Source organism: Numida meleagris, chromosome 1, assembly GCF_002078875.1.
Source record: "Numida meleagris isolate 19003 breed g44 Domestic line chromosome 1, NumMel1.0, whole genome shotgun sequence".
In the NCBI taxonomy this organism is placed as follows: domain Eukaryota; kingdom Metazoa; phylum Chordata; class Aves; order Galliformes; family Numididae; genus Numida; species Numida meleagris.
The window spans coordinates 14,573,618-14,819,165 of NC_034409.1; the positions used below are offsets into that span (position 1 = coordinate 14,573,618).

Sequence of the window (245,548 nt, forward strand, 5' to 3'; positions counted from 1 at the left end):
AAGAAAAAATGTTCTTGTAGCCTGTCTGACTTCCTTGAGTAACAAAGTATAAAATATTAAACTGTCTAACATGTGATAGTATAAAATATAGAAAGTACAAACCAGAAGCTGCTCATTTTTTTCTGTCTTACACAATCCTGAAACCTTTGTCATTTTTGGTCATCCTGTTTTGTAAGAAGAGACTAAATGTGACAGGTTATTTGTTAGCAGTGCAGGAAAACAATCGCTTTTTCACAGAAATATTTCAGTAGAGCTTGAAAGGATTTATCTTGCAATTTGGGAATGTAGTTGCATTGACTTATTCAGAAAGCAAACATTTACTGTAGACTAGGTGCCATGAAATCTTTATAACTGAGACTTGAGCTGTTAATGGAAGAATGATTCCAGGTCAGTGAATCAGCTGAGTTGTACTAAAAATAACTTCACCATTTTATTACTCTTGTGTCTTTACATCATAATTATATGTTAAAAAAATGGGCTTACATGTGTGTAGCAAATAAAAACAAAATACTATTGAATTGCTGTTTAAAAAGTAGAGAAGAAAGGCAGCTTTTTCCTGTGTTTTGCATCAGAATTTCTGGAAAGTTATGTCAACAAGTTGAGTGAGTTGACAGATGATGTAGGTACTCAGGGGCTTGGGCTGTTAAACTGATTTCTTTGATATAATACTCATCCCTATTGTTCTAATGGATGCTATAAAATAGGTGCTATAAAAATGGTGTAATGTTAAATTTAACTATAATGTAACTCACTGCTTTAATTTGCAATTTGAAGGTGTAATGGTGGCTAGAGGACTCTTAGCAAATCCAGCTATGTTTGCAGGATATGAAGAAACACCTTTGAAGTGCATCCAGGATTGGGTTGACATTGCTCTTGAGCTTGGAACTCCTTTTACGTGTTTTCACCACCACTTAATGTACATGATGGAACGGATAACTTCAAAACAAGAGAAAAAAGTTTTTAACGTTTTATCAAGTACCTCAGCAGTTCTAGATTACCTGGATCATCATTATGGTGTGTGTAGGTGAAAGTATTTTAGTTGTATGTAAACTCGTATTTTGTAATTGCTGACACATTGCTACAGTTTTACTTGGACTTCTACACTGTGATTCATAACACAGTGTAAATATTTTCAGTACAGCTTAATATTGAGATCAGGCTGATCGTATATTTTTAGTGTTTTTACATTGGCATATTTAACTAAAGAAATATTCCACATTCCACAAATGTGTAATTCTGTTTACAGTGCATTACTGTACAGAGGATTGGCCGTTCTGTGACGGCAGTGATTGAATTTATTTTTCACCAGACAACTGCTTACAGCAGGAGGATGTTAGCAAAACTAAGCCCTTTTTAAAGTGGAACTTCCTAAAATCAGGACTACTCACAAATAATACAAAAAATGTATGACCAAAAGAATAAAAGGGAGCAATTATAGAAATATTTGCTTTAACTGATGTAAGACATAAGATGTGCTTTTAAATTTTAGTAGAATTTTCCATCTTAAAGACTGTGAGACTTTGAAGCCTAGTGCTGTACCCTCTCAAATTAGATGTTCCTTTTTGCCATCTAAAATCTTCTAAATGTATAACTCAGAAAAATTCCACAATTAGTATAATGGAAGAAACCTGTAATACCTATAGGATGACGGAAGGAAAGAGAGAGTAAAATAAAGAGAGTTTAAATCAAGTACAGACCCAGATAGATCTGGAATACAAGACTTGAAAGTTCAGTGTAACCAAATACAGTATTGGTTATCTGCTACAGAATAATCATACAAAAGATTAAATCGCAGTCATCTACCAAATCAGAATTTTATAGGCCAAAGAAAAGCTGACAGATTCTCTCAGTAGGACACTTGCATCCTTTCTGCAGGCGTGTTGCTTATCAAAGCATGACAGCCATTTGGCTTTGGATCTTTGTATCGGAGGAAAATAGTGAAAATCAGAACAAGATAATAACATTGCACACCAGCTGCATTTGTTCTGCAAAGGAAATTTCACAAATCTGTGCAGTACAATTACTTGAAATCAAATAATTTGTTTCCTTTCTGTGTTTACACAGAAATTCATAGAAGAAATAGCTTAGTTTCCTAACTGGTACTTCCATGCATATACAAGTGAATGGTTCTAAGTTTTCTAAATAAATTACTTGCTTTTGTATACAGTTGTAATTTGTTTATTACAATGTACACTATGACAACCTGGGGGAGGGGTGTTGCTTTTGATGCCATTCCCCATACTTGTTTAGATATCTACATTCTCACAGTGTTTAATGCAGTGGCAAAAAAGACTTGCTCATTTTTCATAGAGAATACGTTCTGATTTAGGTATACAAACTAGAGTTAGAAAAGTGCGACCCAAGTCATCAAGTCTAGCTTGCTGTTTAGGACAGTGAAGTTTGTAGATCTCCTCTGCTATGGGTTGAATTTCCAGTTCATCCAACTATAGTGCAGTACTCAGTTCTCCTCAGTTCTGAAAGTGCCTTGAGTCTTCTGCATCAAAACTAAAAACTACAAAATTGACTTGCATAAGAAAGGGATTCTTTAAAGTATTATCTAGGCCCTGTGTTAGCATTTACTTAAGATTTTATGATGTAGCAAATCACTAGCCACACAGAGCGAGAAAAAAAGATTCATTATAATCAAAAACACCTGATCAAGACTTTTTTTTTTTTAAATAGTGGGGAAATAGTATTTTAGAGAACTTGAAATACCTTGACCTATTTAGGAACTGAATACTTGATGATTTTGAAGGCAGCAGTTGTTGTGCCTGTGTGATATCAATCATAGAGATTTCTGCCTGAAGTACAAGACCTAGGTTGCAGTTAATATTGCTAGTAATTAAGGATTGCTTGATCTGGCCAATTAAGTACCATAAAAGTCACTTGAAGTTTATCATCCTGTTATGTAAGTGAAACGAGTGGCTGTCAATTAATTTGTATGCCTCCTTCCTCTCATCAACTGTCTGCATCTGAACACATTTCATTGCTTTGATACAGGATAAATTGCAAAATTTGAGTTTTAAAGCCATACTTTGAACAGCCTATACTGCTTACATATACACATTAAAGATATCCCTATGGCAGTTAATTATTTAACTTCCAGTTTTGCTTTAGAGTGCCGTTATATTATTGATATGCTTTCTGAACATGGGAAAACTCTACCAGTTTAAAGCCAACAGACATATTCCTTCCTTAGTTATTTGTAACATCACCAGGTCTTCCATTTTCTAACTAATTTTCAATTTTCAAAAAGTTACTCCATTATTCTTCTCCTCAGCTACCTCAGACCTCATTCCAGGTTGGTGAGAATGCTCAGCAGTAGCAGTCAATGTGCACAGCAGTCACTGCAGAGGGAGCCTTTCTGAGATCTTACAGAGCCCCTGGAGTGCTAGTGCAGACTCACACTCTGTGGCAGTGGGGATGTATGTGCAAGTATAGTCCTGTCAGCGTGCAGCTAGGCTATTGGAGGGCAGCCTGCAGTGCTAGTGTGCAGCTCAAAGAAGGAAACTGCTTTGGAATTAAGGGACAGAAAATCTTTAATAACATTTTAACAACTTCAGTAAAGTATAATGGTGGTAGGCCAATAGGTAAAATGTAATAACCAGAATATATTAAGAGGTTATGTTTTATCTATGTGTTTGATTACATGTTTATGAAAACATGCTAGAAATGCTTCTTAAAACACGAGCTGCTTCCACAGTGTAGATTAGACTGAAATGGCTGATGTATTACTCTCCAATATTTGCTATGGATAAACAGTTATTTGGGATGTAACTTTTCATCCAGACATTGCTTGGCAGCAACTGGGAAAATGTTAACATGCTGGCATAATCCCAAAGCCCCAGACCTGGGAAATTTAAGTGCAAACAATTTCAGATTGAGAGCAGCTGCAGTAGCTCTGCTGAAAACTGCTTATGGAGTAACTCCCTAACCATTTTACTTTCCATGGATTAGAGTAACAAATTGCTACTATTCACGCTATTTAAACTATGTCCTTTTGATGTAAATATTTTGGGACAGAATTCCCAAAAGCAGCTCAGATAGTTGTGCCAGGAAGGCTGGTCGTGCCTGGCTAGACCAGATAATCCTTTCCCAAGCAGAGAGGTACCTGTTGGAGCTGCAAGCAAATCAGCTGAGCTGATTGCCCAGGGTGGAATTGCTGGATGTGACGTGCAACAGTGTGAGAAGCTAAAAAAAGCTGCAGATAGCCCTGGGAGGGGTGGCTGGATTTCACCAGTGGTTAAGTGGGAGTTACATGAAAAACAGCTGAACGATAGAAATAACCAGAGAGTTTTGGGAGCCCCTTCTGGGCTGGAAACCTGCAGGGTTAACAGTGCCCAATAACCATGTCACTACCTCAGTAATACCATGTAAGGCCAAGATTAGCTAAATAATGGTATCGGAAATACTGAATGTGGGTATAGATGTAACCAGGCTGGGAACAACAGGGAAAAGAGATGAGGGGAGGGTAATTCGGGACAAAGAAGGGGAGTTGCAAGTGGCTAAGATGGCTGAGAAATGGGAACATGGAGAGCAATGCATGGGCATACCATTCTTGGAACCTTGAAATGCTGGTAAAAAACACTGCACCCACCACAGGGCAGAAAAGAACTTTCTGAAGGAATGTGGTTTTACTCATGAGGTCTGAACAGGCCTGCTGGATATTGTCTGAAACTTGTTTGATAGATGTTGTCATGCCTTTATCAATAATGGCAGTACTTTCTGTGTAAAAACAGCTTTACAGGATTTTCATATGTTAAGGAGTCATAGCATCATAGAATACCCCAAGTTGGAAGGGATCCATAAAGATCACAAAGTCCGATTCCTGGCTCTGCACAGCACCACCCAAAAAGTCAGTCTTGAGTATTGTCCAGACTCCTCTTTAACTCTGGCAGCTTGGGCTGTGCCCACTGCCGTAGGCAGCCTGTTCCAGAGCCCAACCACACTCTTAGTGAAGAACCCTTTCCCGGAGTCCAACCTGACCCTCCCCTGCAGCATGGTGCTTCCGCGGGGCAGCGCTTCACTTGAATGTCAGAAACCAGTGAGTGTGTCAGACAGCCAAGTTAAGACCCTGATCTAACGAGCTCGACACTCGGAGCATTGGGTTCCTACAGCAGACTGCTTCTAACCATCGCCTGAATGCAAAAACAAGATGTTGATTTTAACCTTTCTCAGCGTGTAGACAGATGCCCGCGTGCTCCAGCAGAGCAGGGACCGTAGGCGCGCTGCCTGCCCCCACACCTAGCGTGCAGCTGGCCCCACGCAGCTATCGCTGGGAGCCACCGGCCCTATGGAGGTGGGGCTGAGGGATTATCCCGTCCTATCAGCACTGCCCGCATCCACGACGAGTACAGACCCGCTGGAGCCTTCCCGCAAGGCGCTCACCGTGACACCGCCTCCCTTCCCTGCCGTGTCATTCAGCCGCGTCCCGGCCCACATCCTGCCAGCAGCCCGTCGCCCCGCCCCGCCGCCTGTTCCACTGCTTCTCAGCGTCGGTGGGAAGGCCCGCTCCGCTGCCTGCCCCAGCCCGCTCCCCGCTCCTTCCAGAGCGGCCCGCCGCCACCAGGTCCCGAAGCCGAGGAGGTTGCGAGGCCTGGGCTGCTGTGGGGGGGGGAGGACAAGGACGGGCCTGGGGCGGCCGAGGCCTCCCGGCTGCGCGGGAGGGAGCGAGATCGACGGCGAGGGGGCTGCCGCTCCTCTGCGGGCTGCGGGCCTGCGTCGTCTCAGAGGGCCGTGGAGACTGGGCCGGGGCGGGGCGAGCGGGGTGGGCGCGGAGGGACCCCCTTCGGAACTCGGGCGGGAGCCGCCGAGCTGCAGCCGCCGCGTGGGTTCTAGCCTCGGCTGAGCCTTGCTCTGCCCTGCAGGTCCCGCTCTGCCCGCAGGCCGCCGGGACGATGACCGTCCAGTGGACGGCGGTTGCCGCCTTCCTGTACGGCGAGGTGGGCGTGCTGCTCGTGCTGTGCCTGCCGTTCATCTCCCCGCTGAGGTAGGAGCTCGGGCCGTGCCGGACTGCCCCAGTCGGGCTTTCTCGAACCGTGTTTGTTCTTTTACGTTTTGTCGTTATGAATGTGGAGCTTTGCTGCATCCCGGGATAGATGTGAACTGAGGGAGTGCTGCTTGAGACCTGAACGTCAGGAGTTTCAGGCACCAGAGCCTAGTTTAAGGAGCTTTATGGAGTTTTCTTACACACTTTCAATTTACCTGCCCAGCAGCTGGCCTTCCCTCTGCGAGCCCCTATCACCTTGCTTCACTGAGAGGGAAATGCGCACTCTGCTCTCTGGGAGCAGTCAGGGTGAAGGAGGGCAGCTGCCGTGCCATCAGCTCGCTGCGCGCTCCGTTCAGGAGCCGTTACCACTCCTGCTGTTACAGGGTGCATGCTGGCACTGTGGGCGCAGAGCACATAAGGCACATTGGGTGCTTGGAGCTCATCACGTCCAGCCTTTGTACGGGCTGTTAGAAGCCTGTGATCGTTTGTTAAAAAACAAACGCAGGCTTAGTTTGATGCAGAAGATTAAATCAGGGCTGCTGTAAGAAAGGCCTCTGTATGTGTATACAGGAACAAAATAATAGTACTGCTGGAACACAGTACAAACATTAAGTATAATCCTAAGGTATATGCCTGTAGCAACAGAAGGAAATACAACAGAAACGAAACATACTAATTGCTCCTGTTATTTGCAGAGGCCTAACTTAGAGTTCTCTTTGGTTCCTTTTTTCTAAGTAGCTCTCCAAATTTGGTAATGCTATTTTCATTCCTCTCAGGAAATAGAGCTAGCTTCTCTGCAGAAGGCACTGTTAGAATTTCTTTCCAGAATATCAGTTTAAAAAAAACTGCTTAGAGGATTTGCTGCTGCCGTGGTGCTGTGTAAAGCTGTTAAGTGCTGTCTTTCTTCATCTTCAGATATTTTTAGAATGAAGAATGAAAGGTTTTACCGTAGTGTGCTAAGGAACAAAACCTAAACCAAAACACTGCAGTGTGCAGAGTCAGAATGTAATCTCTTAAACCTGTGGGAGAGTCCTGGCAACAGCTGAATCCCCTGCAGCCAGCGTCACAGCTTATGAGGAGTTCAGTGTTTTGGTACAAATTGCAGAGTTCCCACATTTTCTGTTTTCGAGTCTAAGGTCCAACTGTAAGAGGAGAAAAGCATGATGGGAGCTGTAATCAGATTATTAACAATGGCTTCTGTGAGGAAACAAGCTGCAAGACTTTAGGCTGATGACACATGCAGGGTACGTTGAGAGTACTGAAACAGGTTTCTCTTACGACATAGATAAAGCCTGGATCCAGTCTTTGAAGCTGAAAGCAAATGCATAGTTTGTAGTGTTACCGGAATTTGTTCTAACATTAAACACAGTGATTTTAATGATGTACAGCAGATAGATTTTTGTGTTTGGTTTGTAGTGTTCAGTTATTCTTTCAAACAAGGGTTTCTGAAAGAATGAAATAGCATATCTTTGTGACATGGTCAATTACCTCGTTAACAAAACTGTCACAGGAATCCTGTAGAATTAAGGACTGGATTTAGCCATTGTGACAGTACCAGAGGGCAGCAGATCTGCCTTACACATCTTGCTGGCCTGTGAACTGGTTCTGTCCTAAGGGTAACACATATGTAGTCAGAGATGTGAAACTGCAGCTCTTTGAAGTTCTGATTTCCTGGGTTATCTGGCTTCAAGCTAAATTCCCAGAAATTAGTAAATTGTCAGTATAAAAGTGCAGATATCCAGAAAGACAGAGCTGTACTGTCACTTGATTGTAACATTCTACTGGTGGCTAGGATTGTAATTTGGAAATACTATATCCATGTGATTTCTGCTGCCAAAAGGCAGTATTGTATTAATAAAGGTTAATGTTCATTATTGAGGAAAAATAAGCATGAAAATACAGGAAGACTTTGCAGTAAAGAGATCTAATTTTTATCATTGATATAACTTGGCAGTATAGTTGGTCCTAGATACATGCATCAGAATCATAGGGTATGAGACATGGAGATTCACATGTAAAGAGTTTGCAAGTAGATTTCATTAAGAGTTGTTGGCTTAAGGTAAGCTTTTTGGTTGATGCAGACAACAGCTGACTGCTGTAAAGAATTTGGATTATACTGAATGATGTAAACAGGGTTTTTGCACACAGAATGATAAAATATTTCTTTTTAGTGCAGACCATTGTTGGGGGTTATTACATTCTTAGTAGATAAAGAACTGCTTTGTTAAAGGATGAATTCTAACAGTTGTTGGAAAATGTAAGTAAACTTAACAAAAGTTGGAAAATATACCTAATTGATCTGATGGTGACTAGCATAGTTGTGCTACCACCCTTAATGACATAAGTAGGTATTACTTTAGCACTGCTCAGTACAGTAGCACTGGTACTAATGTGCAGAATCAGATTCTAATCTGCCGCAAAGAAAGCTAGCTGGTCTGTTGTTTTCTCTGCGGAGTTTAAATTTATTTGTGCTGTAAATGTAAATTCTCACAGCTCACTCCACAAAGTAATACTGAAGGAACAGTTGTTTAAAGAAAAGTGGTCTTCACCATTCTTAAACTCTTCCTGTCTGAGGTTGATTGTTAGCTAACAAATTTAAGCTCTTAAAAGCGGTTCTTGACAAAGTATAAACGTGTGGCTTGTCAATTTTTTTTGTCATTTGCAAGTTATAATGTAATAACAATCCTACTTTATAATTACTCAGACTCTTCAGTGTAAAAGATGAGCCTTCTGAAAGATGGTAGAGGCGGTCTTAATTCATGGAGGGTTGTTGGTTTTGTTTTTTTGTTGTTATATTGTGATTACAACAGCTGTTTAGAGACCTTTCTTAAATCTCGTATCAATAATGAGGCTCTCTTCTGTGAAGCTATTATCCTCCTCTTCTAGTGTTTAATTATTTTGAATAACACAGTGTTGTTTTACAGATGGCAGAAGATTTTTATGATTCCTCTATGGAGCAAAATGGCTGTTTTTTGGAACAAAATGTTCCTTACAATAATAGTTCTACTGATCATCTTGTTTCTTGGTAAGTGTTAAGTAATTTTCTAATGAACTGGAAAAAAAATAGCTAGTATATGGAGTTCATGGCAGTTAATTGAAGGGATTCTAGCCTACTGAAACCCAGCTAATCTCTTTAGAAAATTATTCACTAGAATGGGGGAGGAGAGGTCTTGTAGTGCATTCATGTTGGGAATTCAAATGCAGTAGCAATGTAGTAAATGAAGAGCAAAAATAGTTTGGTCCAGGCTGCTGCTCGGTTTCGTTTTCTTAGACAGGATGTCGGTTACGCAAGATGTCTGTTTGGCTGAACTGCTCAGTCTGCAGTAGATGGCACTCTTTCTCTCAGCTGCTGTTGAAATAATGCACCAGAAGATATCAAAGCACTGAGCTATTTGAGTACTTACACTCAGCACAGTTACAAAACGGCTGTTGACTACGTTTATTCTTACATAGGCTCCAACAAAGCTTTAGTGAAACTGGAGCTTGAATGATGGCTGTCTGCCTGTCTGTGCTGACTGGTTTGTGTATGAAGTATTTCACTTATTTCTGTGATAGAAATAGTTCTGCTGTTTAATTCCAGGCTACTGCTGAAGGAAACATGCATATGCACTCAATGTGTTTAAAAAAAAAAAAAACCTGCAATAACATATTCCTAATAATAACCAAAGTATTGAAATGCAAGTGATATACATATCATATATATCTACTTCAAGAGACTTATAAGTCTCTCTTTTATATATATATATATATATATGTATCTCAAAGTAGATATTTCAGTAAATGGCTTAAGATCAAATACTGATAAATTTAGTTCACTCTCTTTGAACTCCAACTGGAAACTTTGATTAAAGCTTGTTTTTGAGTTGGTAGTGGCCATTGATTTTTGAGGAAAGCTACATTTGGGATAAAGCAGTGAGAAGATGCTTGTCACATAGCATTGGATGATGGATTACTGCAGGACTGAATTCTTTGTAAATTACAGTATTTTGTTTGGTCTTAGTCTTCACTACATTGTTTGAAATTTCACCTCTAATCTTTTCGCCCCCGTTTTTTCTCTAAAAAAAAAAAAAATTCTTAAAAAAGAAACGGCCATAATTGATGTTACGTGTATTTGTCTATGGAGCTAAGTTTCTGTGCTTTGGGAAATGCAGCAACAATCTAACACCCGTGGCCAATGTATGCTGCCAGAACTGATGATGCGTCATAAGAAGTATATTTTTCTATATGTCAAGGGAGATTCTAGGTGCTGAACTATTATATATTGTAATACAAACTCTTAATTGGGTTAGGTTTTGCTTTTATGAGGATGTAAATCCTAATTGATTTGTCCTTCAAGAAGTGCTGGTAGCATATTGGCTGCTCTTGAGTACTGTAAGGAGTATATAAGGGATGAAATTAAGCTGAAAGTTGGCGAAAAGGTAATGAAAGGAAGCTGAGGTTTAGTTTAGCCTTCTCTGTTTTGTATTTGGTACTGTGTTACTATAGCTTCTCTATTTTGGTGGATGTTGCAGAAATACTTTCTTGTATGCTGGTTCAAGCATAGAAAACAAATACTAATACAGATGTTAATGAAATGTATGCTTATCTCGCAAATTCTGTGTGAGGCAAATGCTTCAGTAGGTGTCTCATCTTTTTCCCTTATTTTTCCACTTTTTTTACTGCTTGTCCTCTGCCTGGGTTTTAGTTCATGTTGTCAGTAGTGACACATCTCTGGTAATATTTGTGCAATGTGTTGCTTTGACCAGATTCACGGTGTCTGGATGCACATGTGGGAAATAACTGTTAAGTGTGTTTTGGCCAGTGATTTGGCCAATGTGGAAATGTGTTATTGCTTCAGTGATTTATCAAGACCTATCTTAAAGCTTTGCGGATAACATAACTGATCTTACTCCTTGCTGAGCAAAATGCCCAAATCCATATGTCTAGTACTATGTTTGATTTATCATGAATGCATACCCAGAGATGTGACTAAGATCAATCTGTTTTTGTTTACAGATGCTGTTAGAGAAGTTAGAAAGTACTCAGCCATTCAGGTGCATGAGAAGGTTGTAAATGTAAATGCCAATGCCATTGATCACATTCAGATGAAACTCTTCCGGTCACAAAGAAACCTTTATATCTCAGGTTTTTCCTTATTTCTGTGGCTGTAAGTATAACTCTTTGAATTTCTATGTAGCACATATCTTACAGGAGTTGTTGCTGTATGCAACCAAAATACTATCAAAGGGCTGATTTTAAGAAATTAAAAGAATTAAATGTGAGCAAATTGGCTATGTGGCAGTTAAGATCAGGGGACGTAATAATTTACAAGTGTTTGAATACTGGAAGGATGTGCAAGCAACGCGTGAAAAGCCACATTTGGAATGTTTAAGAAAACATGTATTTTGCAGAAGTTTCTTCAGGGAAAACTCATTTCCTTTGTTATACTTTTGCTTTGTGTTTTGCATTTTTGAGCAAAGAAAACTGGGATTAAAAAATTCAAAAACTAAAGCACTGTTTAAAACGGTCTTGATATGTTGCAAGCTGGTGTTATTTCATCCTGCTGTGTTAAGAAGCAAAACTTGAATCTGACTTCAACCATTTCATCTAAAGCTCAAAGTTAGGAACCATAGGATAATTCTCTAGCTTTCAGGGAAAGTTTCAGATATTATTTCAGATCGAACAAACACTTTATGGCAGCTGGCCTAATAGGATATTATGACTTTAAGTGTGGTATCCTTCTGAGGTTTCTTAAGTGCAGCTAGTAGCACAGGGTAACAGAAAGGACAACTTTGAACTGCCAATAGCAGCCAAGAGTACCTGCAAATCTTCACAGCAGCCATGACAACCTGCAGATCTTCTCAACTGAACAAAGAGGACATGAACTAATTGAACAGATAATGTGAATGGGAAGATGGTCAGAAGTTTCCTTAGTTGTACATTTTATGGTGATGTTGAACAAAGAATGCTGGCCCTCTTCTTCAGCCAACAGTGAGTTGCCTGTCATTTCCCAAATATAAAAGAGGAACACAGAATAAGCAACTGCCAGGAACTTCAGGGGCTCGTGATCGACTTGTTCCACTTGCATGGCTATCTTGATTGTTACCTGGACAAGTTTGAGGAACACTGCGCATAAAGAGACTCCAGGGAAAATATCATACAAAACTGGAGTACAAAAAATGGAAAAAAACCAAAGTCGTCTGTAGCCTTGCACAATAGCAATAGGAATGCATCATGTTCTTCATCTTCCTGCAGAAAGGTTAAGTAAATGTGCACAAACATGTTTGTGATCTCTGCTCCAAGAGAGGAACGGTTAGATTGTGTACTATACTAGAATTAGAACCTGGTCCCCCCAGGATCATATTCTTTTCTTTCAAGGAAGAAAACCTGTCTGGTGACCTTAATAGGTGTAATTGTGGATAAGAATTCTATGCTTGAAGTATACTGATGGGCTTTTGGGGACTACTGGCCTTTCACAAAAATTTAGAAGACTCCAATAGTAGCTAGAACAAATGACTTTTCTTAGTGGAGTTGTTTTGCTTATCTGTTAATGGACAAGGCTCTCATGCTCCCCCTGCAAAAGCAGCACAAAAATGTGTACAACATGGGAAAGAAAAAAAGTATTCAGAAATTCATGCACAGTTGCAGAGCGTCCTGAGTTTGGCTGGGATAGAGTTAATTCACTTCTCAGTAGCTGGTCTGGTGCTGTATTTTGAATTTAGGATAAAATAGAGTTGATAACACAATGATGTTATAGTTCTTGCCGAGCAGTGGTTACATGGAGTCAAAGATTTTTCTGCTTCTCATGCTGCCTTGCTAGGATGGATGTGCACATTTCCTATGCCTGCACTGGGATTACATAGACATTGTGGGATAGCTTATATGGCTGGAGTGCTGAAATGGATGGATACAGGCAGGAAACAAGCGGAATAGGAGAGAGGAGGTGTTCAATTTTGCAACAGAGTTGGTAGGAATACATGAAGCCTTGCCTTGGATGATGAGCCATTCGGTAATTCATAGTAAGGAATAGAGGACAGAGCGAGACAGGTAATGTTATTAGGTGTCTGCTGTCGATGGCTTCATCTGCTTGTTTTTTTCCAGCAAGCATTCCTTAAGCAGCTGGAAAAAGGCTTGTGATTGCAAGTCCTGGTAGCTAAGAAGAGAGTTTGAGTCACTCCCATTCCTCCTGGAAGGGCAGTAGGCCCAGGAGTGGGCAATTCAGGATATTTCTTGTTTCCGTGATGTGTTGAAGACAATTTCTTAGTACAGATGGTTGATGACAAATGAAAGAGGTGTTCACAATCAAGGAAAGACTGGTTGAAGATGTCAGGGGCAGCTATAGATGCGGTGACTGTGAGGTTGTAGAGTTTGCATTCACAAAACAAAGAAAAACAGTGGAATTGCAACCCTGGACTTCAGGAGAGCAGGTTTTGGCATATTTAAGGCTCTTCTCAGCATTATCCAATGGTAGACTGACGTAGAAGATAGAGGCTTGGGAGGACTTTTCCTTGGACAAAAAGAACAGACAATTCCAGTGCACACAAAGTCAGGTAAACAAAGGAGAAGGCTAGGATGGATTAGCTATGGCATCCAGATTCAGCTGGGATATGAGAAGAGAAGTACACAAAATGTGAAAATGAGGTGGGCTACCTAAGAGAAGTACAGAAACATTACTTAATTATGCAGGGATAGCAATAGGAAAACTAAAGTTCAGCTGGAGTTGAAGCTAGAGAGGAACAAGGAAGGCTGAAGATGCAAAGAAAGCTAAAGAACACACGAGCCCACTGCTCAGCTGGACAAGGAACTGAATTACAAAGGATAATAGAAAGAATGAGGCATTAGGTATCTCATTACCAGCCTTACTTTGCTTTGTTTCTTACTGGTAAGGTCTGCTGTCTGGCCTCCTGGTTTTTTGAGCCTTGTGGAAGGTACAGCTAGAGGGAACTTGAGCAAAATGGACATATGCAGGTTCCTAGAACAGTTGCATGCAGAGGGAGTTGGCCAGTGTCACTGCAAAGACATGTTCGGTCATCTTTGTAAGATCATGGTGATGAGGGAGATTTCTGATGACTGCAGGAAGGTGCATATTGCATCTGTCTTCAAGAAGGAAAAAAAACAGAATTTAAGGTACTGCAGACTAATCAGCCTCATCTCAGCTATTCTGACCTTACGCCCATTTCCAGGGCCATGAAGGATTCAGTGGCTGGAAAGAACCAGCACAGGTTTAACGAGAGATCATGCCTGATCATTCCTGTTGCCTTCTGTGATGAGATCACTGGCTATGTGGATAAATGGCAGAGCACTTAATGTCAAAGGCATTGCTAAAGTTACACACGTAGTCTCTTTCGGTATCCCAATAGACTAATTGCAGAGAGAAGGCCTGGAGAAGTGGAGAAAAAGGTGTGTGGGAAATTCACGGGGTCTTGGACTCAAAGGAATTTAATTGGTAATGCACATTCCAGGTGGCATCTCTCTGGAATTGCTACTGGACCCAATAGCATTTAGTGACCTTGCTAACAACTTGGATGATGAGTTGAAGTGTGCTTCCAGCAAGGCTGCAGACTGTAGAACGTCCAAACTGGAGTGGTAGACATCTTGGAAAGCAGGGCTGCTATTCATTGAGAGCTGCACAGTCTGGAGGGATAAGCTGACAGAAACCTCATAATGTCAGACGGAGGCGGATGGAAAGTACTACATCTGGTAGAATGACCACTTACAACATACAGGCTGGGGGCTGACTGGCAGGGTAAATAGCGGCTTTGCAGAAAAGGACCTAGGAGTCCTTGTGGACTGTCAATCATGTATTGAGCTGTAATAGCAAGGGTGTAGCCAGTAGTTCAAGAGAAATGATTATTTTTCCCTGTCTGGTGCTTGTGGGACTACTGTTGCAGGACTGTGTCTGGTTTTGGCTCTCCTTTGTGAAACATTGATACTGGTACCAAGAATGTTGGGCACTGAAGCGTGACGTATAAGGAGAGGCCAAGGGTGCGTGGCTTCAACCTTAACCAGTTGAGGTGGAGACTGTTTTGGTTTGTACAGCTATCTTGTGGGAGGTCGCTGAGAAGATGAAGTTAACTTTTCTCTGTGGACCCACATTGGAATGTCAGGAGGCAACAGGCACAAACTGAAATCTCAGAGCTTCTGATAAAAAGTATTTTCTTCTGTCAAGAGTGGGCAAATGCAATGAGGACCCTGAAATTCTGCCCAATGTCCATCTTTGGAGATGGTGGGAACTTGACGAGACCCTGAGCAGTGTGCTCTATGTGCTTTGGGGAGATCCTCAGGCAGGATGACCTCTTGAAGTCCCTTCCAACCTACGTGATACAGTGATTCTGTTTTAGTCATGATGTTTTACTGACTTTTGGCTGCTGCATCTTGGAAAACGGTGACATGGGAGCCTTAACTTTTTATTAAAACCAAAAAAGCAAGAAAATGAGCTTTCAATGGAAAGACGTGGAAAGCCTTGTGAGTTGACAGGTCTATATATGGCTGAGTTTATTATTATAAGGCCTTTTACAAAGGATTTGTGTTGTTTTGTTGTTTTTTTTATTTAAATCATTGCCATACATACTGCTTGGATCTTGTATTCAGAGATTAATGTGTTTAAAACACAAAGTCATGTAAGTATATTTCAGCCTTTAAGCAAGCAAGTCTCTGACCCCCTCATAGCTGTGGTTTTGGGGAGGAGAGGAAGATTCCTTTTAGCAGGTTAAAACAGATCTTTGATGAATGAAAACCTTTTCAATTTTTTGCTTCACAGTTACTATCTTTGAGGCTGGATTTTTCCCTTCAGGTGCTTTGAGTAGTCCTGTGTGGTTTTGTTTTCACATCGGAGGCTGAAAGAGACAAAAGAGGTTGTTCTTTTTGTGTGTTGGGTTTGTTTTGTTGATGGGTTGTTTTAAATTCATACTGTGAATTACTGTGCTGTTCACTGTGTTTCTTCACCAGTGTTTTGAGACGTACTGTTACCCTTCTCACTCAGTTGGCAAAAGGCATGGCATCTCATGCAGCTCTGGAAACGCAAGTAAACGACGCAACTGAAGCAGCCAAAAAATACATGGCTGAGAATGAAAGGCTACAGGAGGTATCTTTTAAACATTTTTAGTTATTTTCTTACAAAGTAGTACAAAATAATCTGGAGATGATTTGCTATTGAATTTTTTTTTTCTGGTGGACAAAGGAAGAATGATTTTCTTACCATATGTAGTTCAGAATACTGAATAGAAATTTCAATAGCATTACAGTAGGAAACTACAGTAATTCAAGTAAATGAAGGAAGCTCTGTCTTTCCAGTACACATTTTATCAAAGTAGTAATACTCTTAAAGTACCTCTGAGTTTAATTTTAGTAAAGTAGAGGACTTCAGGTCAGGCTGTTTAGATCAGGGCTGTAACAGTCCAGCGCAGGGGACCTTCAGTACAGCTGTTCTGATGCTGTCTGTTTCTTCTGAACAGGACTTGCTCTAGCTCTAAATTCTTTTCTAACTTGTAGAAGTGGTCTTTTGTATTTATTTTATTTTGTACTCTTGTATCTCTTTTTATGGTAGAAAAGCCTACTCCCTAGTACCTTCCTTTCTCAGTAGAGTACTGCCATATTACTAATGAGGACAGTACCAAACATCTCTTACCTAAAAACAAACAAACAAAAAACAATGGAAAAATATGTTACTCTTTCATAGGAGTGGAGAAAATGAAGCTATTGTTTGTCTGTTGTGGTTCAATATATAATTGTATGCAGGAAGGGAAATCAACAGATGTCTGTCTAGATGTATGAAATCGTTTCTTGTCATTGGCTACTTTGACTTCTGTTGGAAGAGAATGACCCATAAGCTAAATTACAGGTATCCAAGGTAGGAAAGATTTATACAGTGCTCTTCAGTATGATGTATTGTCAAAATAAAAGTCACTGCAGGTGTGTATAGGTTTCCTTCCACTCTTGTCTAGAGCAGTGTCTACGGTTACCAGCACTGTTTTTTTTGCCTTTTTTTATAATAAATCTCTAGACAAAGAGAACAGTCTCTAGGCGAAAGGTACTAGAAGGATATAAAACATAAAGGTGTTTGAGATGTGTCATGAAATAAGAATCACTAGAGTGTGTTACATATTTCCCAAGTATGAAATGATTCCAAAAACTTTGAGTCTGATATTCTGTCGAAATGATCCAGACTCTCACCCATAGCCTTGGAACTTGTCTGTTTGCTGCATCCTGGTACACTTTTTCCTCAAATCCCTGCTGGGATTTGGCCAAAAGTCCTCTTTTTGTTCTGCTTTCACTCTTAAGTGTGTTTCCCAAGCAACACATTCTCTTAGCTGCTTGTAAGTGATAGCCAGAAACTGAAAACTGCATTCCTGTCCGTTTCTATTTGTGTTTTTGGTTTCATGATTTGCAAAAGCAGTGGTATCCACAGTTACAACCACCATGCTGTAGCTGGGTCTCCATTGTGCTGGAAATGAATGTTGAGCATTTCATGGGTTTTTTTGTTTGTTTGTTTTTAGTGTCATGGCTTAAGTTCCTCTGTGGCTTGTCCCTTTGCATTTATGTTCATTTACAAATGTGCTTCGTTCTGCCATCAGAGGGTGGTACGAGCAGTTATACATAAGGTACTCTGGCTTTGAGTATAAGTACTGCACAACCTAATTCATTAGGTTCGTGCTAAATCCTTTTTAGAAGTTCCATGAAGCACAGGACTTGAGACAAAAGTTTATAGAAATAACTGTATTAATAGAGGTGAGAACAAAGTACAGAAGGCAATATGAGACCTTGTGATAAATTGTCTATGGTTTTGTTACCGGCAGTCAAATGGAATTCCTTTAAGGATTTACAACAGTTTCTTGGCATTTTTTTGTAACGAAGATGATGCTTGGTTAGCTACTAAAAGCAATATGAACAAAGGGTCTAATTAGGGAGTCTAATCCTTAATGTATAGTACTTTAAGGAAATTGCTGTTGGTGATTTAATGGTAAGAGCATACAGATGTATAGTAGTGCTGACGTTCTGAGAGTACGGGGAGTATGCTGCTCTTGCGTCTCATACTCAGATCTTTTCTTGAATCCTCTCTTAGTTGTTGCTTGAATTTCACTGGAAATCTGTTCTGGGTATCAAGGTATTCTGAAGATTAAAGAGGTAGCTATGAACCTAAAAATGAAGGATTTGTGACACAAATCAGGATAACTTAATTATTATAACAAATTGCACATAAGTATGACAGCATCCTGTCATGTGCATTCCCAGTATGTCTTTTCATAAAGCCTTATATAACCTAAACAGAAGTTGCAGAGATACCAGGTACTTCTACCTGGGAGATGATGACATACCTACGCATACATACAGAGCAAGGCTTGATATCAGCTTTAAACACTGAACAATTTTTCTTCAATTTTTTCCTTATTTGTTTACTTAATTCCCTGGAATGACTGAATATCTGCCTGTGTTATATTGGCATTTGATAAAAATTTGTCGCTTTGCAAGATCAAGGCTGACTTTTTCTGGTAGTTTGACATTAATATTCAAGTAATTTAACCAGAATTAATGGCAGCATCTATGGTTTTTAACAGGCTTTGAATGAAAAAGGAAGCAGTGAAAATAAAGAAGCGGCAGAAGCAGCTAATGGAAAATTGAGGAAGGAAATTGGACAATTGAAAGCAGAGTTACAGAAGACATCAAACGGTAAATATTAGTTAGGACTTCTTTGGTAATTAAGAAAAAGATCTTTTCAACACTAGTGATGAAAAATTTATTCTTGGTATTGTATTAACTAACTGCAGAGTATAGGAACATTTGGTTTGGGATTTCTTTACATTTGATTAGGGAATGGAAAAATATACCATCACCACCGCAGTCTTTTAGCAGATGTTTTCATTATGAAAATGTCAGTGGTATAATTTAAGCACCTTAGTTAAATTGTAATTATAAACAAGTCAAACTGATATATTTTAATGGTGTTAACTTACCCTCTAGATCTCATTGATGAAGATACAGAATAAATTGCAAGTTTCTGCAGGCATCAGACTGATCTTTCATGTCATATAACAACTAATCTCTGTATATAAAGTGGGAAAGTATATGGTTGAGGGTTTTTTGTATGAAGCAGGTTTTAAACCAGGTTGCAGAGAAGTCTTTAACTGGTGTTTTGAATATACGTATCTCCTGCCGCAGAGGTGTTAGCTTTTTTTTAATCCTTTTCAAGTCTATGAGGAAACATTTCTTGCAATTTATATCATGACACTTGTTAGCAGCTTCCGTGTGTAAGGTTTGGTTTGTCAAAACTGCTTTTGTGGCAATCCAAGCTGAAACAGAGCAGATTTAACTTGTTTAGTTCTGTCTTGTTTGGATTTGTCTAGACTTATGACCGTCTAGTCATCTGAAATTAGTGTTTTTGAGATAACACTACCTGCGATCTTGTAAGCATGAATCAGATGTACGGGCTATTACAAAACACAGATCTTCATGGTACCAGATAGCACATTGTCATCAAAACATAGTACTGCTTTCATATTGCATGATACTGCTACAAAACTGCAAAAATAGCAACGCCAAATATTTTATGAAATCATTTCTGTTGTCCACTGGGAAGGCAAACAAGAACAGAACAGCTGTTTTCAGCCCGGCTTGAAGCAACAAGAATCTCTAAATAGAAGGTCTCATTAATTCACATTCGCAGGCAAGTTTGATTGTGGGTTTTCCCTCTCCTGCTGTTTTCTTATACAAATGTGGGAAAGCTGCCTTTGAAGTGACAGGATCAATGAAAAATATAAATGTGTATGTTTTCTTCAACTGATGGTATGTAACACTAATATAATGTAAGCTTTTCAGTCAGTAGCACTTGATAAAGCGAAGGAATAAATAAATTTACCACATGCTGCTTCAGCTGCATTCTCCCTGCAGGCTGTTGTCTACCTAGAAGGTGTATAAATTAAGGCATGCTTGAGTCTTTGTGCTGGGGGGGGAGAAAAGTAGGGGAGGATCTTAAGGAATGAATCAGGAAATATTTACAGCCCTCCTGTTGCCATCCCCTTTTGTAGCCAAAACCTCAAACAGAAAATCCCATGGTTACGTTAATTACCATCGTCAACTAGATGGTGTGGGGATATATGTATCTTAGGTTTTTGTGAGTTTTCATATACCTTGTTTTGAGCAAAGTAATGATGTCCAACAAACTGGAAGTACTTGATAATAAACACTAAACACATCTGTAGACACAGCTTTCTATGGAGTGTTAGTCTGCATGTGGATTGAACTTTTCCTTTGAAACTTCTCCAACTGAGCAGGCAAATGTTGAGTTTCATGCTCACTAAATGTGAGAAATGCCCTACATGAAATCAAGGTTGGGATTGTTAAAAAGAAATGAAACAAGCTTTTCAATTTTTTGCATGCTGTTGAGCATGACTGAAACATAACCTTTCCCTTGTGTCCACAAAGTCCAGTCCCTGAAGTTCTGGGGACACTTGAGGAGGAGGAAGAGGAGATTAAGAATGTAGGTGGCACCTAGTTTTGAAACAGAGTAAAACGATTAAAGTAATAATAAAAAAAGAAAACTTCCCTTTTCTTTTTTTTTTTTTTTTTTTACTGCTGTAACATCAGTAAGATTCAGAAATTTGGGTTTTTCATTCAGTAGTTTCAAATATCTGCTTGTCTGGTTCGGTACATTTGTAAACCTACTCATGGTGATAGGGTGATACGCTACTTCATAGAAATATTGGAAGGTAGGGTACCTCAGTAGAGTGGCCCTTAGGAGTCATCCTACGTGTAAATCTGCTTTGCGTTTCTTAACTTAGTTTAGCATCAGATTAGTGCTGTGACTCGAGGGGAGAGGTAAATTTTCTGTAAGGTTTTGAAAAATGCTCTTTACAGCTTCTGGCAGAGAAAATACTGAATGTCTCCTTTTCCTCAAATTCTGACTGAAATTGCAGTGTAGACAGTGCATGTTACAAACTTCAACTATATTCATCTCTTGTTCTTCAGCTTTTTACCTTTTACTGGAAATGCAATCTACCTTGTATTTTTGTTCAGTTAACCACGAAAGAAATCCTAAATTAAGAAGATAGTTTGCAATTTAATGTGCTCTGGATGGATAGGAATGAAGAGTAAAAGTATGAGGCAAAGAGACTGAGCAGTGAAGTTACTGAAATCTGAAGAAAGATTGGAATCAGATGTCAAAGGTTTTGGCCACTTTTGTTTTATTTTCAAGCTTAACTTTCTTATCCCCCTTGAGGCCTTCTTTCACTTCAAAGTGAAGGAAAAGGGGGTAGTTTTTCGCTCCTTTATTGCAGACCCACATACTGGGGGCTTTATAGGCACCCAGCAGTGGGGCCAAGACTTACAGAGCCTAAATCCGTTTTTAGCATACCTAGACATGTAATGACTTGACTTCTCAAAAACTTTGAGATGGTGTTTTACTGATACGTGTCTGTTAGGAAGACCATCTCACTGATATCTAATGAGTAATCCTAGGCCTATTCAATGCAGAGGTGAGAATGTGTTTCCTGTGACACGTTCGCTAAATTTCTAACAAAACGTTGACTGAGATAGTTAAAAGCTGTCTGTAGCTGCTGGTGTCAACGCTGTGGGATTTTTCTGGGAAAAGGAAAGATGATGTGATATTGGACAGTGTTAGGCAACTATATTGTGCATTTTTTTACTGGTAAATTGTGACTTTACTGCAATGTTCATTTATCCAAAATGCAAACTGTGAGAAATACAGTACGTGTAAGTATTGGTATGTTGCTTTGCTTCGTTTTGATAGTTCTGAAATTGATCCAGAAAGTTATAACAAAATAAACCATCACCAACTGAAGATGAGGACGGAATCAAGAGAAGCTTCACGAAGCAGCTGTCCTGACAGCTGTCCTTTGACTGGGATCATGAATGGGACTTTGAGTGCATTAACTTTCTTTTCTCACTCACAGTTCCTGCGCTGGGGGAATGCTTGTGTTTGAAACGCCTGCTTGTAACTATCAGGACCCTTTGGGCAGGAGGGAGGCTTCTGCAACGGCGTATTATTTCACTTTCTGCTATCTCGGGTCATCTTTTTGGTGACACTGTCCTAGTGTATGGTAAAGACTCCTGCTTTATTTACACAACAGAAATTCATACAGAACAGCTGGTATTGATTCGGTTATGCGGCGGAACAGACCTGATGGCAGAATCCTGACCAGTTTGTTGCAATTAGGATTTCATTCATTTAGGTACTATAGAACTTCAACTGTTTCCTGAAAGTACTCTTTCTTTATATGCATTGTTGTTGCAGACGTACCATGAGGGCAGGAGAAAATTCTGATAAAACTTCTGTGCATCCTTTAATGAGGTTTGTTTTGTGCACAGAATGTGTCACACACAGGTATTTTTATTTCATGGTTTGATAGCCCTGTAGGAGACAGAAGAGAAAAACAATATATGTGGACATCTGGTTTTGAAACAGTTTTTAAACTATTCTAGACTATTCTAGAAAATATGCATGTAAAGACATACAAATTGAAGGTTGTTGGAAAGGTGCAAGTCATTAATTCACACATTGTGAATACATCTCATAGAACTGTTGCCACAGGTGTGGGTTCAGCTTGGCCATCATACTGCCAGCCAGGCTAGTGACATACGAAAACTGCATGCGTTGAGTTTCACTGAAGCACCACTCAAGTTCTTACAAACAAAAAAAAAAATCCCCCTTTGTCAGTTTTCTTTTGTAGGGTGGGAAGAGGAGATATGATACAGTTAACTGAATTGACTGTGGTCTCCTGTTATTGAGGTGATGGCAGAGGAAGGCTTAGGAACAATTCCATGTTACTTAATTTTACTTCTTAAACCATGAAATTATAACTGAGAGCTTCTGCATACTGTCACGTCAAGAAATATTTATATCTGATGACTCAAAGGGATGGTGCTGCATACAGCAAGCATGGTTTTCTTTATACAAAGACTTAGTGACTATTTCTCTCTCTAGTCACATTAACATAGGAGCAGCATCTCTCTTTGTACCTCCTCTTGCGTTTGCTTGGTAGGAGCAGTCAGCTGTTGGGTTTTGCTTGCTGCCAGTCCAGCTGCTCTGGCTCCTGTGAGGCAAATCAACGGGTCAGATGGAAGCTGGAAGTAATAACTGACTGTATTATGCAAACAAAGTATTTTCTGTTTTATGGTGGTAGGGTGTTCCTCTGATGCGATCCATATGCCAAACAGTGTACCTGTTTGATTGGTGTAGCTGTAGTGCAGCATTCATGTCTTGGCAAAATAGTGGAGCAGCTAAGTATGGAGAGCCTCAGTTGCTTGACAAAGAGACCTCCAGAGAAGGTGGCATGATGGAGAATTCATGTTGTCAAAGATATGACAGTCCTTTTTATTGTCTCCACAAAGTCCAGTCCCTGAAGTTCTGGGGACACTTGAGGAGGAGGAGATTAAGAATGTAGGTGGGCTACATTAAGAACATCACCCAGCAGGCTGGCTTTCTTATCCGTAGCCAGCACAGGTGGAAAGGACAATCTGCTCTTTGCTCTTTCTTCTTCTGGGGTTAGGTGAGTTGTTCCTGTCACACATCTGTTTTGGTCAAAACATTAAAACAGTGCACTGGCTTGTTTGCTTTCTTGATTTGCAGATATTTTTTGACATTTTGTTCACGCTTTAATGATACAGTTGTTTTTGGTTGCAACTGAAGTACTATTCTGCTACTTATAAACAGTTAAGTAGCGTTAGGTCAATAATTACGTCCTCTTCAGAAATTGAATATTTTTACAATAACTGGACAAAAATAATTCAAAGGTAAATGTAGCAGAAGTGAAATTCTATATGGATGTGCTTTTTGCCTACAGCTTAAAAATCAGAATCTTAAGTCGTCCCACATTCGCTCCAGAGTGATTTCCAAATTTTACTGTCAGTACTTTAAACAGTAGCAAGAAAAGAGAGGAGATCAAAAAGAGTAAATACAATACAATTTTTACTTACTGGATTTGTGGAAATCATGGTTAATTCCCAATACTAAAATCTTTAGAAAAAGGTTTTTGCGTTGATGATATCAAGATTGCATTAAGGGGATGATATGTATGCAAAGTGAGGTGAAAGGAGTTACGTAAGGATACAGAATTAGTTTTTGACCACAATAAAATCAATAATCTTAAATATCATTAACTTCAGTAGACTAGAATTTCAGGTAAGTAAAGTAATATTACTGGATAAAACTCTTGCTGATTGATTTTATTTTTTTTAATTTAAACATCCACTTAAATTATAAAAGAAAAAGAAACAGACTGATGGAGGGAGTCTTCTTTTTGGCATGTAGGGAGGCAGTCTGTTTTCAAGCAGCTCATAGGCAAAGGGTGATGCGCATTGTTGGAAAAAGGAAAATGCCGTATTTAAAAATACAGATCTCAGTGGTACGAATAAAAGGAGGATAGAGCTGCTATGTGAGCCAGCTTTATCAGTCATTAACAATGTTTCTCTGCTGTAGCATAAGTAAATCCAGTTTTAGGGTATGCCTGGGCTGCTACAGTGGAGGGAAAAAAAAAAACATAAGTGAGATGCCTATAGCAAAAGTGCGTGGTGTCTGAGTGACCTGACTGAATGTTCACATGACAGTTTAGGAGTAATGGCTTCGTGAAACTTCATGCTGATTTACCCCCCATTGTAAATTAGCCCCTGTGGGTTCCTGGGCTGTTCTGTTGTACTGTAGCAGACTTGCAGCATAGACTTGCTCTTAGCTTATTTCATTTGAAATGAGGAATAGAGAAATAATTATTTTTTTCTGATGGTAAAAGCCTTTTCATGGTTGTTTGTCCCACCACCACCATTTCTGCTTTCTCATCCATCAAGTGACGGTTCTACTGAACGAACTCCTGCATGGTAAAATGTGGGAGTCTGTGCTCCTGTAATAATATAATATCTCACCTCCCTTCCCCATTTTTGATTGCTATCCTTGGTTACTTTGCTAAAATCGTGCACAGGGTTTGAATATTGTCTTCCTTTTAAGATGGCTTTTGGAGTTGTGGTGTTTTGTTTTTTTGGAATTGTTTTCTGCAATGTGGCGTAAGATTACAGTCTCACCGTTTTCTCATTCCTCTCAAAAGTTTACTGGTCTTGCCCTTACCTTTCATACAGCTCCCCTGTGCTTCTTTTGTTGCCATTTGTGAATATAAGTCATTTTCCTTCCCTGCCTCATCTGTTCCTGTGTCCATCTGTGATGCTCCATTTTGAATTTCAGCTTTCATAAGGAAGAGCTGTCAAGTACTGTGGAGCACTGATACATAAGCAGAGCTCTGGAATACCGCAGGAATACAGTTAATAATTAAAACACAAATCCTGATATTTTACAGCTCTCCACAAGGCAAATAATGAAGTGGCAGCAGTTAGAAAGCAGTCTGAAGGCCTTAAAAGAGAATACGACCGTATGATGAGAGAGTATGAACGACTTCAGGTGGGTGGTTCTGGCTCACTGTGTGAGCACAGTGTTCTGAATTGCATTGCAAAATTCTGTTTGTTAACTATTCACAATGCAAAGAATTTACCGAGAACTTTAGTACTGCATAAAGTTAAAATGGGAAGCGCTCCTTGAACTTCATAAAAAAAATAAATAAGAAGTAGTAAAATTTTGTCTTGAAAGAACTGGATGGCAAAGCTATTAACATTTCCTTCTTTGCACTTCAGGTCATCAACAGACTCTATTTTAATGTCTCTTGGGAGCTAAGATTCAGATTTTTCTTTTTTCTATGTGAGGACCAAACTGAAGCTTCTGAGAAAATGATAGCAGTAGTGTGTTTGGTATATACAAAGTTTATAGGTGTCGTTTTGTTTTGTTTGCTCTTTAAACATGGTTTTGCAACAGTGGATTATAAGCGTTGCAGTATTGTCCTTCTGCAAGAAGGAAAAAACCCAAACTACCTATGCTAAAAACAGGCAAATACAAAAATTCAAACTGAAGTACAAAATAGAAGAGGAAGTTTAACAAGCCAAAACTGAATTAGCTGTTTGGTCAGGTTTGCATATGTGCATGGCAATAGTACCTGTAATGTATACAGTAATTATTTCTGATAGAACTGGAAGCCCTGCTTGTTTTTGTCTGAGAGGTGTTAGTATGTTCCATGCTAAACATCTGCCTGTTAGTTTGGGTTAAATTGATCAATAATTGTGAATGTTAGTCTGTTTACAAGTAGTGGCCTTGAGAGAAGATACATTGTTGTTAAAATTCTCATGACCACTTTGCAAGGAGAGTGATTTGTTGGTCATGTATTGAATCAGTCAAATTGCAAATTTGAGCTGATTATAATCCTATATTGCGTGAAGTTGCTTACTAATGTCCCAGCCTCATCCTATCCTTCTTTGGAGACTACTCAATCAGTTTGTGTTCCGGAGCTGAGACCACCATCTATGTGCTGTCTTTGTGCTTCCCTGTGTAATGAGCTGTAGGAGTTCTGCTGCGTTTCTAACATTTTCATGGTCTAGGGCACACATCCTTACAGTCTGAGTTTACCTCCAACTGGAAAGTACAGAAGGTATTGAGCATGCAGTAGATGCAACTGATTTATCCCTAGGAGTTGTTAGTAAAAAGCATTTACTGCTTAGTTTGCTGCACAGTTGAACTGTAATGTGAACAGAATGGAAGCAGGCTACGTGGCTGTTAATGCGTGCTTCTGATCCTGATGTATTTTGTGGGATGGTATTGGTGGGACTACAGCTTGGAAGGCTGCATAGCGAACAAAACAGATACGGCTGCAAGAGGGCAAAATGGAGCATCTGCCATCGTATCTTCCCAAACATAAAATGTGATTTTTATTCTATTTTCAGAATGCTTCAAGTGAACCAGAAGACAAGAAAGACCTGTAAGTGCGCCAAAGGCAGATGGCATTGGTAGAATTGTTTCAGTGTGAAAAGCCTCGTGCTGCTTGGGCTCCTGATGCACACCTGTAACAAAGCTTGATTTTTCTGAGAAGCACATGCACTGCTGGTCACAATTCAGATTCCACTGATATATCTTGGTTGCCAATATAGTATTTGTTTGAAATAAAATGTTAAGTGGCTTACCAGATCTACCATGGAGTTTGTCACTGCTCTTAAGAGAAAAAACATGAAAATCTTTCAGTTCTACCTGGAGCAACTGATCTCCAAGCTCTCACCTTCCAAAATGGTGAAAAATAGTGCACCATTTGCTTGTAACATTTGAGTGAGATTGTATATCACGCTGAATGACAAAAAACCAATTACCTAAACAAATGTCTTTTGCAACGCCTAGTTGGAATCTTCAAAAGTACGTTTATCAGTGGACTGAAGAAGCTCTTCATCAATCGTTCTCTTTCCATGGAAAATGGAATGACAATCCATCTAAAGACAGTAACTAAATAAAGGAAAGTATTTCTAAATCCATCCTGCTAGCTTCTGACTTTCACTTAGATGAGCATATTTTAACAAATGATATTTTGCATTACTCTAGCTTAGTTTTCCCCAATTTATGGGGTTACATCAGTTTTCATAACCAAAGTTTTGAATTGGTTATTAATATTCTGTATTTTTACACTGTTTACATCTGTTTACTCAGTACATGCCACCTAACTGCTTTTGCCTTGCTAAAAAATCTTTTAAAAGGTTGGGGGGTAGTTGTGTTGGTTTTTATTTTTATTTTTTTTTTTTTCATGGATACAATACCTCAGAATAAATGTGCACTGTTCTGCATAAGCCCTTTTTGGCATTTGGAAAGTTATTTTTAAGTTTCTTTTTTTGTTAGTTGGTTCCAATTTGTATTTCAAAGTTGGATATGTTTGTTATATTAAAGAGACTGCTTAAGTTCATGAGTATGAGTTTATTCCTGTAAATCTCGCCCAGTGTGCTGTCTTACCAGAGGTATGTGTGCATATGCACATATACAGAATAAAATGCACTTCGAACTTGGTGATACTGAACTACTCCTGGAAATTCAGCAACCTTCTTCATAAGGATAATTTGGATTGTTCTGGAAATAGAATTTTAAAATAGCATGCTGAGTACTACAAAGCATATCATCATAGCATATTGAGTAAGGGTGTTTAAAAAAAAAAGTTCATTCTTGCAGATGTAGTATAGAAAGTACTCTGAGATATTCTAAGAGATTGCAGATTTGTTTGTTTCAGAACTTCCCAGATTTTAAGTAGTGCGTCATCTTTCCCCAGTGTTTGGTGTTGTCATTAAATGATTGGGTTTTTTAATACATCTATTTTTTTCCAATCACTGTAATATTTAAAATGATAACAGCATGTTACCCTAATTTCTTAGTCTGATCTAAAGGCTGTGGTTGGAAGCCTGGGAAGTGAAGCTTCTTCATCCCAGAAGACTGGTTCTGAATATCAAAGACTAATGTTTGTGGATCTATCAGTTCTTCCTAGGATATACAGTAGAAAGTCTTGTATATTTAAAATACTATATATACACTATTGTACTATATATTAGTATTATATATATACAAGCAAGTTGTTTTTAAGAACTAACACTACCCCCAAAAAATGACCTGTTTTTTTAGATCCAAAACAATAGCAAGCAGTACTTGTTTTATTTGTTACCTACTCATTGAAATTCAAGCATTTCTTCCTATATTGTAGGTAAATAATTAAGTAGATAATTAGTAATTAAAATGAAAGACATCATACAGTGTACTCTCCATCTATAATTATATATCTCAGAGTAGCATGGAACAAAACAGTTGTGCTTGCGCTGATGTTATCAATACTTCACCTTGAGTAGGAAGATTACATACTTCACCGTTCTTGCTGTAGGGCATTACTGAAGTTTGAAGGCATGCAGAGTGGTATGTATGACTTTCGCAGAAGCTGAAAATCATGCATAGTGTTTCTAAATGTGCTGTATGCGTTCAGCATGCGATACTCATACTGCCCTCCGTAATTGCATCATTCACATCAGCCTGGCACTTCGTACTACCTGATTGGAAGACAATGATTGACTCAATGAGAGAGTGAAAAAGAAACTGTTAGGGGAAGGAAACAAAACAAAACCCTTGCACATCATGCCATAGGAGATACTCCTCTAAGTAAAGATGAGGCGTTGCTTAAAGCCTCAGACTTTCTACTTTGCCTCTAGTCATTTCTTCTGCCATGTCCATTATTTGTATAGTTTGATCAGATTTCCCTGTCACATAGTAGAATGGTGGTCATCTTTATTGTGCATGGTCATACACATTTGACTAAGTTGGATAACATGCTCAGCTCTTCTAGAGTTATAGCACATCCCAGCTTCGGTATATAAAAATCTGTTATTCCAGTGGAGATTATTTTGTATTATTGGCTTTGCAGAACTGTATTCTTCCAAGAAATACTTCAAACATACTTTTCTTTTATAAAACTAGAAGCTGAGATATCTGGAAATTCTTGTAGAAGGCAAGTGCTTCAGAAGTTTGCCTGTGCATTGTTCCAAAATATTTCATAGATGTTCAGAGCCTGTGGGAATCTGCATTGATCAATTTAGGTAAAATTTTCTCGTCAGTAGTATTTTCAGTTATGGGCCACATACAGGGAAAGAGTAAACCTAACTTGCGCTTTAACTCTCAATCTTTGAGTAAGTTTGGACAAGGTATCTATGTTTTCCTCTTTTGTAGGAAAGAGTTAACAAAGTTCTCCACTAATACTAATGGAATCAAGCTACTACTGTGTTTTTGAGTTTTTTTCATAAACCCTTTTTTTTCTGCTGAGTCAAGAAAACAGTGAGGTCATGGTGGGTGCCTGAGAACTGACCTGAATATTAATAGACTTAACTCTGCTTTTCCCTAAAGGAATGTGCCTGGAGTTAGCCAGAGTGTTTTTCCTTTTTTCCGTCTTTTTCAACAAATGTCTGCTCATGTACCTTATTTACAAACATTAAATGTGCGGAGTCTTTCCTGAAAAAGCATCTTTGAGTTAGCTGTACTTGCTGCAACAAGTACTAGCTACATGTCCTTACTGAAGAGACACTGCTTTCATAGCTTGTTCTGAAGGGTGAAAACTCTGGTTTTGCTCAGCGTTGAAAATAACATTTGTATTTCCAAATGTGAAGTTATTATAGAAGTATTACACAACTGCCTCAGTTCTCAAATGTTCCTTGAAATACCAAATATACTTTGTAAATGACGATGGAAAAATCAGTTCTCTGTTATATCCTTCCAGTCCTCCAGTACTCTGTGCTGAATATTGCTGCATATGTTACTTGAGTAAGGCTTAAAAACATAGTTCTGGAACTGAGCATCTCCAGTTCAGACAGAATGTGGAATGTTTTGTTTTCTGTGATAAAGCATGATACTCTGATTTCTCTCCTGAGAAATTTTGCGAATAGAACCAAGCGTTGCAAGGTACATTGTGAGGAAAATGAGTCCCTCTGATTTTGTGTCCCTCACTCTGAAATAATGTTGCGGTCCATAGAAAAACCCTACTGTTAACTGCAAATGCAAGTCTGCCCTAGAAGGATATTGCTCTTCCACCTCTTGGAAGGGGAATATGCTGCAGTCCTCAAGGACGATTCTTTCTATGCCAGAGGATTCCCTTCAGACCACTGAGGTGGTCTTACTCTACACGAACACAACGAGGTTTGGGGTATCCATATTCCCAAGTATGCTTGGGTACACTGAGGTTTGGGAAGTGGGAGCCTAAGCCATATGGGATATGGGGAGAGTTAGATACTAGGGCTAGCATGTCAATTGGAGGCGAGGAGATATCAAGCATCTCTCAAAACTCTGGCCAGGAAGTTGGACGCTGATTGTAGCTGTAATAAAAACGTCTGGAGGACTTGAGTTCATAGTTTAAACCTTTTCCTCTGTTCAGCTGTTGGAGATCAGGCTGGCTGTGTATTCTAACTGGGTTTACTCTTTTCTTTGAAAACACAGTCAAAAGAAGCAGAACTTTTGGTGATAATCCTGTTTTGTGAGAGAGTTTAATAGCTGCTCAGCTGAAAAGTGAAACCATGTTCAGCGTCTCTCTTAGCCTGAAGTTTAAACTCTTGTTCCTGTGACTATGGAAGAGAGTCAGAGCTGGCCAACAAGGTGCTAACCTACTCCTTCCCCTCTGAGTTTAAGTCATGGTACAGAAAAGGCATGATGCAGCAAGTAAAAGGGAATCTTACTCTTGGTCAGTAAGGGCAAAGTCTTAGGCTTTGATTCTTCTCTAGATATGACTTAGGCATTTTGAGTGATAGACTCGATGGAATAGACCACATAGCAATGTCATAAGCAGAGCTTTGGCTATGCATCCATCCTTGCCTTGCCATATCAAATACAGGATCATAGAATCGTGGAACAGTTTGGGTCGGAAGAGACCATCAAAATCATCGAGTTCCAACTTCCCTGCTATAGGCAGGGACACCTCCTCCTAGACCAAGATGAACAAGATTTACTTCGGAAAGAGTAGCAAATAACAAGGTGAACAAAAGGGTTCCGAAAATTTAGATTTGAAGCTAAGAAAAAAAAAAAGAAAAAAAAAAAGGAAAAAAAACACTATGAAGTTGTAAAAGGAAGTGAACATCCTGCAGTGTTTCATTCCTTATCATCTTCTTCAATTTGTTTTGCTTTCAAACATGGGCAAAGTACATTGTGTTACACAGATGGCATTTTTTTCTTGAAGTCTCCTCAGGGTGCTTACGTCTGTCCTGCCAGTATGCATCCATACACCAACTGCCACTGATCCTACAACATCTCATACCTGTGAGATGCTGAATCTCAGTGTTCAGTTCAGCCAGACAAGTGCTGCAGAAAATAGATTTGAAAGGAGCATGAGTTAATGAGTTATAATTGGTTCAGAGTCTTCATACTGTAGGGTTCCAGTGTTAATTGCCATGGTCAGTATGACTCTGGTTTGGTTGGGTTTGATTTGGTTTATTATCTCGTTCTCTTTGAAAGTCCTAGTTACATGGATAATAAAATAACTGTTCTAGGAGAAAAGAATACGCGATACTCATCCAATCCTCAAAATTGAGTTAATGTGTGTTGTTAAGTGTAGGGCATCCATACTGGTTTCCTGCAAATGTTTCTGCTGCTGTTTAATGACTAAACTAGAAGCCATTATACCTTCTGGAGTCATTTCATTGTCTTTGTACTCAGTTTAGAACCTAAGAATATGTTACCACAACAGCTTTTCAAAGTTAGATTTCAAAACTACTTTTCACGCTACTCAGTTTTATTAGGATTGGATTATAACTCAGTAGAGTACCCAGTATTGAAGCCAGATGAATTTTCCATATGTGGTTTAGTATACATCAAACTGAATTGAGCATCCATCCTGTTTTCCAGTATTAATTAATTCCATCCCCACAGTACTATCTGCTAGCAAAACCAGTCTGAAAGCTTTCTTGTTCTGGAGTGCATAACATTTACATAAGACGACTTTCCTTAAAATCAAGGTCCCACTGCTAAATGTTTTGCTGACTCTAGTGCCATGTTTAACAGTTTCTACGAAACACTGTGGCTCAGCTTTGCAAGCTGGCTGTTTGGCTGCCTGCTACAATACTGCTTAGATCAAAGCATATCAGCAGTTCACCTAGACGTTTCTCACAGTACGGCCGTAGGGAAAATCTGTCACAGTCTGAACCCACAGGTTGTGTGTTACACTACAAAATGTTCTTTCAGCAAATAACCTCTTTACAGCTTCAACGTGCCTGAAGCTAGGACTGTGCTTTAAAACCAAGGCCATCAAGAATATCCACTGCTGAGTAGCTCATTGAACAAATATTTTGCTTGATCCAGTGCCCTCAGTGTCTGCCCTCAATGCCTCTTTGATGTGAGTTGAAACATTGCCACTGATTCTAGATTTGAATTGTCTCCTGGGGTGATGGTGAGGCCCTGGCACAGCTGCCCAGAGAAGCTGTGGGTGCCCCATCCCTGGAGGTGCTCAAGGCCGGGTTGGATGGGGCCCTGGGCAGCCTGAGCTGGTAGGTGGCAACCAGCCCACAGCAGGGTGTTGGGACCGGTGGGCTTTGAGTTCCCTTCCAACCCAAATCATTTAGAGATTCCGTGATGATTCTATGAGGACACATGCTTCACTTTACAACCGCAAGATGTTTATTAGGTTGTTCTCCATACGTAACACAGAGCAGCTGCTGGCGTAGCTCGCAGTGCTTAGCAGGTCTGACTTTTTCAGCCCATCTTATCTCTAAGCCAAAGTTACAGTGGGGACCACCCAGGAGCTCATTCCCTCCGATCCCCCTCGGGCAAACCAGAAGCCGCAGCCACCATCTGTGGTTGCAGGTGTGACTTAAAGAGCCTATGGGCTCTGAACCACGTCTGCTCGCAGCTGGTGACGTTCAGAGAGCAGCTCCCGGGGTTGCATGCCCGCCGGGCGAGCGCTTTGAAATGCAGCCCCCTCCCCGACAGGACAGAGGGGCCGCGGGGCTGGGAGGGCCGCTCCGGGGAGCGCCGGCCCGGGGCAGGGCAAAGCCGGAGGGCGGACGGAGGCGTCACCCGTGCCGGCCCGGAGCCGAGTGTCCGTGTTTTCCCATAAATAAACGCTCCCGGGCGTATAAATGCTGCAGGTGGAGGAGGCGGCGGGGCCTCGCCGCTTCAGGACGCGGACAGCGCCGCGCCGCGGGGCCGGGCCGGGCCGTGTGCCGAGCCGTGCCACCAGGGGGTGCCGGAGCGGGAGCGGGCTCCGCTCGCTGTCCGCCACCTCAGGCGGGGCCATGGCAGCGGGCGCGCGGGCGGAGGAGCCGCTGGCGGAGCTCAGCCACTACGTGGTGGCGCGGCCCATCTACAGCGAGGCGGGCTTCCAGGAGGAGAACGAGCGGCTGCCGCCGCCGCCTCCCACGCTCCTCGAGCGGGCGCGGACGGTCTGCAGGTGGGTGGGGGCGGGCGGCGGCCGCGCTCCTCCGCGGGGCCGGGAGCCCGTGGGAGCCTCGGGGGGCGCGGTGGCACCGCCAAGGAGCAGTGCGGCGCCGGCGGTGTCCGCCTGCACGGCTTGGCTTCTCTTCGCAGCAAAGTGCGTGGGCGCAGCCACACAGGCAGCGCTTCCCGAAGGAGACGGCATCTGGGACACCAACAGGTGCCTCGTCCTGGAAGAATCCTCATCTCGTTCTTAAAGCATGTATAACCCCTCTTCTTTCTGCCAGTTTCTCTCAGGGCTTTCTTTCAGAAAAACTTTCTTGGTTGTTTTCTGTCACAGCTTCTGTAGCTACTTTCTGTCTGGACTTTCTTGGTTGGTTTATGTCGAAGATTAATTGGTTGCTTTCTGTCAGAACTCGAGGGCCACAAAAATGATCCAAGGGATGGAGCACCTCCGCTATGAGGACGGGCTGAGGGAGCTGGGGCCGTTCAGCCTGGAGAAGAGAAGGCTGTGAGGTGACCTGAGAGCGGCCCGTCAGTATGTAAAGGGGGGGATATAGGAAGGATGGGGACAGACTTTTTAGCAGGGTCTGTTGTGATAGGACAGGGTGAAATGATTTCAAATTAAAAGAGGAGAGTTTTAGACTGGATATAAGAAATAAGTTTTTTACAGTAAGGGTGGTGAGGCACTGGAACAGGCTGCACAGAGAGGTGGTAGAAGCCCCATCCTTGGAGACATTCAAGGTCAGGCTGGACAGAGCTCTGAGCACCTGATGGAGCTGCAGGTAACCCTGTTCATTGCAGGGGAGTTGGACCAGATGAACTTTAAGGATCCCTTCCAACTCAAACGATCCTATGATTCTATGAACTCTCTTGGATGCTTTCTGTCAGGGTGTCTTTGGTTCCTTTCTGTCATTCTTCCTTGGTTCCTTTCAGACTGCAGCTCCATGTGATCCATGCATGACTTATTTTCTCACAGCTGTTCGAGAAAAAAGGCTTTCCAGATCACCAAGTCCTTCCTGCCCATCCTGGAGTGGCTTCCCAACTATCGGGTGAAGGAGTGGCTGGTCAGCGACATCATCTCGGGGGTCAGCACTGGCCTCGTTGCCACCTTGCAAGGTACACCTGCACACGCAGCTCTCTGATGTTATGCAGATGGAATTACAAATCTGAGACTTGTTATTTAATACTAGATATTAGGTATTATCAGTAAATAATTAATGCTTTTAATTTATCCCATTTTTCTCTGCCTGGCTAAGAAGATTTGAATTTCCTTTGATGTGCTATCAAGATGTAGTTAACTTTTTTTTACCCCACCTTTTTACTCAAAGAACTTTTTTATATATATATATAAATAAATTTAACTATGTTGTGATGAGTCAGTTAGGTCGTGAGCCTATAGTTCTTTTGCAGCTGCCTATAAAAATCTAATTATTCCCGCAAAATAGTGCAATCTTGATGTGTACTTTCCTTTAAAATGTTACTCACAGAATTGTTCGGGTGTCTGCAAGAAAACAGTCCTCAATGAGGTGTGCGGTGCTGTATTCACATTTAAAAAAATGATAAACTTGATGGATGTTTACAGTACATGGTTTACGAGAGAAGCATTCAGAAGATGGACAAGTAGAAAAGTGGCAGAAATAAGCAGTAATTAGTGAAACTGCGCTAGTAAAGTAGGGCTTAAGGTGGTGCCCTTCTCATAGGCAGGGCTAGCTGTAACCCTGCTGTCAGCCAGCATTTTCATTTCTTTCACCTCAGTGTTGTTCTTCCATTACCCTCACAATTCTGTTCTTCAGGACTGGGGCAAGTGAAGTCAGCTGTGTCGACCTCACGTTTTCCCTCAGTGGAAATGGGGTGCTTACTCAAGGAGGCAAAGATTAGAGAGACTACAGTGGGAATGAAGAAAAAGTACTTTGCTTCATTGCCAGTTAGCTGCAAATATTCCCTACTGCCTCGGACCATGCTAGAAAGGCAGACAAGGAGTGGTACAAACTACGTGATTTAAAAATATAAATGTAATAATTCTGAAATACCAAGTCATCAGATACTGGGAAAACTGACCAAAATGGTTGCCAAAAAAGAGACTTCTGGGATCCTAAAATGCCAAAAATCCCTGACTTCCAGCAGTTCTAAATGTCACTTGTAGACCTCCCATCAGCCTAGTGGTGCAGCCAGGTCTTAGCCTTTTTGAGCTCTGCCATCTTTTTGTGTTATCAGTTCAGAATATCACAGTCTGCAATAGGAGCTAACAAGGACCTGATACTGATAATAACTTCTTCCTTCCCTTCCCTTCTTTCCTTCCCTTCCTTGGATTTGACAAGTTGCTTGAGTATACAAAGTGAGAAGATCAGAAGGATCAGAACTCTTAAATTTGGGTGATTTACTTTTGGTTATTACATTCATAAACTGATACCTGACCAAAAAATGGCCTGATTTTCAGATGGGTGAATGTCCTGAAGCATTATTGGTATAGTGCAATAATTCAGAGCTTGAAAATTCTGTCTATAAATTGAACAGTTTCCCACTTTTCTCTCAAAGTCAGATGGCTTGAACTTCACATTTGAGCCAATGTTTTATGCCACCTATGCAGATATAGGAACATCTTTCAGTAGGTAACTCATCCAACTACTGGCGTGGGATATAAACTCATTTACGGTCACTGGTACTTACATGCCTACCTGCAACTGATTTACAGATAAAAAAAATGTTCTAATTTGTCTCTGGACAAATGGGGTAGGTCTCCCTGAGAGTCTGTTCTAGACAAGATAGTAGTTTGCTGAGTGATTTCAAATGTGAAATTTTGTTCATGTATCATTTCAGGTTTGGCATATGCTTTACTGGTGGCAGTTCCCGTTGGATATGGCCTCTATTCTGCCTTTTTCCCCATCCTGACGTACTTTTTCCTGGGAACATCAAGACACATATCAGTTGGTAACTGCATATGTTCAAGTTACAGTAAATTAACTATTACAAGATGTTAACTCTTACTGTGAACAGTAGTATTTCGTATGACAGCTACTTTCTAAACCATATTGATTGTGCTGAATATTGGTGGGTTTGTGGGGCTGAAGACTTATTTCTTCTCTGTACAGACAGCTAACTTCAGTTGTGCCAACGCATGCCTTTTGCTTGCATTTATGCTGAAGTTTAAATCTTGTCTTTGGCTACACTCTATGCAAGAAATTACAGGAAAAACTCTGCCTCACTGGGCAGTAAGAAGAGACATTTAGTCTATCAGCTAACGCTCAAGATGGCTAAAACAGATCTCTTAGTCTTCTCCGCAAGCCTTCCTTGCTACATCCTTTTTGATCATTGTGGACAGTATCACCTTCTTGCCTGTCACGGAGACCCAGAACCTGTGTTTCTACTCCAGCCTCGCTCTAGGTCCTCACATCAAGGCTATGGGTAAACCTCATTGATTCCTTCTGAATACTTTCTCTAAAATATTTTTTCTCTGTCGGTTCTCATATTTAAAATTCACGTTACAGCTTGATCACTGAATTGTCTTTTTCTCCCTCTAACAAATAGAGCCTTACCTCATTCACAGCCACCAATACTAGATTGTTTTTGTCTCACAAAGCTTTGGCATGATATTATGCTTTTTCATCAACTTTCTTCTCTGTGGAATCAAATACATCTGTATGTTGTCTCCACTTTCTGTCTTCCGCCCACCAGATCACATCCGCTCTCCAGCTCTGAGCTCTTACCTCTACTGATGTTGACATTCCTACTTTCTACACTTTCCACTCCTTTTTGTACTTTCTCCAATATGCTTATTTGTCAAGTGTACTTTTATTTATCTGTAAAATTAACTTAACCTTCTTTAAGACATGTTATGATGTTTTCCTTTTCTGAATAATTTTAGTAAAAGCTGCAACAAATCTGATTGCTTTTAGACTGTGTTTTGCTGACATGATGATCACTATCTCTGTATCTTGCCCAAAGTATAGTTTCAGTCATCTTTAGCTGATGTAATACCAAACTACTGCCAAAAAGAGCAATCCTTTCCCCCAGCATGTGCTCCTGCCACCACTGTTGTGCTGGATTCCTGACCATGCAGCTATGTAGCAATCTGCACCAGTGCGTTCATTCAGCTGAAACTAACCGTGTCTGAAAAAAAGAGTAAGTCAAAATGTTGTTTTCAGCTGGACCACTGTTCTCTTTTGAGTGGTGCTGGGCCACAGAACTGCTGGTGCGGATACAAGGGAGATGGCCAGAATATGCCACCCTGTTTGGCCTTGCTACACCCTGAAATTGGCTTAAGCAAAGCATGAAATTGCACCTCTGTGTATAACAGTTTTTTTCAGGATGGAGTTGTATCTCTGTGTCTTGTTTGCGGTGCTGTGGCTTCTGGCCCTTTCCTCCTCCTCGTACTAAGCAGTGTACCCTGGTTAAAATATTAAATTATATTTCTGATTTAGAATTTTCTAGTCTAGTCTGATAAATGCTTCCTTTTGATGCATGTTAAACTTCAGTATGTTCTATTTTTCATTACAGGTCCGTTCCCTGTAGTCAGTTTGATGGTGGGATCAGTTGTAATGAGCATGGCCCCTGATGACAATTTTCTCATGGTTGGCAGTAATGATACAGGGACTAATGGTACTGGGATGCTGATAGACACTGACTCCAGAGATGCCCAGAGGGTGCTGATTGCTAGCACCCTCACATTTCTGGTTGGGATTTTACAGGTAAAATAGTTGTCTTGAAGACACAAGATTGATATTGCTTTAATTTTAATGGGAAAACATACACCACTGAAATAGATGCTAGGGCAGTGAGTCTTTTTCCTGTAGTAAAACACAAAAATGAAGAAAAGTCATCTCAAACTCTGAAGAGCTTTTGGGGGATTATTCTTCTTAGCCTGGGCAGAGTTTGTGGCAGCATGATTGGGAGTGCAGACAACAGAAGAATAGCACTGTGACTGCAGACCAACAGACCTGCATGAAACTGAATGCTGATGGTACATATCCTGGAGCATCCTTTCACACAGCTCTTCAGGTCTCCTTTATTTCCCTGGATGGCATGATGTTAAACTACATTAATCTGCAAAAGCGGGGGAAGATGCCTTTAAGACTATGTCTACAAAAAGAAAAGAGCAAAACTTAAGAAACTGCCAAATAATAGTGTACATTTTATTGCTTAGCAAGCTGTTACTCTTCATGATTTTTCCAGGTGGTATTTGGAGTCCTTCAGATTGGTTTCATTGTGAGGTACCTCGCAGATCCACTAGTTGGGGGATTCACAACTGCAGCTGCTTTTCAAGTGCTCGTGTCACAATTGAAAATAGTCCTAAATGTTTCAACTAAAAACTATAATGGTGTCCTTTCCATAATATATGTAAGTATACCCTTCTAATTTGTTCTGGCTTTGTGCCAGAATTTTTGCATAATTATTTATCTTCTGCTTCTATTTCATTCAGGAGTGATTCACATCATCTTGAAACTATGGGGCATCCATTTAGTTCACACTCACTCTCAGGAAGATCTGCAGGTGTTCATTTATAGCTGTGTGGCTTGCAGTAGCTGTTTTCTTGGTTTCCCGGGCCATAAAAGGCTAATTGTCACGTCTTAGTCTATTTCAGGCAGAGAATTCTTTTTCACATTTAAAATTTAAAAATAATTATGCAGCAAAACAGTTTTTCTTCTCTGGGTTATCACTTCTGGAAACTGTTTCCTTCCCATTCCTTGCTTCCTGTCTTATTGGGAAGCTCCCAAAGCTGACTAGTTCCAGGCCTCTTAAACCATCCTGGTCAAAGGCATCTTTCTCCATTTCATGTTGTAGCCATATCCGTGAATATCTACAGAAGGATGTGGATTCGCACCCTGTGGCCAGGTACCTGCTGGTTAGCTAAGGTGAGGCTAAATGTTGCTGTCACAACTCCATTTGTTAATCTTAGAGGAAATGATCAAATGGAGAAATGTTTTGGCCAGATTACAGGAATACTGAACTCCTAGAGGTTCTCATATTACACAGTCATCTCCTTCCCCAGCAAAATTACTGAGAGTTCTTTCACTGACTTTACCATGTTTAGGTGCACAGTATTTTACATCTTCCGTAGCTCTTTGTATCAGAATAACAGATTTCTAAAAGAGACTGCTCTAGAACAAAGAAGTTACTTACAGATTTTACATTCCAGTTCAGACAACCAGGCAAGAAAAGCTATGTTAGACATCTCCATTAGTAAACATAGTCTGAATGAATTACAAAGAGCAAGGAAAACATTTAGAGAAAAAAAATCTGGTGGAGTATTTGGGGAAAAAAGTATTATTTTATGGACCTTTTAACCATTGAAAACTTTCCCTCAAGCAGTGGAGGATTAGGTAAGACACAGTACTACATGCATGATGATGGACAATTGATTGAGCAGCTTTTTCTCCCTCTGTTTTTTTGTGGTTCTTTTTTTTTTTTTTTATGGTTACTGAAGGGTGGTACAGCTAGTAGAAAATATTTTTGAAAAAGAATTACATGGTTCTTCCAGTTCCTGCAAGCCTGAGTGGAATGCTGACTTTTTACGCAAAAGCTCAGGGCTTCTGCATTCTAGTAGGTGAGCCAGGAGGTGGTGCAGAGATGTGTGCAGAGCAAATAAATTGTGATTTCTGGTCGGCTTAACCAGAGACTTGTTATGTCAGCTTCAGCAAGTCTCGGACGTGCCTCAGAAGTGGTGTGTAACAAATTGCAACACTGAGCATCTGACATTGGCAGAATTCACAACCTCCAGCTAGGAGCCCCTTGTTTTCCTGTAAAATATGGCAGAGGCAGACATGGTGAGTAAGAATGGGATTTGTGGTAAGCAGTACAACAGGCAAAGAGTGGTTTCAGCCACTTAAAAAAAGACCTCTGATTCAGTGCTTCAGGAAGGGTTCTCCTTTAGCAGTGTGATAGAAGTGATACTGCTGCTGCAGTCCTCCCTTTGCCAGGAGGCAAGAAGTCTGTTTTGAGCCTCTGTTCCACCAGATTGTTCTTCACTGTGCTTAGAATAGTCAAATTTTTTGGAAGCAAGCAAGTGGCGAGTGAGAATTACCTCCTAGGAGCAGAGAGGAGATCAATAGGAGAACCTCTGATTGGTGGCTTCTCTCTGATCAGTCCTTTCTGTTTTCTCTGTATACTTAGAAGTAATACTTTTTTTCATGTTTGTATAAACACTCTACAGCCATAAATGTCAGCTACACAGACTGTAGTTTGCTATAAACAATAGGACCAAGCAAGGACATAGGAAGGGTAGATGAGGGAGCTGCCTGTTGTTCTGCAGCTGTGAGTGCTCCAGCCTGGGGCTGACTTCTGGTGGGAGCAGGGCTAATGCCCCGCAAGGTGAGGCTTAGCAACCACTTTTCTCAAATGCAGGACTTGCCACAGCCTGGCAGGATCCCCGCTGTCGTACTCATTGCCTGGATGTCAGCAGTGAACAATGGAAATTTGTAATGCACAGACTCTATATACTGGGCATTTGGCGAATCAGTTTTGCTCTCATTTGAATAGAAAGATGAGGATCTGCTTTTTGAAAAGGGAGGAAGTTACAGATCTTCTTATCTTTTCTCTAAGGTAGCAGTAAAACACAGGTAGAGTTTAGCTTTTGCTATTAAGTCTTAGTTTTCTAAAAATCAGGAAGCAGAAGCCCACTGTGGACAATTATTTCAGTTACATCTTTTCTGTTAAATACACCACGACATCCAGTCACCAATTCTGTAGCAGTTTGATAGTTCATCAGACAAAGTCATCCTTAAGTTACTCCAGGCTTGAGCAAAGGAGCAGGCAACTCTTGGCCTTCTCCAAAACCCCATCCACCTGGATTGCCTTGTGAGTGTTTGCGTTTTCACATATTTCAAGTGAACGTGTTGTAATTTTTATTTTTCAGACTCTCATTGAAACGTTTGAAAACATTGGTTCCACCAACATTGCAGATCTTATTGCTGGGCTCCTCACCATTTTTGTCTGCATGGTAGTCAAAGAAATAAATGACCGATATAAACACAAGATTCCTATACCGATACCAATAGAAGTTATTGTGGTAAGCAAAGGAGCATAAAAAAAAGCTGATAATAGCTGAAATAGGTGGGACTGGCTACAGGAGAACAAGAGCTTTTTTAAGGATTAAAACTTGTTTCATTTGATTACAGACAATAGTAGCCACTGGCATTTCATATGCTGCCGACTTGGAAAAAAAATATAATGCAGGCATTGTTAAGAGCATTCCAAGAGGGTGAGTGCCTTTGTTTTCTGGGACATAGGTATTATTTTAATTGGCTAAAAATGACAGTGATAAGATAAAAGATGCAAAAGAGATCCTGAAAGCTGCAATCTGAATTTGGAACTCAGATTCCTGGAGCAGCTTCTGGAGATGTCCTGAGTTTTACTTCTGGCTCTGTCATTTTTGTCACCTAATTATGCTGCCTACTTTTTCTTCCTCTGTAAAATGGGCTTAGAAACGTTTACCTGATTCATGAAGTTCATCTGAGAATTAGTTGTTTTGTGTTCCTGAAGCAAATATAGGTCTACAGAAAATATAAAGAATAATTTAAAGGACTTTAAATAATGAAATTCTATTTCTCTGTAGGTTTAATTGCTTTAAACTCAAGTTATTCCACTATCGTTCATGTTCATGCTGTTATCCCAATCAGTATTGTCACTTACATAGTCATAGGAGCACGGATACTGAGGATTACACTGGTAGAGACTTTCACTTGAAAGATTCAGAGCATTTCACAGTAGTAACCTTCACATTCCATTTGGTATTCGGGCCTTGATTAATTAAAATTTGTGGAAACGCAGTAGGGGATAAAATGTTTTTGAGGTCTTCCGTTGAAGTATGTTAACAACAATGTGAAGTGTCATTAACATATTTATGTAATTCATCATATTGTTCAATATATCCTTTCTTCCATTCTTCAAAAATGTACTTTTTCACTTTGCTATCAAGTTCTCATGCTGAGAACAATGGGAGCTTTGTTGCTGTGAAACAGAATCAGGATTTTGGCTATGATGAACTAGATAAGCGTGTTCTGTATGTCAGTGGGCTGTTTCCACCTTTTTATTAACTTGAAACATTACACTTCATATTATAAGCAACCTGCATGCCTCTACCTCAGACTCTTCTAAGAACATAATTTGATCAAAGTTGATAATACTAATGTATTTTCTAAATGCTAGATTTTTGCCTCCCGAGCCTCCAGATGTCAGCATGTTTTCCCAGATGATAGCAGCCTCCTTTTCTATTGCTATTGTTGCTTATGCTATTGCGGTTTCTGTGGGGAAAGTATATGCAACCAAGTATGACTATGCTATTAACGGAAACCAGGTATGTATAACCAAAATGGCTTGTGAACGTAGGCAATGCAAGTTCTGTTTCGCAGTAACTTACGTGTCAAAGAACTAAGTATTTTTCCAAGGAAAGTTACAGTCTGATGGGAGAAATTCTTCTAGCTGAAGAAAAAAAAAAAGCTATAAATTTTTCACATACTAAAGGCTAAATGTAGCAATGCATGATGGACAAAAAGTTTACCTGACTTGGAAAAGTTAAAATAGCATCATAAAAACAGGTAGTAAAATCATATCAAAGGACAGTCCAATACTAGTATGTGCTAGTGTTTATTTTGTCTTAATGGATTTAAAGATTATTAAGATTACAAACAGTGGAAACTGTATTTCCAGCATTTTCATAGAGAACACACCTGTTACACAGGAGTAGGTATGCATCATCTCAGTCTGTTCTATTGAAGAACATGACTTTATAATCATGCTCTTGTAGTTGGAGCTTAGCAAGAAGCTTACAGAAAGCTTTGTTTTGGAGAAAAATAAAAGAGGGTGAGAGTCAAAATCAAGTCTTAAATTATATTTTTAAACATTTGGAGTGAGTGGAAAGCTCCTGTGATTCTGTCAGTTTAGTGAAAACAGTGTTTCTGTCAATTATATGGGATTGCAGGCAGCTCCCAAGTGCCTCATTTCCCAGCAGAGGAATGGCCCGGATCCCAGGACATAAAGCTCCCAGGGTCCTTGTCACTTGAGCAGAACAACCAGCATCGGTAGGTGCCAGCATCTGTGACCCTGGGGCAAACTTATGAGAACGCTGCCTGGGACTCAGCGTGAGTTCTTTGGGATGTCCAGAGGGAAAAACTTCTGGCTCAACTAGAAGTTTTCAGTTAAACTGTGTTGTGTTTTTTTTCAAAGCTCCTGATTAGTTCCACTAATAATACAATGCTTTGTGTTAATTAAAGGCTCATCTAAACTTGGACTGTTGCACTGATTAAAATTAGTTGTTTAGAAGATGATACTTCAGAGTTAAATTTATATTAGTCCTGTTTGTTGATGCAATTATGCTAAAGTAATTGTTAGCAATGTTAATTTTAATAGCACTGTTGGAAATAAGCTGTAAAAGGCTTTGTTCTAAGACAGGTATGCCTGCATGAAGGAGAGTATACCAACATCATTGTGTTGGTTTCTAAACACGTATGGTTACTCTGGCATAAGAGAAATTTTTGTCAATATTTAACAGCAGACGCTAATCTAGACTCTTCTCAATATTTCAGTGCTCCCCACTTTATAAACTATTGCAGAAAGTATTGTCATTCTCCATAGCAAAATCATGTTCAGGAATCTTTATTTACAGTATCATCTAATTACATTTCAGGAGTTTATTGCCTTTGGGATCAGCAACATTTTTTCTGGTGCCTTTTCTTGTTTTGTTGCAACTACTGCTCTTTCACGGACTGCAGTTCAAGAAAGTACTGGTGGAAAGACTCAGGTAATGACTTCTTCTTCCTAGTACTGTGCTCAGGTGAGTTTAATATTGTATGAGGATGAAAATAATCCTAAAATGGTTGCATCGCTGGCACATAAAATGCCACAGGTATCTGAGCTAGCAGATCGTGCTCTGGTCCTGCATCATTTTTGTAGCTCTGCCAGAAGAGGGCAATCACGTTTTACATAGGAAGATTTATGTTAGGGGTCCAAAATCCTTCAAGCCTAATTCCCCAGAATTTCATTACCAATTAAGGGACTGAGTTTGTCCCATTTGGAATTCAGCATGAGGGAGGAAGTCCTCTTCCAGATGCCTCTGACATACTTAAGACCCCATATGTTTGCCTGAGCAGCCCTGCTGATCTGCCCGTCTTTCTTATTTTGTGTGCTCCTCCTCTGTTTGACAGTACCTTCACACTTATTTAGCAATGGAGAAGTGCAGGATATCCAGCAGCCCTGCTTCCAGCTGACACACAGACTCAGCTCCTTTAATCTCTCTGTGCAACTCAACCCCCTCACGAGCTACTACCTTGTGTGCAGCTGTTTGCGCTACCTGCTTAATTGAATTCCCTCTGTGTTAGCTGAAGTGTGTAATGATTGCCCAGGTATGCCTAAACACAGTAGCATTTTGGCAGGTCTCCTTGTTCCTAAAGAAATGTAATGTGCAGCTACTTGTGTACCCTAGAACAAGTACTTTGTAATCCTAGAAACATAAAATATGATCTTAATGTGCTCATCTCCTATAAACACTCTGTCCTCTGCAGATTGCTGGTATAATCTCAGCTGGAATTGTTCTGATTGCCATTGTTGCCCTGGGGAAATTGCTGGAGCCCTTACAAAAGGTACTGTATTTGTTCTCTGCAGCATAGCCACCAGCGTTGATCAGATCCAAATGCTCAGCTTCGATGGACAGGATTAACAGCCCTGTTTGAAATTGTGGTGACTGAAACCAGAGGAGGCTCAGGTTTACAGTGTGTAATGATGAACGCTTTGTAAACAGAAAACTGGCAGAAGATTAACATATCTTAATAAGCATCTTTGCTTCTGAATAACACTTTTTCGCCATTTTTCTTTCACAGTCTGTGTTGGCAGCTGTAGTCATAGCTAACTTGAAAGGGATGTTCATGCAAGTGTTTGATGTTCCCCGTCTGTGGAGACAGAATAAAGTAGATGCTGTAAGTCAGCTAATTTTTTCTTTTCTCCCTAATGTTCTTAAGTGTTTTTCTTTTGCCTTTTAGTGCCATCCAAGTTTCTCCTACTACTACATCAACAGAATTTTGTAGGGTTAGCATCAGAAAACTTTGGATTTGCTAATGCAAACCAGTTTTGTGTGCTTCCTCAAAACATACGTCCCATGAGATAGGGTGAAAATTCCCCATTTTAGAGTTTTACATATTTTTATCGTTATCTTCTTTATTTCCTGTGCCCCACAGTAAGAAAGCCTGTGCAGTGATGGGTCCTTCATAGCAACTACCATAGTTCACAGCAATCTTGTGTTGAGATGGCGTGAAAATCAGAATAAGAATGGTTTGTGGCCACTTTACCATTCTGCTTTGATCTTCTGCACAGTTTAAATGGGCCAAAAAAGATGACATTTTCTTCACTCATGCATATATGTTTACTTTGTTACCAGATTAGTATTCCACTTGCCTGGATAATCTCAGATAGTCCTTACAAAATATATTTTCTTGCTGTAGCAAGAAAATCCAACCTAGAATCCAAGCTAGGAAGTGGATTCATTTGGTGTACTAAGGGATATATGAACAGAGTCTTCTTACGAACCTAACTTCAGGGTACATGCTTACATCTTCCTCTAGGATTTCTGTGGAACAGCCCCTCAGTGTGGCTCCTAGGGCAGGAGAAGTTTGCATGAAAAGCATTTTGTGCATTCAGTCCGTACTATGAACAGATTTTACAGTAGGTGTCTTTGGGCAGTACCTGCTTTAGGTAAATCTGAATTTATTTGGTCAATTGTTTAATAGTCCTCTTGGTAAGTAAAAGATCCCACTGACTTGAGTGAGAAGTGTGGGCACTCAGCTTTGGGTGGGATTAGGTCCACTGCATGTTCTGCCTGGGCAGTGATGCAGGGAGGAGCTGAGGAGCACACTTCAACTGTTCTGCCTGAATAGTCACTGGAGATTTTAAAGAGTGCCATCAACCTGCTAGCACGAAATACCTCTCTTTTGAACAGTTCTGATTCCTGGACTTCACTGAGGAGCCCCCTTACCTCTCTATATGTCTAATTTCTGATTTTTGAAGTGAGGTTAATAAAAACAGCTGCCATCAGAAAGAAGAAAATGCAGTGTTTAACGGCCCTTTAATTTCCCTGACTTAACTAGACACTTGAAAAATGTCTTTATGTTAAAAGTCATTTCCTAAAAGCTAACTGTGCCTAATAAAATAGTGATGAAAATAAGTATCTTGGAGGAAAATGAAGACTTTTGTAAGCAAGTTAGCTAATTGCCAGCATGCTATGATGATTTCCAAAGTTGAAGTCTTCTGCTGCTCTTATTGTCTGGTGTAGTGAATCATGAAATAGTGACCAGGAATACTATGTTATAATTAAGAGACTTTATTATTTCCTCTCCAGATGATCTGGGTTTTTACATGTATAGCATCCATCATTCTGGGACTTGATTTGGGATTACTTGCTGGCCTTTTGTTTGGATTGCTGACAGTTGTGCTGAGAGTTCAGTTGTAAGTAACATAGGATCAGAAATAATTGCTAGTGTTATAACATGAAAAAGAAAGACTGTGCTGAAAAGGAAGGTGATTTGTAGCAGAAAATCTTGTTGGGTTTACAAAGATTTTTAAGTGGAAATCTATTCTTCAGAACAGAACAATATTTATATGCTATCACTTAAAAAATAGACTGTGTTTGTGGCTGATTTGCTGCTGCTCTAACAACATGTGGTAGTGGAATGATGAAAAATGTTGGCTTTACAGAATCTCATTTGGCCATCTTGTTACATTTTCTTGATCTTTGTTTTTTTTTCTGAAAATACCACATGCCTGCTTTCCTTCAGCCTGGAGTTCAGAGAGTGTAATTGACAGCAATACCAAAGCATAGTTGCACTGTCAGCAAATGCATAAAAATAGAGCCTTCCAAAAGTGGCTACAGAGTAGTAGGTTATAAAATCTACTAACTCAGAATTTGCTACAATTTTTAAAAAATGTAGGTGGAGGGTGCAAAATGTTTTGGTTTTGACCCAAATCCAAAGAAAAAGCATTGGACAAGAAGCTTTAAGTAATCTGAAGATAATGTAACTATATTATTTCCATTGATTCAAAGTGTAAAAAGTAATCTGTTTTTTCAGGCTTCTTTTTTTTTTTTCATTCAAACCAAAATAAGGTGCTTTTAATACATTTTCCTAGCTTGGGAAGCAATTGAAACAAATTATTCATTCAGTTCTACTTAAAAATGTCTGAGACCAAAGTACCTTGTCTTTAGAAATAACATTTCCTTATAAGTCAGAAAAGTGCAGTGATACAAAACAAAGATACAAGACTTCCAAAGGAAGCTATTATTTTGGTAGAAGAAAGCAGAATACAAGTGACTGTGACAGTTTGTGAAACAATCACTTCAGTTCGTTGAACGCCTAAGTATGATGTTTACTTTCACCATCTTTTTGTTTCTGTTAGTCCTTCATGGGGTGGCTTTGGAAACATTCCTGGCACAGACATCTACAAGAAGGTCAAGGACTACAAAAATGTAAGTGATTGCTGAGTTGCTTCCTTTCAGTCTACAAGCGTAGTACAAAGTTGTGCCTTGCCAGTTATTGACAAGTTGTATTTGGAAGTGGAGTGCTTGAAGATAATAATTTTCACCATTACATTCTTCAGCTTGACCAAGATGGTTGATCCATATTGCATGCAGGGCTATAAGCATCTAAAAATGGAATCAGCAAAGATAACCCTTTTTTGTATGTGTGTGAATTAGCTATGTAGCTAATTGTTGAAACAGTCAAACTGCTTATTAGTAGCCAAAATGTAGTTTTTTCTGCTTGACCTTGCATTCTTTGGCAATAGGTTGTAGAACCAGAAGGTGTGAAGATCCTCAAGTTTTCAAGTCCAATTTTTTATGCTAACATCGATGGACTGAAAAGAAGCCTCAAATCCACAGTAAGTGATATGTGACCATTTTGGATGCTACCTAACTGGCTTTGGGATTTCCTTAGAATTATATCTAGGTGAAATTAAATTATTTTGATGTTTTGATCCTTCTTCTGTAGGTGGGATTTGATGCAGTAAAGGTATACAATAAGAGACTCAAAGCACTGAGGAAGATACAAAAGCTGATCAAGAAAGGGAAATTAAAAGCTACTAAGGTAAATTTTTTTTTCCTCCGACACTTTCGCAGGGGATTACTATTAGAGCTTATTACTTTAACCTTAGTTATGAGCTCCTCTGTACTCATCTTTAAAACAGAGATGAAATTAAGACTGATCACTATAATAGGAAGTCTGGGACCTGCAGGGCATCTAGCAGAGCATCACACAAAGACCACAAGATGCAGGCAGCTGTGATAGTCATAGTGTTAACAGCAGTGGAAGTGACAGATTCTCTGATCTTACCTCCACCCCTCACTACCTCAGATTGTCTCTGTGCAGTAAAAGTGCTGGCTCTTTCATATGTACATGGTGTTATTATCTAGCTTCCTGTGCACAGATAAGCTGTACCAATTGACTTGTAGACATTGTCTTCCAACTCCTCCTCTGAGTACAGAATATACATTGCAGTAGGTAAATGCTTGCAGGAGTGGACAGGTACAGGTAACCTTTTAAATCTCCAAAGGTGGAAGTTCAGAATGAGTATTCTGCTGCCAGTGCTCTCAGTTCACAATGCAGTATTTCTGTATGTATTCCACTTCATGATGGAAGTTAAATGCTCAGTTATGTGACATTCCAACTTTTGTCCTAGTCATTTTGCCGTGTTAGCATGTGTGGTAATTCTAATTCAAAGTTGGATTCAAATTCAGTATGCCAGTCTTCAAATATTTCATAAAAATAGAACTTTTGAGGGAGGGAGTAGCTGACATTTTTAAATTATTATCTTATTAATATTATTATTATTTTTGATAGTGGCCTTTTTGTAGGAAGATGCTCTGTTAACACAATAAAAACGAGGAAAGGAAATACACTGCATAGAGGAAAAGGTAGTTCATTCACTGTATCTTGTTTTTAAATTCTTGGATACAATACTGGTCTCATTCGTTCCTGAAACAGAAGTTATCATGGGAAGTATTTCCTGCAAGCTCAAACCTTTTTCTATGATTAAATTACATATTTCACATATTATCTGCACATTAGAATGGCATCATCAGTGAGCCTGGCATTAGTAATGAAGCTTTTGAGACTGATGAGGAACCTGAAGACAACGAAGATCTTCAAGTTCCCATCAAAGAAGTGGAGATCCAAGTAGACTGGAATTCAGAACTGCCAGTCAAAGTAAACATCCCCAAGGTGCCCATCCACAGTCTCATTCTTGATTTTGGAGCAGTAACCTTCTTGGATATTGTAGCTGTGAGATCAATAAAAACGGTAAGGGCATTATTTCTTATGTTCTATGGAAATTAATGTAACCAGCGGTGTGTAAATCAAGAGTTGTTAGGTTACATTAATTTCTGAGTTTTTAGCAGGCTGTTGTTGAAAAATACCTTTAAAACTAGGAACAGGTAGAATATTGGTATGGGCATGCTTTAGGTGAAAATTAAACCAAAAATCCGGAGGTTGCATAGTCAAGTACTCTAAAACTAGTACTGTAAAATGTGGTCCCCTTGTATGCATGCATTATGACATTTTAGTTATATATTTTCTTTCCACATGCCTCCTGTTTTAATCTGGGCACAGAATGATACTCACTCAACATAAAGGTAGTAAATATTTTATCTTACCATCATTTTCAGTCTTTAGCCACAAGATTTATTTATCCCATAGTACTTAAACTATAAAGGAAGGAATAATGATTAATTTTTTTTTTAGGATTTTCTGCAGCTAATATAGGAGTGCTTCATCAACACTAGTTCATCTTCACACATTAGGCTGAGGTTTTGTTTCAGATCCAGATTCAGAGACAAATGAGATTGTGGGTTCCACAGATGCAGCTCTTTCCATATGCAGCCATTTCATCCAAGAACAGGTCCATCTGGTGCATTATGTGAGGGGAAAATCTCTGCACAAAAAAATGGCATATGCCAATGAGAGACTGTATCATATCATTCAAGAGAAATGAAGGTTTCTCAGGCCTACAGGGTCTCACTTGAAAATACATGATTTTTCATATTATGAAAACAGAATCAGAACTTTAATAATAGACAGCATTGTATGTATTTGTAAAATGGGTGGTTCTACTGACATAGCCAAAGGTTAGCCACTTCAGCAACCATGTACTTAACTAATAAGTCTTAAAGTATCACGAAGTTTAACAATTCCTTTTTACTATTAATAAACAAAACATGACATTTTGAATAGAAGACACTCAGAAACAAATGAAAAGCATGTGTGCATACATGTGTATCTATATATTACACATATCAACATATATACACGTCTACGTATTTTGTCCTTACAGACTTAATTTAGTCATGTCTTTGTTGCAAACTTTTTTTAGATAATTAGAGAGTTTGAGAGAATTGATGTGAGAGTATACTTCGCTTCATATCAAGGTAAACTTTCAAATATTTCTACTATCACTCATGCAAAGATTAAAATAAGCATGAGAAGGGATCTCTAGCTGGGACTGTGGAAGCAGTTTTTTATAGTAAAAATGTGAATTATCACACTGATAGACATGGTGGGCTGTACTGGGATGCACAGAATGGTGGGGTTTAAAGGAAACAGAAATTAAAATCTGAATAATAAAAAAGTAAAAAAACATGGCTGGTTATTTATTTGGCTGAATATTTGATTTCTGATAACTGCAGCCATGTATTTTGACATTAACTTATTTAATTACTTCAAATTGTATTAACCTGCTATGTTTTTGTTTTTGTTTTGTTTTGTTTTAATTCAGACAACCTTATATCTCAGTTGGAACAGAGTGCTTTCTTTGATGACATTGTCAGAAAAGACATATTCTTTCTGACTGTTCATGATGCTGTGCTCTACATACGGAATCAAATGGCATATAGTGACAACCAGGATCCTATATTTGAGAAGGTAAGGATATCTGGTAGTACACATTTCACTTCCTTCCATCATCTAGCACTCATCCTTGCAATTTCTCTTACAGCATGCCACATATGAAGACTAGACATAGAGCTGTAGTACAAAAAAAAAGTAAGAATCTAATAAATTGGACAGCTTCTGTAGTACATGAATACTTTGCTGTTCAAAGTGTGGGTCTCTCAGCCCCAGGATCTTGTTAGTGACATGAACATGAGAAACAGGATATATGGAGAACACTTCATCCTAAAACTTGTTTTCTAGATTCTGACATCTGGCAGCATAAAAACTTCCTCAGCTGGAGGTTGCATTTGGACCATTACTTTTAATAATCACAGATGGAGTTTTCTTTGATGTGTAGATTATTCTCCTTTTGGAACCATTTACACACTTTAGCATGATACTATCCTGTGGAGATGAGTAATTTCAAATGCGTTGTGTGACATACATTTCCTTATATTTGTTTTAAGCCTATTGGATTTCTGTATTGTTAACTGCAATGAATAATCATTCCCCATTCTCTTTCCCAGCACTATTAATAATTTCATATACCTCTTTCATAAAAGTTGGACTCCCATTCTACTTGGAGTGAGTCTATGCAGAAGTTCTTCCACAACAGTGATCATTCCTATATGCCCTTCTCTGTGCATGTTCTAGTTGTATTCTGGTTTTTGAGATAACCAGAACATTCTCAGGTGTTTAAAGATGTGGGCTTACATTAGGAAAACAGCTTGATAATGTTTTTGTTTCTTTGCACCACAATTCCTTTCTTGACAATCCCTATCATAGTGTTATGAATAAATGGTATCTAACATTAACATTATAGATAAATTACTAGGACAAGATCCTTATTTCTTTTTGTTGTTAATTTTTGCTTACTATCCAGGATCTAGACTTTTTTACTGTAGTATAGTAGAGATCAACTTTTTGACAAAGCTGTACAGCAGTTAGAGATAGATTCTGCTTTTATTATTTTTACAAAGCTGTAACTAGTCATAGAAGAGAGACATTACCAAAAGCTTTCCAACATACACATTTCTCTCAGCTTTGTCAAGTAACAGTAAATAACAGACTTGTAAGACTATTGTTGTAGAAGTTATATATAGATAATCTAGAATAATAAATCAACGTCAATAATACAGAGAACATGTAACTCATCATGCTTCCTTCTTTCTACCAAGATTTCACTCATGCAAGAGTCTAAAGAACCTATAGAATTCACAGAAACAATCCGGCCTGCTGATGAACTTGATGTTCAGGAAGAGGTATGGACTTTAGATCTGAATGTATCCATTATCTATACACTACTGCTGGCTTTATTCGTTTATAGCACTGAGCCATGCTGTTAGGCATGAGAACTGAGCCCTCAACAGTTTCCTTCTCCACAAATAAATACCCACCCTGGCCACCTGGATCTCAGTGCTTAGTGGAGGAATTCAGGTTGCTGTTTTTTTCTTTGTTTGAGATGTAGTAAATTATAGTGTGCAACACCTCCTGATCTCTGTCCTTCTAGGACTACTTCTAGAACTACATAGGATTTATAAAGGCTTCAGACATAGAATCATAGAATCATAAAATCACCAAGGTTGGAAAAGACCTCCAGCATCATCCAGTCTGACCGTCCACCTATCACCAATAGTTCTCACTAAAAAAAAAAAAAATATCCAAGCTCAAAATAACAGCCTCCCCCATTCATTTCTCCTTGAACGCAATGGGCATCTTCTTGCATAAACTAAGCATTTTACAGAAAGCTGTAGCTGCATAGGACCAGATGTCTTCAGGCCCACATCTTCCTGAATTGTCTGATGCAGACACAAGTCAAAGGGCAGTTTCTTCAGAACATGCCTTTTGCAGTTACCCTCAATGAGGTTACATTAAACGTAGTCCCTGCGGAGTTAACACACACACAAACTTTTTATTTTTTGAAGTGATGCACACTCAGAACTAACTGTTTCTCTCCACCCTCTCAATGTTTCACTAGGCTATGCGCAGACTTGCATCATGAAGACGGACTGCTGGTACTGTCTTACACACTGCAATATTTATGCACCAGTACTATATAAGCATTTTCTGCAATGAATCCAATCTTGGCACTTGAAGAAAACAGTGATTCTTTGTCTGAATGATACAGATCTCTAGAATTCTCCAAATTTTAGCTAATACTATCTCTGAAGTATTCTGGACCTTGATTCAGCAAGCACTTTCCAGTATGATACATTGGAAAAAAAAATCAGAAGACTGTTATGAAATGTATTCAGTTCTGGGGCTAGTCAGGCAGAAGGTGCATTACATTGTTATATGAGTGCATACAGGAAGAAAAGCTGCTTTGTGCTTCGCCCTCGGAAGTTGAAGAGACAAAAATCTTTGGATCACAGCCCTTTTGTTATGTATTTGCATAATGTCTTGTGAGAGGGCGAGAGTTCTAGCTGGCCGAGGTTTGGCAATTCTAGAACATTTGTGTGACCATCTTGAAAAATGTGTCTGGATTGTTCTTTCCGGGCAGTTCCTTAAATTGCTACAGGTTGATGGATAGCTGAAACGGGTGACAGGTGGAACAACCACATGAACAGGAAACTGCACTGAACCACTAAAAAATCTTTATATACAGTAACTTTCCTTAGGAAATATATTTGGATATGGCTTCATTAGCTCTGTATTAATCCCACTGTAGCAAATCATGCACTACTATCAGTGATCTTCCCTAAAATGAAGTATATACAGAAGATTATTTTGGCTATATATCTTTCATCAGGAGGTAGATTGTGACCCGGACTGGATCAACTAAAACCTTAGTTCCCAAGTACTTAATGGGCTCTCTACAACAGGCTGCTACTGAATGCAAGTAAGGAAGTCAAAATGTCACCCAGTATAGAGGTTTTTAACTATGAAATATAGGAGTTTAATTAGTTTAATTAATGGTTCTATTTTTATATAGCATATTTTTCTTTTAATATTCTACATCAAACTGCTGCTGTTCTTTTGCAGGACAAGTATAGACATTTGGCAGTCCATAATGCACAAGTGCAATAATTTACAGAAGATAAGGGAGTTTAACTTTAATCCTTATTTTTGGACTATATAAAATAGATTTGCAGTAAATCAGTGGTCTTAATTTCATGAAGAAGAAATGTTTGTTTGATGGAAAACAGATTGCTACCTTAAATATTTTAGCACTATATTATTTTTAATGGAAAATCAAAAAGAAAAAAAAAACCAACAAATCTTTGCACGATGAGGGAATACATAATAGCAAAAGTATAAGAAATATCCAGGTATAATGTCCCCTCAGTATTTAAGCTTCACAGTTGTTGGCATTTATGTTGACAAGTGTTAAGTCTCCTTATTTCGTTACATCAGAGAATTTTTCCTGTATCATACTGCACTGAGAAAATTTTTGCAAGTAAGGTTGGTGGAAAATCTCAGGTGAAAAGCTAAGCACTAAGTACATTATTCTGCCCTACAGACCTGAGTGAAGTCCATTAAAATCATTTTAAAAAATCCTATAAATTTCAATCAGTTGGACAGGATCCTCACACAGTGGGTAACAGCATCAAACCGACATCTTTATTCCCTAGTTAATGCAAAAAAACCTTCAGTTTTAATGACAGCTACTGTCATTTTTCATTTCAAATGCAACAGGGGTTTGAATCTCAAAGGTACTGATGTTACAGTCCAAGCCAGTGAAAACATGACTTATTATTTACTGTTAGGAATACGCCCTTTGTGTGCCAGGCTGGCATCTCCATGAGCTGAAATTAGGTGCATGTTTAGGAGCCAAGCCAGACTGACCTGCAGCTCCTGAGATGGAAGTCTTGCTTTATATTTACATTAAAGCTGAGGCTCAGGCTGGCACTTGACAGTGTATGCTCTTAGCACTACCTGTCTTCATTCTGACTCCTTCCCTGGCAGCGTAGCTCAGGAGCTTGGCTCTTCTGCAACATCATCGACAAAGCTTTCATTTCAGGCCACAGCCCCAGTCTATATTAACCTGAATATAAAGCACTATTGCCAGTGTGTGCAGCACACAGCAATGCAGGACAAGGCCAGTAGCATTTCTTAGAGGCTGTATTGCTTTTCTAAAGTGGGCTGCACATTTTATGGGAAAAGCAAAATGAAAATACCTGTAAAAGAGCTTTCAGCTAATTTTTGTAGTGTGAATTTTGAGCATAGATTCTTACTTGGCAAAAATGCAGGCTTATTTTTTGAACCTTCTCCAGTTTTTGTCCACATACATAGGAAAAAAAGCAATTACAAATTTGACACTCGAGTTTTCTTTCCAGATGTGCCATTTCAGCTGGAATTCTAATAAGTATGATGCAATGCACTTACTTTCATTCTTGGACTGTGCGTTTCTTCAAGGTATAGTAGTGTTCTTAATTTAATTGGTACAAAGTCTTCAACCTTTCCTGAACATTAGTGTTCCACTCAAAGCCTACATTTACGCAGAGCAATAAGAGGTGACATGCAGAAGTTGTTCGGTCACCTTTGTCAGAGAGACAGGGACTGTGTGCTTCCTAGTATTGTGTATCCATCAAAATGAAGGATACCAAAGCAACTGAAACTAAAATTCTATACAATTTTGTACTAATTGAAACAACCGTAAGTGATGCAACTAGACATGTTTTTTTTTCCCAGTAGGATGACGAGGTGATGTATTTGTATGCATTTTGAGTATTACTATTTTCTTTGCATATCAGGTACTAAATTTGGAGATACATTTTATTACTGTTTTAAAAAGCTGTGTACTGAAGGCAATTGTATCCATTAACTAGAAAATAAAATTGTGCATACCAGAAAAATACTCCATGTGTCTGCTTTTTTTTTACTCTTTGTGAATTTGTTATCACATAGAAATAAAGTGTACTGTGCAGGGATGAGGGTCCCTCTTCCCTTGGGTCTGCCTATCAACAAACAGAAGGAAAAGCACACACCCCTTTCCCTCCAACTTTTGGAGGTAAGACAAGAAACAGGCTCAAGCGGAGCTCTGTCACGGTAAGCCTGTAAAGCTGTCTGCAGGGACGCAGGGCCCCAGCGCTGAACGCCGCCCAGAGCAGGGTGCACAGGGCCACGACCAGGCGGCTTATGGAGATCTCCAGGGAGGAGATCCGCAGCCTCAAGGCAGCTGTGCCAGCGCTCAGCCACCCGCACAGCACTGGAGTGCAGCCCACCGAGGAGTAGGGCACTGCGACCACCAAGCTGAACTCCACCCGCCCCCAGCGCGACCGCCGCCATATTGGCCGATCCCGCCCCCACCGCTCCCAGCAAAGCGCATGCGCGGGGTGCGGGACGCGCGCGGCACTACGCCCCCCAGGGAGCCGCGGGCCGCCCGCCGCCATCCCGGCAGCCACCGCGGTACAGCCCTGCCCTTCCCTTCCCGGCCCGCAGAGGCTGCCGGGAGGGGGTGTCCCCGTGTCGCCGTGCGGCGGAGCGGCGGCACCGTCGAGCTGCTCGGAGGCTCCGCCATGCCCGCACCGCCCTGCCGGCGCGGGGCCGCGGTGCCATCGGCGGTTCCCCGCTGCGCCCTTCTTGGCGCTCTCCCCGCCCGTCCCCCGGCACCTTCCGCTTCCGGCCGCGCCCTTCCTCTCCCACAGCGCCCCGCGCCGCGCCATGGACCACAATGGTGAGGAGGGGGGAGGCCGGGGGCCGCCGGGCCGCAGCGCCGCCCGGGGAGCAGCTGTTCCCGGGGGGGCGGCGCGGGGTTAGGGGCGGACCGGCTTGGTCCTCGGGAACGCGGCGGGACCCGACGGGGCCCCGGGCTCGGGCGCGGGGCCTGGCTCTGCCCTCAGCGCCGAGCTCGCGGTCCCCTCTCCCAGGGCCGCCGCCGGCTGCTCCGCGCTGCGTTCGGCTGCGGCGCGGCGCTGCGCTGCTGCGGGCTGGTGGCGGATGAGCGAGGCCCCGCGCCGCGTTCTGTTTCTGGTGTTTTTGTTTTCCCTTAGGAAAGCTTGTGTTATGAATTCATCAGGGATCGTTTTTGAGTTCTGCTTATGAATTTTAAGAAATCCTAAAGTGCAGAAATTAAAAGAGAATCTCTGAAAGATGACCACCTGGGAAGGCGCATCGCTTCTGGTTATATTTTCTCCAGGCCAAAAGATTTGGGTACATCTGTTGTACTTTTGTAGGGGCGTAACCCAGCTGGGTGTGCATCCACAGACCAAAGCGCGTCATCCTTCCAGAAACAGGCAGGACCAAAACCTGCCCGGTGGCTTTAGCATCGGGGCTGCGAGCGTTCGCTGGGCAGGGTCAGAACTGAACTGCTCCCTCTGGGCAGCGCGATGGAGGAGCAGCGTACCGACTTCTGGCCTCATGTTTGGTGTAGTTGTCTGTGTTTGCAAATGGATTGAGTCTGCAGGACTTGCTTGGTCTGTAGTGTGGTGTCTTTGGGGTATTCTAGTAAAAAAAACCCAGAAGTTTTTCATAGGTGTAGAAGACAAAGTTGGCGTTGGTTCCTCTGATGTTCTGCTGTCTCAGTAGAGCCGGTGCCTGTGCTGTTTGCTGTGCAGCCCAGGGAGCGATCGGAGGAGAGCAGGTGTTGTGTGACTCATGGATCAGGAAATCTGGGCGCTCATGGTACTGAAGGAAAGTGACTGTGGAGGCACAGTCCTGATTTGAAACTTGGTTGTAGTTTCTAGCAAGCCTGCCGTTTCCTTTGTTTTCTTGTTTTCCCTTCAAGTGGTGTTGCAGGGGGAAGCTATGAGCTTTGAGGCAGAGTTTACACCAGGTGTTGTGCACAGTGCCCTAATGGGGCCAAGTCTCAGTGCCCGGATGCTGCGGGGCTGTCACCAAGTTCTCTGTCGGTTTTGTTTCAGAATTTACCTTCTGGGTTCCTTATGGTCTTTTATGCCTGTCCATCTCCTTTCTGTAGGGATATAGACTTAAAGGCTTCTGAATGTGGGTCTAATAATGGGTTTTATAGAAGTCTGACCCTTTGCTGCGAAGGGCTGGCTGAAAGTGCCATTTTGTCAATACGTGTTTCCTATTAAAATGGAAGCGAGCTAGGTTGGTTTGTGAAGGATGTGATTTTATTTTTGTATAAACAAGATGCTGTGTGGTAGGTTGAGGCAGACTTCCTGAAAGCTGGAGAAGTCAGGGGGGTGTGCACCTCTCCTTGGTGCACTCCTTGGTGACGCTCTCTCCTCCAGATTGTCTCTCAGTGCCTGTGTTGAGCACTTCCTCGCTTCCTTTGGTGCTAGTCTTAAGTCTGGCCAAAGTGCCCCGTCGAGGGAAATGGTAATCTTTAGTTTAGCGAGGATACTGTGTGCTCTGAGCACCAACATTTTTGTAATGTTTTATGCGAAACTTCTAAGTGATATGTCAGGGAGCTAAGAGTAAAGATGGAAACTTAATTTCCTCTCAAGTTGTTTAAAAATGAATTTACATAAATTGTAAAAATGTTTTCTTGGCAGGAGTTCTGTGTTGTCACAGTCATACAAAGAGCCGATTCCTCGGTACTGTTCGTGCTGTGGTAGGAGCTATGCAGTTAGGTTTTTCTTCCTGCTATGACAGGAATATGACAAAAATGACAGGCTAGCTTTATTTATCTGTCTTTAAGATAACTATTTTTAGATAGATTTTCCTAAAATCGTAGTTGTTTTGAAAACAGTTTTGTGACCTGACTTGCAGAAGAAAGAAGCCTTTGAAAATCATTTTTCTTCGAACTGTTCTGTTAAATATTTAGCATATTCAGGAACTATTTCATACCTAAGAAATTACAGAAACTTTTTCTTCTTCCATAGACAATGATTTGCAAGGAACAAATAGTTCAGCATCATTGGGTGGTCTTGATGTTCGCAGAAGAATCCCAATAAAGCTGATCTCGAAGCAGACCAATAAAACCAAACCTGCACCACGGGCTCCCAGAGCTATGAACAGGATGCCTGCAAAGACACAAACAGGGGATGAAGGTAAATTGCTATAAGCAACTTACCCTGTAGTGAGGCAGTGTATTCTGTAGCATTGTTGAAGGCTTTGGTCAGTATTGGAATCCAAGCTTCTTTACAGCTGCACAGCGTGTTCCAGGTTTCCAGATTCTGCTGCTCTATGAGGAATAGATGATGCCAGTTCCCAAAACAAATTCACACTATTTTGGTTGTACCTTTCTGCAGAATGGCCCGGCAGTGTTGCAGCTTGTCTTCATGATTTCAATATACGATGGTGCATGCGCTAAATAGCAACTGGCGTCAGTTAGGGAAGTGGCATTGGCTTGTGTCTTTCTTCTCTTTCCTCTTTCCACAGAAGAATTTGATTTTAATGAAGAGGAGCGATACGAATGCAAAGGAGGTGAAATGTTTGGAAATCAAAGGAGATTCCCTGGACCCATATTTTGGGACTATAAGGTAAAGTCATGGATGGGAAACCATGGAACTTTGTGAATCATAGCAAACTGAAGGTTGTTTAAGAAGTATCTACAAGGATGAAAGCGCTTCCGTTACTTTTGATGTACAAAAATACATTTTCGTGTTTCTGGTGGTCTTGCTTCAATCTAGTAATTGAGAAAGGGTGGGTTGGTGTTGACTGCAAGAGAGATGAGAAGCGTTAGTAATGTTTCTCTTTCTCCCACCCCTTTCTCTGCTCTACCAGATAAACTTGCTGGGGGAGAAGGATGATACGCCCGTCCATTTCTGTGATAAGTGCGGATTGCCCATCAAAATGTATGGGCGCATGGTGAGTGAAACTCTTGGGAAGGGGCAGCCACGGTGTCCCTCTAGCTAACAGGTGTTACTGTGTCTCTGTGGGATTTCCAGAGGGTGATGATTTCAGCATACCTCTGAATAAACAGCGGGACAACGTCGGGATGGAACCAGGGCCTTAACTGCTGGAGTATGTTGTTCTGCCTGACTCGCTGAGTTTACTTTGCCCCTTGATTTAATAAAGTAAGCTTGAAAGTGCAAAAATCAAGAGCTTTAAAGCAAACGCCACCCCTTCCCCACCTCCCAAAGTACCAGCAAAAATCTTGCAGGTTTTTAGTGGGTTTTCAGCCTCACACCACTTAGCTTTAAAAATACTCTTTATGTCAGTGGACAATTTGTAATGAAGTTAGTAAGTGCTGTTCTTAGGTCTCTTCAAAAACTTGTGTAACAAAATCCCTGAGGTTAACTTAGATTTCTGAGTGTGATGTAACAGACTTGGGAATCTGACTTGATGACTGTTAATGCTTTTAAAACATACCCTGTTTGCAGACAAGCATAATTAGATTGCACTTGCAGCTTCTGTAAAGGTTTGGTGTTAGTATTACAGCGAAACTAAAATTTTTGCCAACGTTAGAAAACAAATTCCACAAACCAACGAAGCAGCCATACATGTGCAAAACCAGTTCACCAAGGAAACCCAAACCCTTGCCTTCCCAAGAATCAAACTCAACTCAGACTGGTTTTGAAAGTTTCTATTTCAAAGATGCTGTAAACTGCTAGCAACATTTTTATATAACTGCTTACTTTCTACATAATTAAAGTAGTTCTGTTGTTAGGAATTGGGTACTTGGTGGAGGCATTGTATGGTGCAAAATGACACGTGTTGTCTAACAAAACCATTTTTTTTTTCCTTTAGATACCTTGCAAGCATGTTTTCTGCTATGACTGTGCTATACTACATGAGAAGAAGGGAGACAAAATGTGTCCTGGGTAAGTTCTCTTGAGATTTCTATTAAAGGAAATGGAGGAGGGACACTTTAAAACCTTTTTTTAGATACTGTATATAGAAGCATACATGCTTCTGTGTGCATTTGCTAAAGGTAACGGAATGCTCCTTCATGTACCACTCGATTATAGCTTGATAACCCACAGCTAACAAGTGGTAAGAGATTAGTGTTTACCTTGTTGTTCAAGTGTTCGTGGAGATAACTGTAATTGCTATGGTTTGAAAGGAACAAGAAGCTGTTTAATTACTGAATGTGACTTTTGATAAGTACCAAAACAGAACAGGAATTTTTGACAGAGGGTGGTGCTTTGTCTGAATTTCCACCCTATGAAATTCTGATGTTATTCCATGGTTGTATTTTGGAGACTTAAAAAAAAAAAAAAACTACAAAATCAACCAAATGTGTTTTATTGCTGTAATGGGGAAAAAAAATGCCAGTTCTAATTTCAATAATTATCAAAAAATGGTTACAAACAACAATGAAAAAAAAGTCCTGCAGATCACGCTCTATATGATGGCAATAAACCGATGCTCTCTTCTAATTTAGCTGTAATGAACCTGTGCAGCGCATCGAGCAGTGTGTGCGAGGGTCTCTCTTCATGTGTAGTATAGTCCAAGGGTGCAAGAGAACCTACCTGTCACAGAGAGACTTGCAAGCTCACATCAACCACCGCCATATGAGAGCTGGAAAGCCTGTGACTCGTCCTCCTCTTGAACCTGTCCACCCTCCTATTGCCCCTCCGCCTGCTGAAATTCCGGAGCGTTTCATAATGCCACCTGAGAAACATCACATGAGCCACATTCCGCCAAAGCAGCACATCATGATGCCGCCGCCTCCCTTACAGCACGTGCCGCACGAGCATTACAACCAGCCGCACGAAGACATCCGCCCCCCTCCTGCCGAGATGTCCATGGCTCCGCCACCGCCTCGCCCGGTCAGTCAGGACACCTTCCGTATCTCTACGAGAAAACACAGCAACTTAATCACCGTCCCTATTCAGGATGATTCGAATTCAGGGGCTCGAGAACCACCTCCACCTGCCCCAGCACCTGCTCATCATCATCCTGAGTATCAGGGTCAACCGGTGGTAACGCACCCGCACCATATTATGCCTCCGCAGCAACATTATGCGCCACCCCCCCCTCCGCCTCCTCCAATAAGCCATCCACTGCAGCATCCTCCCCAGGCGGCAGCTACTCCTCACATGGTGTATAGCCAAGCTCCTCCGCCGCCAATGACCTCAGCTCCTCCTCCAATAACCCCGCCGCCTGGACATATCATTGCCCAGATGCCGCCATATATGAATCATCCTCCTCCGGGACCTCCCCCTCCTCAGCACGGAGGCCCACCCGTAAATGTAAACGCGCCCCCTCCCCATCACTATAACCCTAACTCTTTGCCGCAGTTCAGTGAAGACCAAGGAACTCTTAGTCCCCCTTTCACACAGCCAGGGGGCATGAGTCCAGGGATCTGGCCAGCTCCCAGAGGGCCGCCTCCACCTCCAAGGATGCAGGGGCCTCCTGCTCAGGCCCCTCTTGCTGGACCGCACCACCCCGATCAAGCCAGATACAGACCCTATTACCAGTGATCTGAGCAATTATATGAATAGAGAGTGCTATGAAGAGGATAAAACTATATACAGCAGCCTTTTAATTAATTGTATGGGGGTTGTTTTTTTTTTAAATACTGTCATTTTGACTGTAAGATGTTTTGGGGTTTGAATCTTTAATGATTTTTAAGCCTTGGCTGTAGGACTCTGACTTCAAATATTCTGTAGTGCTAAAATAAGTGGCTTAGTAGACCACAGTTGCATTTTAACAGAACTTCTGTCTATAGTGTGGCTAATTGTCCTAAGATGAACACTTGTAATATCACTTTCTGGAGAAAATGAACATGTGTTGTACCATTCTGAATATTGTTTTTGTTTAAATCTGATGTTTAGTTTTCACTTGTGATACATTTTTGTTAACCTGTGTACAATAATTAAATTGAACTATGGTTGTAAAAGTGGTGGGTTGTTATGTGAAGTTAACACAGACACGGTTCCAGGACACCGTTCTGGCTCTAATATTTCCTACGTGGGAAGCATAATGAAGTAGTAAGGAAATTTTTACATTTTTTACTAACATATGCTGCTACTTACAATGAATTCAGGCTATGGTCAGTTTGTGGCACTAGGAAGCAGGCACGTGAACGCTGCATTTCAGGTGGCAGGGATTTTTTTCGTAGTTGTTTTTTAAATTTGTTCCATATCAAAACCAAGATAAATTTATCAGAAATGCAGCCGTATTATAATGTTGTGGATATTGGATTGTTCTGTTTGTTTGTTTTTTTTCCAGGCTAGATTTGTTTCAGAAGATTTTGTTCACATATACACTCCTCACTAGTGTTGAATTCGAACCATTTTGTTTCCCTGTGGTTCTGTTGGTGTGAAAGCAGCCAGGACAGGCTGGCTGTGTCCATGAGAGAAGCCAGTTAGTTCTGGTGAAGTGACATTAACCTCAGTCACTTCACACAGTATGTGTAGTAGGAACACTTCCCATTTGGTTACAGGAAATAAAGGGCCTGAAATCCCTTGTGGAGATACAAAAAACAAAGAATAAAAGCTACGCATCCTTTATCTGTTTCCATTTTGTGATTCAGGTTGAACTGAACAGTCAATAAATGCTTTGTTTAAAGATGGCAATGTGTGCAGGCTCTGAGGGCTGTTTTGGCCCCAGATTTGGTTTATATAAGCACAGTTGGATATACTAACTGAGATGTGAACGTTCTCTATCATTGCGGTTGGAATCTGAACCCAGCCGATAAAAGAGTATGGCCTGTTTGAAATGCTTGTCTCTGCATTTCCCATCAGTGTTGTGCTGAACCATTGGGTTGCTTTTTTTTTTTTTTTTTTTTTTTTTTTGAGCTGGTTTTGTTTTTTTCCAAAATGCCCCATTTGTAGCAGTGGTTCTTCTTGATGAAGAAATCTGGTGTTCTGGTTTTCTTTAAGATCTGTCATCTCCTACATTTCTCAAATAACATGAGCCATCTTCAAAGCCTGAATCTTACGATTTATTTGGTAAAGTTGTCTTCTTTATCAAAGCACTCTGGCAATACAGCATCCCAAATTTTGTGATTTTGTGTATAAAAACGTGTATTTTTAATTTCTTGAGCAAGCGTTCTTTAGATTTGCTCTGTTCTTGGCTGCCACAGATTTCCTTGTGACCATAGGCAAATCCTTTGGACTACCCTTCAAAGAAATACAGCAGCGTGACACAGCTTTAGGGACGTGCTAGTGAATTCTGGCATGTGCAGATGGCGGTTGTCATTCAACACAAAATTAAAAGTCTGCTTAGCTGCAATAATGCGTATTTCTAAGACAGAGTCCTTTGTTTCGGTTTCTCTGTTTCTTGCATCTTGAAGTCTTAAGGCTCCCTATAGAGCTACGGGTACTGTTGATACTTTCACATTTACAAAGTCAAAAGATTTCAGCATGAGTTGAAATGTTACATTAGCAATCTTTGTTGATGGTTTTGGGGGGGAATTTTTTTCAAAATACCCGGTAGTTTCCGCTTGAGGTTCAGAAATCCCATACACAGTGTTTCATTGTCTGGTTAATGGTTTTAGAAGTGGCTGGAAGCATCTTTGAATCCTCCGGGTTCCCCCTGGTGCCTTCCTTAAAGACAAACATTTGAATTGTGTTGGTTTCATACTGAGTATTTCTGTCAGCGGCTGCAGTCTCGCTCCTGGGGCATTACCAAGTAGATCTTTGGTTCTAAGGAAACTCTGAGGATGCTTAGAACGTTATCTATTGTAGGACCCTCTGATAATGCCATTATAGGGAAGGAAAAGAGTTCCTTGGTTTGTGTTCGCCGTGGGATGAAGTAAAGAACACTAGAGAAGGCCTGAAACCATCTGTAGCTCAGATGCTTGCTTCCTTAGAATTTATCTTCAGTTGTCTCTAATTTTGCTTGAAGGATTGTCTACACCCATGCATGATTTACAAACACTCTTAATTAAGTGGCCATGTGCTTTGGTTTTTGGTTTGGTTTGGTTTTTTGAAAATGCTGTTAACATAAAGGTTGATGCCTATGTGTGTTATGTGATATTTTTCTTGTCCTGTTGAGAAACAAAAATGAAATGGGAATTCTGTTCTAGATCCAATCCAAGAGAGTTAGGCATCCATGTTGTACGGAGTTTCCCCCTTCTTTTCACTTACTGCTCTCAAAGGAGCATCAAACTCAGTTTGTTAAAAAATTAAGTGGAAGTAACTGGTGTTTATTTCATGTTGGAGTTTGCCCACGCAGCAATGGAGAGCACCTGCCTGTCTTCTGTGTTGGGGAGGGCCAGGTGCTCACAGGAGCCAGCCTGCAGAAGTGCCTTCTCTGAGGATCACCTGAACACACCTCTCCTTACAATGCTTCCTGCTCTGCTGAACTTGTGTCGAGTGTTGTGCTGCTTCTCTCTGGATGTACTGAGATGTTGCTGACAAAATAAGTGCGTATTCATGTTGGAAAGCCCAGCTGAACCTTAGAAACTGGGGGACTGCAGTGGAATGCAATTGCAACTTAATACTGAATGTATAGAAAGTGAGTCTGAACTTCTTCCATCTTTGACTCTCTAAGTTCCAACACGGTATGCACAGGATTGTGCAGAGCTCTGTGTGTTTTCACCTTGACTACATTTGTAAAGGAAATGTTGGTGTTACACAAGTTGTGCTTCACTGTGTTCTGCTCTGCGGTGCTAAAAACAATTCTTACCCTCTGCTAAATCATCTTTATATGCTAACAGTGCTTCCCTAAGTGTGCTACTCAGGTGTGTTACCATCCCGCTGGTTGTGAACTGCATTAGCTGCCTTTCTTAGGGCAACACGAGTGTGAGGAACCAAGTTTGAAGCTCCTTTCAGTCTCAACATAGCCACAAGGGTTTGTGGCCTCAGGGGCTTTTCCCAGTCTGAGTTGTATCTCCTTGTTCTCTGAATATGGGGCATTCATTTTTTTCATTGTTTTGTCTCAGTGTATGAGCTTGAGAGACTGAAAGATTAAAAAAATCTAGTGTGTGTCCCCAAAGATGCAGGCGCAGTGGCAGTGGGAGCTGTTGGGTCAGCTCAGTCCTCCTGGTGGTTCTGTCCGACGTGTTGGTGACAACGCGAGAGACTCCTGAGTGCGAATAGGACTGAGTGCAATGCGCCTCTGTTAATGGAAAGAGTGAGAATGTGTGACAGTGGACGGGGAGGTTTCCTGTTTCATGTAGCAGTGTTTCGCAGTAGAACCTCAACTGCTTTAAACAGGAGACAAGCAAAATGAGTAATTGTAAATGGATGTGAATATGTTGCAGCCTACACAGTTTTATTAGGTTTTGTTTGTGAGCCTGGCGCTGGGGGGACTGGAGGAGCTCCCACCCACACCCGTATGGGGGGTATTGAGGTTCTCATAAGTACAGTAAGCGCTTTAGGGGGGTTTGCTCCTCTTTTTCTGACTGGAAAGGTTGTTCTTGAATCTCGCCATTCTGAAAATTAGGAACTCCCATTTCTAATATCTAGCTGAAGTTTGTCTTTGGGCAGTTTATATATTTCTTTTTAACCTCCATATGACAGTCATACTTGTTCTCTTGCATAGGTTTTCCTCTTTGTTTCAATCCCTTGTTATACTCTGTAGCTCTTTCTGTCAGCCCTTGAATACAGACTACCCGTTCCACAGGGATCCCCACAGCTCTGCTCCTATTCACCAGCACTCTGACTTCATCCTTGAATAGGAGAGCTCTGTGCTGATGTTCAGAGCGAAATCTCACCCACGCATTGAGCAGTAGCACTGATAAGATACCTTTCTCATTCTGCCAGAAAACAAGCCCTGTTCTGACACCATCTATGTCTCTTTGAGGGCTGCGCTGGAAAGGCAATTGAGTGATGTTCTGACCTCAGTCTTCACAGTCACCTCTTTTGTTCTGTATTCAGCACCTCCTCAGTTTTGTATTATCTTCCAGCTGTATTTGGAGCTGCCTCACTTTAATGTTACCTCCCAGCTTGGTTTTGTTGCAGATTTCTTCAGATAAGCCCGAATTTTGTATTTTCAAACCACTGTAAACTTTGTTTTACAGCAAGAGATCAGACCGATGATGAGCTGCCTTCCTGGTGTACTGACAAATGCAACCAGCATTGGTAACATGGAGAGTTACCAGTGTAAGTTCATAGCATCCCAAAGAAAATAGATGAGTTGTGTTTGGGTCTGAATGTGCTGTGCCTCTTTACTGAGCTATCTTCATGTTTTCACAGTAGACACAACAGTCAGTACATACACTATGTGTATGGTTCTGTGCTGAAAATAAGTTTAATGATCAATCAGGTATTGTGTAAACCATCAAGAAAACTATATACAAGTTATATACAAGCTGCAGATAAGTCACTCCCAAATACAAGACTATAAATTAAAGGATTTCAGATATTTATATGTTCCTTTGTAACTGTACAGGTTGTCTACAAACTCAGAATAATGAGGATATATGTACAAGTATATGCAAATAGGAACAACACTACTTGTGTCTTTAACTGTGTGGGTAGGTTGTCAGCAAGGTATGAAATAGAAAATCCAGGTGATTCTAGCCTTTGTGTATGTACATAAATACATCTCTATATATACAGAGACACTAACAAAACCATTCCAAAATTTGGAACATAATCATTTGTAGTAAGTCCTTCTTAAGGTAGATGAAAACATCCATTGGCCTCCATGCTCATCACTGTGTGTGCCTTCATCATATTCTGTAAGCAATGTTGTGTTGCTGGAGGATATTATATTTAGAAAATTAAATCTAAAATTTTGTTTCTGCTGGAATCTGTAGGAAGAAAAAAAGGAAGTAAATGTCACCCTAAGTAAGGAATATTCAGGGTAGGGAGTCACTGGTGAGTGGCATGCAAGCTCACTACTCTAAAGCGTTTGTGCAGGAAGGCTGTTGTCTAACGTCTTTCACACCTTCTCCCCACACTCCTCCAGTCTCCCCTTCTGCCTGTGACGTTTGTAGGAATGGGACTAACGACGGATCTCTGCCGTGTGGACACTGCACCAGAGGCTCCATGGAGAGCCATGAAGGAAGCCTTCTCTCTGCAGGCTGCTCCTGCCAGCAGAGCCCTGCACTTGTTACTCATGTAATGCTTTGCTTCAAGTCAAATCCTACTGATAAATCTGAGTGCTTTCTGCCCTGGGTTGACACAGGGGCTCAACAATGAGGATGTGTTTGGGATCTGACCTCACAGTTCCTGCAAGCAGCTTTTGGTGACCACATTACCTATGCACCCAGGGCTGGAGTGGCAGTGGGGGAGGCAGGAGGCTTACCGTGCTGTCCCGACTGCGCAGTCCATTGCTGGTAGTGATGACACAGTCGTTGCTGTTCCCCTTCTGCAATGAACACATGAGTTTAGGGTTAAGAAATGGATGCCCTTGGAGGGAGCTCTGAGGGAAACCCAGAGACAGCCCATCTCCACTGGGAGTTATTCACTCCTTTTCTTGGACTCTCACAATTTATCAGAGGCAGCTGAATTTTAATCTTTTAACTTTCTGAATATACACGCAGCATAGCGTGTATGGCCGGCTATACGGAGCGCTGCTGGGTGCCTATGGGTAACGTAAAGGTACTAAAGCAGCAAAAGATGAAAACTGAAGCATTACCTCAGCGAGCTTTAATTTTGGGGAGCTTGCTGTGTCCTTCTTCAGCAAAATGTGTAAAACTGCATCATGAATGGTGAGGAAAAACATGGATGGCTTGATCTCCTCATCAAAAAAAGCGCATCTCTCCAGCTTCTCCAGGAAGCCCTCTGCAGGGGAACAAAATCCAAGGATAAAGTTACCTGCAGAGGTCCTGACAGTGCCAAAAGACTAACATATCCTTTGTGTGTCCGTGGAGTAAACAGTGATAGTTGGTAAGGCGCCCAGTTTTATTGACTAGAGCAGATGGGTTCCTCTGTGCCAACATGGAGAGTGGGATTCCAGCCCCATTGGCACTGCCTTGCTTGGGGCCAGGCAGAAGGGAACTGGAGAGCGATGGGAGATGAAGCTGTCATTACCCAGGATGGGAAGGTAGAGCTGGGGGATCCCCCAGCCCCGCTCAGGGGATAGGGAAGGCAGCGGGGCGAGGCAGGAGGAATTACTGGGAATGGAGCAGCTGTGGAGAGGCTGACGGAAACGCAAGTACTCACCGTGTGCTCCTGCAATGTAAATGTCGATATTGATCCGGACAAACTCTTTCAAAGTCTGTTAAACCGGAAACAGGCACTGTTTATACACTGATAATTCTGCTGATAGCAGCCATTAAGATTAGCCAGAGCAATTTAAGATATTGATTGTATTTTTAATAATGGCAAACAGCTCTAACATCAAGCTCTGCTGCACCAGGAGGAAGAACAGCCTCTTCAATGGCTGTGGACAGGGAGAAGTGCTCCCTTTGAAATGGGGCAGTATTAAATGCATTGCACCCACAGTGAAAAAGATAATCTTTCGTAAACTGTATGGCTTTTCATGAAACTGAGACTCCAAAAGCTTCTGGGGAAATTTTCTAACTAAGAATTCAAGCAAAACTACTGTTCCCATTGTACTTGGTGAGTATTTAGTTACTATGGAGATAGATTTGCCCGTGTAATGTGGATCCAGATAGCTAACTTCAGCTATTGCTGTTGGAAAATATTGTCCTTATTGCCTTGCTCAAGGCTGCCCTGGAAAGCGAGAGCGGGAGCAGAAATGAAGCTACAGTATTCCAGCTCCTGACCCCATGTTTCAAGCCATATTTTGTACATGCATTTCTGCAAAGCTTCCCAATGCTCTAATTCCAAGGAAATGATTAATTATTTGATCAGTTTCTATGGAAAGCGTAGATCTGAATTCACGTAAACTCAAAGGTTGCCACTGACTTTCCCATCCATATGGAAATACCTCTATGCAGCACAGCACGTTTGTATGCTTTTCTTTTGTGTGATCACTGTCTGTCTCATCAGTTGGAACTACCTTTTGGAGGACTCTCATGGCAGAAAAATCAAGGAAGGACACTGCTGAGAAGTCCAGCACGATGCTGTGGATGTCGACCCGGGGCACAGCGATGCCAGGGGGCAGCTCAGCATCCCAGTTAATCTGAATGGGCAAGTCTGCCATGTTGGTGGGCTGGTCCAGTTCCTCCATCCTGTTGTTGTCTAATTCATCATCCGACTCCTCCATCTGGTGAGCCACGCATATCAAGCCTTTCTGTGATGGCAGAAGCAAGTGCCACAGTTAATGCTTTTGTCTGGGTTGGAAGTGCATCGTAAGGAAGAGCGAGGGTGGTGGCAACACAAGGCTGACATAGAATCATACAATCATTAAGGTTGGAAAAGACCATAAAGATTATCTAGTCCAACTGTCAACCCATCACCACCATACCGCTAACCCATGTCCCTCAGTACTTGTGAGATGGAGCACCTGGTCTTTACACTGGAAAGGTTCTGCCTCTCCTTCATTTTCAGGAGCTTTGAAATGTTGGCTTTCCTCTAACCAATCATTTAATCATCATCAGAATCCATTAATGATTGTCTTTTCCAGAAGAATTTAATCTTCCCTGAAGTCAGTGGTCAAATACGCTTTGATTCAGTAGTTTTGGAACAAGTCAGCAAAAAGCATGCTGGATTTTTGACTGTGGGAGCCATTTTTTAAATCATAGAATGGTTTGGGTGGGAGGGGACTTTAAAGCCCACCAGCCCCAACCCCCTACCATGGGCTGGCTGCCCCCCACCAGCTCAGGCTGCCCAGGGCTCCATCCAACTCAGCCCTGAGCGCCTCCAGGGATGAGGCACTCACAGCTTCTCTGGGCAGCTGTGCCAGGGCCTCACCACCCTCTGAGTAAAGAATTTGTTCCTTATATCCAATCTAAATCTCCCCTCTTTTAGTTTAAACCATGTATTTATTTGATTATGCCATGAAGTAGTGACTGGGAATGGCATGTCTGATCAGAAGGAAGCTGTGAGCCCCTCTCTGCACCCCCAGCCAGGGAGCTGGCTGCTTAATTTCCCAGTTCTGTGCCCTCCCTGCCCACTTCCAGTGGGGTTGCTCTACATACAGGCGTCACTTGCATCTCTCCTTTCTTCAGCATCTTTCTGATCTTTCTCAGTGCTTTGTTGCGTTTCCTTAGGACTCTGAGTGGGTTGAATCCAACCTGCAGAAACAGAACATTGAATAGTTCTTCAGGTTGAGCCAAAAATTCCAGCACCTTATCACATAATTGTGATGGTGAGGCTAGAAAGCACCCATAATCTCTTGGATAATGACAATGCAAGCAAAAAGTAAATGAACAAATACCCCTATCTGAATGAATTGTGATGCCTTAAAGTCTCAGGCATAGAGTTTGTTTAGGAAAGGTATTGTTTTCTATTCCTGAACTACCTTGAAACTTCACTACCCGTAAACATTTCGGCAATGCCTTTTTGAGCTGTTTTTCTCCAAAACCCTGCTCACCAGGGTCTCCCCAGCCTTTCTCTGCTGTTACAGATTGTGCCCAGGCTGATGTTCAGAACCAGTCAGGCCTCTCTCCTTCTCAGGGTTGGCTATGTACGCGTGGGACTACAGTCATGAAAATGACATTTGAGAAATTCATGAAAAATTTATCTTTGAAGTAGGGCCAAACTGCATACATACTAATTATGCAGGAATTGTATTCAGCCTTAATGTATCACACAATTCGTCTGTTCATAATGACTGCCGCAGTCACTTACAGCAGAGATGAGTTTCTCTTTGAAGAATTCAATATTAGCAAAGAAGATAGGAGATGAGCATTTGAAGATCTTCACTCCCTCTGGCTCATAGATCTGTCATACGAAGCAAAAGTATTGGTCATGGCATCTGTTACAGAAACACAAATGCAGCAGACGACCAAAGAGATGGGAGGTTTCTTACATCGGTGTAATCCTTCCTGTTTCTGTAAATGTTGCTTCTCCCAACGTTTGCCAAAGTGGTGCAGCTCGGGCTGCAAACAAACACACACAGTTGTTGATACCCCATGCTGAAACCCGGTGGGACAGTCGAGGTTGCCCTTGGTTTGCTGCATGGTTCTGGTAGGGTGGAGACCTCTGCAAAGATCAGGCCCTGCCTGCAGTGACCATGCCCTGGAGTGGCCCTGGCTGTGTGTTGTGTCGTGCCAGTTGAGCAGGGAAACAGCTGGAAGCTTTCGCTCTGATGGGAGGATGCTGACAGCACCAAGCGTGGCCCTTTGGTGGTGGACCTGTGCTCTGAGGACAAGCACATGAAGCAGAACCTTGCAGCCAGGGATCCCTGCACATAACTGATCTGCCCGTGCACAGCTGCTGGACAGACCATGACATGGGGATGTTGGTCTGTCTGTACAGAATGAGTTAATTTATGACAGGAGGTCCTGCAATGTTGTGTCGTTGCGTCCAAGCAGTACTCACATCTGGGAGCGGATCACCACGGTCAGCAGTTCGAATGCCACAGCCGTTGCCAGCCCGATGTCCAGGCCCAGGAAAACAGCCGCCAAGAAGGTCACCACCCAGATCACCTGCAAAGGGCAGGCACATATCAGTGGTTAGGCAAGGGAGCAGGACGCCAATCTCGAGCCCAGTGTGGGAGCAGCTGCCTCTGAGCTGCCTTCTCAGGTCTGGTCTGGGCTGTCCATGTGCCTTTAAGAAAAGTGATTTCATCTTTCATGGATATTTATCTTGTAAAATAGGGCCAGAGTCATCAACTAGCACCCAGAAGTGCTTCTAGAGATGACAATTTCTGTACAGTACACAAGGATTAGCGTCATAGAAGTGTGTATCTTCCATAGGTGGTTCATAAAATGCTCAATTAGAATCCAACAGAAAGGCAAGTTTACCAGGAAATTAGTATTCTGGTAAAGCTGAGAGTAGTAAACATGCTTTGGACATCAAAACAGGCGAAACAAGCTGCTGAGAATGAACTGGATTGATGAGCACATGTGACTAAATAATAAAGAGATTTAACTGCAGATCTTTCCCTATGAAGAAAGGCTGAGGGAGCTGGGCTTGTTCAGCCTGGAGAAGAGAAGGCTGCGCGGTGACCTCATTGCAGACTTCCAGTACCTGAAGGGAGCCTCCAAACTGGAGGGAGTCAATTCTTTGAAAGGGTAGATAATGGCAGGACAAGGGGAAATGTTTTTAAGTTGAAGGAGGGAAGACTGAGGTTGGGTATCAGGAGGAAGTTCTTTACCAACAGAGTGGTGAGGTGCTGGAACAGGCTGCCCAGAGAGGTTGTGGATGCCCCATCCCTGGAGGTGTTCAAGCCCAGGTTGGATGGGGCCCTGGGCAGCCTGGTCTAGCATCAGATGTGGAGGTTGGTGCCCCTGCCTGCAGCAGGGGGCTTGGAGCTTTATGATCCTTGGGGTCCCTTCCAACCCAAGACATTCTATGATTCCATGATATCAAAGCATACTTTCACTTAGTGAAAGACTGTTTTGTAGCTGGGAAAACTGAGGCCAGAATCCATTTAGGAACTGGAAGAATCAGCAGATGAGAAGGCAAGAGACTGCATCTTCTGAGTGCAAGAGTTAGGAAGCCCTGACCTCCAGCCATGCACTCTTCTGTTGCGAGCAAGCCCTTCAAGCCATGGGCTGCTCTTGGGATTTCCTGAGTAACTTCCACCTGTCCTACCACAGAAGTGTATGAAAGGGGGAAAATGTCCCTGAATCCAGTGCAGTAGGTATTTAGACATTTTCTGTAATTTCTTTCTATATTTGATTTTATACAATGAACTGTATTTTAATATGTTTTGATAAAGTGCATGTAGCCCTCAAGAGAGGTGAACAGAGCAAATGGACTCAGAATAGATGGGATAAAATGGAAAACATGAGCAAGGGGTGCAAGATTAAAAAGGCGCATATAGTTGTACTTCCTATGTAGAGAAGTAGGGCATGTATAAAAATAAAGATAACCTTTAAGAGTGTTCGTGTAATGGGTGACCTTTCCACAGAGCTTCATTCCTGAATGCTTGAGAGACTCAACTTACACAGTCATATTTATCCTTCCTCCAAAGGACGCCTATCTCCTTGAACTGCATGAGCATTCCCTTCAAGTTGCCAAGAGCCAAGGATGCAAGGACTGACTGTTGAGAAGACCAAAACATGTACTTAATTTTGAAGCAAACAAAGCATACATTGAACGTTCAGGCTTAAGACGTCATGCAATTGGGGCCAAAGTGCAGCTGGAAGACCAGTTAGCTGCCAGTGATGTGCTGCTGTGGGTCAGGGTACCCTGTCCGTTGTTCTGCAACCTTCCCAGCTGTGGTGCAGCAGGTGTCTGACCTGCAGTTGCAAACCCCACTCAATTCTGGCACCTAAAAGCTGGTGCTATGATGTTTAGTGTGTGGCACCCATCTTCCCTTTGACCCCATGTATTGGCGTCATAATATGGGAGAAATAACCTAGTTTTGCAAAAATTCTATTTGTCTCCTACTGAAGTCCATGAATGTTCCCAGTGACTCCTCCAGCAGAAGGAAGTGTGGGGTCAAGCCAGTGAATACCTTTTGTAATGGTGCCAGGAGAAACCCAATGGCCAAGATGACAATCAAGACGATGATAGCAGAGATAATACCAGCAATCTGCATGAAAGAACAATTCCACCATGAATAATTGCCTGAAGGCATTAGAATCAGCAAGGAAGAAAGAGACCTTCCTTGTATTAAGTGCCACCTGGATCTGTTGTCTTCTGTACCTGTGTTTTGCCTCCCGTGCTCTCCTGCACACCTGATCTTGACAAAGCTGTACTGGAGGCAAATCCTTTGAATGATCCACCTAATATATTACCAAGTCCAAAGGCAATTAGTTCCTGGAATAAAACCAAAAAAGGCTGTTCTTAAAAGCATTCCTGAAGACAAAAATGCATTCAAGACAATGCATTCCTAAAATGACTTATTTCCCGTCAGCAAACGCATAGTGCTGTGTCTTTTCCCTACCTGGTTGCCATCTATTGGGTAGTCGTGTTTGATGGAATACACTTTAGCTACAGAGAAGGCTACTGCGAATCCAACAATTGCAATGGAGATGCCATCTCCGACACACTTTTGGATAATGCCTGCATCAGGTGCAACAGGAGCTTTGAATCTGAAAGACAAAAATCTCTGCTCTTTAAGGAAATGTGTAAGGAGATGATCTGCCAAGCAGGTGAGCAAGGCAGCGGTCCTGCTCACGCGGCCTTAGCTGAGTGCTTTGGAGAGGTGCAATGTGTAATTGCAAACCTGAACCCATAACACTTTGGGAATCCTTGATCAGGACAGGGACTCTCCAGCTGCACTCATCTCAGCTGCTATCTCAGCAGCTCCCATTTAGTTGGCCAGGATCAGCCACAGCTTATCTTGTCTGAAGTGCACGCACGGTTCTGCCTTCCAATTATGTGTGGATTTAAAAAATCCCTGTGTAATTCACTGGAGCACCTTAGGCAGCTCAACAAACGTGTACTAAGCCACATTAGTCTCAGGTTATCTTCTATGTACTTTAGCTTTGCTATGTCCTGCTCCTTGGCTCAGGGGCTTTTGCAGATCCTGGGGAGAAATTCTCAGGTTTGCTTCTTTGTTTTGTTTTGTTTTGTTTTCCAGTGAACTGAAATCTGGAGCACAGACAGTTTCAAGCAGAAATCACTGCTTCTCTGCAAACCTCATCCACTAATGCACAGGAGCTACAGGTGCTGAGTGCCCTGGTGAGTAAATGGCTGCCCTCCTGCCTCTCTACTTCAATGTATGCGTATTAAGTCTTCATGCCAAAATTCTGGTATACCTGGATATTTTCTGTATAATGCGTATACTCTACATATAGATATATACTCCATATGTAGAATCATGGAACCACTAAGGTTGGAAAAGACTATTAAGACCACCTAGTCCAACGGCCATAGAGGATTGGACATGGGGGCCTCATGAGGACAAGAAGATGAAGTAGATGATTTTGGTCAAAAAAACTGAGCTGAACCGATTTAGCACTGACAAACTGGAGAGAACATTTTGCTCCACAGGCAAACTGTAAGCAAACCACTTACCCTTCTTCTAGTTTTCCCACGACAGCTACTTTAAATTTTTCTTCAAATTTAGCAAAATGAGAAATCAGTGCCGCTAAGACAGTCTGAAAGATTAAAAAAACCCACCTCCATTAGGAACATTCAAATGAGTGATGGGGAAATCATGAAGAAACATTTCCTCCCCTCTCTCACATACACCTCAGCCTCAACACCAGTGGCAGGACAGTGCCCCAGCTCTGCGCACCCAGGACGTGTTCAGATATAATTCCTGAACCACTTCATGGAATGGTTTCATGCTCATAAATCCCACAGAGAGTATCTCAGAACATCCCTCTGGCAGCAGAGAATAGCAGTGGGCTGCAGGGCTGCCCCACTGAGGTCCCCACCTGCTGCAGCTCTGGGCAGCCTGGAGCACAGTGCCAACCCCAAAAAGCACTGCTCCCTATGGAGTGATGGAGCACTCATAGAATCAGAGGAGAGGTCATTACCACAATGAGCTCGATGGGGATAGGGGTGGGTAGCTTTGCTTTGTAGCGATCATTTATCTCTTTCACCACGAACACAATGAGCAAGACGAGAAGGGAGGTGACGAGGTCGGCGATGTTGGTGTCGGTGATCTGGCTGAACACGCTCTCCAGAGTCTGCAACATCAGTAAGAAACATGGTGCTTTTCAGCTAACAGCACCCTGATCTAGCTGTGCTGTCCCTGTTCATTGCTGGGGAGTTGGACTAGATGGCCTTTAAAGGTCCCTTCCAACTCTAAGGACTCTATGATTCTAAAATGCTATCTAACTAACCCAGCAGGGTGTAACTTGGTATCTGGTGAGAAATGTAAGGATCTTCCATATATTAACAGCAGCCATCTCATATATTTCTATTGGGTTTCTCCTCCTTAGCTGCTGGTAACGCCCAGCGCTGTTATCACGGCCTTGTGGCACACAGTAAGGCGCACACCACAGCTTTTCAGAACATTAGAAATGCTGAAGAGTTTGCACTTACATAGATGATGCCGAATGGTTTATTAAATCCAGGGACAGGCAGTTGAAACATGAACTTCAGCTGAGACACCAGGACATGGATGGCTGCAGCAGTTGTGAAGCCACTGATTAATGAGTGCGATAAATAAATGACTATGAATCCAAACTGGAGAAGTCCCAGAAGCAACTGAAATGCAAATGACCACACGTTAGTGGGATTCACTCGTGCTTTTAAGCAATCTCTGCAATAAAGGGACCCATATTTAACAGTAACATCTTCACTTAATCCCATACATCAGGGATTAAGGAAAATGCTGTCATCAGACTCAACGTTGAGGCTTAGGAACATAAGACTGGTAAAGGTAAAGGCTACAGCACTTAGAACCTATTCTTTTTATTTCATAACTAAATGTATCTTCTTTAGTCTTAGGTTTTCTAGAGCCATATTTTTACATGGTACCAATGCTTCATGAACTATAAAGATATGAATATATTAGGGAGGGATTTTAGGAATTCTGTATTAGGAAGGAAGAAGGAACTGTTTTGATTTTTTTTTTTCTGAAAAAACAAATCCAAATACTTCATTCTTATGACATTATTTCACCATCCAGCTGTTCATATCAGTGCATGTACACATGTGGGTACACGCACTGGGCAGTATATGTATTGGATGGTCCTGTGTGGAGCCAGGAGTTGGACTTGATGATCCTTATGGGTATCTCTTCCAACCTGGGATATTCTATGATTCTATTTATTTACCAACCTGAAAAATCCCGGACAGAAAGGTGACAGAAGCGGCTACCATCACCCTCTGTTCATCTATAGCTGATGTGTTGGTGGCAGTGCCATTTCCAGCAGTGCCATCAGGGACCAGCCTGGTGACGACGCCTCCCACCATCAGGCTCAGGACGGGGAAGGGACCTGCACACAGGGCATCATCAGACCCACAGGGGAAGACTGCACTTGGTCATTGGTGATGAGGGTGGGCAGTGTGCCTGTACTTACCCACTGAGATATGTCTGGATGTACCAAAGATAAAATAGACCAGGACTGGGAAAAATGCTGCGTAGAGTCCATAACCAGGAGGGACATTCACCAGCAAAGCAAATGCGAGACCTATAGGAGCAGAGACAGTGGGACGGCAAGGTGTGTGAGGGGACAGACCAGCAGCCTCCCTCCTGGGCCATGGGCGGTGTCAAAGCAGAGCTACCCAAGCTACCTTGCAGCACAGACACCAGCCCCGTGTTGATGCCAGAGACAATGTCGCTCAGGATCCACTCCCTGAAGCGGTATGCAGGCAGCCAGGAGATGACAGGAAACAGACGCAGGGCAACTTTTTTGACCCTTTGTGGGGAGCAACTGTAAAGACACAAGAGGATACAGCTCTGCCACTGAAACACCTCGGTTGGGTCTCAGAACGTTGGGACACACTCTCTGCATTCATAGAATCCTGGCTCAGGTTGGAAGGGACCTTAAAGATCATCGAGTTCCAACCCTCTGTCATGGGCAGAGTATTCAGAGGGGAAATGAGGGAGTGGGATTGAGGTCAGCTTGCCAGAGACCAGACACAGCCCTGAGCAACCTGCGATGCCAGCTGGGCCCCCAGCAGGATGTGATGACCTCCAGGGTTCCTCCGGCCCCACTGGGGTGAGGCTGTGCTCCAGGTGCCCGTGAGAAGACAAGCTGCCTGGGATACAACTGCAGGAAGACTTACAGGCAACAGCAGCTAAAATTCTTTCGGGAAAAAAAAAAAAACAACCTGAAATTCTCTAGAAAAATGAGTTTTCATTGGCCTTGTGGCATCTGAGATGAACACTGTCAGAACAGAATGCATGCTATCTGACATCTTCATTCCAGGTTGTTTCTTAGATCCGTGTTAAAGAGAAAGATCTTCTTACCGAAAATAGAGTTTCAAATGATCCCAGAAGTTTTTATGGTATCTGTGCAATTTCTCGTGCTCTTCGTGAAATGAATTCTCTGAGTACACACGTCTGGCTACAACATAGTGGTTGCCTACAGGTTCAACCATTTCTCTTCAGAGGATGAGGACTGTGACTGCTGTGCTGCTCTTTGGTTTTGGTCAATTAAAAACCTGAAAAAAAGCACAAGATTAGCTCCACATGTACTAGGAGGTGAGTAGCCATGGCACAGATGACTGAACTCCCAACTGAGTGTTCCCACCTTTGAAGATCAAAGAACAGATGGCTGAGAGACACCCGCTTCGTTTTGCCAAGGTGACCTCTTGTCCCTGTCCTCCCACTGCAGAGCAGGGTTCCACTGGAGCATGAAGTATTTCTTTCTGAAGATGCAGCCAACAAGTGGACTGAATGGATTCTGACTTCATCTGTGAGTCAGATGTCTGCCACTGACGACTGTCTCACTCAAGGGGACTGATTTCTTAAGGAACAAACAAGCAGATGCCCAATGGTTTCACTTTGAGGCATGGGGAGAAGCATTGAACCCAGCCAGGAAGGCTGTGAGCTGGAAGTCTCCACAAAGCCAGGGGGAAAAGGCAGAGCCTGGGCATGGCTCAGCCATCTTCTCCTGCACTCAGAGGCAGGGCTGAATCTTTTGGCTTGGACCATGGGGGACTCGGTCGTAAAAAGCATGGTATTGTTGCACTTTCAGTTCTCTGTATGTTCTGTTTCCACAGGTTGTCTGGACTGCTTCTCTGTTGGCCCTGGGCACCCTGCTTCAGGTGTCCCTGCTGGGGCAGGGGCTGGGCAAGAGGGCCAGAGAGCCCTGCCAGCCTCAGCCACCCTGTGCTTCTGCTTCATGCTCACAAGCAGCTGTTGCAGTGTCAGACCTAACTATTACCTCCTGCCTTATTCCAACCCACTTCAGTGTGTTTGTGCTCCAGGAATGACCGCTGATGCCTGTGTTGCACATGCAGAGATGGGAGGTCTGCTGCAAAAATACTGCTGGGTATTTTTCAGCAATTAGTTGGCTCTGTCATTGTGCTGTCCACTGTTTTCGGTTATGTTTATCCCAATGCCTTTCATTCTTCCCATGTTAAAGTCACCTAAAAACATTTATCTCTACCATAGTCACCATTAAATATTTAATGCAGTACCAGCCCTAGGCAGGAACAACAAGAGTTGCTCTTGGCCGTCTCATGACACTGACAACAGAGCATTTCTCTGTGTTTTCTCTCCCCTAGCTCAAGTGCTCCTTCTTGCCTTGCTGCTTGCTGGTAGCCTTAAATGGGACAGCCTTTCGTCACCCAGGTGTGGTGGCTGAATTGCGCTGACACAGCCCATGTGCACCTCTGACTTCTACTTCTGTGGACACAATGTTTGGAGGTGTCACAGGTCGTACATCCAAATGGCACAAGGTGGTTTGCGCTGCTATGAACAGATGGAAAGCTGTTCATCTGCGACAATTTTTGCATTAAAATGTGAATCCCACCCTGAAGCTCACTGCTTTGCTTGAGTTCAGGGCCTATTAATGTCCTACTTCAGGAAAATTCAATTTTATTTCCTCTTAGTTTATTCTAGGGAAATTCATGGATATTAATAAGCCCAAATAATGTCAAATGAACCTCTCGTATATATTGTTTTTTGTGGATATGCTATTTTTCCAAAAAAGATTCTGTATTTAGGCAATGAGTTTAACATGTTTACCATCTGGTCCTGCCTGTTAAAACTGGCCAGAGATATCACATTCTGATTCTATCATCCTTCCCTCTGCTTGGTTCCAAGACCAGAGGTGGATGACGTTGAAAAGAAAAACTTGCTTCATTTTGTTCTTTCTCTGGTAAGCCTCAATGTACATAGGTTTTAAGGAAGAAGTTTCATCTGTCAAAGATTGTAGAATTGCTGTTTCCCAGACCGTGTATCAGTCCTTCAGACCTCACACCACAGAGAGGAACTTTCTGAACAGTGTTGTTCATTACATTGCAGGGCATAAGATGTACTATTTGTACCCTCTGAAATGTTTCTAAGCCATAAAAATGAAAGAAATATGTGGGTTACTCTTTCATTTCAAATTTTCTCCAGTTCAGCAGCTGCTTTAGCTTTCGTGAATGCTTCAGATGTCACCCTGCCCTTTGCCCAGCCTTGATTCCTTCCTCAAACCAAACCTTCTGCCCCAAATATCCTTTGTTTTATCTGTGCTTGTCTTGTTGAAGGTGTAAGTATTTTGTATGTCTTTTTTTCTTTCGTGATAGAAACCCTAGTTTAGTGACTCTCTTCCTGGCTAGCTTTGTGTGATTGTCTGAGCCTTGCAAAAGGATTCCTGGGTCATTGCCTGGAGGGTCTCATCAGAAGGATTTGAACATGGGTCTGCTTTGGAGATGTTGGTGCCACGTGGCGTTCTCCATTTTCCATGGGCTGCCAAAGCTATCAGCTACCATAACTTCAGTCTGTGTTGCTTTCCTCTTGCTCGCTGTTATTTTCTTCACAGCTACACTCAGAACGGTAGAGTCCCCTTTGCAAGGGTGGCTTTATGGCTGTCTGCACCATTATTTTAGATGTTTTTGGGAAAACATGGATGCTGTGGCAAGTACCAGTGTAGTGAAGGATCCCATACTCTGCAAATCCCCTAAAGGAGAGGTCTGTGCTCAGTGTCGCCCACTGCATTTCTAGAGTACTCTCATCGATAAGCCCTTGGACTTGTGTGGGAGATGCCAATCAGTGCAGTTCTTCTGATGACTTGTGTAGCGTGCCCATCCACCCATGGGGAGAAGGGGCACAGAGCAAGCTCACGCTGCACAACTATCGGACTAACAGCTTTCACTCCCCACTGACCAAGACTAGATCTGAATGCAAACCCATAACCAAGGTTCTAGTTCAGCCCTATTCCTTACAGCCTCCGATCCTGTGCTCGCAGCCGGCCTTACAGTTTTTCACACTAAGAAGTCCAGTTTCCCTGCTAAACTCCCACATTTGTGAACTATTGGAAATGCATGTTTTAATGTCACATTGCTGAGCAGATTAACAAAGACATGCTTTCTCCCTTTCATTAATTTATCCTAAATATTGACTAAGTAGCACACAAAAATCTGGTAACTTCATCAGAATAATTAAATATTAACATTTTTTTCCCATTTTTCAGTCTGTGTATACACACATAACCTCTATTTCTCTACAATACAAACATTTGAAAAATACAAACAAATTCCACAAGGGAACCTCTCACATTTTACAAGAAATACACAATATGACTAGAAGCATTTTGTTTATAAGCATTATTTCGCATATCCCATATCCTGACTGGCAAGTCAAAATCTTACCTGATATGTCTTCTACGAAGCTCTACACAAGAAACCACACAATGATTGTATAGAAAAAGATATCCTTGAATTGTTCAGAGGCACCACAGGTATCTTGTGCCGCTCTTCATTTCAGAGCCTCCCTAAATACCAGCAGCACTTTAATAACTAACTTCGGTTAACTTTTACAAGAAAAGTAAGATTTCACTGTGGCCTTGACCATTGAGTCTACTCTCAGGAGGGATGATAAGAGTCATTTCTTAAAGATCTCTGGGATATTGCTTAACTTTGTTTGGAGAACTGCTTCTGATTGGACTGCAGAGATTAATGTAGGAAAATAGAGATGAGTAAGAAGGACTCTGTTGCAATCCTCTGCTGTGCATCTGCCAGGGTTCTGTTGCGCATAATGGGAGGTGGTGGCCCAGATATCAGAGCTCCTCGATTTCTGGAAGAGCATGACCCATGGTAAGGGAACGGGGCTGCTGTTGTGTCAGCTCTGGGCGAGGTGTACACCTGTGAGCTCTCCTCCCAGGTATCTTGAAGGGATTCAGCATTGTCTTTCCAGGAACAATTCTGGAATGCTTGGATCATTTTCAAAAGTAGCCTTGGCAGGGATTTCCAGAGTTGAGGACAGGGATTTCCAGAGACCAGCTCTGAGTGCCGGATCCGGCGGCTGCAGCATCCTGCGATGTGTGCACGGTGTAGGTGGGCTGGGCTGCTCTGCAGAGTCCTTCTCCCATTTCACTGCCCACTGAGGAACTGAGGGCGCTGGAGGCCAAGGAGAACCTTTGCAAGCATTCCCCTGAGATACCCAAAACCTCTTAAGGAGACAGATAGCTGAAATAACATCCTTATGCCTCAGCATGCAACTCCAACAACGGGTTCCCGAGTTCAGGACATCAGCAAACACTCAGTGCTGAGGTGCTGAGGACACCTTAGCTTCAGAGTTTCCCGGTGAAAGCTGTCTTCAGGTCATGCCACCACAAGCACTTCAGCCATTGATATGTAGAGTACTGAGACAGCCACAGGGTGCTAATCTCCTTAGGGCACTCTGGTCTGGAAACCAGAGCCTGTCTTAGCCCTGAAGGCATAGATTTCCTCTCCTGGTGAAGGGGCATGGTATGAGGAGGGCACCCTGTGTGCTCCCAAGGGATGGCCATGCACACAGGGTGCAGCAGGAGGAGCCTCAGATGCCGCTCTCAGGGGGTTTGTACACATTTCAGTCAATGATTAAACCAAGAAATGATGGAGCAAGCAGAACCTCAGCACATGTCCCTGCAAGGTGCAGGCTCTATCTGCCGGTGCGATCAGGGCTTCTTTCCTGCACTCCAGCCCTTGGCTCTGGGTTTCTGAAGGCTCTTCGAGGCCCCCAGGTTCTTTTGAAAGTTTGTGCTGCACTTCCAGCCAAGCCCATAAGCTTTTCCAGTCAGTAATGATCCCAGGTCATTTCCTGGAGAGTGGAGTGCTCTCTCTGTGACAGCACACCCCTGCTCTTGATAACTGCCATCATGGCTTAAGGTATTTGCTGCACTTCGTAAAGCTGACACAGAGATGACATTTACCATTAAAACAACAAACATTTGAAAAGGTGTAGAACAGCTCAAGCCATAAAATAATTAAACAGCTTTTGGCCTCTCTCCTTGCCAAAGTGCAGGTATGGTGTGGTCATAGAAGTGCTTTAAACCCAGTTTGAAGGATTCAAGGCATTCTTAGTTCTCTGTATTCAAAGTACATCAAGAGATTCGTCAAATCATAGAAACAAAGAATCATTAAGGTTGTAAAGACCACCAAGATCATCCAGTCCAAACACCAACCCATGCCTGTGACAGCTCTAGTCCTCAGTGCCACATCTCCACATTTCTTGAACACCTGCATGGACAGTGACTCCACCACCTTCCTGGGCAGCCTGTGCCAGTGCCTCATCACTCTTCCTGAGAAGAAATTTTTCCTCATATCCAACCTGAACCTCCTCTGGTGCATCTTAAAGGCATTACCTCTTATCCTATCACTGTTACCTGCAAAAAGAGGCTGATCTCCACCTCACTACAACCTCCTTTATGGTAGTTTAAGCTGCAGTGTGAAACAGTAGGACAGCTTTTTGAGGACTTAGTTCAAGTTCAGGAGAGACTCCTGGCTCTGGTGAAGTCAGCAGTCATATCCTTGGCTTCACCAGGACCACTATAAATGCTTTACTCCTGGAAAACTCCCACCAAGTCACCAAAGAAATGAGATGCTATGTGAAGTGGTGAAGGGAATAAACACTCTGTGTTGGCAGCAGTACTGTTAAGAGCACAGTTTTCTCTTGTTTGTGCAGGAGAGATTTTGTACACAATAGTTGTGCAGAAGGTGGTGGGTTTGCCTGTCCCACATTGCACAAATTCACTTGTGCTAAACCCTGGTGGCTTTATACTGAGTGCTGAAACACCAGCTAAATGCCACAGCCAAGTGGAAAAGTGTGGCCTTTTCTGCCAAGGAAAAGCAGAAGAGGAAGAAATGGAATTTTCTCATTGCTCTATCTCTCAGGCAGCCCCAGAAATGTGGATAGCTGAATGCTGTACATAAATCACGGGCTGAGCCTTTGCCAAGTGTCAAGTACCCTCAGCTTCCTCTTGTTTCGTAGGAGCTGAAAACCACCCACAGCTCTGAAAATCTGCTAGGTGAGCTCCGAAGGACTTCACGTCTGCTGCCTCCTGCTCCAGTTGAGATGGGAGGGAGGAACAGTGGCTGGAAGTAGATAATGCAGTATCAAATTGTCTGAGCAGCTCATAACTGGGGAGAGAGAAGCTGTTTTCCATAGGGAAAGAAGAAAACAGTTCTGCTGGAGTCATAAAAGGAGATGCATTTTCCTTGTCTCGTGAAGGGCTCCACGTCTTTCTCTAAGTGTTAAATAAACACCAGTGTCAATACTGGGAGATTAGCTGGCTGAGAATGTGCATGACAGCATCAACCTGTGCAGATTTTGAGTGTGTTTCCCAATGTTTTTCTTTGCCATGTGCTTTATAGAGCTTCTGTTCTCACGGACAGCTTTCTGGCCATGCCATCCATCCCCTGCTGCCCAGCTGCTCATCTTGCTGTTGAGCTGTAGTGAAACCTTCATGCAAACGTCCCTCTTAATGCCATCTGCTGTGATCCTTCTAATGCAAAACTTTCCAAACTCAAGTTCTTCCAACCCTTTCAGATACATAACTGCTCTACTTGGGCAGCTCAGTGGGCAAGTGGAATGTATGTTGCTCAGCAATAAGCATGGCAGTTAGCTGGGGTGTGCACCACTGGTGAGTACCAGTTCCTCTGACCCATTCCAGAGCAAGGACAGGGACCTCAGCCTGTGGATGGCACCTTTAGGAAGATGTGAAACCCCCAGGAAGGACCTCCAAGAAAGAAATGCAAAAATAGGTGACCCTGAGAGGTCCTTGTGGAAAGAGCCAGCACCCTGCTAGGATAGGGCTCATGGAGGCTTTCACTCCTTTGTGAAGAGCACATGATAAGCAGGAGCACACTGCGCTGTTCCGGCAGCGTTTCTTGCAGTACAGCTGGAAATTTCCAGTAAAAGGATTAGTACCAGGTTCACATACCTCTCATTTTTAATTCATATTTATTTTACAACACTTCTGTATTTTAATTCTCTTTTATTATGCACTGAGTAGTTATTGTGTCCTGAAAATCAGAAACTTTGGCCTAGATGACGGCTGTTCATGTGATGATATGATATACCATAAAGAGCACAAACACAAACTCCTGCGCATTGCTTTTCACAGCAAGGAAAGTTTTGTCATTCTCCTACGTCAGTATTAAAAATTAGGCCTTGTTCTTCAAGGCAAAAATCATATTTTAATCCAATATTAATGTTATTTTCTCTCTGAAGAACTTTCCATATTTTGCTCAACACGTAAGTATTTCCGTTGTTGTTATTTGAAGCACTCTCTTGATTGCATGAAGCAGCTGAGTCACTTAGACTTCTTGCATCAGAGGCCATCAGCGAAACTAGACATTAATTCAGCATTTAGCTGTATTTTAGCACTGTGCCTGAATATAGCAGCACATTAGTTGAGATTTGACAGGGCTAAAATCACAGCACAGGGAGGATGCGCAATTACAGAGCCCTGCAGTTCTTCTCCCGTTGGCAATGGATGAGTCAGGGGACCTGCAGCCAGCTGTGATCTGTCCTTTGGTATGGAAGTTATCACTTCTCTGCTGCGTGCACATGGAGTACGTGTAACGCAGAGCGTTGTGTGTTCAGATATCTGAAAACAAAGCGCAGGTGGAGATAATCTTGCTTGTGCTGTGCTGGAGCAGGAGGCTCAGCCCTGCTCCTCCACCCTGTGCCTGCTGGCTCCAGGAGGACCTTCTAACAGGTGCCTGTGGGACACCCGTGTGTCCTTGCCATGTGAGAGCCTACATATATCCCCGGGCTAAGGGAGAGACGTTGCATGGTGTCCTGTCCACCTCAGACTTGTGTACAGCAGCTATGCACATCCCGTCTCTATGTATGTCAGTCTCTATGTATGTCCCATCGCTGTGTGTATCCCATCTCTGTGTATATCCCATCTCGAGGAACCCAGGTGCTCCTGCCGGTGGCCCTACCACAGTCCTATCCTGCTGACATCGGGCAGGTCCATTGTGTGAATACGTGCTAAAAAAATGGGAAGTCCCAGCCCCCTCTGGGTGTCATGGCAGGTTTCTCCATCTTAGCACACAGGAACAGGTGCCAGAAGAAGGAATAGTTTCTTCCTTTCCTGCCTGGACTTGGTTGGCTGCAGCCCAGGATCTGTGGCGTGTGCAGGGCTGGAAGGGACCTGACGCTTGTGTCACCGGGCAAGAAAAGACCCATTTGCCCAGCTGCTGCTACTGTTGAACTGTTTGTCCATGACTGTCCGCAAGCCGTGTCCATGACCTCACCCTATTGTTGCCTTCCCATAGGACAGCCAGGATGCTTCTAATAGACAGATTGAGGGAGCTGGGCTCGTTCGGCCTGGAGAAGAGAGGGCTCTGGGGAGGCTTCATTGCAACCTTTCAGTATTTAAAGGGAGATTATAAACAGGAGGGAAATTGACTTTTTTACATAGGTAGATAGTGATAGGATAAGGGGAATGGTGCTAAACTAAAAGAAAGGAGACTTAGATTTGAAGTTGGGGGGAAATTTTCACTCAGAGGAAGGTGAGGCCCTGGCACAGCTGCCCAGAGAAGCTGTAGGTGCCCCATGCCTGGAGGCACTCAGGGCCAGGTTGGATGGGGCCCTGGGCAGCCTGAGCTGGTAGGGGGCAGCCAGCCCATTGCAGGGGTTGGGACTGGGTGGGCTTTGAGGTCCCTTCCAACCCAAACCATTCTGTGATTCTGTGATTCTGATCCTTAAAAAGCACAACGACGACCATATGAGTTCCAGTCATTGACCCCAAATAGTATCTGTAAAATAAGAGCAAAGTCAGACTGGCATGAAAGGAAACCCAGCACCAAGCAGCAATCACAAGTGGACAACACACTGCCTGGTGTTAGCCTTCTCCAAACAGGTGCCAGTGCTGTGTTTCCCAAGCAAGCCCCAGACACTGTTCCCAATTTCCTCTTTAAAGCCCAGCAGAGCACACTTTTGTTTGCTTATCCATTTTGAAACACCGTTAGAGGTAGTTTTAAAAATAAGCTGAACAAATAAATATGCAGAAGACATTTCTACATAGCTGGTGGAACATTTGAATATACTCAAGAAGTAAGCCAGAACCAGCTCCTCGTAATTATGTTTGTGCTCTGGATCTCTCTATGTGGTAAACCTTTGCAGATAGCAGCGCAATAAAAAACTCTATTATCTCCAGATACTTTAGACTGTGCAATTCCTTAAGCGGTCTGAATTGAGCCTGAGGTTTTCCTCGGGTAACAGCGACATGGAAGAATGTATTTCCCAATATTTCTCCATGTGTCTTATCAGTTCTTGGATTCCTATCAGTTTCGGCTTGTTTTGCAAGAATGTGCAAAATGAAATGATCTGGGGTTTTGCTCACCGAACAACAAAGCTGTGCTTGTCTAGCAGAGGGGCACTGAGCAGAGCTCCAGGAAGGGGCGAGCTTCCCCGCACCCTGCCATGGTGCTTCACCTTTAACACTGCTGTGAGTCACAGAGCCTGACGGTACTGCCATTTCCAGCTGCAAGCCTACAGCCTTCAAAAGGTACATTTTGTGAAAGAAGGAATCATGTTGCATAAGGTATTTATGGGCCTGTGTACAAACAGTGCTGTTCCATCAAAGGGCCATACCCACCTCCGGTGCCCTGCTGTGGTACACATGCAGCTCTTTGCCCCTGCAGGTTCCTGGGCTTCCAGCTCTGGGATCTAGGCTTCTCCCACACCACCAGCCTAGCTATTTGCTCGGTATTTGTCCCAGAGCTGCTCAGTGTGTACATCCTCACTCTTTTTAACCACTTAAAATCACATCTCGATTTGGAAATTTTAACCCGAGCTCACCTTTTTACCAGCTTGCTCTTCCCCTGGGATTGCACAAACCAGGTGGTCACGGGACGCGGTGTGTTTGTTTTGATCCTGTGTCAGGATAGCTCCAGATTATTCAAGGAATCTTGCTTTCTTGGCTATTTTGGTAATTATTAGGAGACAAGCTTCCAGATTCTGTATTGCAATTGAGTGTCACTGAAATTCTTTGAGATATATATATATATTCATTTTCTGTTAATATAAGCAGTCAACTGGGTAACATTTGCAGGGACTGCTTTTAACTTTTTCCCCGTGGAGGCTCACAAACACTTCAGTACAAGTCTCCCAGCTGTGCATCACCATCTCGTACGCAGAAGCCTGCTTTTCTGAGTGGTGTTGCAGAGACCCTTAGAAGCAAAGCAGTAACTAGCAAGTTCAAAGACCACATGTTGAAGCAATTTAGATTCAATTGTTATGTTTGTACTAACAAACTTTCATTTCTTCAAAGGTGAGGTCTATATCATATTGAGGCCACGTATTTTAAAAATAATAGCGTATATTAAATATATTAGATAAAACATCAAATGTAATTAAAAATAAGTACAATTTTAAATATGAGAAGAGCAAATTAGCAACAAACTTCAAGAGCTGACTTCAGCTGCAAGCAGAAATTAAACGTTTTGTTCATCCTTTTCATTCTCCATCTACGAATGAGATGTTTCTTATGATGTTAAAAAACAAACAAAGCAGGCAACCTCTGCTTCATTCTCACCCCTGAATACTTCTCCTATCTACTTGCTTGCAGGACGATACATGGAAATGACCAAGCAACTCTGTGCAGGTCAGCAGGTGGCCTGACCTGGCGTGCTGTCTTCCAGGGAGAAGGCAAAGGCAGGAAAGATTAAATTCAGGTTGGTGAGATAACTACAGCCATAGCACTCCTTACTAGCACTATTTGTTTGAGGTGGTATGCAAGATTGGCATTTTCTCATGGTAAAATAAATTAAAAATAGCCCATACAGTGAAGCGGTATCAGGTACAGCACTGTTCAAGGGAAGTATTATGGTTTTGTGGGTTGCCACGGCATTCTCTGAAAGCATCTCAAGTCCCAGCACAAAGGACAGAAGAAGACACAAGTTCTGCTTTCACTGCTCTGGACGAGGACTCACAGCACACGCCAGCCCCGTTCCTGGAAGAACCCTTTTTAGAGCTCATCCTCCCATGGCTCTAGTCAGGCCAATGGCCGACTCTGGATCCCACGCTGGCCCCTACTGCCATTTGTATCTGCAGCCTGGTTGACTCAAAGCCATGCATGCCAGCCCTTTTGTAACTACCAGGCATCAGCAGCAACACTCCCAGGGTTCTGGGAAAGTCCTTTGGTCTGGACTTTCTTTTGTGCAGCTTCTGAGGACCAGACCCTGGCCGCTCACCTGCAGCTCAGGCTGGCGCTCCCCTTCATTCTTGGCCAGACTGCTTCAGCTTGAAGCCATGCCAGAGGGAACAAGCTAAAAATAATGGCTCTAACCAGTTTAGGATCAAGGCCATCTCTGAAAAGATAATTGCTCCAGGAAATTATCTTCTTTCTCAACAGCTGGCATCATTCCCACTGAGTCACCAGTGGGGCTCAGGAGTGCTGGACTGCAGAGACATGTCTTTGGGGCGAAAGTAAAATGGGAATCTGCCATATGCTGAGCTTCTTGCAAAAGGACCTGGAAGTAAGGCATTAAGAAGTGGATCTGTCTACCTGAAGGGCATCATAGGGCCTGGGAAAAACAAATGTAATCCTGGATACAAGTTCCTTAAGAAGGAGCATTTGGGAGTCAGTAAACAGCACGAGAATAAACAGCTAGTACGGTCTGCAAAGAAGGGAATTTACAGCAGACAGAAAGAGCATGAAATAGAACAGGGTTTCCAGTGGGGCTCTCCCCTCAAGGTTGAGAAAGCAAATGCTCCACCGAATGGGACCAACAGCACCTGGGAGCCTCCATAAGAACAACTGGGTGGTCATAGGCAAGGGAGAGTGGGGAACACTGAATCAGCTGGCTGGAAACCTACAGCTGAAGGCGTGGAAGGTGATCCTCCAAAGAGAGACTTCAGACTCTCCTTCATACGAACACATGAAAAAATGGTTACACAGACTATGCTCTTGGAGTGAGTATGCTTTGGTCATCAAATCTGAGTGTCAGTGGACACTGAATGCCTGCTCTTTGTAATGCCATAAAACCACAGGTTTCTGAGGCCTAAAGCTCAATCCTGAAACAGTATAATAAAGTGCCAGAGTTTGAGGAGATGCCTCATTCATGTCGCATCCCTTACGCCAGCCGGTCATATATTTTATAAAGGCTTTAATTGTAACTAACTTTCTAGGATTCATTACTATAAATGTAATAGTAACTTTTTATATGATAGTAACTTTCTTAAAAAAAAAAACATGCAAATATTTGCATTATTTTTACTAGCTGCTTTTATGATCAAAAGTTAATTACCTTTCAATTACTGTCTGTACTTGGATGATGTAACACTTTCCAAGGTCTTCTGGAAATAAATTTTCATTTATGACTCAGGATGGGCCTCCATAAAAAACATGTGTATAAGCACACCTGATAAATGTGAGTAGGTTGTTGTCTAATGTCACTATCAGTACAAGCCCTGATTAAATACCCTCTCTCCAGTGACGTGTCTGTGGAAAAACATCCACACATACATGTATATTCCTTCATTTATTTAGTCATTCTGTTTTCTATTCTAGTCAATCCAGACCTTTATTTTCTGAACTACAGCCTCAGGGCCCATCCTAAAAGGCACTGAGGAGTGAGAGAGCAATTGGTTTTGGATGGCAGTTTCACCATCAGGAGAAGGTGCAATTGTATTGTCACCTGAGCTGCAAGGTGCAAGATACAGTATGTTGCTGTTGTTCCCACTGGTGTCAGCTCTTAATTAGCAATCACAATAAATAATATACTCAAAGTTTTGTATGTGTATTGTGATATTCTAAAGAGTCCTGGTGAACCCACATACAGGAAGAGACATTGACAGAGGTGGCAAGCCCCAGAACCTTCCTATCTTTTCTTGTGGATGCTTCCAGATATTCTGGATATTCCTCTCTACAAGAAGCCTTCTGCCTTCCTTGAGCATTACAAGACGTTCCTGAAGCTTCTAGGGCTCTTCAGGTCCACCCGAAGTCAAGTCTCAGTTACTCTTAAGCAATTGGTTTTGATATGCCCCTTCAATTACTGATTAAAACATAACTCTTTACAGTGAGACATGCCAAAAATCGAGACATTGTTTCTGTGACCCCATGCCCAGAGCCTTGCCATGACATCAGCACATTTGGGGTCCTGTGGTAGCCAGCCCTGCAGCTGGGCCCCTCACCTCTGGCAGGCTCAGAAGTCAGTCCCAGGCTGTGGAGGAGCAGAGAGGTTCCCACCACCCTGCTCCCAGTCCTTCTCCTCCTCCTATGAACCCACTCCTTTCCATTTTCCCCCCTCCTCAGATGGGGTTTGAAGCTATAGGTGCTCCCATGGAATGAGGCAGGGAAGCAGAAAGTGGTGATCATTCATTCTGGGCTGAAAAGAGAGAATTCTGGGATTAATTTAATGAAATGAGGTAAAGATGCATTTCTTAAGGACGACAAACCATGTCTTCTCTTGCCGAATGCCTAGCATTGGAAAATGAAAGTTGATTGTGTATACATAAGCAGGTAATTGAAATCTAAGATTTTTCGAAAAGGGTGCAACCCAATTGCAGAACATCCTGCTCAGCCTTGACTGCATTGTGCCCCATAGAGCATTTTGTTAATATTTAAACTCAATCTTTTGACTCTTATCCCAGAAGCTGTGGCAAGCAATTGTGATTTGAGTGGGGTTATGTAAGCAGGGCAGCCCTTGCAGGGGGTAGGGAGTGGTACTTCTGTGGAAGTTATCGCACATGAGCTTTGGCAACCCACTGTCCTCTGTTCACACACGCCTCCATCTCTGTGGCAGCCAGATGTGTGTGCACACATAACAGAGATGCTTCTGATGTCTGAAATTGAAGTTTGTCTTACCTTCAAGCAGCCAGGTGGAAAGATGACTTAAGAATTCTGTTCTTCATGGTGCTGCAAGAACCAGGATGTGTTTTTTTCTCCTCAAAGCTGTCTTGGGGCTGCTTACCTTTTTTTTATATGCAGCAGAGTAGTTTCAGGCAGATCTCCCACCTTCCACCTTAGGTTTTTATTACTTGGGGCAAACAGGTCAACTAGCACAGTCCTGAAAGGAGAACCATACCCATAGCTTCTGTAGGGATATGTTTCGGTGCCCCACCTTCCTGAGTGACCTGCAGTGTCCCAGCAGAGTCAGGAGGACTGTGCCCGGTTGTGAGAACAGCAGTGGCCCAGCACAGGCCATACTGTATCCTGTTTGCCTTCATGACATTGATTAGGAATCAATGAGGGTAGTACAGGAGATCAGAAACTTGCACAGAGAGCAGCTTTGATGGAAGTTGTGCAAGTCTATCTATGTCTTCCTTGAGCTTCACGTGTCTTATGTCACAGAAAAGCTTGGATAGGCTCAGTGTTTTGAAGACAGAGTGGAGAGAATGAAAGTTGATCATGTTTATGGCCAAGGAACAAGGTAAGAGCAAAATCCACAGAAGGAATAAATGATGTGCTGGCTGGTGGGTGTCTCCTTAAGGCAAGGAAAAATTAGTAGCTAAATGTCTACCAGAAGAGATGCCTGACACAAATGGATACTAACAATAATTCCAACACAAACATGGATGAATATGAACAGTCAGTGATGCAAATGCAAACATTAGAATGGTGCAGTCATATTTGAGTTGGGGCTCTTCTGATCACTATACAATATCTTAAACATATAGATATATTGATATTTTATGATAATGATGTCAAAATATACATAATATTTTGGTATGGAATATAATATAATAATATTATTATATAATATATATTGTATGATGTATGATAATGTATATAATATAATATACATATAATTTTGTATAAAAATAAAGCATATGAAATGCCATTGAAATCTTGTATTCCTGGTTAGCATTTGAAAACTGATTCAAGGTATAATTGTTACTCAAGCAGAATTTATTAATCTATGTTGATAATCTTTACACACTGAAGATAAAGTGTTTGTAAATATGCCTTTCATGGAATCAATTCCGTTTTAAGAAATTGAATTCTATTTCCTCCATAGAGGAAATTGTTCCTCTATTAGAGGAACGATGTTTTGATTAGAAGAACAATTAATGCTTGTCTAAGTGTCGTTTTTACTACTGTTGATTTATTCTACAGTTAAACATTACCTGAGCTATCTCATTATTAAGATATTAATGATATAATATCACTTGTCATTTATAGGACCTTGCATTCAAGAAACTTGAATTGCTTTATGACTATTAATGTGACTTTATAATAGCCTTCCATAGTAGATAAATATATGATATTTGCTTTACTTAAAATAAACTGAGGCATGGAAAAATTACTCAGTGTCATATCAAAGGCTGTTTTGCTGCTAGATATTTTGGAAGCTTCCCTTGCAAGGACATCTTCTCTCGTGATGGCCAAAGCAGCCCAGTGCAGCTCCTGTTAGAGGCAGGTATTAGCTCATAGCAATCAATACTCTTCATTGTTCTGGAATAATAATAGCCTCCACAGGGCAAGCACTGTGAGAGCCATGTAACAAAGCCTGAAGGTTTGTTTGTTTTCCTGCTGCAGCGACAAGCAGCTGGAGGTCATGGGCATTGGCTGGCAGTTGCCTGATCAGGCCATGGGTTTCTTTAAGCAGAAAAACTTGTTCATGCAGGGTAGGCAGCCATGTCCTTGTGTAGGTGGTTGTGCCTCACTGTGTCCCGGGTGTTCAGGTCCTATTGTCTGTGTGCGACCACCCACAAGGATGTCTCAGAAAATATCTTCTTTAATTGTTTCCCAGTGATGTATCTTAATTCCATTCTAGTTTTCTATTAGGTTGTCAGCAGGAATTCCAGAATACAATAACTATGCTTGAGGTTGTTTGGAAGGGACATTACAGGTATTTGATATTAATCTGTTAGACATTAATGCGGCTGTACTCCAGCAAATATACCAAGAATGCAGCTACACAAATGACACACGTACCTCTGCGCAAAGACTGAGTATATGTTCTTAATCTCCAAACAAGACAAAAAAAAGTTAAATTAAATTAGAGAGAAAAAAATTAAAAACTGATAAAGCAAATCCTCTCTCAGTGTCCATCTCAAGGTGAAACTCATACAGTGTTGTTGAGGCCATTGGATTGTATATAGATACTAACTGCAAGATCTCATGGCTGTGTTCTACAGGATCCTTGCCTCTTCCAGATGGCAATCCAATGGAGATGGGTTGGGTAGCTCAAGGAAGAAGGCTGGTGTGGATGCCTATAGCTGAGCTTAGCTCTCTTTATGGAGAGATGGTCACTTCCAGGGTGTGATTAGTACATTTTCCTGTGGTGGCTGGCAGCAGGAGGTCGTTTGAATTGTGTCTTGTGAGTATCTGTCACTCCCACTGACTGTAGATACTCTAGAGGAGCCTCCCGGATGTGGGAGATCATCACCTAATTTATACTGATGTTTGGGACTGCTTCAGTCTAGGTGCAGAACCTTGTGTTTGCCCCCATTGAACGCCATGATGTTTGCATGGGCCCACTCCTGAAGCCTGTCAAGGTCTCTCTGAATGGCACCCCTTCCCTCTAGCATGTCAGCTGCATTGCTCAGCCTGGTGTCAGGCGAGCTGGGCTCATCTGAGGGGTTGAGGATGCTAATCATAGAATCATAGAATTAGCTATGTTGGAAAAGACCTACAAGATCATCCAGTCCAACCATCCACCTACCACCAATAACCCCACGAGGAGGTCCTGCTCCCCTCTCCTGCACCCTGACACCTGCACTGCACAGTGCTGATATGTACTTTGTCCTGTTGCAGAAGTGCTAATGTATAGCTCAACTAAGGAGCAGATACAAAAGGAGTGGGGAAAGATCAATGGAAACTTGAAAACTACCAGTGAAGAGCGACACTGTGAGTCTGCTCTGCAATTTTAGTTACAATAAGACTAGTTTAGTTACCATGCAATTCCTCAAGCATAGTCAGATCAGAGTTTTACAGCATAAATCAGGTCAGAGGAGCAATGGCAAAGCAAAAGCTTTGAAATTAATCTCTGCAACTTGGTTTTCCCTAAGAGCACTCTGAGTGGGCTTTATGGTGGTAACACAATACACAGCACACGGACCCAATCCCTCCCAAACCCCAGTGTCTTCATGACTTTTCAAGTTCCCTCAGCTCCCTCTGGAGTTGAGAAGAATAGATTGTTTAGAGTTGGGAAGAATAAATGTGCTTGAACCGTGGTCTTGGGGTGTTGGAGCTGAGCTAGAGCATAGTTACTGTGAATTTAGTTCTAACTGCATCGAGAGGTAAATTGATTCTGATGCCCGCATCTACTAGAGAAATCAAGGTAAGAATATCTCTGGCAAATCATGAAACTATCTCTTTACAACAAATTGATAAAGAAAATAAATGTGTTTTAACTCATGCTTTTGAATGTTGTTGGATCAGTGTCTAAATATGCCCAAGTTGTACGAATAAGGGCATTAAGAGAGTACCATAAAACCATAAGTATATGTCGAAGCAACAACACGTTTTGTTGTCCTACATGTCCTCTGTTTAACAAAGTTCCCCATGCTGCCCACTCGCTCCAACCCTGATTCAGCCACATCTATGGCTCCCTGCATGACACTGACCCTGAGCCACAGAGATGTGGGCACAGCAAATCCCCATGGCACCTGAGCAGACTGAGCTGCCAGTCTGGGCTTTGCAGCCAGAAGCAGTGGATCGCTTAGAGTGCGTGAAAATCTCTGAAATGGATGTTCCTTATTCCTGGAAAAGTAGCACTGTACACTAGGCTCCTATTTTGTGATTTTGGGATGTTGTAGCATCTGATGACCTAGCAAGCCATTACTTTTCTTTGTGCTTGAAAGCAGCCATGGAGATCCACAGATACGGTTTTCCCAAAGAAGTCAATCTTGATCCAGGCACTCCCATCACCTTGAGGCAATGTTTAGAGGTATGGCTCCACTTCACTCCCACTCACGTAGTCATACTTGAACTGGCTAAAAGTCGTTAATTTAGATGCTGATAACAGCAAACTAAACTGCCAGAAGTGAGCACAGCCCTGCTGCAGGCAGGTGTGTTCAGTACCCAAACTGCATGGCCAAGGTCTACACCTGCCGCAGGGTTGGGACCTGTCTCCCACTCATCATTCCTGCCATCACAGCACCGACTGCACTGGAAGCCAGAACAGAGGGGAAAAAAGCTTTTCTGACAGCTCCTAGCCCATCTGTATGTTAATACATTAAAAAAAGTAAGATCTTGTGTTAAGATGTGGAACGGAATAGAAGGTGAAGTTCACATTTGTGGGTTCAATGTTTAAGTCTATCTGGGGAGGAAGAATAATTAACATTCAGTGCAAAGTCTTGTCACGTATCAATCTAGACTGCCTAAATGTTATTGAACTTTTTCTTTATTCTCTGTATCCTAACAATAAATATAAGATGTATATATAAAGTTTTGCTTTGATACTTTTGCTTAGAGACTGCAAGTAAAGGCCCCCCGCTTGTCAGAACATGCTGGAATTCACCCTGAACTACATAAGGAATCAGAGAAGCAACTTATGGTGGCCTTCAGAGACCTGGAGAAGGACTGGGACGGTGGCAGAGTGCCAAAGGACTTCATTTTTAACAGGAGAAAGGAGAAATAGGGGAATTCCAGACTGTTTCAACACTTTTATGCATGTTTTAGCACCTTGGACGTAATAAAGAGATAAGAAACCATGAACAGACTTTTCTAAAGAACAAATTGTATCAAACTGATAAAACATCCTCTTCGATAGGGAACCAGCCCAGGGTAGTTCTATGGTATAGGTGAAACTTTCCTGTGATAATAATACTAGAGGTAAAGAATAGACCGTCAGCAGTGCTGAGAACTCCCCTTCTTGGAGCTCCTCAAGAGCAGGTTGGATAACCCTGGGGACAGCTAGGTAGGTGTCCTGAACGAGAGCACAGTACCTACCTCCATTTCTATAAATATCTTCGCTCAGTGTTCTTATATTTACCATAAAGCTGTATGTGAATAGAAACAAGCTCTGCTAAGAGTTAATGCAGTCCTATCTGCATCCCCATTTAGGTCATTTGTCACTGCTGGCAGCTGGGAGATTTCAGGAGGTGCTTTGCATCTTGTGGTATTAAACTGTTGGATATTGTCATCAGCACTGCTCCCGTTGAGGTCCCAAACATGCTTTCCTTTAAGTAGGTATAAACTGGCTCATTAGAAAGAATTTGCTTTCAGTTCATGATAATGTAGTAGAAAATTTGTATCCAAACGTAGAATCATGGAGTGGTAGAGATTGGAAGGGGCCTCTGGAGGTCATCTGGTCCAGATGGCCTAGGTGGGGCCAGGAAGATCTCAGGGCCCTGTCCAGATGAATTCTGGATATCTCCCAGAGTGGAGGCCCCACAGACTCTCTTGTTACCTGTTTCAGTTTGACCACTTTTTTTGCTAATATGTACGAGGAATTTCATGTGCGCCACTTGCCTCCGTCACCATATTTTCTTGCACTGAGAAGTGAAAATTGGATAAGAGTTCTGCAGATACAGTCCCACAAGCACCAAATAGAGGAAATAATCACCTCTCCTGACCTTGCTATTGCAGCCCAGGAGGCTGTTGGCCTTCTTGGCTCCCAGGGTTTGTTGCTGGCTCATGGCCAGTTTGATGTCTGCCAGGACCCCCAGGCCCTTTTCTCCAGAGCTGTTTCTCAGCAGGCATAGCCCAGCCTACACTGCAACAAAGAGTTAGTGCCTCCCAGGTGCACAACTGTGTTATAAATGTGATAATGTTCTGTATTAACAGACTTCCACACAGTATCACAAACAGTAATGTTAATATATCTAATCTTTATCAATTATGGCTTTTAAAGGGCAAACTGCATTTTAATGCAGAGCATGCACCTTGATTTTCATTGTGTCAGTTTGTTTGTGGTGCTAGATCAGGGCTTTCCCCTGTCCAGGTGCAATACAGCACTTACAGTGTAAAAGTGACAGAGATCTTAGGTGCAGGAAATGCGCTTCGTTTATCGCACTGTTATCACTGAGAAAGCCTCAAGACAAATGGTAATATTGTACTTCAGAGAGAACTTTGACTTTCATAAAGGAAAGATTATCTAAAAATGGAAATTCATTACTTCAAAGATTTTCTGTTTTCATGCAAAAAAATACCTCTGACTCCTGGAGTAAAATTTCCTGTGAATCACAAAACCTCTTCTCTCTGTGGATTAGAAGGATTGGGAGAGCAGAGCAATAGCAAAGCCATTCCCTGGATAGGAGCATGCAATTCCTTTGATGTAATATATATCTCTTGAAGGGCATCTGCAAGCTAACTGCCCTGTTATTCAGGTTTTATATTTATTTTAATTACCACTTTTACAGGAGCATTTGGAATCAAAGCAAGTGAAATACTGCATAGTCACTGCATTTTTAATGGTTATGTTTTGGCACAGAAGTGAGATTTTAGTTAACCTGAGAACTTTTGTGGAAACTTTCCACCTCAGTTTAAATTTACATTTTCCATCAGAGACAAAATCAATGAATTTTACAGGTATTTAAAAATACAAAGTATTTCTGGGTTTGATTTTTACTGAAGACTTGAAAAATGAAATGGAAGCTGAAAACATATGAAAGCACTTTTTCTTTATTTTTTTTAATGTGAAAGCTAACTGGCACTTTAAGATCAGCTCTGGTATGATCTGTCTGTGAAGAAGTTTAAATGGGCAATGACAAATTCAGCACAGGAAATGGAAAACATCACTGATGTATCATCTTATCCTAATTCCCATTTCAAATCTGAATTATGGCTACTGCACAATTCTGTACTGCAGAGAATCATTTATTTCTTCTACATAACCTAATAGAAATATCACTGGCTTTTTCTCATGTTCAGACGTAGCTTCTATATGCTGCATTTGGCCTTGCCTGCCGACTTTGCTCATAGCTATCAGGACACCAGTTTTCAGAACTGAGTAAAATGTAGGGAACTGAATTTCACAAGGTATACCAACTTACTGATATGGAAAGCTATTCACTGGTGTTGCAAAATAATCCCCAAGAGGAAGTCAGATGGAAAGAAATCATAGGGAAGGACTTCAGAGACAGCTCCCACTTTCTTCCTGAAGCACAGGCCTAATAAAAGTGAAGCAAACTGATGGCTAAGGTCGGCACAGTCTGCTTCTTTACAGAGTGGTAGCAGGGCTGTATAACTGTGACGCTGCAGGGTCTAACAACTCAAGATGCCCACCTAGCTCCCGAGTTTTCCATGGCAATGCAGGCACTCCCCCTTAAATGGGGTCAGTTTTTTCTTGCCAGCTTTGTCTATCTCAAAGTTAGATGTTTAATGTAGGTGACATGCATTCCCTCTATGCTCAGCAGAGAGCACTGCTGTGGCCAACCTTAGCAAGACAATACTTGACACCAGTCTTGGGATGAGATGAGTAACCTCTCAAATTGCAAGCCTTTCTGCACTTCCCATAGGAGCCCAGAAGACTTGCCAAAACAGGTGTCTGACTCCTTGACAGCTAGTGAGGTGAAACATGTCCTGCCCTGATTGTTCATTTTTGCAATATAATAAAAGCAGAGGCAGGAATCCTTGAAGGCCCCAAGCAAGGCTGTGTTGGCCTTAATGCATGCATATGAGTTAAGCAGACAGTATCTCCTGGGGACTTATTTTCAAAGGCACCTGCTGACCACGCAGGGAATTTAGGTACTTGCTTTAGGAAGATGGCTTGCCTAGGTGCCTAACATTTAAATGCAAAATGTCACTCCCTCAGGTGAGGCAGCTGGATTGCAGCTTCCATCACAAGACTCTGCCAGGGGCAGGGTGCTGGGTGTTTAACCATGGTATGCAAGGAGGTCATATGTATGTCAAGGTTACAGCTTGGAAAAATGCCCTTTTGTGCAAGCAGCATCTGGTGTGAGAACCCAAATGGGTCCTGGCAGAAGACCCAGATCTGGAGCTCTACGGGGAGACAGGGAGTCCTGTCTAGCTCCCCTTTAACTCAAAAATGCAGCAATTCTGTGCACCTGATGTCTGCTTGCCTACGTGTGTTCCCCTAAGCTCCAGCAACAAAGGAATGTCCCAAACACTTAACTCTTCCTCAAGCAGATGAGAGCCACAGATCTCTGTAAAATACCAACAGAACAGAGTACATTCCAGGATTCCTGATATGCTTTTGAGACAGTTGTCCTGCATCCTCTTTGAATCTGAGGTATGCTGCTATTTTGCATCTGGATCTGTCCCACTTGTCTTCCTCCACCCTATTTCTCCTATATTGTCCACACATTGTCATCTCTTTGCTTGGTGCAGAACCTCATATAGAGCAACTCACTGTGGCCATGGACTTGCTGTAGCTTTCTGGCCATCTTGCTTTAATTCTCCAGTGACAGGAAGTTCTAAGCAGAGCAATAGGTGAAACTGTCCAAAAAGCAATACAGTATCTTGCTTTGGGGAAAGCTGTAAAACAAAATTCCACCTTTGTTTCTTTCTGGATATACCTTACCATGCTATGGTGCTCACTCTAACCAGAAAAGAGGAGTACAACAAAAGGATTTACCAAAGATGGTAGGAATCACCTGAAAACATATTTTCTGTTAAATATGGTTTTGCGAAGTACAGGATGCTGATAGTGACCACTTGGATGTAGTGGTAGTTCTTTCAGTTCTGCTTTCTTGAGTCAGTGTCAATGTGATACTCTGACCAGACTGATAGTTTAATCATCTTGATGTCTATGTGTACAAATACATGTGTGTATAAGCACATATAAAAATATTATTTGTAATGCAATAAGGTGTTTGGTATTTCAAAAAAATATATAATCATCTAAGTTTTTATGTGTACATCCAAAGACATCCTTGCAGATCTGCATTAGTCTATGCAGTCATGATGCCCTCTGTTGACTTCAACATGTACCTGCAGCTTTCCTCCTCCAGCTCAGAGTCAGAGCTGACTCTTGACAGAGTATGCTCCAGTTTATTTTTCTGACCCAAAATCATGGCTGAGGTTGGCAGGGCCCTCTGTGTCCCCCTGCACAACCTTTGCCCCAACAGGGACACCCAGAGCAGGGTGTCCAGGGCCATGGCCAGGCGGCTTCTGGAGATCTCCAAGGAGGAGATCTGCAGCCTCTGGGCAGCTGTGCCAGTGCTCAGTCAGCCGCACAGCACTTGAAGTGCTGCCTGGTGTTCAGAGGGAACCTCCTGTGTTTCAGTTTTTGACCACAGCCTCTTGTCCTGGCACTGGGCACCCTGAAAAGAGCCTGGCTCCATTCTCTTCGCCCTCTCTCTTTGGGTATTTTTGAACATTGATGAGATCTCTCTGAGCCTCCTCTTCTCCAGGCTGAACAGTCCCAGCTCTCTCAGACTTTCTTATGTGAGGTGCTCCTATTCCTTGATGATCTTTGGAGCCCTTTGTTGGACTCATTCCAGTACATCCACATCTTTCTCATACTAAGAAGCTGACAACTGGACATAGTACTCCAGGTGTGGCCTTAACAGCATGGAGCACGTGGGAAGAATCACTTCCTTGGCCTGCTGACATTGCTTGTTGTTCAGGATACCATGAGCCAGCTTTGCAGCAAGACAGCATTTCACACGTACTAATGCAATAAAAATCAGCGGTGATAAAAATTGGGATGCAATAAAAATTGGGAGCATACCCATGTACCATAACTTCAGCACTCAGAAAAAGGAGTGTCACAGTGAAAGAAAGGCGAGGCAAAGTCATATTCCAGGAGCAAAAGAACAAAAATCACTTGTGTTTTACAATGAACATGACTTTAAAGGCTATGCACTAGGGATTTGATTTGTGTGGCTGTTATTACTCAGGGACACAAAACTTCAGTAAACTATTTTAACATCTAAATTCTGTCGAAATCACCAGGAATGTTCAGAAAAGCGGTGCCAGCCACCATGAACCCAAGCAAGATGTCAGGGAAGTTTTTTACTGAGGCAGTGATGAGGGTGATGAGGTGCTGGAACAGGCTGCCCAGAGAGGTTGTGGATGCCCCATCCCTCAAGGTGTTTAAGGCCAGACTGAATGGGGCCCTGGGCAATCTCATCTAGTACTTGATCTAGTGGTTGCCAACCGTGCCTGTGGCAGGAGAGCTGGAACTTGATCCTTGAGGTCCCTTCCAATCCAAGCCATTCTACAATTCCATGGTTCTATGAACATGCAGGCAATGGGCAAGGGTGCAACTGCCAGGCCCCATGCTCCTTCACCTCCTCACTTTTCTCATCCATCAAGTCATGTTCTGATGCTTTCTACATTTCTCCTGGCCCCCACACTGTTTCTGGACCCTGAAGGAATGGCCACAGGAAGCCCATCCCTTTATAGTGACCCTAGTGAGTATCTTCACTAATTTGCAAAAAAATTCACAGCACAAGGTGAACCTGCAGCTATGCACTCCAGCTTCTCACCTTGCTCTCTGCTTGCATTAGCAATGTGCTCGTGGCATGTTGACCTATGTCTCAAAAAGATGTGGATTTTCCCACGGACATCCGTGGTTTGCCAAGGGTGGGCTGTGTGGGGAGGTGGCTCTGGTAGCCCTGTGCATGGCCTGATCCCTGCTGCACAAGGGCAGGGAAGGCCATAGAGACATAGAACCTGTGAGATGGCCCCAGAGACATAAAATCTCTGGGATGGGTGCTTCCAGTGAGGTGAAGCTAGAGGGATCTTGCATTGTATTCTCATTGGTCTGCTTGTTAGTGAAGATGGGGGTGAGTGATAGGGACCTGACAAATGCCACTGACTGTGGGGTGCTTTTTCATTAGCCAGTCATAAGAAATAGGGATTTAAATGCTGAAGTATCAGATGTGTTCAGACCCCAGGGCTGGTGGAGGGCAAGCAGAGATATCCTCCTGCACAAAGACAGAGGAGTTCTGCCCACTGCCGATGGTCTTTTGCTTTGAACCCAGGTGCTTCCACATGGTATTGGTGGGTGCAAGTGTGTGTATTTCCTAACATATTTTCCACAGGCCCAGCTATGTATTGTTAACGGGAGGATTGCTCTCCTCCCTGAAGGTTCTTCTAAATAAGTTAAATCCTCTATAATCACGAAGCCTGGCATTTATCAATATGACGCCTCTCTTCCAGGAGATCTCCAGAGCTGGTGCGCAGCACAGCGTGTCTGTGCAGAACAGCATGTCAGTGCAGAACAGCGGGATGCTGCCTCCTCCCGGGCAGCCCTGCCCTGCACAGGGAATTACAGAGTTCGTCCTCCAAGTGTGAGAACGCTTTGTTTTCAGAAAATATTTTCACTTTGCAGCTAGATGGGCAATCACTGTTATGGACTATATTGCCTAACACTTGTGTCAAGTCACATCGAGGTGTTTTCAGCATAAATTAAAATGAGCATTGAACATGTATAAGAGACAGTGCAGCCTGCAGGAGCGGGGAGGGGATCATCCCTCTGTACTCAGCTCTGGTGAGGCTGCACCTCAAGTGCTGCGTTCAGTTCTGGGCTCCTAACTGCAAGAAAGACATCGAGGCCCTGGAGTGTGTCCAGAGAAGTGCAAGGAAGCTGGTGAGGGGTCTGGAGCACAGGTCTGATGGGGAGCAGCTGAGGGAGCTGGGATCGTTCAGTCTGGAGAAGAGGAGGCTCAGGGGAGACCTTATCACTCTGTACAGCTGCCTGAAAGGAGGGTGTGGTAAAGTGGGGGTCGGCCTCTGCTTCCAGGTAACAGCAGTAGGATGAGAGGGAATGGCTTCAAGTTATGCCAGGGGAGGTTCAGGTTGGATATTAGAAAAAATTTCTTCTCAGAACGTGGCGAGGCACTGGCACAGGCTGCACAGGGAGGTGGTGGAGTCACTGTCCCTGGAGGTGCTGAAGAACCGTGTGGATGTGGCACCGAGGGACATGGTCAGTGGTGGTCATGGTGGTGGTAGGCTGACGGTCGCACTAGATGATCTTAGAGGTCTTTTCCAGCCTTAATGATTCCAACCTCAGGTGCGGTTCAGCAGAGAAGCAAGCGGTGCTGCTGCTGCTCCCCGAGCAATGACAAGGCAGGGAATGGGGGCAGAGGGGCGTGCGGTGCTGGGAAGAATACAAGCGGCAGAGAATCAAACGGCGTCGCTGACCGCCTGGCTGGGAGTCGGCGGCGCGCTCCCTGACGCGTCATGCTCCTCATTTGCATGTCCCCGCGGCCACGCCCCCAAGGGCCGCACGGCCGGCCACCGCCCCTAGGCGGCCCCTCGCGGCTCCCGTACACCCGCCGTTCCCGGTGCGCCTGCGCGAGTCCGCGGAGTCCTTGGGGCGGCTGCAGCCATGCAGCGTTGGGGTCGCGTCTCCTGCGCGCTCGCTCGGGTACGGCGCAGGCGGTGGTGCCGCGGGGCGGGCGGCGGGAGCCGGGTGGGGAGGAACCTGGGGGTTCGGGCCCGCTTTCCCCAAACCACCCCCTGCCGAGGGGCGGGCGGAGCGGTTGGGGCTTGGCCGTGCTTCTCCGCTTTCGCGCCGTGGCCTCCGCCTCCCCGCGGGGCCGCGTTCAGTTTGTGGCTGAGTGTTTACTTTTCTTCAAGATCAGACTTCAGCTTTTAAAGCCGTGGCTCGTTCTCTTTCAGAGAAGCCATTTTGATCGAGTTCATCATGGTTTCCAGGGAGTTTGTGCCGTGCCACAGAGGACCTATGCCGATCAAGGTAATTCGCTGCGGAGAAAGCTTCTCTCAGAACGTAAAGCAGAGCTTCAGCCCGGGAGCTTAGCTTCCAGGTGGTGCCAGAATCTGTTTCTGTGTGGAGATGCAGATTGCTCTCTACAGCTGCCTGAAAGGAGGTTGTGGCAAGGTGGGGGTTGGCCTCTTCTTTCAGGTAACAGCGATAGAACGAGAGGGAATGGCCTTAAGTTGCACCAAGGTAGGTCGTGGTTGGGTATTGGGAAACGTTTCTTCTCAGAAAGAGTGGTGAGGCACTGGCACAGGCTGCCTAGGGAGCTGCGGGAGTCACTGCCCCTGGAAGTGTTCAAGAGACATCAAGACATGGTCCCTCACCACATTCTTCTCTCCAAATTGGAGAGGTATGGATTTGAAGGATGGACTGTTCAGTGGGTTAAGAATTGGTTGGCTGATTGCAGCCAAAGGGTTGTGATTAAAGGTTCTGTGTCAGGGTGGAGGCTGGTCACAAGTGGTGTCCCTCAGGGGTCAGTCTTGGAACCAGTGCTCTTTAACATCTTTATCAATGATATAGACAATGGCAACGAGCGCACCCTCAGCAAGTTTGCAGATGACACCGAGCTGAGCGGTGCAGTCGATACATTGGAGGGAAGGGAAGCCATCCAGAGGGACCTGGACAGGGTGGAGAAGTGGGCCCATGAGAACCTAATGAGGTTCAACAAGGCCAAATGCAGGGTGCCGCACTTGTGCCAGGGCAATCCCAGGTATTTATGCAAACTGGAGGAAGAACTCCTTGAGAGCAGCCCTGCAGAGAGGAACTTGGGGGTCCTGGTGGACGAGAAGCTGGACATGAGCCAGCAGTGTGTGCTGGCAGCCCAGAAGGCCAACTGTGTTCTGGGCTGCATTAAAAGAGGAGTGGCCAGCAGGGAGAGGGAGGTGATGATCCCCCTCTACTCAGCTCTTGTGAGGCCCCATCTGCAGTACTGCGTCCAGGCCTGGGGCCCCCAATACAAGAAAGACGCAGGGCTCTTGGAATGAGTTCAGAGGAGGGCCACTAAGATGATCCGAGGGCTGGAACACCTCTCCTATGAGGAAAGGTTGAGGGAACTGGGCTTGTTTAGCTTGGAGAAGAGAAGGCTCTGGGTGGACCTAATTGTGGCCTTCCAATACTTGAAGGGAGTGTATAAACAGGAGGGGATACAACTGTTTACATGGGCGGATAGTGATAAGACAAGGGGGAATGGTTTTAATCTAAGATGGGGAGGTTTAGGTTAGATGTTAGGAGGAAGTTTTTCACTCAGAGGGTGGTGATGCACTGGAACAGGTTGCCCAGAGAGGTTGTGGATGCCCCATCCCTGGAGGTGCTCAAGCCCAGGCTGGACGTGGCTCTGGGCAGCCTGGTCTAGTGGTTGGCAACCTTGCACTCAGCAGGGGGGCTGAAACTAGATGATCTTTGAGGTCCTTTTCAACCCAGGCCATTCTATGATTCTGAAGATGTGACACTGAGGGACCTGGTCTGGAACGGTCATGGGCATGAGCTGATGGTTGGACTAGATGATCTTAAAGATGTTTTTCAACCTTAATGATTCTGTGAGGTGATTGTCCCTCTCTGCTTTGCCCTTGTGAGGCCCCATCTGGAGTACCGCTTCAAGGCCTGGGACCCCCAGCACGTGAAGGATGTAGAGCTGTTGGAGTGGGTCCAGAGGAGGGCCACAAAGATGATCACTTCCTGTGAAGAAGTGTTGAGAAAGCTGGGCTTGGTTAGCTTGGAGGAGGGAAGGCTCCAGGGAGACCTCACTGTGTCCTTCCAGTACTTGAAAGGAGCCTCTGAGCGAGAGGGGGGACCAACTTCTTGCATGATGTATTAGTGATTGGAAAAGGGAGAATGGCTTTAAGTTAAAAGGGGAAATTCAGGTTAGGTGTTAAGAGGGAATTTTTCACTCGGAGAGTGGTGAGGCCCTGGCACAGCTGCCCAGAGAAGCTGTGAGTGCCCCATCCTTGGAGGTGCTCAAGGCCGGGCTGGATGGGGCCCTGGGCAGCCTGAGCTGGTGGGGGGCAGCCAGCCCATGGCAAGGGGTTGGAACTGAATGGGCTTTGAGGTCCCTCCCAACCTGATCCGCTTCTATGAGAAATGCTTATTTGTCAGATTTACTATCAAACTAAAGGTATAAATAGAAGCTGAACTTTATAATGTAAGAACAGTGGCAGTTATTAATATTCCAGAGGAGCTTATGACTACTAGAAAGAAATTGGGTACAAAGTTCATAGCTTCTTCTGTGTTCATAATCAACAGGTGTTGCCCAGAAGTTTACTTCAGCAGTGTTTTCTGCATTATAATTTAATAATCCAATGACATGCGCTGCTCATGTATTTTTTGTGCCAAACAACAGTAGTAACGATGTTGATAATATGTTTAAATAAGCCATTCAGACATCTTAGGTTAAAGATTTGATAGCAGGAGGGATGGATCAGACACAACCTGGCTGTTTAATTTCTTTTTACATTATTTTCCTTGTGAAGTTTAAAACTTTTTTGTTTGTAAAGTACCTCTACACAGCCTTTCCTTTTGTCTGGGAAGTTATTTTGTGAAGTGTAATTTCCCTAGTGTGTTAAATCGCATGGTTTTTAGTAACTTTTTTGGCATTTCCAAATATGAATAATTTCAGGAATAAGTTGGTCCTGCAGTAAAGTCTTAACTATTGAAAGAAATAAATATTCTGTGTTTCAGTTGATGCAGATGTCACAGTTATTGGTTCTGGTCCTGGAGGTTATGTCGCTGCAATCAAAGCAGCTCAGCTTGGGTTTAAGGTAAGAGCAGATCTTTTCAGACCTTTTGATCACTCTTCAACCACTCCACAACATAAAACGTGCAGTGATTCTGCACGATGGGAGGGGAGGTACTAGAACAGTACTCAGCTGATGTGCTTTTGTAATGCCTTTGGAGGAATTTGATTGCCGTTTGGGAATTTAGAAGTAAAAATTAGTATGCACGTAAGTTTCATTTTCATTCATAAGTGAGTGTGACATCAGCAGGATTGCTGTTTAAATTGACTCCTTAACCCGAGACCGATTTGCTTTCCTGGCATTGCATCATTCTTTTCTGAAGTACTTCAAAACCTGAGAAGGCAATGCTAAGTGTACTTGTACTAGCCAGCAGAGCATGCACATCCCAGTGCCTCTGAAGTGAGACAGCAGGACTTCATGAAACAAACAAGGTGATGAGACCACCTGGCGAGGACAGGAGCTCCTGCTGACAAGAAGAGTTCCCCTGAAATGCTGGGATGGGTCCAGATCGCATGTAGCCTTCATCCTTGGAGATTTTCAGGACTTGGTTTGTCAAGGTCTTGAGCCACCAGAGACAGCTTCGATGCTGATTGTGTTTGGAGAAGGAAGCTTGGCTAGGTGGCCTCCAGAGAAGGTCCCTTCAACCCAAATTTTTGGTTGTTCCTCATTGGTTATTCCTCCAACAGCTGGATTTCAGTGATGTCTCTGAGTGTATTTTAGCTTAATGTGTAACAGTACCAAAATAGAATTTTTTGGGTCCGTTAAGTTTTACATATGCCTGTGACCCTAGTGCAGGTAATTAAAATGTCAGACTTTTTTTTTCTTGATTTATTATTTTCTTTTATATGTATGTTGTCACTGAGCTATTAGGACCTGGAGAAAAGACGGTCAGTGCTACAGGTTTCAATTGAGTTTTAGACCAGCTGCTATATACTTTCATATTTATTTCTTCTATGGTTATTTTTTTGTAGCTAGAGGCCTGCTTTTCCTGGAGCAACACTTTACTGGAGTCCTTCATGTGTTTGCCTAACAAGAGGTTACCATGTAGGAGAAGGTTTTTTTGTTTTGTTTTGTTTTGTTTTTTTTTAAAAAAAGGTGCTTTGTATTCTATTTTCTTTTCATCTTTTAATGTCTCGGCAAACAGCTTTTGTACTTCTTTAGAGTTGGCTGGGCAGGTTTGCATGCATCACCTGTAGTGCTGAAGAAACACGTGTTGATGTGTTGCTCTGAGGAGTGCAACAAGATGCTTTTGTGAGACTGGCAAATAGATATGTGCTGTAGTTGCTTCATCTATGGAATAATCTGAGGCTGCTCTATTGAGATACTGAAATTGAACCTCCAGTTGTAGTGCTTCCTCTGCTAGCACTAGCGTTAAATCCTTGTATCACCACTACAGCATCCTGTGTGAGCCACTGAGGTTCCGTGAGCGTTGGTTTCGGAACAGCTTTGCTTGGCCTTGTCAGTGAATTTAATCTAAAGAGGATGAGGCAATACCTTATCAGGTAAAGATGAGAGCAGTCTAGTGCTGTTTGATCCACAGTGCAGCTGTTAAAGCACTTGGATCACTTTGTGTTCATGTGCTTAAAACAGGAAGAAGGGCAGATAGGGGGTCAGCTGGTCTCCATGTGGTTCTTTGATTTGATGTTGTGAGTCCTCTTCTTCACAGTTCCATCACCGCTACTTTACCACAAAAGCAGCGAGTCAAATGATGACAGACTTTCATCCAGGGAGTCACTTCTCAGCAAACTTCCTTCTTTGGGTTGTAAACCAGGAAATTCTTATTTTGTGCATATGTTGTGCGCTCAGTGTAAAGGAGGAAGGGACAGTTCTTTTTGCCCGTCTTGAATGGTTTACAGTGCTCTCCCCTCCCTTTTTTTCCTCAGACTGTCTGTGTCGAAAAAAATGAAACACTGGGTGGAACCTGTCTGAATGTTGGATGCATTCCTTCAAAGGTAAGGGTGCGTTGTTTGTTATAAATTCGTTAAAAACAATAGCTCCTACACGCATTTCCTACACTTAATTTTTTTTCCAAGATCGACATGTTTCGTTTAAAAAAAATTTGCGATCCAAATGATTTGCATAAATAAAAGCAATACAAAGGATTGCAAGTTTTATTTACTCATTAGAAATGTTTTGTTTACAAACTGCATTTTGTGGGGTTTCCTAAATGAGAGGGAGAGGGATAAAGGCAGAGGGGTATGCAGATGCATCTTCTCTCTGGTGAGCTGGTAAGTCTGTGTTGTAACCAAGAACTAAATACAGCACTGAAATACAATTTAAATACAGTCTATGGAGGTTTTGTGTTATGGTCTGCCGTGTGGAACTGTCGATCCTTTCAAATCTTTTCAATATACCTGTAGTTTTGTCTAGAATATTGCACTTACAGTAAAGGAATGGTTAGTTGTTGCTCATTCCATCGCTAGAGGTAGAGAAAGTGAAACTAAATTATAGGGATAGAGACACCACTGGAAAATAACAGTCTGTTTTTTGATTGGGTGTACTGTGCTCTGAAGGTAACTGTCTCTCTCCACTGGCTGTAGGAAGGACCTCACTGATGGTAACTCTTCTAAAAGTAATATAAATTAAAAATAGTATTCTCACTGCCTCCAAAAGATGACCCGGAGAGTGGGGCTGGTGGTGCTTATGGGGAGTAGTGCTGGTGGGGAGAGAGAAGGGTCTGTGCTCTGAAAGAAAGGAGAAATCACAAATTTTCTTGAGTACCAAGTATTGGCTGTTGTCATTCGTGTTTTAAGCAACTTCAAAACGAGAGCCTTATAAGAGCAGTGCTATTGCTAGGTGAAAAGTCATTCTTACGAACACCCAGCAGGTGAAGGAAGGTATTGGTAATCAGCTTTGTGCTGCCTATAGTAACAGACATCATTTTCTTATGAAGGTCCCTCCTAACAACATCGCATTTCTAGTCTGTTTGCATGTAGAGGTTCTGTTAGCACCCTAGAAGAAAACACAGTAGAATACAGAAGGAATACAAAGTTCTGAAAAATAATGCATCGTTTTGCCTAGATGTTTCAGTAACATGTCCGATGAAATACAAAATTTATATGGGGAAAAACTCAAAAATTAGTTGTAGATCAACACAGCATGATTATGCAAGTTGGGAACTTTGCTAGTATCTATTTATGCAACTTTTCTTCTTGAGCCTTTGATTATTTTTATCCTGTGAAGGTTCTTATGGAAATGGTTCTGAAGCCATGGCTAAACGTGAATGCTATTCAGATTTTTTTTCCAGGAGCAGTAAACTTCTTAAGAAGTGGTTATGTAGGCTACGTACGCTGAAGCAATAACAAATTATCCAGTCCTTTCCAAAAAAAGCCACTCAAAATACATTGGTCGTGGATTTTTTTTTCTTCTGTAGTAGTTGCTGAAATCTTTTGCAGGGGCTGTGTCTTTGGTTGGTGTTTTGGACATCACAGATTGAGGGTTGTGACAGATAAAATGGGCAAATGAATTTTAGGATGAAAGTTGGTCATTCCTATTGACAAAAATGAAATTGTCTTGGTTCAACAGTATTAGTTTCACTTAAGTGTGTGTGTATAAGGCAGATATCTCAAAATATTCTTTGACTGTATTGTGCTCTCTTCAGAGTTCAATCCGTGCAGACTGGAAGGATGTTGGCAGTTTAATGGTTGTTACGATTAGGAAGAAAAGATTGTCTTTTACTACAAGATCCCTTCCTGTATTGCTGTTTCTAATCAAAATACAGTTCCGGTGATTCTATATTACAAGCTGCTGATCTATAAATGCATTTGTAAAGGAACTGTTCTAATTTTATGTTGAATTGTAAGGATCCAGTGACTTGAACTAGCTCTAAACCATCTGGTTTCAGCTCAACTAGCTGTACGCTTGTAATGAGTTCAGCACAACTCAGCTACAGAATTTAACTGATGTTTACACAGGCTAAAATTTAACAGTGATTTCAGCATAGATTTTTTCCTCATCCAGCTTTTGTGTATCCTCCTTCTATTTTTTGTTGACAAATTTTCTGAGTTAATAAAGAAGGTCACAGCCATCTATTTTTTTCCTCTGCTTAAAGTCTGTTCCTGCTTTTTTATTCTCAGTGGTATTATTTCCAGTTTCTCTAGTGAAAAGAACAAAAAGGGTTGGAATGATCTTAACCATTCTCTGTCTTTGTTACATATGTAACTTGAGAAAACACCTCAGTAAGAGATTCTGTGTAATTAGTACGTTTGAAATACACCTTTTAAAATATTAATGTCAGACTTGTTAGAGGATGTTTTCCAAAGAACTTTATTTTTTTCAATATTCTGGTAAAAAATCCAGTTGCAGCTGTATGCCCCAATTCACATTTTTGTATGTATGTTTCAGGCCTTGCTGAACAACTCACATCTGTATCATTTGGCCCACGGAAAGGACTTTGCTAACAGAGGAATTGAAAGTGAGTGTGCAAAGCGACTTGTCAGTGCCTATTGAGCTAAATGGTTTCCATCAAGAAACAAATGTTAACGGTTCAGATCTGACTACTACTGTAATTCTAGGAAAGTTGGTCATAAAGCTTCACTGACTTGCAGACAATCTCCTTTCTCTGCCAGCTGGAGATTTAGGAATGTGTCTGCTCCTCGATTTCTGGCTACAGAAGTTACGCTTGAAAAGAATACTACTTTGTGACATAGCAATAGCAATTGTTAAACATAACCTTTAATGTTTAGTAGGGGCATTTAGGGCGTCTCACTGTCAGGGCTGTTCACTGTAGGTTAGCTCCTATAAATAAAAGTGGAACGCTCCATTGAAGTTCTTTAATTTCAGTTACAGGAATCCGCTTGAATCTAGAGAAGATGATGGAACAGAAGAGTGGAGCGGTGAAGGCCTTAACAGGTGGAATTGCTCATTTATTTAAACAAAACAAGGTTAGTTTGGATTAAATACTGAAGTAAATGTGTTATTTTTTTTCTTGCTTTTGTTGCTTTTTGCCTTCTCACATTCTTGCCACATAAACTTATTTGATCAAGTTATTTGGCAAGGGTAGATTGTGAATGCTTCACTTCTAAGATATTTTAAATGAACAGCTCATTCTTGCGTCTACTTAAAAGAATAGTCTTGACTTTGTGATTTGTACTGGATGCTGATGCAAAGGTTTGCGTTAGCAGCTTCTCTCTAGTGAGGTTCAGATTAAGTGTAGCATAATTTACACAAGTAATTTGAAGGTTAACTTACTGTGTTCTTGGTTATTAAAGGTTGTACATGTGTCTGGTTTTGGAAAAATAACGGGCAAAAACCAAGTCACTGCAACCAAAGATGATGGCAGCACACAAGTCATCAATACAAAGAACATACTCATAGCTACAGGCTCAGAAGTTGCTCCCTTCCCTGGAATTACTGTATGTATTTGAAATCTTGGTGCTACTGTCTTTCAGTGTGTAATAACCACGTAATTTAATGTGTGATACTTCTTCTGCATCTGTTTGGCCTTCATCTTCTGTTCTACCTATGATGTATAAAAGAGATTGTAAATATCCCTTTGTGGATTTCTTTGCCGTTAGATTGATGAAGATAATATTGTGTCATCCACTGGTGCTCTGTCACTGAAAAAAGTCCCTGAGAAGATGGTTGTCATTGGTGCAGGAGTCATTGGTGTAGAACTGGTAAGAGAATATTTAAACCGCTTGGTCCTTTATAAATAAAGTAACGGTGTTATTTTTTCATTGTATTTGATGTTATTGCTGTGATTTATCATATGTTGTGTGAGTTGTAAAGAAACCCCAGACTTCATGGCATGCTAGCTTCTTTTTTTACTTGAGAAGCTAGGAAGAGTTTCTTGGGCCAGTGTTCCTGCAGCTGGTTAGCTAAGTGGAGAAATCAGAGGGGAACGTGTGGGCCTTGCATGTAGTTTTGTGTTTGGTTTTTTGTCTAACTTCCACTGAAGTTTGTTCTATATACAGATAAGAGAACTTCCTCTTCTAATGTAAATAAATATGAAACCATGCTAAATACCTGTGTGTAGCAGTTAATCCCCAAAATATTTTGTGATACAATTGCAAGCACTATATCTAATAACTGAAGGAGTGAAGACTTTCTATTCTGTCTGGGTCTGTAGGTCTGAGTCCTTTTGCCTCATACATGCATAGTACAAGAACAGTGTGTGTTTGCTGGTCTGCAACTGCTTGAAAATATGCAGACCCGCTCAGTGGCTGCCTTAGCCTGCTGGCCATTGAGCAGGGAAAGTGGAAGTGAAGAGAAATACTGTTGAGATGGGTGTGGGTAACTTTTGAGGTAAATGGGATGCATGTGATTTTAGGGAAGGTGATGATAGTGGTTATGGCTATAAACACATGTAGAAGCAGCACTAGTTGCATTATAGAAGTTTTCTGCAATAAAATATGTTATTGTTTTGCTTTAGTTTGGTACTAGGACCCAACAAAAAACTTATTTTGGGTTTTCTGAGCTTCACTCCAATTATTTGATTTTTAAATTTTCTATGCCTGTAGCCTAAAATATACCTAACTGTTTTCTTAACTATTCATTTAAAAGCTTAATTCCGTAAGTTAAATCATTAAAGCATTAGGTATGCAAACAAGCAGTGATAAATCCATTTTTTCAGAAAGGCTACTGGGGGCAGACATATTTTACCCTACACTGTAATGGTTTTTAAAAGTTAATCAGTTTTGCTGTTATCTGTTGTCCCTCTTTTGTAGTTTCCAGTCCAAGTAGTAAGTATTGCAGTAAAGAAACATGAAGTTTTCCTTCAAAAAACTTCTCCTTTAAGTGTATTGTTGTGACTGCAGGGTTCAGTTTGGCAGCGCCTTGGTGCGGATGTGACAGCTGTTGAGTTTATGGGCCACGTTGGTGGAATGGGAATTGACATGGAGATCTCTAAAAACTTCCAGCGTATTCTTCAGAAACAGGGACTGAAGTTTAAGCTAAACACCAAAGTTACTGGTGCTACCAAGAAACCAGATGGAAAAATAGATGTAGCGTAAGTATTTAACATAAAACAAATGGAACACAAGTTATTTTTCTGCTCAGTCCTTCAAACCTACTGTTATTGAAACAGGAAGGAATGAAATTTAATTCTTCAGTGAAATTAAATTTTTATTCTGTATTGTAACTTAGTGTGTTCATAACTTTGGCTTTATTGAAATCCAACTTGCTTATACAGGAGAGGTTCCACTGCCTTGGGTTGGTGTGCTAGTGTAAAAGCAGTGGGTTTTTGTGTGGTAGTTCTTTGCTTTTGGTATAATTAACATAAATGTGATTATTCGTGTAGTTATTAGTACTTTGGTGCTTATTTGAAGTTATTTTGTCCTTTCTTCCCATCTCTAAAAAAGCATGGTAGAGATTGAGTACTTCTGATTAGAAATAAATGAAGCTGCCCCAGGCTGTTTTTAAGACTGGCCAGACTTGAGCCCATTGAAGACTTAGATGAACAGCTAATATGGAAAAATACAAAGCAAATTTTCTTTGGAAATGGCCATATCTATACACTACTTCTTTTCTTGTCAACATATTCTCTGTGCAGACTGGTAATTAAACTGGTAGCTTGAGTTGTAAGGAAACATGTAAAGTTACTTAATGAACATAAGCTGAAATGCCTTTTTCATTGGAATCTCAATACAATTAATTGTATTTGCTGTATCCGCGTAGCTCAGGGTGCTCTGTCCTCTGCCACTGGAGCAGTCCTAGATTTGGGCCTGTGTGTACTGCTGTACTGGTGCTGGTTGGATTTCTCGTGTAGTCTCTCTGTTTAGAGTTTCATTTTGGTTCAGGGCCATGCTTTTGAAACACGTTTCTTAATTAACCCTGCTTACCATTCTTAAGTTCATTCTTGCACTCAGGATGCAAACTGAACTTGTTCTAGATGCCCTTGCGGAATGCACTTTATGCAAGGCAACTGCTAACAGTTCTTTCTGGGGCCAGGAGAGAGCTTGCTCAGAATACACAACTCTACCTCACCCCGAAATATAAGTGACTTGGATATTGTGTACTCAGCACCTGTTTTGCTGTACAAATTTGCTCCTAGCAGGTCGTGCTACTTGTTAACAGGTGCATGACCTGAATTTCTGTATCTAGGAGTTGTTAACAAATGTAGTAGGAGTTGCTGGCCATTGCTTCCTCTCTAACTCGTCAACTCTTGCAAGGAAGAGGTGGGGATCAGACTAAAGGCAAGTGTTTGGGATGCCAGGTTCAGCCAGTAGGTCACCATCTGGATCATATTAATCACTAGTCAGTGAAATACAATACTGCAGCTTTACAGCTTAGCATTTTTGCTTCTTGTTTTTCTATAGTGTTGAAGCTGCTGCTGGTGGCAAGGCAGAAGTCATAACTTGTGACGTGCTCCTGGTTTGCATCGGTAGGCGTCCGTTCACAAAAAATCTAGGTCTAGAAGACATTGGAATTGAACTTGATAAGAGGGGGCGAATCCCGGTCAATAACAGATTCCAAACCAAAATTCCAAAGTAAGTAATATTAAATAATTTTTACTTTCCTTAAAGCAGAGCTCTTATTCTTAGAAGTTTAACTTAAGACACTTTTTAAATTGCTTAATATAGCTTTTCTGATAGAAAAACTCGATGTTTATTTCAGCGGCTGAGGATTTTCAGTCAACCTTTAAAGTTTTGTTGGGATGTGTTGGCAGTGGTTCTGGAATTGTACTCATTCAGTGGAAACTGCTTCTGTAGTCTCCGTGTTTCTTCTGTAGATTAGTATTTTAATCTGATTTGACTGGAGTTTTCAGTAATGTTTTAAACTGACAGTTACATGTAGTAGCTTAGGCATGCTAGTACACTTTTAAACGGTATCTTATTTTGTTTCACTGATCTGATAGCATCTATGCTATTGGTGATGTAGTTGCTGGACCTATGCTGGCCCACAAAGCTGAGGATGAAGGCATTCTGTGTGTTGAAGGGATGGCTGGAGGAGCAGTTCACATTGATTACAACTGCGTGCCCTCTGTCATATACACTCACCCCGAAGTGGCCTGGGTTGGCAAATCAGAAGAACAGCTGAAAGAAGAGGTACTGATTTGGACAAAACTATTTTTCTGTCTTGGCTGTGGTTTCCTAGCGTGGTAATGGCAGTTGCTGTATCTAGCTACTTTCCACACGAGAATTTCTCTCTCTGAATTTGTTGCGTAAGGTGTATGGCTGAATGATTCCTTCCTGCATGCCGCTCTCACAAAGGATCCCAGTCCTCTTCAGTAACTTCTGTTTTGTGAGGTTAATACCGTCTCTGTGCTGTTTTTTCTTTTCTGATACTTCTTTATACCTGTTATTTTCATATGTTGTTCTGTGTACATCTCGTGTGCCTTCCAGTTGTGTGTTAAATCCATTTTTAGAGTTATCCAGCTGTCTGTATGGCCGCATCAGTCCTGGTGAGCTTTCCGATTGGTAACTCAGTTGTCAGTAACAAGTGTCTGTTTTGTAGGGAGTAGAGTACAAAATTGGGAAGTTTCCATTTGCTGCGAACAGTAGAGCAAAGACAAATGCCGACACAGATGGCATGGTGAAGATACTTAGTCAGAAATCAACAGACAGGATGCTGGGTGCTCACATCTTAGGCGCAGTAAGTATTGCAAAGTGTGCTGCTGTCTTGGTAGTGTTAAGGCTGTGTCATTGTGCCACGTGGTGCTTGTAGGAAGGAGGAGCTGTCTCACAAAGCCACTTGGATTTGCTGTTCTTTTCTACAGCCCTCCTGCCCACATCCCTGCTTTGCTGTTATTTTGGCATCAGACGCAGCTTTTTCTTTCTTCTTTTTTTATTCCCTGGAAATGCAGTGGTTATTCATTATTTCTAATGGTTTCATGTTTATGAATATTGCCAAATACTCAAGAGAACAGCAGGAGCTGACTCAAGTTCTCGAAGCTGGGGTAGCAGAACAGATTGGGTTTTTTTTCACCACTTTGCTTTTTTCTCCGATTTTCTCTGCTTCTGCAGAGTTGGCAACCTTACGCCGCAGTCACCAAGTCTGGGGTCAGTAACTGATGGAACTTGATTAAAAAAGATAATCTTCTGTCATATTTGAAATCAGAAAATTCTATTTGTGAAAAATACTATTTTCTGCTAGCTAGTCCAAAGCTGTAACTAGACACTGATCTCACTCTTTGTTGCTTTTTTTTTAGCTCTAAATGCTCTTTTCTTTTTTTCTCTAATTCCCCCTGAAGAGAGCTGCTGAAACACTTCCACGTGTCTTTGCATGCTGTTTTCTTTAGGAGAATGGCTTTTTATAAAAACAGTGCTGAACACTGAAACTCTTCTCTGTTTTCATGCAAAGGTGCTGTTATTCCTGTGGAAGGGGATGAATGTTAGTGTTGACCTTCCAGTGTCAACAGTATATCTGAATGGGGAATTACTACTGCAAAATAAGGAACCCTGAATATTTTAGTTTTTGTGTAGGATGGTTATCGGTGCTCTTTTATCTTTTTGTTGCTGTTGTTAAGTGATTTAAAGTTTGCATAACAAAATGTCATAGGCTAGTGGAAGATACTTAGAGATTGTGTTGTAGGTGGTCTGGAGGATGGGCTGTTCCCAAATCCCATGTCTGTCATTTCCGATAGGAATGCATAGTGAAGTGTTACGCTCGTCGTTTTCTCTCACGGTGCCAGTCACAAAAATCCACATTCTCTAAAGAAAGCACAGCTCAGCTTTATCAGTGTGAGCCAGACAGTAATTTTTGTCAGTAAATGGAAGAGGCTGGGGGGAAATCTTAAGACTGTGTATCTTAATTCTGAAAATGTAATTACTTACATACTCCTTATTTTATTTTCAACTATTCAAATATTTTTCTCTGGGTAAGCCCCTACAAAATACAACTAATATTTAATGAAAATGAGGGTGCAGATGTAGTATTGTACTTCAGTTTATCTGGTTATCTCATTCATTTTCTAGGAGGGCATTAAAGTTCTCTTCCTTTTCTTTTTATTTTCCCCAGCAGTGGTAATGTACAGTACCTTTGATCAGAACGTGGGTAGTATCTGAGCAGTACTGTGTGGCACAAAGCCCAGATTGTACGCAAACCTCAGTAATGAGAGCAAGGACTCTTGTGGCGTTATGTTCAGTTTTAAGCTCAGCTTGAGCGCAGCCACCAAATGGATGGAGTACTTAGGACTGACACTAAGACACAGCTGAAGCACTTAGTCACATTACGGTTTTTCTTTTTAGCAAAATATGCTGCTTTACAAGCTGGATATTTCCTAATTAGCGATTCAGAAGAACCTAGACAATTGCATAAAGATCAGTTCTAATTACAAACAACTTGAAACCGCAGGGTGCTGGCGAAATGGTCAACGAGGCAGCCCTTGCTATGGAGTACGGAGCATCGTGCGAAGATGTCGCCAGGGTGTGCCATGCCCATCCGGTACGCTTTTTTGTCTAAAGCAATCGTTGAACACAAGGGTTGCACAGACATGCTATAACTACGTGTAAGTATTCATGATTTGTACCTTTGGTTTGTTCTCTGCAGACGGTGTCGGAAGCCTTCAGGGAAGCTAACCTAGCAGCATCTTTTGGCAAAGCTATCAACTTCTGAAATGAAAGAGCAGTTCTTTGAACGCGCGTAGTACGTCTAAAAACGGACCGCGAGCCCTTGTGGAAGGCGAGTTGGAGGGTTTTAGGATTGAATTAAATGAATCTCTTCATTTTAGACATCAGATATTTAAACAAGTAGAGTTTGGAACAAGCGGAATTATCCAGTCTCTGTAAATTAAATGCTTAATATTACATGTTTATTTACATCATGAATGTTGCAGAAAAACAGCCTGACAGAACTCTTTCCTTCAAAACCAAACATTTTGCTGCTGCATGGGATTATCAGGTGTGCTGGTCACAACTCTGTACAGGTGTCCAGCATACCTGGTGTGTTCTTATTTGAAGTAGTGATAGACTAAAGCAGTTGAATGCTGGCACTTGAAATGCCACTGGCACTTAAAATGCCACTGTCACTTCCGCACAAAAATATATTTCCTTGTGAAAGGACTAAGTATTTAACCTACTTCTTACATATGAGTACCAGAATTTGTTTTGATCTAGTAATGTTAGCATTTGGGAAGAAGAGGGACTTGTGTAAATTGATTAATACTATGTTGACTTTTTTAAGAGAAAATCACTCTATGTGTGATTCTCCACACATCGTGTTTTCATATTGAAAACTCGTCAGGGAAAAAATCAAGTGCTGATGGGGAAATGAAAGACTGAAGGAAAACTACTCTTACTGTTACTTAATCTTCCTGTTTGTAAAGCTTCCATTGTCCAGCTCTCTTTAACCTTGAAATGATAAAACTGGGTAGCAAAGCCTTGCTCGCTGTTAAGCGCGATGACGTGAGGGTTATTCTTCTGCACCTTCCACGTGTAAGGGCTGCAGTGTCAGCTCTCCACACAGTTAAGACATACTTCCTTCTCTCCTATTTTCTATTTTGCGCTCTCTTTGTGTCTCTTCTGTAGGGAGAGAGCTTAATAAATATTTAATGTGGCTGGAGGATTGTCTTGAGTTTTGTTTGCTGGCTGGCCCTGTTACTCTTCTTAGTATCCAGGTTGTTGGATAGAAGACTTGCAAACAACTATCATCTAGAGGGAACGTGCCCAATGCCAGTAGCTCACTCGTTTTGCAGGGCACTGCTTCTTTTTATTAAGAGACTCTGCCTGAAGATCTTAGTATGTGCTAGAATTGTACATGTCCTTTTTCATTATGCCAGTGGCTTGACGGGGAGAAAAGGAATGGTTTTAAACGAAAAGAGGGAAGATACAGATTGGACATTATGGGGAAGTTCTTTACTTAGATGGCGGTGAGGCCCTGGCACACATACCCAGAGAAGCTGTGGGTGCCCCATCCATGGAGGTGCCTGAGGCTGGGTTGGATGGGGCCCTGGGCAGCCTGAGCTGGTGGGGTGCAGCCAGCCCATGGCAGGGGTTGGAATGAGTGGGCTTTAAGGTCCCTTCCCCCCAAACCACTCTCCAATTTGGCAATTTCTGCTCTAGTTGAGTGCTTGTAAAGGTAGAGATAAGGTATGTTACGAAGCTGCCTGTAAATCCATTCATGGCAATTAAGTTTGAGCATTGCAAAGTTTGCAGATTTATAAAGCTGTTAAGTATACTGGCAGTGAAATAGTGTATGATGCTGCTGTGGTAATCAATGCCTGTGCTGGATTTTTTCCTCTAGCATTTGTAACCTAGGAGATAATTACTTGTCCTTTAGTTTGCACAGGTGGCACTATGTTCTGCTGTAGTTGGCCCTGACCAACTTCTGCTCACCTTGGTCAAGGTGAGGTAAATTGTTATCAAAAAGGATTTATCCAAACACCTTTCTCATGTCAGACAGCAGTCAGTGCATGTAAATGCACGTTGCCATTGAAGATGCTGATTTGTGCATACATCACTGGTGAATACTGCAGAAGAATTTGTGCAGCACTGAGCATTTAGCTGAAGGTGAACCATTCTACAGAAACTTTGAGCTTAAATATGCAATTTATGGTAAACTGGGTATCACTCTTGCCTTTTTTTCTCCAAGTCCTGTTTATGTTTTGTTCAGTACAAGCTGTTGACAGGGAGCCTCAGTGTGCTGCTTTAGTGAAGTATGTGTGTACAGCTCCTTAACATGAATTGGTTAAGTGCTTTGTGAACTTCACAGGTGGTTTTTTTCCCTCCAAGCATGGTTTACTATGTACATTTCAAGAACCAAACTTACACCATGTACACCACACTCACCTTTTCGGTGCTGACCTCTATTCCCATTTCACCTATCAGAAGTGTTTCAGTAAAATGAAACTTGCTTGAAGTTTAAAGCGGTATCATGCAGAGAGTAAATACTCCTTGTAGAGTACTACGGCGTATATGCTAGTTAACCACCAGAGGGTGCTATTTCTTCTTTCACTGCTGACTTTGTTCTGAGCAATCAGCCTGTGCTTCTCAGTAATTGGAGCTCTTACTTAGAATGATGTAGTTGGAACCAGTATTTTATTTGGAGATCTCTAGCTACTTTAAAAACAAGACTTGCAGAAACTCAAGGATTAATTTCAGCTACTGAAAATAACAAGGAACTTAATGACTCATACTAGGTACATACAGTGATACAAAAGTACTGTTTATTTTCAGTGTCAAAAAGTTACTTTTCTTTGGTTCTGTGACTTAAAAGTCAATATCAAACCTGTTCGCTTTATCAGGTCTCAGTGTAATGTCAAAAACAACTAATGTAATACTTGTTAAAACCCATTCTGAACACGAGCATTTCCTGCTCCCATTTATAAGCAGGTGCTGTACACGGCAACTTTCTGGCTGATTGTCTGTAAGAGGGAGCGAACGGTCTCTTCCAGCTCCACCAGCTGCTTGGCTTTGTCTTCCAGAACTTTTTGATTGTTTTCGTATGTATTTTCCAATTCTGTCAGCAAAGGAAGAGGAAAAACAGCTTGCTTAGATATGTTTTAATGCGGTAAAATATAAATCATAATCATTATGGAAAAACTACCATTCAAATTTATTTTCTCATGGAAGAAAATCTGACCTGTAGTGGAAAGGGCTGGACTGGCACCTTTTGTTTCCCCAATATCGGGACATAAAGCAAAGAAGTAATTTTCTGTAAGTGCAAAAAGTGTGTTTGTTCTGATTTGTGTTGGCCATAGTCGCCATTCTCTACTGTTGGGAGGCTTTTCTGTTGATGTGAAAAGCTTCAGCTTGTTACAGTCAAAAATATTCAGTGAGTCATTGTAACTGTGCAGGAACAACTGAGGGGAAGCATGGGTTCCTGGCCTGGCAAAAACAGGAGGAAAACTTCACTTCCTCCCTGGCAGTTAGGAGCCGACTGCCCCCTCCTGTTCCAATCAACTTCAACTGGCAGTTGTGTTAGATCCATCTGCAAGCTGGAACCGCTCTATCCTCACCACCCTTTGATTTAATGGCATTCCAGGGTGTGGCGGGGGGAGTACTGCTTGAAGATGGTGTTCTGGGCTGTCTGTCAAGAGTTTGACTGCTTTCAGTGTTGCTGAATGGGTTTGTCCTTGTCCTACTCATGGTACTTACGCTCTGATTCTTCTCTGTAGTGATTCTCTGAGCAGTGGTAGGTGCTGTACCAGACATTTATGTCTCTCTATAAGTTTTAGCTCTCTTTAATACCAGCCCTTCATTCCTGACTATGTTGTCTCCATAAGAATAAGGAAAACAGTCTGAACTTCAGCACCAAAGAATTAACTTTTTTTCTTTTCCTGCTGCTGATGAACACTTGCTTTAACAGCACAATAGTGCTTCATATTCAACAATGGTGCCTCACCTCCTCAGAACAGCCTTACCTTTGAGCAGCTGGAGCTTGCTGTTGGCTTGAGCCAACAATGCCTTCGCTTCCTCTTGCAACATGCTGGCTTTCCTCCTCGCATCAGCCGACTCCTCTGTCTTTTTGGTGATGAGATCCTCCACGGTTTTGTACTTGCTGTTCAGCTCGGTGTCGAGGACCTGTTGTTCCAGATACAAACACAAGATGGAGCCACTCAAAAGACAGTGCGAAAGGAGTTGCTCAATATCCGGGCTAAGGAGTGCGGAGCGTCAGCTCAGGTAACAAAAGCAACAACAACGGGGTCGAGGGATTTCCTGTTTAATATTTAAGATCTGAAGAGTCGGTGCAAAGGCTCAGCAGTGCCCTCTTGCAGATCCGTGGCTGTGCTACAGCTTTAACACTAGCACGGGGCAAGGATTGCAGTTACACAATTCTGTAACTCGGGGAAGTCACAGCCCCTAACAGCAGAGCAGTGGGGGAGGAACACCCTTGCTGCCTTTTCCGTAAGAACAGCTGCCTGCCTTGCGTAGGTGAGGGTACTGGAGAAGGCATCAGGTTCACTTTGCAGCTGTGCTGCTTCTCTGTGATGTGAAGGACTACTAGGGCACAAATGAATTCAGCTAGTAAGCAAGTTAACTTTCTGCGGCAGTACTAGAACTCTCTGGGGATCTGATGACCACCTGAAATACTACTTAGTGTTTGGAAATAATTGTTTGATGGATAATGCATCTCTCTTGGCAGAAAATGTCTCTTGAGACTGATGGGCTAATTCCAGCCAAAAGATTGGAGCAATGAAAACCTCCTTTGGCAGATTTGTCAATTGTTTTGTTAATGAACATTCTTTTGGTATTACGAAGGTATATAGCAGACACTGGGAATTATGCCATATGGTCGGAGTGAATTCTGCATCTCTGCTATTTAGAAATGAGACTAGTTTTATAGTGAGCTAAGGATTTATTCTTGCCACTTGATTCTGTATTTGCCTAACGTGGGTTTGTTTGGCCTGAACATCACTGCAGAAACAATTTTTTTTTTCCATCTACAGAGTATTTGCCAGTTGACCTGTGGCAGACAGCGAAGCTGAGGGACAGAAACAAATCTGTGAAAGGCTGATGTGTGGCAGGGAGGCAGGTTTCCTGCAGCTATTTTCAAACCTGACAACTTCCTCATGCTTGTATCTCTTTACATTTAGTAACAGATTGAGTAAAAAACACTTCAGTAAGTGCATTAAGCACTTTTTTTTTGTCACCAGCACTTGGCCAATAAATGAAGTGGATCAAATGAGTAGCGTTTGCCTACCCAACCCTAGTGTGAATTTTGTCGGCTTTCCTTTAGTATCTTTCCTGAACTTCTCACCTGTTTAACTTCTTCAGCATTTTGTTTTGCAGAAACAATTTTTTCTTCTATGTTGTCCACATTTTCTGAATTCGTAGCAGCCTTTTGCTTCAGGTCTTCAACGCTCCTCTCAAGCGCAAACAGACGTAAAGTGGCATTGTTCAATGTTTCTTCAGATGCTGCATTTTCAGATTGAATCTAACAGAAAGAGGGGAAAAAGATGCACTTTGTGAATATGATACAAGTTTTGAGTAAGTTCTGATCAACTTGTTAGGTCACATCCATAGATCTGGTATTTTAAGAAGTGTTTTATTTTGTTAAAAATGGACAATGGCAGTTGGGATGAAAAAGCCCACTGCTTTAAGATGAAGTACACTGAGGTTTCCAGAAGTGTTAAAGAACCTCATTAAGAATGACCTGATTGCTTTACAGGTGTGAGAGTTGCTTAATCTGCAAAAAGAACTTCACAAGTTAATTGTCAAGTGATATTGTTAAATGTCTGAAGCTGCCCACCTCTTAAGCTGGCCAAACTTAACGGTAGAGTTAGCACTATGGTCTCATGAGAGCTATGAGTTAAAGTCTGAAAATACATTATCTGACACAATTACAGCAATTACCACTTTAATCTAGCATCAGTTTTCTCCTGCTGCAGTGAATGGCATTGCCAGATAGTGTGGTTATGCCAATACACTACTGCCAAGGGACTGATATGTATGATGTTATAGGGATCTTGGCACACCTGCTACAGTCCTGCTCATGTAACTTCAGTGGTGCAAGATATGGGGTGAGAAAAGCCTTTTCTCTTAGTTAAGAGCAAGTAAGCCTCTAGTTATGTCTTACTGACTCAAAAGTTTATATAATAAAGGCCAGAACGGTTTAGATTCACTTTAAGTGCAGTCTTTGATTTGCCTAGACATCCTTAAAATGGTTTCTGAATATCAGATGTTTCTGCATCTTAAAGCATACTTGGAAATAACTTACTGAGGTCAGCAGGTCTTGAGTTCCTTTAATGTCTTCATCAGCTAGTTTTATGGCTTTTTCAGCTGCATTTTGAGCCTTTTCAGCTTCTTCTAGTGCTGCTTTCACCATGTCTGCAGTGACTTTAACATCCGTTGCACCTTTGCTGTGGAGCAAAACTAGGTTAGCACTAAAAATGCTTTTACTCTGGAATGGTCATACACTGCAAAAGGCCACTTTTGCCCCATAGTGAAAGAATGGGGAATCTGCTTTGTGTTAAGGTAAACTCTGCATTTCCTGGTAGAGTGAAATAGAAGTCTCATTCCAGTTCTTGGTGACCGTAAATACCTAATGCAGAATGGGGTTGCATACCTTGCTTTCTTAGCTTCCTCCAGTAGCATTTCTGCTCTGGCAATGTCCCCAGCGCTCTGCTGCAGAATGACCTCGACATCAGAAAGGCTTTCTACCCGTTCACGGATGTCTTCTGTCAGGGCTTGCAGCTGCTCTGGGGTGCTTGGCATCTCCATGTTCAACACTTCATTAGCCACTGCCTCGATGCTGTCCAGGTCAGCACTGTCTTCTACAGATAGGCAGAAATGACACAGGTGTCAGGTCTCAGTACTCACATTCTTCTCCACCTGCTCCCTCAAGAAGCAGAATCGTAGAAAAAAGCTGCTTCCTCCAGACTGCAGCACATCAAGGTACTACAACTGCTTCCTTAGGGTGACGCTTCACTCTAAGGAGAGGCCCAGCAGGCACATGGCCCTACCAGCACTGCTCTCTTGGAGGCCTTTTGCTGATCTCAGTGCTTAGCTACACCATGCTGGGGCTGGGGGGGGGCTGTGAGCCCAGAGAAAGGGAAGCCAACAGCTGCACATAAATGTATTTGTGCTAACAGTATACTCGGCCTTGTGCAAACAGAGAAGGAAGGGGTTGGCCATGCTGCCACTCACCAAGGAACAGGGCCCTCATTTAACCTTTACCTCCTTTCTCATATGGAGATAACCTCACAGTTTCTGACTGTGCCTGTCCTCCCCTTTAACAGCACTGTGCTGTTCTGGCCAGAACTCAGGAACACACTTGGCAAGTTAGAGAAGAACAATGGTCTCAGCTGAAAGGAACAAAACAATGTGCTCCAGATCGGCCTTTCTTTCCTATTGTCTTGGTTTTCTCATTCCCAGATTTCATCATACCCTTTAAATCTGACTGAAAAGAGCCAGGGGAGGACGATGACTATTGCGTTACCCCTTGGAGGATGATGCCAAAAAAGAAAAAAAAGTTTTCACAAGTGCAGAAATAAAAGACATAATGTGAGTCAAAGGTTTTTACGCATGAGGAAGTCTCTGATCTGTTTAATAAGATTTCTCAGATCTTCATTGCTTCTGTCCACTTGTTCTTTTGTAGCGTTGGTTTTGAGCAAAACTTCTTGGGCGTTTTGTTTGGCTTCATCGGCTCTCTGTTTTGCTTCAGAAACCTGAAGGGAAGAAAACAGTGGGCCTGGCTGCATATTTACGTATGCTTTCAGGCCTGATTTACAACAAAAATTCAGTTGGAGTCAGAGGTAACAGTAATGAGAAATGCTTCTTCTCATAAAACTCCCAGAACACTTTTAAAAGCTGGCCGTGATCCATGCCACCAATGCTAGTTTAAACAACTCAAGCTAATGTTTGGAGTTACGCATGGAACTTTACTTCAGCAAGCTCCCTTTCTGAGTATCTTTACAAGTACGATGATGTTACACAACTGGAAAGGAGAATTTTGAAGTAAGCCAGGCACATACTTTGTCAATTAGTGTCTAAACTTGGGTTACAACTATAAGATTTCCTTGCTGATTTTTTTTTTTTGTATCGCAACAACTGATGTATTACCATCCTGGAGAGTTGCTCAACTTCTGCCAATGCGCTGAGGATGTCTCTGTCGAAGTCCATGGCCTTCTGCCACGCGTTGTGAGCGACGGTGACCAGCCCCTCGCAGCCGGCTCCTCCGCACTTCCTCTGCCCGGCAGCAGTGCGGCAGTGCAGCCCCCCGCATTCAGACTCGGCACAAGAAGCTCCCACTGGAGTGCCACACATCTGGGAACGAGACAAGGGCAGGGATCACAGCCGTATTTTTATTGCTGAGCTGGGAGGGGGACGGCATCCTAAATACCACAGCATACATTTGACAATCTTTGTGGGTCCCGTCCAACTTGGGATATTCTATGATAGCAAATGATGCTGAAGTAGAGCAGATGTTTCCTGCATCAGGTCCATACCAGCATGGTCCATAGTCTTCCTATGCCCCTTCCACAACTCCCTGCCTTTAATTTGGTTGCAACTAGCCAGCTCCCAGCTGCTGGAGTAGCTTGAGGGCAGCCGTGCCTTCATTGTCTGCTTTTCCTGACTGTCAGCTTCACCAGAAAGCTGCATCTAGGCTCTGGCTTACAAGCTGGAAGCTACTACTGCCTATATTCCTTCTGTTTGAAGCCAGTCTTATTACTGTTAAAGGAAACAGTGGCCAACTCGAGCAGCTTTTTTAAAAGAGAAGAATGTGTTCTGTACAGGATAAACCCTTTTCCTTTGCTGCCTCGAGGAGAGCAAAGGAAAAGAGAAGAAAATACTGAGCTGAAATGCTTCAAGGTGAACAGGAAACTTCTTCAGCTCTCTTGACAAGCTGTCCTATTCCCTTCAATCAAATGTTTGTTCTGATTTCATCTTTCTGCAATCCTTTCCAATTTGTGACAATGTCAAGAAGGTATTCCCACAGAAAATACCAACTTTTTTTTTCTAAATAAAAACTTTAATTGGCAATTTTTACTAAGCTTATCCACTATTGTGGTCAACTGGACAATGAAATCAGTTAGAAGTTGCTCTAGCCAGATGGAAAATTGAAAAATCCTTTATTCCTGTGAGGTTCTTTTCCCTTTCCGCCCCACTCCTTACGCCAAAGGACAGTCACTAACTGATGTACTTCCAGCCAAGAATCTCTCTGGGAACACCGAGGGGCTGTGCCAAGTTGGCTGCAGCTGTCTCCTGTGAAGTGTAATAGATTCCCTCTTACCTGTTTGGCACGAAACCCAGCAGTAGCTAGAAAGCAAAAAGATTTTGTTTCTGCATCCCATGATTACACCTCCAAGCAACTAACTCAGTGTTTACCGCTTCGATAACATCTAACCAAGATTTTCGGTCCTCAAGAACACATTACGCAGGAATGTAGGGGCAGGGAAACTAAACAAAAAGATGCCTCTCTGTTCCCTCCCCAAGAAAAAGGCGACAGAGGATGGGGGTGGGTGGCTGTCATTGTAAAGCACCGGGGACAATTCGCTGTGTGAAGACCTCATCCTCTCACACAGGCCCGGCCTTGCCCAGAGGAGTTAATGAGCTCTCCCTTCTGTGGGACTTCAAGTGGAATTGTTCTCTGAATGCAGCCGGCTGCCTTCAAAGGGAAACTGAAGGAACACCCTGCCTCGCCCCAGAGAAAACCACCCTTGATCATATTTACAGATGAGCAGGCAGCTTCAACGCAGAGTGTGCCCTTTTGACTCCAGCTCCCTGTAAATTCTGCTTTGTCTCAAGCAGGAGGATGGGAGTGTGGCAATACCAAGGAGGGCAGCGTGAGCATGAGTGTGGCACAGGCATGGTGTATACTCTGAAACGCTGCAAAAACAAAGAGAGCAGCCCAGAAAAGCAAGCATGTTAACTGAGATTTAAGAGGTGGGCTCTTGGTCCAGTGGACTCACTAAACTTGGCTGCACTTGAGAGCTCTGTCCACAGCGAAGGGATTTGGCTTAGGACGTGATGAAAAGGTGCTCTGTCAGGACTGAGGTTCTAGAAGCAAGAGGGAGAACAAGATGAAGGGCTGGTGCCTGAAAACCTATAGATGTCTCGGCGCCCACACAATAACCCATCAACAATGAAATGCGATTTTTTTTTTTTTTTTTAAGGAACAAACAATTTCCCACTGTCCATCCCTAAACAGCTTCTCCCTGCCTGTTGCTTCTTCACAAGCCCAACTTTTTGCTGTAGGTTTTACCCCAGCAATTCTCAGCCACGTACCTTTGCCGATGCTTCGGCGAGATCCAGGCTTTGCAGCTTGCCCGCGAGTTCATCCAGGAGGCGCGACTGCTCCTCTTGCTTAGCCTTGAACTGGGCCTCCTTCTCATTGATCAAGTCCTCCACTTCCTGCCGCGTCTGCGCTGACAGCTCCACGGCGCTGTCAGGGTGGACAGTGGAAGCATTGACCCTTTCCTCTGCCTCCAGGGACATCTGGAAATACTTGGTGATGCTGTCCAAGGCTCCTGCAGAAATCAGACAGAGCCGCTCAGAAATCTGTTAAGTAACACCAAGTAATTTAAATCACGGAGGCTGGCGGATGGCACATCTGGGCTAGCATCAAGTTAAAGCAAACAACAGCCCCTGTAGCTGCACTCTGTGCTATTGTAAAGATGATGAAATTTGTCCTATCATTCGAATACTCAATTCTTTTTGGTTGAAAGTGTGTCGGGTTTGCTGGATTTAAAGTTAAACAGCTCTCTGACACAGGAACTGACTCTGCTTGCCCTGAGGGCGAATGGAGACCCAACCTTTTAGGTTTATAGGGCAACGGTCCATTTTCTAAGGATTCACATAGGCCGTTAGTTCTTGTTGCTGGATAGATGTCTGATGTATGGAGTCACTGCTTGGAAGCTGGTCAGAGCTCTCCCAAGAAACAACTTCTTGATGAAAGGTTCTGATTTATGGAAGCGTGCATTTTGGACAACGGCTGGAGAGGCCCCAGGAGGGTGAGAGGGACCCCGCAGGAGCAGCCACACTCTGCATCTGGGGGCAGCTCTCCTCCACACAGTGCCACAAGTCAGGGACTCCCCAGTTCCTCCAATGTTTTTGCCTCATTCTGTGAAATCCTACACTCACTGGAAACAACCTCAGACTTCCTGCGAAGCAGGAAATTAAAAAATAAATAAATACTTTAAGTTGGAATTAGGTCAGCTTTCAAAACTTCCCCAGAATTCGGTGGCCTGCCTCTCTCAGCAGGCTCTGACGGTGACGGAAGCCTGGCACAGCGCCATCCTGGCGGGCAAGAACTGGGCTCTTGTCCTATCACAACGGGCCGGGGAGTTCTGCAAACAGAATTTAACGGCCTGGGGAGAGCACACGGAAGGTGCAGGTGTATCCTGGAATCTGCTTCACTTCCAACCGTTGTGCCCCATCTAAAATGTATTTCAAGTCTTAAAAGTCTCTGAAGTTCTGGTGCCCCAGGAACTTAAGCCGACATTGCAACGCACAGGAGGGAGGGAAGGGGTGAGGGGGCAAAATAGAACTCCTGCTGCATCAGCAACTCTGCTAATGCACAGTGAGAAACTGCCCTCTAAGAACTGAGTTTCATTACATGTTAGAAGATTAACCTGGGATTTTAAACCGTGCACTAATTAAATCTTCAGCCACCCCACTGCTTTCTCCCCCTCCGTGTGACACTTACCCCGAACATCAGAGATCTTGATGAACTCTAGCTGTTCTGCCAGCTCCTTCACGACACGATCCAGGCTTTTGGCATCTGTCTCCAGCGCGCTCAGGTCAGCGTCAGTGCTATTGCTCTTCTCTGCTAAGGTTGACAGGCTTGCTTCTATGTCCGCTAACTTAACAGTAACATCAGCTGTCAGCTTGCTGTAGAACAGAGGAGCAGCACTTAGTGGGGGCAGAGGAAGGGCTGTAAGGCTCAGTTCAGCGCAGCGATGGTTACAGCTGCGCCGTGCTGCTCCCACGGCAGGGCCTGTCCTCCTTTGGTGGAGCTGTGATTTGTAACGACATGCCTACCTAGAATGCTGCTTTGTTTCCTTTATCACACAGAACTACTTTTTAATCTACAGCACGTTTATAAACTCAAAGCACCAAATTGCTCAGAAAACAGCTGCTTTGTGTAAGATTAACTGGAGGCAGATTCCAGAGGACTGGTGTAATGCTCTTGTACCATGGCAACTGCATAGGTCAGAGTTGACTACTATGATCCATACATAATTTGCTTCCCCCCCATCATAGCTACAAATGCAGTTTTGATTACTGCATTTCAGGGGGGAGTGGGAAATGGTTAGATGGTTTGGTTTTAATACAATGGATTCTTTTAGCTCCTCTGTAAAGATCCCTCCCCATCAGCCGTTCTCTAGGGCTAAGCAGAACCTCCTGCATGGCCTTAGTGCGCCCAGGAGCAGGCTTCAGCTGCTGGGATAACCCTAAAAGGAAAGACAACTGCACGATACAAGGCAGAGCTGCTGCAGAACAGAGCTGGCCACAGGAAACTGTTCCCATCCATGGCGATCCCACCATACCCAGCAATTCCTCATGCTGAGAGAACTGGGCAGTATTTAATCACTGTGATCAGTTTCCATCTCCCCCAGCAGCTCAGCAGGCTGCCGTTTGCCACCAGCCCTCCAAAATCCAATACTTGGTACACGCAGCCCAAACACAGCAGCAGTAGCCCCATGGGGCTCTCCAGCTGGAGGGGGGGTTGTAGGGCACAAGCCCGACCCTAATTGAGACACTGGTGCTTTGATCCTCTCCCACTTGCTTTGTGCAGTCCCCTGACAATGCACAAACAAAGCTCTAGCAGTTGCACAACTGCCCCATCTGAGAAAGCACAAACCCCCTTCTTTAGTGTGCTAAGGAACACGGGCTCTGACCCCGAGCAGAATGGAGACAAGCGCTGTTACCAAGCAGCTGCTGCCCCCACCCCAAGCTCCAAGTGCAGAAAGAAGCCCGAAGTTTCCAACCCATGGGCTACAGGCGGAAATCCAGGAATTTAATCTCTCCCCTCTTCATTCTCTCACACAATAGCAGTGGTTGTCCTTTGCCCCGGGGGGAGCGCAAGGCAAGCGTGAGCAGCTCGGTGCTAATTAGCAGCCGGTAATTAGCTGCCCAGTGCAGTCTGCGCTGCTCCTGCCTTCCCAGCCAGCTTTCTGCTCACAAGACAGGCGCTTAGTACCAGCACCAGGCACTCCAACAGGGCCACGCCGCGCCCTGCGGTGGTGCCCCCACACCCAGCGTGTGGCCTACACGTGCTCCCTACGCCCCAGCCCAGCGGTGTTCCCATTCCTCCCCGAGCTGGATTCATCCACGTAACTGCAACAGTACTCACTCTGCTTCCTCAAAGAGATTCCCAATGTTCTTCAGCGGCTCAGCAGCCGGGTTTTGAGCGATGATGGCTTTGATTTCACCCAGCTTCTCCTCCAGGGTGCTGAGCGTCTGCTGGTAGGGGCCGATGACCCCCGTGATTTTCAGGGCGTTTGCCCTATCCAGGAACTGCTGGGTGCGGTTGGTCAGCTCGCCAATGATGACGTCCCAGAGGGCGAAGCACTGGTGGCAGGGCACACAGTCGGGGAAGAAGCCCGAGTAGCCCCGCGAGCACTTGTCGCAGCGCGGGCCTTCCACCCCCTCGTTGCAGATGCACTGCCCCGTGGAGCGGTCGCACTGCGGGGTCTGGATACCACGGGGGTTGCAGTCACATGCTGAAAGGAGAAAAGGGCACTGTGAAGGCTAAGGGACATAAATGCAGGTATAACGGAGTGGCAAAATGAGGACAGAGGTGGTCTGTGGGTTACTATCAACTAACCGTGGCTGTATCTGCTTGGGTATGGGGAACCGGGGCTGAGCTGGAGGCAGAGGGGCAGAAGCTCCAGGGCAGGATGGGAGCGCCTCATGTGCACGTCTCAGAAACGGCCCAAAAACGGGGCGAGGCTGGGCACAGCCCACAGTGCTGGGGCATCCATCTGACAGCCACCAGAAGATCCTGTTTCATTCCTACCAGGCTAAGCAGAGCAAGGCTGCCCAGATGGGAAAAGAAATGCCAGGCAGGCACCCAGCAGGTTTAAGAGCAAGAAATGACCGAAACGGAAAAGGTGAACAAGGAACAACTGGTCACTGTCTCTACCAGCACAGCAGCAGGGAGTAACTGAGGAATGCAGCATACTGAGAAACAAACACCCTCCCCTGCACCTCCCACAAAAACACAAGCAGATAGCTCGTTACAGCGGTAAGCTAAGCTGCAGAGCTCCCTTCCACAAGACACTGTGGGTGCTAAAAGCTGAGGCGACTTCAGAGAAGACCAGGACCAATCCATGGGCCATAGAGCACAAAGGCTGGGGCCTGCCTTTAGGTGTGCTCCCAGACACTGGAAAATATTCGGGGGGAGGGATGCATAGGGACTGGGGTGCAGCCCCGGCATCCAGGGCCTGGCACGCGGCTGATGTTCCACCCACACAGAAGATGGGTAAAAATCAGGCATGGAGAAGCAGAGCAGAGAGATGCAAAACGATGTACGTGGTCACGGGCAGCCCTGCCCACAGGGAAGATGGGCGCCTGCTCCAGCGTGGCCTGCACGCTGCTCGTCATCCTCCAGGTGGAATCAGGCCCATTAACAGATTTTTTGTAAATTAATTCACACGATGAGTGATAAATTCAAGTGATGAGATTTGGGCAACACCCTTTCTACTAACAAGCTTTTAGAAGAACAACACACTTCTTCTTCAGCACTAACCTGCGAGGAGTTACTCCATTCACCTTCTGATGCACGGTCATTTCTGAAAGCACGCTCTGCACACAGAGCAGAGGCAGTTTCCATGCAGCAGAGCTGCCACTTGCCCTCTCCTCCTTAATTACACAGGCAACAGCAGAGGAAACTACCACCCTGCAAAGTTCTCAACAAAGGGATGCTGCAAAGAATAGAAAGAGGCTCTGAAAATATGCAGCTCATCTACCTGCCATCATGGTACTGTAAAGCAGGTCAAGCACATGTTCCAGGACTGAAATACCCGATAAAAGCCTTCACTTAAGCATCCATCTAGCAGGCACCCTTGAAGGAGGTTCATGGCTCAAAAAATGGTCCATAAATCAATTCATACACCCCAAGCGCGTGCCCCCTTGACAGAGGGCAAAACAAAGCCGTTCTCAAGATTGGGCATTGTTTGCTCCAACTCAAAACACAGTGGTGGTCTTCAGTTCAAGAACTGCACAAAGAGCCTCAGCGGAACAAGTCAGTCCTCAGCAAAATGACTTTCTTGTACAATGTGAGTATGATAGGCAAGAGACAAAAATAACTTCTGCCGCCTGCACAATTGAGCAAAATGGTCCTTTGTTCTCTGAATTACACCCCGACACAAGAGATTGTTTTTACTTTACATCAAAAGTGCTTAAGCAGTCAGCCTGCCATGGGATATGTTCCCTGCAGGCAAACTGGCGAGTTCCTGTTTGCAGGAGGTCAGTTAACCCTTCTGACAGCTAATAAGGCTCTCGGTAGAATGATGAATTGTCCACATTCCACTGCACAGAAAGAGGCGAAACGGCATGTGGCTTTTCTCAGGGATCTGATCAAGTTACCCGAATACCTGCTGCTGGCAAATCAGATCACTATATTTATGTGCAAGTTTTAAAAGTGGAATAAGTAAATGAATAAATGTTGGTAATTTCACTCTTGAATACCTACACGTTCAGGAAAGGCTGATGATATGGCTTTGGTAACACTTACACTGCAATGTGGATTACAAAATCTCCGGAGCCAGAAGATGCTGAGCGCGAGGAGGAAGATCTAAGCACTAACATTTGCAAAGCTACAGCTCAAACTCTACAACTGCCTGCTGGGAAAGGAGACGATAAATAGCAGGGAGTCGTTCCTTGTAAATACAGCACAGCAGTTGGAAGATCATCACATTCCCTGAATTCTATGAAATGTCCAAACTGAACTTTGTGGAACCCATGTGAAAATCGTACAAGGTGAACAGAAACATTACTATGGGTTATTTCTCCATTTAGGATTCTGCACCAAGGCCAGAAGAGACACTGCTGGCTCCACCTGAGTTCAGTTGCGTGACTGTGACACGTATTAAACAGCTTTCAAAAGTGTTGGACTTTCCCTTCTTTATGATCTACCCAGGACACTAACCATGTGCAGGACCACACCAGTTTTGAAAATAAAAGTAAAGTTGAAGATCATTTTATCTCGATTTTTAAATAAAATCGGGTAAAGAGAAACAAGAAAAAAGTCTCCCTCGGCACTGGAATAGGGAGATTCCAGTACATTTTCTTGCCATCTTGTACATTTTGGATGTGTTTCTACGTTTGTGGTATGGTCTCTCTAGCTACAGCCCACGGACAGCTCCACACAGTGGCAATGACTGCAATTTTCTGAGATTCTCACCAATGAATGACTCTTACAGAGTATGGACGGCCTTAGTGAAGGGCTTCCAGCCAACACTGGAACCAGCCAGGCTCTGGGCACCTCTATCAGATGTAGGAGCCCCATTTCCAGACACTGCATTAACAATACTTGGCCAGCCAGAAACCCACAAGAGCTGTTCTGCTCTCCAAGGCCCCATGGAACAGTACCTCTCCCATCTCCAACCCCTCTAGCAGAGCAGTCCTGTCTCCTGGGCTCTGGCTATTCCACGCACTGGAAAGAACTAATCCCAAGGCTCTGTTGCAGCAACAATCTTCTCTTCACAGCAAACTTCACCAATTTCAGCTGTGGCCAGTTCCCAGCTGGAAGTAGGCAAGCCCCAGCCGAAGCCATGTAACACAATGTAGACAGGAGCACCTTGAACACCGTGGGGCACCAGTGCAGACTTCAGCTGCCCATGTAGCAGCTGCTTCCCAAGCACCCGCTGGCTTCAGTCTCTGTGAGACCTCAGGGTACATCCCCCTTGCAGTAAACTTGTCCTAAAGGGACAAAAGCATGGTGACAGTAGTAGGATCCATGTGAAAGGAAAAGAGGACCTTTCCAGGTACAGCCTGGCAAAGGCTAGCACAGGACTACCAAATAGTTTTTGGTGAAAGTACCCTAGCATCATTTGTAGCCACAGCAGTTCCTGCTTCTCTACCACCTTGTTCATTGATATCCAGATATTTCTACAGCCACAGTGTGACCCGCCTCCTGCATGGCTCCCTGCTAAGGATTCTCTCTGCTACAGCAGTTTTGCTTTTGGTGTACTCCAACAGGTTAAGTCAAACACACCCTTCAGAGTACAGACTGGCTCTGGAGAGTTTGGCTTAACCAGCATGCTCATTAGCCTGACATAGCACTCAAGCAGCTTTACCATGGCTAATTTTAGCACATGCGTGGTTATCAATCTCATTTTTCCCAAGAAAAACACGAAACACACAGGTACATCTAGGGATGCATAAGTCTTTTAGGTATTATTCAGTTGCGAGTGATGGATGGCTTCATACAGCTTCACTTAATGTCATTCATTTGGAATAGGGAAAAACAAACGAAGTCCTGTATGCTCCTTTTAAATGCTGCGCCTATTAGACTAGAGTACTTTAGCAACTAGAAATTGGAGAGACTAATTCATTTCGTACTATAAAATGATACAGATGCAGAGTTTACTACAAGAGATTAAGATGCCCCAACCCATTTGGGTTGGAAACAGCCTCCAAGACAAACAGCTGACTATTCTCCTTTTGCTGACAGGGGTGGAAGAGGGTCGGGGTGAAGGTCTGCAAGTTAATGCAGACTGGCTGCTTGCTTTGAAGATCAGTGTTGGGCACAGATCAAATCTGTCCCCGGGTAAGCAGAGCAGGAAACTTAAGTACCTCCCATGGAAAATAGAGGGGAGTAAAAGAAGCTTTTGAAATCACTGGCCAAGGATTTGAGGGTTTTCAAAGAAGCATTTACTAAATCAAACAATAGCTTTCTGTTCTGAAATGTCATTTTGGAGCTGGATGTATTGTTTTCTTTAATGGAGTGTTTAACTCAGTCATACATTCTGTGGCATTCTCCTATTTAAACGAAGTCACATTTTTAGCAGGAACATTTTCTAGCCAAATTCTTCACTCAGATCTGCTGATAAGCAATCCGTGACTACAAAACACTGTATGTGCATCTATTCACAAATGTGTGTGCACACATGAACATGCACACACAGAGGATCCAGAACTTTCACATTATCTTCACGGATGCAATTCAAGTAATTTTTTTCCTGATCTCCAAGATAGAACTAGGACCCACACATTTGACCGTGGCCTTGTAGAAATGTAAGGGGAGAAATCGCAAAGAAGCAAATGACAGCTCTGCTACCTTTCCCCCTGATTTAAGTATTTGCAATTCACTTCCATTTCAACTGCAGCGAATCAGTATGTTGCTATCTAATGGATGATGAAAGGGCTGGACAAAGGGTAGTCAAGGCATTTAATGCCTTAGTGCAGGTTGATAGGAACAAGTAAATGTCGTAAGTGATCCTACACAAAACTGAAGAGGAATCATTTTTGCAGACATATTTTCTTTCCTGCTTGAGACGAGGGATGGAGAGCATGAAACATGCAACTCCTTCACGGCAAAAAAACAATGGGTTTGTTCAAACATGATTTCCTGGCATCACTTCCAGGCGGTACTGAGGCACTATGATAAAACCATTCAGCGATTTGTTAGGTTGAAAGTTTTGCAGAGCTAGCAAATTTCTTCTGAATCATTGTCTATTGACTCAGATTACACTGCAAGCATATTGCTAACTCCTCAGCATTGTGACTCTCCGTATGAGTGCTAAGATAAGATCCTGGCTCAGAATTAACAGAGTTGTGCTGTGTTTTAACACGCTAGCAGACTGGGCCAAAAGGGCAATTTCCTGCAAACCACCAACATTAATTACAGAATTTTGACCACAGGTCAATTTAAATTGAAAAAAACTCGAAGTCACATTTCCTTTAGTGTTCATCTGACTTCCTTTAGAGAAAAGGAGATTAAATATCTGCTCATCTCCCTGCTGAAAAAGACCTGGGGTACTGGTGGATGGCAAGCTGGACATGAGCCAGCAATGTGCCCTCACAGCCCAGAGAACCAACCATACCCTGGGCTGCATCAAAAGAAGCATGGCCAGCAGGGCAAGGGAGCTGATCCTGCCCCTCAGTGCAGGAGAGACATGGACCTGCTGGAGCATATCCAAAGGAGGGCTACAAAAATGATCCAAGAGATGGAACACCTCTCCTACGAGGACAGGCTGAGAGCTGGGGCTGTTCAGCCTGGAGAAGAGAAGGTTCTGCGGTGACCTGACTGTGGCCTGTCAGTATCTAAAGAGGAACTACAGGAAAGAAGGGGACAGACTCTTTAGCAGGGTCTGTGAAGACAAAACAAGGGAAAATTGCTTCAGGCTTAAAGAGGGTAGACTTAGGTTGTATATAAGGAAAAAGTCTCTTACAGAGAGGGTGGTGAGGCTCTGGAACAAGTTGCCCAGGGTAAGACTCAGATGTTAAATTAAGCCTGTGGAGCCTATTCCTAAATCACAATGGGATAACTTTCAATGAGTCGGTATTTCAGCGCCAGGTATTCAACAAAAAAACAGAAAAGCAACTTTCTGCCAATGTCTGTAACGAGTGCTCAATAAAGACATCACTCTTTTTCATCTTAGCTCAAGTAGATTCTATTATTTTATGGTAAGGCTTGATACTCAAATCCAACACAGAAGAATACTGACGCATTTGTAGTTCATGTTAAGGGGACAGAGGAGCACAACCTAACTTTGAATCCCATACACTGCCCTTTCATAACTGTGGTCTGTTTGTTCCATTTATTAAAACACTAACGATACTAAAATTGTCATTTCTTTGTACTGTATGAAGCATATAAACTTCACATATATATTGTGCGAGCATCTTGTTCAAACTGCATCAGCAACCACAGCATATCTCAGGGGCTTCCCATGAGCCTGGAGCCTCCTGCCAGCAAGCAGAGCTCCGCATGCCCAGTCCTGCAGTCTGCTTGCCAGGCTGTGGAAAAGTTCCAGCAGAAAGCTCGGGAGACTTGAGTTTCTTTTGTAATCTTTGTAATACTACTATTTACTACCTTAGCAAGGATTTTTATATGCACACACACGCTCACATGCACGCTTGCACAGTTAAACACAGCCCATAGCTGAAGCAAAGGCCAGAGATTTGCAAATGGGCTGGCTCTGACCCTCAGCCCAGCTCCTGCTCACTGCAGTCCTCACAGGGACCCACACAAGGCTGAAAGATGCACTGGGATTTTCCTCATCTTCTGCGCTTCTCTTATGCTGTTTTCCAGCATTACGTTAAATTAAAATAATAATCATTGTGCTTTTTATTTAAGTATGGGGTAAGGAGAACCAGTCCTACAGACCCAGGGTGCTCTCTCTGCAGTGTGCGTTCCCCGTGGGTGGTGGCACCATACCCAGTAACGGGGGGTTGCACTGCTGCCCAAATGGAGGCATGCACCTAACCAGTCTGGCCCTACTGCCATCACTAGCGAGACAGAGGGGAGACATCACATGCTTTCCCTCCACTGCAGGGAGCACAGGCTGCAAAACCAAGCACCCAGACCAAGAACAAAAACCTCTTGCCCGACTGCAGCACGAGGACACCTCCAGCCTCTCCCATCTCCCGCTTCACCGTCACCTGTTTTACAAAGAAGGGTGTCACAGGGCAGGACAGCCCTGATTTCTCAGCAGGACCTGCTATCTGTTGGTGCCAGCAGGTTGAACACAGCTTGTGAAGAAGCCAGGCGTTACCGCCCTTCGAGCAACGCACCCTCAGATTTCCGCCCTTCGGCAGATGCCCAGCCCAGTGGAAGATCCTACTGTGGAGATGCACACGCTCCACGTCAGTTTGGTGCCTGCAGTGAAGTGTGTTTATCAGTACTTACATGGTTCAGAGCTCTCAGACAGCTCCCAATCCATGTCAATTTGTGTCTTCTTCCCACAAGTTACACAAAACATGGCTATTTTGGCTGCTTCAGCTGAGTAAGGGCTCATCTTTGTGACATATCCCCTTCAACTTCAGTTTCAGCTTAATTTTGGCTGCAGGCCCCACTGAAGTTATTTTCCAAGGGCACTGCTCTGTAATTCCTTTAAAAGCACAGTTGTCCAGGTCTCCTGCAAACCACTTATCTCAGAAAGCTATGACCTTCCCACGCAGCAGTTGCATTTCTGACAGCGTTCCACCAGTTAGGACTGAACAAGTTCTGAGAAGCTATTCTGTTCCCTCAGAGACCATCCTTCAATGGATTTGAAGGAAAGTGCAGTGCTTTTTTGGAATAAAATAGGTTCCAAGGAATACATTCTCTTTCTACTACAGAAAGGTTAAAAGCAGGTTTCCACATGCTCAAAAGGCAGCAGAAACTTGATGAGAGGTCAGAAATGTTGGTTCGCAGAAAAATCTTGCTGATAAGGTATGCAGATGGACTCCATCAATAAACCCTGATGGAGACAGCTGATACCAGGAGACAACCACTGCCCTGGAGCAGCATGATGCAGCCGGCACGGCCAGAACACACACAGCTTCCGAAAAGAGAAACCTAATACGTGCTCAGGAACCAGGACAATTCCCCAGCTCTTTCATCTGCAGCATTAACCAGGTACCTGTGACCCTCCTACCTGCTCAGATAATGGGCGCTGAGGTGTCCCTATTTATTAAAGACCACAGCAAGCACATTCTTCCCTGCAGGAAAAAATAACTTAATCAATTGCAAACCCTCCTGGCAAAGACTCCTATTTGAACGGATCAGAGATACAAGTTTGTTCTGGTCTGGACAGTGTTTGAAGTTTCTTTTTCAGCTAATGAACAGACTTGTTTATAATGAAAGGACAGAGAGAATCCAGTTTTCTAAACAATCGACTTCATGGCACTCTGTTTTCCCACATGCAGCTATGGCTAGCTAGCTGTATGGTCACTTTGTCTTTCCTGTTTTCATCTGAAATAAAAGGAAGATCTCCTAAATCAAAAATCTAACTTTTTCAACCAGCCTCCCTAATGAGACACAAACAGGGACAGAGTCTTCCACTACGTAAAATCCAAAGACAATGAAACCTGCTTCCAGATCAATTCTCAAACTCAAACAAGGGTTTTCTAACCACACTAGCCTACCTGCCAGTGCTGCAAAGTAAAGGTCAGAGAATAGTTAGTCTCTAAACAAAGAGGTCTGTTTCTATGGAGGAGCCCAATAAGACATATAATAAGCCATACGAATACCACTCCAGGCTCCTGCCATTATCTCCAGAAAGGCACCTGACCCAGGAAGGAACCAAAGTGTTGAGATGGACCCCAACAAACCTCCCTCCCTCTTGAGGTGGGAAGGCTACATGATGCTGGACTCACCTCGGCACTCCACACTTGGGTCACCCCAGAAGAGCTCCTGGCACTCCCGGCAGGTCCGGCCTCCAAAGCCCGGCATGCAATGGCACTGACCCGTGAACTGCCAGAAACAGGGATGCAGCCACCTCAGTGGGGTCACCAGAGCCCAAAGGCTCTCGCCCTCCCCAACCCAGCACCTGTGGCACACACAGACAACACTAGCAGAGCCAGAGTTGGGTTGGAAGGGACCTTAAAGATCACTGAGTCCAGCTCACTCACCACAGGCAGCAATACCACCCCCAGCTCAGGCTGCCCAGGGCCCCATCCAACCCAGCCTTGAACACCTCCAGGGATTGGGCACCCACAGCCTCTCCGGGCAGCTGTGCCAGTGCCTGTCGTCTGAGTAAAGAATTTCTTCTTTATGTCTAATCTAATTCTACATCTTTTAGCTTAAAATCTTTGCCCATTGCCGGGTTACTACAGGCCCTGGCAAAAAGTCTCTCCATCTCTCCCACAGGCATTCTGGAAATATGGAAAGACCACAGTAATGTCAGCTCAGAGCTCTCTCCTCTCCAGGTTGAGCAATCCCAGCTCTCTCAGCCTCTCTTTGCAGGAGAGCTGCCCCAGCCCTCTGATCAAGCTCCTGGTGGCTTTGGGCATCAGGCTGTGGTGGCAGCCAACATGGTGCAACTATCTAAGGTAACTTTATCCCCTATCTCCCTCACACATCGTCCCACAGTCCCTGGCTGCCACACAAGCAGGGTGAACCATGGCTCAGACACCGCGTGGCCCAGGACCAGCATTTGGTGGACACATCCCATCACAGTCCAGCTGCAGAAACGCTGCGGATGGCTCCCTGCGGCCTTCTCACCTCATTGCAGGCCGGCCCGAGGGAGCGGGCAGTGTCGCAGTCGCAGGGCTCGCAGCCGGTGCCGCTGGCCAGCCTCCAGGTGTGGGGCGCGCAGTGGTCGCAGGTCTGCCCCACCACGCCGGGCAGGCAGCGGCACTGCCCCGTGGCTGCCTCGCAGCGGCAGTTCTCTGCGTCATCGCAGTCCTCCCGCACAGTGCCCAGGTAGTTGCAGACGCACTCTGCAAAGAGAAGAGGTGGCGGCTTGGGTGTGTGGCATGGCACCCTGGTATGCACCCCTCAGCGCTCCTTGGGTCCCAAGATGGCCAGTTCTACAGCCACTGCCCCAGTGTGTGCATTGTGGCTGGAGGCCACGGTGATCTTGTGCAGGCCTCCAAACTTCCTACTCTTCTTGTCTCCTTCTTTACAAAGGAGGCCCAGGTCTTCCTGGCTATCAGCCTGCTGCAAGACAGATCTGCTCAGAACTACCAGTGACACAGGCAGCAGAGCAAGACCTGTGTGCTGTGCTGCATGGGGAGCAGCAGCAAAACGTCCCCACCCCACGCCTGCTGTGAAGAGGAGCAGGCAGGGCTGTGCTGGGCCACCGGGGGAGCAGAGAGAGATTCCGAGGCAGGCTCCTGCTGATCAACCACATCTGCAGGAATTTTTGTGTAAACAAAAGCCAAATCTCACCCAGCCAGGGATGATCTCCAGATAAGAGGAAAACAAAGAGTGCTAACGAGAGGGCGAGAAACCCTCCTCTGTCCTAAGCCCCATCCTTTCAGCACATGTAAACGCTGCCCCTTCTCTCCCCTCTGAACACACAGCTGCACACAAGCCCAGCGGGAGGTAATTCCATTTCCCCACCACCCCCAAGGGTCTCGGGTCAATTATAAAGAGCTCTGGTGGCCATTGTTGTTTGGTGTTATCTCCCCACTCACTTCTGCAGTCCTGCTGCAGGGCGCTCCCATAGTAGCCCTGTCTGCAGAGGTGGCAGTTTTCACCCTCTGTGTGGTACAGGCACTTGACACACGTCCCTGTCCTCTTGTCGCAGGCCTCAGGATCAGTGGTGTCAATGTTGTTGTTGCACTGGCAGGGCTGGCAGGCGCCGCCAACCTCGTCAGGGCTGCCAAAGAAGCCAGACGCACATTCATCACAGCGACTGCCTGTTTGAACAAGCAGCATGACATGAATTACCATCACGGCTCACGAGCGCACAGCCCCGTAAATGGCAATAAGGGCTGTTAGCTGGGGAGACACTCACTGGATCGCGCTCAAGGCACCGGCAGCCTACCTATGTATCCCGTGCTACAGACACACACGACCTGCAGGGTGACTGGATCCTGGTAACAGCCACTGGCAAACTGGCGTCCGCTCTCAGGGCCATCAGGGCAAGGGCAGGGGCGGCAGTGGTCGCCTGAGCCCAAGATGGGGTCTCCGTAGTAGCCAGCCTGGCACCTGCACAATGGGGAAAACAGCATGCAGGGGACCGCAGGCAGAAAGATGGATAACTTAAGCTCAAATGCTGCAAAAGGGTGAAGAACCCAAGGGTAAACAGACCCTTGCAGTCCTCCTGTGCCATGCATGCTCTGAGTAGCTGTCTCATGTCAGGCTAACAACAGGAGACCCGTGGCAGATGCTTCTACAACAAGAAAGACACTGAGACCCTGAAGCATGTCCAGAGAAGGGCAACAAAACTGTGAAGGGTCTGGAGCACAGGTCTGATGGAGAGCAGCTGAGGGAACTGGGATTCAGTCTGGAGAGGACGAGGCTCAGGGGAAACCTTATCGCTCTCTACAGCTGCCTGAAAGGAGGTTGTAGAGAGGTGGGGATCCCAGGCTAACAGTGATAGGATGAGAGGGAATGGTCTCAAGTTGCACCAGGAGAGGTTCAGGTTGGATTATTAGGAGAAATTTCTTCTCAGCAAGAGAAGGGAGGTATTGGAACAGGTTGCCCAGGGAGGTGGTGGAGTCACCATCCCCAGAGGTTTTCAAAAAAAGGGTAGACTGCTATAAACTGAGGGGAAATGGCTTTAAACTGGAAGAGGGTAGATTTAGACTACATATTAGGAAGACATTCTTTACTGTGAGGGTGGTGAGACACTGGAACAGGTTGCCCAGAGAAGTTATGGATGCTCCCACCCTGGAGGCATTCAAGGCCAGGATAGATGGGGCCGTGAGCAACCTGGTCTAGAGGGAGGTGTCCTTGACTATAGCAAGGGGGTTGGAACTGGATGATCTTAAAGGTCCCTTCCGACCCAAACCATTCTATGATTCTATGAGGCACTTAGGGACGTGTTTTAGTGGGCATGAGGGTGATGGGTTGATAGTTGAACTAAATGATTTTTGAGGTCTTTTCCAACCTTTATGATTCTGTGATTCTCAGGAGGGTTTCAATGGGGAAAGCCTGGTGGGAGATGGGAAGCTATGGGCAGTGTGGTCCCCCCTCCACTTCTCCTCTGGCATAAGGACTCACTTCCTCCCACACGTTCTGCATTTCACAGCAAAGGCACTGCTGGCTATGACAGCCGTAACAGGCCAGCCAAGGCCACACATACCTCTCGCAGTTGGGGCCTGCTGTGTGGTCCCGGCAGTGCAGGCATTCGCCCGTGTAGGGGCTGCAGTCATCGGCATGGCCGTTGCAGTGGCAAGGCTGGCAGCTGGGGAAGCCCCAGAATCCAGGCAGGCAGCGGTCACACTGCCGCCCATACACACCAGGGAAGCAGTGGCATTGGCCCGTCTCCGCATCACAGAATGAGTTGTATGAGCCTCGCAGGTGGCACTCACAAGCTGCAAGGAGAGCGGGAAAGGGGCTGCATTTTGATGGCCAGTGCTCTGCCATCAGCAGCCCAGCCCAGGGCACGAGGTCTCACGTACGCCTGCATCCGCTCGGCCCAAATCCAAAGGTGCCAGGGGCACATCTGTCGCACTGTCTTCCAACCACGTTGGGACGGCACTGGCACTGTCCTCCGTTGGGGTCACACACTGAGCTCAGCGAGCCCTGGGGATCACACTGGCAGGCTGGGCAGAGAGAAGAGAAGCACCGAGGGAAGTGAGCATCATGGCGCAGGACACACACCCCACGCTCCCTGAGCACACCTGGAAGCACCGTCAAGCTTCCAGGTGCAGTCTGCTCTGTAAGCAGGTAGTTACGTACATAAGGCGGTCTCATGCAATAGCGCAGAAATGCTGAATATGATGTTCTTGCAGACATCTGTCATTGGAGTTTTCACAACGCTCCTGCTGTTTTCCAGACACCGGTATCTCTGGAACGTTTCCCATGCACTGTTGGTGACCACATCTTCACCTGAGCCTCCCACTGTGAATATGTCCAGTGATTTGCAGTATGGCATGAGGACAAGCTAAAGAAGAATTTCACAGTGGCACTGTGTCATTACTTACAAATAGCCTCCATCAAAACTGTGAAAATATGCTATCATCCCACTTCCCATTATGCTTTCTAGCCCAAAAAACAAATAGCTAGACAGAACTTAGAGGGAAAGCGACAGAACAATTATACAGAACTATTACACCCTTTTCGTGGCACAGTTTTGGTATCTATCAATTCTATCCATTTAAAAGGAAGAGTTTGATATTCACAACATATGCCGCACTGTAGAAGTCCAGCTCTGTGGTCCAGTAAGACAATCAAAGCCTCTGTGCACAGAAAAGCAATATGCATACTTCGAGCTTGAAGAAATCTATTTAACATCTGGATTCAGCCTTAAGCAACAACTTCATTAGAGAGCACTCTGGATTTATACAGATGCATCCCAAAAGAAAAGCAACCTCTCAGGATTTTAAAAATGCTTTTCCACCAGAGCATCCCCTAGGTAATTTCTGCTCACAGAGTCGATGAGTGTGTAGGGGTTCTCCATCTCAGAATCCACCAAGGAGTACTGGGACAGCTCCAGGCGGATGGTGTAGTTCAGCCCCTTCTCAAAGCAGACTGGCCGTGGGAGAACAACATATCTGGATTGGAAACAGGAAACATTTCTCACTTGAAACACCCAGCATTGTAAAGCATTTCAGGTGGCCCCCATAAAGCAATTGAGATAATGGCGAGCAGCCAAGAATGGGCAGAACAAAAGCTACAATGTGAAGGAGGTGTTTCGGAGGCTTGTGCGAGTCAGAACCGGAAAAGCTTATCAGCAAGGTAAAGAGTAATAGCGACGTCCACTCACAGGCTGTGCAAACATAATATTTTCCTGACAACAGGAATAAACTTTTAAGTTTATTTATTAAGCCTTGAGATTGCAGACACAATACTAAATTCATTTTTTTTATAACCCACGGGAAATTAAATTTCGTTTTCATAGAGGCCACGGCAAGCTGCAAACATGACAACTCTGTTTCAGCTGCACTGAGACCGCTTTGACAAATTCATTCCGAACTGCAGGGGAAGGTATGAGGGTACATATGCCTCACAGCCGCCTGCTTTTGGGCAGTTTGCTACCTGGCCTTCTTTTTTTTTTTTTTTTTCTGGTTTTGGTCTACTCAGTTATACTAACCTGGAGCCAGGTGGCAATGAGACAACCTGATTATCGTCATCAGGAACGGTGTTGCCACAGCGGCTACCTGCAGGAATCTTGCCTGGGCGCGTCACAGTGACCACAGCCTTTTCCCACTGATCCGGCAACTGGGGAAGAAAAAAACTAACATTAAGCAAGGGCTGTGAGCTCCTGGGAGCATCCAGCACTGAGGTGAAGAACAGCTGCAGAGAGGAAGGGCTGGCAGCTCCAGCACCACAGGGACATCCTGCTGTGGGCTTGGGCTGAGATAGGGAGAGGCAAGAGCTCCAGTCTCCTCCTGTGCACCACTCCCTTTCCATCCTAAGAAAAACACAACTCAGAGCACAATATCTGTGTGTGTGGGGGGGGGGGGGATGTCAACCTCTATTCCCCTCAACTCTGCGTACCAGACCTGAGCCAGCATTTCTCCATGGTCAGCTGCTGCCAAACTTGAGGTAAGGAACATCTTTTAGGGTGGGTATTTCTCTTGACCTCCCTGCTGTGAACTACCCACAGCCAAGAATAACTGCTCACAAACTGTTGGCAGCAGGTGTTCAGCATCCAAGATGGGCAGTTTGTCTCCTCAGGCACGTAATAGCATTTCTACTCATTGAAAGTCTGTCTGGCTGATACCAAATTCATATTCTAATCTGTCCTGAGGGAACTTGCCACTTTTTAATTTGCTTATGAAACAGCTGCTGCAACACACAATAATGGTACTGAATAAGACCGTAAAGTGAACAATACCAGGGACAGCAAAAATCCTCCTGGACTGTCAAGCATCTCAAACACTTAACTAAACTCCCATCCTTGTCTGTCAGCCCTAACGCTTCCAGGAAGTCCTGGGCTCCCACTGGCCATGCACTGGGATCCCAAGCAGGTGCCAGAGAGCAGCGACCCACCTGGGGCTCGTAGCGGACCACGATGTCGTACTCCATGGAGTAGGGGATGTTGTCGATGTTGAATTCCAGGTAATCCCCCTCAGGGACCCTCACAAATCCTATGCCTGTCCACGACGGCGTGCGGTCCTGTGTGGACTGGCGCTCAATTATGTTTACTCCCTACAGAAACAGGAAAGAGAGCTTTTAGTACCAATACACGGAATTTGTGAGCCACGCTGGAGCACATGAAGCTCTGCTGATGGATTACTTCTGGACTGCCACATCACTTGCATCCCAGAGAATACAAGCTCTCTCTCTTAAGCACGTGTGCATGCACACCACTGCCTTTCCATTCACAAAATGTTTGGGGTTGGAAGGGGCCTTAAAGATCATGTAGTTCTAACTCCCTGTCATGGCAGGGACACCTTCCATATGACAGTGCATTAACAGAAAGATAGATGAAACAACCCTGCATGAGTCTTCATCCACTTCTCTGTTACGGTGGGTAACTAAATCTAAAATCTTGCTGGGAGTAACTCACTGACCATCTACAGCATCTAGTTCACCCTACACAGAAGTACGATTTGCACCAATGCAGCATGTAACTGGACTGCTGTAATAACTTTCTCACCACATTTGTAGCAGTAGGATTTACTGCAGTGGCACAGAACTGCCCTGCTAACTCCCAAGCTGAGTGCTAATTGCTTCCTGATTACACTGGGCCAGGCCAAACCAAACCACTGCTTGGGATAACATCTGAAAGCAAGTCACGGCTATCATTAACTGTGTCACTAAATAACAAAGATTCGAAACATCTCTAGACACTAAACATCCAAGCTGATGCTGGCTACTCCTTCCATCCTGAGATGTCAGTTTTTTATGTTTATATTAAGGAAAGAAGAGAAAAAAGGTAACAGAAAGTGGAAGTCTGTGATGTTCAAATTTCCTGTTTCAAATATATCTGTGTCCATGAATAGTTCTATCTATAAAACAACATCCTGCGCATTCCTGTGAAAGCTGCTTCAGTAGAAAGGGATAAAATGAAAGGAAATGTCAATATATCTGTCACTCCAGGATGTCCCTTCGTGTATTCTCACACCCTTTGAAGTGAGCCAAGCTATAAATTATTACCCTTTGGCTTTGAACAAAGGGATGGAGCTCCCACAAAGGACTGCAGGCGGAACGTAAGTGAGAGCGTGCAGGGATTGTGCACAGGGACTTGTCACTGCCTGAAAACCCCTATAACTTTGTGCCATTTTGTTTTGTCTTGGACTGGGTCCCTACCTGCGCATTCAGATCTTATTATGCCACCAGATTAGTAACAAAGTTTTATTTCATTAATATCAGCATTGTTAAAAATGGTTTGTTCTGCAGGTTTGCAAAGGCAAGCAGCAGCTCACCTCCCAGCTTGGTGAGGCAGCTTTTCAGGCTGAGCTCCTTGCCTCAAATACCCAGAACCTCCAGCACTGCCCCTCCATCTGAGCAGACAAATGCACCCAAACACGTGCCAGCAAGCACACCCTGCTGCCGGCCAAGTAGTGCTCTATGCTATCTAGCATAGAGATCTAGCAGGCAAAATGCTCTGCCTCGGCTTGAACAGACCTTCTGCCTGAAACAAATAAATTAGGAAATAGTGCTCCAGGCAAACTAGGATCTGGTGCCTCAGTGCACTCATTATCTCAAGTCTCTTCTACTTGCTGGAGGCAAAAGTAATTGATGTAATCATCTAGCCTCTGTAAATGAATTAAAAGCAAGGCTGTGTGCTCAGGGATTGAAAGAAGCCAGAGAGCGTGATGTACCTCATGAGTGAGTAAAACAAACTGGAGGTAACCTCACTTACAAATCAATTTTTTGCACAATTAACCGTATATGTAATCATTAATTAAAAAAATGCCACTGATGTACAGAAACTCTAAATCACACAGCAATGGGCTTAAATGTGTGTGCTGCTCCCTCCGGGTGTCAGTGACATGGAGAGGAAAATCCAGCGTTGGTGTCTCACCACACTCGAGGTAAGAGGGCAAAGAGAGGTGGGTGCATATGCAGTGGGTAAGAAGAAGGATGCAGACAGAAAATGAACTACATAGTCATGATCAAAGAAACAGATTAAAAAAGGAAAATGTCAGTTTCCTCCCCTAAAATACTATATTATTTATCGATATGACTGAACAGGGAGGAACGGGCAGTGCTCTGACAGAACTCCATCTGGCACGATTCCACATCGTCTTTGCGCAACACTCACGTTATAAAACAGCCTCTTTCCAACACCCAAATTGCAAAACAGAGCTTTCCCACAGACCAGCACACTCCAGCTGCTACTCACAGGACCCAGATTGGCTTCCTCGGCCTCGTAGATGTAGTGGTCAAGCGAGATGAAGTAATATCCAGGCTCCACTTGGTTGCACTGACGTCCAAACATGTGGGGCCGGCACTCACACTGGCCAGATTCACTTGAGCAGCTAAAACGGAAAAGCAGTGAATGTACAGCACAGCTTGGCTAGGACAGGATGCTGCTAGAGCTGGCTCATCTGTGCTGACAGAACGTCGGCCTGGTCCCAGGCTCAGCCACGGCTCACTCCAGCTGTGCTCCTGGGCACAGGCGAGGAGTGAGCACAGGCCAGGACCATTTCCAACAGACAGCTTGCGTGCGGTTTCCTCTGTTTAGATATCGAGAGGATTGAATGCTAGAGATGCAGCAGATCCCTGGGGCCACACAGCAGTTCTGTGAGAGCTTTGCTTGCTTACGCAGTCATACACAGCCAGAAGGCAAGTCTGTCCTTCGACTCCAGGCTTGCAGGCCATGCACACAGCTATCTGCTCATCTGGGCTTGGGCAGAAAAAGAACATGCGTGACTCTGCATGCCCGGGATGCTGAGCTGCTCTTGTGCTTGGCAAAGGACATCCCAAGAAGCTGCCCACAGGCAGCTCTGCTTGGGGCAGAACCACACACAGCTTATTCAGATTTGGATGGACACAAAGACACGGGATAGACTGAGATGTTGCAGAGGGAATGGAGGACTGTCCATTCCCTTTGTAACAAGCCATTTTCTCAGTATAGCTTTATTCCAAAATGACTTTTTGAAGCTTCACTGTTCCCAGAGTCTGCTCTACGTTATGAAGAACTCAGGGGTAGGTTTTATTTTTGAAGGGATCTGGTCATACTTTTTCACAGGAAGGTTTCTTGGTCCAATAAATATGTCCCTTTCTTTAAATTTCAATTTAATATAGATTTTTTTTCTAAAATCAAAACCCTCTGTGTTTCCATAGAAAATATCCAGGCTTTTTTAAGCCCACTCTGAAAGTAGTCTTAACCTGAAATCAGTTTTGAAATTCACTTCAGCAATGTTTGCTTTCAGATGCCAAAGTGCTCCAGAAGGGGAACAGGGAAGTTTCCCCTCCAGGGATGTTAACAGCTCCAGTGCCCAAGCCGCAACCTCTGCACTTCATAAGGAAATGAGTTTGGGGCAAGGTGTGGCTGCCCAGGTGTTGCAGCCAGCAGCAACCAGAAGCAGAGGGGAGCAAGCCTGGAAGACTGGCATCAATCCACTCCCTTGGGAAACTGCTGCAGTTTCAGACAAAAGCAAGCTATTTCAAAGGGTTTGTGGAGGGAAGGAAAAATAAGAGAGCAAAGGAATATGCCACTATTGAAAAGCCATGCACCCATTGTAGCCACTCTGATGACAGGAGTGGTCTGGTTACCTGAAATCTCTGCACTGACAGGTATTTAAGCCAGGACTTCCCATACTCTTACCAATGGATGCATCTCCAAAACCCAAGTTTCTCTCTGAGCAACCACCAGTTCCCCAATGGACATGTGCAGACCTGCATGCCCCGTGCAGCACTGCAGGGGCAATGCAGCAGTACTGTACTGCTGGCATGCTTCTCCAGCGCTGATGGACGGACAGACAGACTGGCTAAAGGGCCAATGTGCAGGCCAGACCAAGAGCCAGCTTAGTGCAGACACCTCTACCACCCCCTGCAGCAATCAAGATCTGCCACTTTCCGCTAACAGGAGCGGAAAGACGACCTCAAACACTGCCCTCTAGAAAAAATGAAGGTGTTGTGATTGCAAATGGAGCAAAGCTCCCTGGGGTGAATGATTACAGGAGAGGACTGGGGTTGGGACTCACTTGTTGTGCAATGCTCCTCCCTGGTCACAGTCGCAGGGTCGACATCCATCCATGTCATTGCTCAGGCCCCAGTGCTCAGGCTGCAGGAGCAGATATTACCGATGTAACCACATCCAACCCACAACCACATTTTGCGGTGCACAATACGAGCCACCCCTGGTTGGCCCCTTGTAAAGCCACAACCACCAACAGAACTCCTCCATCTGCTCTTCCAACTTGCCCAGGGGACTTGCGGAATAAAACTCTTTTTCCACCAAGCTTTAAAAAATAACTTCCAAAGGACTCCATCTCCTTTGCTTCACTCTTACTGCACCATTTAAACCAGTTTGGGTGAAGGCTGCCGACCCACAAAGGGCTTTGGAACTGCAGCCCAGCTCACTGCACCCAAACATAGAGCAGCATATGGGCCAGCAGGGCTTTGTGCCGGGCTATGCCCATGTAGGACTGTTCCTCTACGGCTTGCTCAGCAGAAAGACAGACAGCCTTGTTTAGCTTTTCCATAGTTTACTGTCAGATAAGAGAGCCTGTCAGTGTTTATACAAACATATCCCTTTATTTGACAGCTTGTTTCTATAACACTCCAGCACACACAAACACTGTATGGAAATGTATGCGTAGCAATTAATCCCTGTCTAAAAAAAAGGCCAGTATAGAAAATCTTACCTTTAGCTTCTCAGTCCATTTTATCTTTCCCCTCCAGCAAGGGCACAGGCAGAACTGCCCCAGACCCACACTTTCACAGAGCAACCACAATAGTTATCCTAACATCTTACTCCATGGACACACTGTAGCAACAGGAATTAATTACCAGATGCTCTCATCTGTCTCAACTCACCCCCAGCATGCATCCCCCTACCCGTAACACAGCTCCAAGGCTCCCAACACCATGAGGTGCCCACCCAGCCCGCACGCCAGGTGTCTGCTTGCTATCATTCCTCACACCAGCGTCTCCTCATTATTCTTCCAGTAATCTACTTACCAGGCACTGATTGCACTGCTTTCCTGTCACCAGGCGCTTACAATAACAGTTTCCTGTCTCTGAATCACAAGGATTCCCTCCAGGATGGGTACCCAGAGGATTACATGCACAAGCTGGATGGGGAAACACAAACAGGCAGGTCAAAACACAGGATTTCAGCTACAGTATCCAATTTAAATATTTATATTAAAGCTTCCTCTAATTTCCCAGGTCAGAGATTAATTGCATACTTTGCCCACCGCCCATCCCTGTAAAACTCCTCTGGCTTAGAGACTTAAAAAGAAACAGAGAGGATTCTCCTATTTCCACAGCGTGCATTCGGCAGGACCAGCTGGGGAGACAAGTTTTAGAGAACAGTAGACTCCAAGCTACAGCAGATCTACAAGAAAGTTTTTCCTTTAGCAAAACATGAAACGAAGGAAAAGAAAAAACCCCACAAAACCACCCTCTCCCAGGGCTAGCAGCACCTCAAAGAGTTTTTGATCCCACATAAAGGAACATATGTTTTTACTCACACTGACAGCCCGCTGGGTCATCAGCACTCAGGCCATAGAAACCTTCTTTGCAGAGATCACAACGCTCCCCCTCGACGAATAATTTACAGCGGCACTGGCCAGCAATGAGGCCCGTAGAGAAGTCAGTGTAGCGATCGCATATGCCACCATTTTGGGAGCCAGCTGGGTCACAGTTACAGGCTAAGAAGGAAGCATTGCACACATTTTGCTGACTGCTACAACAGAAAAGGCCAACTCTCACACTGAGTAATCTAAACTCAGCTGCTGCGTAGACAGTGCAGTTACCACAAGGAGTAGAGGTGACACAAGTAGAGCACGGAGCCACCAAATACATTTGCAGATTCTCAAAGGAAAAAAACAAAACACAGCTAGGCTCACTCAACATCTTCAAGCTAACCTCCAAGCTCCCCTCCAGGATCTTTGGGACGAAGGAAGGGGTGGGGAAGAGAGCAGCAGCTATGGTAAATCCCTGATCTCCCAAAGCAAGCCCTAAGGACCGTGGCGCAGGCCTCACATCCATCGCACCAGCACAGGACCGCACTTACGCTCGCAGACGTCAGGGTCCCGCAGGTCTCTCTCCGGGTGCTGGAAGTAGAAGGGCTTGCACTGCTCGCAGTTGCGCCCCACCGTGTTGTGCTGGCAGTCGTCGCACACCCCCCCGCTGGTGTTCCCCGTCGCCATGTACACAGCCATGTCGAAGTGGCACTGAGTGGAGTGGCCATTGCAATTGCACTCTATGACAAAGACGAAAATCGAGAGAGCAGCCTCAGAGATGAGTCAATTGAAGAACATGCAGAACTTTACACATCGTCACAAATTCCACAAGCCGCTCACACAAAAATGCATAATGCTAAAAGCAAGCAACACCAGGCTTCAGGTCTGCATTTTACCCAAACTCACTTTTGCATGCGTTACTATTGCGGCCTTCGGCAGGTCGCCAAGGCAAGTCATGGTAGAAATCCAAACACTGCTCACAGTTCAAGCCCTTGGTATTATGTCTGCACATGCAGTGCCCGTGGACCTGTCATTAAAATAAAAATACATATATAAAAAATTGAAGGAATAGTTGATTATTAGGGAGGGTGGAGAAAAAAACATGCTCCTCCAATTCACTCAAAATATAACTAGTGGAAATACTTCTGGTATTTGCATTATAATGCACATAATGCAGGTAAGCTCAAACAAAGGGCCACAGAAGTGTCCCTTGCCTGCTTAGCTTAAGAACGTCCTCATAACAAACCTGTCCTTCCCTTGCTGGAACTTATGCATGAATAAATGCTTTCAGGCACAAACAAGGAGAGCATAGTTCCACCTCAATAATCGCAAAAGCCTCTTAGAGCTAATAATTAGCTGTTTATTAGCTGTTAATTAGATATTAACATGCATCAAGTTATATCAGCACGTCAGTTCTAGCCCACTGCCGCTGCACCTTGGTTCTCAAAGCAAAGATAACCACCACATTTTGGATGGGTTTCATCTATCAGGCCAAGGCTTTGTCATCAACACACAAGCACTGAGCAGACAGTGACGGCGTGACAGCCACTGTCTTTGGTGACAAGGACTACCAGCACCAGAGCCACAATTCTAAGGCAAAGGCGGCCACGCTGCTGTCAGGTGGAGACCCTGGCAGAGAACGCGGAGCCATGGAGAATACTCGCATCCTGCAGCCTCTGAGGCAAGCACCCAACTTTCCCCTATGCCTCTGCATTTTCATCTAGTTAATAACTCACACATTAACACGCCTGCTATTACTGCTCATTAGGCAAAAATCATGGGGAAACCCAGAACCAAGAAGGGATGGAACGCTCACACAACAGCACACAAGGCAGGCAGCAGGATTTTCCTCCAGAGCTTGCTGTTAATTAATCACGGCTGCAACTATGCAAACTGCTTCTCAGCTGATAAGGACTGATACAAATGCAGATCTTGTTTGATTCACGAAAGCGTTTCTTTCTTTGAGGCCACTCTTTACTTCAATTTTAGGGCAATTAAGTCAACACACGCGTATCTCCTGTCCCTTACAGAAACACTGCCTTCCTGCCTTTTAATTTCATCAGCTCTTTAACATAATTAGAAAATGAATGCTAAAACTATTCCACTGAATCTGAGCTCTCTGTACTTGAGTAATGCCAGTAATGACAGATGATTGATAGGTTTGCTGTTAAAAAATGATTTAAATGGTTTTCTTGTTGGAAAGAAAAGAGCGGAGAGGGACTCAAATTTCTCCTATCGCATCTTCAACTCATTGTTCCTATACTGCTTTATAACAACAAAACAAAACAAAACCCACAATCAGGAACAGCTATGTGGAGAAAAGTGGGAATATTCACCATTCCTTCCACTTCTTCGTTAAAGCCCTCCACCGGTGCACACTCGCTTGCGTGGCCATAGCAGAAGCAGTTCCCGCGCACCACCATGTCGTAAATGGCGTAGTAGTACTTCTCCCTGATCTCCATCCTCGAATCCAGGAGGTTATCTCCCAGTGTGTGCAGCTTGGTGAACTTGACTCTTAGATTTGTGATCTTCAACAGGTCTGCAGGGGACACCAGAAAAACATGTTTTGGAGTTATTTACCAGATATTGTACTGAATGGGAGGAAGCCAGTAGTGACTTCCCAAACACACTTCCTACGAGCAGATTAGATCAGGTTTAATTTCAGCTCTTATGTACTACGTATCACATCACTTCATATTCCCAACTTCTAAAAATTACAGTAACTTACTGCAGGCTGATATTGTGTACACTAGTTTAAGCTCAGTTAAAAATACTAGCCTGTTTTACCATAGACGTACACAAGCACAAATATTAAAGGCATGTGCACCAGTCCCCACCAGACTAGATGGAGACAGCAGGAAGAAGTGGTGGGGGGGGGGGGATCAATATTAAGCAACTGCTGACAAGCAGACTTGGAGATTTAGCAGTTATGAGCCTTTTGAAGAAATATCTAAGATGGAAACAAGACACAGATACATTCTTCTTTCTTATACATCCAGCTTTCCCAGCAAATTTAATAAGCTGATGAAAGCAGCCTCTCCTTTAAAATTCTGGGTAAAAACTTTCAACCAATACAGCAACTAGCAGACACTCTTCTACTTCAGAGATTTTCTTCTAGTACAGTTAGTTAACCTTACACAGAAGGATGTGAACTGAAACGGAGAAGGAAACTGAAATTAGAAGTCAAGTTTAAGGCCAAGCACTACTATTCCCTACTCAGGCCACATGCCAAACGAGGTTAAACTTTGACCACACTACAGCAACAGGTCTGTACCTCTCTCTGCTTTCCTTGCTTGCAATGACTCTACATGCCTGCCATGGACATTTTTGGTTTATGATCACATCTGTGTGGACCAGTCACACAGTACTACAGTCATTCAAAAGTCATGATTCAGATGTTCTAAATCCTAAAATATAAAACACAATTCCCTGGATTTTATCTCAAAATGCAAAATGATCTAAGCACATTTGTAGTTCTGATTCTTTGCTTTCTGAAAACCGTACAATTAGAGGATAAGATTCCAAAGCTTCTCTTGGTGACCGCATGTATTTTGCAGAGGGGGCTCCTTAAACAAAACTTTTCCTCAACCAATAAGGGAAGAACCAACTACAATAAAGTGGGTAAGACTGATCACGTGAGTTGATGACACCAACTGCTATTTCCCAGTAGATCACTGAGTCAGGAAAAGAAGTCATACCAGGAACATATTCATATGACTTCAAAATAATTATCAGGACTAATGCTTGACATAAATTGTGGATTGCTGTTTTTTAAAATAGTAATTAAATAAGTACAGAAACACTTCCAAATGAGCCTAGAAGATAACTGCGTACATACTTTGAATCCTTGGACTGTATGGATCTTCAATTCTGAAAGCAGGATCTAAAACACGATATATGACCTGGGCAAAAACAGTACAACAGAAGGCTCAGGGAATTTGAATTTGTATGGAAGAAGTCTACACAATAAGCATATTGAAAAAAACTTCTGACCTCTCCCTCAGTTGAAGGTTCAATGTCGGAGTATCGGGAATCACAGATGATATCATCCACCTTCTTCATGGGTCCAGTTGAAATGCCAGGAAATGAGCTCGCACAGTCATACGCAAAATACCTATATACTTGCCATGTTTTTCCAAAATCAGATGATCTTTCTATCAACATTGCAGCAGGCCGGAATGTCTAGGAATGAAAAAACCAAAGGAGGTCGTATTTTGTTAACTATTACTTGCATTTACATTGAGCACTTTTAATTGTGAGCAATCATCACATCTGGATTTTCATCTCTCCTCTCTCTGTAGAGAGTATTTGCCCTTTCACCCTTCACCACTGATGTCCTACTTTCTGCTCAGAGGCAGATCTTCAACGTAACGCCCATCAAACCACAGACCACCTATCTTTAGAAAAGACCACATTCAGCAGTCAAGCAGTTAAGTGCCCAAACTCACAAGTTCCTCAGATTTCAAATCCTTTCTCAAAACTAGAGATTAAAGCAGGGCTCTAGAGACAAAGGGATTTTTTCCATTGCTTGTGAAAAGCAGCAGAGCCTTCTTCCTTGCCATACCTCCTCTCACTTTCTGCACAGAAGACCTCATGGGCCTCACCTCCTGCCTTCAGAACCCGTGGGGAGCTAGAACCTGCTTTAAGACCCAGCTCACTCGAGCCAGGACCATACCTCAGCTGGCTCTGTTCTACCCCTGGCAGACTGCATTTGTTTTAAAAAACCCATTCTCCTTCTAACCTACGCATATTCCACTCCAGAACAACTACCTAATGAGATTTAAAAATATATATACATATATATAAATCCTTTTGATCTAAAAATCCTATGATGATAATGTTTCAAACAACTGCATTTCAGAATGCAGATATTAATACCTGGCATGCATCAAGAAGCACCACAAGACGCTCCATTAACAGTATGGATTCAGAGAAGGCCATCAAGGAGCCAAGCACAAAAACATTTCAGTCACAGTTGGAAACAACTTTTTTTCCTGCTTCCTGAGTGAAAACATCATCCTCCTCACAAACTAGTACCTCACCCAACAGAAAATGAAGCCACCCAGAGGTAAGGCAGCTTGAGAGCCTTCCACACAAAGCCAACAAGCCATCAATAAAACTGTTTTGCCCCCTGGTCTTCCTCCTGACCAAGCACCCAGTGAGCCCAGCAGCAGTGGTACAAGGCCAGGGTTCCTTGGGGAGCCCTCACTGCTGGGGACATGCAGTGGTGACCAGAGGGGACTGCTTTCCACTTCAGCCACCACCTGTCAAAAACACAAGCTGATATCGTAAGAAAAACTAACTGTCTCTCCTGGAAAGCCAATCTCTGCAGGGAAGGACCTGGGTGGACAACAGATTGACCAAGAGCCAGCAGTGTGCCCTTATGGCCAAGAAGGCCAATGGTTTCCTGGGGTGCATTAAAAAGAGTGTGGCCAGCAGGTCGAGGGAGGTGATCATCCCCCTCTGCTCTGCCCTGGTGAGGCCACATCTGGAGTGCTGCGCCCAGTTCTGGGCTCCTCAGCTCAAGAAAGACAGGGAACTTCCAGAGAGGGTCCAGCAGAGGGTCAGAGATGACTGGGGGCCTGGAGCATCTCCCTTATGAGGAAAGGCTGAGAGACATGGGGCTGTTCAGCTTGGAGAAGACTGAGAGGGGATCTGCTCAACACTTAAAAATATCAAAAGGAACAGAGTTAAGCAGCTGGGGCCAGGCTCTCTTTAGTGGCGACCAGAGACAGGACAAGGGGCAGTGGGCACAAACTGGAACACAGAAGTTCCATCTGTACATGAGGAAAAACCTCTTTTCTTTGAGGGTGGAACAAGCTGCCTAAAGAGGCTGTGGATTCTCCTTCTTGGGAGATATTCAAAACCCACGAGGATGCTTTCCTGTGAAACCTACTGTAAGGGACCTGCTATAGCAGGAAGGTCAGACTAGATGATCTTCCAACCCCTACAATTCTGTATAAATTAAGAGATTTGTCTACATGTAGAGAGCAGGGATTTAGCTCTGCAGGAAATGCAGTCCCTGAACTCAGCTGAAGGCTGCTGCTAGCACCTGCCTGTGATTTAGGATGTACAGGACATAATCTGCCATTCCAAGACATCTGTTTGGCGAGAAACAAAGACACTCTGTGTACAGATGTTCCCTCTTCCTGAAGACCTTCCCACTTGCCAAATGAAAACTGATAGCATAGCCAATTTTTTTTTTTTTTTTAAAGAAAAATCCTTGCTACTATCATGATTTAGCTAATGATCTTCTACACACACAACCACCACAGAGACAAATGACCGGATTTTGTATGAGTTCTGCAGCCTCACACGTTTAAATACAACACAAGCCACAAGTCACAGCTGAGCGACTTCAGGAGTTAATGGTTGACAGATCTAAAAGTCAGGCTAATCAGCTCACACGGAGCCCATGTCCCAAACACCAAAAGGGTGGGAAGGACTCTTATTTCCCTGTGTTTAGGAGGCACATGTGGCTTTGCGCAGAGCTCCCACTGCAGGTAAGGCTTCCTTACCTTGAAGGTCATGATGAGATGAGTGAAATGAAACTCAGCCTCCAGGTTCAGCTGGATTGTCACATTTTCCAGACCTGCAAGGGCAGAGAAAAGGAACTGTGCAGCAAGCAAGGACACTTTCCAGCCTCTGCATCAATATTTCACCAAGGCTCTGCGTTCTCTTTTTCCCCACTTGGCTCTAATGTCAAAAAGGGACACAGTGCATTAACGAGTTACAAGGAGACACCAAGGACCTATTGAAGACTGCATCACACATGGGATTGCTGTGAATCACCTGCAGAAACACGCAGTACCCAAAGTGTGAGCCTGCACCGCCTTTAATTCAGACCATAACGTGGCTGACACCACCAGATGTGGGACAATAACGGCTATAGAACCTGGCCAACCCATAGCTCAGTGCTTGGAGGCTGGCAGGAGTGAGGACACCAAGCCCAGCCCCAGGCTGTCTGCGTGCACCACAGCCACAGGGCAGCAAGCCAGTCGTGACCCTCTGCAGTCCTGACACCCCGCATCTCACTTCGTGGGGAGTGCTTCCCACCTTTTTTCGCTCACTCTGGACTTTCCTGTCCATCTGGACACATGAACTGTTTCTTTAAAATCTCTTCTTCGAAATACTCCCAAACCAACCACCCCAGCCCTGCTTTGCAGTCACAAGGGCTTGGAAACCATGATAAGCAAAAGGTTTTCCAAATGGTACAGCGTGACTACCTATGATCAAGGACTCTGTACAGAAAGAAAAAGTTGCAAATATTATTTTGTCATGTGAAAAGAGCTCTCAAATCAGTTGAGTACTATGCTGTAGTCAGAAATATTAAGAAAAATCAAGTGAGATTTACAGAGAGCAGGAAGGGTAAGAAATGAAATGAATACACCAACAAAGCGCTTAAATTTTCAACCAGTCGTGACTTGACGTGCAGTGTACAGCAGTGGTCCCTTCTGTTGCATGCCTGGATGGAGGAAAACATGAATTGGACAGAAAGAATCATTTGTTTTTCATTGTTGAAGGACATTTTCATGACCTTATGAGCTAAGAACTTTTCTGTGTGGATGCTGCCAAGCCTGTTGCAAAAAGCATGTATTATTTGGAATGCTAGAAGAGAACCAGTAGGGACAAGCGGCTCGGTAGTCTGATCTATATGGTTAAAAAGGATTTAGGGAAAATTCTTCTCTACCGAGCAACAGAAATGCTATAAACATTACCAAGTCATTTTAACAGAGTCAAATAGCTCCTGCCAACGCATTTGCAGGAATCCCATCCCGTCCATCTGGCTTTGGGGCAGGATGAAAATCTAGATGCCTTGCTTTCTATAGGAAAGCATGCCAAAAGCAAAACCATAAAAGCCAGAAAGGCAGAGGAAGGGCAAAAAAGTAAAATAAAAAGCCAGTAAACTAACAAGCAGCTTGTTGAGTTTTTTAACTTGCTGGCTCATTTCTGGCATTAGTGTAGCCATTTGGCACACAAGAGCAGGAACCCAGGCTCGTGGCAGCAGGACAGCAGCCAGCAGCCCTAGCAGCATGGGGAAGCCCCGCGGTGAGCCCTTCCTTGGCAGCGCTGCCCAGGATCCGCACTGCTGGAAGGCTGCTCCGCTCTCCTGCCCAGACATGAGGAGGGCCTGGAGCCGCACTGGGAGCTTCTCTTTTTAGGAAAGGATTCTAACAAGCTGCGGGAGAGCTCTTTCCAGCACTCCTGGAGGGCTCACGGGGTTTTGTTACGGATATGCAGCCGCTCCAGGACACACAAAAGCCGCGTTTTACTCAGCCCTCCGCTAACAGCATGATCCTTCCCTCAGCAGTAATTACCAGCCCTGAGCTAATAGCAAACACAGAGGTACCGCAGACAAAGGGAGGGAGAGCACTTGGGACCCAGCTCCTAGACACACCGCATACCATTTTCCGATTGCCACCAAAGCTTCAGGCGATTTGGAGCAAATGTGGTGACCACGTTCTCAATGCGATGGCTGCGGGGATTGAGAGTCTCATGGAAGGGGTCCTCAGAATTGCATGTGAAACATTTTTTGTCCTCCTGGAACAGCAAGATAACCAGCATTACTGATTTTATCCATGGGGCAATAGTTGCTTCCTGCAGATAAGAGTATTTTTCATTCATATTACATTCCATGCATTTTGCCTGTGGGAGGCATCAAAGGTGTGGTGCTTTGTTTCTCAATTAATTGATAAGTGTATTTACCTTTATGAATTGATGCAAAATGCCAAATGGAAAATATGCCAGGAATTCCATAAACTGTACTTTTATGGGTGGTATGCTTTCTATCTAAGCTGCAGATTCAGGAAATCCCTGCCAACATACAGAAGAGCTCCCAATCAGAGGCAGCACCTCCAGAAATCCTTGAACTGAAACATGCATACAAAGCCACATATGTGAACTAACCCTGGCTCTTCGGAGCTCACGTGGGGACCTGAGTTCTCCACATCAGTCATCTCCAGTGCACGCAGAGAGCCCAGTGGCATTCAGCAACCAATGTCTCCACTCTGAATCCAACTTTTCAGGCTCCTACCGACACTTCACTCCAGATTGCAATCCCAACCTGCTCCCACAAACCCAACTTGCACAGCCTACAAGACATGCCCATAAAAACCCCACTGGGTGCAAGCATGACATGCACCATTTGGGAAGCTGGATGTGCACTTCTTCACCGCACCAGGGCACCAGGTCTGCACCAAGCAAACTCTCCATCTCACCGACCTCATCCCTGTCCCTGAGCAGCTGCAAAGCTGCATCCCATAAGGACTGGTCTTGCTCGGCCCCATGGCACAAAGGGGATACTCCCACACTGCAGCCTGGCAGAGCTCAGAAGTAGGCACAGACACATCAGGCAGACGCTGGAGTGGGGCTGCGGCATCAGCAACGCAGGCAAACCTACTCCCGAAGTGGTGCTTCTGGACATAAACCGCACCTCGGCACCTCAGCATTTTGGGGATGGCAAAATCCAACAAAGTGCCTTTGTTACTTGGCTGCAGCATGGCGCTGATATGCCCTCGGACGCTGATCCCAAGGCTGAGGCCGGCGCCAACGCCAGCAGCGCAGCGAGACACGACGGGGCGAGGCTGGTAACTCCGGGCACAGAAGGGAGCGGTGCTCCTTCAGAGTGGCAGAATCTGCTTCCATTGTCTCCGCAGGAGCCCTGCCCCGAGGCTATACCCTTACTTTCCGTACAACCGAGCTGCCGATTGCCGAAATTCCATTCCTATCCCCCATCTCTGCTGAACGCAGAGCTTTCAAGCTTAAGCAGCAACGGCCTTTGTGTTTCCCACAGATGGACCCGACTCGTGTCCCATTCGTCGCAGCCCGCAGAAATGTAATTATGCTACGGAAACAGCGGCCGAACACTACAGACCACTTGCCACCAGGAAGCTGTCTAGACGGCTCCGTGCAAGGCTGAAATAAGGGAAAAGCACTAGCTGAACTCAACCGCAGCCCATTCCGTCTCACCGACTCGCCTGACGGCACAGAGCCACCTCGGGCTGCGCTCCCGCATCGCGGCCCCGACGGCGCGGGGCTCCCCCCGCCCGCGGCTCCCCCCGGGGGCTCGGCACGGCGCCGCTCACCTGGAGATGGCTGACGATGCAGTAGGGCTCGGGCTGGCGGAGGCCGCACGTCGAGGAGGCGGAGAGGCGGGCGGCGCGGCCGATGAGGAGGTCGCCGGTGGCGGGGTAGCAGCTGCCCTCGGCGCAGCCGTAGCTGTACTCGGGCTCCTGAGCCGCCGCGACCCGGAGCGCTGCGGGAGAGAGGGGAGAGGAGGGGGCAGCGCCGTCAGGCCGGGCCCAGCGCAGCCCCCCGCGCGGGACTGGGGCTCCCCGTGCCCAGACGGCAGCGGGAGCGCGAATAGGAGAGGGAGCGGGGCCGAGCGGGGGCTACCGAGGCAGCAGCAGAGGTAGAGCGAGAGGCGGCCCATGGCGAGCGGCGCGACGGGACGGGTCTGGACCGGACGGGACCCCCGCTCCGGAAGCTCCGCGCCGGCGACAGCCTCAGAGTCACCGCTGCACGCAGGCGCTGCTGCTCCACGCGGCTCCCCGCGAACGGCTCCGCGCCGCCGGGCGCCCCCGGCCCTCCCCCTCCGCCCCGCCGCCCCCGCGGGGCCGGGCCGGGCCCGGCTGCACGGCGCTCCCGGCCCGACGGCGGGGCGGGCCTAGCACGGCCCCTCCCAACGAGGGGCCCCGCCGGAGCCGTGCAGCCGGCGAGTGGGCAGCGGAGGAGCCGGTCGTCGAGGTGCGGCTCGGGGAGAGCGGCCCCGGGTTGCGGGGCGGCAGGGGGCAGAGAACCGTCTGTAATCCGGGCTCGCGAGCTGACAGCCTAGTGGGAGTGGAAGGGAGTCCGTGCTGGGAGCGTGCTCCGGCTTGGGGATGAGCGTCCCCGACGGGGCGACGCTCCCCAGAAATGCTGTCAGCGGAGAAACAGTGTGGGAATGGGGCTTTGAGACCGCCCTACCTGCTGCTTGCCGTCCCCGGCCAGGCAAGGGATGCTGACCGCCCTGCGGGAAAGGGCCACGGCCCGGCAAAGGGCCACAACCATCGCGTGCAGCGCTCGGTGGCCGCGAAGCAGGAGGAGAGGCCGCAGGCTGCCTCTCACTAGCTGCAGACACGCGGCACGGGATGGTGGAGGGATGGTTTGAGGAGAGCAGAGCAATTTGTTACTGAAGCGGGAGCTCTGCTGCTCGCCTGTGCCGTGCAGCAGCGGGCTGGAGCTGGAGCGTTTGTCCTCCTGCTGCGGCTGCTGCTCCGGGAAAGCGATGAGGCTGGAAATGGAGGATCCCGTGCGCTTGGGTATCCTGAGATGGGTCCTCAGTTCTGCGCACAAGGTGTGTTGTGCACGCGCAGCTGGTGCGTAAAGCTTTGCCAGGTACCGGTGTCCCTCAAGAACACTTTGCCCTCACTGTTTGCAGTCGCTGAATGGAAGCATGTGGCGGGCTGCGTCCCACAAAACCCTGCCGGGTAGGTAAATATGCTCGCTCTCGTTTCACAGATGGATAAGCAGAAACAGAGAGATAGCAAGTGGCTTGCCCTAAAGGTTAAACACCAGGTCTGGAACATAACCCAGGGCTCTCCACCGAAGATTTCATGGCTGTGTTTCATTAAAGATGCCCAGGAAATTAAACCAGTCTTAGCTGGTAGGGCAGGTATTGAGGTATTGTTATTCTAAACCTCTTTTGCAATGTGGTCTTTGAATTCATGGAACTCATAGAATTTCACAGTCAAGCAAATCACGGCATGGCTTTGTGTTAGTTTCAATACAACAACTGCACTTGTCCTACTTAGCAAATGCTTTACTGTTGGTCAGTGAGCTCCAGCAGTAAGGGGCAGAAGGTGCTCTGCCACGTTCTGCCTGCCTGTGTGCAACAGCAGTGTTTCATTTCCACTGGATGCTTTTCTGTTGCATATTTTTCTAACTTTTACTGAATTTTTCTGCTCCTTTTTTTCTCTCTTTCATGGTCTTGCAGAACTGCTGTCCTCTCTGGAGCTAACACAGGCTGAGCATGCCCATGGAGCCGCTTGTGCTGTGCCTGGCTCAGGGTTGTCTCTGACCTCAGTGAGACCCAATTTACTGCCCGTTGTAGCATGGCTGTTGTTGAATGCCCAGCAAAAACTGACAAGATCCTATTTGATTATCTATTTGATTTCACATGGTTTTGGTTAAATGTTGTGTCCACGAGAACTGGAGGTGGGGGGGACTGAAACGAGTGGGTTTGATCCAGATCAAGCATCTGCACACAGACTGACTTTGCAAAAACACTTTAAAAGTTTCTGCCCGTGGATCCATCTCCTCTCCAGGCCTGCTTTATTGCCTCTCACAGGTGATTTTTTTGAAGTGCAAGAATTCAGGAAGAGGTAGAACACAAATTCTGTGTGCACCGGCCAGCATGTGCCTTTGCTGGGTCACATCAAGGTTACAGTTTGGTGCTTTTGTTGTCACAGCAGGAGCTGCAGTGCACGTGGCGCGCTGCCTGGTGTGCAGCTGGTTGGAATCGCAGAACGTTACTGAGATCTCTGTGCCAGCAGTTCCTATCTAAGCCCCCCACCATATACAGATGCTTTTAACGCTGATAACTGCAGAGGTTACATCTCCTTGGGTGGACACGAGGCTGGCTCTCACATGAGGCTTGTTGTAGGTGCGCTGCTGGCACCGGGCCGCCTCAGAACCCATGGAGGCAGTGCCCGGCTCCTCACATTGCACACACGGCCCACGATGAGTGGGCACTCCCTGTGGGGCAGCGCAGATGGGGATGGCTCATTTTTACCGAGGGAAAGCTGGAGTTGCTCTGCTCAGTTCCAGGAGTACCAAGGGTGGGATTTTGAAATGGAGGCCTTGCTCCCTTTGGCCTTTCTAAAACTCTAGGCTTCCTATAGCCTTTACCTAACCCCTGTCTACTTTTTAGATTAGAAACTAATTCTAAACTAAAATGTGGGACGAATCTTGTATTTTGTATGGCTACAATGAGCTGCTGTGCTAATCCTGACTGCTGTGAAGCACCACCTGTAGGGGAATTGCTGAGAAACTTCTTCAAATTGTGCACCCTTCAGCTCCATGGCTTAGGCCGAAATGCTGGGGGTGTTCTCAAGCTGTAGGGTGTGTTAAAAACGTGGGCCGCCCCTTATGAACACACATAGAAGAGGTACTGCAATGATTTCAGAGCTGATTTCGGCGTTAAACATCTGTGCACTGCCATCCAGCGGGCACTGGAGGCTTTGCTGCTTGTCACCCGCCTCTCCTGGTGGCCCAGCGTGGTTTTGGTGAACACATGGGGTCTCCCTGATGGTCAGGTGTTCCCCTACTCTGTCTCAGCAAGGCCCTGTCCTGGTCTGCAGGCAGCCCCAGGCACCTGGAGGGTTCAGCAACACATCTGAGGGTGTTGGGAGCCATCTCTAAGGCAGCTGTTGGAGGTCTCTTACAAATCCTCCTTTTTCAACTTTAGAATTTGAGTCCATGTGTCCTAATATCATAGAATCACCGAGGTTGGAAAAGACGTCCAAGATCATCCAAGTCCAACCGTCCACCTACCACCAATATTTCCTCACTAAACCACATCCCTTACTGCAACATCTAAATGTTTCTTGAACACTTCCAAGAACAGTGACTCCACCACTTCCCTGGTAATACACTAGAACGGGCTGCCCAGAGAAGTGGTGGAGTCACTGTCCTTGGAGGCATTTGAGTGCCACTTGGAGATGGGGGACGTGGGTTAGTGAGCACAGTGGGAATGGGTCGATGACTGGACTAGATGATCTTAGTGCTCTTTTCCAACCTTAATGATTCTATGGTTTTCAGCCCCTTGCAATGAGAAGTCACAGGCTGTTGGCAGCAGTGAATTTTTGAGTTCCCTTCAAGACTGTGTCCTGATTACTTAACTGGATGTTCTATTAAAAGTTTATTAAAAGTTGTTTATATTCCATATAAACTCAGACTAAAAACCAAGATGAAGTTACGTTATTCCCCACACCAACATACTGTACACACCTTCAAACATACAAGCAGAGGACAGCCACCTTCTGCTCATGAGGTGGTAAACACAGAGGCCTCGATTGCACTTTACCTGCCCAGCCCTTAGCTTTTGCATGTTGAGTACTTGCTTTCCTGCTCTGTGATTTCATTTTTAATAGCTATCACTTGTTCCTCTAGTCGTCTGAGTTGCTCTGCCTTGTCTTGCTTGGTTTGATTCAGGTCCTGAAGCTTCTTCTCCAAATCTGTAAGAGTAAAGTCACATGCGGCAATGCACATATTTGTTGTGTAAGCAAAATCCAGGGATTAACAGTGTTCCTTTTCCCAGCAGTTTTGTAGCCAATAAGCCCATTTCAAATGGGGAATGTTATATATGCAACTGGAGGGAAAAGCCTGGCTTCTGGACAGTGAGAAAAACACGATGGCTTTAAAACAGTTTGTTTCTCAGCATGTGCTTTTGTCTGTCAGCTACGACAGGGCAGGACATGGAGCTCTTAAAGCAGTTGGTTTAAATGGAAACATCCACAGGAGCAGTGTAGCTACCCATGTATGCGAAGCCTATAAAATTTGGATGTAATAGGCTTAGGTCTTCCTTCTTTACAGAAGTGTTTTCCTAATACCTGTGAAGCTAAACCAATGAGAAAATAATGGCAGTGAGTCAGTAACACTATTCACTGTCTGTTCCCAATGCATGGGCGTTTGGAGAGACTGCAATTCTCTCAATACTTCTTTTCAAAGTACCTGCTCAAAATATTTATTTGGCTCCTGTCCTGAGGGATTTGCTCCTGGGATGCAATTTCTGCTTCATTTCTGCTGACATTACATGGTAGTTTTGGATGTTGAACAGAATCCTATGCCCAAGGATTCCCAGTGGAGGTGCCCAGACCTTCACTACAAGCAGAATTAGTTCCTCCGTGTGCAATTATATGAGCTGTACTGGAATTTTGCCCTGCAGCCTCCCTGCGTGTGGATGTGCACTTTCTATTTGATGGAAAAACTCCTACCTGCAGCTCTTGATAACAGGTTGTCATCCAGGTAGTGTAAGAAAAGGCAGAGTGCAGAGGAAAGGTGAAAGGTCCAAATGCCCAAATCAAAGGTCCTGGCTGCATCTGCAGCTACATTTTTAAAGCCCATCTCTGAGAGCCTGAGACAGGCTGCACAGATTTTGCACGTGTCCTGTTTTTACAGTGCCTGAGTCAAATCACTGCAAGTGTCTCTATGGACACTTCTTGACCTCTGCTTATTGCAGCCAGCGTATATCAGAAAAAAAACACTAGCCAAACCAGTTCAACTACTGGAAAACTGTTAGCGAAGTTTCAAGCAGTGATTTTCCACTAGTTAAACTATTTTAAACCCTACTTCAGGTGAACCTGGTCTGCTAATATCAGTGGGAAAGGCTTCCAGTTTAATTTCCACTATTTCCTCTGCTTACTATGGAAAGGAGAACATCACCTGTTATTCTTTTAATTTTTTTTTCAGTCTCTTCAGCCAGTTTTTCTGCTTCTTCCTTCAGCTGCTTCACTTTCTCTAGAGTTACTTTTGGAGATCCTTTTGCTTTCAGCTTGTCTTGAAGAATGGTGTACTTCATTTTAATGTCAGCAAATTCCTGTAACAAAACCCCATTACTTGGTTTAGGAATATCTCATAATTACCTGGCACACCAAAGGGTATTTTAAAAAAAGCGTTAAAGAAAAAAATCACCTGTTTGAACCAAGCTTAAAATCTCTCTTAAACCTTAAAAAAATCCATCATAAGTGCACACTGAAGAGTGCTTTGCAAAACCAGGTATAAATTGATGAAACAAACTGCCAGTGGAGGAATCTAGAGTGTCAATGAGGATGAAGATGTAAAGAAAAAAAAACAGTTAAAGATTCTTAAAACTTACACTGTTTTTATTTATTTTGATAGGGCTTTTCTTTATGTTTCATTTTTGCCATGAGGCTTGATTCATATGTAATGCATTACCTTTAGCATCTTTTTTAAAAAACATTTTTTGGCTGGAATATTTACTGGATACTTCCATTTTGTGCTTATTTAGGGTGCCTAGGAGGCTGCGGTTTAGATTTCTACTGGGTTTCTTATAACCTGGATGCTCAGTTATGCTCTGCCTTTGGAGCTGTGAGTGTCTGATTCTCTTCACACAGCATTTTAGCAATTTCCAGCTGCCTCACTGCATTCTCAAAAAACTGGAACTATTGAAAAGCACCCGGCCAACCCCAACCTCCACATAACTCCCACCGGGTTTTTTTCTGATGGAGAACAGCACGAGACGAATGGCCAGACTGCTTCCATCACTCACATATTTTAATATCTGGTTTTGTGATTTGCTCTGTTGTGTTTGCTGGTGCCCATGGTGACTTTGAGTCTTATACACAGTGCAAGGAAAAATGTCATGGAGTAGCCAGATAGATGTGTATGTTTTCTTTCATTCAAGCAAACTGAATTGTTAGCTGCTAGAAACCTTAAAATAAAAAAGAAATGATATTTAACCTAGGGAATTGTACATGGCGTGGCATAAGGAAAACTTAGCAGAGTTTTGAGAAGAGCGAGGCAACGCAGTTACACATCTGAATCCATAATACTATTTAACATATAAGGAATCTTTTTTTCCTTTAATGTGAGACAGAAAGGCTTACGTTATCAATGTTCTGAACTTGCTTGTATGCTGCTTCTGCCCCCACTCTCACATTTGTAGCTTGATTCCTGTTCATCAGCATTTTCATCTGCAGTGTGGCAATTTCATCTTCCACATTGGACTGCTTTGTTGAAAAGTCACTGAGTTCATCGCTTGTCTTGTTCATTTGGTTCTCAGCCTGGAACAGAACAGTTGGAGGCTGTGGTTTCTCATGCCTTGTCCATCCTGCCTGCAGAGCTCGGTAATGAAGGAGATGAATGGCAACTGACAGACAAGATGAGACCCTTGTATGTTGTGGAATTGATATTGTATCTGAGACATATTCTGATTTTGTTTTACAGTTACATTAAGGAAAAATTGAAATAAACTCAATAGTTAAAAGCTTTACAACAAGATACCTGTGAGATTTGTGCTCTGATTCCTTGTATCTCTTCATTTAACTTTATGAGGGCATTTTTGGAGCGTCCTTGGGAGCTCACAACATTTTTTAGTTTGTCATTAATTTTGTCCACAGGGGGAAGAGCTTTAGCTGCTTTGCTAAAATGGAAAAATAGAAAGCATGCGTAGCATTGTGTTGTTGAGAGCAGAGCAAAGACATTTCAAATACACCCATGCTAACATGCAGAAATGTTCCCTCAAATCAACAACAACCTTAAAGTGTGGTTCATAAAAGCAAAACACTAGTAGGGGCCTTGCATGGGAGAGCACTAACTGCTGTGCTGAAGGCAAGGATGGATGCTGCGAGCTGCCTGGTGGAGTGCTGCTGGCAAGGAAAGCTCATTTACAAGGTGAACATATTTTCCTCCTCCTCAGTTTTCACTGGTTCTTGCTCACCCACGTTTAAATCTCCCAGGGGATCAGAGGTGATGATCCCTCAGGTCCCATATGGAAACACCTAGCTGCCTTGGTCTTTTGCATTCAGCCAGCAGGAACCGGTGGGAGCTACTAGCTCTTGCAGCACGTCAGATCCTGAAGCCCAGGCCATTGTGGCTGCTCACTGCTGGAAAGCAGCAGTCTGAAATCTAAGCTTTCCCCCCAGAGTTCCTAGGACACTCAGTGTCTGGGGTAGGGTCTGTCCTACTGCCCACAGTGCCATCTCAGCTGGAGTTAGCACATCATAAGGGAACAGCTTACTCACTCAGCAGCCTGTGCCTCCACCAACAGAGTCTGAGCCACTTCCATTTTCCTGTTTCTCTTGTTTGTGTTCAGTTTGTACCTCTCACAGTGGGCCATAACGCTTCTGATTTTGCCAAGCATGCTTGTTAGCTCTCGTGGAGTCAGGGGAAGGTTTATCTGCAGGACATAACTTGCCACCTGCTCAATGTCTTCTGGAGGCACACTCTCATCTGCAACAGAAATTGAGCTTGAGATGTTATGAAGCTCATGCTTCCTCCCAGCAAAATGCAAAGGATCGTTATGGTTGCCTAGACATCAAGTTACGTGGCAGAATAAAGCTGACAAGCGCAGCGAGGGGGTAAGAGAATTACCTCCAACATTTTGTGATTTAATATTACGCTTCCAGGTACTGCTGTTAGTGTTGTCAGAACTGGCTGAACTGAGGATTTGAACCCACTTTGAACTGGGTTATTAAAATTCTGATGCAGAACTGAACCCACAGAGGGCTTTAAGTAGGCGCACAGCACAGCCAGATGTGTCAGAGCCCATTTCTCCCTTGGCCCCCAGATCAAAGAGGCATTGGGTGAGACCAGGCTGTGAGTGAGGCTTTCCAAGCCAGCCAGTGGGGTAATCCATTCCCTGGAGTTGCCACAGCACTCAGAAAGTGGTTCCTTCACAGGTTAATGAGGAAGGCTAAGCTGCAGAGGGGGATTTGGGCCAAGCTGAGATAGGGTGGGAATTCAGAGTGAGAAAAACATATTTTAGCAACTCCCCGTCCAAGTACTCCCATTGCAGTACTAGCTGTACTAAGAGGGGCAGGTACACAGGGACAGAGGAGCTGATGCCTCGTGACGTCTCATCATCAAGGCTTTTTTCTACTCACTTCCCTTTGTAGACAAGATCTTGGGTGATAATGCAGTTGAAACCTATTACGTGTTTGTGCTAATGCTCCAAAGTAACTGATTGAGAATTAAATAAAAGTTACTGTGCAAACAACTGTGCATTTCTGAGAGCTGTTTTCTGTCGAAGTACATTACATTCATCTAAAACTACCATGTACGTCACTGTACAGTACAGTAGATTTGATGTAGCTGTATCCATTCCATCCACCATGATGCATAAACTTTGATTTACAAGCCAAAAATTAATGAAGAAATGTATCTGCAATTATTAGCAAATGCCATGTGTCTTCTAAGAAACACAAAAGAAGGCCAAGGATGAAGTTGTCAATTGCTACCAAACAAAGATATGGAAATACTGAGAACTTAAATCGAGTTTTTCCTTCAAATTCTATAAAATAACTTAAATATTCCTAAACAAAGAGAGTCCTCTGTCCTCAGCCCTCACTGCTGTTTGAATGCAGAGGCGTGAATGCCAAAGGATTGCCAGCATGCAGTCCTTAGAGAATGAGGAGATCAGCTACATGCAAGAGATTACAGAAAATACTAATACATTTCAAGTCCTTTTATGTGCATCTGATTAAAAAAAAAATACTAACAAGCAACAAAACATCTTTGCAATTGCAAGGGTGGAAAAGGTTTTAGGGCATATATTGTTTTATTTTTTTTGTGAGGGCTGAAGTTCTACCAGAATCCTTTGATTCCTCGAGTTACAGCTTTATGGAGAAGATGGAGCAGTTTGTCACTTTGTGTCCTAATTCCCACGCTCCCTACAGAGAGCCCCTATGGGCCAGGAAGAAGGGGGTGGAATAACAATTTGAGGACGCACTGAATATGTCTGGACATCATACATTGTATGAAATTATATTAGTAGCCCTTTACTCAGCTAGCCCAGGAACTGAGGGAATTACTTGCCTGCTTCAATTTAAGCAAATTAAGAAAAGATGACAATTAAAACGTGGCAGATCTATGAAAAAAATAATACAAAATATTGTTCTCTAGGAGAAAGAAACACTAGAGAGAAAGAAATTGAAAAAAGATGCACAGATCTGGAGGTGGACAAGAAAACTGATATGTATACAGCTCAATGACTTTCTAGCCATCTGTTGTTATAGTACATTTGAATATATACTAAAGAAAAATGAGTCAGAAAGAACTCCCCTTGTATATTTACCTGACAAGAAGTTTTTCACTTTTCTGATGAATTCCTTTGTGACTTCTTGGTCAATTTTAATCTGGTTCTTAACTCTCTCCAGTTCCCCATTGAAGCGTGAGCCTTTCAGCTTGGCATCTTCTGCCATTTTTCTGATACTTTCAACCTGGAGATACTATAAGAAACAGCAGTAGTGTTTTCTGTATTCATTGCTTGGCAAGCTGAGCTCTGACACACAGGTCACTTTGAAATGAGCCTCAGGTGGAGTCACTTGATGTGACTTTAGAACACCTGGAGTAGGAGACTGCTTTGGGGAGCTCCTGAAATTGTTACATCATGGCCTTTGTCTGGCCTCAGAAGAAGCCTAAATTCAAGTATTTTTTTTTTCTCTTTGCAACCACCAAACTGTTTCTAAAGGAAATGCACTGACTTATTTTCCATTGCAATGTTGTGATATGTCATTGATCAGATTCATTACAGAAAGGGCATATAATTTAATTTCTATGCTGGAATTACTGTTAAAATACACTTTAAAAAAAAAAAAACCACAAGAAAGCTAGAAATTAATACTTATCTTTAAAAGTTAAATTTTGCCATTAAATTAATGTCCATGATCATTTAACTGAGTGCTTTAATTTAATTATCAAACTCCAACAGTATTTTGCTCTATTGGGGGCTGCGCTTTGCTCTAAGGAAACACGCAGGTACAAATGGAAGAAATTCCCCATTTCCCCAGGCAGCAAGATAAACAGTGATGGTTTCTACTTCTGCAGCGTCTGCGGGAGGGCTAATACTGCTGTCCCTGCATGTTTGCAGGCCTCAGTGTTTCCCAACTGCTCATTTCTACACCGCTAGCTGTGCAGTAGTGTCGTGTGGATTCTAAAAGGAGGAAATGGATGCCCAGGCACCCTGCAGGGAGGGGACAAAGCCACTGCAGAATGACATTTCTACTGGAAAATGGCTTTTGCTTATCATTGTAACAGGCATTCTCTCTGATTGTTAATGAGAACAAAATGTCGTTTTGGGATTTGTCTGTTTTGCTTCCTTTCTACATGTTGTGTTGGTCACACTTTGCTTGAGTTATTTTCACTGCTCCTCTGCAGTAAATTGGAGCAGCTGAATACTTGATGCCTCTATAAACATTATAGGGGGTAGAAAATCTTTGGCTTGAAGTTATCAGCAAAAATTCCTTAATGATAAACATAAAAGTAACATAAAATTGTATACATTGAGCTTAATGGTATGCACAGCAATAATCTTAACAGGATAAATGTGGTCCATTCTTGGGCTACTGGCAAATATTACTATTTGAATCTTTCCCAGTGAAAATAGAGACAATATTAACCTAATGTCACCAAGTCCATTGACACAGGACACCATGACCCATGAGACCTTGGCAGCTGCGAGGAAGAGGAAGGCATTGTTAGAGACACTGTCCCTTGGTGGGACTGGACTCTAATACTGCTGGCACTGAATCATATGTCTATGGCATAGGGATGGGGTCCATCACTAGGTCACTCACTGCTCTTTGCCTGGGGTGCAAATGAGTTTTTTGTAGATTTGGGACTTACTACTTCATCTTTGCTCATTTTAGCTATCGCAAGTCAGATATCCAAATCTAAGCCAGCTGTTCATGCAATGGGGGGGGGGGGGAGGAAGAAAAAAAGAAAAAAAAAAGCACTTTCAAGTAATTAATATGGCTTCCTGAGACAAATAGCTGGGCTGGATAAGATGAAGCTGGAGCTGCCTGACTCTTTCCACTCATTGTAAGAGGAGCGCAGATGAATAGCTGTGATGTAGCCAACTCTATCCCTGTGAAGGTAGTGGCAGAACCCCTACCCTTATCTTCCCCTCTGACTTTGGAAATAAGTTTGGGAAGTGAGCTGGGCTTCTCTAATTTCCAAGTCAGTGCTATAACAACTTTTCTTCCCTAATATAAAAGTGTCCAGGGAGAGTAGAGGAAGAGCCTGCTTTGCAAAGGCAGCAGTGCCATGGGAAGCACCAGCTCCCTGACTTACAGCTGAGACACTGCTCATGAACAATGTTTCCCAGGAATAGACTGTCCAGTGTCCCATCCTCCATGCACTGAACAAATGTAATTTTGATATACATACCTGATTCTCAGGTTCCTGTAGCTGAGTAGTCAAGTTAGTTAGCAAGACAGCAGTCTCCTCAGCTTTCCTGAATGCACTGGAGGAGAGAGAAAGAGCTCCACTGCAGTTTGTTTCTCCCCCACAGGCTGCTGCAGTGCAGGAATGGTTTCCTGGCACCCCACAGATCTGCAATAAGGAAAACATTTTGTCAGATCTTCTCTGGGTATCTGAGATACACCTCTGGTGGAAGGATGCTGGACACTGCATGGGATTTTCCCAAAGAGACATAGTCTGGTATCTCCATAATGTCGCTGCCAATTAGATGATCCCTTTCCCTGACTTGAAGGATGTGGCTCCATACCTCTCCTTCCAGGAGCCATCTGTTGGGCTCTATGTGTTATACAGAGACCCTTGTTTTACTCTGTGGCAAAAGGGTTGAAACTGTTCCCATGCCATTTCCAGCCCAAGGAGCATCCAAGCCTATCCAGTTGGTTCTGAAGGACCCAGATCACTTCTCCAAAACACAACTGCATGCCTAAGCCTCTATTCATTTTGACACAGATGCTGAGGCTAAAGGCTGAGGTGGATGTTCTCTTCCAGAACTGGCAGTGCTATCACATTGCTGTTCAGCACAAAGTTCTTGTCCCTTCCTGTCCCACAGGTGCTACAAAGGACATGCAAACACTCCTCATCTACTCAAGGGTTGCTCTGCTTAGGTTAAGCCACTGATAGAGAAGGTTGGGGTTAATCTTTCTGAATTTACACTGAAGACCCTTGCAGACTAGAAGGTGCTTGAACAGTTCCTGGTGCTGGGCCTGCCCTGGGAACAATGGCTGCCAGAAGGGTGGTAGTGACCACAGCTGGGAATTACAGCTGTATCTGATGTGACGGCAGGTCTGTGCCAGGGAAGTGTCTTTCTCCAAATTTAAAATGCATGGAATCACTCTTTTAAAATAAAAAAAAGACTAGCAGCATCGAAAGGAAGTTTTTATTTAGCTCTCATTACAACCCCCCAGCACCTACTTTTTCAGCCAAGTGTTGGATGTCAGGGATCTTGATCAGTTTGAGCTGCTCCAGCACTTTGCTCCCTTCCCAGGCCTGCTTGTGCATCACAGCAAGCACGCTCTGCCGGGTGTGCTCCGAGTGCCTTACCACTGGGGTTGTCTCACGGACTTTCTCTTCTGCCAGGAATGATACTTCAGAGTGTTTCCTAATGTTGCTGATAGCCTCTGTAGCAATAGAAATAGCATTGAGTACCAGCTGATTGCATTTGATTGCATTCATGCATTTACTTGAATTCTGGACCAATCGTGAGTGACAGGTCTGTTACTGGTGGTTGATGTGGGACGGGAGGGAGGGACAGAAACTGCCATTTCCTCATTCAGGATTCTTAATCCTTTATTCATCCAACTACCAAACAGGCATAGTTATCAATACCTACAACACTTGCTAAAATAGATGAAAACGCAGTGGATCCTGTGTTATTCTTCAGAATTGAAGTTTAGGCAGGAGAGCTGTTCCCGACACTTGTAAAACTGAAGTGATCAGCTCTGTGCCTATGACTCACGGAAGCACTTGTCCTCCCCATTTTCAGCATAGTACCCAAAAGTTAAAATCTTCCAGGGCAACGTTTAGATTACAGATGGAAATGTATGACTTTTCTTTGGCTCTGGAGGAATACTTTTTCAGAGTTGATGTACTGAAAAAAAAAAGCATTTCCATGATAAGCCTGAAGACCAGGCAACAAATGCTTTCTTGTTTGTGTACTGTAAGCTTTTCCTCAAGTAGAGACTCAAAACTGTGGAGAATATTACTTTTTTTTTTTTTTTTTTTCCCCAGTTAAATAGCCTAAAGAAAGGAGTCAGGCCTTTTGCAAAACACACAATTTAAAGTTGCTGCTGTCAAGGCTTCCAGATCTCCAGGGAACCCAACGTTTTCCCCAAGTCATCAGGCAGAAGTATGCGCAATGAGCCAGAACTGATGTTTTCTCAGTGAAAAAGCATTAAAGGTCATTGATTAACATCCCACTGGGCTGGTAACAACTCAGTTACTGATTGAAGTCAATGAGAAGACTCCTGTCAAGTCCTGCCTGCTTTTTACCAGGCCCTAAAGCTCTTGGTCTTGCTTTGGCTGAAGCAGAATGATGTTTAGTTGGGTGGAACCACAGCTGTTTGTTTTATCTTGTAACTCTTGGAAACACTGTACAGTTTGAAGTTAGATTCTAACACAAAGTACCAGGCAAGGGGCTGTTGTAAGTCCCTATCTAAGTAAGAGGCTGTTTTTTTGTTGTTGTTGTTTGTTTGTTTTCAATAATTCCATTGCAGAAATATTTTACAGTGGTTCAACTCTTCATTAAGTGGCCCACACACATTTTTCACGCTTGGTTTGTGACAGAGCTGTAGGGCTTCCAAGTTCCTTTATGTTAAACACAGTTTCTTAGCACAGACTTGATTTAGCACTCAGGAATCTAGGCTCACCACATTACAATGCCACAGTGGCTGCAAAGCCAGGGGACAAGGCTGCAAAGAGGTAATTTAATGAGATTTCATAAACTGCAAGCATTCTTTTAAGGGCACGTCTTTTTTTTTTTCAGGGACTTCAATTCATGATTAACTATTGACATTTCCAACTCAGGCAGCTGAGTATATGCGTGTGAGGCAGTTCAAGAAGAGTCCTGAACTCTCATTTCACTTGAACTTCTACAAAGAGAGGTAGGTAGGAGCCCATTTCCCCACGTGTGCCTGGGGCACAAGTGTCAAATGTCCTCCAAATAGAATACCTGTCATATCCTTCATCCTGCTTTGCCCCACTTACTTGGGCCAACAAAAAAGCAGGAGAAAAAGCAGACAGGGCCATAGCTAGGATGTGCTGCTGGTCCTGAAATGACAAAGGGATGAGGGAGCCAGGCTTTCTCCCAGGCACCAGGGAAACTGGCTTTCTTGAGGGAAATGTTATTTCTGTGCTGCTAGATGCTTGGTAGCAGGACCAATGAATATTTGTGGCCCTGACCAACAATTCAGCTTAAATTCTAGGTCTTCGCCTCCCCACACCCCCGTGTGCTTTTTATAGGGCTGTTTATCTGCCCCCAGAGGCCAAAAGATGGAACAGCCTTGGAAAGTGACCAGAGAGCACTGCAGATGCTTCAGCTGCACATCTACTGACATCACTGGGATTTATTGTTTCTTTGCCTTCCTGCCTTCTCAGAGTCAGCACAAGACCTGGTTGAGTTAGGACGTGGTGCCTGCTATGGCTGTGCTGACTGTGTGCAGGACCTCAGCCAAAGACAGGTCCCCCAGGCACTGCCAAGTATAACAGTGCAAAGAAACCCTAAATCCTAATTAATCCCTCTTTTCCCTGTTCCTTTCCACTGGCTGGCTTTATATACCATTGATCTTTCCTTCATTTTTTTCAGTCTTGTTTAGTCCAATCTTTTTCTTGCTTGTACAAAACATGAAAGAATTTGAAGTGGGGTTGCACTGCCATTAAATTCTATCTTCTGTGCTCACTGTAACTTCTAGGGGTTCGTGCCTTAGCAGCCACCTCTCTCATCACATGGTGGAGTGTATTCTGCTGACAGTCTCCTGCTGTTGTAGATCTAGTTAGTATCCGATCAAGATCCCTGAATCATACATTCCCGTCTTTCTCCAGAATTCATGAAGCCTGTGACATTGTTATTACTGCCATTAGCAGCTGATGGAGACTATTCTTAGCTCAAGCACAGACAGTGTAATTATTTAAAAAATGCCAAGGAACTCAGTTATGTTTTCACATTTTGTGATGATGGAGAGCCAGTTCCTTACCTCATAAAGTCATGTATTTTCCCATGAGAACACTGAGAAGTTGTTCCATGACTGTCTTCTTTAATTAAACAAACCATTGCTGTACAACATTTTTTTAAGTATTGCTAAGAGCAATAGGAGTCAGAAACAGGGAAAATATCCTTTGCTCTTCTACTGTATGATCAGTGAGTCTGTAAAGTAAAACTGGGTAGCCTTTAAATCCTGATGGAAAAATCAGTGCTCTTGAGATTTTTGACTGACATGATCATGGCATGTGAAATTTAGGATGCTATAAATCAAAGTGTTTTAAAACAAAAGAGAGTTTGAGAAGTTACTATAATAAAGCTTTTAGTATTTGGATTTTTGAAGTACCACATGGAACTAAAATCTAAGCATCTTTGAAACGTTGTATGGCTCAATGGTGAGAAAAACATTCTGAAATTTCATGGCATATGTTCACCTGTTTCAGTACTGGCTGCCTTACCTTTGAGGCTCAAGTAATGAAACGTGCGATGCAGATCTAATTTCTGTTGTAGAAGATCATAGACACGATCGGCTTCTTCACCAATGTCTTCAATGTTCTCAGTGAGGTCAGGAAACTCATGTGGCATACCACGAATTGGACCCATTTGTGCAATTTTTTGTCTACAAGGGAAATGACAGTTATGCAGAAGTCAGACTGAACTGTTCTTAAACCAGAACTAGGGTACACAATATTTTAGAGGATAAGAGATAAGTTTCTAAATGAGCAGAAACATTTACTTGTAATGGCTTATTTAGGAAACTCTTAGGAACAGGAAAATTCCAACATTTACTTATATGCCTTGGGGGGCAGTGTGTGAAATAATCAAAGAATAGAATCATAGAATCCTTAGAGTCGGAAGGGGCCTTTAAAGGTCATTTAGTCCAATTTCCCTGCAATAAACAGGGACATATATATATATATAGGTTATTTTGTTCATGGATCTACTGGAAGCAGTAGATTAGCACTCCAGCATCTCTTTTTCTGGTCAGAAACAGGATTTGAAGAGTAGGGCATGGCTGGTGAAACCTGGGGGAAGATTTCTTTGTCAGCCAAGGGATTTTAGCGGGGCAGCGGAGCCCTTACTGAACGTAGCCATGAAAATCCTTGATGCTTGAGAGCGCCTCCAGTGAAAAAACAGGATGTTTCAAAATTCTTTCAATTTCAGAAATGGCATCTTCAAAGGCTTTGAATCGCATGTCACAGCTGGGCGTCCGTCCTCCTTTATCTTCTAGGCTTGCAGCAAACCTCATTAACCCTTGAACAGTCTGGGCGAGGGCAGTAATTTCAGTGTCCCACTCATCAAAACAAAGGTGACACTGATGGCAAGAGGGAAAGTCTTTCTCGAAGCCACGGCCACACTGGTCACAGAACCGCCCAGTGACACCAGCACGGCAATTACACGCACCGGTGGCTTTGTCACACCGGGGCCAGCTGGTTCCCTCTGGGTTACAGTTGCATGCTGCAAGAAAGGGACAGCGAGTTATATGCAATTGTTCCTTCTCTGCGGGAGTAAGGCATACAGAAGGCACAATCATGTCTTTTAACACAATAAATAGAAACTGATTCTCTGTGCTGCTGTTTGAGCCTGCTGGGCTGGATCTGCAAAAGGACAACATTACCTTGCTGGGCAGGACAGTGATATATAGGGTTTATTTTTCTTGATGGATTTCTACTAGAGCTTTCTGCTTGGAACAAGTTGGAGCATTCCCCCACTGTGCACAACTCTGCTCTTCTAGCATTGCTTCCCTGTGCTTTTACACTGAAGGGAAAAACAGATGCTAAGCTAACTTCAGCCACCCAAAGGCCACGGTATATTGTGCGTCAGTCATCTGGGCTCCTTCACTGGCAATGCAAAGCAGGTGCACCTAAAAATCAACCTAAATCGGTACTCACAGAATCATAGAATATTCTGAGTTGGAAGGGACACACAAGGATCATCAAGTCCAACACAGCCCCACCTGAAATTCAAACCCTATGTCTGAGAGGATTGTCCAAACACTCCTTGAACTCTGGCAGCTTGGGGCTGTGACCACTGCCTGCAGGAGCCTGTTTCACTCTCTCAACGAAGAACACTCTCCTAATATCCAATCTGAACAGCAAAAGCTGGACAAAAAACACTGTTTGGAGGCACTGATCTACCTGCACTGGCTGGAAAATTCACCACTGATCAGAGGAGCTCAGACCAGGTCAGACCAGGCTTTGAAACAGCTAATGTCGGGTGAGATAAATCCCTTCCGATATCTCATCCTGCTTCTCCCTGGGCTGGGGAGTTGTGTGCTGAGAGCTGAACTAAATGCTGATTCTGCTGCCTTCAGCTAGCAAAGCCCATTTCTAAATAACAGAGAGGGAAGCCAGTGTTCAAGTCAGAGTGAAGGGGATGGCTTATCTAATGGCTCTTCTTCAGCTCTTGATTCCATGGTTCAACCAAAACTGCAGAGGGAACAACACTGATAAACAATATAAACAACTTTATCATTTCATACACTCTAATATATCTGTTTCTCTGGACAGAAGTTCTGTCTCATCTATGAATAAAGGCCAAACATTTATTTTGAGGCAGTTTCTAACCCAGTAATAATACTTACAAATGCAATGCTTCTGAGGATTGCCAAAGTAGTTTTCCTCACATTCGTCACAACGTTTCCCACTGTAGCCTATCTTACATAGACATTGGCCTGTAAGCTGTAAACAGTTCAAGATTTAACAACCGCCCATGTAGTATGACTGCATATACATTATTTTCTGCGTTTCTTTTTTGCTCTGTGACTTTTGTTATACAGCTGCATGGGGACTGTAGTGATACTGCTTCTGCATTCTTTGAGCATGGTTTAACGTTATAAACTTCCTTTAGCATCTTCCTACTGAAGGCCATTAAAAAAAAAAAACGACTTTGAGAGCTGGCTTTTCTTTATTTATATGAGAGGTTTTGTATGGTCCAGTCTACAGATGGTCTTTGAGAACTCATCCTCTGACTATTATCTGAGAGAGGATTTTTTCTTCTTTGTGGAAAAGATTAATGGTTTATTTTTGCTGGAACAAAGTACTCATCTTAACATTTCAGCTTTTAACTATGTGATATATTTGCTGCAACAGAAAACCTCCAGGGTACATTATGCACATTGCCCTAGAAAAATTTGTTTTGGAATTCAGCACTGAAATTAAACTGCAGGGAATTACATCTCTGATAACTGGTACAACTCAGAAAAGCAGTAGTAGTTCTTCTACGTTAAGGGCTACATTTTCTAGGAAAAGATACTGCAGTAACCTGATTGATATTGCATGACTAACAATGGCCACTGCTCCTTTTGAAAAGAAACCCTTAAAAAAACAAACACATGCAAGACTCTTAGGTCCAAGCCTGGATTTCCTCCTTCCCTCTATGTACGCTTATGGGGCAGTTTTTTCCTTGTGTAATTTTCTCACGTATTTCTATGATCCACTTTAAAAGGAAACACACAGGCAAAGAGTAATTGCTTGCAAGTAAAGCCACAGTATCAGAACAGCATATTTGATATAATGGCTCCCAGCCAGATTACACCAACTGCAAATTTCCAAAGACTTGTTGTTTCTGGGGACCATTACAAAAATCCATCCTCATATGAGAAGGTCCCAACCGTGCCATGCCAAAACATTACCCTCCCAGTTCCCAGGGAGCAGAGTAATTTCCTTGCCTGGTCACACTGGTTACTTTGGGTATTTTTCGGGTCGCAGTCACAGAGCTGACATCCTTTTCCACCAGCCAGGTCCCAGTAGCCCGGCGCACATTTGTCACATGTTGTACCAACCACGTTGGGCTGACACAGGCAAGCTCCAGTGGCTGAGTCACACAGGCAGGCTGTGTCCCCCCCAGGGCATGTGGCAGGGAGGACACCTGCAGGATTGCACGTGCAGACTGGAAAGAGAAGGACAACGGCTACAGCAGATGCTGATACAAATGGCTGATGGACAACCAGAATGGTATGGGAAGCACAGGCTGTAGGCTTACGGAATGGTTTGGGTTGGAAGGGATCTCCAGTGACCACCTAGTCCAATCCCTTGCCATTGGCAGGAACACATTCCAGTAGATTAGGCTGCTAAAACCCCCATCCAATATGGTCTTCAACACTTCTAAGGATCCACAGCTTCTTTGGGCAATCTGTTCTAGTATATCACCATCCTCATCGTGAAATTTTTCTTCTTTATATCTAATCTAAATTTGCCGTTTTTCAGTTTAAAACCACTGCCCCTTGTCCTGTTACTACAGGCTCAGGTAAAAAGTCTTTCTCCATCTTTCTTATAACCTCTTTTTAAGTACTGGAAGTCTCCAGTAAGGTCTCCTCAGAACCTTCTCTTCTTCAGGCTGAACAAAGCCTGCTCCCTCAGCCTGTCTTCACAGGAGAGGTGCTGTAGCCCTCTGAGAATCTTTGTGGCCTCCTCTGCACCCACTCCAACAGCTCCGCATCCCTCCTGTGCTGGGGGCCCCAGGCCTGGATGCAGTAGTGGAGGTGGGGCCTCATGAGAGCAGAGTAGAGGGAAAGAATCACCTCTCTCAACCTACCAGCTACACTTCTTTTGGTGGAGCTGAGGATACGATTGGCTTTCCAGGCTGCAAACACATACTATACTGTTGTCTTATATCCTATGTTTTATCCACTCGGGACTATTCCCAAGTTCTCCTCTTTCTATTGTGGTTTATCTACAGCTTTGAACAAACTTACTGGGAGCTTTTAATACTTCTAAAATGGGGACAAAGAACTGAAGTTGTAGTGAATTTTGAATCTTATTAGCATGAAATGTTGAGTATGTTGGATAAGGAGACGCTGATTTACAGTAGGCACCATCCAGCGTGGGAAACCCCAGTAAAGGTTTAAGCCAAGTAAGATAAGAAGCCTTCCTCACAAGGAGCCAACAGTTCTTGCTGAATTATTTCTAGCTGACATCTTCCAAAGATGAATGAGGTGTGGGCTTGAACTCTATTTCAGAGATTCCCAGAGAAAGGACTTCTTGAAAATAGTTATGTTTTCTGGACTGTACAAATTAGACTTTCAATTAACAACATTTCTGAAAATGAGTTTTGATAAACTCCGGGAGGAAACTTATGCTCTGCATTTTCTTGTACTCCTTCCTTTCTGCTCAAAATGCTGTTATTAGCAGTGCTCTCATGAGGTCTATTAAATCGCCTGAGCAGTCTCTTTCTAGCCATATCATTAAAACAACTGGCAAGGCAGGGAGCTCAGCAGGGGATCATCTGGTTAACTGAGCATTGCTTAGCTGGCATCAGCCTGCAACATGGATAAACAATTATCTTTGATTTCTTTAATTTTAATTTCTTCCTGATTGGGATGAACGCACATTGATTTTTCAACAGAGAATAGTGATTTCAGTTCAGGTGAGCATTTCCTAGGGGTGATATTCAGTACAAGATTTAGGGAGACCTGCGTGAAAAACATAGAACTTAACAGGTGCCTTCTTAACAGTTATTTCGGTTACTGGGAAGGAATTTCTTCAGTGCTTTTATATTTGGTCCACTTTAGTTTTGCTGTTCCCCTAAGGGCTAACCTCTGCCTATAGCCTAATTCCTTCATAACTTCTCTCGCTGGCAATGTGCAGTTGCAGTGCTGTTGCCCACTTACTTTGGCAGTCCTGGTCGAGGGCTGAGCCAAAATACCCGGGTTTGCAGAACTGGCAGTTTGCTCCATGGGTGTTGTGCAAACACTTGATGCATTCCCCGGTGACCCTGTTACAGGACTCTGGGTCTGTCAGATCAATGTTGTTGTTGCAGGGACATGGTGCACATTCTTCCCCAGGGCTTCCTGAGTTTTTGTAGAACCCGCTAGGACATTCATCACACCGGCTGCCTGTCAGACAGGAAGGTACAAACATGTGCTGCCAAATGAGAATTCAAGTGGATCATGCAATTTCTAATTATACTGCTAAAAGGCTCAGACTCTCTATCCAAATGCACAGTTCCAATGGAAAGTACTGTTTGAGATCAAACATTTTCTGCTCAATCAACAGAAAATCTCTGTTTGAGACTGGTGCCCTATAATAATCCTATGACCAGTTAAAATTATATCTCTCATACTGCAATCTGATGGAAATACACCCTCCTCACTGCAAGGGGCAAGCTGGTGTCACTGGGACCTTGTCCAGTGATTCGCCCTTGCCCAAAGTCTCTGCTCCTTCATCACCATCCCCAGGACCAGAGCCTTCCCCAGTCTCCAGGAGGGTGCGTCTGGTTCCAGAGAGGTGACCAAGAGACTACACCAGGATGGAGAAAGAAGAAGAAAGTTCAGAACTGAGGATATCAGAGGTCTGCGAGGGCAGCAGTCCCCTGGGCAAGTACCAACAGGAATCATTTTGGCCTGGCAGCATTTCCTCAGGCAAAGCTGCTCTTGACTTATAAAGGAACCTGGCCTAAAAAAAGGTTTTTGTTTGGAACATCACTGGAGATGTTCGTAACAAACAGGAAGAAAAATTGCTTCAAATTTTCCCTGTGGAAATTCAAGCTAAGCCAATGGGATCTTTGGAAATGAGGCATCCGTTTGCTGCAAAAACAGCTGCATTTGGGACAGCCGAGAATGCTCCTCTCCGCAGTGGCCGCTCCAACAGAGACACAGTCACTTTTGGGCATGATGTCAAAGCATGTCTTTATCTTGCTCCTTACCTGAATATCCCTCAAGACAATTGCAGACTATTTGTGAAGTCTGGGAGTCCTGGTAACAGGAATGTGCAAAAAACCTCTTGCTGGTAGGTGTCCCTGGGCACATGCATGGGCGACAGGGTTCTGTGTTGGAAGGGTTTCCATAATAGCCATCGATGCACCTGTTGAAGCAGTCAAAAATGCAGCAGGAAATGTCAAACGCTCCTTTCAGTCCTTGCATGTGAATTGATTTATATGTATCTATAATTAATTTAGGATTCGAGGGTATTGTAATGCTATCTCCCATTAGTTGCCACAGATGTATCCAGCTTCAAACATATTTTAAGATTGAAAATTAGATCTGCATTCCCAAAGTCCAGAGAAAAAAAGAAAAACAAACAAACAAAAAACCACACATGTTTTCCTTTCAAGGAAAATTCACTCTGAAATATGAGGGCTGCTCTGAAAGTAATGCCTGCTATTTTATTATGTTGGCCCATGACATCAGAGGCGGTTGTTGGTGGTATGATAGTAGTTGTTGAACCTTCCCACCACTATTCCATTACATGTTGTTGCCATGTGACAGATGGCAGCAGAGGGGCAGTCTGACAAAATGGCCTCTGAGATGGAAGTACGTCTGAAGCAAAGGTGTGGAACTGAATTCCTCCATGCAGAAAAAATTTCACCCATTGACATTCATCGACATTTGCTGAATATTTGTGGAGACCAACCAGTGGATGTGAGCAGAGCACAGTGAGGCGGTGGGTGGTGTGTTTCAGCAGTGACAATGGTGACAGTGGCTCACCTTCACTGGATTGTTATGCATGTGGCATGCAGGCTCTTGTTCACTGGTGGTGAAAATGCATGGGTAATGGTGATGACAATGTTGAAAAATAGTGTTTTGTAGCTGAGAATTTGCTCTATCAAATAGTGTTATTGTGCTCTTTTGAATCTGTTGTTGTTACCATGGAGATAAATAGGAGGCATCACTTTCAGATAAACCTGCATAATTTTAAACTAAGTGGTAATAAACATGCCAATCTGTATATATATCACACATGCTCTGCAGACTGCTAAAAGCTGCCATGTAAAAATTCTGCATATCCATCTTTTACAGTATGTATTAATTTCTCACCACTTATATTCATTTACTGCCATACATGCACATATAAAGTAGTCATTGTGACACCAGAAAGTCTCAGCATGGGTGAAAAAGTATATTTCAAGCATGGCATATATATTGAAATCATCCATGCTCTGTCTGCCACGTTCTGCAAACCAGGGGTGCCTGATGGCTCCTCCGAGGCTGTGGTGGCTGTGCCATTACCCAGACAGACAGGCAACATGGCAGCTTCTTTAATCTGCTTTACTATGACAAATGGGAACACAATTCTGTATATTTATACAAGCCAGGCAAAAAGTCTTGGCTCCCTGATCCTCACTCTGGGGTATAGATATCCTGTGGAGGCACAGGGCAACAAGTGTTTCAGTCTCCCATTTTTAATCCACTTGCTACCTACATGCACAATAGCTAAAGGTCTTATTGTCCAAACACACTGCAAGAAAAGCTCAATGGGTTTCATGGGGAAATCCTCTTAACATGGAATGTCAAGGCACAATCCAGCCAAATCGAACTAAGCGACCAACGAATTCAGTTCTGATGTCCATGCTGAATTCTATGCCTCTACCAGAGCATAGAATGAAAAAGGAGCATTGTTTGCAGTGGGAATGGAAACATGTGGGAAAAGTCATTTGCTGGTCATACAGAAATGATATGAATCAGCAAACAGGGCATGTTTATTTAAGATCCTTGGAGATAACTGCAGGTGTTAAATTGAATGTTCAGCTCTAGTTTAGCCTCTTGGCAATTTAAAAGCTAGAGTAGACCTTGTATTGCAGGTCCAGTACCTTGCACAGGCCCAGAAGCCCATCACATAGAGCACCCATGTCTCAAATGCCATCTTATGGGGAGCCCACTGCAATGTTGTGTGCGTGCTGTGCCACTGCCCATCCCTGAAGACAAACCTTCCCCCTCGCAGTTACCCAAGAATGGGTACTTGCCATTTAGGAGTGAGACCTGGTTTGACCCTGGTTTTAGCTATGATTCCAGTTAAGAACATGGATGCATTGCGGGAATGTAGGTGAGGCCCCAGCAAAGCACGTATTCCAGAGAGCTGGTTTTCATGTGAGCTGTGCAGTGCTGCCCATCCCCTCACCTTTCACAGTGGCTTCCAGCTGTAAACCTGCTGCAGTTCAGGCACTCGCCAGTCACCGGGTCACAAAGCTCTGCAAAGCCATGACATGGGCAAGGGCGGCAGTGGGGAAACCCAAAATACCCAGGCAGGCATTGGCTGCAGCGCCGACCGTCAACATCCCGGAGGCAGGCGCACTGCCCCGTCACCTGGTCGCACAGCGAGCTCACTGAGCCCTGCGGGTGGCACTCACATGCTAGAAAACATCAAAAGTAAAGCTTTACCTTCAGCACGTCCCCATCACCCAGCCACCACCAACACTACTTGAAGGTAGGGCAAGAAGTGGGAATGGCAAAGTTGTTAAATATGGAAATAGTTTTTGTATTGCTTCATGAGGAAAAGGATCTAGGGAGGTTAGTTGACAGCTGGCTGAACTTTAGCCAGCAGTGTGCCCAGGTGGCCAAGAGGGCCAAAAGCATCCTGGCTTATATCAGAAATAGTGCAGCCAGCAGGAGCAGGGAGGTGGTCATCCCTCTGTACTCAGCTCTGGTGAGGCCACACTTCAAGTGCTGTGCTCAGTTTTGGGCCCCTCACTACAAGACATAGAGGCCCTGGAGCATGTCCAGAGAAGGACAATGGAACTGTGAAGGGTCTGGAGCTCAGGTCTGATGGGGAGCAGCTGAGGAAACTGGGATTATTCAGCCTGGAGAAGCAGAGGCTCAGGGGAGATCTTATTACTCTCTACAGCTGCCTGAAAGGAGGTTGTGGTGAGGTGGGGGTCTGCCTATGCTCCCAGCTAACTGCAACAGGACAAGAAGGAATGGCCTTGAGTTGTGCTGGGGGCTTCAGGTTGGATATTAGGAACAGTTTCTCCTCAGAAGGAGTGGTGAGGCATTGGAACAGGCTGCCCAGGGAGGTGATGAAGTCACCATCCATGGAAGTGTTCAAGAAATGTGGAGATATGGCACTGTGGGGTGTGGGTTAGTGGGCATAGTGGGGATGGGCTGACAGTTGGACTAGATGATCTTAGAGGTCCTTTCCAACCTTTATGATTCTATGATTCTATAAACAATAGTGGCTTCAAAGTCCTACAAAGTTGCGGTGTGCACAGAGCACCAAATACTGACACTAGTACTGGTTGCAGTATGGATGAAGGTAGTGGTGTTGATACTGGGTGCTGAGTACTCACGGTAGCAGCCGTGGAACCCAAAGCCGTAGCTGCCTGCAGAGCATGTGTCACAGCAGCGCCCCACGACATTGGCTTTGCAATGGCACTGGCCGCCCAATCTGCTGCAGCTGGCATTCAGTGAGCCCTGGGGATTGCAATTGCACGCTGCCAACAGGAAAGAAAATCAAGTCAGGTTTGGTTTAAAACCAAAAGAGTGTGACAGTTGTAAAAAACTTGCAGATTTTGCACTTGAAAGGAAGGGAAGATCCTGACTACCACTCATTGGAGGTTTGCCAGCCACCAAGAGACTTGGGTTATTTGTTGCTACAGCAATAATGCACCACCAGCACAAGTCTTGGTGTTGAAACACCATGCTCAGAGCACTGCCTCTGCCTGTATTTGGGACAGGTCAGAAAGGGGTGTAGAGAAATGTAGATCCACACAGAGATACCCTGAAGTCTAAAAGTGTTTGATATAAACCTGCATCCTGCTGTGGCACTGGACATGATGGGCAAGCAATGCTTTTAGACTAGATTGAAGGATGACATTTTTTACAAGAAGGGTACTGAGGCACTGGCACAGGTTGCCAAGAGAGGTGGTGGAAGCCCATCCTTGGAGACATTCAAGGTCAGGCTGGACGCGGCTCTGAGCACCTGATCTAGCTGTAGGTGTCCCTGTTCATTGCAGGGGAGCTGGACTAGATGGCCTTTGAAGGTCTCTTCCAACTCAAACAATTCTATGACTGTTTGATGCTTAGCCTGTCCCTCTTGCTGCTTTCTGAACACCTCGAACTCTCTTGCTGAATGAAGCTGCTCTAACTCTCAGGGAATATTTGACCAGGACACTCAGATGCCAGTGCTAGAAAGCCAAAGTGAGAATCCCATCACTGGGATCAGATTTACAGGGGAGTCAGTACAGCCCAAACTTAAGTGGTTCAGGACATTGCCCAAAGGTTCAAACCCCACCTGCTATAGCCCTCACACTGAAATACCACTGAGGTTTTCTTCCTGAATATCTTGCAGCAAATCAGCCTGTGTGCTGCTGTGCCTGGAGCCCTACCAAGCATCCACCTGGCTTGCAGCATCTGGGGACGGGGCTTAAAATCTTCTGTCATTTTCTGCCAGCCAAAAATAATCAAACTTGCTGCTTTGGCCATTTGGTGAATCTGGTTGTAACACTCTTCAGAAAGCATACAACCATTGCTCCATCACAAGGTGGGCTTCAAGGGCCTTGGGCTTTTCATCCACCATGCCACATGAAGATATTTGCAGCATGCTTAGGGTTGGATAGGATGTACCCTGCTTGCCCGTATTGGCTTCATTAGAGTACACCACCTCAGAGCTCTCAGCCAAATGTCCAACAAACTCAAGGGAAAACAGCAGTGCCCAGGCAGCTGCCCACATGCAGGCCTTACCGACGGCGCCGCGGTGAAGGCGGGCTGACATGCTGGCTATCAGCCGGGCGCACACCTCGGGCAGCACATGAGGTCCGACTTCCGATGCAATTTCGACACAGTGATACTTTTGGTAGTCATCTAAATCCTTTTTGCTGCATAAGTTCTCCAGGGAGCTGATTCTGGGAATAAGTCCAAGCTTTGGCATCAAGAGGAAAGGAAAATATTTTTGCTTAGATATGCTGAAAACCAGAATTTCCCACATCCTCTGACGGTGCTGTGCATGGAAAGGACAGAGGCCTAGAGCACTGCATTTCTAAACTTAAATTCACATTTATTCTGAAGGTCTAGACATTCCCCAAGTTCTTCAAATAAGACTGTGTACAAAAAAGACAGATTATAGTAAGACGTCGGATACAAGCTCAGAAATGTTGTTGCTGCTAAGAGGTGCCATGTTTACAACTCCAAAAGCAGCATCCGACCAAAAATTTTACTTGCACTGCTGCAACAGGAAAAAAAAAAATCAGCTGCAGGCTCTATGTCCAAGTATGGCCAGCCTTTGCCAGGTCCAGTTCTATGGAAATAATTAGAGGAATGAATATTTAAATATTTTTCTCAAGAGAAGGGCCCAAAACCAACGTCCACTTTCTGCCTTGCTGGAAACTTGGGAAATGTCTGCACACAATTCCCAGGAATACACGGAACTAATTTTATTTTTCCGATGTGAGGGCCCATCTCTAAATACATCCATGCTTTTTTAATTGGATTCATATGTATCACGAGGATTTTCAAAACCTCTAGGTGAATGAAGAACTGAAGAATGTGTCCCTAACCACAGCATCTTGTTGGCATCTGTGGAGCATGCTTGTAACGAATGAGCAACCAACAGAGGTGCATACACTGGCTATTAACACATGCAACACTTAAAACTTGATGAGCTGCTACAGTGTTGCTCCATAAAAATGTTAAATGACATAATGCCATCATTCCATATATAAACATAGGAAGCCAGTACCAGTGGAGGTAAACAAAAGCATACTTCCCTGAATTTCTGATAAAACACCTTATACATGATTTTGAAATGTTTGAGTAAGTCTGTTTAACAAAACAAACAAAAAGCAACCAAACAAAAACCATTTCAAAGTGGTACAAATACAACCTTGTGGGATTTGTGACAGCATTACTCACAGAGTCGATCAAGATGAACGCTTTAGTTTTTGGGTCAGAGGCAGAAGGATGAGAAAAATAGACATCCACAGAGTACTGGGTTCCTGGCTCCAGGCAGACTGGGGTCTGCAGCAGTGCAATCCTGGTTAGCAGAAACACAGCACTGTCACAGCCAGCAGGCAGGGGCTCTCCCAGAGCAGGACAGGGCAAGCTGTAGGGTGCTGCAAGCTCTCCCCGCCCTCTCACCTACTCTCCATTATTTACATAGGTGCAAACTGAAAAGCTGGTTTTGAAAATAGGCTGGGACAATGTCTTTAGGTCAATATTTCCTTCCTATACTGAAATAGCTTCAGCTGGATCTCCACCAAAGGAATCAGGGCCTAAGGCTGCTCTCCTGGCTGTGGTGAAACATTGTCAGGCTGGGAGGGGGCATCTGCTTCTTCCTGCACTCCCACAGGCTGCAGGGTGTTGTTGTGCGGCAGCAGCAGGAAACACCACACATGTGTTTGCAATAACCCCACTTTCCCACAGATTTATCATGCTGCAATGCTTCAGTGAGAGATTTGTACACAGAAAATCTACAGACAGAAATAGACAGACCTCTTTGTAGCTGGGAGGGCCAACATGTGAGGCTCCTGTGAAAAGCTGTTGGCTTTGCAGTGTTGACTTGATGAAACACCAGTGGGATGGATGGTTACACTTGCTAACCAGTCCTCTAAGGTCTATGAACGAAAGACACAGGTTATGATCATTTCATAATTTTATTAGGAACAATTTCTTCTCAGAAAGAGTGGTGAGGCAATGGCACAGGCTGCCCAGGGAAGTGGTGGAGTTACTGTCCCTGGAAGTGTTCAAGAAAAGGGTCGTTGTGGCAGTGAGGGACATGGTTAGTGGGCATGGTAGGGATGGGCTGATGATTGGACTACATGGCCTTAGAGGTCTTTTCCAACCTTTATGATTCTATGATTCTCTGATTGCTTGTACCTGAAAAACTCACTTTCTCCTTGTCATGGTTTCTGAAAGCCAGCTGATGATTGCACATAGTGACAAAGCAGAGTATCCCTTTGTCTTTTAGAGGATTAAAAATAAAGTTATTTGAGAAAAATGCATTGTATTTGAACAGCAGTAATGGAAATGGGATCTCAACTGGTGCAGATGGAAATGGCTCTGTTAAAGCCATTGGAGCTATTTCCCTTCTCAGCATAGCGTTGTCCCAGAGATATCCCTCACCATGTGCCTCCTCTCACATCTAATAAGGAATAACAAACATAAATCACATTGCAATGAAAGTCTTTAAAATTCAGCTGTTTCATCCAGTCCTGAGAATGAAAAAAACAGCATCAAATCAGCCCACTGCAAAATTGTTATCATGCTTTTAGTCAATGGGAGTTTTGTTTGCCTCAGAATGACAGGAAAAGAATAGAATACAGTAGACAGAAGGAGTATCGTGAGTGGAGGAATTGTCCCAGGGAGCTGGGAAGAGAAAGAAGAAGGCATGCATAAATACTCATAAGGAAAAAACACTTGCATGCATCTTTGAACACACAGATGCAGACTTGGATTTAACCAGATTTGGATTAATGTATTTCCCTAGACATGTCTTCATCACTGAGAAACTTTGTCCAGGCACAAAATAAGATTTTGGCTAATATTCTAAGGTTTTCACACATCTTAGAGCCCAGCTGGAGCAACTGGGAACGTGGATGACTGCGAAAGCTCTGGAGAAACATCTGCTGTGTATGCATAGATCAGCACCCTCCTTTCCTGCCTGTGTACCCATTGTTCTCCCCAGAAAATCTCAGCTAAAAATACAAGATGCCCATGTGAAACAGCTGCATTTTGTTGGTGTCTGATATGTGAACAGAAGTCCAGTCCAAGCAGGGGTAACAAATGGGGAGCTCCAAACAATGACACCTTGGCTAATACTAAGAAAACACTTGTGTTTTTCTAAATATGAATGGAAAGGGTTAAAGGAATTGTTAGAGTGTATGTTAATCTGTTGATAAAGATTAAAAAGCAAACGATTTTCATTTAAAATGTAAAGAGTAGAAGGGGTTGCTACCTCCTACAATTGGCAAAATAGACCATGCATCTGTCACAACATCGCAAGACATGCAAGCTATCACCAATACCTCAGGCTCATAACGGATTGTGATAGTGAAGTCCATAGCCAGGGGAATGTTGTCGATGGCAAATCTCAGCCCAGCTCCATTGGGGATGCGTGCAAAGCCAGGGCCCGTCCAGGTGACAGCTCGGCCAGTGCTGGGCTGCCTGAAAACCACCTCCAGGGCTGGGTCCTGTCCCTGCTCAGCTGCACCCTGCAAAGACATGCTGGCATTGTCAGCGTCACAGCCAAGTTACAAACAGGCAAATTTTGGAAAAAAGAAAGGAACTATTTTTGCTGTCTTAATTACTTATCTCAGCCAGCAGTCAGCCTTGTTTTCTGGACACACTCTTGATCTGCATGCTGAGAACTCTCCCAAATGTGGGAAGTTTAGCATCAGATAGAGAAGAACCACAACAAGAAGAAGGATTAGATTAATCCATCCATCTCTGTATATTTGGTACCTCCAGGCATTCACATTGCAAACCTTCAACAGATAGAACTTGATTTTGTACATGGCTGGACTTTCCATTATAAGCTGAATGAATAAATACCAATGTGTACAACAGCTAAGCTGACTTGCAAAAATAGAGAATTTAAATACAGTAGGTACCATGTTAACATTTAGGTACAACTTGAATGTTGTAGATGTCTTGCAAGCAAATCAAACAAACAAAAAAAAATGATTTCAGCTTTCTTGAGGATATTCCTTTCTAAATAATTAATTCAACCTGAGCCTACAGTGGCACTGGAAATAGCAAAACAAGCCTATCTGTGTGAATTATAAAATGTCCAGCTAAAAGGATTGATTTCACTTGTGTCTGGATTGTAATGCCTAGGACTGTGAATTCCACATGCATAGGCACATCCTTTCCCTCTGGTGCAAGATTAAAGTTGGCATTTGGTACATCTTTATCAATAAAAAAGCTCCAATTTACCCGTCCAAGTCCAGCTTTTCTTACACTTCGTTTTTCACTCCTGTTTAGCACAATCTTTCCATCTTCAATCATGAACTCATATCCTTGCTTCTGGAAGTAGATGTCACACCTTGGGAGAGTGGTTGGTTTTACCTATGAAGTAGAAGTAATGAGACAGGAGGCAGCATTTTCTCAGCAATTTTGAAGGGTTGGTAAGCAGCTAACAGGAAATCCCCATTCACGAAACAAGCTCTATTCTCTGCTGGGTGAAACCCTGTAACATGGCCCAGCAATGGCTGGAAACCGTTTTCCTTCTCTCTCTTACAATTAGGTTGCACTTCTTCTCATAAACTCTGTCCCAGACATCTGTTTTCCATTTAATTATTGGACAGTAGGATGATTACTGTCTGTGATTATAGCTAAATATTTGTGGATGTGACCTGCAAATAAACATTTTTAAAATTATTACTTCTCCATAGCTTCTGGACAAAACATTGGAGAAGAAATTTTAGTAAAATGTAGGCAGCAGAAGGGACACATTCCAGCAAGATGAGATGTGTACTGTGCATGGAGGAAAATCTACACCAATTTTGAGGAATAAATAAATAAATGTTCTAAGACATTATGGATGGATGCCAAATTCCTAAGGAAATCAGGCTACAATCAGTTTCTTTATATAAGGCAGCAAGAATGTGTCCAACAGAGCAGAGAGCAATGTAGTTCTTCCTTTGTTGGAGCTTTCCAGAAGTATCAGAGTTTGTTATAGCTTCTCCTTGAGCTGTTGACGCTTTAATTTAAACAGTTAAATTAATTTCACTAATTTATGCTAGACAGCCCACACCTGAGGAGCAGCAAGAACAGGTTTGCAGGTCACCACAGCATGTAGTAATAGCAACAGTTCTGGAAGACATGGGAGGCAAGGAAGAATTGGGGATGGTCAAGGGACTTGCTTTGTATCACCCATCATATGGATCCATTTTCCATATGATGCCTGAAAAGCCAACTACATACCAAGGGTGCAGAGCCAGAAAGGGGTGCTGCATGCTCAGCTTCATAAATATAATAATCCAGGGGTAAAAAGAAGTAGCCTGGGGCTGGCTCGTTGCACTGGCGTCCCACGATGTTGGGAAGGCACTTGCACTGACCGTCTTCTGGTGAGCACCTGGGGCAGGAGTTGGTACGAGGAGGATGTGAGTGCAGCACTAGGTCCTCGCAGCGTGAGAGCAGCTCAGCTCCACCCTTGCTGCAGCTCCATTTTGTTTCTTCCACTGTGGGACTGTCTCCACTATTAAACTTCTTCCCACCACCCACTCTCTCTCTCTGTTTCCTCTGTACAATGCTGCATTAATTTAGTTCATTTTCATCTCTTAGGAGATGTGACATGTCATGCCTTTCTCCGTCCATTCTATAACCAGAAGCACAGATCCTTTTCTTTTCTGACCACTTGTTGCCATCTATTTCTGAATCCATTTCTTGTACCCATTTTAATATCTATTACCATATCCATTCTTAAACATCTATCCCATGTACCTTTAGAAACAGGACATGAGGTCACTAGCATCTTTGATTTGAGTGATATGGTAGTTTTCATATATTTACGCTCTTGTTTTACACATCAGATGATGTCTAGCTTTGATTTCTTGCTGACAAATACAAGCCAAAGAAACTGAGGAGCTGTTCTGCAGCATTGGACTGTATCTAACAAGTAAGACTTCAGCCCAACAGACTCCTGGGGAAGCCCATGTGAAACAGAACTGGTCTCTTGATTAATATGCTTTGAATATGAGACAGTGATTAAGAAAAAATGAAAAAAAAAGATAAAAAATATATTTATAGCTTTTGAAGTATGGAAAGGAGGCTAAGCTAAAAATTTCACTTGTACCTTCTAATTTCTACTAAAATTAGAGGCACTGGTTCTCTCAAACTATGCAGCTTGTATTTTGTATTAAGCTAATCTTGACTCTATCTGATCTAAAACTGGCTTTGAAGGTAGAAGATAAATCCCCCTTAAAATCACAGCTAGATCTCCAAGATCCCAACATGATTTTATAATGTTTGTATGTGATGAAACTATGTCTACAGTCTATTTTCCCACTGAGTACTGAGACTCTATTAACCTAGTTAGAAAATCTAGTGCAAGAGTTTCTGAAAATTAAAAATAAGACAAAACTTGAAGAAGAACATCAACTTACAAGTTATCCTGGGAACCACCAATGTCACAGTCACATGGAGAACAGCCATACAAGCTCCTGCCGAGACCCCAGTATCCCACCTGGGGTAAAAAGAAAGTGAAAGATTTTTCTTAATAGTAAGTATTTAAGACAACATAATTTACTCCTTTGGATGACTGATGCTCTAGTCCACTCCTGGGATGCCTGCCTGTGCTTAGCCATGTGAGATTGCTTCTCGTACCAGAATGTATGGGTGCTCAGACACTGTGAGATGGACCAGGTATTTAACCATCTGTGCAAGTTGCTCTGGAAATGGCAAAGGCGACATTGCATTTCCTTTTCTTTCTATGAGTGCTGCTTCTGGTGCAAACTGACTGCACAAACTTTTACAAGCAGTAAAAAAGGACCAACTGGGTCCATGAATGTGTCCATGCAAAATGGAAGAGTACAGCTATAAAATTAATTTGTATTTTGGATAAATCTAATCGTTTACCTTTCTGGCAATGATTGTTCCCTTCATAACAAAGGGAAGAAGACTATGAGCTCCTCTTTTTTTGTAAGAATACTGACTACAGATATTCTGAGAGCAGCTAAATCCACAGATAACCAGGACAGGGTGGCAGTATTTCACAGCCTAAGGCACAGAGGATGCTTTTTTCCATTCATATTTCCTCATCATCCAGAGTCTGCTAAGGAGAGGTTGTAACTGAATCTAAGGACGTCTTCAGACTCTGAACAAAGGCCATTTTCAGTTCTTTACTGCTTTCTTCATTGGTGAGCACAATCCTAGCCCATGAACACAAAGTGAGCCCAACGGAAGCTCAAACTGAAATAGACAAACCCTGAAGCTATCCCATGCCAGGGTGGAGACACTTCCTTGGTAAAAACCAGATGGTCCTCATATTCCCTAAATAGCCTCATCGCATAAGAAATGATGTCACATGAACAGAACCGATGCCATTTTCTCCTTTGATGATATGCCATGGCAGAGCCCACAGGAAGGCATGAGATGGGAGAGGAGAATTCTAAAACAACATGCAAGGAGAGCCAGCACAAAGGAACAACAAAAGCTGTCCAGACACATACAACACATTTCTCACAGCGCCGGCCCGTGGTGAACCGCTGGCAGAGGCACTCCCCAGTGGCAGGGTCACAGACGGAGAAAGGCAAAGTACCGGTGGCATCACAGTTGCAGGCTGTGGGGAGACAAATGTGTGGTTGCCTCAGCTGGCCCTGGTGACAGAAGCAGGGGTGGGATGTGTCTATCAACATGCCTCGCTCTGAGGAACGGCTGGCTGGAAGCTATCACAGCCGGGCACAGCTCCCTTAATCTACAAAGTGTTTAGCAGCATGGAGAGCCCCAAAATACTCTCTAAAGAATTTAAGCACCAGGCAGAGGAGGCAAAATGTGTAACGGGCACCTCAGTCAGAAGGTGCCTTCAGACCTCAGAAGGTTTGTTTCTGGCCCACGTGCATCTTATATCAGTGATATTTTGAGCATGGAAATTAAAATGTGAGTGGAGTGTGCAGATTGGGGTGGTATTTCCATTTCCTATTTCCGCACAAGCAATACATTTACCTCCTAACGAACAGCTTCTAACTGCATTTAAAAGAACAGTTCTGACTGTGACTTCCCAGAAAGAGCCAAAAGACTCTTCTGAAGATGCTTGGCTTAGCTACTGGGGACCTTAAAGATGGCAAGCAGAGCATCACAGCCCAGGAACTGCTGCCCTAAGTGGGGAGAAGGGCATTAGGAAACACATCAAGCTTGTCTGCACTGTGATACCTGGACTGAGATGGGAAATCTGGGCCAATGATCTGGTCTGGATCCACGTTACTGCCCCTGGGGCTGGCATTGGGCTCTCCAGCATCCCCTCATCACTGCATGAGGCTGAGCACAGTCTGAGCTATTCATTCAAATTTGTGCTAAGTTTGCTTCTAACCAAATCACCAAGGGAGGTGTTTTAACTTCCCTTTCCAACTAAATAGTATACTTAACCATTTTTCTATTAACAGTAGCCTGACCTACTATAAAATACTATGTATTCTGCTAGTGATTTCACATATTTTCAGTCCTGACAACCTTTGCTTTTCTCAGATGCTGTACCAAGAACATGCCCTTGACATGAAATTATAGCAGCCAATTGGGTATTTTGTAATACAGTGAGTATCCATGAGTTACTGTGTGCATCTGTGCATTTAACTACTCCCATCTCTTAAAAATGCTTTGGGTAGAAGAAAACAAGTGGTGGTTTACGTACGCTGGCATCCCAGTGGGTCACTGCCTCTCAGCCCGAAGTGGTTGGCCCTGCACTTGTCGCAGCGGACGCCCTCCACGTTCTCCTTGCACAGGCACCGGCCTGCCACTGTTCCCAGCACAGGGTCTGTGCGGCTCTCACATGCACCGCGATGCTGTGTGCCCTCTGGGTCACAGCTGCAGGCTACAGGCAGAGTCAAGGAGACATAGGAAAATGTATTTAGATATAAGCATGAAACTGAAATTGTACAACTGCAGGCTGTTAAAGTTCAGCGTTGTTGTGAACACTGGAGATGTCCATCCACATCTGCCGTGCTGGGTGCTTCATATTTAACGCACAGTCACTATTAAGAAACATTTCAAGAGGGTTTCCAAGATCTACATTTTCTCTGGAGGAGAGTTACAGTCTTCACTTTGGTAGAAATTTACCCTTTGCTGTAGGCAGAAATTGGTGCTGCTTATCCACTCCCAATGTTCTTCACCTGGAGAGAAGCAAGGCTCTGTGCTTCTGGGGATGCTCTTGTGAAAGCCACAGTGTCACAGAGGGGTGCCACAAGGGAGCCTCCCCAGGGATGGCCTGAACTGGCCATGGCTGAGTAATTTGCTAGAAAGGATGGGATCAGCAGGGGCCACTGCCTTAGTGACACGTCCCAATTTCTGCTCAGGCTGTTTCTCACTGCACTGCTAACATCTACCACAACACTTCCCTGGGTAATCTCCCCTTAGCTCCATAAGAGATTTCCATGCCAATCAATTATAACAATTAAATTATACTCAACGTATCTTTCCTATCCTGTGATAATACTGAACTAACCTTTCAAAAGATGGGCTTGCATGCCTGAAATCTTATTTTTAAATATATGACAAATATCTAGAAGAGATATTCCTCCTCCCACCATTTCACATCGCTCCTGTAATTCCTGACTATCATAAAAGCAACAGCACTACTGCTAGTCCGTTTACTATTGATGCTATTCAGAAAAGATGAGATTGGCCCTCCCTGTGGCAGGAGGGTTGGAACTTGATGATCCTTGTGGTCCCTTCCAACCTAAGTCATCCTGTGATTCTATGATGATGTCCCTGCTGGACTGAAAGCTCAGTTTAGCAATGAGCTGGAATATGCAGCTCCTTGTACAATGCTATTTGAAGGATGGTGTCATTAAGCTATTTTGTAAGGTGTTTGGATGTTAGAGGCTCAGAAACATTTCTACGGCCACATTCAAGCATGGGGATGCAATAGGGCTCAAAGCAAATAGAAACTAAAACAAGGAAGCTTACGGAGGCACGCGTGAGGGTCTGAGATGGCTTTGCGTGGATCCTGGTAAAAGAAGAGCTTGCACTGGTCACAGTGTTGCCCCGTGGTGTTGTGCTGGCAGTCCTCACAGACCCCACCGCTGACCCCACCACTGGCCTGGTACACAGCCATGTCAAAGTGGCATCTGCCAGAGTGGCCATTGCAGTTACAGCCTGCAGCCAGAAACAAATGGGGCATAATTAACACCACAATTCCTCTTGTATCTTGCCACCACTGTGTCTACCTTTACCACAGTTTTACTTGTTACCCATGTGACTTCAGTGTTCTAGCAAGATTACAGCCTCCCAGTCCTTGTACTTTACAGCTGGGGGCAAATCGCAGCACCCAGATTCTGCAAACAACGATGCTCATATTGCAAATTTTAGTTTTGCTGCCATCAACAATATTTATTGCATTTACATATACCACAAAGCAGGAATATAATGATGCTAAGACTGGGGACTAATTGAAAAAAAAGCAAACCTGAAACACTAGACAGTGGAAAAATATTGGAGAGAAGGAGGGGAAAGACCAAAGGTGAAGAAAGCTAAATCTCTCATCTGCAGAAGTGAGCAGTCTGTGTAGGAGGTAGATGTAAGTCATTTCAAAGCCTTGTCTTGGGCATCTACTCATTTCTTAAAGTATAAACCAAGTCAGAAGGTACATGGCAGCAGGCTCCAGGCACGTGGTGCAGGGCTGGCGCTACGCAAGTGGCACCATTTCAGGCTGGCGTAGCAGCCGCCAGACCTTGTGAAAAACTGTGGGTGCTTCCAATCATGCCTCAAGGCCTCAGCCTGCCATCTCCCCCCTGCAGGGAGCAGCAGCATCCCCCCTTTAAAAGCCCTGCAGGCACCAAAAGTGCAGACACTTACAGAAGCCAGAACAGGGCCCTACCTACACTTTGAGAAGAACCCATGTAGGTGTGTCTGCCTGATATGGAGTAGGGAGCACCCCTCCACTGAAGAAAGATCTATTTAAGTACCTGATACGGATCTTCATTTATTATTCTTTTATGCCCTACATTATTCATCATGGTGGAAATAAATAATTTGGCCTTGTCTAAATACTTGTTTTATATGCAAGAAAGACCCTAAGTTAAGCAATAAATTATCTTTTTGCATCAGCAGCTTTTCCTTTCCTTTACTCTTTTTCTCTTTATTAAAAATAAGAATATGAAAGTTCTCCATGTAGGGTGACAGCACCGATGGACACATGAATCCATCTATTTTTCTAGAAGAGGCATGGAAAATGTTCCATCCCTGAAACCATTCCATAATGCATTGTGCTGGGACTGTGTTGCATCCACCCCCCAGTATTTAAAAAGGAAAATTGTCTGAGTTACGTTTGCAAGCATTATCTTGTGACCCTTCAGCTGGCCTCCAGGGAGCGTCATTGTAGAAATCTTTACATCTTTCACAGGACAAGCCTTCAGTGTTGTGGTGGCAGATACATCTCCCATGCACCTGCAAGGCGGTGAGAATGGATAAGATATGGTGATAAGAAGAGAGTAAAGAAGAGGAGAGGGGAGGAGAGAAGAGGAAAGGAGAGCTGATTCTTTTTAGTTTTATGGAAGGAAAACATCAAAGCATCCTTTCCTCTCCAAATGAAACAGATGTGGATCAAAATGATGTTTCCTGTATGTCTGCTGGTGTAATCTGTTCCTGATGGCTCTGTTGCCTCCATTAAGATTTAAAGTGATATTTTCTTCCACTGCTACTGTAAGTCTCAATGCCACAAGATTGCCACTAGCCTTCATTAGGACTCCTAAATCAAGTTATATCCTTTCAGGTATAATATTCGTATTCATAAGCAACTCCTGAGTTGCTTATGCTATTATAAAATGTCTTATCTGCAAATATAGTCAATAGTAATCTGCTTGAGGTACACTAGCAAGACTGGGGGCATTCAAAGCTCTTTGGCTCCCTCAGCTGACTAAATTCTCATTTATTTGAGGAAAAGTTCTGGAGAATACCTACAAACTTTAACCCAATAGTTTTAAAGCTGCTGGGCAACGTTTAGGAAAAAAAGTACTTCTAGTGACACCAATGGAGACTTCAACATGTTTTATTTCTCTCTCTCTCTCCCTACATGTGTCTACACTGAGAAACATATTTTCAGAAGCAAAAAAGTCCGACCTCTTTATCCCACAAGTAAAGAATTTTCAGTCATCTCCCTGGATTTTTTTAATAATCAATTTTTCAGGGGTTAGCTTTGCATTATTAGCCATTCTTTGTGCCAATATCTCTGTCCCTGCTGCAGAGCCCCTGAGCCCAGCTGGAGCATGGAATTCACCCAACAAGCAGCCAGTCAAGTCTGCACACAGCACAGGCTGCTTACTGCATTATATTTGCACCATTACAGCTCTGGTATTTTGCTGCTGTTATCAACATGTCATGTCCCAGTTGCTTTTGAAACACCACACTGAGGCAAACAAAGTCACAGCTTCTGAGAAATCTGAGAATGGCCCAGAGTTTTGAAGGAAGAAGTTGTATCAAAACATTGGAGTTGCAAAGGGTTAATCCAAAGGTCATCAGAGACCTTCCTTCCTCTCCCTCCCTTCCTCCTTCCATTCCTTCCTTCCACCAAAACACCAGGTAGGGACTTAATAGCATTAATGACGCACCATGCCGGGCTGATGAAAGACATCACCCCGCAGATTCTGCACAGGATCACAGTGGCTGGCATGGCCATTGCAAAAGCAGTTGCCCCGCACAACCATCTCATAGACAGCATAGTAGTACTTCTCAAGGGGATCACTGTGCCTTCGTCCAAGGAGAGCATCCCCAAGGGTATGGAGTTTGGTAAAATTGATCCTTAGGTTTGTCATTGTAATGAGCTCTGAAAGGAAAGAAAAGAAATCAGGAGCCCAAGCTGACTTGAAAATGAAGAGGGTCAAATGTACAGCTTGCATTAAAATTCCAGTAAATCCCCCGTACTGAAGAAATCATTAAAATGGTCTGATATGGGCCAGGACAAGTGACCAGCTCCTGGCAGACAACTTCCCTGGTACAGCCCTGGCTAAGCAGTGCTTCCCCAGACAGTGCCTCATGGGCCCATGAGAGACACCCAAGTGGCAGGGAGGATTAGGCCACCTGGTCTTGGAAGGAAGGATAGTTGAATGGGCTGTACAGCATGGATGGGCTGTACAGAGCTGCGTCATTTGCCTGCAGGGCTAGGGAACAAGATTGGCCCTTTTAAAATTTATTAATACATATGTCTTCCTATGATCCTCTGGTACATATTTTTCAACATCATTGATTAACATCAGCTGAGCTTTTGCTCCTCTTGGTGTACAAAATAAGCAACGCCAGCAAAGTATCACTGGAGAAAACTCGCATTGTTCTTACCTTGGATATACGGCACATATGGGTTTTCTATTTCAAAGCTAGGATCCAAAGCTTTTAAGACAACCTGCAAATCAGATTGAAACAGCTCTGTAAGTCATGGAAGATATTCTTTTTGCACATAAACTCTGCCACCTGAGACCCATTAGTTACTGATGTCACTTTACTGATCCCATAGAATTAAAACCATCATCTTGGCCCCAGTTCAGAAAGTTCTCTCACCCTTTCAGCCTGGCTTTGTCTGGGTGAGGCAAAAAGCTCTTCAGTGGCAGAAGTTGATAGGGAACCAAGAGCTCTTACAAGGAAGGGCTTTCATGCAAACTGGGAAAACAGGAAAGAACACTGGAAGGCTTTGTACATGTTGTTTTCTGAGTTCATCTGGCTATGAAACTGAGGGTAAAAAGCTGTGGTTTTTCCTCTTACTCCTGAAAAGTCAACAGCACTTCATGTCTCAGGACCTCTGTAAGTAAATATGATGGACATAAAAGTGAGACCCTCAGCTCCAGAAAACTAGCCACATATGATCTTAATCACCGACTTTTGGCAGTACCTCGCCTTCAGTGGAGGGCTCAATGTCTGAATATCTTGAGTCACAAACGACGTCTCCCACACCCTTTGATGGACCAGAAGAGATGTTGGGAAAAGAAGCTGCACAGTCCTGTGCAAAATACCTAAACACTTTCCAGGTCTGACCAAAGTCGGTGGAGCGCTCAACCAGCATTGCTGCAGGCCGAAATGTCTGCAAGAAACATTATTTCAAGAATTTCTTAACAAGGCATTGATAAGACATCTTCGGGATAGTTGTATTGACAGTCCTGTTTGGGGGATGCTAACAGCTGCCAGCTAAATTTCTGTGTTTGGGAGCCTGCAGGCACACTGTGCTATTTACATGAGACTCTGAAAAAGCCATATTCCTCATCTCATCTGAACCCCCTCAGGAACAGAGAAGGGCAATCTTCCATACAGAATCATAGCATCATAGAATGGCTTAGGTTGGAGGGGACCTTAAAGATCATCTATTCCCAATCCCTTGCTGGGGGCAGAGTTGCTACCCACCAGATTAGGCTGCCCAGTAGATTATTTAATAAGTAGATTATTTTCTAAGTAAGGAATTCTACTATAACAATATAGGAATTTTGTATAAAAAAAAAAATGTAGCCATCTAAATGGATCATAATGAGTATGCTTAAGAAGACAGAATTAAACTTGAAAGAACTACCTCATTTAGAAATATCTGAAGTATTTGGGCTTAATTTCATAGTTTATTTTTCAGATTTAATTATCAGATTTATAGAAAATAGGACCAGAAGGCACATGAATGGGAAGCTATTCAGCCTATCTACTTTCCCTAAGGCAGGATCAGCTACAACTTAACCATACTTGACAGGTGTTTATCTAACCAGTTCTTACATACCTCTGAAGATGGTGCTTTCACTGCTTTCTAAGCAATTTATTCCTGTGGTTAAAGAATTAGTGTATAAAATTACATAAAAGGAGTGGTAAAAGACGTGCATGTAATACCTTAAAGGTCAGGATGAGATGGCTGAACTGGAACAAAGTTTCTAGGTCCAGTCTAATACTGACATGATCAACACCTGAAAAAGAATGAAAATGAAGTGAAGAACACAAATCACACACTGGAGGGGCTGCTGAGGCAGCTTTCCTTGGGGAATTCTCAGATGTCTTTTTGCAGCCAAGGCAGCCAGGCTCCTTGGGGCATCCTGGGAGCACAAAGTCAGCACACATCCAGATTGCTCCTTCTGGGGCTGTGCACACAGTGGGACCCACAGTGCTGGGAGTTGGAGGCTGTGTGAGATGGCTGAAGGTCTTGTTAAGAGCATTCAGATGGCAAGTGATGGTGATGGCAAGGTTCTGGGTGTATGTCTTCCTGTAACCATGTCAATTTTTTAGAAGTCATCCAATTATTTTATTTGTTATTGACAGAAACACAAAGTAATAAAAATATGGGGTGCTCTTCATGCTAAATGGATCTGTTAAATCCTTCTGTACCAACAGAGTTGAAATTCACCATGAGCAGAGCTATCAGATCAGGAGACTTCAACCCAAAGGAAAGGTGGAGAGAGCAAGAAAGGATCTCTCACACAGCTGGCCCACCACTCTACTGACAGTGGGGCTCCAAACTGCTGACAGTGCCTTACTACACACCAGGAAATAATAAGGTGTAGGAATTTTGAGATGGGTACTACTCTGTCCTTATGCATCTGGAGGCAAATGTACCTTTTGCAACAGACTACATCTCCCTGAAAAGCAGGTATCCTTGAATAACGCATGCCCACTGCGTATCACAAAACACTGCTGCAGGTCCTCCACTCAGCTCTTGGAAGACACTGTGTTTAAAATTTGTCTGTAGAAAAACAGAATTTCTAAAGTCCTATATTGTTACAGAGGAATAGGTTAAAATCACGTAGCATTGCTGACTCAAGGAGTACGTGAAGCTTTGTCCCATCTTGTTATGAAGGCCAAGTGGTGGATAATAATTACAGAAGTAAATCTAACCACAAGGAGCAACATTTTGTCAAGAAAACTTACCATTTTCTGACTGCCACCACTTTTTCTTCCTATCTGGCTCAAAAGTTGTGATAATGTTTTCAATCCTGTGGCTGTTGTGTTGTGTATAGGGATTGTATGGGTACCTGGAATCACAAACAAAGCACTTCTGTTCGGCCTAGAAAACAAAATGAGCAGAATAAAAGATGAGTTTGGCCTCTTCTCGAAAGATTTGGTAGACGGATGTGTATTTGTGTGAGTGCAAGCTCTGGCCTGGAGTCAGATGGCAGAGGCATTGCAGGGGAAGACTGGCTCCTTAAGGCCTGAGGGGGCCTTGAAGGGGAACATTCCCTACCCACATCATTTATCTGTATTTTTCTCTCTCTTTTGCATATTTTCTAGTACCCCAGAGATGTGGCCAGGAGCAGCAGACAGATGCTGTTGTACAAGTGGAAGGGAAGGCTGGATCCATACAAAATGTAAAAAGTCTGGGTTGACACCACCACCCCAACCAGTGCCTTCCACGGGCAGAGTGGAGAACTGGGATGTCAGCAGGAAAACATTAGGAGAGGTGATGAGGTGGGGAGAGGACCTGGGCTGAGGAGCAGAGCGAGCAGAGTGAGGGCAGGCAGGCGGCAGGGAGCAAGCACTGCCCAGCACCTGAAGAGAGGAAGGAGGATGCACCTCTTCAGAACCTTGTCCAAGGCTGTTGGGTTGGCTGAAAGCAGTAGGCAGAGGAGCCAGGCTGGAAGTAACCAGAACAGGAACAGGGGAGAGGTGCCTGCCCAGCATGCTCAGGACATGTAGGGAACCATAGGAGTGGTTTCCACATCTCTGTATTATGAAATCACCCAGGAATTACTCACATTTAAATAAAAATACAGATGAGAATTCAAAAGTGTGCTATAATCCACGTGTTTTAAATATTACAAAAAATAACATGATATTCAGCCATTCTACACTGTACTTTGTGACGTATGGTGAAGGTACAATTTGTAAGACAAGGCAGAAGCACAAAAACCACTGACTCATCTCATTTTACAAAGCTCTAGTAAGGAGCACTCCAGTTATCTCAGCATTTGGTACTGTGTACACCCATGCTCTGGCTTATACAGACACACATTATGTGGCACTCATTCCATTTATGTTTAAGGTTGCACCGTGAAAATCTCTTTGTGCCCCAAATGACAAGCACGTGCAAGTCCTTGCAGGCAGGTCTGCCAGATACCATCTGCCCCTGAAGCGCACAGCTTTGAACTCTCTGCCTTCTTTTCCTTTCTGAACACATGTAAGTAGGAAGCCCAATCATAGGGCCAAAACCCATTTAACCTACACTTAGAAACAAATAGAGGCATTATTCTAAATAAGGCACAACTGTTAGAAGTGCTTCTTTTCAAGTGCAAAGAAGTTGAACTCCAATTTTTTCAATCAAAATATTCATTAAAATATCCCATCCAAGTCTGGGCTTCTGGCAGCTTGCCAAGTTGACTGGCAAACCTCCACACACCAGTTTTGCTCCTGCCACAGCTCCCTTGTCATGACACAGGTCATCAGAAGGGGAATTTGGGAAGGAAGCACGCAAAGCTTCTGGGCTTGCCTCCAGGAGTGTGCTGGTGGGAAGAACTGATTTCAGTGGGACTCTGTAACATACTTCAGGTGACAGACACATCGAAGGGGAGCTGGTACAGCAGGTCACATTGCCAGAGCATAAGCCAGCTTTGGGAAGCAGCAGGACTCATAACTTGCCTTGTCTTCAGAAGGCAGTCACTGGGGGTCAAGATGTTTTGAGGCAGCACTAAATCACAGAGATTATTGCAGGAACAGCTGTTCCTTTTCAGGAGTCTGTATTTACATAATTCAAAGGATAAGAACAGGCAAGTGAAAATATTGATTTTTTATCACTCTTTGATCTCATCTTAGAAAGAAAAAGAAGGAAGTCCTCCAGCCAAGGGCCAGAAGTGAGATGGCTCTTTGTGCCGGGCTACCAAGTGGAGCCAAGGCTCAGAGCACAGCCACCAACAGAGGGCCCAGAGTTCCTTTGTTCAAACAACCTGGGGAAAAACTGCAAAAGGTGAAGAGAAGCTCAAAAGATCTTTTGGAAGCAGAAAGAATTGTTTACATTTTGCAGAAAAATGCAGTCACAGTGAGTAACTGGAGCAGTGTTTGGTGTCATCTCAGTATGGCAGAACTTTACATTGTAAATATTTCAAAGCATTTTGCCAGAAGGTCATAAACTAAACATTTTTGATTGCTTATAAGTGAAATGGTATTTTTTAACTTCCTTTTCACCCTGCAGATGATATTTAGCGAAAATATTCCTGCTGGAGAGAATATGGCTCAGCAGGGCCAAGATGTGTAGCAGGGAAAGCCCATTTCTGCTGGCCACCAATTCCAAACATCAGATAGACACATAGGTTCCCCACAGGTGCTTCCCCGAGAGGGATCAGTTTGATTGCCCACATTTCATGTCTGTCTATCCACCTACATGGCCAAAATTGTGTTTTCTCCCTCTCTCAGACATGGCTCTTCTGCTTTCATCAATGTCGGTTTTATTTCACATCAAGTGACACGTGAGGACATGGTGTGAATCTCTTAACAGGCTGCCTTAGGTCTCAGCACTGTATGGGATGTGTCCCCCAGCAAAGGCACATCAAAGACTGTGCCCATCCTGCTAAGCACTCACACATGTGCCAGCTGTGGTCTTCATGTCTGAGTGGGGAAAGATTGGCAGAGTAAGACTCCCTCAGACATCCTTGTGCTCATTTGCATTGCATGGATGTTTCTCCCTCTGGAGAAGCTGTGCATCACTGAAGGTTGTTTGCTGTTTTTGCCAAACCCTCCATATGTGCTTCAACAAGGCACAGCCTTCCACCAGGCTTCTTTTGTGCTGTCTGATGAGTATTCAGACAAGTCCAGGAGAAGCTTCCCAGTCTGAGCAGCTTCCTTTTACAGACAAGAACATTGTTAGTCTGGAGAGTTCAGTTTATTAAAAAGGAAAAGCAAACCAACCTCAAGGTAGCCTATAATGCAGTACTTCTGGGGGCCGTTCACTCCACAGGTTGAAGAGGCCAGTAGTTGCTTGCTGCGACCCAGGAGGAGGTCCCCAACGGCCGGGTGGCAGGACCCAGCCCCACAGTCATCCTGTGCCTGCTGGAGTCCCACCAGCACTGTGTGCAGAAGAAGATCAGTGAGAGATTAAACTAGCTCACATACTCAGCAACACTCTCCGCAGAAAATCAGTGATGTTCTAACATCAGCAGAAAAGTAAATTGTCTTTTGTCTATTCTCCTCACAGAATATGGAAGAGCTTCACTCATGAACCCACCTGCTGCAAAATAATTACAAAAATAGAGCTAGCATATGGCAGATGTATGCTAAACCATATCCTCAGCACTTTGCTGTCCATCAAACATGCCAATCTGCTAGGAACAATAATGTATTAAGCATCGTCAGCGCTGCTGCAGCAGAATCACAGGCATTACAATTGACTTTGTGAGCAGAGCCAGATTCTGATTCATTCTGCTGGTTTGTGCCAAGTTGTCCAAGCTGTATTGGTGAAACTGAGGCCAGGTACAAAGTCAGAGGCCCTATGATTTTCTGGTGATTTGCAGTGAACATCCTGCTCCAGTCCCAGCACCTTCCGTTCAGAACCTATGAATGGTCACTAATAATTGAAAAGAATAATTCGAAGTTCTGTAAATAATTGTGAGATTTTTTGGTTTATTTTGCCTGAAACTACTTTAAATATTTTTTTCCAATATGTCAAGACTTCCCTTACAGGGCTTGTCCTTTTAAACAAGTTCTATCCTGAAACCCTGAACAGGAATGGGTACCTTGGAGGCTTCATCTACTCAGTTTTACTTGGCTCAACTTGTTATAAAAAGTACAGTTAAAAAAAATACAATCAATACATGAAGATCCCACAGGAACACGAAAAGCAGTAATGCAATTACAGCACTAAATATATTTACTACAATTTTTTTACTATGAATATTTCTACAGAGTGTTGAAATGGACAGATTTTTGTTCATGGTTCAGCCTATACTTTAGGCATTGAATTAAACTTGACTCGTTAAGTATAAAGCAATGCATATGTTTGGTTAACCTGCCCTTGTTTATTTATCCAGGTTCACTGTGTTTTCACTATTAGCAGATTAGCAGATACTGAATGCCCCTTTCAGGAGCTGATTCAGGCTTAATCACAACAAATATTTTTTGCTAGTATGTAAAGGTTGCACATCACTCAGAGCTCCTATACAGGAGCATGAGGAACAAGGACTCACTGTCTCATGCATTTTAATTGTGTAGACAAAAGAAGTATCCTAGCAAAGTCCTGGAGAAACATATAAATGACATGATAGTACTTCAAAATTGGCCCAAATAACTGTACTTTATATACTTACTGAGGTGCAATACAAGGGCCAGCCAAGCCTCATGTCTCTGCATGGAGCTCAGGCTGGGCTGGCTGGAAGAGAAGAGCCAGTGGGTCACACAGTGATTGTCTGCACCAGGGCACGCCTTGCGCATGGGTTTGCACAGAGCTGTATTTCAGCAAAGGGATAGAACCACAATAAAAACATGAAGATTAAAAACAAATGCTGGTCTTGATTTTATTCTGGTGGAAAATTCTCATAACAGATTTTTTTCAGAACGGGATCAAAGCAGAGGGATACCTCGCATGTACTTTTGTAAAAGACCATAAAACATATTCATACAGTTTAAAATAAAAATTAAACATTATCAGCAAAACTTCTGTGGTATTCAAATATAAACTGTTTAATCCTAATTAGATTCAACAGAGATGTTTGCAGAGATTTAACTCCTTCCAAGTCCTCATTTCTTTGCACTGACTTCAAAGAAAGCCAGAGGTCCTAATACTGAGATGCTACTGAGTAATGCCTAAAGTCAGGTGCTACAGATTTTGGCCTTACTAGAGATGCAAGTATAACCAAATATTTAAGTGCAGTGAGGAAAAATAGATAATGTTACTATAAGCACAAAATACTTGTATGGAAGAGAGCTCAGCTAGAACCAACTAGGAGGAGGATTGCTGTGGCTTTTACTTCACATACTTCCTACTAACATTCTTGCAGAGGAAGGTGTGTGTGTTTTGCCAACACAAGAATTCTATTGGAAAAAACAGAAGGCAGAAATGGATGGAAAATATGGCCCAGCATCCTTCTACTATGTAGAGCTTCCAAACCACAGCCTGACTTCACTTTTATGCCTTCCACCTCTTTCTCCATCTGTAGGCACTGATGGAATCAACATGTTCTGATGCTACTCTGGCTGCTGCGGTGTCTCCATGCAAACACACCCAAAGTGTCTTAGACAAAATATCCCATTGTGTCAGAACAGAGCAACTGTTCACATAAGCAAAGGCATTCAAAGTATTTCAGATTTTATAGGCTCCACATAGGCTTGGTTCACACAACTCCAATCCGTACAGGAGAGAATAGACATGTCTGTGTGGCTGTTTCAGCAGTCAGGAGTAATCTACCCATCTTCGTAATTACACATCCCATTCACTCTCCATACCAATGATATTCTTTAAACATGACTCACTTTAGCAGACAAACAAAGACCAGCAAAACCCCAGCACACTTCAGTTTCACACTTAGCAAGAAAATTAAATACTGGAGACGTCTTACCTGTATTTCAGGCAGATGAGTGTTTCAGCTCGAAGCGAACTGCACAGAATGTGTGAAGCAAGTAAAGGCATACCTGTGCACTTCAGCTGAACAAGATCGCACGTCCCCTGAGGCATGAAGGTGTAGGTGAGAATGAGACCTGGCCTGCAACCTGCCAAGGGGGTGATTTGTGAAGTCACTCTGATGGGGCTTCTGGCATTAGCAAGTATGTGCAGTGAAAGAATATTGTGACAGGTAGGAAAGGTTCTTACAACTTAAAAGAGAAGTTAAGGATTCTTAAAAAACAACTCTTTAATTGTTGTGTAGTTGAACAGTTGTTCAATTTTGCAGCTGTATCTTGGAGCCTTCACCACTACACAACAACAGAAGTCCTGTGGTACTGGTTTAACTGAGTGCAGAATGAAAACAACTCCTCCTCATGGCAGGGGTGCAAAGCGGCAGAAAGAGCGGGGTTCAGGCTTTGAGGTGACTGTAAATACGCCTGCTCAAAAGCTGCGACCAAAGCCCATGCAGATGTAACAAGTCAGCTTCAAGTTAGTTCGAACTTTGGATCAATGGCATGAATATTATTTCCTTTTTTTTCCATCCAAAAGCTAAAGACATCAGGACAACTTGAGTACAGTCTCAGTGCTGACTTTCAGCAGATGTTTTTGCCTGTACCCTCACCAGCAAGCACCAGCAGCGTGGTGCACAGCCTACACCGCCATCTTGAGAAGCACTGAGAAGGAGTAGCTCCAACATGGCACTCACCCACTTGTGCTCAAGTGGCGGCCATTTGTGGATGGCTTTGTCAAACCTGTAGCACTTTGATTTCAATTTTCAGAACAGTAGATCATCTTGGACACTTATTTTTAGTTTTGATCTACTTGTTATTAGTCCTTGTCTGACTGCTTGTGAGGCCTAATTCATGGTTGTCTGTAAAGCATCACACCCTCAAACAGAAAGTTTTCTAAATGTGCAAAATACATCTTAAAAACTATCCTTTCAGAAAAACAAGCAAGCAAACAAAAACCAGGTGGATACTGTAGTGTTCAGTGCTGTCTCTTCTGCTATTACTTGGAGAACTCACTCTAGCAGAAATAATGCATACACTTACATTTTTGGAAATTATCTTCCATGGGTGTACATGGAAATTACTTGTGGGAGACCCTTTTCAGTCCAATTTAATCTGCATTTTGTTTGTATTCATACATGATCGACTATTTATTTAAATTTCTCCATATTATATTGATTATTATTTATTTTTATGGGTTTGAAAATTAAAAAACAAAAGATTAAGCGATATATTAAGATATTAATTCTACTTTTTATATGTAAGCAGTATGTCAAATGCATTCTGAAAGAATGACATGTAACTAAAGAAAGCATTATTATTGTGATGCTACTAAATTATAGAATGGTTGACATTTTATCAGCATATTTGGTAGGGAATTCAGATTTTGTTACAGAGAAGTTATGTGAGAAGTAAATATGAAGGAAGATTTATTTCCAGAATATAGCTGGTCCAGTGTTTTGATTTATGTCAGACCCTGAACAAGAAGGAGTTTTTAGAACGCTTGAGGCAGGGATTAAGGAACTTCTATTTCACTTCTTTAATCTCTCCCTTGGTAAAAGATCTGGATTTATAATGCTCATTTGTCCCATGCTGGCTGGAGGGTAGATAGCATTGGTGCATGATTTTTCAAGTCATCACAGGTCTTACGGTTGTAATTTCTTAGGCCCTAGGAATACCCTTAACACACGAAGGACAGGAACTGCAAGCACTTGGGCGTATTTTCATTTCACAGACCCCAGTCAACAGTGAGGAAAGGGAATGAGCAGAGGCTGCAGCCTTGCTGCCCCAGTCATGCTTCAGAGTGCGGTACCAGCCCACGCAGGCATGCACTGACCTCCCATTAATATGTTGAATCAACACCTCTATGGGTATATGATGATTTTTTTCCCTTTAAAGAAAATGTCAAAATCATCAGAGAAAGTATAAAAATAATTATGTTTTTCTTTCAAGTTTTGATATGAAATAAAATAATTTGAGCCAACAGAAGAATAAGTACCTTATCTAAACAAATTACCTGGGATTCCTGGAGCCAGTGGAGAATGACAGGGACTCCTGCAGGGTCCATCCTACCATGTTTTTTAGATACTTACCTAAAGGAATATATCACCTTCTGGAAGTATCTACTGCTTTCCTCTAGGTAAGTGCAGCCCCATTCTATAGTGCAGGCTGTATATCTGTATTTTGAACTGACTGTACTGAGATGAATCCCATCCATAAAGAACTAAGCCATAATCACAAATCATAGAATCATAGAATGGCCTGGGTTGAAAAGGACCTCAAAGATCATTGAGTTTCAACCCCCCCACTGAGTGCAGGGTCGTTAACCACTAGACCAGGCTGCCCAGATCCACATCCAGCCTGGCCTTGAATGCCTCCAGGGATGGGATATCCACAACCTCCTTGGGCAATGAAATGAAATGTAATGGTCTGAAAAACAAAACCATCCTGCTACATTTCTATCTTTCCCCTTTTATTTCTGCTCTAATTTCTTTCAGCATACATTTTGTTTGAAGCGTCATTTCTCAGAGGCAAGGAGCATGTATTTTTTGATATTCCACATACTGATGGAATGTAGCACTGGATAATAAAAGCAGAATAAAGCACAAGCTCACAATAAGATAAACAATGTATTTTATTTGACATATTTGATCAAGAGAGCATTAAGGACAGCAGAAAAACATGCATTTTTGTTTGCTCTGAAAAAGAAACAAGTGATCTTTGTGAAAGAGATCAAGGTATAGGCAGAAATAACATTGCTATGACCAAGAGTATGGCACAGTGAACAATCAAACAATTTACCAAGAGGCTAAACTGAGTGATTTGTGCTCTGCTCCTCCATGAGGCAAGCTTTGCATCCTGGAGCAAACACCTACAGTTAAAATTTTCTTTAATCATCGTCTAGATGAGCTTTTCCACATTTCAAAAGGATGTAAAGCATACTTGTAAGTCATGAGACACTTCTTCACTTTCTAACAGGCACAGCACCCATGGTGCCCTTCACTTTTTGCGTGCAAGTCTGGTATTTGAAGTTTGTTTTTTTTCTCCACTACAAACAAGAAATCCAGTTTCAACTTGAATGTTATCTCCCTGGCAGGCACAGTGTTGCTGATGGCTGTAATCAACACTGAAGAGAAAAAAAGACAGAGAGGGTGATGAACTGCATTGCTTTAAAGTATCACTGTCTTTTTTAAAGTGCTGTTCAAGATATATATATACTCAATATATGATGTTTCATAATTTCTCCTGAGGTCCTGACATTTCAAAGTGGACAGTAGAACTGGTGGGATGAGAAGTGTGGCATAAAATAGATCACTATTAGTTTATTCAGAACCAGAGGGGTCAAGCAGTACAACCGGACAATACTATTTCTAGGAAACTTTGACCAATGATAAACAAATGTACTTGGTCTATTAACCAGAAACAGTGATTCCCCCTAAGTCCAATAGGAAAATGGTTAATTTTATTCATATCTGTATAATGCTCTGTTTTGAATACCTATTATTAGATCTTCTGTACCTGTCAGCTTAAATTATTTTCCCTTGGTTAAATAAACCTTTCTGCAAAGGTTAAATGACTATGCTGTTTAGAAACGACCCTGATCTTAGAGAATCTCACTGGCCCCTGAGGAATATCTGTGACCTAGCAGCTTAGAAATTAACAGAAATTTACCATACTGTCATCTGCTTGCGAGTCAAGGCATATGGGAGGGAGCAGAGGGAATTAAATTCAAAACCTAGTTGAGCACAGTCTGGAAAAGTAGAGGGAAAACAGTCAGCTCCCTGAGCTTTCAACAAAAATAACCCAGGAGATGTACAATACTGGGAGGAGAACTTGACAGATGGGAAGGACGATGATGTGAACTTGAGGAGAGAAAAGAATGGAGAGAAAAATGTGTCCACTAGGGGACAAAAGCAGCAGCAAGATCACCCAGTGCAGAGTCATCATGAGCTGGAGGCTAGAGAGCATCCCTGGAAGTGTTGGCACCAACCCCACAGCCACAGGCAACAAGGGAAGCCAGCTCTTCCACAGGCCTGGGAGTATCTGAAGAATGGGCTTCTGAGAAGAAAAAAGGCAGCCCTCATAGCCCATCCTTATTTTTTTTACAAGAACTGAAATGTGAAATATTTTGGTTTAGACTGTCCCGGAATAAAATGTTCATTTTGCTCAGTAAAAATGAGAAGGAATGAAAATGAAAATGATTTATTTCTCATACAACTGGAAAACAAACAACAGAACAAAACAGAACAAAAATACATCCTGTTTAGATCTGTTTACGTCTGTTTGGATTGAAATAAATAAAGCTGGATAGCAGGTGTCCTTCAGGAAGCTGTGGACATAGGATAGTCTGCCTGGTAAAATCATTGTGAAATCTGATGTTTTCCATCCATGCTCACCAGCACCTGTGACAAGTTTGGTACCTGGTGATGTGCTATAACCATGCTCTCACAAAAGCCTCAACTGCTATGTATACCTCCTTTTGCCTAACTTAGCAATACATACTGCTAAACTGACATTTTGGACATTTTCCATTCCTCAGTTCCAAGTTAAACTTAATACAAAGACTTCCGGGGAATATTTAAATCTATAAACATACACATGCTAATTACCCAAAAGTATGATAGAATGATGGCTCGTTGACTCTCAGGTGTTCTGTTCTATCTGTGTCTGTCCTGTAACATCTGGAATCTGTACAAACACAGGAAGTATCACACATAAGTTATGCACAAAATAAATGAGGAGAATGATTTGATTTTGTCATGGACTCCAGCAATATAAATGATGTAACAGTAGCGCAGCAATAACACAGCATGCCTGAAAGCTGGGAACAGGTGCATGTAACTACATGATTTGTCCAGGATCTAGAATATATAACCTCTGCTTTATCCTTCTCTTGAGGACTTAATTATACCAGATGGAGAAAGCAGAAAAATCAGCATCTCCCTTCACCTTCCTGTTCTCTCCTTGTCACATAGAAGTTAAGTGTTGTCACTACCAGGCAGTTGGAAACCCAGCCAAGTTCAGCAAATGTCAGCATCAAATCTGGAGAGTAGGAAAGACCTCTTGCTTTCAAACATTGTCATCAAGGCAGCTCGTTTCTGGCAGAAGAAGGCAGAAGTAAATCCACCCTTGCTGACCATCTGTGAAGAGCACATTTCAACAGCATTTGCTTTGGTTCCACGTTTCCTGTCCTTACCCACCAGGTTGTCTGTGAATGCTGCTGCATGCCCCCTACTGCGCAGTCAAGGGAATGGGTGTTTATGACTGGTGGCAGTTCAGTATACTGTACCATGAAGGACAAGCAATCTGGAACAGGAGACAGGGAAGAAAAGGCCCAGAGGTGTGGGGAAGCCAAAATTACTTTGAAATTGTGGATTGAGGGGGTGGGAGAGAAAACAGGCTGATCCACTAATCCCAGCAGGAAAAGATGTAATGCTCTGAGAAGGTCCACTGCCACACACCGGGACGTAGATTGGGCATGGAGAGAACTGGGCAGGAGACTATGAAGATATTGGAAGTTGTGACTTAGTTAAATGTACATGTAAGAAGTGCCTTGTATTACAACTTAGAAAACAAAACAAAACAAAACAACATTGTCACCCAGGAATGGAGGCTGAAAAAACACATGGCTACCCACAAGAATGGCTACGGGCTCTCCGCACACTGCCTGCACAGGTCTGGGCAGAAATGCAATGTCTTTTTTAAGAGTTGGGTTCTTCAGACATCCTGGGCATGCTGCGGCGCTCTCATAAGAGTACCCTGACCCCTTCAGACTGCCTTGCAGAAGTGCGCTGCACATTAAAAAAATCCATAATCTTTGCTGATTGCCAGACAACACTTAGAGTAGATAAAGCTTCATTATAGTTGTTGTTTTCGCAAGGTTCATATCTCATCAACCATAGTAAAATTGTTAGAGAAAACAAACAACAAAAACATGGAGTTAATGTTCTTTATTACTAAGATCAAAACAAATTTTGCTTCTTATAAAGTAAAACCTTTCCGGTGTTCATCAAGATTTTCTTACAACCTGTTTGGCTTGGCAGAACATCAAAGGAATAATTTTCAAGGAAATTCTATAGATATATTTCTTATAGAGCCCAAACAATCAAATGCTTAACTACACACATACTTAACTACACACAGTAAATTTGGAGAAACTCATTCTACTGATTAAGCATCAATTTTGCTGTCATTTATACTACTTGTATACTGGTAACATCACATGGATCACAAAAAACTTGAGCCATTTTGATGAACATTAGTAAGATTATAGCAAAACTACTAATATTTATTAATCGTCATTGTCAACATTAACTCACATATGCTTATCCTGACCTTCTTCTGATCTATGAAACACATTTAATGTTTTTTATGCAATTAACAAACAGAGATGCCTTTTTCCCTATTAAAGGCAAATAATTTCTATCCCTCCACTATGCCAGATAACACTTTTTAAGACTACAGTTTTCGTGCTGGGACACAGCAAAGAAAAAAAAGCCACTGCTTACAATGATTTATGAATAAAACTTCAAAGAAACTTTGGGAAACCTATTTATTAAGGGCAATATGATTTTCTTTCTTTGTTTTCAGGAAAATTGTGTTGCAGAGAATGGAAAACAGAACATTAAAACCAAAGAAATACTGAAGGTCACAATTTACTGTGCGGTGTCTCTCTCTCCTGGTAGTTGCTGGCCCTGTGCTGAGTGCTTAGACAATTCAAGAAGCCTTTATGCCAATGGATTAGTGTCTTTATGTAACTTTATCAATTATCAAAATATTTCTGCTTTGTAATCATGATATAATTACTAAAAATAGTCAAGTGGCGATAGATCAAGATTTATTACTAACCAGATGATCGTCATCTCACAAACTGACATTTGTAATCTAGGCAGGAATTCAGCTCAGTGACATAGGTTTCTTTTCTCCCTGCCTCTCTCCAGTCTATCAACAACATATAGCAAATCTCTGCCGAACGAGAGACACAACTTCACATTAGTTATCTGTCTACACCAAACAATTTAAATTCTTGAGAAAAGGGAAAAACAAGATCACACTGTAACATCTTTAACTGCAGCTTTATGGTACTCAAGTGCAATACTTATCCTAGCTCTTGTGTGAGTGGTGTGAGCCTCAGTAGCAGCTGTATTAAATTACATTTAAAATGTCACAAAATATTCAAAGAAGAATTAGGATTAATTTCCTCTAAACAGATTAGCAGTGGTAAATAATTTTAGATTCCATAAAACAGAGTTATCCTATTTGCCCAATTAATTCACTTTAACTGAGATTTTTTTTCAGATCGAATAAATAGCTATAGCGAATTTTTTCCTTATGGTTAATTGGACTCTTGTGTATTTTGTATCTCTGTGAAAAGCCATGTTCATAATGATTGTGTAAAAAAAGATCTCTCAAAAAAAAAAAAAAAAACAGAAGTGGGACTGAACAGGAAAAAGGATGTAAAAGAATAGGCATGGAGGTCTCCTTTAATTGCCACTTGTTTTCATTTACTTTTTTAATTAGCTGAAAATGCACCAAAAAATGGAAGACATAGAAGACTATACATAAATAAGACCACAGCACTAATGACTATTTGTGTTACATACTGTAACATTTGCAATTCCTATTTATGGAGGGATGGGGATTTCCATTCACCTTTTAGGCATAAAACAGAGCTTTTTGCCACATAACATCTGAATGCACATGCTATGCACTTGCTTCGGTGATTTAAATAAAATGACAAGGTTATAGAATTGCAGATTCCTGCACCCAAAAGGAAGAAGAATATCCAGAAATCTTTCCAGACCCTTGTGTTTTTAAGAGAAGGCCTGCCCGACAGAAGGCCCTGGGCTGGCAGTCAGAGCCCAGCAGGAACACAGGCCAGTCTTTAATGCATGCTGAAGTGTCATTCTGAGGTGTCCCATCAGCTATCCCTTCTCTGAGGGTGGCTTCAATTCATATTATTAACAAAGACTTCTGAGCACTAGACTATGAAAATATCATCACATGAAACCACTAGCTCATTACTACAAGAACCACGGGTGTTTTTTAGGTCAGAATTCATACAAGCTCATGCTCTGGTGCAACTAACACAAACTGTTTTGGGGAATGGTAGTCAAGTTCAACTGTTTGTCTTCCCAACCACTTATGAATTTCTGGTGCGGGGCTGTACCACAAGAATGTGCTTTGGAAGGTTATTACTGACAAGTTGGGGTACACCAACTTAGGCTGGCACCAGTATGCCTCAAGGAAAGGTTCTGCTCACTGCCCAAATGCAACAGCTAATGACTGGGGTGGTGTAAGCAACACCAACAGTCTGATTTATTACACACTTGAGAAAATGTACTTGTAAGTTGACTAATAGAGCTGCTGTTCCATCCCAGGATAACGGAACAAGCATTGCTGTAATTAACAGGGATGAACCAATCATGACATATGCTTATTAAAAAAGGGACAGAACGCTGCTATCGACAAATCAGCATGAAGAATAAGGCAAGCCGCAAGCCCCAGACACAAGGAACAACACTCCAAATTCCTCGTGCTACTTCGACGCTCCCGGAAAGACAGCACAAAGCCCCACTCCAGCACTGCCGGAGAAAGCGCCGAGCCCAGCACCAGGCGGGGCAGACAGGCACGGAGGGGGCCCTCCTAGCCGCCTCCTCTCGCTGGTTCCGGCGAGCCTGGCTCCTTCTGATTGGCCGAGCTGAGCTCCGCCCCCAGCCGCCCTCGCGCCAGCGCCGCTCTATTCCGCCCGGCGGCCGCACCTCGCTGTTCTTAGAGCCGTTTCTTATCGCCGCCCCTTGGGCCGTCACAGCCCTAACACTCTGTGTCCTCGCTGTTTCCCGCGCAGCGCTCGGGCCTCGTTTGTTTCCCGTCCGCCCCTTCCAGCCACTCCCACCCCGTTATCTCCATATTCGTCCTCCTGCACCTGCGTTTCCTCCCTCTCCGATGCCACCTCGGGGTTTCCACGTTGCGGTAAAGTGGCTGCTCTCTCCTCTGCCTTGCTCCTCTCTCGTGTTGTTCTGCCGTCTGCTCTGCTCCTGCCTTTGGTATTAAATGTGCTTCAGAGCGTGACATCCCAGGGAGCATTGTTTTTTTTTTTTTTTTTAAATATATATTTGTCCTGCTTCATTTGTGGTTTGCTGAACTGCGTGGATATGAGACTTATCTCCTCTTCGTGGTTTTCCCCCTTTCCCACACATCAAGATTGTTCACAAATCAGTAGTGTTAAGTGTATTAGATAGTATTGGTGTAATGCTAACTTTTTCTATTTTTCTTAAACACTTACTGCGTTTTCCCCCATAAAATCCCATAGAAACATCTGTAGATATGAATGTGACTGTAATGATGCAAAGCTGTGAGCAGCTTTTTCCCTATGCTGCTTTGTAAGAGGCATCTTGTGGTGTGGGCAGTAATGCCAAACCCATGAGCAGATTGCACTGCTGTAGCTCGTAGCCGCTGGGAACATCTGTTGAGCATCCCTGAGGCACAGCTAATAACCGGATCCATCTGATGCTCTTTCCAGAATCAGTGTTGAGGGCATTCTGAGGGAAAGCGGAGCTTAGCAAAATCCCTGGCTGCTGAATTATGCTCTGGCTTGTCAGTACTAGAGCTGAAAGTGCTGCAGCTAAAGCTGCCTGCTCTTGTGTCTGAGATGGGAGAACACACGTATCGATAAGCTTGGTTTTGGCCCTGTCATCTGCTTCTTGTGCTATCTTCTACCCGCTTTTCTCTCTGTCTCTCTGATCCAGTTGCTTAGTTAGTATTACAGCTTCCAAAATGATCATAACAGATCAGAATTCAGTGAGAACAGAAGCGCTTTGCTGTACTTTCTTTCCTTCTTCAAAGCTCAGTGACCTACCCCTAAAAAGCAAAAAAAATACTCTTTGGATCTGTTCATACTCCCTTGTCATTTTTCAGGTTCTTTTCCTTCTCAAATGCTGTTGTTACTGAGACAAACTCAGTTGTCTTCAAACTGCATGCACTTTGGCAGGCTAGGTGAGATTATTTTGTTATGGATCTGATTTTTCTCTCAACAGTGAGAAAAAGCAAACCTGCACTCATGCTCTCTACTGCTGCCTGAACGGAGGTTGTGCTGAGATGGGGGTTAGCCTCTTCGCCAGGTATCAGCAATAGGATCAGAAGTGAAGTTGCCTTAACAGGCCTTAAGTTGCTCCAGGGGAGGTTCAGGTTGGATATCAGGAGCAATTTCTTCTCAGGAAAAGTGGTGAGGCGCTGGCACAGGCTGCCCAGGGAGGTGATGGAGTCACTGTCCATGGAGGTGTTCAAGAAACGTGTGGATGTGGCATTGAGGGACATGGGTTAGCAGGCAATATTGGTGGTGATGGGCTGAAGGCAGGACTAGATTATCCTAGTGGTCTTTCCAATCTTAATAATTCTGTGCTGTGAAGCTTGTTGCTTTCTGCGTGTTTCCGTGTTTATTTGCTTGTCTCATCAAAAAATATTTTAGCCTTCAGTCTCATTTCCAATCTGTCAATACAAGTATTTAGCATAAACGTTTTTAATTCGTTAAAAATCTTATAAACCGCACTCTTCCTTTAAGCAGTGTTCGTGTTGAGCGAGATCATAGAATATCCCGGGTTGGAAAGGACCCCCAAGCCCGGCCCCGCTCAGCGACACACGCGGGCGCTGCCCGTGCGGCGCCGCTCCGCGCATGCCCGTGGGGGCGCTGAGCATGCGCGCGGGGCGGGCGCCTCCCGCCGGCGGCGGAGCGGAGCGGGGCCATGGTGAGCGCGGCGGGCGGCGGGCAGCGCCTCGCGGCTCCCTCCTCCCCCCTCCTCCCCGCGGCCTCGCCCGCTGCGCCGGGCAGCGCCGAGAGACGCCTGAGGTAGCGCGGGGCTGCGCAGGGCGGGCCGGAGGGCGGCTGGCGGGGCGCGAGGGCTTCGGCGCTGGGCTGGGGCCTGCGTGGGGCGGTACGGAGCCGCTCTCAAGGCTGGCTGTGGGACGCAGCGCCGTGTGCAGGCGGCTCCCTGCCCGCCCGAGCCGTCCGGCTTTTCGGTAAACCACGTGGAGTGGAGTTGCCGTGATCCTCTCAGCCGCAGCTATGCGAGGGTGGTGAGGACAGGACCTCGCTTCCCGGATGTTTTTATTTGTGCTTTTGATGCCATACAACAGAAATTTTGTTCCAGCGCCCCTCTTTGCCCGCGTTCCCTTTGAGCCCCCTCCCGCGCAGCGTCGCGCTGCTGGTCCCGGCACGCTGCTCTGCCCGCTGCGCCCAGCGAGCCCTGCAGGGTCCGCATCTCCGCACCCAGATCTGAAGCAGATTTGTGTAGTGAGGGGATGGCAGACATCAGTGGCGATTCCTGGTGTCCGAACTTCCATTTCCAAGAAAGCCTATTCCTTCCTTATTTCTCAGTAGCAAAGCTATGGTAGCAGCAGGGAGGGGCGGAGTAGGGAACAGCCGTGCAGAAATTTCCCCACGCCTCACTGGGAGCTTGGCACGCTCGCTCGTAGAATGGGGGGGAGTAAGTAACGTTTTTCCGCAACACAGTGATGAGGAATGTCTCCCGCATAGGTTTGCTTGGCTGCCTTGAGTAGGATATGGTGACGTGACGTGTTCTCTAAGTGCAGTAAATGCACGATGGTTTTCTTAGCTTCAGAATTCTGGGCAAAGTGCAGCATTTCCTTTGGAGGAAGGCAGCAGTGCCAGCTTGTTAAAACACATCGTGTGTTGGCAGGACAGGGTTCTGAGGGTGTTTGCACAGTTGGGAAATGGTTTAAGACTGTTTCCTGGGCAGGCTGCTGTGCTCAGCGTCGTGCTTCTTCATTTGCCAGCGCCTCCAAGCAGAACAGAGCTTGTGGCATGGACAAAAAGGATTCTGAAGGCTAAACCTAGGGTTTGGTATTTCATTTGCTTTGGGGGTCTTCTTACAGAAAAAAAAATCATAAAATTCTAAAGCTGTGACAGTAAAAATGCAAAATGTACATTTATTTTCTTTCAGCGTATAATGGCCCATGTTGCCTCGATGCAGGGACCCAGAGTATCATGAATCCTCCTGAATTATGCAGCCAATTAGATAAGCTTTGCTAAGTCAGTGACTTCCATGCATTGTCAGGTCTGTTTACTACAGATCCTACTTCAGAATGGAGTTTGTTTTTTTAATTAAAATTCTGCATATCCGATACGAATAAGAATTTCATTGAGAAAAAATGAATCAGTAATTAAATGTTGAATGAACTAGATGTGGCTGGAACGCATGCAGTGAGGTATGTGCCGGTTTCAGTGGTTTTCTTGAAGCAAAAGTGACCATCCAGTTGTCTAACATGTGTTTCTTAGGTTTTAATTGCCTTATCACGGGTTTTGAGAATGAGCAGTATCGTTTGTGTCTTCTAATCACAACTTATTCTCAAATCAGAGGGATTATATGAAGGAGGAAGTGGAGGACTGTGCTGAAGATGAGGCGACTGAATCGGAAGAAGACCTTGAATTTGATGAAAGAGTTGGATGCCTTCCCAAAGGTTCCTGAAAGCTACGTGGAGACCTCAGCAAGCGGAGGGACAGGTAGGCCTTAGTGGCATGCTCACGTCGTAGAGATGCTGTCAGCTCAGTCTGGTGTGTGCTCTTGGGCTAGAAGCTTCAGTAGGAGGGAAGCAGTCATCTGCGTTCATTTGAAACTAGCCCAATCTGGTATCTTAATCTCTTAATCTACTTCATGTAAGCATGTAGTATATTGTCCTGATAGATGTGGTCTTTGCTCATCTTGAGCAAGATTTTTTTTTCTGTAAAACTGATGAGAGAATCAAATGTAAATGCTCACTGTAAGCTCTTTGAAATGATTACAACTGGAAGTGCACCGTGTCAAGGACGTAGTGAAACTTCTTAATTTGTGGAGTCCCTCTAAGCCGTTTCCTTTAATTCTGTATAAAGTTTCTGGGTAAGACTGTACCAGCCTGGAGGGAAATGGTGAAATGTGGGTTGGATTCAGTGCTATGATTTCCTAAAAAAGAAAAATTGTCTAGAGGTGTCTTAAGAGCCGGCTGAGTTGAGCATGAGGGTGAAGACAGCTTTCTAACACTTATCATCTTGAAGATACAGTTGATTTTAAAAGTAAGGGAAGCCCTTTGAAGAATGAAACACTTTACTCCAGGGCGTGTGCTTGTGCTGTCACTTGGCTTCTCTCAGAGAACTGTAGCTGTAAGAACTATCTTTCCTGTTTGTATCTGAGCAGAAAGTGTTATCAGGCTACCTCAAACCCAGTGACTGGCAAAGAAATGACTTCACCTGTTGGACTATTGGAAGGAAACTGCTAGCAATTTGAAATAGAGAACAAAAATCTTCTCATGTGTAATAATGTCTGAAGCTCAGCTGAACAAAGGGTACAAGAAGCAATTGTGATCTACAGATAAGCCTTTAAAGTCATTACATGGTTTGTGCTGTAGAAGTAAATATCACAAAGATCTGTTTTACCTTGCTGTTTCCTGAATTGCACTGTTAATAATTGAAGCATTATTTTATGTAAAAAAACCTCTGAGAGTTCATGAAATAACTCCTCGTTAATTTTAAAAAGCCCGTTTCCTGATGAAGCAAGTGAAGTGGTTTTTTTTTTTGTTTGTATGTTCTTTTTTCTTCTGCAAATTACAACAGAAAAAGTTAACAATTCCTCTTTTCTGGTGCAGCACCATGCTACATGAGACCTTTGCTTTGGTAAAGGGTGCCTTAAGGATTTCTCAGCACTCTTCGGATGGTTTATTCCAGCAGCCTTATCAAAGAGAATGTGTGATTGTCTTACCCAAATTTTATAGTGGCATAGAAAATAGTGTCTTCGTTTCACTCAGAATTGGAGACCAGGCACACGTTTTGGTACGATGAGGATGCAGAACATATCAGGACTCTATTCACAGCCTTTTACTATCTTAAAACCCATTACAGAAGAAGGACAGATCTCTCAGGCTGATTTTTGACTCCAGCTCTGGACTGGGAGAGTCTTCAGAAAAGGGGATCTATTCTCAAAGACTTCCTTCTCCTGCTCGATTCTGCAAATTCCTTTGCTCAGAATTACACAAAAAGCAGCTGTTGTGGCTCCAGCCTTTATGGCGTGTGTTGCTGTGAAGGCTTTCATATATATGATCATTAATTACATAGCTTCTTGTGAAGACTTGGTCTTGAAATGTTTGTGATCTGGAAGTGATAAATGATTTCTTTTCTGATCCTATAGCACTGAGGCTTTATTTCCCTGCTGTCATCCCTGGGCCATAGGCCACGGTATAGTGAACCGAAGCTTATCAAAACCAGTCCTGTTTTTCTCCAGTTGCCTTGAGAATCCACAGAAATACTCTACAGAATGCAGATGGAAAATGTACGCTGTAAAGGAGCTGTGCAAATCACTACTGTGCCACATAACTGAAGGTTTTCCAACTTAACGAAAGCCTTAATTTAATAGAAAGGTGCATAGCAAGCGCTTCTGTACATGCTTGCCACGTTTCTGTGTGCAGTAGAGTTATCTTCCCTTTGCATTGCACAACCACTTGTGTGATAAGCGAAGATAAGCAAAGCACATATGCTGTTAAATGTACCCTATAGTTTTCTTTCACAAAAATAACATACCAGTTCTGCACTTATTTAGCTGTTGGTAGAACGAGTTAGTTGCTTATCATCAGAGTCGGAATTGTTCAAAGTAATGGTGTTGGCAGTCCTGACTGTGCCGCTATCGGTGCCGCTATCCACAAGCAGTATAAGGGCACCTCTTGTTTACTGGGCAGTGTGTACAACGTGTATTGTTTCGGCATATTGTTTTCTGCCAGCTTCTTGGCTCTGAGACTTGATTAAAAAGTTACATAAGTTGTAGACAAGTGAAGGTTTGAAGGGACTCGAGGGTTTTTCTTCTCCTTCCTTCATGCTTGAAGTTAGGACTGTGTTTGCCTAGACCAACTCTGACAGTGCTAGATGTTATTTTGTATGCTCATGAATATTTAGCCTGTTAATGAATCCTCCAGGGGTTTCATAACCTCCCCCATTCATCTTTCTCGATGCAAAGATAGGACTTCTTTTCCTCTCCTATGCAAAAGGAAGTACTGTAGGTACGAGTACACTTTTTTCTCTTTTCTAAGGTCAGCTTATGGATTTATAAATCCCCAAAGATATTAGGATTGTACTGGTAATACTCAGATTGTAGAATGTTATAATTTTGTCCTGTTTATTCCTGAATATTTCTCACAATCTTAATTTTTTTTTCGTCCTCTTTCAGTTTCTCTGATAGCATTTACAACGATAGCCTTCCTGACTATAATGGAATTTATGGTGTATTGGGACACATGGATGAAATACGAATATGAAGTAGACAAGGATTTTACTAGGTAATTCTTATTCATTACGATTTCTTTTCACATTTAAGTTGTCTACCTTTCAGGAAAGAATAGGTATGAGATATGCTTGTGACTTGAAAGCAATTTGTGGTTGAAATATAAGTAAAATACTAAGGAGACTCAACAAATCAACCAACAAAATCATTTTCTTTCTCCTGGAGTATGTGGAGAAGAAAAACTGTGATTACTGCAGTGAAGGAGTCAAAATAGTGTAGGTGTGTTGGTGCAGTAGACCTATGAGGATCTATTTGCTAACAATTCAGAAGACGCTGTAATACATAACTCTTCCTGAGCTATGCCAACCCTCCATGTTTGCATGATGGTAGTTTTTACAGTTAGTATATTGATTGTCACTATATTTCATTCCACTGGAGATGAAGCTTAAGAGTTATCAAGTGGTTACTTCTGATCTTGCCTCCTGGTATGGTCCCCAAGATCACTGAATATTCATTTGCCATCAGCTTCGTGCCTTTCCTTCTCAGGTGATGCCAGGCTACCTTGATTCTGTGTGAAGTTAAAGGAGATTTCATATACTGAGCACGTCTAAATATCACAGGTCTAGGATTTAAATAACTTTAAAAGCCGTTTGACTTAGTTGCTGTGGTAACAAGCTAAATATATGTATATTAATTTTATATCTTGTACTTCAGAAATATGGAAGGGTTCTGTAAGGAAAAGAAAATAGTGACTGTGAGAAATGTAAGGGAGAAGCATTGAAATTTCAAGTTTTGTCTTCATTCATACAGATGTGAGGGGTTTCTAAAAGAGGTTCTTTCCCTACTGAAGCTGTCATGGGAGGCAAGTATAGTCTGGTGCTTAAGACTGTTACAGGACTTGGGAGCTCCCTGCTGCAGGCTGCCCAGTTAGACTGTGGGCTAATCCCTCAGCCTGTAGTCCTGCGACAGTTTAAACCACTGTAAACTTGTATGGCTGTAATTGCTTTTTCTCCTATCTTCTGATGTTCCCAGAAGGAGATCCTTGGAGATGACAGAACCATATGACTATAATGAGGGTGTTTATTCATCACGGATTAAAACTTTTTTGAGGCTATCATGAAAACCAACAGAGAATACCCTCATTACTGGTTAATGCCACAGAATCAAACTTGGTGCGTCTTCATGGCTTATTTTGTTGTTCTGCCCACCTGCCTTCATTCTAGCTAAGTTCAAGATAAAGATACTAATGTGCAAGGCATTTTGCTGTTAAAACATGGTGGTTCTGTCGAGAAATGAGCTTTTTTTCCCCGAAGTAGTGCTAGCAAAACCAGCGTTCCTTATTAGATGACAGTGTTTTCTGGGAACTGACCTTAGCAATTCCTCAGCCTGATCCTGAAAGTCCTGAGGACAAACAGTGCCCTGTCTTGAGGACAAAAGAGCAGGAAGGTACTCTAGTGTTTGCTCAGTGTTAGATTTGTACCTCTTATGTTATCTGATCTGCTGGATGATGTAACTTATTGCACTGGTTTTGTATTTAAAAAAATGTGTCAGATACTGAAAACCTTGTGTTCTTCACAAGGGCCTGACAGTCTCAGGCTGGTGATATTTCAGGAAAATCTGTTAGGAGCTTCAAAGTAAAGTTCAGCAGAGAGGTCTGATGCTTTTATATCTTAAATGATGAGTGATCATCAGTGCTTTAATAATTGAAACTGTCTTGGTTCATTCATACTTCGAACAGCTTATATTTATTGGTGCAAATTTTATCGGTTGACTATATTTGCAAGTAACCTGAGAATTCTATTAATATTTCTCTTGATAGTTTTACTCACTGCAACTTACCTTTTTGCCTTTTTTCTTTTTACAGTAAACTTAGAATCAATATTGACATTACAGTTGCCATGAGGTGTCAATGTAAGTATCCAGTAGTGAAAACTGAGCACTTTAAGGACTCCTCATTGTATGCATTTGCTCGCAGTATGACTGAATGTTGTTCAGAGTATTTGTTTTAACTGACTACTTTGATCTTGATGACATGTAGTGTACTGCTATGACTCACTGGAAGAATTGGTATAAGATAAGAAAAAGGATCTATGCCGTGTTGTCCGCATCTTGCAGAACACTGGCATGTCAGTCAGAGGGAAGATGATCTGTTGCACCCGTCTTTGGCAAGCTAGAGTAAAAACTCATTGTGAGACAGTTCAGCAGCAGGAATTTGTTTTGATAGCGACCTTTGCAAATACTAACCTGGTTTGTTCTTCAGCAATATTGGGAACTAGCATTGTCTCACGAGTATTAATTCACAGGTCATGCTTCCTTACTCTGAAAATTTATTTTAATCTCTGAGGAACTATCTTCCAGATAGCATCAAAAGTTTGAACGTTCTGACTTCTTTTAAGTTTATTTTAATTTGAGAAATGGACAAAACTTTGTCCTTGGCTGGTATTGGTATGGATTCACTGCCTGTGAAACAAAAAACTTACTCGCTTGTACGTAACTGATCCTAGAAAGCTTGTGTGTGTGCTTCATCTGACATCTCTGAAGGTGTTGCATCAGTGAGAAGATACCACAAGTATGGCAAGCTTGGTTTTGGTCACTGAACATCATCGCTTCATGATACTCAGAGGTTTGATAGGTTGAAAAGTAGGATTCTGTGGTGTCCCACCCCCACCACTTCCCTGGTAGTAAGCTACTACTTGACAGCTTTGTTTCTCCTTTTGTTTGCACTTTCTTAGCAAGAAATATAGTGTTGGGTTGTTGGTGGTTGTTGGCTGGTTGGTTTTCCCCCAATTTCTCTCCATTAACTTACGCTGAGGGTTACCACCGTACCATGAAAATTCATCTCAACTTGAACATTTCTTTTTTTCTTTCTGATCACCTGTACACTTCCATATTTTTCTCCCTGTTTAAAACAGATGTGGGGGCCGATGTTCTGGATTTAGCAGAAACAATGGTTGCCTCTGCAGATGGCCTGATCTATGAACCAGTAAGTTGAGTCAAACCTTTGTATTTAGAAATGAAACTGTTCTTTACTCAGCGTGAAGCACTGCTGGGTTGGTTTGCTGGCTTGGATTTGTTTCGCCACGGTTGGGCTGCACAGAACGTCTCCAAGTATTGTGTGATCCTCAAGTGAGGTCTTCAGTGCTCGCTGCAGGAATCTGCTAGGGAAGCAGGCTGCACACTGTGAGGTCTGCGTGCTCGCTCTCTGCAAATACAGCAGGTTTGATCATAGCAGACTCTCAGGTCGGTGCTTTTTAACCAGCTGATTGCTACAGCTAGTTATTTTTACGTTCCCCGATTCTTGAGATAAATGCTAAAAGTATTTGTTGGAGAAGGGGAACATCAAAAAAGAATTGATGTAACGCTTTTTTTTACTAGAAGAATCCTGTGACTGAAAAAAATGTGAAAAATCACCATGATATCCTCGTAGTATGAGATGACAAGCTTAAATTTAAAGTATCCATTTAATTTCTGTATTGCAGACCGAAGGCACTGGAAATTTATAAGCCTGTGCTCTTAAAAGTGATTTTGCCTGCTTAATACAATAAGCTTTGAAGTAATTATACTGTATGAAAGTAATTTATCATTTACTGAAAATGTATCAGAGAACGTAACTTCCTGCTGTAGTTACTACATGCCTTATAACCCAAGTGTGTTCTGTTAATTTCAGCACACAGATATTAATGATGATAATCTTGTACTGACTGAAGTAAAGCAAGTTTCGTGGCTTGTCTTAAAGGCATGCCCAATGAGGGATCACCCTAGAAATGGACTCTTGTCTTCTGAAGACTGCTCCTCTGCTCAATTAATTGCTGTTCACATCAAAACCACACATGTCAATTATATCACTTAGAAATAAATTGCTGCATATTGCTTTCTGGCCTGTATTAGTCAAAGGCTAGAAGGGCAGGGACAGCTAACTCAAGTTACTAGGTGTGCAGGAAAAGATACTGAAGTTATATGTTAAAACAAGAGAGTGATTCTTTTTTTTTTTCAGGGAAAGGAACAAAAATTTCTGCACTTGAACAATAAATACATTATTTAAAGAGCAGAATCCTTTTCTAAACTCCAGTGGTACTGCGTGTGGGCTTATTTCTAGTCTCCCACAGCTTCCCACCCCTCCAGTTCTCGGTTTCAGGGATGGGACTTCAGTGCTTCCTGTGTGTTTTACTGGATGTGTTATTCTTGTTTCAGGTAGTATTTGATCTCAGCCCACAACAAAAGGAATGGCAAAGGTAACTGAAGTACTGAGATGCATGCTTATATTGTATGTACTGGAAGTGACCTCAAGGTATACCTGAGTTGGGTAACAGAGCTATATTTTGGGTCTCTCAGCTCCTGCCTGAAATTTAGGAGTGAAAGCCTGTAAAAAGAAATGAATTTATTTCACTTCTTTCATCAGTTGGGATGTCTGCTATGACAAAAATTGGCACGCTATTTCTTATTGAAATGCTGTCGTTTATGCTTGTAGAAGCATAGTTGGGGTTTGGTTTCATTTTGTGGGTTGTAATGTGAGATCGTTTTTCTTTGTGTGGAACTGTTCTCTTGATGTCTTGTGAAGAACTAAGAATGATTTGCCACAATAGCTCACCTTCTACTGATAGAAGTATTACTAATTGAGCTGTGCTGCTCCAAAAGATTGTTGAGGTACCTGAAGAAGGAATGGAGGAGAAGTTTAATTTTACTGGTTTACACAAGACTAAGCGTGCAGTGCACATATGCTTTTTTGGGAGGCCTGAAAACTGCTCCAGTAGCTGACTCTGATGGAATTCCTGCATTGGGTTTGGATTGATCTGTGGGCATGGGCTATGCTATTGCAAGCCAAGAAACAGAAGCGTACCTTACCTTACGAAGCAAATACTTGGTAGCACAAGTTTTAATTAAGAGTTCAGAGATAGCTTGACATCCAGTGTCAGAGCTGAAACATACTAACAGATGGGCACATTCAGGCAAAAGCAAATGAGTTTGAATCTTTATGTCCCTTAGTTGACTCACTGTTTATTATTTAAACTGGAATAGCTTGCTTGATTGTGTGTGATGATTATGCTGATAGTCCTATAACAGAAACTCAAGCGTATTAGAGAGCCTGAGCTATGGTGTCTTGGTAACATTCTACTGTTAACACCAGAGTTTGTGTGCTACATTTACTTTTTTTTTGATTGTATGAACTATTGTTCTCAATTTTAATGCAACATTTTGATATTTACATGAGATCTTGGTGACTTCCCTATTTATAAACTGCAACTGAAGCTGACGGTTAATTGTGAAGATATTTTCTGATTCAGTGTTGCATGCTTTCACATTTGTATAATCCTCAGGATGCTGCAGCTAATTCAGAGTAGGCTGCAGGAAGAACACTCTCTTCAAGATGTGATATTCAAAAGTGCTTTTAAAAGTGCTTCTACGGCACTGCCACCACGGTAAGGAAAAGCTGGGTTTTTCCTCCCTCCTCCCACTCCCCTTCCAAAGTAGATGTCATTTTTTTTCTTATGGTTACAATTTTTTTTTCTTGAAGATAAGGTTGGAAAAAACTTACTGCTTTTTTATTGCATCCTAAAATAGTGTTTTTGACACTTGTTTTGAGGGCTGATGTTTTATGAAAAGCTCTGGGGTTTCCATTGTGGAGAAGGTTTGCACTTTTGTGTGTATTTATGCATGTGTACTTAAGGCAGACACATGTACATGCTTTTTTAGTCTGTTTTATCTGGTTCTTCCTTCCTATTGTGAGTCATTTAATAATGCCAAAGCAGTCCTAGGCAAGTCTTCTTTAAATGGAAGGCTCTCATTCTATCCAGCAACGTAATGGAAAAAATGAAAGTCCTCCTTTTACTTATGACAGTACTTTTATGATTTTAGAAGTATCGATCTTTGATTATAAACTTTGAATAATTGTTAGTAAATGCCATGTTTTCAAATAGAAGTGTTAAAATTGAGTGGAGAAACCTTGCTGTTCTCATTTTATTTGAGCTGCTTACAAAATACTGGGAAACAAAAGCACAGAAAGCTTGGTCTGCCTGCATCTAAAGGCTGCAGGATTTTTAAGGGAAAAATGCTTTCTGCATATAAGTTGAAATTTCTTTCTCTGTAAAATACAAACAAACCTTAAAGCAGACACCAAAATCACTCTGTGTACTTTACGTATTTTAATCTGATTGAGGACTTAATGCATTTTATCTTTCTGAGGCAAGGCTGAAAAGTGCTCAGAAATCATATTTTCCATTTAGTTGATATCTTCAGTGTTTCAGTAAGTCCTTCCGTGCTTCCACAACACTTGCTAGTGCAGTATTTCAGATGCTATTTATATATAAAGTGTGTTTAAGAAGCTTTTTCCTCTCCCTCTGAGAAGCAGATTTGGAGATACGCTCTGAGTTGTGGGCGTCTCAGCAAGAGTGGGAAGAGGAAAGCTTCATAAAAAATAAATTTCGAAAGCTATTTTTGCTGCAGTGTTAAGTGACGTGCATTTTGGTCTGCACATTGTAGCAACAAAAATCTCTGAACAGACCTTCTCTGTCAGAAGTAACGGGGGTTGGAATCCACAGGGCAGCAAGGTATTTGTAAGATCTTAGGATGTTTTCAGTTGTTCAAGAGTTGCAAGTTAGGTTTGTAGACCGTATCTCTGAATACCAGTATAAGGAAAAGCTTACTGGCTTCTGCAAGCTGATCTGTATTTGTTTCCCTCCTTCCTACCATTCCAGAAGAATATGACGGGGGGTAGACGATGACACTATGTCTTTGTTCCAGGCAAAAGAAATCTAAGTATACTATGTTATTTTTACTAGACAGTGAATATTCTCAAGTACTCTCTATGTTGCTTTTGTTCCAACAGGGAAGATAATTCATTAGAGTCTCCAGATGCATGCAGAATTCACGGTCATCTGTATGTCAATAAAGTGGCAGGGAATTTTCACATAACTGTGGGCAAGTATGTTCTGTTCAATTTCTGAGAATAAAAGATCAAAAAAATGACTTCTGCATTGTATATAGTGCATGCATGTATATATGTCTGTATGCTTTTAACTTTGAAATTAATGACTTTTTTATTTGTCCCATACAAATGTGTTTTCCATGTGGTGCCTTTTCTACGCTGTTAAAACAAAAGCTCTTTCCCCTTGCATGTGGTGTAGTGGGTAATGCCAATGTCTTAGAGCATGTCTGTAAACATAAGATATGGAACAGGCTGCTCGTAGCTGCCTCCATTCTTTGGGCCTGTCCCAACTTCTCCTTTCTGTTACTGCAGTTAACAAACATGACTAACATGTAGACGTGTGTCTTTTCAGTCCTGAGATAGTGTAGCTACGGAAGCATAGTGAGGAACCGAAGTTCCCATTCCTCTTGATTTGAGGAGAGTTTCTGATAAGCTTCTCTAATGGTATTAGCTTAGCTGCATCTCAGACAAATTTACGTTAAGTTTTTCTCTGCCCTCCAGTTTGGCTGTCCTCGCTTTCTGCTGCCACTTTCAGAGAGGTCTTAGCATTCAGTCTGTATTCTAATCTATCCACATGGAATTCCAGCTGATGTCTTTGTGGGGATATTTCTCCAAGTGTCTCTTCTGCCTGCTCTTGAGCCACCTCTCACATAGATGTCAAAGTTCTTAAGCCCTTTCCAGAGCCAATTGTTTTGGTCTTTCATATGGTCTGTCATCGCTTCTCTCTTCCTGGCTGAAGTTCTTAACCCTGAATTTTGCTTTCCCTTGCTTCCTTTTGCTTGTTGTTATGTTTGTATTTCTATTAAACATGCTCCTCTTTCCGTTTTGGACTTTGTTTTTCTTTCCTTTTTTTTTTTTCCTTTGGGAGCTTTCTTAACTGGTCTCCTTCATTCCTCATTGTTAGGGTGGTTACCTGGTTATTGGTTGTACTCCTAATATATAAATCAATGAAAGTTCTCTCTCTGGTGTTACTGAAAATAGAGGGGAGAGGTAATGTGTGTCTGCATGGTCCAGTTTAGGAAAACTGTGTCTTTCTGCATGGGTTCATTAAGCAAGTTTTCCATAAAACATATTTTGCTTTCTTTAGGGCTATACCACACCCTCGAGGCCACGCACACTTGGCAGCTCTCGTAAGCCATGAGTGTAAGTTCTTTCTATTATCTCTGTACAAATGAGCATCATTTCTTTCAGAACGAACTCTTCTGGCTCATATATTAACATAGGGTTTTGGAGTGATGTTCCAGCTGGGCAACGGCATTGCAGAAGGATGTGAATAGTATTCTTTGAAATGTTATTACTCAGTAGTAATTTAACCTTCCCCATTCCCCCCCCTTCGTTTAACATTATTAGTGTTATCTTTAGGCTGCTTCTATAGTATGATAATGTAATAGAAATCTCAGGTATATTTTGTTGTAACACAGATACCATGTGAAATTCCTTTATTTCAGTCCAAAATACCAATTTCTTATAAAATCTGTTTTTCAAGAGGTTAAGAATTTTTAACGTCTGTCTCTAGGAGCTTCGCTTTTGGTTTCTGAATCTTAGCTACTAAATATGTGTTGCTGTGGTACCTGTTGAAAGGCACAGGTGACTTATTGGTGCTTAATTAGTTAAACCCCCAGATGTCTGGCCATGAGCACAAGTATATACTGTAAAACTTGCATATCTTAGCAAAGTCAAGCTGTGTAGTAACTTGATAGTTGTCTGGTGCTTCCTCTGTACGTTTAATTTTTGAATATTTAGTCTTTTTAATGCTACTATGTACAACCACCAGAATTGCAGAATTTCAGTATTTGGCTAACGGGTGATTTCCCATCACTAAATTTTAACTCTTCAGCTCCTAGGTTGGTTAAAGATGTAATTTGTGTTACAATTTATTTTCTACAGAAATTAAATTTCTTCTTAAATATTTTGAATTCGTGTTGTTTGAAATATGTGTGTGGATTTATTGATGCAGTCACAGGCACAAATCCACTGGAATGCACGCTGGTGTGATAAATCTTCCAATTAAAGTGTTTTGTAGTGTGAGAAATAGGCGAGTCTTTTTCTCTGAGAAAGGTACAGAATCTCATAGCTTTAAAAAGTTGTTTCATTCCTCTCCATTGTTTTTCAGCTTATAACTTCTCACATAGAATAGATCATCTGTCATTTGGAGAGCTTATTCCAGGAATTATCAATCCCTTGGATGGAACAGAAAAAATAGCATCAGATCGTAAGTGTTGTGTTGTTTTTTTTTTAAAAAAAGCCTCTTGCTTTCTATATTGATTCAGTAATTACATATGAAACATTATCATATTTCACGAATGCTCAGACTTAGAACCAGTATGCCTTATTAAATTTATAGTGAACACAGCACTGCTGAGTTGCTGACATGGCATCTTAAATGAAGTTTCTTTGCAATGTCGGTATTGATGGACTTCACTGTTGTGCTGAAGCTCATCTACAGTTTTGTCCGGAAGTTGTATTGAAGTTACTGTGTGCCTGAACAAGCTGGGAAGAATTTTGCAACTGTGTGCTGGGCAGGAAGGTCACAGAACTGTCCTCTGAAGAAGAAGTAAAGAACAAACACAAAAAACCCAAACCTACCAGCAACAAAACAAACAAAATGACACAGGGAATCTTAAATTCTCTTCCTGTGTTTGGTTTGTCACTTCTGTGATACATTTTGTGAGGCAGCTACAAGAAGGGTTTGTATTTCACTGGTTTCCTATGAATAAATAAAGGAATATAGGGACCTCCTTTACATAGATGCCTACTTCTTATCCTCTGACTTCCATTCCCACGCGCAAGTGATTGCTAGTACCTTCTAAAGCTGGTGTTGCCTCAAAGTCTGGTCTGTTGGGTCTTCTAGCCAATTTTATATTACTGAAGTGAATTGCTTCAGTTTTGCAATGTTTGTTTTCTTAGGGAGTTGAATGAAGACAGCAGTCATAAATGCGTAAGTCTGCTGATGATTGGTTTAGAAGAATTCTCTAGAAGACTGTGTTATTGTAGGAGAAACCTTAACCAGTTTAGAAGGAATCCTGTTTTTTCATAGACAACTAAGTACCTAAAACCTTGAACCACTGTCAAGAGAGAGAATGCCTGTTGCAGTATGTGTAATGTAAGAAGTGACTGTGAAACTTGCTCATTCTGCTGCCCTGGAAAACACTATGCATTTCACTTGTAGCTCTTAAGTGGCCTGATTTTAATGAGTATTTTCATTACGTGGGTAAAATGAGTTTGAGTACAGATTTGATGTAGGTCTTCCCCATAGAAACTGATTTTGTTCATGCAGACGGTGCTCAAGTATGCTTGGCAGTGCTGGGACACCTTGAAGAATGTCCTTAGTGTAAACAGCTTAGTTGGTTAACTGCTTTAATAATTACTGTTTGAGTTCCTTGTGACTGCGTCTCGGATGGTGTTTTGGTCTATACTTAATTCAACACTGAGATTTGTTTTCTTTTAGACAACCAGATGTTCCAGTATTTTATCACAGTTGTGCCAACCAAACTCCATACCTACAAAATTTCAGCAGAAACTCATCAATTTTCAGTGACAGAAAGGGTAAGTGGAAATAAGAGAAAACCATGCAGGGGAAAATCTAGCAGTGGTTGGCCTTAACAAAAGCTCACGTGTGAGAACTTTATATATATGCTTAGTGATGCATGCTGACTTCTTGCATTAGTGTTTTTGCATCTGTAAATCTTGAGTCTGATGTTGCATGTAGAATTAATGATGGATATCCAGGCATTTCTACTTAACTGGATGCTACTACTGGTGCTTGTGAAGCTCTACATTGCAGGTCTGGAATATTGTGTGTAGTCTTAAAAGTACTTAATCCTTTGGGTGTTTATCTCTGTGACAATTGAATGAAAATTGCATGTCCCTTCATGTTATCAACACAGTTGTGGAGCATTAGAAATGGAATTGATGGCTTGTATGGAAAAAACAAAAAACCACACACACAAGGCATTTCTGTCTCTCAGCTATCTTGTTTAGCCTTTGCTGAACAACCAACTTTCAGTATTCTCCAGACTGGAGTCCTTCAAGTTCTTCTGGGCCTGGAGAAAGGCTGGTTTAATGCTGAATCCATAAAGAACGTCGTTATTGCAGTGTGGTACCGGGGCAAATCACGAGACACCAGTTTAAAAGGCTGCTGTCAGTAAGAAAGAAGGCCTTACATGTGCCAGCTATGTGTCTTGTCGTTTCCAGACACTGAGCTCTGTTTTGATCTTTTATTCTCAAGCCAAGAAAAAAAAACTCTTTGAAAAGCTTAATTAAAAATGGAAGCTGAGGAGAAAGGTAAGGACAAAGCCTTGGGTCGATAGGAAGTTCAGAAATTACTTGATAGTTTTATTTTGTAGGAATGGTGCAACATTGTCTCGAATAGAAGAACTTCTGATCAGGGGTGAAGTGGCTTTGCATAGCTGCTTGCTCCCTCTCAGTAGGTTGCCCTGTTGTGATTACCTTTGGAAACCAAACACCCCCAGCAGATGAGCTGGGAAAGGCTGTTAGCAATTAATCATTGAGCAAATTAAGGTGTTTATTGTATAAGAGTATGAAGACCCAGAGAAAGGCGGTCAGCTAGCTGTGGCTAAAATAGGAGTGCAGTAAGGTTCAGTTGCCAGTGGTGAAAGCAATTTGAATGGTGCAGGCAGAATCACTTCCACTGTTGCTGAATTTTGAGATACTGTGTTTATGTGTTAGAAGGATTTAATCCTAGCAAAGCTTCACTGATATCCAAGATACCTGATACAAGCTTAGTTATTTTCAGCAGCTTTTAGCAAGCAGCAATTAAATCTGCAGCAGTAGAAGCAAGCAGACCAAAATGGTTGAGGAAAAAGATCTATATATTTTTTGATGGTAGAATTTTGAGTGTTCTCTTCTAACATTCACTGTTGTCATGCTCTTGAAATACAGAAAACATTCTGTGCCCTTTTTTTAACTGCTGTAAAATTTCTGTGAGCTTGTATCAATAGCCAATACGTTATTTTGTCATCCTCTTGGTTTTGATAGCAAAAGCAACAGGACAGCTTAGGTCAACGTTAGCTGAGTACAAAAAGGCAACTTGTCAAGTGGTAGTCTGCTTTGATTTTGTACTGTTCTCGCATACTTTTTGAGCACAGGCTATGTTAAATCTAGATGAAAAGGAGCTATGATATATTGCTGTTCAGTTTTGCTTGTCTGTCGTCTTTTTCTGGCCTAGACATGACTGAGCTTGTCTTCAGCCAGTTAGGTTCTTTTCTGCTGCTCTTGCTTATTTTCAGCCAGATTTACCTGGCAGTGCATTTATCAGCGCTTCCCTAACAACAGAATGCTAGTAAATGCTCTCCTCTTTGGGATTTTTCTACATAAGAATTTGGGAAGAAATTGCAAAAGTGAGGATGGGGGGGTTTCAGTGAACACATTAGAACTGAGGAATGTGATCCACTTAGAGTAGTCATGGCAAGTTGGTTATCATTTTTATGTAAGTTATTTTCATCTGTGATTATTTTCGGTCAGGTCACTTCAGACAAACATTTTGAAGAGGCCTAGATTTGGGTTTTCAGATCCCAGAAACTTAAGAACCCCATTTTTATTTTTTTTGTCGGTGAAAGTAATGGATTTTGGCATATAAATGTACAGTGAGCAAAAAAAAAAAAAAAAGCATTGGTCTAATTTAACTTAAGCTTCTAAATTTCTGTGATGGTGTGTTCTAGTTTGGGATCTTCTCTGGTGCTTTTTAAGAACCAGCCATTAAATCCTCTGGGACGTGTAAATCTCGAGAGATGCTCCAGGGAAGCAGTGCAGAAAGTCGGAGCTGGGGCGCTGTGTTACAGCAGTGCACTTCCTGGAATTCACCAAGACGCTGACTCTTAGTGTCCGATGAAGTAGTTTTGTCGTCGCCTCTGTTGTTTTCCTTCTGACCAATGAGACTGCAACTAACTTGTACTTCTCTTTCATCTTGCAGGAAAGAGTAATTAACCACGCAGCTGGCAGTCATGGAGTGTCAGGAATATTCATGAAGTACGATATCAGTTCACTTATGGTGACAGTGACAGAAGAACACATGCCTTTTTGGCAGTTCTTAGTACGGCTCTGTGGCATTATTGGGGGAATTTTTTCAACGACAGGTAACTATCAGTGTTTTCCCTCTGATGTCCTCTTAGTTTATGGGATGTTTTTTGTTTGTTTCATTTTTAGGTCGCTGTGATTATAGTATGGATAAATTACAGGGAGTCCTGAATCTCCAGCAGGCTTAGGGTTAAGAGCTCATTTCTTTGGGCTGAAATGTGCAATAAAGTACACTCGTTTTTAGTGTCCCAGTGCACTGTGTCTGGAGGGTACCTGCTGTTCCCTTCTGATATTCTTTGTATTTTCTGTAGTTGGGATCCAGTGATAGAGCAGTGCTGAAAGTTGAGGCAACGTTTCTATCTGAAGTCATTGGGAAGATTTTTCTCATGTAACTTGTCAATGTACTGCAGGGTTTGGTCTTCAAAGGAAATAAACTAAGTCAAAAAGACACAACTAACTTTGTTAGTCAAGGCATAATAGGGTATCTTGCTTGGAAGTTACTTGTTCTCTTGGCTTTCACTTGAAGGGGCCTTAAGCTAAGAGCTGTCTGGCAGTGTAGATGGTTCTGTCTCACATAATGTGTTTTCACCCTTAAAGCAATGCAGAGGCAATTCCATTTGTTTGGATAGCCTTGCTCTTGTTTTTATTGATGCATTTCAGAGTGTTACAGTCTTGTTTCCCTCCTTGATGTTTCCTTTTTCACGCTGATGTCTTAGCGTTTTACATACTGCTTTATTGCAATGTATCACGTTTAATTGTTGTATAGAATGTTGTTGTAATACTTCCATAAATACTTCAGCCTTACTACTTGTGACAATTTGAATCATGTTTCACGTGGCAGGAATTTTACATGGCTTTGGGAGATTTGTAGCAGAAGTTATTTTTTGCCGTTTCAGACTGGGCTCTTACAGATCTACATCGGTAAGAAAAACTACTTCTTAAATAAAGTGTGACAGCTACGTGAAGGTGGATGATAAGAATTTGGAGTTGTTACAAAGTAGGACAGCTTTGGGTTTTGGCCCCAGGGGAGTATGAGCTGCTCACCGTGACCCTCCCATTGACATACATCTTAGCAAAGATTCTGCAACTTTTGAAATTGGAAAACTGAACAGATAAGGAAGCAGGGTGTTTTCTAAGGAGCTGATTTGATTAAACCAAGTCTCTTAAGGATTTCCCTATATTCCATTGTCATCCTTGCTATATTACTTATATGTGCTGCAGGGGTGCGGTGTTGCTGCTGCTGAGCTTGTGGGGCTGCTGCCGGGCAGTGTGTAAGAGCTGAGCAGTGTTAACGTTTCCCTTCACAGGACATCAGTAGTAACGTTCCTCTAGCAACTACTTGATTTTACTTCACTTTTATTTTTTCAATTTAGTCTGTAGGTAGCCTTTAAGACTTCTGTCTTTCTCTTGACAAGGTTACCTGAGTGGAAGGAGAGGAGGGAAGGTAAATAGATTTGAATGATAAAAATTACACAATTTTTGGAGGCCAAGTGAAAGTCATACCGAAAATACTTGAGAATGAAGAAATGTGTGTTTGGGGCAAGGGGGAGGTTATGTTCCTGGACAAGCCGTTCATACCACTGTTTTTTTTTTTTTTGACTAGGACCCCCTTCCTGATGGCCACACAAGCAACCACTTACCTCTAACTACAGACAACAGTGCACATTAGCACCTCCTGAGAGAGTTCTCTTTCCTCCTGCCTGATACAGAAGACATTTTTTATAATAAAGAGAACATTGTGCAATATACAGAGACACAGTGCTGATGGGCGGTGAAAAGTGAAACCTCTACAAAAACAAACAACAATTTATGTCACTTTTTCTCTTTTTAAGTGCGTATGGAGTCACTGGAGGTTGTGAGACCAGTGCAGTGGACCATCCTCTGGAGATTAAAGGAGCGTTCCTGCCAGTACAGTATTCGTGGTCAAGCTGAATGTTTTTGGCTGTTGTCAGCTGCTGAAGGGTCTGCTTAGTGATCTCAGTTCTGTGCCTGGGAAGCTAGCAGCCTCCAGTGAGAAAAGAGGACAACTGGGATGTGTGGAGGGCTGGGCAGCAAGCAAAGAGGGACGGTAGTAAAGCCGGAGTTTTCTCTTAGGGTGTGCAAACTGGGTTTGGATTTTCTTGTTTGTTTTAATGACTGAAAGCGGGGGCTAAGATACAAGTGGGGAGCAAATCTAGAAAGTCCTAAAGAAGACAGAGAGGACTCTGGAATAAGTTGGAGCCCAAGCCATAACGTTGGTCATAGCCTCTGCCTTTCTGTAGTCTCTCATTCCTTAGAGGAAGAAACACAATGCGGAGCAGAGGAGTTCCTCCGTTTTCATATAGCTGCTTAGCCATCACTTCTGGTGTTTATTGTGGAGGTGCCCAAGGCCTCTGAGAATGGGTTCCTGGAGTGCCTGGCACTGTTTTTGAGTTGGAATAAGAAGCCTTTTAAGTGAGGCATCTCTGCATAGTTTTGACTCATTTACAAAAGATCAGGTAACTCTTTATATGCCCTTTTCTTAGTTTCTTTAATGCAGCTTTCCTTTACCCTTGCTGCTAGCATGCAAGCCATGGAATGTAAATCCAGAGTGTGGAGAGCGAAAGAACAAGGTGCTCCCTGGCTTTGGTTCAGTTGTACATCATAGAAACATGGGGTTCAGGCTGGTTGGGAAGTCTGCTAGTCCGGGCAGGGAGCAGCAGAGTTGGTCTCCAGGCAGGAGGTGGCTTCAGGGAATCGGAATCATTTTGCTGCAAACAAATGGTGAGGAGGGATCCGCAGAGTTCATCCTTACTGTTCATGAAGGTTTTTGTAAAATAAACAAAAAGAGCAATATCAGTTTATATTGTTAATATGCTATTGAGAGTGAGTTAATTAACAATAATTAATGCAGCTGGTGCTTTGAGAAACTAAAGACCATCCTCTTACAGCTGAACTATGGGCGTACACCTGTGCTTAAAGTTATTCCTCCAGGATGAAAAGATAATAATAGTGTGATTCCTTCTCGGCAGAACTGATCTAATAACATATTAGGAGATTACGCTGACCTTGGCCTTACCAGGGGCTGACTAAGGAAAATAAAAGTCTTTGTGATGTTGTCAGGTTTTGCTAGCTTCTGTTAATGTAATTTACCAGGAGCTTGGATCTCGGTGATGAACACATAAATAATTTAGCTGATTTTCTGTGCAGAGCCAAGGCTTCCTAAACTGAGAAGTAGCATGAAGTAACTAAATAAAGTGTGGGAAACAAGGAGAGTCCCTTGCTCGGTCTGACTGTTGAGAAAGTCAGAAGTCAGGGAAGCCTGGTCCATGAGGTAACAGCCAGCTTTTGTGCTTTTCTATTTTGGGGAGTTTATGGGGGTTTTTTGGTGTTTTTTTTAACACTCATTAAAGCTCAGCAACTTGAAAAACAAGCTCTTGCCCTCAGTGAGAATGAAGATCAGAAGCTGTAAGTTCTGGGTTCCCATTTCTCTTTAGCATTTCCCTCTGAGGTTTCTTCCCTCCTACAGCTTGGGCTGCTTCTACTTTGGGCTCAGCCCTAACACCTGTTTTTTTTAGCTGCACAAAACAAACTGTGCTGGTAGGAGATTCTCATCTCAGTTGACTTTCTGTACCAGAACTTAAGTGTTATTTTCTATTCTCACATAAAAGAGCCAAATGGCTTGTTGAGTCTGAAATCTTCATCTGGTGTATTTGTATTGTTCGATCTAGAACAAGGCTTGTGTGACAGCGACTTGGTAATGGAAGAAAATTTAGGGTTGACCTCCAGATCTGAGGCGCTGCTTTGCAGACTGAACGTGGGATCGTCTGAACTTCTGCGTTTGTGGCGCTGTTTGCCTTCTCCCTCTGGAAGTTTGGTTGTTACAGCTGGTGCCCCTTGGCTGTGTACCGCATGCTGTCATTTGGGTAAGCCGGTGCATGCAAGGGTGTTCCAGAGAAAACAGTAGTTTATTGAAGTGGTAGGTTTGTTTGGTTGGGTTGATCTGCATTGTGGGCAAGAAGTGAAGAGTGTAGTATGAAAAAAATGAAAGGAATGGGCTCCCCAAGGGAAATAATAAATGCCGATGTTGTTGTGATGCGTATGCCCTGAAGGGGAGGTGGTAGATGGCAAATGATCATTTTCTGGGTCAGGAAAGATGGTCAAAATGTTGTGTTTTTAACTTTGGCTCTAATATGGTGGAAAGAGAATGCGGGAAGAAGCTCTTAACCTTGGTAAGGTGTGTTCACAGCGTGTCAATTATAGATTACTCTGGCTGCCCAGTCCCTCTCTGCTGTATTTCTGGGGGAAAAAAAAAAAAAATCTGCCTTGCTTCTTCCAGCTGGAATGGTTTGGGATTTGCCCTGCTTCTGTAATTGTCTCCTGGGGTGTGGGCTGTGTCAGTGGGAATAGAACAGTCATCTGGGCTCCGTCTGAGCGCCTGAGCGTTGTGTGGGGATGTGGCTGTCCCAGCGTCAGGTGGGGAGGGCAGCGTGGAGCTGCCGGCCTGCTACAGGTGGGAAGCCCTGTCCCTCCGTGTGGAATGCAGCACTTCTTCTAGGCCTAGGAGAAACGGGTGCTGCCAAAAAGTCATAAGAGAAATTAAGGCTTTTATTTTTTTTCCACATGTAGTTAGACAAGAGGAGGTGGGAAGAGAATGTAAGCAGGTATTTCTCAAGTAACCCTGTTGCTTTAGGGCGCAGGATGACACAGTAAGCTGCTGCTGCTGCTCTTTGTGTTTTAGCAGGGGGGAGTACCCTCCAGACCCAGCGCCCAAGAGCCGGAATTGCACTGCACTGAAAAATCACTATGAAATCTCTCCGTCAGGATGTCAGACTTCAGTGTTACTTGAGATCTTTTGCAAAATGTATCTAAGTAGAGAAAGAACAAGGTGAGGATGTAGCCAGAGCTGTTACCTGCAGGAGCTCCGTCTGGGGCTTGCTTGCTTTGTGGCTCAGCGGGAAGCGGAATGGCAAGGTGCCTGGGTGGGCAGGAGAAAGCCAAGCAAGGCAGAGGTACCTGTTGTGGTGAGTGCTGCAGAGGCGAGCTCGCAGGGTGCTCGGCTCTTTCTGTTTGGGGCCCCACGCACCATGGCTGCGGTGCCAGCCCTTCCTCTGCCCACGCGCTGTGCTCAGGGGGCGGCTTGTGGCCATGTTGGCTGGAGCTCTTC

The 245,548-nt window shown here is 43.4% G+C and overlaps 9 protein-coding genes and 1 long non-coding RNA gene across 19 annotated transcripts in view; 7 read left to right on the forward strand and 3 right to left on the reverse strand.

Moving 5' to 3' along the window:
* DUS4L (dihydrouridine synthase 4 like) overlaps window positions 1-2,162 on the forward strand; it is an 11,693-nt gene extending 9,531 nt beyond the window's left edge. The window contains exon 6 of one of the 2 annotated variants that reach the window (XM_021384593.1): window positions 775-2,162. In XM_021384593.1, the coding sequence (XP_021240268.1) occupies window positions 775-1,028 (254 nt within the window). In that variant the 3' untranslated portion in view covers window positions 1,029-2,162. The remainder of the gene's footprint in view (window positions 1-774) is intronic. The other variant, XM_021384595.1, reaches the window with a different exon arrangement.
* On the forward strand, window positions 5,401-27,726 carry BCAP29 (B-cell receptor associated protein 29). 3 transcript variants are annotated; one of them, XM_021384597.1, is made up of 8 exons: window positions 5,401-5,586; window positions 5,868-5,989; window positions 8,914-9,014; window positions 10,985-11,135; window positions 15,917-16,052; window positions 18,523-18,634; window positions 25,261-25,361; window positions 26,729-27,726. In XM_021384597.1, the coding sequence occupies exons 2-8, from the start codon at window positions 5,898-5,900 to the stop codon at window positions 26,765-26,767; spliced, it is 732 nt and encodes a 243-aa protein (XP_021240272.1). In that variant the 5' UTR covers window positions 5,401-5,586; window positions 5,868-5,897; the 3' UTR covers window positions 26,768-27,726. The 3 variants fall into 3 exon arrangements, with proteins under 3 accessions (XP_021240272.1, XP_021240271.1, XP_021240273.1); XM_021384596.1 differs by having other exon boundaries at window positions 5,402-5,569; XM_021384598.1 differs by lacking the exons at window positions 5,401-5,586; window positions 5,868-5,989 and adding an exon at window positions 7,086-7,233.
* SLC26A4 (solute carrier family 26 member 4) lies at window positions 33,421-56,393 on the forward strand. 3 transcript variants are annotated; one of them, XM_021384599.1, is made up of 20 exons: window positions 33,421-33,714; window positions 34,678-34,817; window positions 36,519-36,629; window positions 38,196-38,386; window positions 38,871-39,035; window positions 41,551-41,703; window positions 41,813-41,895; window positions 42,843-42,990; window positions 44,320-44,433; window positions 45,194-45,271; window positions 45,509-45,604; window positions 47,020-47,126; window positions 48,072-48,141; window positions 48,459-48,551; window positions 48,662-48,757; window positions 49,739-49,969; window positions 51,039-51,093; window positions 51,441-51,586; window positions 52,774-52,857; window positions 53,574-56,393. In XM_021384599.1, exons 1-20 carry the CDS (start codon window positions 33,560-33,562, stop codon window positions 53,595-53,597), a joined length of 2,340 nt encoding a protein of 779 aa, XP_021240274.1. In that variant the 5' UTR covers window positions 33,421-33,559; the 3' UTR covers window positions 53,598-56,393. The 3 variants fall into 3 exon arrangements, with proteins under 3 accessions (XP_021240274.1, XP_021240275.1, XP_021240276.1); XM_021384600.1 differs by lacking the exons at window positions 33,421-33,714; window positions 34,678-34,817 and adding an exon at window positions 37,713-37,820 and having other exon boundaries at window positions 36,533-36,629; XM_021384601.1 differs by lacking the exons at window positions 33,421-33,714; window positions 34,678-34,817; window positions 36,519-36,629 and adding exons at window positions 36,639-37,103; window positions 37,713-37,820.
* Window positions 56,936-63,844, forward strand: CBLL1 (Cbl proto-oncogene like 1). Of its 3 annotated transcripts, none has more exons than XM_021384604.1 (6): window positions 56,936-57,212; window positions 59,326-59,493; window positions 59,825-59,925; window positions 60,170-60,253; window positions 61,136-61,209; window positions 61,773-63,844. In XM_021384604.1, the coding sequence occupies exons 1-6, from the start codon at window positions 57,200-57,202 to the stop codon at window positions 62,812-62,814; spliced, it is 1,482 nt and encodes a 493-aa protein (XP_021240279.1). In that variant the 5' UTR covers window positions 56,936-57,199; the 3' UTR covers window positions 62,815-63,844. The 3 variants fall into 3 exon arrangements, with proteins under 3 accessions (XP_021240279.1, XP_021240280.1, XP_021240281.1); XM_021384605.1 differs by having other exon boundaries at window positions 59,828-59,925; XM_021384606.1 differs by lacking the exon at window positions 56,936-57,212 and adding an exon at window positions 57,410-57,688.
* Window positions 67,393-79,770, reverse strand: SLC26A3 (solute carrier family 26 member 3). Its single transcript, XM_021384602.1, has 20 exons — window positions 79,073-79,770; window positions 78,394-78,533; window positions 78,180-78,290; window positions 77,938-78,095; window positions 77,197-77,361; window positions 76,686-76,838; window positions 76,219-76,301; window positions 75,143-75,290; window positions 74,902-75,015; window positions 74,711-74,788; window positions 74,198-74,293; window positions 72,625-72,731; window positions 72,113-72,182; window positions 71,932-72,024; window positions 71,280-71,375; window positions 70,199-70,432; window positions 69,397-69,451; window positions 68,870-69,015; window positions 68,537-68,599; window positions 67,393-68,039 (listed from the first exon to the last, which is right to left on the reverse strand). Exons 1-20 carry the CDS (start codon window positions 79,201-79,203, stop codon window positions 68,016-68,018), a joined length of 2,265 nt encoding a protein of 754 aa, XP_021240277.1. The 5' UTR covers window positions 79,204-79,770; the 3' UTR covers window positions 67,393-68,015.
* On the forward strand, window positions 105,070-120,731 carry DLD (dihydrolipoamide dehydrogenase). Its single transcript, XM_021384609.1, has 14 exons — window positions 105,070-105,207; window positions 105,462-105,537; window positions 108,235-108,314; window positions 110,174-110,242; window positions 112,635-112,704; window positions 113,073-113,173; window positions 113,501-113,644; window positions 113,807-113,908; window positions 115,049-115,239; window positions 116,549-116,719; window positions 117,088-117,277; window positions 117,687-117,824; window positions 119,526-119,615; window positions 119,721-120,731. Exons 1-14 carry the CDS (start codon window positions 105,169-105,171, stop codon window positions 119,784-119,786), a joined length of 1,527 nt encoding a protein of 508 aa, XP_021240284.1. The 5' UTR covers window positions 105,070-105,168; the 3' UTR covers window positions 119,787-120,731.
* On the reverse strand, window positions 122,313-164,273 carry LAMB1 (laminin subunit beta 1). Its single transcript, XM_021384607.1, has 33 exons — window positions 164,093-164,273; window positions 163,783-163,952; window positions 162,103-162,238; window positions 160,216-160,289; window positions 157,691-157,879; window positions 157,536-157,599; window positions 156,034-156,236; window positions 154,604-154,724; window positions 154,249-154,437; window positions 153,704-153,883; window positions 153,189-153,301; window positions 152,210-152,289; window positions 150,403-150,538; window positions 148,101-148,259; window positions 147,199-147,326; window positions 146,536-146,659; window positions 145,845-146,049; window positions 145,565-145,708; window positions 145,246-145,477; window positions 143,983-144,146; window positions 143,630-143,854; window positions 142,713-142,930; window positions 141,866-141,962; window positions 132,909-133,278; window positions 131,259-131,443; window positions 129,839-130,080; window positions 127,673-127,876; window positions 127,134-127,278; window positions 126,177-126,384; window positions 125,829-125,970; window positions 124,869-125,045; window positions 123,532-123,691; window positions 122,313-122,627 (listed from the first exon to the last, which is right to left on the reverse strand). The coding sequence occupies exons 1-33, from the start codon at window positions 164,127-164,129 to the stop codon at window positions 122,491-122,493; spliced, it is 5,358 nt and encodes a 1,785-aa protein (XP_021240282.1). The 5' UTR covers window positions 164,130-164,273; the 3' UTR covers window positions 122,313-122,490.
* Window positions 123,639-124,796, forward strand: LOC110392391. The gene is made up of 2 exons (XR_002434336.1): window positions 123,639-123,790; window positions 124,558-124,796. It is a non-coding gene; the product is annotated as an uncharacterized LOC110392391 (long non-coding RNA).
* On the reverse strand, window positions 164,388-221,118 carry LAMB4 (laminin subunit beta 4). Its single transcript, XM_021384608.1, is given in 34 exon segments — window positions 164,388-164,527; window positions 164,663-167,913; window positions 169,121-169,274; window positions 170,305-170,481; window positions 170,702-170,840; window positions 171,442-171,649; window positions 173,493-173,637; window positions 175,586-175,750; window positions 176,588-176,793; window positions 179,828-179,988; window positions 180,452-180,827; window positions 181,954-182,050; window positions 183,040-183,260; window positions 184,981-185,205; window positions 186,015-186,172; window positions 188,207-188,438; window positions 189,372-189,515; window positions 190,765-190,942; window positions 191,932-192,052; window positions 192,511-192,632; window positions 194,043-194,228; window positions 195,943-196,093; window positions 197,124-197,203; window positions 198,189-198,298; window positions 199,364-199,543; window positions 200,638-200,826; window positions 201,996-202,116; window positions 203,277-203,491; window positions 204,001-204,064; window positions 204,548-204,736; window positions 205,519-205,592; window positions 206,548-206,683; window positions 209,515-209,672; window positions 221,019-221,118. Coding segments are annotated over 33 exon segments (5,322 nt in total). The 3' UTR covers window positions 164,388-164,527; window positions 164,663-167,773.
* On the forward strand, window positions 221,017-243,503 carry ERGIC2 (ERGIC and golgi 2). Of its 3 annotated transcripts, none has more exons than XM_021384612.1 (14): window positions 221,017-221,181; window positions 224,583-224,728; window positions 227,412-227,520; window positions 229,330-229,376; window positions 230,378-230,448; window positions 231,657-231,697; window positions 232,781-232,882; window positions 234,289-234,384; window positions 235,475-235,530; window positions 236,501-236,599; window positions 237,836-237,933; window positions 240,320-240,482; window positions 241,265-241,344; window positions 242,027-243,503. In XM_021384612.1, exons 2-14 carry the CDS (start codon window positions 224,623-224,625, stop codon window positions 242,090-242,092), a joined length of 1,134 nt encoding a protein of 377 aa, XP_021240287.1. In that variant the 5' UTR covers window positions 221,017-221,181; window positions 224,583-224,622; the 3' UTR covers window positions 242,093-243,503. The 3 variants fall into 3 exon arrangements, with proteins under 3 accessions (XP_021240287.1, XP_021240288.1, XP_021240285.1); XM_021384613.1 differs by lacking the exon at window positions 221,017-221,181 and adding an exon at window positions 222,843-222,953; XM_021384610.1 differs by lacking the exon at window positions 221,017-221,181 and adding an exon at window positions 222,898-223,054.

Excerpts from the sequence above, each read along its gene's own strand:
- BCAP29 (XM_021384597.1), top strand. The coding sequence starts at position 5,898 with ATGACCGTCCAGTGGACGGCGGTTGCCGCCTTCCTGTACGGCGAGGTG. Across the intron at positions 9,015-10,984 it reads ACTGATCATCTTGTTTCTTG|ATGCTGTTAGAGAAGTTAGA; the intron begins GTAAGTGTTAAG and ends TTTTGTTTACAG. Across the intron at positions 16,053-18,522 it reads AGAATGAAAGGCTACAGGAG|GCTTTGAATGAAAAAGGAAG; the intron begins GTATCTTTTAAA and ends GGTTTTTAACAG.
- SLC26A4 (XM_021384599.1), top strand. The coding sequence starts at position 33,560 with ATGGCAGCGGGCGCGCGGGCGGAGGAGCCGCTGGCGGAGCTCAGCCAC. Across the intron at positions 39,036-41,550 it reads GTGTCCTTTCCATAATATAT|ACTCTCATTGAAACGTTTGA; the intron begins GTAAGTATACCC and ends TTTATTTTTCAG. Across the intron at positions 42,991-44,319 it reads ATGCTATTAACGGAAACCAG|GAGTTTATTGCCTTTGGGAT; the intron begins GTATGTATAACC and ends ATTACATTTCAG.
- CBLL1 (XM_021384604.1), top strand. Across the intron at positions 59,494-59,824 it reads GACACAAACAGGGGATGAAG|AAGAATTTGATTTTAATGAA; the intron begins GTAAATTGCTAT and ends CTCTTTCCACAG. Across the intron at positions 59,926-60,169 it reads CCATATTTTGGGACTATAAG|ATAAACTTGCTGGGGGAGAA; the intron begins GTAAAGTCATGG and ends CTGCTCTACCAG.
- SLC26A3 (XM_021384602.1), bottom strand. The coding sequence starts at position 79,203 with ATGGTTGAACCTGTAGGCAACCACTATGTTGTAGCCAGACGTGTGTAC. Across the intron at positions 76,302-76,685 it reads TCCCCATCGAGCTCATTGTG|ACTGTCTTAGCGGCACTGAT; the intron begins GTAATGACCTCT and ends TTAATCTTTCAG. Across the intron at positions 69,452-70,198 it reads CCATGAGAGTCCTCCAAAAG|ACTTTGAAAGAGTTTGTCCG; the intron begins GTAGTTCCAACT and ends CCGGTTTAACAG.
- DLD (XM_021384609.1), top strand. The coding sequence starts at position 105,169 with ATGCAGCGTTGGGGTCGCGTCTCCTGCGCGCTCGCTCGG. Across the intron at positions 110,243-112,634 it reads TTGGATGCATTCCTTCAAAG|GCCTTGCTGAACAACTCACA; the intron begins GTAAGGGTGCGT and ends TGTATGTTTCAG. Across the intron at positions 113,645-113,806 it reads CTCCCTTCCCTGGAATTACT|ATTGATGAAGATAATATTGT; the intron begins GTATGTATTTGA and ends CTTTGCCGTTAG.
- LAMB1 (XM_021384607.1), bottom strand. The coding sequence starts at position 164,129 with ATGGGCCGCCTCTCGCTCTACCTCTGCTGCTGCCTCG. Across the intron at positions 131,444-132,908 it reads AATCTCTTTGAGGAAGCAGA|CAAGCTGACAGCTGATGTTA; the intron begins GTGAGTACTGTT and ends TCTGTTCTACAG. Across the intron at positions 123,692-124,868 it reads ATGCTGAAGAAGTTAAACAG|GTCCTCGACACCGAGCTGAA; the intron begins GTGAGAAGTTCA and ends CTGGAACAACAG.
- ERGIC2 (XM_021384612.1), top strand. The coding sequence starts at position 224,623 with ATGAGGCGACTGAATCGGAAGAAGACCTTGAATTTGATGAAAGAGTTG. Across the intron at positions 234,385-235,474 it reads TTTCACATAACTGTGGGCAA|GGCTATACCACACCCTCGAG; the intron begins GTATGTTCTGTT and ends TGCTTTCTTTAG. Across the intron at positions 236,600-237,835 it reads AGAAAAAATAGCATCAGATC|ACAACCAGATGTTCCAGTAT; the intron begins GTAAGTGTTGTG and ends GTTTTCTTTTAG.